This window comes from Hyla sarda, chromosome 1, assembly GCF_029499605.1.
Source record: "Hyla sarda isolate aHylSar1 chromosome 1, aHylSar1.hap1, whole genome shotgun sequence".
NCBI lineage: Eukaryota > Metazoa > Chordata > Amphibia > Anura > Hylidae > Hyla > Hyla sarda.
Genome location: NC_079189.1, coordinates 591,923,103 through 592,211,460, shown reverse-complemented (window position 1 = coordinate 592,211,460; position 288,358 = coordinate 591,923,103). Strand labels below are relative to the sequence as shown.

General features: G+C 44.9%; 4 protein-coding genes across 10 annotated transcripts in view; 2 read left to right on the top strand and 2 right to left on the bottom strand.

Moving 5' to 3' along the window:
• The first annotated feature begins 45,519 nt into the window (after window positions 1–45,519).
• On the top strand, window positions 45,520–46,420 carry LOC130312187 (DNA damage-regulated autophagy modulator protein 1-like). Its single transcript, XM_056552560.1, has 2 exons — window positions 45,520–45,659; window positions 45,746–46,420. The coding sequence occupies exons 1-2, from the start codon at window positions 45,535–45,537 to the stop codon at window positions 46,344–46,346; spliced, it is 726 nt and encodes a 241-aa protein (XP_056408535.1). The 5' UTR covers window positions 45,520–45,534; the 3' UTR covers window positions 46,347–46,420.
• Window positions 46,421–69,992: 23,572 nt separating this feature from the next.
• Window positions 69,993–214,543, bottom strand: CPLANE1 (ciliogenesis and planar polarity effector complex subunit 1). 6 transcript variants are annotated; one of them, XM_056546351.1, is made up of 54 exons: window positions 214,427–214,543; window positions 212,005–212,128; window positions 207,016–207,142; window positions 200,560–200,679; window positions 197,740–197,975; window positions 189,461–189,567; window positions 187,099–187,255; window positions 186,895–186,998; window positions 185,587–185,769; window positions 181,628–181,883; window positions 177,462–177,617; window positions 174,760–175,487; window positions 172,602–172,813; window positions 169,623–169,703; window positions 167,461–167,655; window positions 165,083–165,250; window positions 155,869–156,091; window positions 155,189–155,328; window positions 153,777–153,994; window positions 150,530–150,694; window positions 144,594–144,732; window positions 139,147–139,256; window positions 133,768–133,923; window positions 133,552–133,660; window positions 131,100–131,382; window positions 130,008–130,902; window positions 127,725–127,888; window positions 127,499–127,638; window positions 126,712–126,794; window positions 126,537–126,604; window positions 124,992–125,223; window positions 121,927–122,217; window positions 118,977–119,609; window positions 114,281–114,390; window positions 113,214–113,325; window positions 108,670–108,727; window positions 107,771–107,902; window positions 106,578–106,646; window positions 104,905–104,997; window positions 103,119–103,216; window positions 102,096–102,225; window positions 100,854–101,092; window positions 100,660–100,747; window positions 95,539–95,679; window positions 94,648–94,678; window positions 92,860–92,988; window positions 91,487–91,646; window positions 87,668–87,729; window positions 86,363–86,509; window positions 84,930–85,045; window positions 84,411–84,500; window positions 80,779–80,913; window positions 74,382–74,527; window positions 69,993–70,694 (listed from the first exon to the last, which is right to left on the bottom strand). In XM_056546351.1, the coding sequence occupies exons 2-54, from the start codon at window positions 212,083–212,085 to the stop codon at window positions 70,554–70,556; spliced, it is 9,387 nt and encodes a 3,128-aa protein (XP_056402326.1). In that variant the 5' UTR covers window positions 212,086–212,128; window positions 214,427–214,543; the 3' UTR covers window positions 69,993–70,553. The 6 variants fall into 6 exon arrangements, with proteins under 6 accessions (XP_056402326.1, XP_056402329.1, XP_056402335.1 ...); XM_056546354.1 differs by having other exon boundaries at window positions 167,476–167,655; XM_056546371.1 differs by having other exon boundaries at window positions 69,994–70,694; window positions 130,590–130,902.
• Window positions 214,544–235,911: 21,368 nt separating this feature from the next.
• Window positions 235,912–237,333, top strand: LOC130276316 (D(2)-like dopamine receptor). Its single transcript, XM_056525538.1, has one exon. The coding sequence runs from the start codon at window positions 235,912–235,914 to the stop codon at window positions 237,331–237,333; it is 1,422 nt and encodes a 473-aa protein (XP_056381513.1).
• Window positions 237,334–252,261: 14,928 nt separating this feature from the next.
• Window positions 252,262–288,358, bottom strand: part of NUP155 (nucleoporin 155) — an 83,958-nt gene continuing 47,861 nt past the window's right edge. For both annotated transcript variants that reach the window (XM_056546305.1, XM_056546315.1), the window contains exons 24-35: window positions 284,201–284,339; window positions 281,555–281,690; window positions 279,012–279,165; window positions 277,391–277,495; window positions 277,145–277,299; window positions 270,569–270,695; window positions 268,292–268,405; window positions 266,833–266,953; window positions 260,203–260,313; window positions 258,609–258,745; window positions 254,153–254,259; window positions 252,262–252,587 (exon numbers count right to left, since the gene is read on the bottom strand). In XM_056546305.1, coding sequence (XP_056402280.1) covers window positions 252,443–252,587; window positions 254,153–254,259; window positions 258,609–258,745; window positions 260,203–260,313; window positions 266,833–266,953; window positions 268,292–268,405; window positions 270,569–270,695; window positions 277,145–277,299; window positions 277,391–277,495; window positions 279,012–279,165; window positions 281,555–281,690; window positions 284,201–284,339 — 1,551 coding nt within the window. In that variant the 3' untranslated portion in view covers window positions 252,262–252,442. The remainder of the gene's footprint in view (window positions 252,588–254,152; window positions 254,260–258,608; window positions 258,746–260,202; window positions 260,314–266,832; window positions 266,954–268,291; window positions 268,406–270,568; window positions 270,696–277,144; window positions 277,300–277,390; window positions 277,496–279,011; window positions 279,166–281,554; window positions 281,691–284,200; window positions 284,340–288,358) is intronic.

Below are 288,358 nucleotides of genomic sequence, written 5' to 3'. Positions count from 1 at the left end.
GGACCAGCTCACCCTAACTTCCTGCCAAGGGGAGGTGAGTACAAAACAAAAAGGCCACAGTGGTCTTCAACCTGCGGACCTCCAGAGGTTTCAAAACTACAACTCCCAGCATGTCTATACAGCCGATAGCTGTCTGGGCATGCTGGGAGTTGTGGATCTGCAACATCTGGAGGTCTGCAGGTTGAAGACCACTGATGAAGGGATTGACAGGCGGTGATGATGAAAGGGAGGGGGATGATGATTAAGGGGGGGATGATGATGAAGGCCGCAGTGGTCTTCAACCTGCGGACCTCCAGAGGTTTCAAAACTACAACTCCCAGCATGCCCAGACAGCCGATGGCTGTCCAGGCATGCTGGGGGTTGTAGTTTTGCAACATCTAGAGGTCCGCAGGTTGAAAACCACTGATGAAGGGATTGACAGGCGGTGATGATGAAGGGGGGGGGGGGGGTGGATGATGACGGGGGTCTGGATGATTACATGGGGGGATGATGTATTTCCCACCCTAGGCTTATAGTCGAGTCAATAACTTATTTTTTTTATTTTTTATTTTTTTTTTTTTTTTTTGGGGGGGGGGGGGGTAAAATTAGGGGCCTTGGCTTATATTCTGGTCGGCTTATACTCAAGTATATACGGTAGTTAGAAAACCAATCAAATTCATCATTATAACCTCCCTCTGCATTACCCTGTTTATTATTTTTCAAGCAAGCACTTTGTTCTAATTCGTCCACTCTCTGGCGTGCTCCTTGTATAAGGGGTTTGGGATAAACTTTTTGTTTAAAACGATTCTCCAGGTTATCTAGTTGTTGCTGGCATTTTTGTGTGGAAGAACAATTCCTCCGGATTCTTTTCATTTGACCGAATGGAATGTTCTTCTTCCATTGTTTCCGATGGCAACTGTTAAAGTCGAAGTAGTTCCTTAAAATAGGTGGCAGTATGCAAACAGCCATCCTGAATATAGATATTTAAATCCAGGAACTCAAATTTTTTGGGGGACTGATGCAGCTCTGCCTTTGGCAATCTCTGGCTCTGCCATAGCGCTTTTTTTGAAGGGGCGTGTCGGCTGCCGCTTCGTCTGGTGATCAACACGCGCTATCTGGCCAGAGAGCCAGGGCCCCATACAGGAGATCGCAGGGGCCCCCAGCGGTCGTACCCCTCGCAATCTGAAACTTATTCCCTACCCTTGGGATAGGGGATGTTTTTCAGCACTGGACTACTCCTTTAATTGCCTCCAAAATGAAGTTCCTCTGATGTATTTTTTTTCGGTCTTTATGTACCTTAGGTAGAAAATAAACATAAGGTACATTTAGGTTGGGGTTAAATATATATCATGTTTTTCCCTCTTAACTCCTTGGGGACGGAGCCCATTATAACCCTAAGGACGGGAGCCTTTTTTGCAATTCTGATCACTGTCACTTTAAGCATTAATAACTCTGGGATGTTTTTACTTTTCATTCTGATTCCGACATTGTTTTTTCGTGACATATTCTACTTTATGTTAGTGGTAAATTTTTGTCGATACTTGCATAATTTCTTGGTGAAAAATTCCAAAATTCGATGAAAAAATTGAAAATTTTGCAGTTTTCTAACTTTGAATCTCTCTGCTTGTAAGGAAATCAGACATTCCAAATAAATTATATATTGATTTACAAATACAATATGTCTACTATTTATTTGCATCATAAAGTTGACATATTTTTACTTTTGGGAAACATCAGAGGGATTAAAAGATCTGAAGCAATTTTCAGATTTTTCACAAAATTTTCAAAATCGGAATTTTTCAGGGGCCAGTTCAGTTTTGAAGTGGATTTGAAGGGCCTTCATATTAGAAATACCCCATCAATTACCCCATTATAAAAACTGCACCCCTCAAAGTATTCAAAATGACATTCAGTAAGTTTGTTAACCCTTTAGGTGTTTCTCAGGAATAGTGTTGCTCACGAATATTCGCAATTCGAATATTATTCGCGAATATCGCATATTCGCGAATTCGCGAATTTCGCGAATATAGCGCTATATATTCGTAATTACGAATATTCGTTATTTATTTTTTTATTTTTTTCACAGTACACCTCACAGTGATCATCCCTCTCTGCTTCCAGCTTGTGTGGTGTAAAGAAGGCTCTAATACTACTGTGTGAGACTGCCGCGCAAACATTCGCATATGCGGAAATTAGCATATGCAAATGTTCGCATATGCGAATATTCACATATGTTAATTTTCGTATGCGCGAATATTCGCAAATGCGAAAATAAAACAAGAATATGCGAATATTCGCGAATATATGACGAATATTCGTCCATATATTCGCGAATATTCGCGAATTCGAATATGGCCTATGCCGCTCAACACTACTCAGGAATAGCAGCAAATTGAAGGAGGAAATTCAAAATATTCATTTTTTACACTCGCATGTTCTTGTAGACCCAGTTTTTGAAATTTTACAAGGGGTAATAGGAGAAAAAGCCCCCCAAAATTTGTAACCCAATTTCTCTCGAGTATGGAAATACCTCAAATATGTATGTCAAGTGTTCGGCGGGCGCAGTAGAGGGCTCAGAAGGGAAGGAGCGACAATGGGATTTTGGGGAGTGAATTTTGCTGAAATGGTTTTTGGGGGCATGTCACATTTAGGAAGCCCCTATGGTGCCAGAACAGCAAAAAAAAAAAAAAACACATGGCATACTATTTTGGAAACTACACCCCTCAAGGCACGTAACAAGGGGTCCAGTGAGCCTTAACACCCCACAGGTGTTTGATGACTTTTCGTTAAATTCGGATGTGTAAATGAAAAAAAAAATGGTTTTTGGGGGCATATCACATATAGGAAGCCCCTATGGTGCCAGAACAGCAAAAAAAACAAACACATGGCATACAATTTTGGAAACTACACCCCTCAAGGCACGTAACAAGGGGTCTGGTGAGCCTTAACACCCCACAGGTGTTTGACGACTTTTCGTTAAATTCGGATGTGTAAATGAAAAAAAAAATTTTTTCACTAAAGTGCAGTTTTTTCCCAAATTTACCATTTGTACAAAGGGTAATGGGAGAAAAATCCCCCCAAAATTTGTAACGCAATTTCTCCCGAGTACGGAGATACCCCATATGTGGCCCTAAACTGTTGCCTTGAAATACGACAGGGCTCTGAAGTGAGAGAGCGCAATGCGCATTTGAGGCCTGAATAAGGAATTTGCAGTAGGGGTGGACCCGGTTACAAGGATGGGGCTTGTCTCCACCAAAACCCTACAGCAGTGTTTCCCAAACAGGGTGCCTCCAGCTGTTGCAAGACTTCCAGCCTGTCAGGACAGTCTATGGCTGTCCGGCAACACTGGGAGTTGTGATTTTGCAAAAGCTGGAGGCGCTGATTAGGAAACACTGCCGTATGAGCCGTTTTTCATTTTTATGGGGGGGGGGGGGGGCGACGTGTAAGGGGGTGTATGTGTAGTGTTTTACTTTTTATTATTTGTTAGTGTAGTGTTTTTAGGGTACATTCACACAGGCAGGGGTTCACAGTAGGTTTCCTTGAAGGAAACCCACTGTAAACCCGCCCGTGTGGGGGTACCCTGTACATGGGGGGGGGGGGGCGTCCCAAACCTTCAGCTGTGTCAAAATGACAACTCCCAGAATGCACTGACAGACCGTACATGCTGGGAGTTGTAGTTTTACAACAGCTGTAGGCACACTGGTGGGGAACCACTGAGTTGGAAAACAGACTCTAGCCCAGTGATTCCAACCCATGTGCCTCCAGCTGTTGCAAGACTACAACTCCCAGCATGTACAGTCTGTCAGTGCACTCTGGGAGTTGTAGTTTTTCAACAGATGGAGGCACACGGGTTGGAATCACTGAGTTGGGAAACAGACTCTAGCTCAGTGTTTCCCATCCAGTGTGCCTACAGCTGTTGCAAAACTACAATTCCCAGCATGGCCAGACAGTCAGGGATGCTGGGCGTGTAGTTCTGCAATATCTGGCCCTTAAGATGTTGCAGAACTACAACTCCCAGCATGCCTGGACAGTCTGGGCATGCTAGGAGTTGTAGTTATGCAACAACTGGGGAAGAACAGTTTGGAGACTGCTAAGTAGTGGCCTCCAAACTGTAGCCCTCCAAATGTTGCAAAACTACAACTCCAAGCATGCCAAGACTGTCCAGGCATGCTGGGAGTTGTAGTTCTAAAACATCTAAAGGGCCAGATATTGCAGAACTACACGCCCAGCATCCCTGACTGTCTGGGCATGCTGGGAGTTGTAGTTTTGCAGCTTTTAGAAGGCCACAGTGAAGATCATTTATCGCGATCTTCACTGCAGCCTTCTCAGCCGCACTTTCCGGCCGCCGCTCCTCCTGCTTGCGCCGCTGCTCCGTGAATGCCGCCTCCGAAGGTCCGGGTAAGCCGGGCCATGCTCCCCCTCTCCGCCCGTGTTCTCCCGCTCTGTACCGACTTCCGATCGGTGGCCAGAGCGGGGGAAATGAACTCTAACCCCCCCCCCCGCCCCCCTCCTGCCATTGGTGGTCAGCCTGACCGACCAATGGCAGGGGATTGGAGGGGGTGGCAACGCTGCCACCTCGCTCCTATCCTTTAGGCTGGTCGGAGCTGGCTCTGACAACTCCGATCACTCTTATTTTCCGGGAGATCGGGTCACCAGTGACCCGATTTGCCTGGATCGCAGCAAATCGCAGGTCTGAATTGACCTGCAATTTGCTGCGATCGACGATATGGGGGGGATCTCAGGACCCCCTATGCATTGCCACGGGATGCCTGCTGATAGATATCAGCAGTCATCCCGGTCCGATCACCGCCCGGCGAGCGGCAGTGATCGGAGATGCCGAGGGCGTATGGATACGCCCTTCATCCCCAAGGAGTTAAAGGGGTACTCCGCACCTAGACATCTTATCCCCTCTCCAGAGGACCCCCGTGATCTTGGTTGCGGCACCCTGCTGTCAGCAAACTTGCTCTGTGCGTAATGACGGGTGATACAGGGGCCAGAACATCGGCATAGCCATTGACTGTCCTGGCACGCTGGGAGTTTTGCAACAGCTGGAGACACCCAATTTGGGAAGCACTGCCGTAGGGTAATTTGGTGGTGGATGCAAATCCCTAATTTAGGCCTCAAATGCGCATGGTGCTCTTTCACTTTGGAGCCCTCTCATATTTCAAGTTTTGGGTTACAAATTTTTTTTCTCTTCTTTTACCCCTTAAGAAAAGGTAAATTTGGGGTCTAGACCAGCATGTTAGTGTAAACAAATATATTTTTTTACACTAACATGCTGGTGTTGCCCCATACTTTTTAATTTTCACAAGAGGTAAAAGGAGAAAAAATTGTATATTTTGACGCAAAGTGCTCTGCAGGCGCATAACATGGCTCAGAAGGGAGAGTGTACCATATACATTTGAGGCCTAAATTGGTGATTTGCACAGGGGTGGCTGGTAGTTATAGCAGTTCTGGCATAAACATTAAAAAAAACACCCACATGTGACCCTATTTTGAAAACTACACCCCTCACGTAAAGTAACAAGGGGTATAGTGAGCCTTAACATCCCACAGGTGTTTGACATATTTTTGGTAAAGTTGGAGGTGAAAATAAAAAAATGCATATTTTTTTCACTAAAATACTGGTGTTACCCCAATTTTATCATTTTCACAATGGGTAATAGGAGAAAAAGCCCCACAAAATTTGTAACCCCATTTCTTCTGAGTCAGAAAATACCCCACATGTGGATGTAAAGTGCTCTGCGGGTGAACTACAGGGCTCAGAAGAGAAGGAGCACCATTGGGCTTTTGGAGAGAGAATCTGGCTGAAATTGAAGGCCATGTTCGTTTAGGCCTCCATGGTGCCAGAACAGTAACCCCTTAAGGAACCAGCCCATTTTCACCTTAAGGACCCAGCCATTTTTTGCACATCTGACCACTGTAACTTTAGGCTCACACTACGGAATCTCTGGGCAGAATTTCTGCTGGAGATTTATCCGGCGGCACTAAGATCGCACAGACTGCATTGCCGTCCCCATAGATGGCAATGCATTTCTGGGTGGATCTTTTGGGAGATCTGCTCAGAAATGCATTGGCATCTATGGGGACGACAATGCAGTCTGCGCGGTCCTAGTGCCGCCATCTTGATCTCCAGCAGAAATTCTGCCCAGAAATTCCACAGTGTGAACCCAGCCTAAGCATTAATAACTCTGGGATGCTTCTACTTTTCATTCTGATTCTGAGATAGTTTTTTTTGTGACATATTCTGCTTCATGTTAGTGGTAAATTTTTGTCGATACTTGCATCATTTCATGGTGAAAAATTCCCAAATTTGATGAAAAAATTGAAAATTTCGCATTTTTCTAACTTTGAAGCTCTCTGCTTGTAAGGAAAACAGGCATTCCAAATAAATTATATATTTATTCACAAATAAAATATGTCTACTTTATATTTTCATTATAAACTTGACAGGTTTTTACTTTTAGAAGACATCAGAGGGCTTCAAAGTTCTGCAGCAATTTTCCAATTTTTCACAAACTTTTCAAAATCGGAATTTTTCAGGGACCAGTTCAGTTTTGAAGTGGATTTGAAGGGCCTTCATATTAGAAATTCCCCACAAATGACCCCATTATAAAAAACTGCACCCCTCAAAGTATTCAAAATGACATTCAGTAAGTGTGTTAACTCTTTAGGTGTTTCACAGGAATAGCAGCAAAGTGAAGGAGGAAATTCAAAATCTCAATATTTTTACACTTGCATGTTCTTGTAGACCCAGTTTTTGAATTTTTACAAGGGGTAATAGGAGAAAGAGCCCCCCAGAATTTGTAGCCCAATTTCTCTCGAGTAAGGAAATACCTCATATGTGTATGTCAAGTGTTCAGCGGGCGCAGTAGAGGGCTCAGAAGGGAAGGAACAACAATGGGATTTTGGAGAGTGAATTTTGCTGAAATGGTTTTTGGGGGGCATGTCACATTTAGGAAGCCCCTTTGGTGCCAGAACAGCCGAAAACCCCCACGTGGCATACCTTTTTGGAAACTAAACCCCACACGGCACGTAACAAGGGGTCCAGTGAGCCTTAACACCCAACAGGTGCTTGACGAGTCGGATGTGTAAATGAAAAATAAAAATTTTTCACTGAAGTGCAGTTTTTCCCCCCAAGTTTACCGTTTTTGCAAAGGGTAATGGGAGAAAATGACCCCCAAAATATGTAACCCCATCTCTTCTGAGTATGGAAATACCCCATGTTAGGATGTAAAATTCTCTGCGGATGAACTACAATGCTCAGAAGAGAAGGAGTCACTTTTAGGAAAGTAAATTTTGCTGAAATAGTTTTTGGGGGGCATGTCACATTTAGGAAGCCCCTATGGTGCCAGAAGAGCAAAAAAAAAAAACATGTGGCACACTATTTTGGAAACTACACCCCTTAAGGATCGTAACAAGGGGTACAGTGAGCCTTAACACCCCACAGGTGTTTAACAACTTTTTGTTAAGTTTGGATGTGTAAATGAAAAAAAAAATCACTAAAATGCAGTTTTTTCCCCAAATTTTACATTTTTACAAGGGGTAATAGGAGAAAATTACCCCCAAAATTTGTAACCCCATTTCTTCTGAGTATGGAAATACCCCATGTGCTCTGCTGGCGCACTACAATGCACAGAAGAAGAGGAGTAGAGATGAGCGAACTTTTCAAAAATTCGATTCGGCCGATTCGCCAAATTTTCCCGAAATGTTTGTTTCGATCCGAATTTATTCGCGGCTAATCGATATAAAAAAAAAGGCTATTTCTAGCCTACATACAGCCTCTATAGGGGTATAGAACACTTTGCTGTGTCCTAAAACGCATATGGAGTGGGCTGGGGTAGTGAAATAATACTGTTATTCAGAATAGCATGCAGATTACCGGCATCGCTCTTAGAATCACTGCCGCACAGCAGCACAATGACAGAGCCTGGTGGTGGCATCAGTGTCAGGAGACCATATAGTGACTGAATGACATAGCGTGGACATGTTGGCAGCAAGAGGAGACCATTTAGTGGCTGAATGGACAGCGTGGAGTTGGCTGGTGCACTAGTACACTACACACCAGGGCTTCACAATCCCCCCCCAAAAAACAACACAATATATGAAATTTTTGACAAAGATTTCTCATTGGTAGCACCCACTATCCAAAAATTTGAAATGAACACACCCAGGCCCCACCTCTGCGGCATCAGTAACCCATATATTGCCTGAAGGACACAGCCTGGAGTTGGCTGATGCACCAGTACACACCAGGGCTTCACAATCCCCCCTCAAAATCCACACAATGAGAAATTTTTGTCAAAGATTTCTCCTTGGTAGCACCCGCTATCCAAAAATTTGAAATTTCCAGAACCAGGCCCCACCCCTGCGGCATCAGTAACCCATATATTGCCTGCTTGACACAGCCTGAAGTTGGCTGATGCAAGAGTACACACCAGGGCTTCACAATCCCCCCCCAAAAAAACAACAACACAATATATGACATTTTTGACAAAGATTTCTCATAGGTAGCACCCGCTATCCAAAATTTAGAAATTTCCAGACCAAAACCCCACCTCTGCGGCATCAGGAACCCATATATTGCCTGAAGGACACAGCCTGGAGTTGGCTGATGCACCAGTACATAGCCGGGCATCACAATCCCCTCCAAAAAACAACAACATTTTAGAATTTTTTTTAAGAAATACCTTTGTGTAAGAACAAGCGCATATCCAACAGTTCACAAGACTCTATAATGCAGGATGGTGGACCACCCAAAGACATTCTCCTCAAAAATAATAAACCACACAATGTTTGAAATTTTTTTACAAAAACTAATTCAATATGTTTGCAAGCGCATCTGTCTCCAATAGATCAGACCACCAAAGGACTTTTTCCGCCCAAAATGATGAAGCAGAGTTAAAGGGGTACTCCGCCCCTGGCATCTTATCCCCTATCCAAAGGATAAGGGATAAGATGTTAGATCGCCGCGTTCCCACTGCTGGGGAACCCGGGGATTGCTGCTACAGCACCCTGCCATCATTACTGCACAGAGTTCCTGAAAGACACAGAATGAGTCTGGAACATGCATTTGCAGTACCCAAGAGGTTTTCATAACCCCTTACATTTAAAGATCAATGTTTACATTTGCATTAAGCATGTATTTAGCTACTGCTAAACTTCAAAAAATTATAGGCCCAAGGCCTGAGGCACCAGGGAGGCAAGTAGGGTTGCCACCCTGCCGGTATTTTACCGGCACAGCCGGTATTTTCATCTACATTCCGGGCTGTGCCGGTAAGTTTGGATGAAAAATACCGGCCATGCAATGGCCGGTATTTTTCATTCACTGACAGGGGCGGACGGAGCAGCATCCCCAGAAGAAAACTTCTTTCATGACCGGCCGTACAATGCCCAGGTCTGACACCAGCAGCCTGTGACAGGGAGAGCTCTGTGCGAGGACAGGAAGAGATTATACAGTGCTGGGGAGGGGGCGTGACCTCCTGTCTCCTCTCTCCCCCTCCCCCTTCTTCTCTCTGCCCCGTGCAGTCTTACAACCCTCCATAGGCAGAGCAGGGAGGGGAGAGGCCGTGTATCCTGTCTCCATCTGCTGCGCAGGGCGGGTGAGTGTCTGTGTATATATGTGTGTGTGTATGTATATATGTGTGTGTGTATATATGTGTGTGTGTATATATGTGTGTGTGTATATATGTGTGTGTGTATATATGTGTGTGTGTATATATGTGTGTGTGTGTATATGTGTGTGTGTATATGTGTCTGTGTGTATATGTGTCTGTGTGTATATGTGTCTGTGTGTATATATGTGTGTGTGTATGTATATATGTGTGTGTGTATATATGTGTGTGTGTATATATGTGTGTGTGTATATATGTGTGTGTGTGTATATGTGTGTGTGTATATATGTGTGTGTGTATATATGTGTCTGTGTGTATATGTGTCTGTGTGTATATGTGTGTGTGTGTATATGTGTGTGTGTATATATGTGTGTGTGTATATATGTGTGTGTGTATATATGTGTGTGTGTATATATGTGTGTGTGTATATATGTGTGTGTGTATATATGTGTGTGTGTATATATGTGTCTGTGTGTATATATGTGTCTGTGTGTATATATGTGTCTGTATACATGTGTCTGTGTATGTGTCTCTATGTGTCTGTGTATGTGTCTCTATGTGTCTGTGTATATATGTGTGTGTGTATATATGTGTCTGTGTATATATGTGTCTGTGTGTATATATGTGTCTGTGTGTATATATGTGTCTGTGTGTATATGTGTCTGTGTATATATGTGTCTGTGTGTATATATGTGTCTGTGTGTATATATGTGTCTGTGTGTATATGTGTCTGTGTATGTGTCTCTATGTGTCTGTGTATATATGTGTGTGTGTAGGGGGGGGTAAACTGCCTAATCTGGGGGACAACTATGCTCCTAATCTGGGGGACAATTATGCTGCCTAATCTGGGGGACAACTATGCTCCTAATCTGGGGGACAACTATGCTCCTAATCTGGGGGACAACAATGCTCCTAATCTGGGGGACAACTATGCTGCCTAATCTGGGGGACAACTATGCTGCCTAATCTGGGGGACAACTATGCTGCCTAATCTGGGGGACAACAATGCTCCTAATCTGGGGGACATCTATGCTGCCTAATCTGGGGGACAACTATGCTGCCTAATCTGGGGGACAACTATGCTGCCTAATCTGGGGGACAACTGGGGGACAACTATGCTCCTAATCTGGGGGACAACTGGGGTACAACTATGCTCCTAATCTGGGGGACAACTGGGGTACAACTATGCTCCTAATCTGGGGGACAACTGGGGTACAACTATGCTCCTAATCTGGGGGACAACTATGCTCCTAATCTGGGGGACAACTATGCTCCTAATCTGGGGGACAACTATGCTCCTAATCTGGGGGACAACTATGCTCCTAATCTGGGGGACAACTATGCTCCTAATCTGGGGGACAACTATGCTCCTAATCTGGGGAAAAACTACCCGGCCCTCCACAATATTTTTAGTTTCTCATGTGGCCCCATGGGATAAATAATTGCCCACCCCATTCCTCCTCCACCCCGGAGATTCCTTAACCTGGAGCCGCCCGGGGAAAGGAGAAAGTGAAGACAAGAGACTGGTGAGACCTCTCTGCAAAATTGTGTATTTAATGCAGTGTTTCCCAACCAGGGTGCCTCTAGCTGTTGCAAAACTATTACTCCCAGCATGCCCAGACAGCCTTTGGCTGTCCGGGCATGCTGGGAGTTGTAGTTTTGCAATAGCTGGCGGCACCCTGGTTGGGAAACACTGATTTAATGTTTTAATGTGTGAAACTATCTGCTGCGCTCTGTATCTAATCCTGTCATGTGCGATACTGTCTGCTGAGCCTGTGTATCTAATTCTGTCTTGTGTGATACTGTGAGCTGAGCCTGTATATCCAAATCTGTCATGTGGGATACTATCTGCTGAGCCTGTGCATCTAAATCTGTCATGTGTGATACTGTCTGCTGAGCCTGTGTATCTAATCCTGTTATGTGGGATACTGTCTGCTGAGCCTGTGCATCTAAATCTGTCATGTGTGATACTGTCTGATTAGCCTGTTTATCTGACGTTGCGCAGCGGGACGTCACTCGTCATCAGAGAGAGCCAGCGTTGCTGTAGCGCTCCACCACTACCGCCGCCGCTGGCATAAATAGGGTTTTGGTAGGTATTCTCTAAATGTAATTTTTTTTGTGCGATATAGGAAAATTCCCCCCGCATATATATTGTATCCCTCCAATCCCCTATGCCATTTCTTAAACCCCCCTCCCATCCCCCATGCCATTTCTTAAACCCCTGATCCCTCAGCCCCTGTGCAATCTGGCCCCTCCCCTTTTGTAGCTCCACCCCCACATAGCCACACCCATGACCGGTATTTTTCTGAGGGAAAGGTGGCAACCCTAGAGGCAAGTAGTTTTTGAAAGACACAGAATGAATCTGGAGCAGTCATTTGCAGTACCCAAGAGGATTTCATAACCCCTTACATTTGAAGATCAATGTTGACATTTGCATTAAGCATGTATTTAGCTACTGCTAAACTTCAAAAAATTATAGGCCGAAGGCCAGAAGCATCAGTTTTCCCCATATTAGAAGCATAGTTGTCCCCCAGATTAGGCAGCATAGATGTCCTCCAGATTAGGAGCATACTTGTCCCCCAGAGTAGGCAGCATAGATGTTACCCAGATTAGGCTGTCACGATTCGGCTCACAGGTAGTGGATCCTTTGTGTCAGCGAGGGATTGGCGTGGACCGTGCTAGTGGACCGGTTCTAAGAGGCTACTGGTGTTCACCAGAGCCCGCCGCAAAGCGGGATGGTCTTGCTGCGGCAGTAGCAACCAGGTCGTATCTACTAGCAACGGCTCAACCTCGCTGACTGCTGAGAAGGCGTGGGACAGAAGGACTAGGCAGAGGCAAGGTCAGACGTAGCAGAAGGTCGGGGCAGGCGGCAAGGTTCGTAGTCAAGATGGATAGCAGAAGTTCAGGTAACACAGGCTTTGGACACACTAAACGCTTTCACTGGCACAAGGCAACAAGATCCGGCAAGGGAGTGCAGGGGAAGTGATCAGATATAGCCAGGGAGCAGGTGGAAGCCAATTAAGCTAATTGGGCCAGGCACCAATCATTGGTGAACTGGCCCTTTAAGTCTCAGAGAGCTGGCGCGCGCGCGCCCTAGAGAGCGGAGCCGCGCGCGCCAGCACATGACAGCAGGGGACCGGGACGGGTAAGTGACCTGGGATGCGATTCGCGAGCGGGCGCGTCCCGCTGTGCAAATCGCATCCCCGACGGCCATGACAGTGCAGCGCTCCCGGTCAGCGGGACTGACCGGGGCGCTGCAGGGAGAGAGACGCCGTGAGCGCTCCGGGGAGGAGCAGGGACCCGGAGCGCTCGGCGTAACAGTACCCCCCCCTTAGGTCTCCCCCTTTTTTTGTCCGACAACTGTTTTACCTGGGACGAGGAAACCGGGAAAGAATGGAGGGTTTCCTCAACGGCAGGCAGTACAGCAGGAGTGGGAATGGGGAGGGAGGGCAGGGGGCGAAGCCTGGCACGGGGCAGTGTGTCACCAGGACGGGGGTCATGAGGAGGCACTGAGGCTTGCCTGACGGGACTGGGAGGGGGGGAGAGGCACTTCCTATGGCAGGCAGAGTCCCAGTTCTTGATCTCCCCGGTGGTCCAGTCAAGGGTGGGAGAATGAATCCGGAGCCATGGCAGACCGAGGAGGACCTCAGAGGTACAGTTGGGGAGGACGAAGAGCTCAATCACTTCGCGATGGGGTCCAATACACATCAGGAGGGGTTCTGTGCGGTAACGCACGGTGCAATCCAATCTGACTCCGTTGACCGCGGAAATGTTGAGCGGTTTGACGAGACGGGTCACCTGGATGTGGAATTTATTCACCAGAGAATCCAGAATAAAATTCCCAGAGGCACCAGAGTCCAAGCAGGCCACGGCTGAGAGGGAGGAGTTGGCTGAAGGAGAAATCCGCACGGGCACCGTGAGACGTGGAGAAGCAGACTTAGAACCAAGAGACGCCACACCCACGTGAGCTGGGTGCGTGCGTGCGTTTCCCAGACGTGGAGGACGAATAGGGCAATCTACCAAGAAATGCTCGGTACTGGCACAGTACAGACAAAGATTTTCTTCCCTACGGCGATTCCTCTCTTCCTGGGTCAGGCGAGACCGATCCACTTGCATGGCCTCCTCGGCAGGAGGCCCAGGCGTAGGTTGCAAAGGATGCTGTGGGAGAGGTGCCCAGAGATCTAAGTCTTTTTCCTGGCGGAGCTCTTGATGTCTCTCAGAAAAACGCATGTCAATGCGGGTGGCCAAATGGATAAGTTCTTGCAGGTTGGCAGGAATCTCTCGTGCGGCCAGCACATCCTTGATGCGACTGGATAGGCCTTTTTTTAAAGGTCGCGCAGAGAGCCTCGTTATTCCATGATAATTCGGAAGCAAGAGTACAAAATTGGATGGCGTACTCGCCCACTGAAGAATTACCCTGGACCAGGTTCAGCAGGGCAGTCTCGGCAGAAGAAGCTCGGGCTGGCTCCTCGAAGACACTACGGATCTCAGCGAAGAAGGACTGGACTGTGGCTGTGGCAGGATCATTGCGGTCCCAGAGCGGTGTGGCCCAAGACAAGGCCTTTCCTGAAAGAAGGCTCACTACGAATGCCACCTTAGACCGTTCTGTAGGAAACAAGTCCGACAACATCTCCATATGCAGGGAACACTGAGACAAAAATCCACGGCAGAGTCTAGAGTCCCCATCAAATTTGTCCGGCAGGGACAAGCGGAGGCTAGGAGCGGCCACTCGCTGCGGAGGAGGTGCAGGAGCTGGTAGAGGAGATGGTTGCTGCTGTAGCAGAGGCAGAAGTTGCTGTAACGTGGCGGTCAACTGCGACAGCTGCTGTCCTTGTTGGGCAATTTGCTGCGATTGCTGAGCGACCACCGTGGTAAGGTCAGCGAGACTTGGCAGCGACACCTCAGCGGGATCCATGGCCGGATCTACTGTCACGATTCGGCTCACAGGTAGTGGATCCTCTGTGTCAGCGAGGGATTGGCGTGGACCGTGCTAGTGGACCGGTTCTAAGAGGCTACTGGTGTTCACCAGAGCCCGCCGCAAAGCGGGATGGTCTTGCTGCGGCAGTAGCAACCAGGTCGTATCCACTAGCAACGGCTCAACCTCGCTGACTGCTGAGAAGGCGTGGGACAGAAGGACTAGGCAGAGGCAAGGTCAGACGTAGCAGAAGGTTGGGGCAGGCGGCAAGGTTCGTAGTCAAGATGGATAGCAGAAGTTCAGGTAACATAGGCTTTGGACACACTAAACGCTTTCACTGGCACAAGGCAACAAGATCCGGCAAGGGAGTGCAGGGGAAGTGATCAGATATAGCCAGGGAGCAGGTGGAAGCCAATTAAGCTAATTGGGCCAGGCACCAATCATTGGTGCACTGGCCCTTTAAGTCTCAGAGAGCTGGCGCGCGCGCGCCCTAGAGAGCGGAGCCGCGCGCGCCAGCACATGACAGCAGGGGACCGGGACGGGTAAGTGACCTGGGATGCGATTCGCGAGCGGGCGCGTCCCGCTGTGCGAATCGCATCCCCGACGGCCATGACAGTGCAGCGCTCCCGGTCAGCGGGACTGACCGGGGCGCTGCAGGGAGAGAGACGCCGTGAGCGCTCCGGGGAGGAGCAGTGACCCGGAGCACTCGGCGTAACATAGGCAGCATAGATGTCCCCCAGATTAGGAGCATACTTGTCCCCCAGATTAGGCAGCATAGACGTCACCCAGATTAAGCAGCATAGATGTCCCCCAGATTAGGAGCATACTTGTCCCCCAGAGTAGGCAGCATAGATGTCACCCAGATTGGGCAGCATAGATGTCCCCCAGATTAGGCAGCATAGATGTCCACCAGATTAGGAGCTTAGTTGTCCCCCAGATTATGAGCATAGTTGTCCCCCAGATTAGGCAGCATAAATGTCACCCAGATTAGGCAGCATAGATGTCCCCCAGATTAGGCAGCATAGATGTCCCACAGATTAGGCAGCAGAGATGTCCCCCAGATTAGGAGCTTAGTTGTCCCCCAGATTAGGCAGCATAGATGTCACCCAGATTAGGCAGCATAGCTGTCCCCCAGATTAGGCAGCATAGATGTCCCCCAGATTAGGAGCATAGTTGTCCCCCAGATTAGGCAGCATAGATGTCACCCAGATTAGGCAGCATAGTTGTCCCACAGATTAGGAGCATAGTTTTCCCCCAGATTAGGCAGCATAGTTGTCCCCCAATCAGCGCGGGCCGGTCAGAGCCAATCAAAGGGCCGTATGTGGCAAGCGGGCCGTACAATGCCCAGGTTTGCCCCAGAGGGTTTCATAACCAACCACAATAGAGAACATTTTGTTGTAGGAGCATGGTCAATCTATTCAGACCCATCTGTCATTGGAGGCTGGAAATCCTGGCTGATCCATCCCTGATTCATCTTGACAAACGTCAGTCTCTCCACATTTTTAGTGGACAGACGAGTTCGCCTTGGGGTGACTATGGCCCCGGCCGCACTAAACACTTGCTCTGATGGCACACTACTGGCCGGGCAGGACAGCTTTTCCAGGGCAAATTCCGCTAGTTGCGGCCATAAATCGAGTTTGGCTGCCCAGTAGTCCAGCGGATCTTCAACGGTTGTTGGCAGGGTCATGTCGAGGTAAGCCACCACCTGCTGGTTCAGGTCCTGCTCCATGTCCACCTGCTGCTGATGAGTAGCTTCACTATGCGGCTGAAGGAAGCTACTCATCAGCAACTGTAGACTCAGGCTGCTGCTGATTGAGCCGGTACTGCTCCTGCCACCCCTCCCCTCCATAGCAACCGTGCCAGTGGAAGGTGAGCGCAGAGGGCCCCCCGAGTCAGACCTGCGAGTGGATGGACCATATGGCCGATAGGCATCGGCCAACCGACTACGTAGAAGCTCCTTGAAGTAGGTCAGTTTGTCCTCCCTCTCAGTGGGTGTAAAAAAGGCCCCCATTCTGGGCCGGTAGCGAGGGTCTAATAAGGTGGAGATCCAGAAGTCATCGCGCTGACGAATTGTGACAATTTGGGGGTCACTACGCAAGCAACTCAGCATGTATCTTGCCATTTGTGACAGTGACTCGCTGGGACTACCTGCCTCCATCTCCACTGCATACTGCCACGGTGTGTCCGGGTCCTCTGTCTCGCCTCCCTCGTAATAACCCTCCAGCTCCTCTGGCTGCTCCTGCTCCTCCTCTCCTGTCCAATGACCAGAAACACCGGCCATCTCATCCACCGTAAACAGTGCTCCGCTCTGCCCCACATCATCCTCCTCCAGTTCATCCCCCTCAGGACTCATGTAGCCTTCTGATGTAGGCGCAACGTCTCCATTGCCGTGACCAGCCATGTTTCCAATCATTTTTTGGAGTAAATGTAGGAGTGTAATGGCGTAAACGTAGGAGTGTAATGGCGTAATTCGAGCGACTAACAAAAATGTGGCTTCCTCAAAGGGCCTCAGCAAACGGCAGGTGTCACGTATGAGCTGCCACTCGTTCACATTGAAGTTACACAGGGGAGTACTCCTATCTGCTTGTATCATCAAAAAATCTGTGATGGCTTTTCTTTGTTTGTATAGTCTGTCCAACATATGGAGGGTGGAATTCCAAAGTGTGGCAATGTAACAAATGAGACTATGTTGTGGGATACCGTTCTGATGCGGCAGCTCAAGCGAAGTGTGCTTGGCGGTGTACGAGTGGCTGAAGTGCATGCACAGTTTCCTTGCCATTGTCAGGACGTCTTGCAAATGTGGTGAAGACTTGATGAACTTCTTGACAACCAGATTCAACACGTGTGCCATGCAGGGCGAATGGTTCACACTTCCTTGTCGCAGCGCGGCCACAATGTTCTTCCCATTGTCGGTCACCATGGTTCCCATTTCCAGTTTTCGTGGAGTAAGCCATACTCGGATTTCTTCCCTAATGAACTTTAGCAGTTCCTCCCCTGTGTGCCAAGGCAAACCATGTGAAGGACAGCTTGACACCGCTGTGCCCTACACACGTGGTATGATGAAGGGCCACCAAGATTTGGATGTGCAGTGGAGGCCGAGGACACGAGGAGGAGGAGGAGGTGCACACTGTAAAAGGACCAACTGCCCGGAGCCAGAGCGTGGAGGAGAAAGCGGTGTGACCTGTCCAAGTTCCTGTTGTGACTGTGCAGGAACAACATTTACCCAGTGGGCCGTGCACTTTTGAACACACCGACAGGCTCAAGGACTGGCCCACCTTCTCGTGTACAAACTTATGCAGGGCTGGTACTGCCTTCTTCGCAAAGAAATGACGGCTTGGGACTCTCCACCGCGGCTCGGCACAAGCCATCAATTCCCTGAAAGCTGCAGAGTCCACCAGTTGGAAAGGGAGGGACTGCAACACCAGCAACATGGACAGGAGCACATTCAACTTCTGAGCCGTTGGATGAGTGGACACATACTGTTGTCTCTTGGACATGGCTTCGCCGATTGATTGTTGGCGGAATGGCTGACTGCGAGCGGAAGAAGCAGGAGCGCAAGAAGGAGGGTTTGACACAATGCTCCCTTCGGCTGAAGTGGTGGAGCCTTGGCTGGATGACGGAGGGAGCGGATGGCCACTGGGTGATGCGGCAGGCTGGACCACTACCTCGGAGCCACTGTTATCCCAGGCCGCTTTATGGTGGCGAATCAGACCTGCGAGTGGATGGACCATGTGGCCGATGGGCATCGGCCAACCGACTACGTAGAAGCTCCTGAAGTAGGTCAGTTTGTCCTCCCTCTCAGTGGGTGTAAAAAAGGCCCCCATTCTGGGCCGGTAGCGAGGGTCTAATAAGGTGGAGATCCAGAAGTCATCGCGCTGACGAATTGTGACAATTTGGGGGTCACTACGCAAGCAACTCAGCATGTATCATGCCATTTGTGACAGTGACTCGCTGGGACTACCTGCCTCCATCTCCACTGCATACTGCCACGGTGTGTCTGGGTCCTCTGTCTCGCCTCCCTCGTAATAACCCTCCAGCTCCTCTGGCTGCTCCTGCTCCTCCTCTCCTGTCCAATGACCAGAAACACCGGCCATCTCATCCACCGTAAATAGTGCTCCGCTCTGCCCCACATCATCCTCCTTAAGTTCATCCCCCACAGGACTCATGTAGCCTTCTGATATAGGCGCAACGTCTCCATTGCCGTGACCACCCATGTTTTCAATAATTTTTTGGAGTAAATGTAGGAGTGTAATTACGTCATTCATGGCGTAATTCGAGCGACTAACAAAAATGTGGCTTCCTCAAAGGGCCTCAGCAAACGGCAGGTGTAACGTATGAGCTGCCACTCGTTCACATTGAAGTTACACAGGGGAGTACTCCTATCTGCTTGTATCATCAAAAAATCTGTGATGGCTTTTCTTTGTTCGTATAGTCTGTCCAACATATGGAGGGTGGAATTCCAAAGTGTGGCAATGTCATAAATGAGACTATGTTGTGGGATACCGTTCTGACGCTGCAGCTCAAGCGAAGTGTGCTTGGCGGTGTACGAGTGGCTGAAGTGCATGCACAGTTTCCTTGCCATTGTCAGGACATCTTGCAAATGGGGTGAAGACTTGATGAACTTCTTGACAACCAGATTCAACACGTGTGCCATGCAGGGCGAATGGTTCACATTTCCTTGTCGCAGCGCGGCCACAATGTTCTTCCCATTGTCGGTCACCATGGTTCCCATTTCCAGTTTTCGTGGAGTAAGCCATACTCGGATTTCTTCCCTAGTGAACTTTAGCAGTTCCTCCCCTGTGTGCCAAGGCAAACCATGTGAAGGACGGCTTGACACCTCTGTGCCCTACACACGTGGTATGATGAAGGGCCACCAAGATCTGGACACGCAGTGGAGGCCGAGGACACGGGGAGGAGGAGGTGCACACTGTAAAAGGACCAACTGCCTGGGAGCCAGAGCGTGGAGGAGGAAGCAGTGTGACCTGTCCAAGTTCCTGTTGTGGCTGTGCAGGAACAACATTTACCCAGTGGGCCGTGCACTTTTGAACACACCGACAGGCTCAAGGACTGGCCCACCTTCTCTTGTACAAACTTATGCAGGGCTGGTACTGCCTTCTTCACAAAGAAATGACGGCTTGGGACTCTCCATTGCGGCTCGGCACAAGCCATCAATTCCCTGAAAGCTGCAGAGTCCACCAGTTGGAAAGGGAGGGACTGCAACACCAGCAACTTGGACAGGAGCACATTCAACTTCTGCGCCGTTGGATGAGTGGGCGCATACTGTTGTCTCTTGGACATGGCTTCGCCGATCAATTGTTGGCAGAATGGCTGACTCTGAGCGGAAGAAGCAGGAGCGCAAGAAGGAGGGTTTGACACAATGCTCCCTTCGGCTGAGGTGGTGGAGCCTTGGCTGGATGACGGAGGGAGCGGATGGCCACTGGGTGATGCGGCAGGCTGGACCACTACCTCGGAGCCACGGTTATCCCAGGCCGCTTTATGGTGGCGAATCATGTGTTGATGCAGGGCCGTGGTGCCGAGATTGGGACCCTGGCCACGCTTCACTTTCTGCCCACAGATTTTGCATGTGACTACGCTAAGGTCCTCCGGATTCTTTATGAAGAACAATCACACCGCAGAGTAGCTGATTTTCCCACCCGCAGTTCCCACTATTTCACTGCTATTGGCGCCGTCTCCAGGAACCCCTGTTCCACTACCTCCCTGAATGGTAGCTTGCCACGAAGCAGGTGGTCTCCCCCTGGCACGTTTGGCTCCTGAATTTCCACTACTGCCACCACCACGCTGATTGCCAACTGTGCTACCGCCTTGCTGCCTCATAGACAAAGAGCAAATCTCTTCTCCTGATGATGAAGCCCCGGCTTCTGCACCCGGCTCCCAATTGCGATCTGCTTCATCATCATCAAAAGATGTGTGCACGTCACTGATGTCCTCCTCGTGTTCCACAACAGTGTCTGCCTCAGGACGCTGAACAATTGAAACACCGCCTCCCACGTCACTCTCCTCGTCACTACTTGCCCGCCTTGCGGAGCAAGGGACGCATGTCTCCTCACATTCTTGGCTGCCCATTAGATGCTGACTGTCCTCTATTACATCATCCTCGCTAAATAGTGGAGCTGAACCCAAAGCATGAGATACTTCTTTGGGAGAGGGAACAGCATAGGACAAAGGCAATGGGATTAAGGGGACTGCTCCCGGGCCATGCCAACTGAGGGTTGTGTCTGAGGAACCCACCGACTCTTGACTGGGGTTGTCAGATGTCGCTTGTGATGATGGGGATGAGTGTGCAAACCAATTGACGAGGAGAGATGGGTCGACGACACGACCGCTGGGTGTTAACGGGAGCTCAGGCCTATTGCTGCGAGTCCTGCTGCCACTTGCCCCAAGTCTGCTGCCAACTCTGTCTGACGTATGTAGGCCTCTGCACCTTCTCTGTGCACGTCCTGGCACTTCCCTGCCTGACATACTTAGTGCGTTTATGAGGGTATAGAACAGCTGCAGGCGCTCACTTACGGCTTTTCTTTCAAAGTTTATAGGCCCTAGACAGAATAACAGTTACTAAATAGTACACTCCTTTGTTGTATGTATGCCCTTTGCAATGATGAGCGCACTGTTAAGCATATTTTATACGCAGAAAAAAAAAATGTTGCTGTAAACACCAGCCAGTGTATACTAATGTGTGGAATAGCACTGAATTTAGCACCGAGACAGAAGTACAGGTACTAAATAGGACACTACTTGGTTGTATGTATGCCCTTTGCAATGATGAGCGCACTGTTAAGCGTATTTGTACGCAGGAAAACCTTTTTTTTTTCTTTAATACACCGGCAGGTGTATAACGTGTGGTATAACACTGAATTCAGCACAGAGACAAAAAAAAGGTGGTATATGGTACGCTATTTGCTTGTATTTAGGCCCTTTGCAATGATAAGGCCACTGAAAAAGCGTATTTGTACTCAGGAAAAAACTATTTTTCTTTAATACACCAGCAGGTGTATAATGTGTGGTATAACACTGAATTTAGCACAGAGACAGAGTAACAGGTGAAAAATGGTAAAAAGGCACTAAAGTCCACACTAATATGACTTATTTCTGAACAGCAGCAGGACCCAACAGTGCAGAAACACAAAAAAAAAAAAAATAATCCAGGGATTAAACCCTAAATTGCACTCTGTCACACAATTCTGAGCAGCAGAAGATTTGTGGAGAATAAAAACTCAATAGAGCTGAAAAATGAGGAGATAAGATGCTTCAGAAAGTTGAGGCAGCTTGGAGATCTGTATGAGGCAGCTGACAGCTATCTGCCCCTCTCTGCTGCAATGCTCAATAACGTGAATAGGAGGCTTAGCAATCAATGACCCTTCTCAGTGTAACAGCAAAGCACTCTGCACTCCTGCCTTTCCCTAATGCTGATGTGACTAGCAGTTGCAGTGTAACGCTGTGGTATGAGCTATTCACACACACGCAGTCCCGTCCTCTCCATCTGAGTGCATAGATTAAATGAAGAGAGGCAAGATGGCCGCCGATTATAAAGGGCCTGTGACATCACAGGGGTCAGTGAACACTGATAGGCTACATCTCACATGTGGTTCAGGGTTAGACCGCCTACCTTCATTCCCGCCCTCCCATAATCCCCTGCCCTATGTACTCACATGTGGATCCGCCATCTTAGCTCTCCAATAGCCTGGAACGCTGTAAAATGGAGTTTAATGAAGCGATTCGTGCGATGGAATCGCGGCGATATTCGTATTCGTTGCAAAACGAATTTTTCATGAAATTCGTAACAAATTCGGGTTCGTCAACTTCGATTCGCTCATCTCTAGTGTTAAGGCTAACTGGACCCCTTGTTATGTGCCTTGAGGGGTGTAGTTTCCAAAAAGGTATGCCATTTTGGGGTTTTCTGCTGTTCTGGCACCATAGGGGCGACATGCCCCCCAAAAACCATTCCAGCAAAATTCACTCTCCAAAATCCCATTGTGGTTCCTTCCCTTCTGAGCCCTCTACTGCGCCCGCTGAACACTTGACATACACATATGAGGTATTTCCTTACTTGAGAGAAATTGGGTTACAAATTTTGGGGGGCTTTTTTTCCTATTACCCCTTGTAAAAATTCAAAAACTGGGTCTACAAGAACATGCGAGTGTAAAAAATGGAGATTTTGAATTTTCTCCTTCACTTTGCTGCTATTCCTGTGAAACATCTAAAGGGTTAACACACTTACTGAATGTCATTTTGGATACGTTGAGGGGTGCAGTTTTTATAATGGGCTCATTTATGTGGTATTTCTAATATGAAGGCCCTTCAAATCCACTTCAAAACTGAACTGGTCCCTGAAAAATTCCGATTTTGAAAAGTTTGTGAAAAATTGGAAAATTGCTGCTGAACTTTGAAGCCCTCTGATGTCTTCTAAAAGTAAAAACATGTCAACTTTATGATGAAAATATAAAGTAGACATATTGTATTTGTGAATCAATATACCGTATTTATCGGCGTATAACACGCACTTTTTAGGCTAAAATTTTTAGCCTAAAGTCTATGTGCGTGTTATAAGCCGATACCGCCCCAGGAAAGGCAGGGGGAGAGAGGCCGTCGCTGCCCGCTTCTCTCCCCCTGCCTTCCCTGGGGTCTAGAGCCCTGCTGCCGGCCCTTCTCACCCCCTGGCTATCGGCGCCGCTGCCCGTTCTGTCCCCCTGACTATTGGTACCGGCGCAGGTAGCCAGGGGGAGAGAAAGGGCAGCGGCACCCATTGCCGGCGCCGCTGCCCCGTTGCCTCCCCCCATCCCCGGTGGCATAATTATCTGGGTCCGGTCCGCGCTGCTGCAGGCCTCCGGCGTGCGTCCCCTTCGTCGTTGCTATGCGCTGCACGGCGCGGCGCATGACGTCAGTGCGCCGCACCGTGCATAGCAACGACGCAGGGGACGCACGCCGGAGGCCTGCAGCAGCGCGGACCCGACCCAGATAATTATGCCACCGGGGATGGGGGGAGGCAACGGGGCAGCGGCGCCGGCAATGGGTGCCGCTGCCCCTTCTCTCCCCCTGGCTGTCGGCGACGCTTCTTTCACCCTGGCTATCGGCGCCGGCAATGGGGCGCCGGTAGCGATAGTCAGGGGGACAGAACAGGCAGCGGCGCCGATAGCCAGGGGGAGAGAAGGGCCGGCAGCAGGGCTCTAGACCCCAGGAAAGGCAGGGGGAGAGAAGCGGTGCGTGGTATACCCCGATAAATACGGTATAATTTATTTGGAATGCCTGTTTTCCTTACAAGCAGAGAGCTTCAAAGTTGGAAAAATGCTAAATTTTAAATTTTTTCATAAAATTTTTTAATTTTTCACCAAGAAATGATGCAAGTATCGACAAAAATTTACCACTAACATGAAGTAGAATATGTCACAAAAAACTATCTCGGAATCAGAATGAAAAGTAAAAGCATCCCAGAGTTATTAATGCTTAGGCTGGGTTCACGCTGTGGAATTTCTGGGCAGAATTTCTGCCGGAGATCAAGATGGCAGCACTAGGACCCCGCAGACTGCATTGTCGTCCCCATAGATGTCAATGCATTTTTGAGCAGATCTCCCAAAAGATCCACCCAAAAATGCATTGCCATCTATGGGGACGGCAATGCAGTCTGTGCGGTTTTAGTGCCGCCGTCTAAATCTCCAGCAGAAATTCTTCCCAGAGATTCCATAGTGTGAACCTAGCCTTAAAGTTACAGTGGTCAGATGTGCAAAAAATGGCTGCGTCCTTAAGGTGAAAATGGGCTGGTTCCTTAAGGGGTTAAACCCCACTGGCACTTGACAGATCTTTGGAACAGTGGGCTGTACAAATGAAAAATTTTCATTTTTCCACTGCTCAAAAAATCTATCAGACACATGTGAGGTTTAAATGCTCACTGCACCTCTTATTAGGGGTGTAGTTTCCAAAATGGGGTCACATGTAGGGGGGGGGGTCACTGTTCCGGCACCATGGAGGCCTAAACGAACATGGCCTTCAATTTCAGCCAGATTCTCTTTCCAAAAGCCCAATGGCGCTCCTTCTCTTCTGAGCCCTGTAGTTCACCCGCAGAGCACTTTACATCCACATGTGGGGTATTTTCTGACTCAGAAGAAATGGGGTTACAAATTTTGCAGGGCTTTTTCTCCTATTACCCATTGTGAAAATGATAAAATTGGGGTAACATCTGCATTTTAGTAAAAAAAATGTTAATTTTTTTTTTATTTTCACCTCCAATTTGTCAAACACTTGTGGGATGTTAAGGCTCACTATACCCCTTGTTACTTTACGTGAGGGATGTAGTTTTCAAAATGGGGTCACATGTGTTTTTTTTTTATGTTTATGTCAGAACTGCTGTTACTTTAGGCCTCAAATGTATATGGTTCACTCTCCCTTCTGAGCCATGTTATGCGCCTGCAGAGCACTTTGTGTCAAAATATACAATTTTTTTTTCCTTTTACCTCTTGTGAAAATTAAAAGTATGGGGCAACACCAGCATGTTAGTGTAAAATATGTAATTTATTTACACTAACATGCTGGTGTAGACCCCAAATTTACCTTTTCTTAAGGGGTAAAAGAAGAGAAAAAAAATGTGTAACCCATAACTGTTCCCTTGAAATATGAGAGGGCTCCAAAGTGAAAGAGCACCATGCGCATTTGAGGCCTAAATTAGGGATTTGCATCCACCACCAAATTACCCTACGGCAGTGCTTCCCAAATTGGGTGTCTCCAGCTGTTGCAAAACTCCCAGCGTGCCAGGACAGTCAATGGCTATGCCGATGTTCTGGCCCCTGTATCACCCGTCATGACGCACAGAGCAAGTTTGCTGACAGCAGGGTGCCGCAACCAAGATCACGGGGGTCCCCTGGAGAGGGGATAAGATGTCTAGGTGCGGAGTACCCCTTTAAGAGGGAAAAACATGATATATATTTAAAACCAACCCAAATGTACCTTATTTTTATTCTCTACCTAAGGTACATAAAGACCGGAAAAAAAAAATCCCCTTGTTGTCTGATAGTTGCCTGATGTTTATCTGAATATATAGACCATCAGTTACAGAAATGTGGGGTCTCTTTACCAGCATACCTCAGAGATAAAGGGCATTTATTAACCCTATTGAGAGATATCATACGGGAAGAGGACTATATGTGGGCAACACTAGATGTTGCTTCATTATATAGTAATATACCACATGACAGAGGAGTGGAAGCTGTGTCATCTTTTTTAGTGGAAGATCCCTTGATGCCCATACATCAGAGGAACTTCATTTTGGAGGCCATTAAAGGAGTAGTCCAGTGCTGAAAAGCATCCCCTATCCCAAGGATAGGGGATAAGTTTCAGATTGCAGGGGGTCCGACCGCTGGTGGGCCCCCGCGATCTCCTGTATGGGGCAATGGCTCGCTGGCGCGTGTTGACCACCAGACGAAGCGGCAGCCGACACGCCCCTTCAAAAAAAGCGCTATGGCAGAGCCAGAGATTGCCAAAGGCAGAGCTGCATCAGTCCCCCCAAAAATTTGAGTTCCTGGATTTAAATATCTATATTCCGGATGGCTGTTCGCATACTGCCACCTATTTTGAGAAGGTGGATGCAAACAGCTACCTCGACTTTAACAGTTGCCATCGGAAACAATGGAAGAAGAACATTCCATTCGGTCAAATGAAAAGAATTTGATTCTGGTTTTCTAACCCGACCCGAATATAAGCCGAGGCCCCTAATTTCACCCCAAAAACCCAGGAAAAGTTATTGACTAGACTGTAAGCCTAGGGTGGGAAATACATCAACCCCCCACATAATCATCCAGACCCCCGTCATCATCCCACCCCCTGCATCATCTCCGCCTTTCAATACCTTCATTAGTGGTCTTCAACCTCCGGACCTCCAGATGTTGCAAAACTACAACTCCCAGCATGCCCGGACAGCCATCGGCTGTCTGGGTATGCTGGGAGTTGTAGTTTTGAAACCTCTGGAGATCCGCAGGTTGAAGACCACTGCGGCCTTCTTCATCATCCCCCTCCCCTTCATCATCACCGTCTGTCAATCCCTTCATCAGTGGTCTTCAACCGGCGGGCCTCCAGATGTTGTAAAACTACAACTCCCAGCATGCCCAGACAGCCATCGGCTGTCCGGGCATGCTGGGATTTGTAGTTTTGAAACCTCTGGAGGTCCGCAGGTAGAAGACCACTGCGGCCTTCGTCATCATCCAGCCCCCCCCCCCCCCCACCTTTTTGTTTTGTACTCGCCTCCCCTCGGCAGGAAGTTAGGGTGAGCTGGTCCTAGTGACGTTGCCCTGACGACGATGCACAGGGACATTGTGCATGAACGCCCCTGTGCGTCGTCATCAAGGCAACGTCACTAGTCCGGGACCGGACCCGAAGCGTGGAAAAGAGGGCCCCCTGTTGAAAATGGACAGCCTGCAACGACTAACCCTCCCCACCGGATGGTCCCTGCACCATAGAGGGCCCGAACCAGCTAACCCTTCCTTCCCACCGAGGGGAGGTGAGTACAAAACAAAAGGAGGGGGCTGGATGATGACGATGGCCGCAGTGGTCTTCAACCTGCGGACCTCCAGAGGTTTCAAAACTACAACACCCAGCATGCCCGGGCATGCTGGGAGTTGTAGTTTTGCATCATCTGGAGGTCCGCAGGTTGAAGACCACTGAGAAGGGATTGACAGGCGGAGAGATCACTCGAGTATAAGCCGAGGGGAGCATTTTCAGCACGAAAAATGGCTTATACTCGAGTATATACGGTAGGTATTACACATCACACACCAATATTTTTCTTTTATGTTTTTTATTTTTTTGTATAGGTAATATTACCAGCTCATATTATTTTTTTTATGGTTTTTCCGTGTCCTGTGCAGTATCTCTCCCAGAAGTCCACTTGATGGCCCACGTGGTGGTCTACACCCCGAAGTCATCAATTCTTACTCTAAGAGAGAGTTTGCAGCTGTTCCTGGAGACGGTTAACATTAACCTCTGCATGGTGGAATAATAGGTCACAATGTTTATCAGGATCAGTAGAAGCATCACCCACTCGATGATTATGGTGGTGATTTCACGGATCTCGTCCCAGTCTTCATCATCATAGAATAATTCCTGTAATGTTTTATATCCAAAGTAGAAAATTGCGCAGGTAAAAGCCAGGCCACAGCAGGTGCATCTACTATGGCGGATGACTTTTTTTGCTCCTGGTAATTTATACATCTGGATGGACTGCCCAAGGTAGTATAAGGCTTCACATGTAATGGAAATTACCATGCTGACAAAGTGTATCCTGGGATATTCTTCGGGGGACAATACATGCATGACAGCTGTACCAAAACAGGAGGCCCACACAATGGCGAGCAGGATCCTCTGGATCAGGACCTGATGACCCCTGAACTCTTCAGTATGCATAACCATATACTTATAAATAAGAAAGGTTAGTACCAAAGTGCCAATGGATGTCCCTATGAAACCAATTCTCAATAATATGTTTTCGGGAAAGAAATTTCCCACGTCACTGTGAAGGAAAATAAACTAATGTTATTATGGATATTTCCTCACTCCCAACCCATGAAATAAGAATCTTGTGCTTGTTTATCTTACCTGATGTGCATCAGTGGCGAGGCGGCATGGCCGAGGACGACCGTCACGATGTAGCTGGTGGCAAGCCAGGCCGCACACCAAAATGCCAACAGAAGGGGGACGAACCCCAAACCTTTTAGCTCCATCTCAGTCAAGAAGAAGAAATAGAAGTTGCTAATCGCACTGTACCAATCTACAGAATGAAGGCTCGGGCGGCTGTCAGTGGAATGTCAGGACTCCAGCTGTCTATGACATCACATGTCTGATGTCACGATGACTGCTTGTTTATTAGAGCTGCCATGATTTAGTATCTGCTATGGACATAACCTGATGTTTCTACTATGGACCTTACAGACCCCAGAACCCAAGTAATTAGTGCAGGGGCTCCATTTTGATCATCTCATATTTCACATTATTTGAGTTCCAGGGCTCGGATACATTTGCACCCTCTATAACAGCAACTTTGCATAAGGAAATAGTCTAATTAAACTTTTCTTATATATAGACTCCCCGACATCTCCAAGGATAAGCCTCTAAGGGTCTCGTTCGATCTTAATGTTATACCTTTTTTCAATAAGATCGATGATTCCAAAATGTATGAATATAGGAATAATTCCATATAAGATACAAAAAGTTAGCATCCTCCACCTGACATTTTGGACAGCTTGCATCCTGTCTAAGGCCCATACGCTTCAATCCCCATGGAGTATAATACATCCTATACGAAATCTTAGACTGTACCATTACATGGGCCTTATTATATCATGTACATTTCATGTTTACAATGGCTCTGCCCCATGAATCTGAATATAAACCCCCCAAGTCCCTTTCCCATCTAACCTTGATAACATCAACATTTTAGATTTTTTTTTACATGGGTTTAGGGACAGGGGGCCCTCTCATTAATTCAACAAGGGGAATGTGAATGTTCTCTCCTGAACTCTCCTTTTATTGATTTATGAAAAACAATTGTGGTGCCTTGGTGGGGATGTAGGGTAGTTGTGGTGTTGCTGTTGGGGATAATAAAGGGCGCGGTTAACCCTTGTCACTCGTGACGCCAGGGTGAGGGTTAAATACTGTAAAGTTGCTAGGGCCTATCGTCACCCTTCCCAAGAGCGATAGGTGAGTGCTTAATAAATGGATTGTCCACAACCCCTGTTTAACGGAAAACTTGCAGGAACATTTACTGAAGATTTTCTGATGCAGGCAATAGCAATAACAGTCCAGATAACAGATTTTACTTCTAGTTGATCAGCAATTGACAGTGGGTTGGGATCAGATAAGCTCAATTTAGCTATTAGAAGATTCCGTAGCATAGATCCGCTGGATTTAGGGGTGCATTTAGGTCCAGTGATCTTGCAGAGAGTAGCGGTGAATGATTGAAGTATAACCGCTTTGGTATAGGCCGAGGCCGCAAGGCTTTGGCCTAGAAAACTTACTTGAAAGTTGCGGAGGTCCTACCTCGTTCAGTGACAGCAACCCAAGAGAGCGAATAATGGCCGCAGCTCCCTTATATGGGCAGGGGCTGGCCGTTTTGGATTGGTCCATAACAACTGTCACTCACCGTTACAAGGCGTTGTGGGTGAACATGTGACACAAGAACCACCTAAGGTCCTTCAACATACCATAGAGTTCTAAGTAACAGGTCACATGACCTAAGGTACTGCGACGCCAAACAAGTGAATAATACAATATACATATATACAATGATAATGGTTATAAATATTAACCCCTTAAGGACCGAGGGTTTTTCAGTTTTTGCAATTTCGTTTTTTCCTCCTTGCCTTTAAAAAAATCCATATGATGGCTTATTTTTTGCGCCACCTATTCTACTTTTTAATTACGTCAGTCATTTTGCCCAAAAATCTACGGCGGAATGGAAAAAAAAATCATTGTGAGACAAAATTGAAAAAAAAAAACGCTGTTTTGTAACTTTTGGTGGCTTCCGTTTCTAGGTAGTACATTTTTTGGTAAAAATGACACCTTATCTTTATTCTGTAGGTCCATACGATTAAAATAATACCCTACTTATATAGGTTTGATTTTGTCGTACTTCTGGAAAAAGTCATAACTACCGTATTTATCGGCGTATAACACGCACCCCCATTTTAACCCCTTCCCGCTATTGGACGTATGCATACGTCTAGGCGAACTACACGTTCGCGCAAATGGACGTATGCATGCGTCCAAGCGATCACCTGCTCTGCCGCGGGCAGCGCAGGAGATCGCGGGTGGGACTCAGCTGTCAATCACAGCCGGAGTCCCACCGCAGCTGCCGGGGCCGCGATCGCGCCGGTCCCGGCAGCATTAACCCCATAGATGCCGTGATCAGTTCTGATCACGGCATCTACGGTGTTTGCAGGGGGAGCGCTCTCCCCCTGCCCATCAACGGCGGCGCCGCGATAAAATAAGGGGAATCGGGGGTGTCCAAGACACCCTCGATCCCCCTTGAAGAGATAGGAGTGAGGTGGCAGGGTTGCCACCCCTCCTATCCCTGCTATTGATCGGCGGAGCGGCCGACCAATTTCAGACTGGGGGCAGGGGGGTTAAAGTTCGGTTCCCCCCCCCCGCTATGCCCACCCATCGGTGTCCGGGCACAGCGGGGGGAACCGTGTAATAGCGGCGGCGGTCACTTACCCGGCGGCGGCTGTGATCATGGCGGCGGTGGAGTTGAGTATGGCGCCGCGTGTCCGGGAGTCTGTTGCCTAGCAACATCTGCAGGGCGACAGTTTAGAGAGTGGTCTCTAAACTGTGGCCCTCCAGATGTTGCAAAACTACAACTCCCACCATGCCTTGACTGCTGTTTGCTGTGTTGGCATGCTGGGAGTTGTAGTTTTGCAAGATTTAGAGGGGTTCAGGCTAGAGATCACTGACAGTGGTCTCTAAACTGTAGCCCTCCAGATGTTACAAAACTACAACTCCCAGCATGCCCAGACAGCAGTTTGCTGTCTTAGCATGCTGAGATTTGTAGTTTTGCAACATCTGGAGGGCCACAGTTTAGAGACCACTGTCAGTGATCTTTAGCCTGAACCCCTCTAAATCTTGCAAAACTACAACTCCCAGCATTCAGGAACAGCAAATGGCTGTCTCGGCATGCTGGGAGTTGTACTTGCGTGCCTCCAGCTGTTGCATAACTACATCTCCCAGCATTCCCTTTGGCAATCAGTACATGCTGAGAGTTGTAGTTCTGCAACAGCTGGAGGCACACTGGTTGGGAAATACCAAGTTAGATAATAGGTTCTATTACCTAACTCAGTATTTTTCAACCAGTGTGCCTCCAGCTGTTGCAAAACTACAATTCCCAGCATGCACGTTCTGTCAGTGCAAGCTGGGAGTTGTAGTTTTGCCCCCCCCTCCCATGTGAATGTACAGGTTACATTCACACTGGCGGCGGATTACAGTGAGTTCCCCGCTTCAAGTTTGAGCTGCAGCCGCAGCTCAAACTCCTAGCGGGAGACTCAGTGTAATCCGCCGTCAGTGTGAATGTAACCGAAAAACACTACACTACACTAACATAAAATAAAGAGTAAAACACTACATATACACACGTACACTGCCCGGGGGGGCTTTTTCTCCTTTTACCCCTTATGAAAAGGTAAAGTTGGGGTCTACACCAGCATGTTAGTGTAAAAAAAAACATTTTTGTACACTAACATACTGGTGTTGCCCCATACTTTAAAATTTCACAAGTGGTAAAAGAAAAAAAGCCTCTAAAATTTGTAACGCAATTTCTCCTGAGTACGGAGATACCCCATATGTGGGCGCAAAGTGTTCTGGGGACGCACAACAAGGCTCAGAAGGGAGAGTGCACCATGTAAATTTGAGGTCTAAATTGGTGATTTGCACACGGGTGGCTGATTTTACAGCGGTTCTGACATAAGTGCAAAACAATAAATACCCACATGTGACCCCATTTTGGAAACTACACCCCTCACGGAAAGTAATAAGGGGTACAGTGAGCATTTACACCCCACAGGTGTCTGACAGATCTTTGAAACAGGGGTCTGTGAAAATGAAAAATAAAATTTTTTATTTGCACAGCCACTGTTCCAAAGATCCGTCAAATGCCAGTGGGGTGTAAATTCTCCCTGCACCCATTATTACCTTCCGTGAGGGGTGTAGTTTTAAAAATGGGGTCAGATGTGAGGGGGTCCACTGTTCTGGCACCACGGGGGGCTTTGGGAATGCACATGGCCAAATTCTCTCTCCAAAAGCTCAATGATGCTCCTTCTCTTCTGAGCATTGTAGTTCGTCCCCAGTGCACTTCACGTCCACTTATGGGGTATTTCCATACTCAGAAGAGATGGGGTTACAAATTTTTGGGGGTATTTTCTGCTATTATCCCTTGTAAAAATGTAAAATTTGGGGGAAAACAAGCATTTTAGTGTAAAAAAAATATATTTTTTTTACATATGCAAAAGTCGTAAAACACCGGTGGGGTATTAAGGTTCACTTTACCCCTTGTTACGTTCCCCAAGGGGTCTTGTTTCCAAAATGGTATGCCATGTGGGTTTTTTTTCTGTCCTTCCACCATAGGGGCTTCCTAAATGCGGCATGCCCCCAGAGCAAAATTTGCTTCCAAAAAGCCAAATGTGACTCCTTCTCTTCTGAGACCGGTAGTGCGCCAGCAGAGCACTTTTCATCCCCATATTGGGTGTTTTCTGAATCGGGAGAAATTGGGCTTCAAATTTTGGGGGGTATTTTCTGTTATTATCTTTTTTAAAAATGTAAAATTTTTGCTAAACCAAGCATTTTTGGTAAAATAAAAAACATTTTTTTTTTACATATGCAAAAGTCGTGAAACTCCTGTGGGGTATTAAGGTTCACTTTATCCCTTGTTACGTTCCTCAAGGGGTCTAGTTTCCAAAATGGTATGCCATGTGTTTTTTTTTTCTGTCCTGGCACCATAGGAACTTCCTAAATGCGACATGCCCCCCGAGCAAAATTTGCTCTCAAAAAGCCAAATATGACTCCTCTTCTGAGCATTGTAGTTCGCTCGTAGAGCACTAAAGGTCAACTTATGGGGTACCTCCATACTCAGAAGAGATGGGGTTACAAATTTTGGGGGGTATTTTCTGCTATTAACCCTTGCAAAAATTTGAAATTTGGGGGAAACACACATTTTAGTGAAAATTATATATATTTTTTTACATATGCAAAAGTCATGAAACACCTGTGGGGTATTAAGACTCACTTAATTCCTTGTTACATTCCCCAAGGGGTCTAGTTTCCAAAATGGTATGCCATGTGTTTTTTTTTTTGCTGTTTTGGCACCATAGGGGCTTCCTAAATGCAACATGCCCCCCAAAAACCATTTCAGAAAAACGTACTCTCCAAAATCCCCTTGTCGCTCCTTCGCTTCTGAGCCCTCTACTGCGCCCGCCGAACAATTTACATAGACATATGAGGTATGTCCTTACTCGAGAGAAATTGGGCTACAAACTCAAGTATAAATTTTATCCTTTTACCCCTTGTAAAAATTCAAAAATTGGGTCTACAAGAACATGCAAGTGTAAAAAATTAAGATTGTGAATTTTCTCCTTCAATTTGCTGCTTTTCCTGTGAAACACCTAAAGGGTTAAAACACTTACTGAATGTCATTTTGAATACTTTGGGGGTGCAGTTTTTGTAATGGGGTCATTTATGGGGTATTTCTAATATGAAGACCCTTCAAATCCACTTCAAACCTGAACTGATCCATGAAAAATAGCGAGTTTGAAAATTTTGTGAAAAATTGTAAAATTGCTGCTGAACTTTGAAGCCCTCTGGTGTCTTCCAAAAGTAAAAACACGTAAATTTTATTATGCAAACATAAAGTAGACATATTGTATATGTGAATCTAAAAAAAAATATTTGGAATATCCATTTTCCTTACAAGCAGAGAGCTTCAAAGTTAGAAAAATGCAAAATTTTCAATTTTTTCATCAAATTTGGGGATTTTTCACCAAGAAAGGATGCAAGTTACCACAAAAATTTACCACTATGTTAAAGTAGAATATGTCTCGAAAAAACAATCTCGGAATCAGATTGATAAGTAAAAGCATTCCAGAGTTATTAATGTTTAAAGTGACAGTGGTCAGATGTGCAAAAAAGGGCTGCGTCCTAGAGGTGAAAATGGGCTGTGTCCTTAAGGGGTTAACAGGAAATTTAAGTAAAAAAAATAAAATGTAAAATAAATGACTTGGACTAAATGCCACATCATCCCCCCAACTTGGTTTTCTTCTGCACCTCAGTTTGGTCCCGTCCCCTCCAGTGCCACATCATTCCTTCCCTTTTATCAGTTCCTGTGCCACATTTACCCCTCTCATCGCCACCCCCCATGTCTCATCATTCCCCCCTTATCATCCCCCGCCCTGTCTCATCATTTCCCCCTGTCTCATCCCCCCCTCATCATTTCCCCCTGTCTTATCCCCCCTCATCATTTCCCCCTGTCTCATCCCCCCATCACCCCCCCTCATCATTTCCCCCTGTCTCTTCCCCCCATCATCCCCCCTCTCATCATTTCCCCCTGTCTCATCCCCCCCTCATCCCCCCCATCATTTCCCCCTGTCTCATCCCCCCATCACCCCCCCTCATCATTTCCCCCTGTCTCTTCCCCCCATCATCCCCCTCTCATCATTTCCTCCTGTCTCATCCCCCCATCACCCCCCCTCATCATTTCCCCCTGTCTCATCCCCCCCATCATTTCCCCCTGTCTCATCCCCCCATCACCCCCCTCATCATTTCCCCCTGTCTCATCCCCCCATCACCCCCCCTCATCATTTCCCCCTGTCTCTTCCCCCCATCATCCCCCCTCTCATCATTTCCCCCTGTCTCATCCCCCCATCATTTCCCCCTGTCTCATCCCCCCCATCATTTCCCCCTGTCTCATCCCCCCATCACCCCCCCTCATCATTTCCCCCTGTCTCTTCCCCCCATCATCCCCCTCTCATCATTTCCTCCTGTCTCATCCCCCCATCACCCCCCCTCATCATTTCCCCCTGTCTCATCCCCCCATCACCCCCCTCATCATTTCCCCCTGTCTCATCCCCCCATCATCCCCCCCTCATCATTTCCCCCTGTCTCATCCCCCTGTCTCATACCCCCATCATTTCCCCCTGTCTCATCCCCCCATCATTCTTCCCTCTCATCATTTCCCCCTGTCTCATCCCCCCCTCATCATTTCCCCGTCTCATTATCCCCCCATCATATTCCTCCTATGGCATTCAGTGGTCTTCAACCTGCGGACCTCCAGATGTTACAAAACTACAACTCCCAGCATGCTCGGACAGCCAACTGCTGTCCGGGCATGCTGGGAGTTGTAGTTTTGCAACATCTGGAGGTCCACAGGTTGAAGACCACTCTTCCCCTTTCCTTACTTGTCTGCGCTTCGGCTGTCTTGCGGGGTCAGTGAAGCAGATGAGTTAAGTCCTCTCCCGGCTCCTCTGCACGGCATCACGGAGGTCACTTTTCGGCGGCGACTACAGGAAATAAAGTGATGCCGCACAGATAAGCCGGCAAAGGATGTAACTCATCTGCTTCACTGACCCCGCAAGACCCTCCGCCTGACCTGACCTGCCGAAGCGCAGACAGGTAAGGAAAATAAACGAAACTATAAAAAGCAGGGAAAGGGGGAATGATGAGGGAGGGGGAGGGAGGGAAAATGAAAAGTAAAACTCACTTGTTTTCTCCTGCACTATCCACAGGAACTGGTGGATAGTGCGGGAGACGCTAATTAAAAGGTAGCGCAGATCAAGACAAGGTAGGGCTCATTTTAATCAGCATCTCCCGCACTATCCACCACACCAGTACCTGTGGATAGTGCGGGAGAAAACAAGTGACAGTGCGGGGAGGAGACACCGCTGGTCATTGATTTAAAGTGGCCACAGTCGTGCTGTTAATACTTAACAAGCAGACGCTGCTGCGGCCGCTTTAAATCAGGGACCAGAAGACTTATCGGCGTATAACACGCAGGAAGACTTGTTGCCTTAAATGTAAGTTTTAAAAGTGCGTGTTATACGCCGATAAATATGGTACATGCAGGAAAATTACTGCATTTAAAATTGTCATCTTCTGACCCCTATAACTTTTTTTATTTTTGCGCATATGGGGCAGTATGAGGGCTCAATTTTTGCGCCGTGATCTGAAGTTTTTAGCGGTACCATTTTTGCATTGATAGGACTTATTGATCATTTTTTCATTATAGAAAAAGTGACCAAAAATTCACTATTTTGCATTTTGGAATTTTTTTTTGCATGTACACCATTGACCATGCGGTTTAATTAACGATATATTTTTATAATTCAGATATTTCCGCACGCGGCGATACCATATATGTTTATTTTTATTTACACAGTGTTTTTTTTTTTTATGGGAAAAGGGGGGTGATTCAAACTTTTAATAGGGAAGGGGTTAAATGATCTTTATTCACTTTTTTTTCCCACTTTTTTTTTTGCAGTGTTATAGCTCCCAAAGGGACCTATAACACTGCACACACTGATCTATTACATTGATCACTGGTTTCTCATAGGAAACCAGTGATCGATGATTCTGCCGCTTGACTGCTCATGCCTGGATCTCGGGCACTGAGCAGTCATTCGGCGATCGGACAGCGAGGAGGCAGGTAGGGAGCCTCCTGCTGTCCTGTAAGCTGTTCGGGATGCCGCGATTTCGCCGCGGCTATCCTGAACAGCCCACTGAGCTAACTGGCATACTTTCACTTTCGACGAGGCGTTCAACTTTGAACGCCGCGTCTAAAGGATTAATAGCGTGCGGCACTGCGATCAATGCCGTGCGCTTTTAGCCACAGCCCGACCCGCTATTATAGATCGGGAGCGGACACATGATGTTCCAGTACGTCATGTGTCCTTATGGAGTTAACTTACTAAGGGGTGACTAGGGTATAACTAGGGAAGCGGACCCTGACAGTCCTAGGGACTTCAGTCCTTGCCGTATAAGGACCTGGAAAACTTCTCTTTTTTTTTTAAATCTGATATTTTTATTAAGATCTAAAACATACAGGACCCTGACCCATTCCAAAAATCTGCCACCCAACCCAAACCTCTCCATCACCTGCCTGAGGTAGCTACAATCTACCCTGTCGAAGGCCTTCATGGCATCTATCGACAGGATGGATCGGAGCCCCTACTCCGGCATATGAATATTAGCAGACAGCTTAATCAAATTATCATGACTATTTCGGCTCGGTACAAAGCCGGTTTAGTCAGTAGCAATAATTTTGTTACAAACCTTTGCCAATCTCATTGCCAAAACCTTGGCAATATTTTTGGCATCTGAATTTAATAGAGAGATGGGTCTATATGAATCAGCTGAAAGAAGGTTCTTTCCCTTTTTTAACAGCAGAATTATGTTTGCTTCACGCATAGTCAATGGGAGAGACCTACTAATACAAGATTTTATTACAAGCAAGAGGCGAGTATTATAGTGCCAAATCTTTCTTTTAGTGAAAAAACAGCAGCAAAAGAGTTAACGGAAATAAGAAGAGAAAAAACACAGGTGAACGCAGGTGATAGCAGGTAGGTAATCAGCAAGGTATCCACCAATCAGCACACAGCATAGGTTATAAGAGGTATAGGCGTCCCTTAACCCCTTAAAGGGGTTATCCAGGGAAAAACTTTTTCTTTAAATATCAACTGGCTCCAGAAAGTTAAACAGATTTGTAAATTACTTCTATTAAAAAATCTTAATCCTTTCAGTACTTATGAGCTTCTGAAGTTTAGGTTGTTATTTTCTGTCTAAGTAATCTCTGATGACACGTGTCTCGGTAACCGCCCAGTTTAGAAGAGGTTTGCTATGGGAATTTGCTTCTAAACTGGGCGGTTCCCGCAAGATTCTCTCTCTGTCCCTCTCTCCACTATTCAGCATTACGCGCCCGTTACCTCACAGGCTCCTCAGACTGCGGCAGCACTAGACGTGTCATTGGAGTCTTCAGATTCTCAGTATTTTCTCCAACTAGTTGTTTCTCTTTATTCATTTAGCCCTCTGGTTTTCCAATAGTCTCTTGCTGGGCAAATATTAACCCCTTAAGGACCCAGCCATTTTACACCTTAGGACCCAGCCATTTTTTGCACATCTGACCACTGTCATTTTAAACATTAATAACTCTGGAATGCTTTTAGTTATCATTCTGATTCCAAGACTTTTTTCGTGACATATTCTACTTTAACATAGTGGTAAATTTTTTTGGTAACTTGCATCCTTTCTTGGTGAAAAATCCCAAAATTTGATGAAAAATTTGACAATTTTGCATTTTTCTAACTTTGAAGCTCTCTGCTTGTAAGGAAAATGGATATTCCAAATAATTTTTTTTATTCACATATACAATATGTTCACTTTATGTTTGCATCATAAAATTTACATGTTTTTACTTTTGGAAGACACCAGAAGGCTTCAAAGTTCAGACGCAATTTTCCAATTTTTCACAAAATTTCCAAGATCACAATTTTTCAGGGACCAGTTCAGGTTTGAAGTGGATTTGAAGGGTCTTCATATTAGAAATACCCCACAAATGATCCCATTATAAAAACTGCACCCCTCAAAGTATTCAAAATGACATTCAGTCAGCATTTTAACCCTTTAGGTGTTTCACAGAAATACCAACAAAGTGAAGGAGAAAATTCACAATCTTCATTTTTTACACTCGCATGTTCTTGTAGACCCAATTTTTTTTATTTTTACAAGGGGTAAAAGGAGAAAATGTATACTTATATTTGTAGCCCAATTTCTCTCGAGTAAGCACATACCTCATATGTTTATGTAAAGTGTTCGGCGGGCGCAGTAGAGGGCTCAGAAGCGAAGGAGCGAAAAGGGGATTTTGGAGAGTACATTTTTCTGAAATGGTTTTTGGGGGATATGTTGCATTTAGGAAGCCCCTATGGTGCCAGAACAGGAAAAAAAAACACATGGCATATAATTTTGGAAACTAGACCCCTTGAGGAACGTAACAAGGAATAAAGTGAGCCTTAATACTCCACAGGTGTTTCACGACTTTTGCATGTAAAAAAAGAAAAAGAAAATTTCACTAAAATGTGTGTTTCCCCCCAAATTTCACATTTTTGCAAGAGTTAATAGCAGAAAATACCCCCCAAAATTTGTAACCCCATCTCTTCTGAGTATGGAGGTACCCCATAAGTTGACCTGAAGTTCACTACGGGCGAACTACAATGCTCAGAAGAGAAGGAGTCATATTTGGCTTTTTGAGAGCAAATTTTGCTCGGGGGCATGTCGCATTTAAGAAGCCCCTATGGTGCCAGGACAGCAAAAAATACCCACATGGCATACCATTTTGGAAACTAGACCCCTTCAGGAACGTAACAAGGAATAAAGTGAGCCTTAATACCCCACAGGGGTTTCATGACTTTTGCATACGTAAAAAAAAAATGTTTATTTTCACTAAAATGTGTGTTTCCCCCCCAAATTTCACATTTTTGCAAGGGTTAATAGCAGAAAATACCCCCTGAAATTTGTAACTCCATCTCTTCCGAGTATGGAGGTACCCCATAAGTTGACCTTAAGCGCACTACGGGCAAACTACAATGCTCAAGAGAAGAAGTCATATTTGGCTTTTTGAGAGCAAATTTTGCTCGGGAGGCATGTCGCATTTAGGAAGCCCCTATGTTGCCAGGACAGCAAAATAACCCCCCACATGGCATACCATTTTTGAAACTAGACCCCTTGAGGAACATTACAAGGGGTACAGTGAGCATTTACCCCCCACTGGTGTCTGTCAAATCTTTGGAAAAGTGGGCTGTACAAAATTTTTAATGTGCACAGCCCACTGTTCCAAAGGTCTGTCAGACACCAGTGGGGTGTCAATTCTCACTGCACCCCTAGTTTCCGAAATGGGGTCACATGTGTTTTTTATTTTTTTTTTGCGTTTGTCAAAACCGCTGTAACAATCAGCCACCCCTGTGCAGATCACCTCAAATGTACATGGTGCACTCTCCCTTCTGGGCCTTGTTGTGCACCCCCAGAGCACTTTGTGCCCACATATGGGGTATCTCCGTAGTCGGGAGAAATTGCATTACAAATTTTAGAGGTCTTTTTTCCTTTTTACCTCTTGTCAAAATGAAAAGTATAGGGCAACACCAGCATGTTAGTGTAAAATTTTTTATTTAAGCCCCCCAAAATTTGTTAGGCCCTAAACTGTTGCCTTGAAATACGACAGGGCTCCAAAGTGAGAGCGCCATGTGCATTTGAGGCCTGAATTAGGGATTTGCATAGGGGTGGACATAGGGGTATTCTACGCCAGTGATTCCCAAACAGGGTGCCTCCAGCTGTTGCAAAACTCCCAGCATGCTTGGACAGTCAACGGCTGTCCGGCAATACTGGGAGTTGTTGTTTTGCAACAGCTGGAGGCTCCATTTTGAAAACAGTGTCGTACCAGACGTTTTTCATTTTTATTGGAGAGGGGGGCTGTGTAGGGGTATGTGTGGGTATGTAGTGTTTTTTACTTTTTATTTTATTTTGTGTTAGTGTAGTGTAGTGTTTTTAGGGTACAGTCACACGGGCAGGGGATTACAGCGAGTTTCCCGCTGCGAGTTTGAGCTGCCGCACAAAATTTGCTGCATCGCGAACTTGCAGCCGGATACTCACTTTAAGCCCCTGCCCATGTGAATGTACCCTGTACATTCACGGGGGGGGGAATCTCCCAGCATGCACAGTCTATCAGTGCATGCTTGTAGTTATAGTGTTGCAACAGCTGGAGGCACACGGGTTGGGAAACGCTGAGTTAGGAAACAGACAATGTTTCCCAACCAGTGTGCCTCCAGTTGTTGCAAAACCACAACTCCAAACATTCTCAGGCATGCTGGAAGTAGTAGTTCGGCGACATCTTTAGAGCCAGATGTTGCCGAACTACATCTCCCAGCATACTTGGAGTTGTAGTTTTGCAACATCTGGAGGACTACAGTTTGCAGACTACTAATACAGTGGTTCCCAATCTGTGCCCTTCCAGATGTTGAAAAACTACAACTCCAAGTATGCCAAAACTGTCCAGTCATGCTGGGAGTTGTAATTCTGCAACATCTGAAGGGCCAGATGTTACAGAACTACAACTCCCAGCATGACTGGACAGTAAGGGCATGCTGAGCATGTGTAGTTTTGCAACATCTGGAAGGGCACAGTGGTCCCAAAACTGCGGACCTACAGATGTTGCAAAACTCCAAGGGCTGTCTGGGCATGCTGGGAGTTGTAGTATACAGGGCTTTATGGCGACGTGCATTGCTGTAAAGGGCTCGACCACGGCTGAAGATCCACTCACCTGTCGCCGCCGCCGTCTTCATGGCCGGAATCCGGGTCTTCAGGGACGAGGTGAGTACCGGGGCCGGGCCCCAGCACTCCCCCGTCGCGTCCTCTGGTCTTCCTCCTGTCCTCTCCGGACTTCCAGGGGCCGGGCAGGGCGGGAGGAAGTAACCCCTAACCCCCCCCGTACGATTGGTCGGTTAGCTAACCGAAGAATCGCAGGGGATAGGAGGAGGTGGCACCTCGCTCCTATACTTTAGCATGGTCCTGGCCTTCTGTGACAGCCAGGATCATGCAAAATTACCGGGCGGTTGGGTCCCAGAGACCCGATCAGCCCGGTATTGCCGCAGATCGCAGGGGTGATTTCCCTAGCGATTTGCGGCGATCACCGACATGGGGGGCCTACGTGGCCCCCCTCGGCATTTGCCCTGGATCCCTGCTGAAGGATTTCAGCAGGGATCCGCTTGCGATCTCCACCGGGTGAGCGGCGGAGACCAGGAAAAGACCATGACGTATGCATACGTCATGGGTCCTTAAGGGGTTAAGAATATTACTTGTCATTAATATTAATAATATATTACCTTTCTGTCATTGACATTGTGTCCCAGTCACTGCCACACATTAGACTTGTGCACTACAAAATTTTTTGTTTTGTTTCGTTTTTTCGTTTTGGAAAAAACTTTTCGGTTCGGCAATATTTTCGGTTTTGATTCTTCGGATACATTCAGTATTTGGGTGTTCGGGGCTGATTTTTTTTCGGATACATTCGGTATTCGGGTGTTTGGGGTTGATTTTTTTCGGATACATTCGGTATTCGGGTACATTCGGTAAATCTTTTTATTCTTTTTTTGGACTTTGAAAACTTTGAAAAATTTATGGAGATGCCTTTTTTATAAAAATTTCGTAGGGTACCATAAAAAATCATAATAAAAAAGATACAGTAGTGATGGAAAAAATTGTATCTAACGAAATGTATCTTTTTTATTATGAAATGTTTATTAATTTTTAAACAGGGATCAATTTATGTGAGCGGGTAAAGCACTAAAAATGTAGCCGACAATAATGAAAATGTAGTGTGTGCGTGTTTTTCACTTTTTTTTAAAAACATTTTTTAGGTAGTACTACTACTCCCAGCATGGAACACACTCTTCCATGTTGGGAGTAGTAGTTACCTGTACTAATTGACAGATCGCTGGGGTCCCTTGCGATCCTCTTGTATAGATGGGGCAGCAGCTCTTCTATGGTCCCCTGCACTCACGTATATATACACATATTCATATTTCCCGCAGAGCTGTGATATGTCTCGCTATGATATGTCTATTAATGCAGGTACTACAGCTCCCAGCATGGAGCAGAGTGTGCTCCATGTTGGGACTATTAGTACCTGCAGTAAGGGACAGATCCCAGCGGATGTCACTCCTCCTGACACCTTCTGCAATGTCCTGATGTGAATGTCGGGATCAGCTGTTCTCATGGCTACAGAGCCGGGAGAACAGCTGACGCTGAGCCGTAGGTATACAAGGTATATCTACTGTCCAGCAAGAACTTACAGTGAGCCTGCAATGTGTATACAGTATACACATTGCTGGCTCACTTAACCCCTTGCTGAGCTGTGCGCTATGCGCAAGCCCAGCAAGGGAAGAGTGAACTTACACTGCTGGACAGTGTAGGTTAACCCTTTGGGCGGTATACACTATTTACAGCTATCTATAGATAGCTGTATATAGTGTATACAGAAGACGAAGTCCGCTTACTTCTCTCGAGTACTGGGCAGGTCCGTGTAGCTCCGACCCTAGTGATGACGTCATTAGGGGGCGGGGCTACAGAAGGGAACAAGGCTAGTTAATCTGAAGCTCTGTTCACATTGTACATTTTGTATAATGTGAACAGACCCTTCTGGCAGTGTCTACCCAGACACGGAGACTCCAGCTGTTGCTAAACTACAACTCCCAGCATGCCCAGACAGCCAAAGGCTGTCTGGGCATGCTAGTAGTTGTAGTTTTGCACCAAATGGTGGCTCCCTGTTTGGGTAGACATTGCATCATGGGTGCTCTCCCCAGCGGACAGCGACAAAAATGTCATAACCATTTTTTTGTGTTTTTTTCCTTCTCGTTTCAGATCCGTGTATGCAGAGGATTACTGCGGATTCAATGGATTACGGTGGATTTTTTTTCTTTTAATAAAATGGTTAACGAGGGCTGTGGGGGAGTGTTTTTTTATATAAAATAATTTTTCCAATGTGTTGTGTTTTTTTTTATTGAATTTTCAGGGTTAGTAGTGGAAGCTGGTCTTATTGACTGAATCCATTACTAAGCCAGGGCTTAGCGCTAGCCCCAAAAACAGCTAGCGCTAACCCCCAATTATTACCCGGTACCCACCGCCACAGGGGTGCCGGGAAGAGCCGGTACCAACAGGCCCGGAGCGTCAAAAATGGCTCTCCTGGGCCTAGGCGGTAACAGGCTGGCGTTATTTAGGCTGGGGAGGGCCAGTAACAATGGTCCCCGCCCACCCTGGTAACGTCAGGCTGTTGCTGTTTGGTTGGTATTGTGCTGAGAATTAAAATACGGGGAACCCTATACGTTTTTTTTTTTTTTTTTTTTTTTTAAATAGTTGTAGTTCTGTAACATCTGTCCCTTCAGATTTAGCAATTTTCATGAAATTTTTGAAAATTGCTTCTCTACTTTGAAGCCCTCTAATTTCAAAAAGCAAAAATATGTCCATTTTATGATGCAAACATAAAGTGGACATATTGTATTTGTGAAGAAAAATAAAATTTATTGTGAATATCAATTTTCCTTACAAGTAGAGAGCTTCAAAGTTAGAAAAATGCAAAATTTTCATTAAATTTGGGGATTTTTCACCAAAAAAGGATGCAAGTAACGCCGAAAATTTACCACCAAAATAAAATAGAATATGTCACGAAAAAACATTCTCAGAATCAGAATATTCGGTAAAAGCGTTTTCGCGTTATTAATTCGTAAAGTGACGGTGGTCAGAATTGCGAAAAAGGGCCCAGTCCTTAAGGTGAAAAAGGGTTGCGTCCTTAAGGGGTTAAGAAACACCTTATTTTCTGTCCGCCAATGCAAAATTCTCTAATAGTGCCCCTCCCGAGACTAGACTCTGGATCCGCCCCTGGTTGTGGTTAAACTTTACTTTCCTGGAAAAGTTTCTGAGTTGCCCATAGCAACCAATCAGATTGCTACCTTCATTTTTCAGAGGCCTTTTCAAAAATGAAAGAAGCAATCTGATTGGTTGCTATGGGCAACAGCACAACTCTTCCTCTGCACTGGTTTTGCTGAATCTCCCCCATAGAGGAAGATTTATCAAAACTCAAAACCTGTCCAGAGGAAAAGTTTCTGAGTTGCCCATAGCAACCAATCAGATCACTTCTTTAATTTTTCATAGGCTTTTTCAAGAATAAAAGAAGCAATTTGATTGGTTGATATGGGCATCTCAGCAGCTTTTCCACTGGTCAGGTTTTGATAAATCTCCATCTATGGGGGAGATTCATCAAAACCAGTGTAGAGGAAGAGTTATGCAGTTGCCCATAGCAACCAATCAGATTGCTTCTTTCATTTTTGAAAAGACCTCTGAAAAATGAAGGAAGCAATCTGATTGGTTGCTTTGGGCAACTCAGAAACTTTTCCAGAAATGGAGGATGCTAACTTTTTGTATCTTATATGGAATTATTCCTATATTCATACATTTTGGAATCATCGATGTTATTGAAAAAAGGTATAACATTAAGATCGAACGAGACCCTTAGATGCTTATCCTTGGAGATGTCGGGGAGTCTATATATAAGAAAAGTTTAATTAGACTATTTCCTTATGCAAAGTTGCTGTCCGGGCATGCTGGGAGTTGTGGTTTTGCAGCGGTTGAGGGTTCACAGCTTAGAGACCACTGCTATAGAGGGTGCAAATGTATCCGAGCCCTGGAACTCAAATAATGTGAAATATGAGATGATCAAAATGGAGCCCCTGCGCTAATTACTTGGGTTCTGGGGTCTGTAAGGTCCATAGTAGAAACATCAGGTTCTGTCCATAGCAGATACTAAATCATGGCAGCTCTAAGAAACAAGCAGTCATCGTGACATCAGACATGTGATGTCATAGACAGCTGGAGTCCTGACATTCCACTGACAGCCGCCCGAGCCTTCATTCTGTAGATTGGTACAGTGCGATTAGCAACTTTTTCTTCTTCTTGACTGAGATGGAGCTAAAAGGTTTGGGGTTCGTCCCCCTTCTGTTGGCGTTTTGGTGTGCGGCCTGGCTTGCCACCAGCTACATCGTGACGGTCGTCCTCGGCCATGCCGCCTCGCCACTGATGCACATCAGGTAAGATAAACAAGCACAAGATTCTTATTTCATGGGTTGGGAGTGAGGAAATATCCACAATAACATTGGTTTCTTTTCCTTCACAGTGACGTGGGAAATTTCTTTCCCGAAAACATATTATTGAGAATTGGTTTCATAGGGACATCCATTGGCACTTTGGTACTAACCTTTCTTATTTATAAGTATATGGTTATGCATACTGAAGAGTTCAGGGGTCATCAGGTCCTGATCCAGAGGATCCTGCTCGCCATTGTGTGGGCCTCCTGTTTTGGTACAGCTGTCATGCATGTATTGTCCCCCGAAGAATATCCCAGGATACACTTTGTCAGCATGGTAATTTCCATTACATGTGAAGCCTTATACTACCTTGGGCAGTCCATCCAGATGTATAAATTACCAGGAGCAAAGAAAGTCATCCGCCATAGTAGATGTACCTGCTGTGGCCTGGCTTTTACCTGCGCAATTTTCTACTTTGGATATAAAACATTACAGGAATTATTCTATGATGATGAAGACTGGGACGAGATCCGTGAAATCACCACCATAATCATCGAGTGGGTGATGCTTCTACTGATCCTGATAAACATCGTGACCTATTATTCCACCATGCAGAGGTTAATGTTAACCGTCTCCAGGAACAGCTGCAAACTCTCTCTTAGAGTAAGAATTGATGACTTCGGGGTGTAGACCACCACGTGGGCCATCAAGTGGACTTCTGGGAGAGATACTGCACAGGACACGGAAAAACCATAAAAAAATAATATGAGTTGGTAATATTACCTATACAAAAAAATAAAAAACATAAAAGAAAAATATTGGTGTGTGACGTGTAATACCTACCGTATATACTCGAGTATAAGCCAAGTTTTTCAGCACCATTTTTCGTGCTGAAAATGCCCCCCTCGGCTTATACTCGAGTGATCTCTCCGCCTGTCAATCCCTTCTCAGTGGTCTTCAACCTGCGGACCTCCAGATGTTTCAAAACTACAACTCCCAGCATGCCCAGGCATGCTGGGTGTTGTAGTTTTGAAACCTCTGGAGGTCCGCAGGTTGAAAACCACTGCGGCCTTCGTCATCATCCAGCCTCCTCCTTTTGTTTTGTACTCACCTCCCCTCGGTGGGAAGGAAGGGTTAGCTGGTTCGGGCCTTGTATGGTGCAGGGACCATCCGGTGGGGAGGGTTAGTCGTTGCAGGCTGTCCATTTTCACCATGGGGCCCTCTTTTCCACGCTTCGGGTCCGGTCCCGGACTAGTGACGTTGCCTTGATGACGACGCACAGGGACGTTCATGTACAATGTCCCTGTGCATCGTCGTCAGGGCAACGTCACTAGGACCAGCTCACCCTAACTTCCTGCCGAGGGGAGGCGAGTACAAAACAAAAAGGTGGGGGGGGGGGCTGGATGATGACGAAGGCCGCAGTGGTCTTCTACCTGCAGACCTCCAGAGGTTTCAAAACTACAAATCCCAGCATGCCCGGACAGCCGATGGCTGCCCCGGCATGCTGGGAGTTGTAGTTTTGCAACATCTGGAGGCCCGCCGGTTGAAGACCACTGATGAAGGGATTGACAGGCGGTGATGATGAAGGGGGGGGGGATGATGATGAAGGGGAGGGGGATGATGAAGAAGGCCGCAGTGGTCTTCAACCTGCAGCCCTCCAGAGGTTTCAAAACTACAACTCCCAGCATGCCCAGACAGCCGATGGCTGTCCGGGCATGCTGGGAGTTGTAGTTTTGCAACATCTGGAGGTCCGCAGGTTGAAGACCACTAATGAAGGGATTGACAGGCGGTGATGATGCAGGGGGTGGGATGATGACGGGGGTCTGGATGATTACATGGAGGGTTGATGTATTTCCCACCCTAGGCTTACAGTCGAGTCAATAACTTTTCCTGGGTTTTTGGGGTGAAATTAGGGACCTCGGCTTATATTCGGATCGGGTTAGAAAACCAGAATCAAATTCATCAGATTCTTTTCATTTGACCGAATGGAATGTTCTTCTTCCATTGTTTCCGATGGCAACTGTTAAAGTCGAGGTAGCTGTTTGCATCCACCTTCTCAAAATAGGTGGCAGTATGCGAACAGCCATCCGGAATATAGATATTTAAATCCAGGAACTCAAATTTTTGGGGGGACTGATGCAGCTCTGCCTTTGGCAATCTCTGGCTCTGCCATAGCGCTTTTTTTGAAGGGGCGTGTCGGCTGCCGCTTCGTCTGGTGGTCAACACGCGCTATCTGGCCAGCGAGCCAGGGCCCCATACAGGAGATCGCGGGGGCCCACCAGCGGTCGGACCCCCTGCAATCTGAAACTTATCCCCTATCCTTGGGATAGGGGATGCTTTTCAGCACTGGACTACTCCTTTAATGGCCTCCAAAATGAAGTTCCTCTGATGTATGGGCATCAAGGGATCTTCCACTAAAAAAGATGACACAGCTCCCACTCCTCTGTCATGTGGTATATTTCTATATAATGAAGCAACATCTAGTGTTGCCCACATATAGTCCTCTTCCCGTATGATATCTCTCAATAGGGTTAATAAATGCCCTTTATCTCTGAGGTATGCTGGTAAAGAGACCCCACATTTCTGTAACTGATGGTCTATATATTCAGATAAACATCAGGCAACTATCGGACAACAAGGGGATTTTTTTTTTGGTCTTTATGTACCTTAGGTAGAAAATAAAAATAAGGTACATTTGGGTTGGTTTTAAATATATGTCATGTTTTTCCCTCTTAAAGGGGTACTACGCACCTAGACATCTTATCCCCTCTCCAGAGGACCCCCGTGATCTTGGTTGCGGCACCCTGCTGTCAGCAAACTTGCTCTGTGCGTCATGACGGGTGATACAGGGGCCAGAACATCGGCATAGCCATTGACTGTCCTGGCACGCTGGGAGTTTTGCAACAGCTGGAGACACCCTATTTGGGAAGCACTGCCATAGGGTAATTTTGTGGTGGATGCAAATCCCTAATTTAGGCCTCAAATGCGCATGGTGCTCTTTCACTTTGGAGCCCTCTCATATTTCAAGGGAACAGTTTTGGGTTACAAGAAGGGAGAGTGTACCATATACATTTGAGGCCTAAATTGGTGATTTGCACAGGGGTGGCTGGTAGTTACAGCAGTTCTGACATAAACATAAAAAAAAAAACACCCACATGTGACCCCATTTTGAAAACTACACCCCTCACGTAAAGTAACAAGGGGTATAGTGAGCCTTAACATCCCACAGGTGTTTGACAAATTTTCGGTAAAGTTGGAGGTGAAAATAAAAAAAATTATATTTTCTTTCACTAAAATGCTGGTGTTACCCCAATTTTATCATTTTCACAATGGGTAATAGGAGAAAAAGCCCCACAAAATTTGTAACCCCATTTCTTCTGAGTCAGAAAATACCCCACATGTGGATGTAAAGTGCTCTGCGGGTGAACTACAGGGCTCAGAAGAGAAGGAGCGCCATTGGGCTTCTGGAGAGAGAATCTGGCTGAAATTGAAGGCCATGTGCGTTTAGGCCTCCATGGTGCCAGAACAGTGACCCCCGCCCCCCCCCCCACATGTGACCCCATTTTGGAAACTACACCCCTAATAAGAGGTGCAGTGAGCATTTACACCTCACAGGTGTCTGATAGATTTTTTGAGCAGTGGTCTGTGAAAATGAAAAATGAAAATTTTTCATTTGTACAGCTCACTGTTGCAAAGATCTGTCAAATGCCAGTGGGGTTTAACCCCTTAAGGAACCAGCCCATTTTCACCTTAAGGACGCAGCCATTTTTTGCACATCTGACCACTTTAACTTTAAGGCTAGGTTCACACTACAGAATTTCTGGGCAGAATTTCGGCTGGAGATTTAGCCGGCGGCACTAAGACTGCACTAAGACTGCACAGACTGCACAGAAATGCATTGACATCTATGGGGACGACAATGCAGTCTGCGCGGTCCTAGTGCCGCCATTTTGATCTCCGGCAGGAATTCTGCCCAGAAATTCCACAGTGGGAACCCAGCCTAATTATTAATAACTCTGGGATGTTTTTCATTTTCATTTTGATTCCTAGATAGTTTTTTCGTGACATATTCTACTTCATATTAGTGGTAAATTTTTGTTGATACTTGCATCATTTCTTGGTGAAAAATTCCAAAATGTGATGAAAAAATTGAAAATTTGGCATTTTTCTAATTTTGAAGCTCTCTGCTTGTAACGAAAACAAACATTCCAAATAATTTATATATTGATTCACAAATACAATATGTCTACTTTATATTTTTATCATAAAGTTGACATGTTTTTACTTTTGGAAGACATCAGAGGGCTTGAAAGTTCAGCAGCAATTTTCCAATTTTTCACAAAATTTTCAAAATCTGAATTTTGAAGGGATTTGAAGGGCCTTCATATTAGAAATACCCCATAAATGACCCCATTATAAAAACTGCACCCCTCAAAGTATCCAAAATGACATTCAGTAAGTGTGTTAACCCTTTAGATGTTTCACAGGAATAGCAGAAAGGTGAAGGAGGAAATTCAAAATCTCAATTTTTTACACTCGCATTTTCTTGTAGACCCAGTTTTCAGATTTTTTTTTACAAGGGGTAATAGGAGAAAAAGCCCCCCAAAATTTGTAACCCAATTTCTCTAGAGTAAGGAAATACCTCATATGTGTATGTCAAGTGTTCAGCTGGCGCAGTAGAGGGCTCAGAAGGGAAGGAGCGACAATGGGATTTTGGAAAGTGAATTTTGCTGAAATGGTTTTTGGGGGGAATGTTGCATTTAGGAAGCCCCTTTGGTGCCAGAACAGCAGAAAACCCCACATGGAATACCATTTTGGAAACTATACCCCTCAAGGCACATAACAAGGGGTCCAGTGAGCCTTAACACCCCACAGGTGTTTGACGACTTTTCATTAAAGTCGGATGTGTAAATGAAAAATAAAAAATTTTCACTAAAGTGCAGTTTTTTCCCCCAAGTTTACCATTTTTACAAAGGGTAATGGGAGAAAATGACCCCAAAAATTTGTAACCCCATCTCTTCTGAGCATGGAATTACCCCATGTTAGGACGTAGAATGCTCTGCGGGTGAACTACAATGCTCAGAAGAGAAGGAGTCACATTTGGCTTTTGGAAAGTAAATTTTGCTGAAATGGTTTTTGGGGGGCATGTCGCATTTAGGAAGCCCCTATGGTGCCAGAAGAGCAAAAAAAAAAACACTTGGCATACTATTTTGGAAACTACACCCCTTAAGGAACGTAACAAGGGGTACAGTGAGCCTTAACATCCCACAGGTGTTTGACAGCTTTTTGTTAAAGTTGGATGTGTAAATGAAAAAAAAAAAAACTTTCACTAAAATGCTGTTTTTCCCCAAATTTTACATTTTTACAAGGGGTAATAGGAGAAAATTACCCCCAAAATTTTAACCCCATGTCTTCTGAGTATGGAAATACCCCATGTGTGGACGTCAAGTGCTCTGCTGGCACACTACAATGCTCAGAAGAGGAGGAGCGCCATTGAGCTTTTGGAAAGAGAATTTGTTTGGAATGGAAGTCAGGGGCCATGTGTGATTACAAAGCCCCCCGTGGTGCCAGAACAGTGGACCCCCCCACATGTGACCCGATTTTGGAAATTAAACCCCTCACAGAATTTAATAAGGGGTGCAGTGAGTATTTACACCCCACTGGCGTTTGACAGATCTTTGGAACAGTGGGCTGTACAAATGAAAAATTACATTTTTCATTTTCACAGACCACTGTTCCAAAAATCTGTCAGACACCTGTGGGGTGGAAATGCTCACTGTACCCCTTATTACATTACATGAGGGGTTTAGTTTCCAAAATGGGGTCACATGTGGGGTGGTCCATTGTTCTGGCACTATGGGAGCTTTGTAAACACACGTGGCTTTCAATTCCAGACAAATTTTCTCTTAAAAATCCCAATGGCGCTCCTTCTCTTCTGAGTATTCTAGTGCACCCGCAGAGCACTTTACATCCCCATATGGGGTATTTATATACTCAGAAGAAATGGGGTTACAAATTTTGAGGGGGCATTTTTCCTATTTTACCTTGTGAAAATGAAAAATTTAGGGTGACACCAGCATTTTAGTGAAAAATTTTTTTTTTCATTATTCCATCCAACTTTAATGAAAATTCTTCAAACACCTGTGGGATGTTAAGGCTCACTATACCCCTTGTTACGTTCCGTGAGGGGTATAGTTTCCAAAATGGAGTCGCATGTGGGTATTTATTTTTTTCCGTTTATGTCAGAACCTCTGTAAAATCAGCCACCCCTGTGCAAATCACCAATTTAGGCCTCAAATGTACATGGCGCTCTCACTCCTGAGCCTTGTTTTGCGCCCGCAGAGCATTTTACGCCCATATATGGGGTATTTCTGTAAATTGCGTTACAAATTTTGGTGGTCTTTTTTTGCTTTTACCGCTTGTGAAAATAAAAAGTATGTTAGTGTAAACATTTTAATTTTTTTTACACTAACTAGCTGGTGTAGCCCCCAACTTTTCCTTTTCATAAGGGGTAAAAGGAGAAAAAGCCCCCCAAAATTTGTAGTGCAATTTCTCCCGAGTACGGAAATACTCCATATGTGTCCCTAAACTGTTTCCTTGAAATACGACAGGGCTCCGAAGTGAGAAAGCACCATGCGCATTTGAGGACTACATTAGGGATTGCATAGGGGTGAACATAGGGGTATTCTACCCCAGTGATTACCAAACAGGGTGCCTCCAGCTGTTGCTAAACTCCCAGCATGCCTGGACAGTCAGTGGCTGTCGGGAAATGCTGGAAGTTGTTGTTTTGCAACAGCTGGAGGCTCCATTTTGGAAACACTGCCGTAAGATACATAGTTACATAGTTAGTATGGTTGAAAAAAGACATACGTCCATCAAGTCCAACCAGGGAATTGAAGGGAAGGGGGTAAGGGGATAAGGGGAAGGGATGTAGTTTTATAATTCTGCATAAGCATTAATGTTATTTTGTTCCAGGAATGTATCTAATCCTGTTTTAAAGCTGTAAATTGTTCCAGCTTTGACAAGTTCCTGAGGTAGACCGTTCCATAAATTCACAGTCCTCACGGTAAAGAAGGCGTGTCGCCCCTTTAGACTAAACTTTTTCTTCTCCAGACGGAGGGAGTGCCCCCTCGTCCTTTGGGGGGGTTTAACCTGGAACAGTTTTTCTCCATATTTTTTGTATGGGCCATTAATATACTTATATACGTTTATCATATCCCCCCTTAAACGTCTCTTCTCAAGACTAAACAATTGTAACTCCTTTAATCTCTCCTCAAAGCTAAGATGTTCCATGCCCCATATTAGTTTAGTCGCGCGTCTCTGCACCCTTTCCAACTCCGCAGTGTCCCTTTTATGGACAGGTGCCCAAAACTGAACAGCATATTCCAGGTGAGGCCGTACCAATGCTTTATAAAGGGGGAGTATTATGTCCCTGTCCCTTGAGTCCATGCCTCTTTTGATACATGACAATATCCTGCCGGCTTTGGAAGCAGCAGCCTGACATTGCATGCTATTCTGTAGTCTGTGATCCACAAGTACACCCAGATCCTTCTCTACCAGTGACTCTGCCAGTTTAATCCCCCCTAAGACATACGATGCATGCAGGTTATTAGTACCCAGATGCATAACTTTACATTTATCCACATTGAACCTCATTTGCCAAGTGGATGCCCAGACACTTAGTCTATCCAAGTCATCTTGTAACTTATGCACATCCTCTATAGACTGTACCGTGCTACAAAGCTTGGTGTCATCTGCAAAGATAGAAACAGAGCTGTTAATACCATCCTCTATATCATTGATAAACAAATTAAACAACAGCGGTCCCAGTACTGAACCTTGGGGTACACCACTAATAACCGGGGACCAATCAGAGTACAAATCATTGACCACCACTCTCTGGGTACGATCCATGAGCCAGTGTTCAATCCAGTTACAAACTAAAATTTCCAAACCCAAAGACCTTAACTTAACTGTCAGACGTCTATGAGGGACAGTATCAAACGCTTTAGCAAAATCCAGAAACACTATATCCACAGCCATTCCTCTATATACACAGCCCCCCTCTATATACACAGCCATTCCTCTGTATACAGAGCCCCCCCCCTCTATATACAGAGCCCCCCTCTATATACACAGCCCCCCCCCCCTCTATATCCACAGCCATTCCTCTGTCAAGGCTTCTACTCACCTCTTCATAAAAGCAAATTAGATTGGTTTGACAACTTCTATCCTTAGTAAACCCATGCTGGCTATCAATTATAATACAATTATCCCCTATGTATTCCTGTATGTAATCCCTTATAAATCCTTCAAACAATTTACCCACAATGCACGTTAGACTTACCGGTCTATAATTGCCTGGCGAAGACCTAGAGCCCTTCTTGAAGATTGGTACCACATTCGCCTTGCGCCAGTCCCTTGGCACAATACCAGACACCAGAGAATCTCTAAATATCATGAACAAGGGTACAGATATTACTGAACTTACCTCTCTAAGAACTCTTGGGTGTAGTCCATCCGGCCCTGGAGATTTGCTTACATTTATATCACTTAACTTACCTTGTACCATCTCTACATTAAGCCAGTTCAGTACATTACATGATGTGTTACCAGCACTGACCTGGCCAATGTCAGCTCCTTTTTCCATAGTGTATACAGAACTAAAGAACCCATTCAGTAGCTCCGCCTTCTCTTGATCGCCCGTGACAACCTCCCCATTATCATTATTAAGGGGTCCTACATGCTCTGTCCTTGGTTTTTTTGCATTTATATATCTAAAAAAATATTTAGGATTAGTTTTGCTTTCTTTGGCCACCTGTCTCTCATTTTGAATTTTTGCTGTTTTTATTACATTTTTACCGATTTTGTTAAGCTCCTTGTACTGTTTAAATGTTATAGCTGACCCATCAGATTTGAATTTTTTTAAGGCAATTTTTTTGTTGTTTATTGCTCTTTTAACCTCATTTGTCAGCCATGTAGGATTTAGTTTTAATCGTTTATATTTGTTCCCCTTTGGTATATATTTAGCTGTATAGTTATTTAGAGTTTATTTAAAGATGTCCCATTTACCTTCTGTATCAGTATTTGAGAACACCTCCCCCCAGTCTATGTCCTGTAGTGCAGCCCTCAGCCCAGGGAAGTTTGCCTTTTTAAAGTTAGATGTTTTTGCTTTCCCCGTCTGTCTTTGTTTTCTACATTTTAAGTCAAAAGTAACTACCGTATTTATCGGGGTATACCACGCACCGGCCTATAACACGCACCCTCATTTTACCAAGGATATTTGTTTAAAAAAAGTTTTTTACCCAAATATCCATGGTAAAATGAGGGTGCGTGTGTGCGCGTGTATACCCTGCCTTTCCTGGGGTCTAGAGCCCTGCTGCCGGCCCTTCTCTCCCCCTGGCTATCGGCGCCGCTGCCCGTTCTGTCCCCCTGACTATCGGTGCCGGCGCCCCATTGCCGGCGCCGATAGCCAGGGGGAGAGAAGGGGCAGCGGCACCGATTGCCTCCCCCCATCCCCGGTGGCATAATTACCTGGCTCGGGTCCGCGCTGCTGCAGGCCTCCGGCGTGCGTCCCCGGCGTAGTTGCTATGTGCTGCACGGCGCATGACGTCAGTGCGCCGCGCCGTGCATAGCAACGACGCAGGGGACGCACGCCGGAGGCCTGCAGCAGCGCGGATCCGACCCAGGTAATTATGTCACCGGGGATGGGGGGAGGCAACGGGGCAGCGGCGCCGGCAATGCCCCTTCTCTCCCCCTGGCTGTCGGGGCCGCTTCTCTCCCCCTGGCTATCGGTGCCGGCAATGGGGCGCCGGTACCGATAGTCAGGGGGACAGAACGGGCAGCGGCGCCGATAGCCAGAGGGAGAGAAGGGCCGGCAGCAGGGCTCTAGACCCCAGGAAAGGCAGGGGGAGAGGAGCGGGCAGCGACGGCCTCTCTCCCCCTGCCTTTCCTGGGGGTGTATTGGCGTATAACACGCACATAGACTTTAGGCTAAAAATTTTAGCCTAAGAAGTGCGCGTTATATGCCGATAAATACGGTATATTGTGGTCGCTATTACCAAGGTTTTCCCGCATAGTTACATTACCAACCAGCTCTGCGTTGTTGGAAATGATCAGATCCAACAAGGCATCACTTCTTGTTGGGTCCTCCACAAACTGGCCCATAAAATTATCCTGCAATAAATTTAGGAATTGTCGCCCCTTTGTTGTTTTAGCCAACCCCCGGCCCCAATCTATATCTGGATAGTTAAAATCTCCCATTATTACCACTGTACCTGCCCGGGCGGCCCTCTCTATTCAGTGATATTAGGGGGTCTGTAGATTACACCAAATATTATTTTTTCAGTATTTCCCTCCTTTTGTAATTCTACCCACAGTGATTCCACCTCCTCAGAATCATCACACACTATGGCATCGTTCACACTGACTTTCATACCACTTCTTACATACAGACAGACTCCACCACCTTTTCTGTTCATTCTATCCTTGCGAAACAATGTAAACCCCTGCAGATTAACAGCCCAGTCATGCGAGGAGTCCAGCCATGTCTCAGTGACCCCAACTATATCAATATGTTCCTCCAGTATCAAGGCCTCAAGCTCCCCCATTTTATTTGCTAGGCTTCTGGCATTTGTGAACATACACTTTACATTTCCATTAAGTTTTACACACATATAGTCTCACTAATGGGATTTTCTGAGTTATTGGGGTTAATGTTATTTTTTGAGTTATAAGGGCTAATTGTACTATTTAAGTTATTGGGGCTAATGGGATTTTTTGAGTTATTGGGTCTAACGTTATTATTTAAGTTATTGGGGCTAATGGGATTTTTTTTGCGTTATTGGGTCTAACGTTATTATTTAAGTTATTGGGGCTAATGGTATTTTTTGAGTTAATGGGGCTTATTGTAGTTATTGAGTTATTGGGGCTAATGGAATTTTTTGATTTATTGGGATTACAATTTTTCGGGCTACATTTATTTTTACAGCTGGTTTGTAACCCATGGATCTCCTTATCCACTGCTCTTAACCTCCCCCCACAGGACTCCTCTCCACCCCCCATTATGTCCTGACCCCTCTCTAACCTATCCACCCCACTGTCTGCTTTCTTTGCTTTATTATCCTCCCCCCACTCACCTAGTTTAAATACTCAGCCACCCCTTCCAGGATTCTCTCCCCCAGCACAGCGGACCCCCTTCCATTCAGGTGCAAATTATCCATAGAATAGAGTTTGTACCCCAATAAAAAGTCAGCCCAGTGCTCTAAAAACCCAAACCCTTCCCCCTCACACCACGACTTAAGCCATGCATTTAACTCCCTAAGCTCCCGCTGTCTTTCCTGCGATGCGCATGGCACAGGAAGTATTCTAGAGAACACAACCTTAGAGGTCCTTCCCTTCAGCTTGGCACCTAGTTCCTTGTAATTATTCTTCAAGGACCTCCACCTACCATGTATTCTGTTGTTGGTTCCCACATGGACCACGACAGCTGGGTCATCCCCAGCCCCCCCTAGTAATTTGTCCACCCTTTCCACCACATGCCGAACCCTGGCACCAGGGAGACCGCAAACCATTCGGTTGAGGTGGTCTTGGCGACAAATTATTCTATCCGTCTTCCTGATTATAGAGTCCCCTACCACAACTAACTGTCTTGGCCTACCTGCGTTACCATCCCCCACACTACTAGTTGAGCTGTTCCCCCGGCTGTTAGGGAGACCAGTATCCACTAGGGTTGCCATCTCTGATACTGAGGCCCTCGCATCATCACCCAACTTGGCAATTTTACTTGGGAGATCAGAAGCAGAAGTGACCGTCCTTTTCATTGCCCCCTTTCCAGTCCCTCTAACTACATTAACCCATCTCCCTACTTTGCCCTCCTGGCTAGTTTCTCCAACCTCCATTTCTACCCCACTAACTGCTTGCTCTGTAAGATTGTCAATCGCCCTCAATGTTGCATTTTGCTCCTCTAGATCTCTAATACGAGCTTCCAGGTGGGCAACATGCTGACATTTGTCGCAGCGGTATTCACCCTGAAGCTGCTGCTCCAGAGATGTATACATGTGGCACAATGTGCACTGAAGAAAGCCTCCAATCCTGCTGTCCATATCCTTGGTGACAAACAGCTGTTATTAACTATTAAGAAAAACTACTTTTATCAAGGGAGTGTAATACTTACAGTTACAGTGGGTCCTGCTTACAACTCCTGCTTTTTAAACTTCTGCGTATAAAACTTCTCAGATGTTAACACTTAAGAATACAACACTTAAGAATACAAACCAAAGCCTCAGTCAGAGCAGGGCTCACAGAGTATCCCAGTTAGTTTTAAACACCTGAGAGTAGTTAATCAATTAACCCCTCCCCCAGGTGTGCTACAGACCAGAGTAGGGAAGAAAAAAATGCAAGGGTTATGCCACTGCTGGAGACACCCTGGTTGGAAAACAATGATCCACAGTATCTGCACCAACCCAAACTTGTTTTAGACTAAATTCAAACACTCCAAGCTTACAGACTTCCACTCAGCACATGAACTTCTGCGTATAAAACTTCTCAGATGTTAACACAACACTTTAGAATACAAACCAAAGCTTCAGTGAGACTCAGCCAGAGCAGGCTAATGATGTATTTTTATGGCTGTAAATTGTTTACTAGATCCTGTGACAAATACTGGTAAGTTTTTATTTTTGTTTTTGTTTGGGGAAGCCTGATTCTTTCTACTCCCTTTGGTCAGTAAGATGTTACGATTTAGTTTTTTGCTTCTCTCATATGCATTTGTTGTAATAGCCTCACTCTACCCTCTTTTTTGTAGTCTAATTTTTAGGGAAACGGATTATTTTTCAAAAGTCGTCTCATCTGTGCAATTACGTCTCAGACGGACCCATTCTCCATAGGGAATGTTGTTTACTACATGACATGGATGACATGAGTCCGCCTTCAGAATGGTGTTTCCCGCAGTCTCCTTTCTTTAAGGCTTGATGATAACATTGGGATTATTTTTATCTGGGCTTGCACACAACTCAATATCCAAAAAGGGCAGTTTTTCTTTAGAAAAGCTTGCCGTAAATTTTAGATTTAAGGGATTGTCATTGATGTATTTAACAGAATCCCAGAATTCTCTTTCGCTACCCCTCCACTCCATGGCAAGATCGTCTATATATCATCCAATGTATTTGATAGAACAAAAAAATGGGTTGTCCTGGGTAAAAATAAAAGACTCTTCCCAATAAATCATAAAAATATTCGCAAAAGATGCCGAATATTTCGCCCCCATTGAAGCTCCCCTAATCTGAAGGAAAAAGCTACCATTAAACATAAAGAAAGCGAAAAAGAAAATAACTTGTAGGTACATTAATAACACCAACTTTTTCCAATCATATAGCACAGGAAAAGTATTCCACAATAGGATGTATATAAATTGTAATACGTCCTATGTGGTCTACTTGGCGTCATCCACTGAATGTTGTGTCCAGTACGTAGGCTGTACATCCAAATCCCTCAAAACACGCATCCGTAGGCACATTTCGGATGTCAATCTTGAACAAGTTAACGTATCAGCTTTATCCAGACATTTTAGGATAAAACATTTTAGGATATTTCCTCCTTGCGTATTAATGCCATAGAAAGGGTATACAAAAATATTAGAGGTGGAGATTTGAAAAGAAGATTCTTCAACAGAGAGTCCTACTGGATCTTCTTACTGGACACTAGAGAACCTAAGGGAATGAATCAGAGGCATGAACTTATTTGCAGATATTAATTTGTTCTATTTTGTTTTCTGTGTGTATAGATACATATATGCACACAGAGAACATATGGGACAACAGGGCAGGATCTGATCTATCTATACAGTATATATAAAACTCAACGTGTGTGTGTGTATATATATATATGTGTGTATGTTCCAGCATCACGTCCAAACGACTAAAGAAATTAACATGAAACTTGGCACACATGTTACTTATATGTCAACAACAAACATAGGATAGGTGATTTAACCCTTACTCGCCCCCATTTGCCAGGTACGGGGTTTATGTTTAAAGTCCCATACAAGTCAATGGGAAATATATGTTACTGCATAACTTCCAAACGGCTGGAGATATTTCAATAATACTTGGTCACATGTTACTTATATGTCCACTTAAAATATAGGATAGTTAATTTAACCCTTAACTACCCCTATTTGTGAGGGTCGGGGTTTTTGTTTAAAGTCCCATGCAAATCAATGGGAAATGTATGTTCCCATATCATTTCCGTACGGCTGGAGATATTTCAATACCTGGTACACATATTACAGGTCGACATAGGAGGTCGGGATAGGAGGACCGGGATAGGAGGACCGGGATAGGAGGACCGGGATAGGAGGACCGGGATAGGAGGACGGGATAGGAGGTGGTGATAGGAGGACGGGATAGGAGGACGGGAAAGGAGGACGGGAAAGGAGGACGGGAAAGGAGGACGGGAAAGGAAGTCGGGAAAGGAGGTCGAGATAGGAGGTCGAGATAGGAGGTCGGGATAGGAGGTCGAGATAGGAGCTAGAGATTGGAGGACGGGATAGGAGGACGGGATAGGAGGTCGGGATAGGAGGATGGGACAGGAGGTCGGGATGTGGGGTTGGGATATGACAACAATATATGAGGACGGGATATGAAGTCAAAAGCTTCCTCCTTTGTTAATTTTCCTCCACAAAAAGGATTTGGAAGGAAAAACCGGGCAACGCCGGGTACTCAGCTAGTATATATATATATAAAACTCAACGTGTATGTATGTATATGTATGTGTGTGTGTATGTTCCACAAAAACTTTCAAACGGCTAAAGATATTAACATGAAACTTGGCACACATGTTACTTATATGTCAACAACAAACATAGGATAGGTAATTTAACCCTTACTCACCCCCATTTGCCAGGGGCGGGGCTTATGTTTAAAGTCCCATGCAAGTCAATGGGAAATATATGTTATTGCATAACTTCGAAACGGCTGGAGATATTTCGATAATACTTGGTAACATGTTACTTATATGTCCACTTAAAATATAGGAGTTAATTTAACCTTTAACTACCCCCATTTGTGAGGGTCAGAGATTTATTTTTATTTTTTTATTCCCATGCAAATCAATGGGAAATGTATGTTCCCATATAATTTCCGTACGTCTGGAGCTATTTCATTACCTGGTACACATATTACGAGTTGGGATAGGAGGTCGGGATAGGAGGTCGAGATAGGAGGTCGGGATAGGAGGTCAAGATAGGAGGTCAAGATAGGTGGACGGGAAAGGAGGATGCGATAGCAGGAGGGGATATCTGGTCTGCATAGCAGGTCAAGATAGGAGGTCCAGATATGAGGACGGGAAAGGAGGTCGGGACAGGAGGACGGGATAGGAGGACAGGATAGGAGGTCGGGATAGGAGTACGGGATAGGAGGTCGGGATGTGGGGTTAGGATATGACAACAACATATGAGGACTGGATATGAAGTCAAAAGCTTCCATCTTTGTTTATTTTCCTCCCCAACAAGGATTAGGAAGGAAAAACCGGGCAACGCCAGGTACTCAGCTAGTACATATATATATATATATAAAACTCAATGTGTGTGTGTGTGTGTGTGTATGTATGTATGTATGTATGTATGTTCCACAAAAACTTTCAAACGGCTAAAGATATTAACATGAAACTTGGCACACATGTTACTTATATGTCAACAACAAACATAGGATAGGTGATTTAACCCTTACTCACCCCCATTTGCCAGGGGCGGGGCTTATGTTTAAAGTCCCATGCAAGTCAATGGGAAATATATGTTACTGCATAACTTCCAAACGGCTGGAGATATTTCAATAATACTTGGTCACATGTTACTTATATGTCCACTTAAAATATAGGAGTTAATTTAACCCTTATCTACCCCCATTTGTGAGGGTCAGAGATTTTTTTTTTAAATTCCCATGCAAATCAATGGGAAATGTACGTTCTCATATAATTTCCATACAGCTGGAGCTATTTCATTACCTGGTACACATATTACGAGTTGGGATGTGAGGACGGGATGGGAGGTCGGGATAGGAGGTCGAGATAGGAGGTCGGGATAGGAGGACGGGATAGGAGGACGGGATATCGGGTCTGCATAGCAGGTCAAGATAGGAGGTCCAGATATGAGGACGGGAAAGGAGGTCGGGACAGGAGGACGGGATAGGAGGTTTAGATATGAGGACGGGATGGGAGGTCGGGATGGGAGGTCGGGATGGGAGGTCGGGATGGGAGGTCGGGATAGGAGGACGGGATAGGAGGTCGAGATAGGAGGTCAAGATAGGAGGTCAAGATAGGAGGACGGGAAAGGAGGATGGGATATCGGGTCTGCATAGCAGGTCAAGATAGGATGTCCAGATATGAGGACGGGAAAGGAGGTCGGGACAGGAGGTTTAGATAGGAGGTCGGGATAGGAGCTCGAGATTGGAGGACGGGATAGGTGGTGGAGATAGGAGGACGGGATAGGAGGACGGGATAGGAGGACGGGATAGGAGGTCGAGATAGGAGGACGGGATAGGAGGACGGGATAGGAGGTCGGGACAGGATTTCGAGATAGGAGGACAGGATAGGAGGTCGGGATGTGGGGTTGGGATATGACAACAATATATGAGGACTGCATATGAAGTCAAAAGCTTCCTCCTTTGTTTATTTTCCTCCCGAAAAAGGATTAGGAAGGAATAACTGGGCAACGCCGGGTACTCAGCTAGTAATAATATAATTATAAATTCTATGGACATTCTGTGCAAACTAATATGGGGATAGGATTATGTATTCCCCCTTTTGTATCCTTGGTAGGTGGATTCTAGATCCAATTTTTTTGTTCTGCTGCATCTCTCCAGTGGTATTTCCAGGTTTTCAATGTAACCCGTTCTTAATTGTGATGTCATTGATCATGTGACTTACCAGTATGTGTATTTATATGAGAAAGTTTGTAACATTTATTGCCATGACTAAGGATCATATGGATCCTAAACGCGTCAACGTTCCTGTCTCTGTCTTGTATATGCTTTTATAACTTAATAAAGCCTAAGAAATAGCACCAAAAGCGCTGGACATCCTACTTCCTTGTAGACTTTTTAATTAGTTAGACACACCCTCCTAAATTGGAATTTCCCAATGAATGTAGGTTGGGCGTGTACATATGGTAATGACTATGACATCACTATAATACCCAGAATGCCTTTCCTGTCGGTGTAATCTCACCAACCCATCCGCTAGGGGGTGATATTGCATAAGCAATTAGCATCATTACCATTATGGGTTAACTGTCAATAATTGGTCTTGAACCCACATTCCACACTTGAAGTATGGAGCACTATATTATCAATTCAGGGATTACTTTCAACATCTATAAGTAATTAAAACCTGGATTCTCATAGACATCTTGGAGCTTATTATACATCCTAATTTATTGGAAAGATAAGAGTCATGGAGGTCTCTTTCCCACAGATGTGTGAATCTCTCTGTCTGTCTGTCTGTCTTGTTTTGGTAATTGATTGTTATTTACAATAACATTCACAAAACTGGCAACTAACCCTTAACAAAGATTCATCCTCACAGTCTACACTTGAGACCTTTCCTTATCTAAACATTGAGCAATGCTTAGCAATCATACATAAGATAATAGATATATAATGATGTCCTTTACAATACTAACAGTATATGACTATACCATGTGTCCTACTGATTACTATATATATATATATATATATATATATATATATATATGAAGAACTAATGTTCATTCGGATGAGACATGGTTATACTTATCTCACCCCCTTCTTCTCTCCATTCACCCCTCTTTACCTTGGATGAATGGTAGTAATGTTGTCTAGAGAGTGTAACCAGACCCCTTATCAGTCTCTTATCTAAACGCCATAAATAAGCTAAAGATACAAGAAGCATTGTACTCCCAGACTGGCATTAGAGATAGGAGATGAAACTTCAGAATTGGCCTACTTAGGTTAATACACAAAATGGCCGACATCATGCTCTTATGCTATGAAACATATTAAATATAGCGATTCATTTTTGGGGTGTACTTAGTACGACAGCCTCCGACACTGCAAGCGGCAGGGTCATAGTTAAAATCTCAGTGTCCACTGCTTATCCGATATGGTACCCACATCCACCTCCCAATCATTCTTAATACTCAACGGATAGGCCTCATGATACGAGGACAGCAATTCCCTATATAGCACAGAGATCACACCTTTAGTAGAGATCTGAGTGAACAAATCATTTACCACTACGGATGAGCCGACAGTCAAATCACAAGCCCGAGACTGCGCATCAAGGGAATGTTGCAATTTTAGGTAACAATAAAAAAAAAATGAGTGAGGCAGAATTCCTCCCGCAGTTGAGCAAATGACTTCAAAATCGGCCCATCATACAACTGGGAGAGATACAAAATCCCATGAGTAATCCAAAGGGGGATATCAGGTAACAAACACAGTTCAGATAGACCAGGATTATGCCAAAGAGGAGAATATGTAACAAAAATAGGATAGTGCATAAGAGTCTTACATTTCTATAAGGGCCATTAAAGGGGACAAGGAGTGCCCCACATCTCCCAGGAAGAGAAGCAGGTCATCTGCGTAAAGGGCAATACGTTCTTCCAAGTCCCTAAATGGAAGCCTTTTAATTCCGTGGATGCCCTAATTAGTACCCCCAGGGGCTCTATTGCTACGGCAAATAGGAATGGGGACAGGGGGCACCCCTGGCGTCTACCACGACCCAGGGGAAAGGAGTGAGAAAGCAGGCAGTTATCCCGAATTCTAGCACGAGGGGCAGCATACAACAATTGTACCCACATCAAAAACTTAGGCCCAAATCCCATGTGGCGCATAACACTCCACAGGAAGTTCCACTCGAAGCGGTCAAAAGCTTTGGCAGCGTCAAGTGAAAGCACCGTCCTACAAACAGCGCCCTCAGGCTGCAGCTGGAGATTCAGAAAGAGCCTCCTGATGTTATTGGCCATCGATTTCCCTGGCATGAACCCCATATGATCCCCATGCACCAAAGTAGTAATGACCCTTAAGAGACGGTTGGCCATGACCTTTGCTATTAACTTAACATCAGAGCACAACAGGGATATTGGTCCATATGAGCCTGCTGAAAGCAGGTCTTTACCGGGCTTCAATAACAATACTATAATTGCCTCTTGCATAGACCCAGGCAAGCCCTCCCCATCCACAACCAGGACAACAGAATATCTTGATATTGTTTAAGATACTCGTTGGGGAGTCCATCAACACCCGGACACTTCTCAGAAGGAAAGGCCCCCAACACACTCCCTAATTCTTCAAGAGTAACAGGCTCATCTAAAAGATCCCTCTGGGTCTGCTATAGGGACGGGAGCCCAGACAAAACAAAAAACAAACAGTTGCAACTTGCAACACAAGAGGCAAACAAATAACCCAGGTAGAGTGAGCAGGTGACATATAGATAGAAGATACTTGACCAACATATCGTTCTCAAATCCGAGCAACATAGACAAGTACCCAGAGAACAGATAACCAGTAATATAAGCAAAAAATTAAATAAAATCCAGTTATCAAGAAAGGGTACAGAGGCACATTCAAACCTATATGGCCTAAATATGCATAAAGGCACAGGAAGTCCCAGGCAGGCCGGCAGGACCAACATCAATACACATAGTCCACGCAGGAACCTCAGGTATGGGCATGCCGTATTTGCATGTATATCCAGCCATTCCGCAGCCACCACAGAGGTGTTAAACATATGCGTAGTTCCTAGAGCAACTACGCGGAGGCGTGCAGGGCATGGCATAGAGTACATCACATTTAGTGAATGCAGGCGACGCTTAACATCCGCATATTTAGCTCTCCTTTTCTGCACTTCAGACGAAAAATCCCGGAAAATAGAGATACGGCTGCAATTGATAGTGAGCGAGTCCATGTCCCTGGCTTTACGGAGAATGATGTCTCTTTCTTTATAGTGCAAAATGCGGATAAGGACCGCTTGAGGTGCGGCTCCAGGCGGGAGGGGACGAGTGGGCACCATGTGGGCACGCTCAACAGCAAATAAAGGAGTCAAAGTCTCTTTTCCAAAAGTATTAAAGGAGATTCCGGTACGGGCTATTCCTATTCCATCCTGCCCGGGCTGCAAAAAAAAGAGAAAACAAACTTTCCCTTACCTTCCTACGTTCCCCGGAGCTCCGCAACAGCTGATCGGTCGGCCCGGCTGTCTTCCTACTTCCCTTAGCCTGGGACATCACACGGCGCTTCAGCCTATCACTGGCCGAGGCGGGGCATTGCTGCGGCCAGTGATAGGCTGAAGTGCCGTGTGACATTCCGGGCTGAGGGAAGTAGTTAGTAGAGAGCCCGGCCGACCGATCAGCTGTTGCCAAGCTCTGGGGGAACGTAGGAAGGTAAGTGAAAGTTTGTTTTCTCTTTGTTTGCAGCCTGGGCAGGATAGAATAGGAATAGTCCGTACCGGATATCTCCTTTAAGGAACCAATTTTCAAAATATTCTCCAGGGTCATGACCCTCGACTTTTTCAGGAACACCTACTAGGCTCACATTGTTCCGCCACAGGTGGTTTTCCATGTCATCAGATTTAGCAGCAAGTGCAGTCAGATTATTAATCACACGATGCATATCTTGAGCAGAGGGAACTGATCCTCCATATCCCCCCCACCCTTTCCTCAACCGCACTAACCCGCTCAGAAACCATTTGGATATCATGGCAGATAAGGTTAACATCCTTACGCAGGCCGCCCAGTAGCATTTTAACTTCGGTGTTGCCCTTGGAGACAGCCAAAAAGATATCCTTCAAAGTGGGCTCAGCAGGAGCAGATGTAGATGACGGGGTGCTTAGTGTTGCAGGCACCACACCAGCTCTGAAGGGGTTAACATTATCAGAGAGCTGTGCAGCTACAGCAGGGAGAGTCCCAGCAGAGAAGATAACACAGAGGCTCAGCAGGGTCATCAGGGGATAGAGCAGCAATGTTAGGGGAGTCCCCTTGGCAGGCAGATGACACTCCAGAAGAGAGAGAATTAACTTCAGACTGACCTGCGGCAGCATGACGTTCAGGCCCGCTCAGCACAGTGGAGGGGTCCGTGGCAGAGAAGAGACCGAGGCCCCAGCCAGCCAATCCTGCTCCTCCTCGCTCCAGTCATCCAACGGGGCCCGCACCGGTGGCTCTGTGACACGTGTGAAGCACTGCAGCCGCTCCGCAACTCCCGACACTTCTGCGCAAGATGGCACCTTCCCCCCATTTGCATCTTGGCCTCACTATCTTCTGGGGCTTCCAACACGGCACCTATCACCATATAGCAGCAGGAGTGAGGGGGCACTGGTGCCACCTCACGATCATCCTGATACTGGTCGACAAATCAGGACTTCTGCTGTGGGGAATGTCCCTAACGGCACCTGCTCCGCCCCTATTCCGGAGGGCAAGAGCTGGTGCCGGGAGTGAGTACCTGAACTGTGGGCCCTCGATCCCCGGGATCGGCAGAGACAGCAGTGGCAGGAGGATTCGGCAGAGCAGCAGCAGGAGGTAAGGCTGGCCTCCTGCTGTTGCTTAGCAGCAACTCCCAGCATGCACAAAAGGGCATGTTGGAAGTTGTTGTTATGCAAGAGCAGAAGGAACTACTACAACTCCCAGCATGCCCTTTGGTAGTTTGTGCATGCTGGGGGTTGTAGTTATGCAACAGCTGGATGCACATTTTTTCTATGAAAAAGTGTGCCTCCAGCAATTGCTTAACTACAACCCCTAGCATGCACAAACTACCTAAGGACATGCTGGGAGTTGCAGTAGTGTGCCTCCAGCTGTTGCAAACTACAACTCCCAGCATATACTACTGCATTGTAGTGCGCCTGCAGAGCACTTTACATCCACGATAAGGGATATTTACATACTTCTATTACTCCTTGTGAAAATGAAAAATTTGGGGTAACACCAGCATCTTAGTGAAAAAAAATAATTTTTCATTTTCACATCCAACTTTAGTGAAATTTGTCAAACACCTGTGGGGTGTTAAGGCTCAATGTACCACTTGTTCTCTTCTGAGCATTGTAGTATGCCCGCAGTGCACATGACGTCCACACATGAGGTATTTCCATACTCAGAAGAGATGAGGGTACAAATTTGGGGGGACATATTCGCCTATTATGCCTTGTAAAAATGTAAAATTTGGGAAAAACTGCATTTTTGTGAAAAAAATATATAATTTACACATTCAACTTTAACGGAAAGTCGTCAAACACCTGTGGTGTAACCCTTGTTAGGTATGGTATTGTTAGGCTTGTTTTTTGCGTGACCAGTTGTCCTGCATAATGACATCATTCATTTTACCATAAAATGTATGGTGCAACCAAAAAAAATACTATTTGTGTGGGGAATTTTTTATTTTTTTTTACCTTCACGTTATTCACCATACGGGATCAATAACATTATATTTTAATAGTTCAGACATTTACGCATGCGGCGACACCAAATATGTGTATTAATTATTCTTTTTGAAAAAAGGACATTTTCATTGGGGGAGGGGATTTTTCACATTTTTTTTTTTACTTTCATTTTTACACTTTTTATGTCCCCATAGGGGACTATCTATAGCAATCCTTTGATTGCTAATACTTTTCAGTGCTATGCAGAGTTACCTTGCTCTATTTATTTTCTTTATTTTTCCTGTGCGACACTTTTTTTCTCCGTGTGACAGAACTTTATCAACATGTGCGAAACATTGATAAATACGTGTGAGAAAGAGTCAGGTGGCCTAGCCACATTCTTAGCGTCCTTGTTACAAGTATGGTAGAGAGGGAGATTTTACTTGATGTCATTTTTAATAGGTCATCCCTTTCTGTCTATGGCATCTTTGACAGCCAAAGGCTCCTCTGATGGGAAGAGCGCCACTTCTGGACATTACTGGGATCAATTTTTTATTTAAGGATCTGAACTAAGAACCAAGATCCACCTTTTTTCTCTAGTATCTCCAAATCTTTTCTCATGAATTTCTTTATTTGCAATATTGAGACGCAGTTTGAGGCAAAGATTTTGTTTCAAGGAAGTTACTTATTTTTAAGAGGAGGCAAAGTAGAATTGATCCTTTTTTTTTTCTTTTAACATCTTTTTTGTACATTCAACTGTACCTTTTACCACAGTGGTGTTAAACTGTGGCCCTTCAAATGTTGCAAAATTTGAACTTCCGGCATGCCCAGGAGGGTCACAGTTTGAGACCAATGCTTTAACAGATTTTAAAAGCTTAGATCCTTTCATTTGATTTTAAGGGGTGCTTCAGGGAAGTAAAGAAAAAATAAACGCCCCAAAGCCACAACAATACCTGTTCTGTGTCGCCTGTAGTTATCCATGTGATTTTATCTGCTCCTGTGGTCCCTGTTGTCTTCTGAATATTATTTTCCCTTGCTTGCAGCCCAGACTACAACTCCCAGCAGTCAGTGCAGTTCTGTGTGCAAGCTCCAAGTTGTTGTAAACACAGTACATGTCTTCTCACTGTACTATCCTTCCCCCCAGCAATAAATCATGCTATGCTCTGAATGGCAGCAATCAGTGATTAGATCTACAGCAGGCAAAGAGCAGCGTTCTGTGCCAGATCTCACACGGGGAGGGGGTGTGCAGCTTTGAACCAGACACTGTGAAAGCCAGACCCCTAGACAAGACATAAACCACATGGTCCTTGTCTTTGAGGAGGGTGGAGGCTACTCTTAGTGAGGGCTTTGCACCAAGACTCGGTGGATTATGACATCTTTCACTCCCTGCATGTAACTGACAGCTGAAAGAGAGAAACTACTCTATATAGCTAAAGAGTGATATTTAGTGTAGTGTAGTAGTGTAGTAGGGTCATTTTACTTTCTTTTTATAGCTTTTGAGGATATCACTTCATCACAGGTGGCTGATAACTGACTTAAGTGGGAAATGTCAGATCCAAAAACTTTTTATATGTTACTGATATAAATTAAAGACCTTTTGTAATATGGTTGTTCAAATTTTTTTTATATTTAAGGGGGTGTGTCCCTCCTTGTGGTGGAGGGAAGTGATTGGTGTGTGGTGGGAGGGGGCGTGTCCCTCCCTTGTACAGGTGGGAGGTGATTGGTGAGTCTGCTAATGCAGCCTTGTCCATCAGTCATCTCATTTCCATGACTCACGGATAAGCCTGATGCTGCTGCAGGACTGGTTAGTGTCCCAGTAGGTATGGGGACCCCTAGTGGTGGGATTTTTAGGAGCTGTTTTCTTTAATAAATATTAAAATAAAATGTAAACAACCATATTACAAAAGGTCTCACAGTGCCCATTTAAGTAATAGTGCCTGGAATCAAAGCCCTAGGATAATGCCAGTGGAACAAATAGAAAATGCTAATCTGTTGCTTTATTCAGTATTTACATAATATTCAGTATTTACATAATATAAATCACTGACTAGAAAGGTAAAAAATATAAAATATTTTTTAGATAAATAAAACATTACAAAAACCTCATATCATACAAAAACACATACTCCTCATTATTGATATAATGCCTAGTGCCAAAGCTAACACAAAGGAGATTTACCAAAACCTGTGTCGAGGAAAAGTTGACCAGTTGCCCATAGCAACCAATCAGATCGCTTCTTCTATTTTTCAGAGGCCTTTTGAAAACGAAAGAAGCGATCTGATTGGTTGCTATGGTCAACTTTTCCTCTGCACAGGTTTCGATAGATCTCCTACAAGGACTATAGTGGGAATTTTCTAATGATTTCTGTGTTGGTTTTGGCAATTTTCTTTATTCCCCCATATGACTCTCCTGGTCATGGTCTGACTGATCACAATGCATCCATTTTGTCCAGTGTGGCTTTCTCAGGCACAAAGTTCAAATGGATAAAATAAAGTGCAGATCTCTCTCCCCTTTCCCAGCTACATTTGGGTACTGCCAACGCTGGCCACCATGTCTTCTATTGCCTTCCAGTCGAGCTTGCTCAGAATACTTCCTGTGCTGTCTGACGAATTGTCCAGGTTACGGATTCGGGAATCAGCTTCCTCATTCATCATAGACCTCTAAAAAAAGAAAAAAGAGGACAAAAAGAAGGAAGGGGTGTTAAGGAAAATCGAAAATCTGAACAAGGTTACAGGCAGAATCAGTCTGACTGGTGTCTTGACTCCTGTGCACCAGTAGGAGGTGCTCCATACTCTTTTAAAAGTGAATAGAAACCAAAATGTTTCTGCTGCACAGGTAAGAGAACAAATACCAATATTTGAGGAGAATGCATATAAAATTTAACTTTTATTAATAAAGTAAGATAAAATATAATATAAAGTAGACCCTAAAAAACAAAATTAAAGGGATAGTGCCTAAAACTTACCGTAGTTTTTAACCCCTTAAGGACCAGACCAATTTTATTTTAGCATTTTCGTTTTTTCCACCTCGCCTTCTAAAACTCTCTTATATTTCCATCCACAGTCCCATATGAGGACTTGTTTTTTGCGTCACCAATTGTACTTTGTAATTACGTCACTTATTTTACCATAAAATGTACGGCGCAACCAAACATTTTATTGATATCACGCTGTACACTTTCCGGTAAAAATGACAAGTTTTCTATATTCTGTGGGTCAATACGATTAAAATGATACCCATGTTATACGCTTTTCTATAATTGTACCGCTTAAAAAAAATCTCAAACTATTTTAACAAAATTTGTATGTTTGAAATTGTCCTATTTTGACCACCTATTACTTTCTCATTTTTCCGTATATGGGGCGGTATGAGGGCTCATTTTCCAGTACCACTTTTGCTTAGGTTTTACCTTTTATACATTTTTTATACATTTTTTTTAAAATAAAATGTGACAAAAAAGCAGCAATTTTGGACTTTTATTTTTTTAACGTTTACGCCGCTCACTGTACGGGATAATTGACAATATATTTTAATAGTTCAGACTTTTACGCACGCGGCAATACCAAATATGTGCATTAATAATCTTTTTTTAATGCTTTTTTGGGGGTAAAATGGGAAAAACAAACGTTTTACTTTTTTACGTTTTACATTTTTCACGTTTTTTAACTTTTTTATTTAAAATTTGTAGGACATAGCACTGATCAGTATTATCAGTGATCTTCCTCACTGGTCTGCTCGATCTCAGACCAGAGCAGAAGACCCTGGGAGCGATTGCGGATGTCCGCCATTATCGGCGGGTCCCTGGCTGCTGATAGCAGCCGGGACATGCCTCACATGACGCGAGCACCGCTGGCGGCGCGTAAATGTACGTCATGGTGCACTAAGTACCACGTCACCATGACTTACATTTACGTCCATTGTCGTTAAGGGGTTAATATTATAGCTCCCCTGCTGATGGCTTTTGGTATTACAGTTGTAATAATAATAGTGTAAAAATGCTTCTCCAGCTGCCCTATAAAAATGCTCTCAGAGATCGGTGAGTGCTGACGAACTTTAAAGGGGTATTCCAGGCATCTTTTTTATTTGACTATGCTACAGGGGCTGTAAAGTTAGTGTAGTTCATAATATAGTGTCTGTACCTGTGCGTGACGGTTTTCTCACAATATTTTTAACAGCGTACAAAATTACTGTTGTCTCAGATTTTTCCCAGGTTGCAATGCAGCTGAGACCTGACTCACTAGTCAGCTGATGACAGGGAGCCTGTCTGCTTCAATGGGTGGAGCAATCACTTGGAGGGATGGAGATCAATCTACAACTAATGCAACAGCTGTAGGCACCCTGATTGAAAACCACAGGTCTTTTGAATGGATGCAGCTCATTTATGCTTCAATGAGTGGGGTGGCTGATGTGTGGGAAGGAGGAAAATGGAATTATGGGATTTGTAGGCAAAAGAAGAAAACTCAAACAGGAAATACCAGTTCACAAAAAGCTAGCCACAGTGTTATGGTAATCTCACAACACAGCCATTTATCCCCAAGACAAGCGCAGATCCTTCCTAAGCCATGTCCATTACTGCCTGCCAGGTACGTACTAAAATCACCTTATGGTGGAGAACCCCTTTAAGAGACAGGACAATGAAATGAGAAAAGCATCTAGGTTGGTTCGGACCAAGCTGTTAGGGCACACATGGCGAACAGGCTGGTGTAATCTGCCGACAAGCACGAGCAGCTTCTACATTTTCCTTGTCCACCATCCAGACACAGACGGCTCCTTTATAACACCGCTATCTTTGCCAGGACAATTTCCAGGCACCTAGAAGGAAATCTGGTGTCAAGGTGCCCATTACATGTCCAGCTATTGAAGGCCAGCCACCATAATCTGAGTTTGCAATGGTGTCTTGGACCAAAAACCTAGGGGGAGATTTATCAAAACCTGTGCAGAGGAAGAGTGGTGCAGTTGCCCATAGCAACCAATCAGATTGCTTCTTTCATTTTCCACAGGCCTCTTTAGAGGCCTGTGGAAAATGAAAGAAGCAATCTGATTGGTTGCTATGGGCAACTGCACCACTCTTCCTCTGCACAGGTTTTGATAAATCTCCCCCCTAGACTGTTACGGACTAGAACGGCAACATAAGAGGACAGGTTCTGTTTAGGATCTGATGGTGACCGGGTTTGGGTGGCTTCAATCTTGCCTTAGCTGTGAAGTGACACGCTGCCCTCTGCTGGTGATGACAGCCAGTTACATTAATAGGAACATTAATTAACCCCTCAGAGTTATGTGCAGCACATCCTGTGGACACGTGTTGCCGCTCATATATTTCACACTAGATCAATGGTTCTCAACCGTTTTTGCCTGAGTACCCCTTAACAGCCCATTCCCAAAAAAATATTTTGTAATGATTATAGTATAATTCATATGCTTTACTTTCCTCTTCCTATCTCCCCAGTCCCCCGATATACAGGTGACGTCTTCTCTAACCGGAGTGGTTTACTTTTCTTTTCTTCACTATCTGGCCTAGACCGCCATTAAGATTTCTCCCATACAAGACGTCTCCACAGAACCAACCAAACAAACTCCTTTCTGCAGTACAATACCCACCTATTTACAAACTCCCCATGTTTATAGTCACACACACAGTAATAGTACCCGCTTTGCGTCCCCATAAAGTTGTTAGGCCCCCTCTGTGCCCCTAAATATAGCTGTAGGCCCCCAAACTGCCCCCATATATTGTTGTAGGCTGCCATACTGCCCCGTTTTGGTGCTCCACTGCTCCTCTGGTCTGGGGACCTATTTCTATTGCTCATAGCAGTAGGTCCCCAGTCTGCAGGGGCAGCGGAGCAACAAAGCTGATGGTCATTACTGCCCACAGCAGCCCAGTGCCCGCGCTTCCCCTTTAATGTCCTCCTGCTCCGCTCCACGATGCAGTGACGTCAGCCGACCATTTCTTTCACAGTGGTCCAGACCAGTAACCAGTGACTGTGGCTGCCATTACTGATTTTTTTTTTCAAGTACCCCCTGAAGAACTGCTAAGTACCCCTGGGGATACTTGTACCCCAGGTTGAGAACCACTGCTCTAGATAATGCTTATCCACACACACAGCAAGGTTTTCCAGGAATGTCCCCACCAGATTCCTTCGCCCTCCTGGTCACCAGATTTATCACCAATCGAGCATTTATGTTACCATCTGTGACACCAGCTTCAACAACCTACAAGTGAGTAGGATCTACAGGGGCAACCGCAACATCTGTGGGCAGTGGGATACCATATGGAACCTGTATGCCTCCATGTATCTCCTCTTGTGTGTATTTATATATATATATTTTTTTTCAGACATGTTGTTTTATACCTGAGACAGGATGGAGTTTCTATCGCTGTTTAATATCCTGTTGATTTCATCAGGGATCTCCCAAGGGCTCACAATGTCCCTCTCATAGTCTTCTGGGTGGAATTCACCAAACTGTGACAGGGGGCTGGTGCCTTTACTGCTTTTTCCTGTCCAAACAATAACAATAACTGATTAAACAACAATCCAGCCATATGTTAAAGTACATTGGTCACTTAGTTTAAGTCAGTGGTCTCCAAATTGTGGCCCTCCAGATGTTGCAAAACTACAACTTCCAGCATATCGTACATACATTACTAATCCTGTACTGATCCTGAGTAATATCCTGTATTATACTCCAGAGCTGTACTCACTATTCTGCTGGTGAGATCAATGTGTATATACATTACATTATTTATCCTGTACTGATCCTGAGTTATATCCTGTATTTTACTCCAGAGCTGCACTCACTATTCTGCTGGTGAGGTCACTGTGTACATACATTACATTACTAATCCTGTACTGATCCTGAGTTATATCCTGTATTATACTCCAGAGCTGTACTCACTATTCTGCTGGTGAGGTCACTGTGTACATACATTACATTACTTATCCTGTACTGATCCTGAGTTATATCCTGTATTACACTCCAGAGCTGTACTCACTATTCTGCTGGTGCAGTCACTGTGTACATACATTACATTACTTATCCTGTACTGATCCTGAGTTATATCCTCTATTATACTCCAGAGCTGTACTCACTATTCTGCAGTTGGGATCACTGTGTACATACATTACATTACTTATCCTGTACTGATCCTGAGTTATATATCAGACAGGAGGCTCATATCTTATGCATTAATCTGCCTTTATTAATGCCCATAGCAGACATTCAAACTTTACTTTAGTGAATTCTACTAGAAAAAACTTTTAAACTTTAAACTACAACTCCCAGCAGTCTACTGGATGTATCGGCCAATCCCCGCTCCGGATGCTTGGTGTATAAGGGACTGCCTCCATAATCTACTCCTCTTTCTGCTCATAGCAGAACTTCAGATAAGTATTCTCTCACTGCTGTTATATAGTGCTTCTTTCAGTGTCTGTATTGCTTGTCTGGTTTAGGTCTGTAAGTCCTTCCTGTTTCGCCCTCTGTTTATATATATATATCTTTATTTCTAAGATTATTATATATTATTTGTTCCTATCTTATCTTCTACTGCGCTGTTCTGACTCAGCAGATCTTGCTCTCTGCTCACTCTGTCAGCGGCGCACGCCACCACACACGCGGCGCTTGTCACTGCCTTTCTCACGCACTTCTCGCTTACCTACGGCGCCATCTTATCGGCGCCATCTTGTGAACTTTCCTCTTCTTTCTTCTTCTCACTCCTTTCGCGCTCTCCTCTTCCCGCGCCGTAGTTCTCTTCGTGCAGAGCGGGGGGAGGAGGGCGTGGCTTGTGGGCGTTCTTCAGCTCGCCCTATCGCAGCACAGAAAGCGGTAATCTCGCGAGATTACTTCGCTCTGCACTGTGGGTCCACTCCTCCCTATATCGCATCGCCAGTTCAGTGCGAACGGCGTGAGGGAAGGAACCTTGTCTGCTTGCTGAATGTTTTTCTGTATATCTATTGTTAGTCACCTGGGAATTTATTCCCCCTTTTGCCCCAGATACTGTGTACCTTGACTTACCTGTAGACAGTTTGCCTATCTGTCACCTATATAGTAGGTGGTATAGGTACATCCTATAACTCTACATCTTATAAGACCATACCTCCTATAGACCTTTACCTGTCCTGTAGGTCGCATAAGACCCTTTAGACAGCTCTTGTGTCTCTTATATATATTATTGTACACATTACATTATGGCCGATGAGAGAGCCACTACCTCTCCCAGGACATCTGCTGGGGAAGATCCAATGCTGGACGCACCCCAATTTATGACTGCTGCCCAGATCCAAGATCTGATAAACAGATCCGTATAGGCAGCGATGTCCTCTGTCATGCCACCCACGGGTGCGCAACATCCTGCACCTCTCATACAGGAATCCTCATGCAGTGGTGAACTGCCCATTAAGAAGGGCACAGCATCTCAGAAACGCAAGCATACCATCACGCTATCCGACTCCCCGGCAGGGGAAGCAAATTCCATGCACCAGGCAGTACCTGACCCGGACTGCCGACCCACTTTTCCTCCAGACTCTAAACGACCCCTGGGCCTCGGGGAGTTGCATAGGCAGAGGCAACGGTCTGTTAGACGGGCCAAGCCGGATTCGTTCATGGACTCTTCAGATGAGGAGTTCTCCGCTGAATCTGGGGCGGCAGACGCCAATGAGTCTGACAATGAGGACGAGGATAGTGGGCATATGGCGCTCCCTGAGGACGCCAACCTGGTATCCCAGGGTGAAACCGTCTTAGACTCTCATGGAGAGCCTTTCTTTGACCCAGAGGCTATTTCCCATCTGCGCTCTGGAGACTGGGCACCCCTTCCAGAGGTGTCTCAATACATTGAACATTGGGCTCGCAGGTCTGTAAATAAGACTAACCGCAATAAATTGAAGGCGGAGTGCCCATGACCGTGCATCCCCAAGAAGGCCATGCTCACACCCGACCCCATACTTACGGTACATCACTAAACACGGAAAATATTCCAAAAAGGGTATTGAGAGGTCCTTTCGGTCCATCCAAGATCGAATCCTGGACCTCTTCGGCCCTATCACTAAGATTCTTAACCTCTCGGAGCAGGCGGCGGCAACGGAACAGCCGATCGACCTGCTTCAACTCAGGAGTTGGGCCCAGAGGGGCGTATGCCTGCTTGGGTGTGCGAACACCACTTGTTCGACTGAGCGTCGTCGCTCAATTTTGATGAGGCTTGAGCCTCAACTCTCTCACTTAGCTGAGTCAGAACCCGGCCCTGCTGCTGAGGGTATGCTTTTTGGGGATACCCTCATTAAGGATATCAACAAGATGGTCGGACTGTATACCAGTCTCGACAAAGCCCAAACATCCTTAAAGAAATCAGGCTCGGCTAAGGTTTTTCCCAAGGCCGGCAGAAACAGGGGCCGATCTGCCGGCCGCAATTACGCTAATAGGCCATACAACAGAACTCCTGTACAGCCAGGCTCCACAGTCCTATCCTGTGCCAATCGCACAACCAACACCTTTTTTCCCGCCTCGCGGATGCCCCTGGAGGGGACGTGGAGGGAGAGGTTATCCCCGCTCCCGACCAACTACCGGTGAGTACAACACACCTGAGTTCTTTTCACATACCCGTAGGGGGAAGACTGAAATTTTTTATCCACGTCTGGTCTGCGATTACGTCAGACGCATGGATACTCAATACAGTGGCAGGGTACCAGATAGAATTTTGTTCCCCGCCAGACATGACTTCAACTCCACCTCCCATCCGGTTCTCCAACCTGAACGTTGCTCTTATAGACAATGAATTACAGGACCTCCTGTCCAAACAGGCAGTGGTAGAGGTGGACCTCCTTTCCTCGGGGTTCCTCAGCAATCTCTTCCTAGTCAAAAAGAAGGGGGGCGGATACCGGCCAGTCATAAATTTACAAAATCTGAACCAACATATCATTTACCGACATTTCAAAATGGAAGGGATCCACTATCTGAGGGATCTCTTAAAACTGGGGGATTGTCTGGTAAAGGTGGACCTAATGGACGCCTACCTCACGGTTCCCATCCATCCAACCTCCCAAAACTTCCTACGCTTCCTTTGGAGAGACCGAATGTGGCAATTTACCTGCCTTCCCTTCGGCCTCTCGTCCGCCCCGTGGTGTTTCACCAAATTGTTGAAACCGGTGGTGGCAGCCCTACGGAGCAGGGGAGTGAGATTGATCATTTATTTGGACGACCTACTTATCATGGCTCGTTCCAGACTTCAGGCAGGCGAACACGCCAGCTGGACGGTCCGATTATTGCAAGACCTAGGGTTCATCATCAATCACAAGAAGTCTGTTCTCGTTCCAGCTCAGGAGATGGAATTTCTGGGATTCTTGGTGGACACCGAGCGAGCTGTCCTCAGATTACCCAAGGCCAAGCTGACTATCATCCGCAAAGAAATCAGAGCCGTATTGAACAAACAACAAGTGTCGTTGCGTGTGTTAGCATGGCTGGTCGGACTTCTATCAGCCTCTATCCAGGCCATATTCCCCGCTCCCCTCCATTATCAAGCCCTTCAGAGGCTCAAATCCTTGCATTTGCAACAAGGGCTTTGATACGCAGACGAAGTATCGTTATGCCCGGAAGCCGTAGAGGAACTTCGGTGGTGGTTACGTCATGCCGTCGAATGGAACGGCAAGACCATCTTCTGTTCCAACCCCGACATTATTTTGGAGTCGGACGCGAGTCGCCACGGCTGGGGCGCTCGGTGCGGTCTCTCTTCAACAGGAGGGACGTGGTCCGCAGAGGAGTCTCTGCTGCACATCAACGCGCTGGAACTACTGGCGGCATTCTTTGCCATCAGGAGCCTTCTACCACACGCATCCAATTGCTGTGTGTTATTGCACATGGACAATGTGACCGCGGTCCAATATGTCAATCGCTTGGGGGGCTCCAAATCCAGAGTCCTTGCGGATCTCGCGAAGGAATTTTGGCATTTTTCCCTTGCCCGCAACATTGTCCCGATAGCGGAATACATCCCGGGGGCTTCCAACATGATAGCGGACTGGAATTCTCGCTACCTGACCGACTCCAGCGATTGGCGGCTGGATAGGTCAGTTTTACTGGCCCTTTGCCATCTGTGGGGTCCATTCTCTATAGATCTGTTCGCTTCCCGTCTCAATCATTAGCTACCCTGCTTTTACAGCTGGAGGCCGGACCCGGAAGCCTATGCGGTAGACGCATTTCGCCACATCTGGCCCGGGGACGCATTATGCGTTTCCCCCGTTCTCGATGATCCTCAGGGTTCTCCTGCATATAGCGAACCTGAGAGTGTCGGTTGTGATGATCACTTCCTGGTGGCCGACACAACCATGGTTTCCCCTCCTGTTGGAGATGACTGTGGATTTTCCCAGATTGCTCCCTCAGTTCCCTCATCTCCTCTCCAATCCGAGCGGGGGTCTGCACCCTCTGATCACAGACCACAACCTGCATCTCCTCGCATGGTTGGTTTCGGGGTGCCAGACGTGAATAGCGACCTTTCAAGATCAACTAGGGATCTCCTTGCCTTGGCCCCCGGGACTAGATCGCCATATCGATCAGCCTGGAGACTCTGGGTACGTTGGTGTGATCAACGGCAGGTTGATCCCGTTCAGGCGCCTGTATCTGTAGTAGCCAACTACTTGGCGGATTCTTTTGAATCCGGAAAGTCTTATAGTTCTATTAATGTGTATAGATCTGCAATCTCGGCTTACCACACACCAGTGGATTCTTTGCCAGTAGGCAAACATCCTTTGGTGTGTCGCCTTCTGAGAGGCGTTAAATTTAAATGTCCTCCGCGCCCCAAATATCAGGACACTTGGGACGTGGCCAAGGTCCTGACCATGTTCTCAGTGTGGGAGGACAATGACGCACTTTTTCTAAAATTGCTGTCTTTCAAGCTTACGGTCCTATTATGTCTGATTTCCATTAAGCGTGTATCGGACATTAGGGCCTTAGACATCTCCAGGCGACAATTCTCGCCATTAGGAGTTAAATTCTCTGTTGTCCGTGGGACAAAAACCAGACTCCAATAGTTTTTTTATCCTTATTTTCCCGCGCATCCACGGCTAAGTGTTGTCCGCCGTCTTCAGACATATGAGTCTCAGACGGCTTTGTTACGTTCTTCGGAGTCCTCCCAACTCCTCATCTCCTACGTCCGCCCTCATAAAGGAAGATTAACGCATAAGATACTCGCCTCCTGTCTTCATATAACTTATATTGTCCGTCACAAGCTAGGAAAATCTCGATTTATATCCTGTATTATACTCCAGAGCTATACTCACTATTCTGCTGGTGAGGTCACTGTGTATACACATTACATTACTTATCCTGTACTGATCCTGAGTTATATCCTGTATTATACTCCAGAGCTGTACTCACTATTCTGCTGGTGAGGCCACTGTGTACATACATAACATTACTTATCCTGTACTGATCCCGAGTTATATCTTTTATTATACTCCAGAGCTGTACTCACTATTCTGCTGGTGAGGTCACTGTGTACATACATTGCTTATCCTGTACTGATCCTGAGTTATATCCTGTATTATACTCCAGAGCTGTACTCACTATTCTGCTGGTTGTACACTGTGTACATACATTACATTACTTATCCTGTACTGATCCTAAGTTATATCCTGTATTATACTCCAGGGCTGCACTCACTATTCTGCTGGTTACTACTAGAACAACTTAATTTTGTTTATGTAGTTTTTGAGTAATATCTATTAATAATTACAGTAAATTCATGTTTTGTTTTTTTTTAACCCTTACCTTGTCTGTCTGTCTGCTTTGCTGTGGCTTTCAGAACAGGTTTTGTGTTTTTATTTTGTACATTAATCCTGCTCCTCGTAGGCAGCATACCCCGACGTGTGATTTGGGAAAGACGGTCACCAGGCAGGGACGGATCTAGTCAGAGATTTACCAAGATAAGACAAAGTGAATGAATATCCATAGTGATTAATAAAAGCTGAGTGATCATGTGGCTGTTTTATATGATCATTATCCCCTTCCTAATAGAATATTTAATGTATATAAAAAAAAATATGACGTTCACACATAGCAGAATCTGCATGTATGGAGTGCACTGTTTTCCATTGGGGACGTATGAAGCACGCTCAGTCAGCCATGTCCCATGAAGCACGCTTGGTCAGCTGTGTTCCATAGAAGTATATGAAGCACGCTCAGTCAGCTGTGTCCCATAGAGGTATATGAAGCACGCTCAGTCAGCTGTGTCCCATAGAGGTATATGAAGCACGCTCAGTCAGCTGTGTCCCATAGAGGTAAATGAAGCACGCTCAGTCAGCTGTGTCCCATAGAGGTATATGAAGCACGCTCAGTCAGCTGTGTCCCATAGAGGTATATGAAGCACGCTCAGTCAGCTGTGTCCCATAGACGTATATGAAGCACGCTCAGTCAGCTGTGTCCCATAGAGGTATATGAAGCACGCTCAGTCAGCTGTGTTCCATAGAAGTATATGAAGCACGCTCAGTTAGCTGTGTCCCATAGAGGTATATGAAGCACGCTCAGTCAGCTGTGTCCCATAGAGGTATATGAAGCACGCTCAGTCAGCTGTGTCCCATAGAGGTATATGAAGCACGCTCAGTCAGCTGTGTCCCATAGAGGTATATGAAGCACGCTCAGTCAGCTGTGTCCCATAGAGGTATATTAAGCACGCTCAGTCAGCTGTGTCCCATAGACGTATATGAAGCACGCTCAGTCAGCTGTGTCCCATAGAGGTATATGAAGCACGCTCAGTCAGCTGTGTTCCATAGAGATATATGAAGCACGCTCAGTCAGCTGTGTCCCATAGAGGTATATGAAGCACGCTCAGTCAGCTGTGTCCCATAGACGTATATGAAGCAAGCTCAGTCAGCTGTGTCCCATAGGGGTATATGAAGCACGCTCAGTCAGCTGTGTCCCATAGGGGTATATGAAGCACGCTCAGTCAGCTGTGTCCCATAGGGGTATATGAAGCACGCTCAGTCAGCCGTGTCCCATAGACGTATATGAAGCACGCTCAGTCAGCCGTGTCCCATAGACGTATATGAAGCACGCTCAGTCAGCTGTGTCCCATAGACCTATATGAAGCACGCTCTGTCAGCTGTGTCCCATAGAGGTATATGAAGCACGCTCAGTCAGCTGTGTCCCATAGACGTATATGAAGCACGCTCAGTCAGCTGTTTCCCATAGAGGTATATGAAGCACGCTCAGTCAGCCGGGTTCCATAAAAGTATATGAAGCACGCTCAGTCAGCTGTGTCCCAGAGAGGTATATGAAGCACGCTCAGTCAGCTGTGTCCCATAGACGTATATGAAGCACGCTCAGTCAGCTGTGTCCCATAGAGGTATATGAAGCACGCTCAGTCAGCTGTGTCCCAGAGGTATATGAAGCACGCTCAGTCAGCTGTTTCCCATAGACGTATATGAAGCACGCTCAGTCAGCTGTGTCCCATAGTCGTATAGGAAGCACGCTCTGTCAGCTGTGTCCCATAGAAGTATATGAAGCACGCTCTGTCAGCTGTGTCCCATAGAAGTATATGAAGCACGCTCAGTCAGCTGTGTCCCATAGACGTATATGAAGCAGACTCAGTCAGCTGTGTCCCATAGACGTATATGAAGCACGCTCAGTCAGCTGTTTCCCATAGACATATATGAAGCACGCTCAGTCAGCTGTGTCCCATAGAAGTATATGAAGCACGCTCAGTCAGCTGTGTCCCATAGAGGTATATGAAGCACGCTCAGTCAGCTGTGTCCCATAGAAGTATATGAAGCAGACTCAGTCAGCTGTGTCCCATAGACGTATATGAAGCACGCTCAGTCAGCTGTGTCCCATAGACGTATATGAAGCACGCTCTGTCAGCTGTTTCCCATAGACATATATGAAGCACGCTCAGTCAGCTGTGTCCCATAGAAGTATATGAAGCACGCTCAGTCAGCTGTGTCCCATAGACATATATGAAGCACGCTCAGTCAGCTGTGTCCCATAGAAGTATATGAAGCACGCTCAGTCAGCTGTGTCCCATAGAGGTATATGAAGCACGCTCAGTCAGCTGTGTCCCATAGAGGTATATGAAGCACGCTCTGTCAGCTGTGTCCCATAGAGGTATATGAAGCACGCTCAGTCAGCTGTGTCCCATAGAGGTATATGAAGCACGCTCTGTCAGCTGTGTCCCATAGACGTATATGAAGCACGCTCTGTCAGCTGTGTCCCATAGAGGTATATGAAGCACGCTCTGTCAGCTGTGTCCCATAGAGGTATATGAAGCACGCTCAGTCAGCTGTGTCCCATAGAGGTATATGAAGCACGCTCTGTCAGCTGTGTCCCATAGCGGTATATGAAGCACGCTCTGTCAGCTGTGTCCCATAGAGGTATATGAAGCACGCTCAGTCAGCTGTGTCCCATAGACATATATGTAGCACGCTCAGTCAGCTGTGTCCCATAGAAGTATATGAAGCACGCTCAGTCAGCTCTGTCCAATAGAGGTATATGAAGCACGCTCAGTCAGCTGTGTCCCATAGAGGTATATGAAGCACGCTCTGTCAGCTGTGTCCCATAGAGGTATATGAAGCACGCTCAGTCAGCTGTGTCCCATAGACATATATGTAGCACGCTCAGTCAGCTGTGTCCCATAGAAGTATATGAAGCACGCTCAGTCAGCTCTGTCCCATAGAGGTATATGAAGCACGCTCAGTCAGCTGTGTCCCATAGAAGTATATGAAGCACGCTCAGTCAGCTCTGTCCCATAGAAGTATATGAAGCACGCTCAGTCAGCTGTGTCCCATAGAAGTATATGAAGCATGCTCAGTCAGCTGTGTCCCATAGAAGTATATGAAGCACGCTCAGTCAGCTGTGTCCCATAGAGGTATATGAAGCACGCTCAGTCAGCTGTGTCCCATAGAAGTATATGAAGCACGCTCAGTCAGCTGTGTACCATAGACGTATATGAAGCACGCTCAGTCAGCTGTGTCCCATAGAAGTATATGAAGCACGCTCAGTCAGCTGTGTCCCATAGAAGTATATGAAGCACGCTCAGTCAGCTGTGTCCCATAGAAGTATATGAAGCACGCTCAGTCAGCTGTGTCCCATAGAGGTATATGAAGCACGCTCAGTCAGCTGTGTCCCATAGAAGTATATGAAGCACGCTCAGTCAGCTGTGTCCCATAGAAGTATATGAAGCACGCTCAGCTGTGTCAGGCTGTATGGAGCACTGAACATGAAACGACAGTGTGTATTTCTCCAACCCTCCTGAATCTAAACTTTCTGCATTTTATGGAGCAGTGTAAAGGACTGGGGCGTCCCAGTGTCCTATTTAACATATATGTCCCTTTCGATATATGGGTGCTTCATGTTGTAATACCCTTTTAAACCCCACAGTGTAAGTCTCTGGATTGCTGGCCTCTTACCATACTTCCTATGGACAGAATAGCTGGGTGCACTGAGGGTCCTGACTTTAGGTTCCCACTTGTTCTTTGGAAGCACAAATGTCGCTGTACCTGTGTGAGAACAGACCTATAAGAACATCATGGACTTTGCACTATACACATTGCTGGTCTGAATACAAACTAATCTACCACACTAAACACCAGTGATCTCCCACCTGTCGCAAAACTACAACTCCCAGCATACAGGTCCAAACATCTTGGGGCCATAGCTGACCCAGCCACATAAGAAGGCCGATATAAGGTATGTGATGTAACAATTTGGCCGTGATGTGACTATGTAAGTGCCATATCCTATGCGACTTTGCAGATTAACTCCTATTCTCAAATCCAACATAAAACACAAACCAAAGTCCGTTCAGCATATACTGATCTACAGATGTAGCAGAGTTTGCATCAGTAAACCTACAATACATTACAAACTCAGTTCTGCTTTGTGTTATCATTTCCTTTAATAAATAATCCCATAGAGACAATACCTACCTCTTATTTGTGTCTGTGCAGGGGTAGACCTGGACCTCGGATGTGAAGTGCCTCCCCGGGAGGATGATCTGCGCTTCGTTTGGTTGGTAGACACACTGCGCACTGCACCGCGACCTCTGGAATATCAAAGTATGATAGAATTTAAGGTGTTAGATTAACGCTATACTGACTGATAACTAGAGATGAGCAAACTTACAGTAAATTCGATTCGTCACGAACTTCTCGGCTCGGCAGTTGATGACTTATCCTGCATAAATTAGTTCAGCTTTCAGGTGCTCCCGTGGGCTGGAAAAGGTGGATACAGTCCTAGGAAAGAGTCTCCTAGGACTGTATCCACCTTTTCCAGCCCACCGGAGCACCGGAAAGCTGAACTAATTTACGCAGGATAAGTCATCAACTGCCGAGCCGAGAAGTTCGTGAATCGAATTTACTGTAAGTTCGCTCATCTCTACTTATAACCAATATAGCAAAGGTTGGAGAATGACCACTGTTATACAGTGGTCCCTCAACATACGATGGTAATGCGTTCCAAATGGACCATCGTTTGTTGAAACCATCGTATGTTGAGGGATCCGTGCATTGTAAAGTATAGGACAGTGGTCTACAACCTGTGGACCTCCAGATGTTGCAAAACTACAACACCCAGCATGCCCGGACAGCCAACGGCTGTCCGGACATGCTGGGAGTTGTAGTTTTGCAACATCTGGAGGTCCGCAGGTTGAAGATCACTGGTATTGGAGGTTATACTCACCTGTCCCCGCCGCTCCGGACCGTCACCGATGCCCTGGATGTCGCCTTCCATCGCTGTCACCGTGTCCCCGACGCTCCGGCAAGGCCTCTGCTTCCCCGGCATCCTCGCTCTCCATCGCCGTCATCACGTCGTTACGCACACCGCTCCTATTGGATGACGGGATGGCGTGCGCAGCGACGTGATGACGACGATGGAGAGCGCCGACGATGCAGAGGATCCCGAAGAGGACGCACCGGAGCCCCGAGGACAGGTAAGTGATAGTCAGCGGACCACACGGGGCACCGTAAACGGCTATCCGGTGGCAGCTGAAGCAGTCTGCACTGCCGGATAGCCGTTTATGCGATGGCCCCGACATACAAAAGCATCGGATGTTGATGCTGCCTTCAACATGCGATGGCCTCTGAGAGACCATTGTATGCTGAAATGATCGTATGTCGAGGCCATCGTAGGTCGGGGGGTCATTGTATATTATATATCGATCTATATCAGAAGAATACTCCAAGGCGTCGGTGAAAAACGTGAATAGCGTTTATTCCATCATAGTGGCAACGTTTCAGCTGCGTGCCAGCAGCCTTTTTCAGTTCTCCCATGTTTATAGTAGGCATACAGGAGGCCAAATAGGTCAGTGACAAGATAGGTTGTTAAGGCTGCAGTTTTTTTGCCCCTGAGGCAGATAACTCACCCTTTAGGAGAGGGCCTTGAGAAGGAGACATTGGATGTGCCAGGCTGGTAAACTGCAGAGGGGATTTGCTTGGCCTCTGATAACAGTTCCTGCATGAGACCCATGGCGTCCGACACCCGATGACTGTGATGCTCCAAAAGCAGAGACCTATAGGACAAACAGCAGACACGCTGTAAATAGCGCACCCCGCTGGGCAGTCATTCGCAGCCGCAGGTGTTATCTAGGTCACAGATTATTGCACCCGATTTATTCCTCTATTATATCTTACTTAGACTGTACATAGCTCCTGCAGATCCCACTACACAATCCACATTAAAGGGGTTATCCAGGAAAAAACTTATATATATATATATGTATATATGTATATATCTCAACTGGCTCCAGAAAGTTAAACAGATTTATAAATTACTTCTATTAAAAAATCTTAATCCTTTCAGTACTTATGAGCTGCTGAAGTTGAGTGGTTCTTTTCTGTCTAAATGCTCTCTGATGACACGTGTCTCGGGAACCGCCCAGTTTAGAAGCAAATCCCCATAGCAAACCTCTTCTACTCTGTGCGTCACGTCCCGGGAGCAGTAAGACAGAAAACAGCAACTCAACTTCAGAAGCTTATAACTATTGGAAGGATTAAGATTTTTTTAATAGAAGTAATTTACAAATCTGTTAAACTTTCCGGAGCCAGTTGATATATATAAAAAAAAGTTTTTGCCTGGAATACCCCTTTAAATCATTCATTTTAAATAGATAAACTGACTCCAGAAACAGATTTGTAAATTACTTCTATTAAAAAAAATCTTAATCCTTTCAGTGCTTATGAGCTGCTGAAGTTGGGTTGTTATTTTCTGTCTAAGTGCTCTCTGATGACACCTGGAAAAGTCCAGAGTAGAAGCAAATCCCCATAGCAAACCTCTTCTACTCTGTGCAGTTCCCGAGACAAGCAGAGATGTCAGCAGAGAGCACTGTTGCCAGACAGAAAACAACAACTCAACTTCAGCAGCTGATAATTATTGAAAGGATTAAGATTTTTTAATAGAAGTAATTTACAAATCTGTTTAACTTTCTGGAGCCAGTTGATATAAAATTACAATTTTTTTTTTTTTCCCTGGAATACCCCTTTAAACCAATACTGTCTGGTTGTTCCACAGAAACCAATTACAGTTCAGCTTTCATTTCACCACAGCAATTTGGGAAAGGAGAGCTGAGCTATGATTGGTTGTTATAGGACAACCAGACAGTTTTTGTCCTCCGACAGATTGATAAATGTGTGGGCCAATGCCGTGACGGTCCTGCTGTTGTCGGACTTACCGATCTCTCTCATCTTTTACTTGCTGTTCTTCCCGGAGTGTTTTTGATGACAGCGATGAGTTCTGGATGAGAAAAAAAATAAAAGAGAAAAGTTGGGGGTCCATAAATAACAAGGGGAAAGGGGCCTAAGCTTTTGGCCCATGACACAGTAGGAATTGCAGCTTAGTCTCATTTATGTGGGGTCCTAGTATTCAGAATCCCAACCCCTGCAGATCGGACACTGATTGTATAACCCAGTGTTTCCCAACCAGGGTGCCTCCAGCTGTTGCAAAACTACAACTCCCAGCATGCCCGGACAGCCTTCGGCTGTCCGGGCATGCTGGGAGGTGTAGTTTTGCAACAGCTGGAGGCACCCTGGTTGGGAAACACTTCCTCAGAGCCTGCCAAGGTTATATTCCAAGGTTTTGACCTTGCAATACAGACCTTATTTGTAAGGTCAAAACGATGCATCCTTGTATATGGAGTACCCCCCTTTTTTTTTTTTAAATAAACTGGTGCCAGAAAGTTAAACAGATTTGTAAATTACTTCTTTAAAAAAAAAAAAAAAAAAAAAAATCCTTACCCTTCCAGTACTTATTAGCAGCTGCATGCTACAGAGGAAATTATTTTCTTTTTTTTTTGTCTTGTCCACAGTGCTCCCTGCTGACACCTCTGTCCATGTCAGGAACTGTCCAGAGCAGCATAGGTTTGCTATGGGGATTTTCTCCTGCTCTGGACAGTTCCTGTTACGGGCATCAGGTGTCAGCAGAGAGCACTGTGGACAAGGCAAAAAAAGAAATTCAAAAAGAAAAAAATTTCCTCTGTAGCATACAGCTGCTAAAAAGTACTGGAAGGGTAAAGATTTTTTAATAGAAGTCATTTACAAATCTGTTTGACTTTCTGGCGCCAGTTGATTTGAAAAATAAAATAAAAATAATGTTTTCCACCGGAGGGGCCAATAAGCTTCATGTTTTTTTCAGACACTTCTCATTGGAGTGCCGTCTTCCATACTGATTCTTCTAATTTGCTCTGTCAGTCAGTATGTAGTTTAGCAACAGCTGTAGGCACCCTGGTTTGGGAAACACTGGTATAACATATTATTACAATTATAGGAGGTCTGCGGTTGTTGACAATGATAGTTCCCCTTTCCCAGTCACAAAATCGGCAAATACAGATCAGGCTCAGGTGACTGCTGTGTATTACGGCTGATACCTGCTGGCAGCGGCTGGAATCAGAGGCACCTCCAATCCCAGCTGCTTACCCTCCTAGATGGCACAGCAACATAGCTAATAAAAAAAATAATAATAATTTATAAAACATTTGGGATGGCCAAAAATGTCAAAGTCTAAACTATACAAATCCCATAATATTATGTTATTTATTTCTTAGGGTAAAAAATAAAAATGTCAGAATTGCTGTTCAATGGTGATCAAAACATAAGACGAATCCCAAAATGCTACCAATAAATATTATGGCTTGTCAAGCAAAAAAACAAGCCTTTATATAGGTCCAAAGATGGAGAAAAAAATAAAATTTATAATAATAAAATAATTATAATATTAAAATAATAATAATAAAATATAATAAGAATAATAATAATAAATATAATAAAATAATAATAATAACATAATAATAATAAAATAAAATAATAATAATAATAAAATAATAAAATAATATATAATAATAAATATAATAACATAATAATAATAATATAATAAAATAATAATAATAACATAATAATAATAATAAAATAATAATAATAATAAAATAATAATAATAATAATTTTATATATATATATATATATATATATATATATATATATATATATATATTTATATTATGGTAAGCGAAAAGTATTTTTATTTTTTTATACAAAACTAGTAGAACATACAGACTGGCAGAGCAATACGGAAGACTGCACTCCAATGTGTCTGAAAAAATGTGAAGCTTATTGGCCCCTTAAAGGGGTACTTCAGTGGAAAAAACATTTTTTTAAATCAACTGGTGCCAGATAGTTAAAACAGATTTGTAAATTACTTCTATAAAAAAAATCTTAATCCTTCCAGTACTTATTAGCTGCTGAATACTACAGAGGAAATGGTTTTCTTTTTGGAACACAGTGCTCTCTGCTGACCTCATGACCACAGTGCTCTCTGCTGACATCTCTGTCCATTTTAAGAACTGTCCAGAGTAGGAGAAAATCCCCATAGAAAACATATGCTGCTCTGGACAGTTCCTAAAATGGACAGAGATGTCAGCAGAGAGCACTGTGGTCAGCATGATGTCAGCAGAGAGCTCTGTGTTCCAAAAAGAAAACCCTTTCCTCTGTAGTATTCAGCAGCTAATAAGTACTGGAAGGATTAAGATTTTTTTTTTTTATAGAAGTCATTTACAAATATGTTTAACTTTCTGCCACCAGGTGATTTAAAAAAAAAAGTTTTCCCTGGAGTACCCCTTTAACATACAAGGATGCATCGTTTTGACCTTACAAATAAGGTCTTTATTGCAAGGTCAAAACGATTCATCCTTGTATGATGATGGGACAATAAATGTATTTTTGGAGTGCCGTCTTCCATATTGCTTCTTCTACTTAGAATATAGCCTTGGTCAGGCTCTGAGGAAGTATTTCCCAACTAGGGTGCCTCCAGCTGTTGCAAAACTACAACTCCCAGCATGCCTGGACAGCCACAGCTATGAGGAGTGGCACCCACAGACTTATAAGTCCTTTCCACTGTGCACCATTCATACTTGTCTTTTCCATTCACTGGCAGAATAAAGTTACACTGCACAGTGGAGTCAGTGACAACAAAACCCAAAAAAGTGATATTGCTAAATATCGCTGCATTTGGAGAGGGTAAAGCAGCTGTTTTGCAGCCCCTCGCAGAGACAGAACATGATGCAAAATCTGCATATCCTCCTAAGACATAAGCACTATGGTAAGTGAGCGCTCCACTGCTCACAGGACCATAGTGTTGGGAAAGAGGGCGGCTGCAGAAAGTTAAACAGATTTGTAAATTACTTCTATTAAAAAAATCTTAATCCTTCCAATAATTATCAGCTGCTGAAGTTGAGTTGTTCTTTTCTGTCTGGTAACAGTGCTCTCGGCTGACATCTCTGCTTGTCTCGGGAACTGCACAGAGTAGAAGAGGTTTGCTATGGGGATTTGCTTCTATTCTGGACTTTTCCCGAGACAGGTGTCATCAGAGAGCACTTAGACAGAAAAGAACAACCCAACTTCAGCAGCTCATAAGTACTGAAAGGATTAAGATTTTTTTAATAGAAGTAATTTACAAATCTGTTTCTGGAGTCAGTTTATCTATATAAAATGAATGATTTAAAGGGGTATTCCAGGCAAAAACTTTTTTTTTATATATCAACTGGCTCCGGAAAGTTTAACAGATTTGTAAATTACTTCTATTAAAAAATCTTAATCCTTCCAATAGTTATTAGCTTCTGAAGTTGAGTTGCGGTTTTCTGTCCAACTGCTTCCTGATGACTCACGTCCCAGGAGCTGTGCAGCTCCTATGGGGATATTTTCCCATCATGCACAGCTCCCGGGACGTGACATCATCATTGAGCAGTTAGACAGAAAACTTCAGAAGCTAATAACTATTAGAAGGATTAAGATTTTTTTAATAGAAGTCATTTACAAATCTGTTTAACTTTCCCCAGTTGATATATATAAAAAAGTTTTTGCCTGGAATACCCCTTTAATGAATGATTGATGTGGAGAATGCTAGCAAACATACAAAAAGGCAAGACTGCCTGCAGCTGGCCTGAACAACAAGTCCCAGCATCATTTGCCAGTCAGTGGACATTGGAGTGACTAGTGCACATACTGCAGTCTTCTGCGTCTGGAACGGTTTGTGCTCCTTCTCCCTAAGCTCCTGCAGCCTCCTCCGGTGTTCGGCCAGGCGCTCCCTCTGCTTTTTCTTCATCCACCGCAACAGGTCTGCCCGCTCGCTTGTAGTCTTCTTTGATGTCCCCCGGAGTTTCATCCTGTGAAGACAAAATAAAAAGAGGCTTTGTAGCTTTAAAAGAGGTACTCTGTGCCAAGGGAAGAAAACTATTTCAGCTCACCACTCTGCGATGCTGTAAGATCAGAAGTCCTGTAAGGTGCGGAGAGCAGGGCAGGCAAACAGCGGGCCGGGTCTCGGAATAGAATGGACAAGGAATGGGCAAAAAAGCACGGACCTCCAGCTGCTCCACTTGAGAGGAGAAAAATATGTAAAACCTGACTTTTAATCCATCAGGTTAAAAACATAGGATATCCATGGACATACGACACACAAAGAAGAAGAAACCGACGCGTTTCGAGCCTAGTCTGGCTCTTAGTCGTGGCACCACTTGTGCCACGACTAAGAGCCAGACTAGGCTCGAAACGTGTCGGTTTCTTCTTCTTTGTGTGTCGTATGTCCATGGATATCCTATGTTTTTTACCTGTTTGATTAAAAGTCAAGTTTTACGTATTTTTCACCTCTCAAGTGGAGCAGCTGGAGGTCCGTGCTTTTTTGCCCATTCCTTGTCCACTCTGTGCCAAGCATCTTATGCCCTATGAACAGGATAGGGGATAAGTGTTTGATCACAGGGGGGGTTCCAGTGGTCGGAAACCCCCGCGATGAGACACTTGTCCCCTAACCTGTGGATAGGGGGATAAGATTTTTGCAACTGGAGTAGCCCTTTAAAGCAGCAACATGCGATCTCCTTTGTGGCAACCACTGGGACCCCTGTGATCTCTTACCCGGCACCACGGCTCTATCTATGCACGGATTACTGTCAGCCATGGCACAAAGTGGTGGCCAACACGCACCTCCATGTATATCTATGGGAGAACGGGAGATACCTAAATGCTGTATTTCCGGATCTCCCATAGAGGTACATGGAGGGGCGTGTTGGCCACCACTTTGTGCCATGGTCGACAGTAATCCGTGCATAGATAGAGCCGTGGTGCCGGGTAAGAGATCACAGGGGTCCCAGGGGTTGCCACAAAGGAGATCGCATGTTGCCTTTGATGCCACTCTGGTGGCAAAAATCTTATCCCCTATCCACAGGATATAGGGGTTCTGACCACTGGGACCCCCCGTGATCAGACGCTTATCCCCTATCCTGTGGATAGAGGATAAGATGTTCGGTATTGGAGTACCCATTTGAGGCATCAAAGGCAACGTTGCCCTATTGTAGTAAGGAGATCGCCAAGTTGACATTTTTATACCTGGAGAGCTTTTGTGCCTGGGCAGGTGTCAGTCCGAGATCAGAAGCAGAGACCCCTCCGGCTACAAGATCCCCCAGAATGTCAGCAATATCACTGAGGCCGGTCATCTGAAGAGCATCCTGGAGGCTGCTGAAAAAGAGCAGAAAACCGCACATTATTGGCTTGGTCACATGACGGGACCTCATTGGCTTCTATGGACATTACACATTACACACTGTGTTAAAGGGGTACTGCTGACAAAATTAACTTATCCCCTATCCACATGATAAGGGGATAATTAGCTAATCATTGGGGGTCCGACTGCTGGGACCCCCCGCGATCCCCAAAACGGGACCTGGCTCTCAGTGAGAAGCGTGTGCTGCAGACGGCACCCGCTCTATGAATTTTTATGGGAGCGCCAAAGAGACCCGAGCCCAGCCATCGGGCATCATCGGCGCTCCCAAAGAAATTAATGGAGCCCGTGCCATCTAGAGGTAGACGACATTTGCTTCTCATTGAGCAAGAAGGGCTTCCGTTCTGGAGATAGCAGAGGGTCTCAGCGGTCGGACCCCCACTCGATCGGCTACCTATGCCCTATCCTGTGGATAGGTGGTAAGTTAATTTGGGCTGCAGTACCCCATTCACGTCCAAATATGTGCAGATACTAAGGCAGTGTCTCCAAACTTTCCAGTGTCTTTCCAGCTGTTGCAAAACTACAACTCCCAGCATGCCCGGACAGCCAAAAGCATTGTAGTTTTGCAACATCTGGAGGCACCCTGGTTGGAAAAACACTGTTCTAAGGCCTTCTGCATATATATTGAAGGCCCTGGCATGTCCAATATACTACAGGACCAATTTTGACTGTATCTGTATAGCGGTTAATAAAGTCCCCCAATACACTACATATCTAGACTATCGGTATCGTGTCCATATTCGTATCTGTAATAGATGTAAAACCGTGCATACCCAAAAAAAAGATTTAAAAAAACTCAATATCTTATGTATACAGTGACCCTCCGACCTACGATTGCCCCGACATACGATCATTTCAACATACGATGGTCTCTCAGAGGTCATCGCATGTTGAAGACAGCATCAATATCCGATGCTTTTGTATGTCGGGGCCATTGCATAAACGGCTATCCGGCAGCGCAGACTGCTTCAGCTGCCACCGGATAGCCGTTTACGGTGCCCCGTGTGGTCCGCTGACGATCACTTACCTGTCCTCGGGGCTCCGGCGCGTCCTCTTCGGGATCCTCTGCATCGTCGGCGCTCTCCATCGTCGTCATCACGTCGCTGCGCACGCCGGCGACGGAGAGCAAGGATCCCGGGGAAGCAGAGGCCTTGCCGGAGCGTCGGGGACACACTGGGGACGCGGCGACAACGATGGAAGGAGACACCCAGGGCAGCGGTGACGGTCCGGAGCGGCGGGGACACGTGAGTATAACCTCCAATACCAGTGATCTTCAACCTGCAGACCTCCAGATGTTGCAAAACTACAACTCCCAGCATGCCCGGACAGCCGTTGGCTGTCCGGGCATGCTGGGTGTTGTAGTTTTGCAACATCTGGAGGTCCGCAGGTTGTAGACCACTGTCCTATACTTAACATTACACAGATCCCTCAACATACGATGGTTTCAACAAACGATGGTCCATTTGGAACGGATTACCATGGTATGTTGAGGGACCACTGTATTTTAATATCTGTATGACCCCTAGCAAAATTATACAATATTAAGAAGCAGGTATGAGAAGTTCTATATCAGGGCACAAAGACAGGTATAACGTATAGCTTACTGCTGTCCTTACCTTTCATCCATGTCCTTCGACCGTCCAGGTGCTGAAACAAGAAGAGACGTTACATGAGAGCGGCACGATAATATGTGTATACGGCCCCTAGAATCGGATCAATGAGACTATTCGCAGAGCTCGGCTTCTTGCCAGGTAACCCGGGGAGACAGCTGGAAACATGAGTATTCCACAGACGCCTTATACCGGGTTATGTAAGGTAACAAGCCCGACAATGGAGACCCGGGGAGGAGGATCACAGAAGACCAAACTCACTGTGTCTACGTCAGTGGTCTCCATCCTGTGGCTCTCCAGCTGTTTAAAAACAACATTTCCCAGCATGCCCAGGCAATTGGCAACCAATGTTTAAAGAGGTACTCCGGCGCTAAGACATCTTATCCCCTATCCAAAGGATAGGGGATAAGATGCCTGATTGCGGGGGTCCTGCCGCTGGGGACCCCCGTGATCTTCCACACCGCACCCTGTTAGAATCAGTCCCTGGAGCGTGTTCGCTACGGGTCTGATTACTGGCGATCACGGTGACGGAGCATAGTGATGTCACGGCTCCACCCCATGTGACGTAACGCTCCTCCCCCTCAATGCAAGCCTATGGGAGGGGGCGTGACAGCTGTCACTCCCTTCCAATAGACTTGCATTGAGGGGGCGGAGCGTGATGTCACACGGGGGCGGAGCCCTGACGTCACTATGCTCCGTCCTCGTGGTCGAGATGGACTCAGCCTGAGGACCTCCAGCGGTTCCGGAAGCCGCTAAAAGTGGGTGCTGCATGGTAGATCCCGGGGGACCCCCGCGATCTGACATCTTATCCCCTATCCTTTGGATAGGGGAGAAGATATCTAGGGGTGGAGTACCCCTTTAATTGGTAAGCAAATGCTGTATATTAAACCCACATACCTGTGATAAAATCACCTTCATGTCTGGGAGATATTAACACTACCGGGGGGTGTTCACTTAAGCCAATACTCGCAGGGCTTGTCAGGTTATACTCCTCTTCCTCAGCCAAGTCTTCTAATGTTAGATCACTTGATGGCAACGCTGAAAAAAATATTACTGCAGTCAGTAAATGGAGAACAGGAATGCTGCAAATGTCTTATCACAGAAATATTTTATGCTGTTTATCCATAAAAAAAAATATTTATATATATATATATATATATATATATATATATATATATATATATATATATTTTTTTTTTTTTTTTTTTTTTTTTTTTTTTTTACTAATAATATTATGAATAATTGGATTTTTAGTATTAGTATTATTTAGTATATTATTATTTATATGTCACCAACAAATCCTGCAGTGCTTTTACATTACTATTCCCTAAGGGTTTTACAATCTAAATTGTATGTTATTTTAAAACAATTATTCATTAATATTTTATGCTGTTTATCCATCATATAATAAGAATAATAACAAAAATATTATTATAATAATACAAAATTATATATATATTTTTTTGTTATTCTTATTATATGATGGATAAACAGCATAAAATATTAATGAATAATTGTTTTAAAATAACATACATTTTAGATTGTAAAACCCTTAGGGAACAGTAATGTAAAAGCACTGCAGGATTTGTTGGTGGTATAATATGGCAATAATAATAATTATTAATAATAAAAATAATACAAAAAAATATAATACTACTACTTAGTATTGTTATTATTATTATTATTATAATAATACAAAATTATATATATAACAATACTAAGTAGGAGTATTATATTTTATGTATTATTTTTATTATTATTATTAGAGATGAGCGAATTTACAGTAAATTTGATTCGTCACGAACTTCTCGGCTCGGCAGTTGATGACTTTTCCTGCATAAATTAGTTCAGCCTTCAGGTGCTCCGGTGGGCTGGAAAAGGTGGATACATTCCTAGGAAAGAGTCTCCTAGGACTGTATCCACCTTTTCCAGCCCACGGGAGCACCTGAAAGCTGAACTAATTTATGCAGGAAAAGTCATCAACTGCCGAGCCGAGAAGTTCGTGACGAATCGAATTTACTGTAAGTTTGCTCATCTCTAATTTTTATTAATAATTATTATTATTGCCATATTATGCCACCAACAAATCCTGCAGTGCTTTTACATTACTGGGATTTACAATCTCAATTCCCCTATCAGTATGATGTTATTTTAAAACAATTATTCATTAATATTCTATACTGTTTATCCATCATATAATAAGAATAACAAACAAAAAAATGTTATAATTTTTTTTTTATAGAATATTTTTTTTTAGAATAATTAATTAAAATAACAATACAACTACTAAGTAGTAGTAGTATATTTTTAGTATTATTTTTTTATAATTATTAGTATTTATATTATTTGTATTGCCATATTATGCCACCAACAAATCCTGCAGTGCTTTTACATTACTCAAGTCAGTGCCTGTCCCCTTCGGGGTTCACAATCTATTTTCCCTATCAGTACAGTGGTCCCTCAAGTTACAATATAAATCGGTTCCAGGACCACCATTGTATGTTGAAACCATTGTATGTTGAGACCATAACTCTATGGAAACCTGGGAATCGGTTCTAAAGGCACCAAAATGTCCTCCAAAAATAGGAAAAAAAAGTGAGGATTAAAGAAAAATAAGTAGATAACTAATAGAGATAAAGCAAATCCTTACATATAAAAGTAAGAAAGATCTGCTGGGAGATGTAATCACTGTCTATGTCAGTGTTTCCCAACCAGGGAGCCTCCAGCTGTTGCAAAACTACAACTCCCAGCATGCCCGGACAGCCAAAGTGCCTGGAGGAACCTATAAAAACATAGGGAGAACATACAAACTCCTGTGCAGATGTTGTCTTCGGGTACGTTCAGACGTGCAGATTTTCTCAGTGTATTTCGCTGCGGATCCGCCGCAGAAGGACCTCTATATGCTGCCTTTATATGTGCCTGCTCGGAGCAGCAATACACCGCTACGAGCAGACACACTGTGATGTGGAGTCGCCGCGTGCATGCGCAGTATACTCGCACATCTCGGCAGCTCTCGGCCTAGCTCATTGAGCAGGGGGAGCGGCCGCCATGTGTGTGAGTACACCGCGCATGCGCGGCGGCTCTCACATCGCAGTGTAAGGGCACCATACAGAGGTCCTTCAGCGGCGGATCTGCCGCCTAAAATACGCTGTAAATCTGCACATGTGAACGTACCCTTAAATGGGATTTGGATCCCAGACGCAAGCTCTGCAAGGCAACAGTGCTAGCCACTGAACCACCATGACTTATTATCATCTTCCGGCAAGGCTTCCATTCATTTACAGCAAGCAGAGACTTTGAAACCGTAAACGATTGATGGTACTGTGAGAGCTCATTTTTTGCGCATTGATCTTAATTTTTTGAATCAGTACTTTGTTTAGAGGTTTGATCAATTTACTTCTGATATATAAAATGTAACCAATTTTTATTTACCGTATTTTTCACCGTATAAGACGCACTTTTTCTTCCCCAAAACTGGGGGGAAAAAGTCGGTGCGTCTTATACGGTGAATACACCCCTATCGCGGCAGTCCCTGCAGCCATCAACGGCCATGATCGCAGTGATGCCCTGTATTAACCCTTCAGACGCGGTGATCAAAGCTGACTGCCGCGTCTGAAGGGAAAGTGACACTAATCCGGCTGTTCAGTCGGGCTGTTCGGGACCACTGCGATTTCACCGCGACGATCCCGAACAGCCCGACTGAATAGCCGGGTTAGTGCTTACAGGACACCGGGGGGGGGACTTTACCTGCCTCCTCGGTGTCTTCTCCGTTCAGGGATCCCCTGTATGGCCGGCACTCTTCTTCCTCGTCATCACGTCGTCGCGTACGTGCGTAACGACGTGATGGCGGTGACGGAGAGCGAGGATATCCGGCCGGCAGCAGAGAAGTTCCGGAGCGACGGGGACACGGCGACAGCGATGGAGCGACATCCAGGGCAGCGGTGACGGGTCCGGAGCGGCGGGGACACGTGAGTGTTACCTCCTATGCAGTGGTCTTCAATCTGCGGACCTCCAGATGTTGCAAAACTACAACTCCCAGCATGCCCGGACAGCCAACGGCTGTCCGGGCATGCTGGGAGTTGTAGTTTTGCAACATCTGGAGGTCCGCAGGTTGAAGACCACTATTGGGTTCAAAATCTTAATTTTTTTAGATTTTGCACCGATAAATTGGGTGTGTCTTATACGCCGGTGCGTCCTATAGGGCGAAAAATACGGTATTTATTTTTTTAATTCCCATTCACCGCGAAGGATCATAAATATTATGGAGGGAATTTATAGTGGAATAGTTTTTGTGGTGTTGATGTGTCACACAATTTATCGTCGTTGATGTTTAGAGACTTTTTACTGCAACTTTTGCTTTGGATGTTTTTCTAAAACTGTATAGCTATGCCATAGTCTGGTTACCTTTTTGCAGTGGTCATGAATTTATCATGTGTGAATTGTTGCAAAGCCTTCAATTTACCGCAAATCTACACCGGCCCAGGCCTCGCTTACAAAACCAGCTGTGGAAAGCATTTGTAAAAAGTCGTACATTTTGGTGAAACTGGTTAAAAAGTTGCAGAGAGGGAACCATACAATGTTGTCTACTACACTGTAATAAAAACTTAAATGGGCACTGTCAGATACAAAAACTTTTGTAAATGTTGTAAAGCATTTATAACCAATAGGTTTTGCAATTGCTTTCATTAGAGAATTTTCAGCATTTCATACTAAAAAAAAAGGTAGTCAAACAACTGCCCCCACCCCCCCCTGCCTGCTTGGACACATACTAGTCCTGCTGTGTCCATGCATCATCACCTATGTCATGGACACACTTCCTTGATTGACAGCTGTAAGTGCAGGGATCATAGCTGGAGGAAAAATCCTCCCACTGTCAGCTTGTGTCCCGCTACTGTCATTGAGGACAAGCTGGGAGTTGTAGTTTTGCTAATGCTAGGGGAGATGTGAGCAGACAGCATACTGAGGGAGGGGCGGAGACCTGCACAGTGAAGCCACACCCCCTCCCTTTGAGAGGAATTCAGAATAGTGAGCCAAGTTAAAAGTGTAATAATAAAATAAAGGTGCTAGACACATAAAAATTAGATGTACATGGTCAGGATTAGGTACTGAGTGATAGATTTAAAAAAATGTTTTTATTGTTGGATCTGGCGGGTACGCTTTAATTTGCGTCACATACAAATTACCACCACAAAGAAAGGTGTAGAAAAAATGTTCACCTACACCACCTTTGATAAATTTCCCAACTATATGTTACTAGTTCTGACAATTCTGCATTAGAGAATGTCAATTATGTGTATTTTACTTTATATGTCTTTGATTCAAAAAATGGGAAAAAGGGTGGGGTGTAATTAAAACATTTTTAAGGGAGGGGATATATATAACATTTTATTTTATTTTTTTACACTTTTTATCTCACAATGGAGGATTATTAGTGCATTGCAGGGAGTCAGTGCATTGCAGGGAGTAATCAGTGCATTGCAGGGAGTGGGTGCCAATTGGTCATCCAAAACCCCCACAAGCAGTCATTTTTCTTTTTTAATGCTGCAATCGCTATTGATCGTGGCATTTAAAGGGTTAAAGGGGTAATCCACTGCCCCAGCGTTTGGGAACATTTTGTTCTGAACGCTGGGTGCGGACTGTGGAGGTCATAACCTTGCGCCATGCCCTCTCAATGCAAGTCTATTGGAGAGGGCTGCCACGCCCCCTTCCCAAGACTTGCATTGAGGGGGTGTGGCATCACAAGGGGGGGTGGCCATGATGTCACAACTTTTGCAGCCCGCACCCAGCGTTTTGGAATAAAATGTTCCCAACGCTGGGGCAGTGGAGTACCCCTTTAAATAACAGGATCATCAGCCAGCACCAGCCGGCTATGATGCAAGCTCAGATGCTGAATTTGATCATGCACATAACGTACATGAACGTCATGTGTCATGAAGGGGTTAATAAACAAACCGCTATATGAAAAAATGGTGAGGGCACCAGTCTATTTTTCGCATTGCACAATATCCAGTACAGTACCTCTCTGGGGGGCTCCTGCACCTCTAGGGGAGACACCTTTAGGGTCCGGCTGAACTGCAGATGTTAGGGTCTCTAATGTGTTCACCAACTGCAATGTAGAGAACACACAGAATGTCACATGATTGATTGTAGATACGCACAGATATAGGACAGCCCGCTGACAAGGCAGGACACACGGACAATAGGGCTCTCACCAATTTAGTGTTGGCAAAATCAAGTTCCATGCCATCGGCCATATTCTGCAGCGCTTGTAGCTGGGCGTCCATCTCCTGCAGCCTGGATATGGCCCCGGTACTCCTGACACGGGGGGTCCATACTCTAGGAGCTAGTTCCCTGATGGGGACAGACGTCAGATCTGAAGACAGAGCGTGGTGTGTAGTCCGGTCCACGGCATCGGGAGCCCAGTCCACCAAATGTGGCCTCTCCAGTAAATCTGGGAAAGAAAATGTCACATAATATTCAGACCCTGCGTGGTATAAAAGGGGCCATTACATATCACAGAACTCTCTCTGTAATTGTCAACTATTCTAATTTCTGTTTCCAATTCAATTCTTCACCATTTACAGGATCTCTGCTTGCTGTAAGTGAATAAGAAAATTCTAATTTATATCCAAAGCCAGAAATCTATACAGTGCTCTCAGGATTTACTTCAACTGCATCCTGTCTGGGAAATCCTTTGGGAGATGTCTGAAGTCCTTTACCTAACAGAGGATTGCCTGGACCGGATACAATTGTAGCAAACCCTCTGCTGTGAGAAGTTTACAGGCCTTATTTTGATGATGTATTTTTTTTCTCGAAAAGCACAGAAAACCACTCCTGATTTTGATGACCAAAATGAGGCCCAAAATACTGTGCATGAACCCAGCCTGAAGCACTAAACATGAACGCTTCTATTCGCTGAAAGCAAGCAGAAATAATAAAATTGAGCCACATAATTTAAGTAACAAAAAGTTCTGCCACTTTCTAATATTACATTAAAAGGGTACTCCAGCTTTCTGAACATTTCTGAACATGAACGTCCATGCCCCCTCCATTCAAGTCTATGGGAGGGGACGTGTTGGCCATCACGCCCCCCCCCCCCATAGACATGAATGGAGGGGGCCTGGGCGGTACGCCACAACCACTGCCGCCGGAACGCCAGGTACTGCAGGAGATCGTGGGGGGCCCCAGCTGCAGGATCCCCGTGATCAGACATCTTATACCCTATCATTTGGATAGGTGATAATATGTCTAGCAGGGGAGTACCTCTGGGTACTCGGGAAAACTGCACTTATCAGACACGTATTTCTATCCACAGGATAGGGGACAAGTGTCTGATCACCGCAGAGGGGCCTACTACTAATATATTATATATATATATATATATATATATATATATATATATATATATATATATATACACACACACACACATACACACACAACGGTAAAGTTACCTGTAGGTTCAATGTATTCTGAAGGTTGCGCATTAGTTACAGACGCAGCCAGAAGATGAAGTTCGGCTGGTGATGGGACATCGTGACTTTCAGAGTCCGGAAATTCTTCTACCTCTATGTGATGCCCAAACTATAGCGACAAAAAAGTATGTAAGTCTGGAGCTGAGGCCATTTACCTCCATGTCACAGATCCGGTGCCGGGGCATCTCCATGCCTGATGTCTTGTAACTAAGCCTTTAAAGGGGGTGTCTGCCTTTGACAATAACCTTTTGGTAGAAGAGTCCCATGGTTACTGTAAACCACGCAACAAAGGAGAAAAAGTAGAAATCTTCAGCTCACCTCCCACTGGTCTTGCACGGATCCTCAGCCTGTCCTGGCTTAATACACATAGCAAAGAAAGTCGATCCAGCAATTCCGCTAAAACATCGATTTATTGGTTATTCAGCAGCATAAAATATCCCACATGGATAGCATTCACAGCAATATGGACGCGTTTCGAGCGCATGCGCGCTCTTGATCACCACATGCGCTCGAAACGCGTCCATATTGCTGTGAATCACTGGCCAGGTGGTGTGCGGTGAATGCTATCCATGTGGGATATTTTATGCTGCTGAATAAGCAATAAATCGATGTTTTAGCGGAATTGCTGGATCGACTTTCCTCTTTCTTTACTGAAAACCACACAGCACCCCTACAGGATAAATAAAGCATTACATGGTTCTCATTACAATCAGTGTACTTTCTATGTAATGAATGGGCATGTCTGGTCCTTCAGAGACGACATCACCCTCTTTGTAGCTACTTCAACTTCACTTAATTCTATGATCATTTTTTATTCTGGACAACGAGAAGCACCCCTCCCCCACTCTCTTAAGAGACACCAGGACAGTAAATAAGCAAAGCCATTATAGAGGCACCATGCTATCTTCACAACTAAATTCTTAATATTTGCATTTGTCGGACTTAAAGAAACATAGAATATATGTCCTTTCATACAAAAATAAATAAAAATAAAATTCCTACATGACCGGGCATCTTCTCTGGTTGCTGTGCATGAGGATATTGAAGGTTTAGGAATAACTCTGGAGGCCTCTGTTCATGTATGTCGGATGGCAACACTTCTGTATGGAGAAAAATGTTCTATTTAAAGGGGCAGACTGCCGCCAGGCATCTTATCCTCTATGCAAAGGATAGGGGATAAGATGTCTGATAGCCGGGGTCCTGCTGCAGGGACCCCCATGATCTCCATGCACCACCCGGTATTCTAGACGTCACGCCACGCGCATCTCCATTCATGTCTATGGGAGGGGCAGGACATCCCCTCCCATAGACAAATAGAGGGGACATATTGTGACGTCATGACCACTGCCACCGGAACAGAGTGTTCCTTCAGTACAGAGGGTGCCAAGCGGAGACCACGGGGGACCCATCGGATGGACCCCCGAGATCAGACATCTTATCCCCTATAATTCTACATGACAGCCAAGCATGGTGAGATATGAAGAACATCCTTCCCCCATCCCCAGTGTCATTGGAGGAACCACAACTAGGAGGCCGACACTATGTTCTCTAATGACAAAGATAGGATGACTACCATTAAAGGGGTACTCCGGTGGAAAACTTTTTTTTAAATTTTTTTTTTTATGAACTGGTGCCAGAAAGTTAAACAGATTAGTAAATTACTTCTATTAAAAAAATATTTGTCCTTCCAGTAGCAGCTGTATGGTACAGAGGAAATTCTTAACTTTTTGAATTTCTTTTTTTTTTTTTGTCTTGTCCACAGTGCTCTCTGCTGACACCTCTGTCCATGTCAGGAACTTTCCAGAGCAGCATAGGTTTGCTATGGGGATTTTCTCCTGCTCTGGACAGTTCCTGATACGGGCATCAGGTGTCAGCAGAGAGCACTGTGGACAAGACAAAAAAAATTCAAAAAGAAAAGAATTTCCTCTGTAGAATACAGCTGTTAAAGGGGTACTCCGGTGAAAACCTTTTTTCTTTTAAATCAACTGGTGGCAGAAAGTTAAACATATTTGTAAATTACTTCTATTAAAAAAACGTAATCCTTCCTGTACTTATTAGCTGCTGAATACTACAGAGGAAATTATTTTCTTTTTGGAATGCTCTCTGATGACATCACGAGCACAGTTCTCTCTGCTGACGTTATAATAATAACGCTTTATTTATTGTTGTCCTTAGTGGGATTTGAACCCAAGTCCCCAACACTGCAAGACAGCAGTGCTAACCACTGAGCCACCATGCTGCCCTTAGCATACATCTGCTTTGCATGGTCACTAAAATGGACAGAGATGTCAGCAGAGAGCACTGTGCTCGTGATGTCATCAGTGTTCCAAAAAGAAAGGAATTTCCTCTGTAGCATTCAGCAGCTAATAAGTACTGGAAGAATTAAAAAATTTTAATAGAAGTAATTTACAAATATGTTTAACTTTCTGCCACCAGTTGATTTAAAAGAAAAAAGGTTTTCACCGGAGGACCCCTTTAATAAGTACTGGAAGGACAAATATTTTTTAAAAGAAGTAATTTACAAATCTGTTTATCTTTCTGGCACCAGTTGATTTAAAAAAATAAATAAATAAATAAAAAGTGTTTTCCACTGAAGTACCCCTTTAATGCTGCAAAACCATGCATAACAAATACCTCCTCGCACATTGTAAATAGGAAATGGGTCTTCCATATTTGCAGAATACAAGAAACAAGATCATAGGCACAGTCTTGCCTTTTTCATCACATTTCCCGGCAGATCTTTTTACATTACTCTGAACTGCACAATAATACAAATAAGAGAACAAACCTGGATCCAAATATGAAGCGGCCATGCCAGAGCGAGGAAATCCTTCACACTTTGTCCCGGAGTCTATAAGAGGCTTATGAGATTGAATAGATCCTGGTGCGGGAAGGGAGAGGAGCCAGATTACTATATGATCCATAGGGAGGGGACATCTCTAAGGAGACCATGCATCAAGGGTTAAAGGGGTATTACAGGAAAAAACTTTTTTATATATATCAACTGGCTCCAGAAAGTTAAACAGATTTGTAAATTACTTCTATTAAAAATCTTAATCCTTTCAGTACTTATGAGCTTCTGAAGTTAAGGTTGTTCTTTTCTGTCTAAATCCTCTCTGATGACACGTGTCTCGGGAAACGCCCAGTTTAGAAGAGGTTTGCTATGGGGATTTGCTTCTAAACTGGGTGTTTCCCGAGACAGGTGACATCAGAGAGGATTTAGACAGAAAATAACAACCTTAACTTCAGCCGCTCATAAGTACTGAAAGGATTAAGATTTTTTAATAGAAGTAATTTACAAATCTGTTTAACTTTCTGGAGCCAGTTGATATATATATAAAAAAAAGTTTTTTCCTGGAATACGCCTTTAAAGGGGTACTCCAGTGGAAAACATATTTTTTTTAAATGAGCTGGTGCCAAAAAGTTTAATAGATTCGTAAATTACTTCTATAAAAAAATTCTAAACCTTCCAGTACTTATCAGCTGCTTTATGTTCAAGAGGAAGTTGATATGTTCTGTTCAGTTTGACCACAGTGCCCTCTGCTGACACCTCTGTCCATGTCTGGAATTGTCCAGAGCAGAAACAAATCCCCCATAGCAAACCTCTGCTGCTCCGGACAGTTCCTGACATGGACAGAGGTGTCAGCAGAGAGCACTGTGGTCAGACAGAAAAGAAATGTAAAAAGAAAAGAACTTCCTTTGTAGTATACAGCAGCTGATAAGTACTGGAAGGATTAAGATTTTTATATAGAAGTTATTTACAAATCTGTTTAGTTGATTAGAAAAAAAAAAAAAAAACAGTTTTCCACCGGAGTACCCCTTTAAATATATTTAAGATAACAGAGAAGGCATAATGGTACCATATAGTGCTACCCTTCATCTAGTACAGTGTTTTCAAACCAGGGTGCCTCCAGCTGTTGCAAAACTACAACTCCCAGCATGCCCGGACAGCCTTCGGCTGTCCGGGCATGCTGGGAGTTGTAGTTTTGCAACAGCTGGAGGCACCCTGGTTGGAAAACGCTGATCAAGTAAAATCTTACCAACAATAAAGATATCAAACACACAACAATGATGAAATCTCTACAAGCAGAATAAACCAAAATCTAATGTATCTCTAAAGAGGTACTCTGGCCTTCGGCTGTCCGGGCATGCTGGGATTTGTAGTTTTGCAACAGCTGGAGGCACCCTGGTTGGAAAACGCTGATCAAGTAAAATCTTACCAACGATAAAGATATCAAACACACAACAATGATGAAATCTCTACAAGCAGAATAAACCAAAATCTAATGTATCTCTAAAGAGGTAGTCTGGCCTTCGGCTGTCCGGGCATGCTGGGAGTTGTAGTTTTGCAATTCTAGGTGACAACATGACACCCTGCCAATCCAGTGGAGCAAAAGTGAGCAACTTTAGATTGAAAAGGTAATGAACCAGAGCGTGCAAAGCAAGGGGGTAGGATCAAACCTGGAGCAGGAGGAACGGCAGGAAATTCTTCCATCTCTGTACATTTCTCTTCAATGTTTTTGGAAGCGGCTACAGCAAAGAGAGGAAAGGAAGGAGCAAAGGAAGATCAGCACTAAAGTCACCGAAAAGGCAAAACTGCGGCAAAAGGAATTGCAAACATTAGAAGGAAGAGGGGCCCCAGGGGTTAAAGGGGTACTCCAGTGGAAAACAAAATGTATTCAAATATTAACTGGTGCCAGAAAGTTATACAGATTTGTAAATTACTTCTATATAAAAATCTTAATCCTTCCAGTACTTATCAGCTGCTGTATACTACAGAGGAAGTTGTGTAGTTCTTCCCAGTCTGACCACAGTGCTCTCTGCTGACACCTCTGTACACGTCAGGAACTGTCCAGAGCAGGAGAGGTTTGCAATGGGGATTTGCTCCTGCTCTGGACAGTTCCTGACTTGGACAAGAGGTGTCAGCAGAGAGCACTGTGGTCAGACAGCAAAGAACTACACAACTTCCTCTGGAGCATACAGCAGCTGATAAGTACAGGAAGGATTAAGATTTTTAAACACTGATGAAAATGGTGTAAGGTCCAAGTTTAATCGATTTGTAAATTACTTCTATTAAAAAATTCTAATCCTTCCAGTACTTATCAGCTGCTTTATGCTCCAGAGGAAGTTGATATGTTCTTTTCAGTCTGACCACAGTGCTCTCTGCTGACACCTCTGTCCATGTCTGGAACTATCCAGAGCAGAAACAAATCCCCATAGCAAACCTCTCCCGCTCTGGACAGTTCCTGACATGGACAGAGTGGTCAGCAGAGAGCACTGTGGTCAGACAGAAAAGAAATTCAAAAATAAAAGAACTTACTATACTTCTATATAAAAATCTTAATCCTTCCAGTACTTATCAGCTGCTGTATACTACAGAGGACGTTGTGTAGTTATTTCAAGTCTGACCACAGTGCTCTCTGCTGACACTTCTGTCCATGTCTGGAACTGTCCAGAGCAGGAGAGGTTTGCTAAGGGTATTTGCTCCTACTCTGGACAGTTCCTGACTTGGACAGAGATGTCAGCGAGCACTGTGGTCAGACAGAAAAGAACTACGCAACTTCCTCTGGAGCATACAGCAGCTGATAAGTACTGGAAGGATTAAGATTTTTAAACACTGAAGAAGATGGTGCAAGGTCCAGTGTAATTGTTACCGGAATCTGTGTTGGTGCTTGCGTCCCGAATATCCGGAGGTCTCTTCATTGTGGAAGCTATATAATGTAATTCTGCCATAGACAAAATGGGGGCTGCTGGGATTTCATGAGACAACAAGGAGTCAAAGGAGCCTAAAAAAAGAAGTAAATGTCAATCCATCACTGCCCCCACTGTTTACATCCCCAGCAGCTCAATGTGTGATTGACAGCTCTGCCATGCATAGGCTTTTTATGACAGTCCGACAGCCCTCCAACTCCCCCCCCCCCCCCCCATCCATATGCTTTGATATTGTTCATGAACAAGAACAGCGTCATTCAAGTGAATGGGCACACGCTGCAATTCCCTGCACATCCAGGTGGTTGGGGGCACTGGGCAGGGACATATCCAATAATGATCATTAAAGTGGTTATCCAGAAAAAAACCTTTTTTTATATATCAACTGGCTCCAGAAAGTTAAACAGATTTGTAAATTACTTCTATTAAAAAATCTTCATCCTTTCAGTACTTATGAGCTGCTGAAGTTGAGTTGTTCTTTCCTGTCTAAGTGCTCTCTGATGACACGTGTCTCGGGAACAGTCCAGAGTAGAAGCAAATCCTCATAGCAAACCTATTCTGCTCTCTGTAGTTCCCAAGACAAGCAGAGATGTCAGCAGAGAGCACTGTTGCCAGACAGAAAACAACAACTCAACTTCAGCAGCTGATAATTATTGGAAGGATTAAGATTTTTTAATAGAAGTAATTTACAAATCTGTTTAACTTTCTGGAGCCAGTTGATATAAAAAAAAAAGTTTCATGGAATACCCCTTTAATGGAATGCTAAACCTGCCTTGAATCCTGAGTTTAATTCTTGTGATCAGATCCCATCCGTCAGACCAATAATGGCATATACTATACTTACCGAGTGGAATGGCAAATTCACTTCCATCTTCAAGATCTTGCTTGTCATGGTGTACAATCTAGGATCACAATGAAATGTTCTCTTAGTTAAATGGGGTAAACAAAGAACCAACTAAAAATTCAGCCAGATATAAAATTAAACAGACCTCACACAAAAATAAAATATGTTACTCAGTGCCTAAACCTGACCATGTACATTTTTCTGCCTCTATGTGTCCCTCACGTGTGGTGGTGGGAGGTGATTGGTGGGAGGGGTGTGTCCCTCCCTTGTGGTGGTGGGAGAGGCATATTCCTCCCTTGTGGTGTGGGAGGTGATTGGTGAGTGGTAGGAGGGGGAGTGTTCCTCCCTTGTGGTGGTGGGAGGGGGCGTGTCCCTCCCTTGTGGTGTGGGAGGTGATTGGTGAGTGGTATGAGGGGGAGTGTCCCTCCCTTGTGGTGGTGGGAGGTGATTGGTGTGTGTGTGGTGGGTGGGGGCCTGTCCCTTCTTGTGGGGGTGGGAGGTGACCGGTGAGTGGTGGCAGGGGGCGTGTCCCTCCTTGTGGTGGTGGCAGGTGATTGGTGAGAGGGAGCATGTCTCTCCCTAGTGGTGGTGAGAGGTGATTGGTGTGTGGTGGGAGGGGGCTTGTCCCTTCTTGTGGTGGTGGCAGGTGATTGGTGAATGGTGAGAGGGAGCATGTCCCTCCCTTGTGGTGGTGAGAGGTGATTGGTGTGTGGTGGGAGGGGGCGTGTCCCTCCCTTGTGGTGGTGAGAGGTGATTGGTGTGTGGTGGGAGGGGCGTGTCCCTCCTTGTGGTGGTGGGAGGTGATTGGTGTGTCTGCTCATGCAATCTTGTCCACAAGTCATCTTCTGCCCAGGAAAAGCCTGCTGCTGCTGCAGGACTGGTTAGTGTCCCAGTAGTTATGGGGACCCCTAGTGGTGGGATTTTCAGGGGACATTTTCTTTATTAAATATTAAAAAAAATGTAAACAACCATATTACAAAAGGTCTTCAATTTTCATCAGTTACAACATCTAAAGTTTTTGGATCTGACAGTGCCCATTTAAAAGTGTACCCGTCAATATAGAAAAAAAACAATTAAACTTTTGACATGTCTAAGGGACCCTGACCGGTGACACAAAATGAGCAGGGAGTGAGGCACACGGCCGCACGCTTCTCTCCCCGCTCTGTGACTATAAGACCTGGACGGCCTCACAGACTTACATTATAAGTGCCGTCCAGGACACGTGGCACAGGGTCAGGAAAAAAACGTGTCTATTGAGCACTTCTCATGGCTCGTGTTCAGAACCCGACAGATAAAATCTTTTAAAATGACTCTACAACATATCAAATTTATTTTTATTTGTTTAACCCCTGAAAGGAAAATTGTCACTTGTTTTCTCCCGCACTATCCACAGGTACTAATGGATAGTGCGGGAGACGCAGATTAAAATGAGCCCTACCTTGTCCAGATCTGCGCCGCTGTTCTCCCGCAACTGTAGTTTTATTATCTGTTGAAATCTTCTTGTAACTGGCACGGGCGGGGCTTCGGCGCTTAACTGGCACTGACGTCAGCGCCGCTTATAAAAATTCATCCCCCCTCCCTCCAGTTCTCCCTCTCTTTGCCGCTCCTAACTGGGGGGATGTATATTCATAAGCGGTGCCGACATCAGTGCCAGTTAAGCCCCGCCCGTGCCAGTTACAAGAAGATTTCAACAGATAATAAAACTACAATTGCGGGAGAACGGCGGCGCAGATCCGGGTAAGGTAGGGCTCATTTTAATCAGAGTCTCCCGCACTATCCACCACACCAGTACCTGTGGATAGTGCGAGAGAAAACAAGTGACAGTTTTCCTTTAACGACGCAGGACGTAAATGTATGTCCTGGTGAGCTGGTACTTAACGCACCAGGACGTACATTTACGTCCCATGCATAACCGCGAGCATTGGAGCGATGCTCACGTAATGCGCGGCAGGTCCCGGCTGCTGATAGCAGCCAGGGACCTGCCCGTAATGGCGGACATATGCGATTGCGCAGATGTCCGCCATTAACCCCTCAGATGCCGTGATCAATACAGATCACGGCATCTGCAGCATCGCGGTACTTTGAATGGATGATCGGATCACCCGCAGCGCTGCCGCGGCGATCCGATCATCCAGCATGGCGGCCGGAGGTCCCCTCACCTGCCTCCGCTGCCTTCCACGGGTCTTCTGCTCTGGTCTGAGATCGAGCAGACCAGAGCAGAAGATGACCGATAATACTGATCAGTGCTATGTCCTATGCAGAGCACTGAACAGTATTAGGAATCGAATGATTGCTATAAATAGTCCCCTATGGGGACTATTAAAGTGTAAAAATAAAAGTAAAAAATAAAAGTAAAAAAAAATTGAAAAACCCCCTCCCCCAATAAAAACGTAAATTGTCCTATTTTCCCTATTTCACCCCCAAAATGTGTAAAAAAAAAAAAATACTTTATACATATTTGGTATCGCCGTGTGCGTAAATATCCCACCTATTAAAATAAAACATCAATGATACCGTACGGTGAACGGCGTGAGCGAAAAAAAAAGTCCAAAACAGCTGCTTTTTTATAACATTTTATTCCAAAAAAATTTATTAAAAAAAGTATTAAAAGTTTTATATAAGCAAATATGGTATCAATAAAAAGGTACAGATCACAGTGCAAAAAAATGAGCCCTCATACCGCCGCTTATACTGAAAAATGAAAAAGTTATAGGGGGATTTTAAATGTACTATTTTGGTCCAACAGTTTGCGATTTATTTAAAGCGCTACAGTAATAGAAAAGTATATCTTCATGGGTATCATTTTAATCATATTGACTAGGGATCGGCCGATAATCACGATTTTGGGCATTATCGTTATCGGCAATTACCTTGCCGATAAGCCGATAATGCCCCGCCCCTACACACCGTGACCCAAACCCCCCCCCCCCCCGACCCGCCGCACCACACCGCGACCGCCCCCCCCGCATCGCACCCCCCACCACACCGCCTCGTCCCCATTGCCTCCCCCATCCCCGGTTTTATAATTACCTGTTTTTTGGTCGCGCAAAAAACTCTTTTATATTTTCATCCACAGACTAGTATGAGGGCTTGTTTTTTGAAGGCGAGGAGGAAAAAACGAAAACGTAAAAATCCTTAAGGACGCAGGGTTTTTCAGTTTTTGCACTTTCGTTTTTTCCTCCTTACCTTTTAAAAATCATAACCCTTTCAGTTCTCCACCTAAAAATCCATATTATGGCTTTTTTTTTGCGTCACCAATTCTACTTTGCAGTGACATTAGTCATTTTACCCAAAAATTCACGCGAAACGGAAAAAATCGAAGAAAATCGGCAAAATCGAAGAAAAAACGCCATTTTGTAAATTTTTGAGGTTTCCGTTTCTACGCAGTGCATATTTCGGTAAAAATGACACCTTATTATTCTGTAGGTCCATACGGTTAAAATGATACCCTACTTATATAGGTTTGAGTTTGTCGTACTTCCGGAAAAAAATCATAACTACATGCAGGAAAATTTATACGTTTAAAAATGTCATCTTCTGACCCCTATAACTTTTTTATTTTTCCACGTACAGGGCGGTATGAGGGCTAATTTTTTGCGCCGTGATCTGAAGTTTTTTTTGGTACAGACTTTTTTTTTTTCCACGTACAGGGCGGTATGATGGCTCATTTTTTGTGCTGTGATCTGAAGTTTTTTTTGGTATGATTTTTGTTTTGATCGGACTTTTTGATCACTTTTTATTAATTTTTTAATGGTATAAAAAGTGACCAAAATACGCTTTTTTTGACTTTGGTATTTTTTTACGTGTACACCATTGACCGTGCGGTTTAATTAACGATATATTTTTATAGTTCGGACATTTACGCACGCGGCGATACCACATATGTTTATTTTTATTTACACTTTTTTTTATGGGAAAAGGGGAGCGATTCAAACTTTTATTAGTTAAGGGGTTAAATGACCTTTATTAACACTATTTTTTAACTTTTTTTTTGCTGTGTTATAGGTCCCATAGGATCACTGGTGTGCATTAACACGCCTGTGATCAGTGTTATCGGCGCTTGACTGCTCCTGTCTGGATCTCAGGCACGGAGCAGTTATTCGTCAATCGGACACAGAGGAGGCAGGTAAGGGCCCTCCTGGTGTCCTGTAAGCTGTTCGGGAAGCCGCAATTTCACTGCGGCGGTCCCAAACAGCCCAACTGACTAGCCTGGATAGTTTCACTTTCACTTTAGAAGCGGCGGTCAGCTTCTAAAGGGTTAATACCGCACATTGCCGCGATCGGCTGCGGGTCCCGGCCGTTGACGAGCTCCGGGACCGACACGATGTGATGCGGGGTCGCAGCGCGACCCCGCTTCATATCGCGGGAGCCGGCGCAGGACGTAAATATACATCCTGCGTCGTTAAGGGGTTAAGGCCGAAATGGGCTGAGTCCTTAAGGGGTTAATGAATAGTGAAACGTGCTGTATTTCAGAAAGTTGGGAAATTCTCAGTTTAAGTTGCCTGTGAATTTCAAGAATGACAGGAAAAACCAAAATGGCGTACCTCAGATCGCGCAACCTCGTCAAGATTGTTAGGTGCAATTATCGAGTCTTCCAGACGGAATGTAACAGACGCCACCTTCTCCTTCTTCTCCTTTAAAGTGCGGCGTTTTTTCCTAAATAAAAGTATAAACCATGTTAAAGGGGTACTCCAGTTTACACAATTCCTACATGTTAGAAGGGTCCTTTTTTTAAATTCCCCGAGCCAGAGCAGAGTGGCGAAATTGCACACTTTCTTTTGCGCAAGCTAAGTCTTGTGCGAAAAAAATTAAATGAAATTAGGTCACTCAGGAAATTATAAACCACACCCCCTCCCCAAAACTGACCTGTCAGTCTGTACATAAACGCTGTGTATTCCGAATGTTCATCATTTATGTATACTGAATATCTCTGAGAAAAATAAACATGAATCATAAAAGTACATGTATGTCTTATGTTAGTGTTTCCCAACCAGGGTGCCTCCAGCTGTGGCCAAACTACAACTCCCAGCATGCCCGGACAGCCTTTGGCTGTCCGGGCATGCTGGGAGTTGTAGTTTGGCCAAAGCTGGAGGCACCCTGGTTGGGAAACACTGTCTTATGTGGTACTGCATCCATGTATATTGTGATTGGAGTGTTAAAATTGATGCTGACTCCTCTTTTCAATATACTGTGAAACCTCTTTGAGAAGACCACACAAGACGGCATAGATAAGTGGTCTACTATGGAGGTGGTCTTAACAAAAGAACATGACCACTCAGGTGGTCAGATAACATATAGTGTATTGAAAAACAATCACACAAAGTCTGGCATGGGTAAGGGGGTGGTCTTCTGACTTATAATAAATGTGTCTTCTTATGTGGTGATCTTTGGGCCTTACCATGCACAAGGGCCCATATACACACACTCCTATCCCTGCATGCATCCCCGTCCATACTGAAGCATTAGAATAATAGAAACACATAGACAGTACGGTTTCTGATTTGTTATTGTTCCCATTTCTTGTTGTTATTGTTCTCCTTTTATGTTCAATCTCTCCCATTTCATTTCTGCCCCCCAATTTCACATTCCCCCCTCCCCCCATGATCGGTACCTTTTGATACTATCCTCTGCTTTTGTCTCTTCCTCAGAAGGCAGGATGTTTGCTTTTGACTGCAGACGATTTTCTACATTCTGTCCAGGATCTCTTCTCTGATCATCAGTCTGGGAAAAAAAAAAGATTCATAAAAAAAAAAAAAAAAAAAAAGGATTTTTGTGTTACACACCTCTAAAATCCTTCTATCGCATAGTTCATTGGGGGACACAGAAGATAGCAAGTATATGCTGTCGACACTAAGCTAGAAAAGTGTTAGCTCCTCCCGCACAGCCTGAGCCTGAAACAAACACTAAAAGTAATAGTAACCCTAGAATGAGTCTGTAGTAATAGGAACCCTAGAATGAGTCTGTAGTAATAGGAACCCTAGAATGAGTCTGCAGTAATAGGAACCCTAAGATGAGGCTGTAGTAATAGGAACCCCAAGAATAGTCTGTAGTAATAGGAACCCTAAGATGAGTCTGTGGTAATAGGAACCCTAAGATGAGTCTGCATTAATATGAACCCTAAGATGAGTCTGTAGTAATAGCAACCCTAAGATGAGTCTGTAGTAATAGGAACCCTAGAATGAGTCTGCAGTAATAGGAACCCTAAGAAGAGCCTGCAGTAATAGGAACCCTAGAATGAGTCTATAGTTATAGGAACCCTAGAATGAATATGTAGTACTAGAAACCCTAGAATGAGTCTGTAGTACTAGGAACCCTAGAATGAGTCTGCAGTAATAGGAACCCTAAGATGAGCCTGCAGTAATAGGAACCCTAGAATGAGTCTATAGTTATAGGAACCCAAGAATGAATATGTAGTACTAGAAACCCTAGAATGAGTCTGTAGTACTAGGAACCCTAGAATGAGTCTGCAGTAATAGGAACCCTAAGATGAGCCTGCAGTAATAGGAACCCTAAGATGAGCCTGCAGTAATAGGAACCCTAGAATGAATATGTAGTACTAGAAACCCTAGAATGAGTCTGTAGTACTAGGAACCCTAGAAAGAGTCTGTAGTAATAGGAACCCTAGAATGAGTCTGCAGTAATAGGAACCCTAAGATGAGGCTGTAGTAATAGGAACCCCAAGAATAGTCTGTAGTAATAGGAACCCTAAGATGAGTCTGTGGTAATAGGAACCCTAAGATGTGTCTGTGGTAATAGGAACCCTAAGATGAGTCTGCATTAATATGAACCCTAAGATGAGTCTGTAGTAATAGCAACCCTAAGATGAGTCTGTAGTAATAGGAACCCTAGAATGAGTCTGCAGTAATAGGAACCCTAGAATGAGTCTGCAGTAATAGGAACCCTAAGATGAGTCTGCAGTAATAGGAACCCTAGAATGAGTCTGCAGTAATAGGAACCCTAGAATGAGTCTGCAGTAATAGGAACCCTAAGATGAGTCTGCAGTAATAGGAACCCTAAGATGAGTCTGCAGTAATAGGAACCCTAAGATGAGTCTTTAGTAACAGGAACCCTAGAATGAGTCTATAGTTATAGGAACCCTAGAATGAATCTGTAGTACTAGGAACCCTAGAATGAGTCTGTAGTAATAGGAACCCTAGAATGAGTCAGCAGTAATAGGAACCCTAGAATTAGTCTGTAGTAATAGGAACCGTAAGATGAATCTGCAGTAATAGGAACCCTAAGATGAGTGTGCAGTAATAGGAACCCTAAGATTAGTCTGTAGTGATAGGAACCTAGAATGAGGCTGCAGTAATAGGAACCCTAAGATGGGTCTTTAGTAACAGGAACCCTAGAATGAGTCTATAGTTATAGGAATCCTAGAATGAATCTGTAGTACTAGGAACCCTAGAATGAGTCTGTAGTACTAGGAACCCTAGAAAGAGTCTGTAGTAATAGGAACCCTAGAATGAGTCTGCAGTAATAGGAACCCTAAGATGAGGCTGTAGTAATAGGAACCCCAAGAATAGTCTGTAGTAATAGGAACCCTAAGATGAGTCTGTGGTAATAGGAACCCTAAGATGTGTCTGTGGTAATAGGAACCCTAAGATGAGTCTGCATTAATATGAACCCTAAGATGAGTCTGTAGTAATAGCAACCCTAAGATGAGTCTGTAGTAATAGGAACCCTAGAATGAGTCTGCAGTAATAGGAACCCTAGAATGAGTCTGCAGTAATAGGAACCCTAAGATGAGTCTGCAGTAATAGCAACCCTAGAATGAGTCTGCAGTAATAGGAACCCTAGAATGAGTCTGCAGTAATAGGAACCCTAAGATGAGTCTGCAGTAATAGGAACCCTAAGATGAGTCTGCAGTAATAGGAACCCTAAGATGAGTCTTTAGTAACAGGAACCCTAGAATGAGTCTATAGTTATAGGAACCCTAGAATGAATCTGTAGTACTAGGAACCCTAGAATGAGTCAGTAGTACTAGGAACCCTAGAATGAGTCTGTAGTAATAGGAACCCTAGAATGAGTCAGCAGTAATAGGAACCCTAGAATTAGTCTGTAGTAATAGGAACCGTAAGATGAATCTGCAGTAATAGGAACCCTAAGATGAGTGTGCAGTAATAGGAACCCTAAGATTAGTCTGTAGTGATAGGAACCTAGAATGAGGCTGCAGTAATAGGAACCCTAAGATGGGTCTTTAGTAACAGGAACCCTAGAATGAGTCTATAGTTATAGGAATCCTAGAATGAATCTGTAGTACTAGGAACCCTAGAATGAGTCTGTAGTAATAGGAACCCTAGAATGAGTCTGTAGTAATAGGAACCCTAGAATGAGTCTGTAGTAATAGGAACCCTAAGATGAATCTGCAGTAATAGGAACCCTAAGATGAGTCTATAGTTATAGGAGCCCTATAAGGGGTCTGGCCTCTCGAGGATAAGAGAAGCTCATTCAGAAGAACCAGTAGATATCCCAAGTCCAGAAGAAAAATATGGATGAAAGTTTTATCCCCAATGAACTTGGTGGGACACAGAAGACCGAAGGACGTCCAAAAGCAGTCCCCCGAGGGAGGGAACAAGAACATAGCACTACCAGGGATTCTTTCTGCATGGGGAGGGGGGGGGGGCAACTGGAAAAAGCACCTACAAAGCACCTTTGGATAGGGGATAAGATGTATAAATAGGGGAGGCAGGGAAGCGGAAGAGGCAGGGGATCAGACCCGAGAGTCAACAGTACTGAGTGCTTCTGCTCCTTGCTTTCACCCTCCCGTTAATAAGAACCACTATATGGCTAAGGACTCTAGCACCCTCAGGGGGGATTGCATCTAGTCTGGCCATCCAAACTGATGGTCCCACTGAATAAGATGAGAAGATTAAACTCAATCACCACCTAAAAAGGAAAATAAAACAAAACTAAATTTAAAAAAATACAGGACAGGTCTGCCTCCTATGGACACTAAGCTAAAACTGATCATCTCACTGTATGCAGGAGGGGTGCAGGCTGTTCAGGAGGAGCTAGCAGAAAAGATAATGAATGGCACTCACCAGGTTCCAGATGTGAAGGTAGATTAAAGGGGTACTCCGGTGAATAACTTTTTTTTTTTTTTTTTTAAATCAACTGGTGCCAGAAAGTTAAACAGATTTGTAAATTACTTCTATTAAAAAATCTTAATCCTTCCTGTACTTTTTAGCTGCTGAATACTACAGTGGAAATTCTTTTCCATTTGAAACACAGAGCTGTCTGCTGACATCATGAGCACAGTGCTCTCTGCTGACATCTCTGTCCATTTTAGGAACTGTCCAGAGTAAAAGGAAATCCCCATAGCAAACATATGTTGTTCTGGACAGTTCCTAAAATGGACAGAGATGTCAGCAGAGAGCACTGTGCTCATGATGTCAGCAGACAGCTCTGTGTTTCAAAAAGAAAATAATTTCCGCTGTAGTATTCAGCAGCTTATAAGTACAGGAAGGATTAAGATTTTTTAATAGAAGTAATTTACAAATCTGTTTAACTTTCTGGCACCAGTCGATAAAAAAAAAAAAAAAATGAAAAAAAGTTTTCACCGGAGTACCCCTTTAATTCACAGAAAGTGCAAAAATACATACATGGCATGGGGAGAGCTGTGGCGTCTGTGCTCTCCCCATGCCATGTATGAATTTTTACACTCTGTGAATAAATCATTCATCTTCATTTCTGCATTGCTGAAGACTGGTTTCACGTGGATTTGAGCCCCCCAGGGATAGAAGGTTGCGGAGCAGTGTGTAGCTGTCTATGGAAGGTTTAATGCATGAGAAGCCGGAGTTTATGAGCAGTGCCGAGTGTTTCTTTATGGACTTTGTTTTTCTTGCTAAGTGTCGCCTCCTAGTGGCAGCAACATATACCCACAGTCTTCTGTGTTCCCCAATGATATGAGTGAGAAATTTATTTCTGAATTGGTTTCAGCCTTACTACCCAAAAAAACAGGTTCTCTGACTATCAACATGGAAGCCAAAAACCAACCCCTGCCTCTGAAAAAAAATGCTGGGTGATAACCCTAATGGAAGCTGTCAGGGAGGTCATACTGGCCGTCAGGAATATAGGGGCAGATTTATCAAAACCAGTCCAGAGGAAAAGTTAAACAGTTGCAAATGGCGACCAATCAGATCGCTCCTTTCATTTTTGAAAAGGCCTCTGCAAAATGAAAGAAGCGATCTGATTGGTTGCTATGGGCAACTCAACAACTTTTCCTCTGGACGGGTTTTGATAAATCTCCCCCATAATGTCTATTTCTGATTATATCAGAGATATGATGCAGTTCTGTCACTCACCTGTATCCGCTGCGGTAAGTTGGTTTTTAGCAATGTTAGCGGTAAAGTCGTGGATGGATCCGGTACAAGATGCAACAACGTTGGAGCTTTGGTGCTGGGCTTCTTCACGGCCGGGACGTAGAGCACTGGATCTGAGCGCAGGTGGAGCAGAGGGATTCCTACTTTGTTCTGTTCACTGCCAAAAAGACTGATTTGCGGTTTTCCTTTTCTGTCTCTGTCCCTATAGAACTGCTGAGCGGCTGTCTGTGAACTGGACTGATGTATTGGGGGTCCTCTGCTCACAGCTTCTGCCCAATTTGGGGTACTACTGGCATCACCGGCACCTATGCGCTGGGTTATATGGGAGGATACAGGTGCCGGCATCCTCGGGGCAGAGCTAAGCGGTGCCCACTCTTCCCTCACTGGGGGTCTCAGTGGTAACATCTGGGGCTCTGACTGCAGTTTCAGTAGTGGAAATCCATTGTGGTTCTTTGTAGCTGGAGATCTGATGAGAGATGGAGTCTTGTGTGGTCCGGATGGAGGCGTTATTAAGGGCAGCCCATGTGGAGGAGCAGTGCTTAGTAATCCCAACCTTGCCGCGATCTTTCCTTCAGTGTTAACCTGGCTGGGAGGAATGTGGAGCTCTGGAAGTTTCTGCACAGGAAATATGAGTAAAATGTAGTATAAATGGTGGCTGAAATCACAGTTGTCGTATGTCAGCCCACCCCAACCTCCCCCACACCAGCAGCCATCTCTCCTCTGTGAACACGAGGGGCGTTTGTGTCCTAGGCACTTCTGGACCTTAAGTAGTGTCCTTCACTGTTGGCAGTACCTGTTGCTAGGTGCTAAGTAGGCCTATTCATGCATTGTTCATCAGGGAACATGCTGTACTTCTGAATTTATCACTACAAAAAGAATGTGCTTAACTGGAAAGAAATACTTATAGGCTATCACTTCTTTAAAGAGTACCTGTCATGATCTTGTTAAATTTTATAATCCTCTCAGTTCACTGCCCCACCATGATAAACCACCCCCTGCCTTTATTTTTATTATTTTTCAGTTTTCTACCTTGATATCACTCTGTATTTTCTGCTCAGTCTCAGTCAGATTCACAGACTGGGAAGGGGCGTTCCCCAGCAGGCGTGACATCATCTGAAGCCATACAGGGGAGAACTTCCTCCCTCACTCTGATACACACAGCCCAGAGAAGTTCAGTGTGAGATGAGCTATGATTGGATAAGACTGCACCCCCACCCCCCAACCACCACTTCTTGATTTTGGACTTTTTCCATGCCAGCAGGAGTCCAAAGTCTGTGCAAGAAATGGGGGGAAATGTGCTCTGGACAGGTAGGGAGACACCCAGTGGCAGCTTTTTTTAAATACAAAAAAAAAAAAAAAAATTACATAGAAATCTATTTTTTTTTTTTTTAAACAAAGTACATTAGAAACATTTATTATTTACCATAAGGAGTGTAATAGCAAAAATTAGTTTTAACAAGAGTGCCCATTTAAGGGCCGATCCAGTAGCTGACAACTACTATAATACTGGTTGGTATATACATGATGTCTGCTGGACTACACCTACTTCAGGTGCCTTGCCTAACCCGTTAACGACCATGGATGTGTATACTCGTCCATGTGCCGCTAACGGGGCATGGCGTGGGCTCCCGACTCGAGCCCACGTCATACCGGCCGGCCCCCAGCTGATTCCTGTAGCCGGCAGTAATAGCAGACATGCAGCGATCGCCGCGGGCGGCTTTAACTCATGTAATCGCCGCTGTCCCCGGTGGTCCAGTGTGGTGGATCGCCCACCCACAGCACGATTGGGGGGGGGGGGGGTTATCCACTTCTGAGGTAGCCTGAGGGCTTACCTCTCCTGTAGTGCCAGCTCCTGCACTAAGAATGACAAAGCCTGGCAAGACCAGGCTTTGTCAATGAAGCACAGAGCACACAGATCAATGTGGTTCTATGGAACCAAATTGATCTGTATAAGGAATCAAATGATTCCTCCTAAAAGGGGACTAAAAGTGTAAAAAAATAAATAAATAAAAAAGTTTAAAAGACACGCACATTAACCCCTTCCTTATGAAAAGTTTAAATAATCCCCCTTTTCCCAAACTCCATATAAAAAAAATATATAAACCTAATAAATATAAACATATGTGGTATATGTGAACTGTAAGAATATATCATTAAACAAACCACACGGTCAATGGCGTACGCGCAAAAAAAATTCCAAAGTCCAAAATAGAGTATTTTTGGTCACTTTTTATACCATAAAAAATCGAATAAAAAACGATCAAAATTAATTAGTGAATCAAAACAAAATTGGTACCGGTAAGAACTTCAGATCACGGCGCAAATTATGAGCACTCCTACAGCCCCGTACGCAAAAATATAAAAAAGTTATAGGGGTCAGAAGAGGACAATTTTCATTTTCCTGCATGTAGTTATGATTTTTTCCAGAAGTACGACAAAATCAAACCTATATAAGTAGGGTATCATTTTAATCGTATGGATAAAGTGTAATTTTTACCGAAAAATGTACTGCGTAGAAACGGAAGCCCCCAAAATTTACAAAATGATGGCGTTTTCTCTTCAATTTTGTCGTACGATGATTTTTTTTCCCCGTTTTGCTGTAGATTTTTTGGGTAAAATGACTGATGTCATTACAAAGTAGAATTGGTGGCGCAAAAAAAAAAAAATAAATAAATAATAATAAGCCCTCATATGGTTTTTTAGGTGCAAAATTGAAAGGGTTATGATTTTTTAAAAGGTAAGGAGGAAAAAACGAAAGTGCAAAAACAGGGTTAACAATGCTGAATACGGATCAGACCCTAGTGAGGGCCGGCAAAGCAAAAAAAAAAATTTAATAATAATATGCATTATTAAAATGCATGACATGGTTTATGTTTCTTATTTCTTACATAATTCTATCCAAAGGCAGCAATGAGAAGACAGAACACGATACCTGCAGATTCTCCTTGTTATTCGGCTCCGTTCTGGCCGTTTTTTCGGCCGCAGTGACTGCGCTGTCTGTCTGCCCTACGACCTTCTCCCGCTGTGTGTCTGGCACAGGTTCTGCAGGTTCGTTTTGTGATGGAGCCTGAGGAATAACCTGCAGTGCAGAGCGTTCACCCATGGGGTTCATCATTGGACTCCTGATCTGTGCAGTTTGCTCCAGGACGTGCTGCAGCGCTGGCATAGCTGCGAACGACGACCCCACCACTTGCATTAGTCCCATGAAGTTTATTTGCTGAAGCTGGGAAATAAACAGATAAGAGAAAACCTGCAGCCGCTGATCTGAGAGATGGAAACAGTGGACAACCCTCCCGGTATGGTGCTACAGATTTCATTTCCACCACTGGAAAAGTGCAGTGTTTCCCAACCAGGATGCCTCCAGCTGTTGTAAAACTACAACTCCCAACATTATGGGAATTGTAGTTCTGCAACAGCTGGTGGCACACTAGTTGAAAAATACTGATATAGTGAAAGAAATTTACTAATACAGTCTTAGGGTGGGTTCACACTACGTTTTCTCCCATACGGGAGCGCATACGGCAGGGGGGAGCTAAAACCTCGCGCTTCCGTATGCCTTCGTATGCGCTCCCATATGTCATTCATTTCAATGAGCCGGCCAGAGTGAAACGTTCGGTCCGGTCGGCTCATTTTTGCGCCGTATGCGCTTTTACAACCGGACCTAAAACCGTGGTTGACCACAGTTTTAGGTCCGGTTGTAAAAGCGCATACGGCGCAAAAATGAGCCGACCGGACCGAACGTTTCACTCCGGCCGGCTCATTGAAATGAATGACATACGGGAGCGCGAGGTTTTAGCTCCCCCCTGCCGTATGCGCTCCCGTACGGGAGAAAACGTAGTGTGAACCCAGCCTTAGACAGTGCAAACCTAGACAACCAGACTAGGAAGGTGCCAGATTTATAACAGCGGCTCAGGCAAACTGATCTATCCTGTGCATCTTTAGACTATTTATTTATTTCTTTTTATTAACCCCGGTGGAAAACATTTTTTTTTTTAATCTACTGGTGCCAGAAAATTAAACAGATTTGTAAATGACTTCTATTAAAAAATCTTTACCCTTCCAGTACATATTAGCAGCTGTATGCTACAGAGGAAATTTCTTTATTTTTGAATTTCTTTTTTGTCTTGTCCGCAGTGCTCTCTGCTGACACCTGATGCCCGTATCAGGAACTGTCCAGAGCAGGAGAAAATCCTCATAGCAAACCTATGCTGTTCTGGACAGTTCCTGACACGGACAGAGGTGTCAGCAGAGAGCACTGTGGTCAGACAGAAAGGAAATTCAAAAATAAAATTCCTCTGTAGCATACAGCTGTCACGCCCCCTCCCATAGGCTTGCATTGAGGGGGCGGAGCATGACATATCAAGGGGGCGGAGCTGTGACTTCACAATACTCCGGCCCCGTGATCGGCAGTCATCAGACCCAGAGCGGACATGCTCTGGGGGCTGATGGTAACGGGGTGCTGCGTGAAAGATCACTGGGGTCCCCAGCGGCGGGACCCCCGGGATCAGGCATCTTATCCCCTATCCTTTGGATAGGGGATAAGATGTCTTAGTGCCGGAGTACCACCTCTAACTTGTTATTTTGTATACGGGATGTATGAGGCCTAGTTTTTTTGCACCGTGATCTGTTGTATTTTTTAGTACCACTTTGGCATATATGTGACTTTTTGATCGCTTTTAATGCATTATTTTTTTTAAATGTGATGTGACCAAAAAGCTGAAATGTTGGCCTTTTTATTTTACATTTACACCGTTCGCCATACGGGATTAACATTATATTTTTATAGTTCGGACATTTACGCACGCGGCGATAGCAAATATGTTTATAATTTATTAAGCCTTTTTAAAATGGGGAAAAGGGGTCTTTCTTCTTTCACTTATTTTTTTAAACTAACTTAAGGGGTTAAAGGGGTTTATCCTGCAGGAGTTTTTTTAAGTTTTTTTTTTTTTGGAAAACAATGATTTAAAAAATGTAAACCTTTAGTCACCTCCAGGACTCATGCTGCAGTTTAGGAAGATGATCACAGAGCAGGACGCATGACTGTCGGGCCCAATGTGTCCCAAATCGCGAGTTGCCGAGTGACAGTATGGGACGTTAGGGATGACAGTCAGGTTACAGCTCAGAAAAAAGATGACTGGAGGTAAATACATTTTATTTTTTTATATCCCACACAATGGCCATAGTTTTGATAAATCCCTCCTCCTGCTGGATAACACCTTTAACCTGTTGTGGAAAAAGGGCGTACCTGTACGCCCTTCGCCCGCTCCCTTTCTATAACGTGGGGCCACAAGCGGGTCAGGCCCGGCCTCTAACAATGGGCGTGACCCGTGGCTAACAGGGCATATTACCGATCGGGGTGCCGCGCGCTATTAACACTTTAGACGTGACGTTCAAAGATGATCGCCGCGTCTAAAGTTACAAAAATACACTCCAGACAGCTCAGTTGGGCCCATCGGGACCATCGCGGTGAAATCGTGTCCGATCGCCGAATGACTGCTCCGTGCCTGAGATCCAGGCAGGAGCAGCCAAGCGGCGATAACACTGATCAATGCTATTGTATAACAAAGCATTGATCAGTGAAGGAAATCAGTGTGTGCAATTTTACAGTCCCCTATGGGGGCTATAACACTGCAAAAAAAGTGTCACATCTCGGGGGCTGCAACCAGATCGCAAGAGGTCCCAGCGGCGGGACCCCTACGATCAGACATCTTATCCCCTATCTAGGATAAGATGTATAAGGCAGGAATACCCCTTTAAAAAGTCACACATTTTGTTGCATGGGTTAAAAAGTCACAGAGGGGGCTCCAAGTGGAGTACTAAAGTAAGAAATGCGTTTAGCACCATATTTATCATCACATGCCGTGCACCACTTAATAAATTTGGCGCAAGTACACAGTTTCCACCACAAATTAATGTTATAAAAAGATGAGCACCTACACCACTCTTGATGAATTTCCCCCCATTATCTCTACCTGAGACCTTATCTAACAAGTCTACCTGAAGGAGTCTAAACATTTCGTCTTGAAGAAGTTGTCTGACGGCTTCGGAGCTGGTGACCAGTTGAGGGTTTTGGCCTCCATTAGGATTAGTAGGTTCTGTCCGATCAGTGGTAGGAGCAGGAGGCAGGAGGAAATGGCCCGGCTGGGGGGCTGGAGGAGTACATCCAGCAGGAACAGGGGGTTGGGGGGCCGGAGGGGTACATCCAGAAGGAACAGGGAGTTCCCTTAATCTGGGAAAGAAAACAACCAAAAACAAAGTGACTGATCAAAAGATCAGGAACAAACATAAAACGCATAGATCATTGCTTTACCTGTATACTCCATGTGCTGTCATCTGTGTATATACTGCTGACACTAGGTTATACTGGAATCATACCACTAGATCCCCCAGTCCTGTCCCTTTAATACAATTACACCCTGCAGTCATTACATGTTTGTTTATCATCTCCAGAGCAACCAAGGCAACTGTGGAAGCCCAGGATCTACACCTTCCTGTGTGCACTGAAAGGAATCAATGTGCAGGAAAGTCTTAAAGGGACACTGGCTAAAAAATATATATATATCACCAAGCTTTAATGAGGGGACAAATACAACTCTCCAGTCGTGCGATAGGTGAATGGTTTCTGCCGACAATTCAAATCAATGTGCAGGAATATATATATATAAAAAATTATATATATATATATATATATATTAATATATATATATATTAATATATATATATATATATATATTAATATATATATATATATATATACATATACATATATATATATATATATATATATACACATATATATATATATATATATATATACACATATATATATATATATATATATATATATATATATATACACACATATATATATACATACACACATACACACACACACACTCCCATCTATGATGGTTGCCACATGGAAATTATTGAGGGGTACATTTAGGTACTAAGAAACCCCTCTTCGAGCAGTTTATATGAAGAAGAGTTCAGAAAATGACCTATTGTGACATCACGCCATGCCCCCTTTTGACGTCACACCCCACCCCCTCCATTCCTGTCTATGGGAGGGGGCGTGACGGCAGTCACGCCCCCTCCCATAGACAAGAATGGAGGGGGTATGGCGTGACGTCACAACGGGGCATGCCATGATGTCACGAGGGGGCGTGGCCAACCCATTTTGTGCCTCCAGCTGTTGCCAAGCCCCCATACCCATTCCTCCTACCTTGTCCCGCCCCTGGCCTGCAGGCAAGCGGTGGGACAAGGCAGGGGGAATGGAGATTTGGGGCTTGGCAACAGCTGGAGGCACAAAATGGGTCAGGTCACTGGCGGATCCGCAGTGTACAATACGCTGCAAATCCGTTACGTGTGACCCTACCCTTATAAAAGTTTTGCATTTGTCTATGGGGTTCTTTGCTAAATTCCCTGAAACCCTTTAGCCCAAACTTTTGAGATTTTCATTACCGACAACCTCTGAGACAACAGTGATAAAAACCTACAAATGGTTCTGGATATTGGGGAGGTGAAGAGTTTGGCACTCACTGTGACACTTCTCTTATTTTCGGTTCCTCAGGTTCTGGAGCTTGATGTGTAGAGTCAGGAGGCAGGTTCTGCAGAGAAGAACATCATAACTTTTGGAGTAGGTAGTGACCATGGTCATAACCGATATTCCCCATTGGTTACGATCATAGACAGTGACTAGTGATTCAGAACTCACCTCTGACTCTCGTAGTACAGGACGGATACTGACGGAAATCTTCAAGCTTCTTTGGGTGTCACTTTCTTCTTCTCCTTGGTCATCTTGCAAACAAAGAGGATTTTGAACATTAGTGCGTCATCCTATGGTTCTATTGCCACTCATCAGTGCTTTATATACATTCTAGAGGTATAGGGGCTATTTGGCGGCACCACAACCACCATGTGTGACAGAGTTTTCCTTCTCGGCGTTAAAGGGGTAATCCAGCCATAGACATTTTATCCCCTATCCAAAGGATAGAGAATAATATGTGTGATCACGGGAGTGGGGGGGGCGCCACAGGGACCCTCCGCGATCTCCGTGCACCTCCCTGACATTCTGTGGCGGGCTGCTGCTCCAGTCTCGGAAACCTCTGTGTTTTTGGGACTAGAGACGTGATGTCACGCCGCTTCCCCTTGTGACGTCACACCATGCCCCCTCCATTCATGTCTATGGGAGGGGGCGTGACGGCCGTCACGCCCCCTCCCATAGACATAAATGGAGGGGGCGTGGCGTGACATCACGTCTCTAGTCCCAAAAACACAGAGGTTTCCGAGACTGGAGCAGCAGCCCGCCACAAAATGTCAGGGAGGTGCACGGAGATAGTAGAGGGTCCCAGTGGTGACCACCCACTCCCGCCATCACACATCTTATTCCCTATCCTTTGGATAGGGGATAAAAGGTCTATGGCTAGAATATGCCTTTAAATCCCTATCATAAGGCCATGACACATACAACTTACAGAGAATACAAAACCAAAAGAAGTTACCAGATTCTGACAGAACACTCGTTTGGTCTGGTTGGTGGTTGTCACACAGGACAGATGCATCGTCCTTTGACTTTTCATGAAGACCCGACGTCCTCTGCGGACTTAGTTCACGGCTTACTCTGCTCATTTTTGACAATGCTCTGAGGGTACAGGACAGGGATATGGCTCTTGGATACGGATGTGATATAAACATAAATCTACAGTAATGATGGAAATGAATACTCACATGGAAGCGCTTTTCTCCTCCGATGGGTCATCTAGCTCATGTACGATACAGGGGGAAGTTCTCTCTGACTGCAAATCCTCTACAGCCCCGCTGGGTCTGTCCAGTACATTGGAGGCCACTTCAGATGGTAAAACAGGAGCTGCAATGTGTTCGCTGGGAGGAGCCTGAAATGAACAAGGGTCAACAATGACAGTCTGATGGCGGTCTGCCCACTAACATTCATTCCTCATCGGCATCATTGGGATAAGTGTCCAAAGAGGAGTCTGGTAGCTGCTCACATGTTCAGACAATTATGGTTTTAGAACACCATATAAAAAAGAGAAAAATATAGTTCCAGCTCACCGTTTTAGTGTCGTGTCTCACCGGGTTTGGTATTGGCTCCACACAATAAGGCTAGGTTCAGACTACGGAATTTCCGACAGAAATTCAGTCGTAAAATTTCCGTCAGAAATTCCGCTTGCTAAAATGTCTAGTGTAGTGAATGGTTTTCCGTTCACAAATTCACACTTCGGAATTTGTGAAGCGGAAAATCTGCTTAGTAAATCCGCTTAGAATTCCTTGCGGAACACATTGCAGTCTATGGGAGGAACTCAGAATCTCCGGGCGGAAATTTTCTGCCTGGAGATTCCGTAGTCTGAACCTAGCCTAAGAAGACATCAGGTCCGGCTTCTTGCAACTTCCTTCATCTATTCAGGACTCCATAAAACCCTGTGGTTTAATGGAGTCCTGAATATTAAAGTTAAAGGAAAACTGTAGTGGTATGTAACTTATCCCCTATCCAAAGCATAGGGGTAAGTTATAGATCACGGTGGTTCCGACCGCTGGGACCATCCCGCGATCAGCTGTATGGGGCCCAGGCTGTCCATATGAAGGGAGCGTTTCCTACCCGCTGACACGCTCCCTCCATGTATCTCTACGGGTGGGGGGGTAGTTGGGTGTCGGCCACTGCATCATACTGGTGTTGGACACACCCCCTTCCTGCGAACGGCCAGGGCCCCGTACTGGAGGCTGGGATGGGAATAATTTATATACCACTACAGTTTTCCTTTAAGTTGCATAACACAAAGCTGGACTTGACTGTAAGTTTGGCTGGCTTGTAATAAAATAGTGCCTGAAGAACAACAAATGCTACTGGTAGTGTAGAGACTGGCTCTACTCCCCCAATAAAGAAATGCACAAGCGCCACCACAAAACTTTATGGTTAATTTAGATTTACTACTTGAAGACCAAGGTATGACCATACTCGACAGCACTGCTGTGGAGCTCACTAAATCCTATGAATACAGGGAGATTAGAAAAGTGCTGACTGCAATTAATGGCCTAAGGCCATAGGGCATAAGATGTGTGATCACAAGGGGTCCGGCCGCTGGGACCCCCCACAATCTCAGGGCTGGGGCCACGGCGTTCTGAACATAGAAGCTTGAAGCTTCCGTGTTCATGACGTCATGCCACGCCCCCTCCATTCATGTCTATGGGACGGGGCGTGACGGCTAGTGCATAGCCTCCTCCTATAGACATGAATGAAGGGGGCGTGATGGCTGTGGTCACCCATCATCCGCGGTATTGCAGCCATAGACATCTTATCCCCTATACAAAGCATAGGGAATAAGATGTGTGATTGCGGGGGGTCTGCCGCTGGGACCTTGACGATCTTCGTGCAGCATTTGGCATTCTTTTGCCGAGCTGCTGCTCCAGTCTCGGAAACCTCTGTTTTTCTGATACTGGAGAAGTGACACCACACCTCCTCGTGATGTCCCGCCACACGCCCTTGTGACACCACGCCCCCTCCATTCATGTCTATCATGCCACACCCCTCCCATAGACATGAATGGAGGGGGCGGGGCTTGACATCATGTCTCCAGTCCCGGAAACACAGAGGTGCTGTGACGGGTGCTGCATGGAGATCGCGGAGGGCACCAGTGGCGGGACCCCCCGCTATCAGACATCTTATCCCCTATCCTTTGGATGGGATAAGCTGTCTAAGAAGTCTAAAGAGCATGTCATGTAAAGAGTCAGAGATATGGGGTAAGTCCACATCAGATAGACAGGGGTCCAGTCGCAGGAGCCTCTGCAATATGCAGTTAGTGTAACGTGGGGGCACGGATTTAGCTAAACACTATATTATCTATATTATTATTTGTTTTCTCCGAGTTCTGCTTCAATAACATGTGCTCTTTTTATACAAGAATCCATTTAATGTAAAATAAAATGTGAATCCTTTACTAGACCAGCACTAAATAGTGTACTACTGCCCCCAACAATAAACAGGATGTAACATCTTACATATTGGATGTAGATATTCCCCAGGTAAGGCTTCTCCAGCAGCCATATTGCAGTGAGTAAGGCAGCGGAGGAGGTCTTGACCCGGATTGCAGTGGTGGCAGCTACATGGCGCAGTTCCACTTTGCCCGCACTCCAGAACAACCTCCGCTCAGACCACCGGATCATCCATTCCACCAGTTTGGCTTCATTACTGTATTTAGCCTGTAGTTCCTCCCCAAGTTCTTCGCTCGGGTTGCAGTGTTTGTTTTGGATTAATCTACAGCTACACTGCTCATTCCAAAGAGGAGACAACAGGGAGGATCGTGTCAGGTTGCCACCATTGTCCTGCAGTTTCTTCCGTCCATGATCTTGTAGACCAAACAGACCACTTCTGACTGACCGTCTTGATATGTTGGGAAAGGATTTCTTACAGGAGGTGATCGGCTTCCCCAGTATTATGGTAGGGGACATGGCATGGGTAGGGTCTACGGCACCTTGTGTTTGAGGCAATTCACCCTCCATACCCACAGAGTCACGCAAACTATCAACATTTAAAGTAAAGCAGGATCCAGCGCTAAAAACGCTTCTTATCCCGGCTCTCACCAGCTTGCGCTTCAGGGTGGTGTGAACGTCAAAGACAAGGGAGTTCAGCTCGTGTTCCCGCAGCTGTGAAGAGAAGGACGTGAGGAAAGGGATCCCTGGTTCACCACTATGAAGATCTCTGTCCAGGAGGTAACTGAGGAACAGATCTAAAAACCTTGTGTATTCCTCATCATTGCACTCAAACTCCCAGGTGCCAACTTTAGGAGGAGATGGACCACTCTCCCTGGGCATTCCTCTTTTTTTCCTTGATTTCTTTTTGGCTGCTTTGCTTACATTTCCAGTATTTGAATCCAAGGCAATGCTAGAACCCATTCTAAAAAATAAAATAAAAAAATGTAAAAAATAAACGTGGTAATAACTTTTTTTTTTTTTTTTCCATTGGTCAGACGAGGGTCAAATCTATCAACTTGTAAGCATGCATACAAATAATATTTTGGTGGATCCAATGTAATTATCTGTTGTAGGAACAGCAGATCCAATCTTCTACAATAGTAATGAAACAAGTATTACCTGTCATCTCCTCCAGTACACATCAATGCATCAGATAAAGTGTCTGTGTCACTGTAGATCTGTGGCCTCCCCAGGTCAGTGAGCGTGCTCCTGCTGAGACTTGTGGTGCCCAGCGAGTACTTGTCATAGCAGCGAGACTCATCCTCTAGAGATTCATCCAGAGGAGGTTCCCACAAATGCATCTCTACTGAACCAATGTTTCTCTGAACACGTTTGAGAGTCTTTATCCGCACCTTCTGCATGTTATGGATAATGACAGACATCATCTCCTCACCGTGGAGTCCTAGAATAGGCACAGAATAGTCCCGTACGATGATGAAATGCCAACTAGAGCTGGAATGTGTACATACATAATATACCCTGTAGTATTCTGTAATATACTGGAGAAATGCACTCACTATTCTGCTGGTGAGGTCACTGTGAACATACATTACTTATCCTGTACTGATCCTGAGTTATATCCTGTATTATACTCCAGAGCTGTACTCACTATTCTGCTGGTGAGGTCACTGTGTACATACATTACATTACTTATCCTGTACTGATCCTGAGTTATATCCTGTATTATACTCCAGAGCTGTACTCACTATTCTGCTGGTGAGGTCACTGTGTACATACATTACATTACTTATCCTGTACTGATCCTGAGTTATATCCTGTATTATACTCCAGAGCTGCACTCACTATTCTGCTGGTGAGGTCACTGTGTACATACATTACATTACTTATCCTGTACTGATCCTGAGTTATATCCTGTATTATTCTCCAGAGCTGTACTCACTATTCTGCTGGTGAGGTCACTGCGTACATACATTACATTACTTATCCTGTACTGATCCTGAGTTATATCCTGTATTATACTCCAGAGCTGTACTCACTATTCTGCTGGTGAGGTCACTGTGTACATACATTACATTACTTATCCTGTACTGATCCTGAGTTATATCCTGTATTATACCCCAGATCTGTACTCACTATTCTGCTGGTGAGGTCACTGTATACATACATTACATTACTTATCCTGTACTGATCCGGAGTTATATCCTGTATTATACGCCAGATCTGTACTCACTATTCTGCTGGTGAGATCACTGTGTATATACATTACTTATCCTGTACTGACCCTGAGTTATATCCTCTATTGTACTCCAGAGCTGTACTCACTAATCTGCTGGTGAGATCACTGTGTATATACATTACTTATCCTGTACTGATCCTGAGTTATATCCTCTATTGTACTCCAGAGCTGTACTCACTATTCTGCTGGTGAGATCACTGTGTATATACATTACTTATCCTGTACTGATCCTGAGTTATATCCTGTATTATACTCCAGAGCTGTACTCACTATTCTGCTGGTGAGGTCACTGTGAACATACATTACTTATCCTGTACTGATCCTGAGTTATATCCTGTATTATACTCCAGAGCTGTACTCACTATTCTGCTGGTGAGGTCACTGTGTACATACATTACATTACTTATCCTGTACTGATCCTGAGTTATATCCTGTATTATACTCCAGAGCTGTACTCACTATTCTGCTGGTGAGGTCACTGTGTACATACATTACATTACTTATCCTGTACTGATCCTGAGTTATATCCTGTATTATACTCCAGAGCTGTACTCACTATTCTGCTGGTTAGGTCTATGTGTACATACATTACATTACTTATCCTGTACTGATCCTGAGTTATATCCTGTATTATACTCCAGAGCTGTACTCACTATTCTGCTGGTGAGGTCACTGTGTACATACATCACATTACTTATCCTGTACTGATCCTGAGTTATATCCTGTATTATACTCCAGAGCTGTACTCACTATTCTGCTGGTGAGGTCACTGTGTACATACATTACATTACTTACTCTGTACTGATCCGGAGTTATATCCTGTATTATACTCCAGAGCTGTACTCACTATTCTGCTGGTGAGGTCACTGTGTACATACATTACTTATCCTGTACTGATCCTGAGTTATATCCTGTATTATACTCCAGAGCTGTACTTACTATTCTGCTGGTGAGGTCACTGTGTACATACATTACATTACTTATCCTGTACTGATCCTGAGTTATATGCTGTATCATACTCCAGAGCTGTACTCACTATTCTGCTGGTGAGGTCACTGTGTACATACATTACATTACTTATCCTGTACTGATCCTGAGTTATATCCTGTATTATACTTCAGAGCTGTACTTACTATTCTGCTGGTGAGGTCACTGTGTACATACATTACATTACTTATCCTGTACTGATCCTGAGTTATATGCTGTATCATACTCCAGAGCTGTACTCACTATTCTGCTGGTGAGGTCACTGTGTACATACATTACATTACACTTACACTCTTTGAAGTACATTCATAGTACAGCTATGTGTATTAGCCCAAGGTCTCACTCAAGAAATTCACAAATAAAAACAGTCTGAAGGATTGGTATCACCTCTTATTTTGGAGTGTCTCAATCGCTGCTGAACTGAGTGAAACTTTTCCCTTAAGGGAACACGGACATCTTCAGGATTAGGAAAAGCTCTGACCATGATTTCTGCAACCTACAGAAAGACAATGGTACAGAAAAAAGACTAAATGTAAGATATGATCGGTGTCATCAGGTTCTGCCATGGTGAGGAGTACAGTTGTCTTGCGGATCCTTTTTTACCTTTTTCACTGGAGGCAGCTCACTGATCAGGCTGAGTATGAGATCTTGGATCAGTTCTTCACAATTTGTAGCCCTTGTGAACAGCAGCATGCGACATGCCCACTCCAAAGCATCGAAACAGTGCTCGATGACACAAGAATCAATCTCATCTGCACTCTACAGAAGATAGGAAGAGACCGGGGGTCAGAGAATGTCTCCAGACACCACATAGTATCACACTCACACACACAGTATATCACACTCACACACACAGTATATCACACTCACACACACAGTATATCACACTCACACACACACAGTATATCACACTCACACACACAGTATATCACACACACATAGTATATCACACTCAAACACATAGTATATCACACATAGTATATCACACTCACACACACAGTATATCACACTCACACACACAGTATATCACACTCACACACACAGTATATCACACTCACACACACAGTATATCACACACACACACAGTATATCACACTCACACACACAGTATATCACACACATAGTATATCACACTCACACACATAGTATATCACACTCACACACACAGTATATCACACTCACACACACAGTATATCACACACATAGTATATCACACTCACACACATAGTATATCACACTCACACACACAGTATATCACACACACATAGTATATCACACTCAAACACATAGTATATCACACATAGTATATCACACTCACACACACAGTATATCACACTCACACACACAGTATATCACACTCACACACACAGTATATCACACTCACACACACAGTATATCACACACACACACAGTATATCACACACACACACAGTATATCACACTCACACACACAGTATATCACACACATAGTATATCACACTCACACACATAGTATATCACACTCACACACACAGTATATCACACTCACACACACAGTATATCACACACATAGTATATCACACTCACACACATAGTATATCACACTCACACACATAGTATATCACACTCACACACATAGTATATCACACACATAGTATATCACACTCACACACACAGTATATCACACTCACACACACAGTATATCACACTCACACACACAGTATATCACACTCACACACACAGTATATCACACTCACACACACAGTATATCACACTCACACACACAGTATATCACACTCACACACACAGTATATCACACTCACACACACAGTATATCACACTCACACACACAGTATATCACACTCACACACACAGTATATCACACTCACACACACAGTATATCACACTCACACACACAGTATATCACACACATAGTATATCACACTCACACACATAGTATATCACACTCACACACATAGTATATCACACTCACACACATAGTATATCACACTCACACACATAGTATATCACACACATAGTATATCACACTCACACACATAGTATATCACACTCACACACATAGTATATCACACACATAGTATATCACACTCACACACATAGTTTATCACACTCACACACATAGTTTATCACACTCACACAGCATCACACTCACACAGCATCACACTCACACAGCATCACACTCACACAGCATCACACTCACACAGCATCACACTCACACAGCATCACACTCACACAGCATCACACTCACACAGCATCACACTCACACAGCATCACACTCACACAGCATCACACTCACACAGCATCACACTCACACAGCATCACACTCACACAGCATCACACTCACACAGCATCACACTCACACAGCATCACACTCACACAGCATCACACTCACACAGCATCACACTCACACAGCATCACACTCACACAGCATCACACTCACACAGCATCACACTCACACAGCATCACACTCACACAGCATCACACTCACACAGCATCACACTCACACAGCATCACACTCACACAGCATCACACTCACACAGCATCACACTCACACAGCATCACACTCACACAGCATCACACTCACACAGCATCACACTCACACAGCATCACACTCACACAGCATCACACTCACACAGCATCACACTCACACAGCATCACACTCACACAGCATCACACTCACACAGCATCACACTCACACAGCATCACACTCACACAGCATCACACTCACACAGCATCACACTCACACAGCATCACACTCACACAGCATCACACTCACACAGCATCACACTCACACAGCATCACACTCACACAGCATCACACTCACACAGCATCACACTCACATAGCATCACACTCACATAGCATCACACTCACATAGCATCACACTCACATAGCATCACACTCACATAGCATCACACTCACATAGCATCACACTCACATAGCATCACACTCACATAGCATCACACTCACATAGCATCACACTCACATAGCATCACACTCACATAGAATCACACTCACATAGAATCACACTCACATAGAATCACACTCACATAGTATCACACTCACAAAGTATCACACTCACAAAGTATCACACTCACATAGTATCACACTCACATAGTATCACACTCACACACACAGCATATCACACACACACACAGCATATCACACACACACAGCATATCACACTCACACACATAGCATATCACACTCACACACATAGCATATCACACTCACACACATAGCATATCACACTCACACACATAGCATATCACACTCACACACATAGCATATCACACTCACACACATAGCATATCACACTCACACACATAGCATATCACACTCACACACACAGTATATCACACTCACACACACAGTATATCACACTCACACACACAGTATATCACACTCACACACACAGTATATCACACTCACACACATAGCATATCACACTCACACACATAGCATATCACACTCACACACATAGCATATCACACTCACACATAGCATATCACACTCACACACATAGCATATCACACTCACACACATAACATATCACACTCACACACATAGCATATCACACTCACACACATAGCATATCACACTCACACACATAGCATATCACACTCACACACATAGCATATCACACTCACACACATAGCATTTCACACTCACACATAGCATTTCACACTCACACATAGCATTTCACACTCACACACATAGTATATCACACTCACACACATAGTATATCACACTCACGCCTCTATTATAATGACTTGTTATAGTCTAGTGATCTGGAAACCTAGATTTACAAGCTAGTGTGCAACTACAACTCCTGCCCCCTCATGACGTCACGCCCCGCCCCTCAATGCAAGTCTATGGACTTGCATTAAGGGGGCGGGGTGTGACATCACAAGGGGGGGGGTGGGGCTATGAAGTCACAAGCTCACAACACCGGCTCCAGTGTTCGGAACAGTTTGTTCCATACGCTGAGCAGCGGAGTATCCCTTTAAATGGACGCAGTACATTGGATAAATTTCACTTGAGTATGCCTCTCCTGAATGTTCTGTTCCGTACACCACTATCTATGGTTTACTTTATAAGTATAACGCACATACACATTAGCACCACACAAGATATAGGAAAAAAAACATTCACGTTTACCAACAATGATATATTCCCCCTTTGTCTCAATTTCTCTGTTTATTAAGGTGTGTTTTCAAGCTCATTGGGCAAAAATGTGCAGCCTTGTGTAAAACCAATGATAAATTCCCCCCCAAAGTCTATCAGAAAGTCATAGAAGTTCGAAATGATCTAAACAAACTATAAAACTGCCTTTAACCCCTTAAGGACCACATTTTTTTTTTTCGTTTTTTGCACTTTCGTATTTATCTCCTCACCTTTTAAAAATCAGAACGCTTTAAATTTTGCACCTACAGACCCAAATGAGGGCTTGTTTGATATCATTACAAAGTACAATTGGTGGCGCAACAATCATTTTACCCAAATATTTATGGCGAAACCCCCAAAAAATTATTTGTGGAGAAAAATTGGGGGAAAAAAAGGTATTTTGTAACTTTTGGGGGCTTCCAATTCTACGCAGTGCACTTTTTGGTAGAAATGACACCATTTATCCTGTAGGTCCATACGGTTACAATGATACCATACTTATATAGGGTTTCTTTATTTTACTACTTATATAACTAATTATAACTACATGCACCAAAATTAGCATGTTTAAAATTGTCCTCTTCTGACCCCTATAACTTTTTTATTTTTGAGGGCTCATTTTTATTTGCGCCATGATCTGAAGTTTTTATCAGTACCATAATTATTTTGACAGGACTTACTGATCACTTTTTATGCATTTTTTTAGGGTATACAAAAACACCAAAAATACGCAATTTGGGCCTTTTTTTTTTTACGTGTACGCCATTAACCATGCGGTTTAATTAACATTATATTTCTAGAGTTCGGACATTTACGCATGCGGCGATACCACATGTTTTTGTTTACATATATATATATATTTTTTTTTTTATAGGAAAAGGGAGGCGATTCAAACTTATTCAGGAAGGGGTTAAATCAGATTTATTAATTTTTTATTTTTTATTTTTAGCCCTCATAGGGGACTATTACATGCAATCCTTTGATTGCCTACACTGAACAATGCATAGCATTCATCAGTGTTATCTGTGCTCAATTGCTCCAGCCTGGATCTCGGGCTTAGAGCAATGGAGGGATGATCACACAGCGAGGAGCAAGGTAAGGCACCTCCCACTGTCCTCTCAGCTGTTCCGGACGCTGCGATTTCACAGCGGCGATCCCGAACAGCTCAGCTGAGCTAACCGGCAGTATTTTCTCCCGACTTAGACGCCGCGATCATCAGTTAATACTGGACATCAGCCCGATCGGCAATGTCCGGTATTCGCCATGGATCCTGGTTGCTGATAGCAACCGGAACCCAGCAGGTACGAAGCGCGCTCAGCTCCTGAGCGCATTTCACATAACGGGAGCCGGCCATGGGCGTAAATATACACAATCATTAAGGGGTTAAAAAGGTGCACTCCACCCCTAGACTTGTTATCCCCTATCCGAAGGATAGGGGTTACAATGTCTGATCGCAGGGGGTCCGGCTGCTGGGGGCCCCCACAATCTCGGGGAAAGCACTATGGCGTTCCAGGGGCTTCTGTGTTCTTGACGCCATGCCCCCTCTATTCATGTATATGGGAGGGGGTGTGACTGCTATGTACAAGCTGTCACGCCCCCTCCCATAGACCTAAATGGAGGGGGCGTGGGGTAATGTCAGAACGCTGCAGGGCCGGGCAGGAGATTGCAGAGGTCCCAGCGGTCGGACCCCCTGCAATCATACATTTTATCCCCTATCCTTTGGATAGGGGATAACATGTCTAGGGGCAGAGTACCCCTTTAAGGTATATTGTGAGGGTATCCACAAGTTACATGTTAATCCAGAGCTGATCCAGTACCTTGAATAATTTGCCGTTGTCTCTCGCTCTCTGGTACTGTCTGCAGCTGATAGACAATCGTTCCCGCACATGAAGCATCCAGCACAAGGCACACAGCTCTCTGAAACAGACTATGGACACAGAAATTTGTTGTATAAATGAAGATAGGAAGATGTAAATGTATTTACAGTTAAACCTATTTAAGACAACAATCCAAATATTGCTTTGAAAAGCAGAGGTGGCATTTTAAAGGAAATGACCACTATGCAAAATGTATGGTGTTCTCAAAAATACTTCACACAAAACCTGGTCTGGATAAGGGGGCAGTCTTCCCAAAAAAGGTTGTCTTTTGGACATGTTCCATTGTATCTACTGAGGTCATCCTTTTCATGACATGTCAGGTCGAGATCCCACTTAAAGGGGTACTCCAGTGGAAAACTTTTTTCACGAGCACAGTGCTCTCTGCTGACATCTCTGTCCATTTTAAGAACTGTCCAGAGTAGGAGAAAATCCCCATAGCAAAACATATGCTGCTCTGGACAGTTCCTAAAATGGACAGAGATTTCAGCAGAGAGCTCTGTGTTCCAAAAAGAAAAGAATTTCCTCTGTAGTATTCAGCAGATATGTACTGGAAGGATTAAGATTTTTTAATAGAAGTAATTTACAAATCTGTTTAACTTTCTGGCACCAGTTGATTTATAAAAAAAAAAAAAAAAAAAAAAAGAAAATGAATGTTTTCCACCGGAGTACCCCTATAAAGAAGATGTCCAGTAGCAACAAATTAATTCCCTATTTGCCGGATAGGGGATAAATGTCTGATCATGGACACGCCCCATCCCCTAGACATGAATGGAGGGGGTGTGGCATGACATCACGAGGGGGCGTGACATCACAACCACTGCCACAGGAACCCGGCATTTGTTTAGAACGCCAGGTGCTGCGGTAGATCGCAAGTGAACCCCAGCAGCAGGACCCCCGCGATCAGACATCTTTATCCCCTATCCTTCAGATAGGGGGATAATATGTCTAGCAGCAGAGTTCCCCTTTAAATAAAGGGGTTAACCACAATCCCAGAAGCTATCCAGTAGCTGCTGCATACAGAATACTGGCACCATTTACAGCAGCTTAGATTACTTGAGAAAAATCTGACGGACAAGTTCAGAAAAGAATGTCAAAAAGAGGACAGCGGTGCGATCCAGTAAATTTAAATGCTATTTACATTTCCTTAACCCCTTCACGACGAGCGACGTACATGTACGGCGCCGCAAAGTGTCACTTGGCGCGCGGCGACGTACATGTATGTCGCGGGGTTCCGGGAGCGCCGCGTCACCGGTAGAGGTGATCGGACCGGGATGACTGCTGTTATCTAACAGCAGGCATCCCGGCACATCGCCGAGGGGGGTCCTGAGACCCCCCCATAACCGCGATGCGCGCAAATCGCAGGTCAATTCAGACCTGCGATCTGCGCGATTCCGGGTCATACGGGTCACTGGTGACCCGGTGACCCGGAAAATAAGAGGGATCGGGGGTGTCCGAGACACCCTCGATCCCCCTAAAGGGATAGGAGTTTGGTGGCAGGGTTGCCACCCCTCCTATCCCTGCTATTGGTCGGCCGAGCGACCGACCGATAGCAGACCGGGGGAGGGGGGGTTAAAGTTCGGTTCCCCCGCTTTGCCCACCTATCGGTGTCCGGGCAAAACGGGGGAACCGTCCAGGGATGGTCGGCGCCGAAGGTCCCTACCTGGATCCCGGAGCGCGATCCTCCATGCGGGGATCCCCCACGTGCGGCGGCGGCTTACGGGTCCTGCTAGGTGAGTTGTTGCCTAGCAATATCCGGAGGGCCACAGTTTACAGTGGTCTCTAAACCGTGGCCCTCCAGATGTTGCAAAACTACAACTCCCAGCATGCCCAGACAGCTGTTTGCAATGTAGTTATGCAATGGCTGGAGGCACGCAAGTACAACTCCCAGCATGCCCAGACAGCCTTATGCTGTTCCTGAATGCTGGGAGTTGTAGTTTTGCAATATTTAGAGGGGTTCAGGTTGTAGATCACTAAGTGGTCTCAAACTGTAGCCCTCCAGATGTTGCAAAACTACAACTCTCAGCATGCCCAGACAGCAGTTTGCTGTCTGGGCATGCTGCGAGTTGTAGTTTTGCAACATCTGGAGGGCCACAGTTTTGAGACCACTGGACAGTGATTTACAACTTGAACCCCTCTAAATCTTGCAAAACTACAACTCCCAGCATTCAGGAACAGCATAAGGCTGTCTGGGCATGCTGGGAGTTGTACTTGCGTGCCTCCAGCCATTGCATAACTACATCTCCCAGCATGCCCTTCCGCAATCAGTACATGCTGGGGGTTGTAGTTTTGCAACAGCTGGAGGCACACTGGTTGGAAAATACTGAGTTAGGTCATAGAACCTAACTCAAGGTTTTCCAGCCAGTGTGCCTCCAGCTGTTGCAAAACTACAACTCCCAGCATGCATGGTCTGTCAGTGCATGCTGGGAGTTGTAGTTTTGACCCCCCCTCCCGTGTGAATGTACAGGCTACATTCACACTGGCGGCAGATTACAGCGAGTTCCCCGCTACAAATTTGAGCTGCGGGAAATTTTTTGCCGCAGCTCGAAACTCCTAGTGGGAGACTCAGTGTAATCCGCCGCCAGTGTGAATGTAACCTAAAAACACTACACTACACTAACAGAAAATAAAGAGTAAAACACTACATATACACACGTACACTGCCCCCCCCACCACCCCCCTTCCCCAATAAAAATGAAAAACGTATTGTATGGCAGTGTTTCTAAGATGGAGCCTCCAGCTGTTGCAAAACAAAAACTCCCAGCATTTCTGGACAGCAATTGACTGTCCAGGCATGCTGGGAGTTTAGCAACAGCTGGAGGCACCCACACAGGCATAGAATACCCCTATGTCCACCCCTATGCAAGTCCCTAATTCAGGCCTCAAATTCAGGCGCTCTCTCACTTTGGAGCCCTGTCGTATTTCAAGGCAACATAATAGGGTCACATATGGGGTATCGCCGTACTCGGGAGAAATTGCCTAACAAATTTTGGGGGGCTTTTTCTCCTTTTACCCCTTATGAAAAGGAACAGTTGGGGTCTACACCAGCATGTTAGTGTAAAAAAATAATTTTTACACTAACATGCTGGTGTTGCCCTATACTTTTCATTTTCACAAGAGGTAAAAGGAAAAAACGCCCCCCAAAATTTGTAATTCAATTTCTCCCGAGTACGGAGATACCCCATATGTGGGCGCAAAGTGCTCTGGGGGCGCACAACAAAGCTCAGAAGGGAGAGTGCACCATGTACATTTGAGGTGATTTGCACAGGGGTGACTGATTGTTACAGCGGTTCTGACAAACGCAGAAAAAAAAAAACACCCACATGTGACCCCATTTTGGAAACTACACCCCTCAAGGAATGTAATAAGGGGTGCAGCGAGAATTTACACCCCACAGGTGTCTGACGGATCTTTGGAACAGTGGTCCGTGAAAATGAAAAATGTTGCACAGCCCACTGTTCCAAAGATCTGTCAGACACCAGTGGGGGGGTAAATGCTCACTGTACCCCTCTTATATATTCTGTGAGGGGTCTAGTTTCCAAAATGGTATGCCATGTGGGGGTTATTTTGCTGTTCTGGCACCATAGGGGCTTCCTAAATGCGACATGCCCCCCGAGCAAAATTTGCTCTCAAAAAGCCAAATAAGACGCCTTCTCTTCTGAGCATTGTAGTTCGCCCGCAGTGCACTTCAGGTCCACTTATGGGGTACCTCCATACTCAGAAGAGATGGGATTACAAATTTTGGGGGGTCTTTTCTGCTATTAAGGCTTTAAAAAATTAGAAATTTGGGGGAAAACCAACATTTTAGTGAAATTTTATTTTTTTTTTACATATGCAAAAGTTGTGAAACACCTGTGGGGTATTAAGGCTCACTTTATTCCTTGTTATGTTCCTCAAGGGGTCTAGTTTCCAAAATGGTATGCCATGTGTTTTTTTTTTTTGCTGTTCTGGCACCATAGGGGCTTCCTAAATGCGACATGCCCCCCAAAAACAATTTCAGAAAAACGTACTCTTTAAAATCCCCTTGTCGCTCCTTCGCTTCTGAGCCCTCTACTGTGCCCGCCGAACACTTTACATAGACATATGAGGTGTGTCCTTACTCGAGAGAAATTGGGCTACAAATATAAGTATACATTTTCTCCTTTTACCCCTTGTAAAAATTCAAAAATTGGGTCTACAAGAACATGCGAGTGTAAAAAATGAAGATTTTGAATTTTCTCCTTCACTTTGCTGCTTTTCCTGTGAAACACCTAAAGGGTTAAAACATTTACTGAATGTCATTTTGAATACTTTGGGGGGTGCAGTTTTTATAATGGGGTCATTTATGGGGTATTTCTAATATGAAGACCCTTCAAATCCACTTCAAACCTGAACTGGTCCCTGAAAAATTGCGAGTTTGAAAATTTTGTGAAAAATTGGAAAATTGCTACTGAACTGTGAAGCCCTCTGGTGTCTTCCAAAAGTAAAAACTCGTTAATTTTATGATGCAAACATAAAGTAGACATATTGTATATGTGAATCCAAAAAATTTTTATTTGGAATATCCATTTTCCTTACAAGCAGAGAGCTTCAAAGTTAGAAAAATGCAAAATTTTAAATTTTTTCATCAAATTTTGGGATTTTTCACCAAGAAAGGATGCAAGTTTCCACAAAAATTTACCACTATGTTAAAGTAGAATATGTCATGAAAAAACAATCTCAGAATCAGAATGATAACTAAAAGCATTCCAGAGTTATTATGGTTTAAAGTGACAGTGGTCAGATTTGCAAAAAAGGGCTTCGTCCTAGAGGTGAAAATGGGCTCCGTCCTTAAGGGGTTAAAGGAGTAGTCCAGTGGTGAACCCAGTGGTGAACAACTTATCCCCTATACTAAAGATAGGGGATAAGTTTGAGATCGCGGGGGGTCCAACCGCTGGGGCCCCCTGCGATCTCCTGTACGGAGCCCCGACAGCCCGCGGGAAGGGGGCGTGTCGACCTCCGCACGAAGCGGCGGACAACACACCCCCTCAATACAACTCTATGGCAGAGCCGAAGCGCTGCCTTCGGCAATCTCCGGCTCTGCCATTGAGATGTATTGAGGGGGCGTGTCGGCCGCCGCTTCGTGCGGAAGTCGACACCCGCTATCTGGCCGGAGAGCCTGGCCCCCGTACAGAGAGATGGCAGGGGCCCCCAGCGGTCGGACCCCCCGCAATCTCAAACTTATCCCCTATTCTTAGGATAGGGGATACGTTTTTCATCACTGGACTACCCCTTTAATGTAATATTCATTATAATCCAGATAATAATCCTTATAAGGTGCCATTATGGACACTTCCATTATTCCCTTTCATTACTCTTTGAAAACATATTATTAAATAAAATTTCTCACGAAGAGGAACTCTCCGTCATACCTACTACACTGCAAGATACCAGGTCATTGACACGTTCTCCACTTGGTCCAGGCTTAAGTAGCACGGTCCGACTGTTGGCGTAATTCAACAAGTTTTCCGGAAGTGAATCAAGAGGAGGCAGAGAAGCTTTTGCTCTAATCTAAGAAAAGAAATTTAAAAATGAATTTGTATGACAGTTTGGAGGTTAGGTATGTGTGTATGTATTGGGGCAGTATGGCTGCTGGAGAATCACTAAGGCTAGGTTCACACCAAATATTGTGTCTCCTAGGCATGGATACATCGGAAAATGTCAAAACAACACGCCGATATGTCCGTGCTCGGACATGGAAAGCGCCATTCATTTCAATGACCCGAGAGTAAAAGTATTAGCTTTTAGCCTCAGACAGAAAATTGCTGCAATAATGCCAACAACCTTTAGGGGGCACCACCCAAGGGGAAAGCCCTAAGCTAGAAATTTCCCCTCTTTAAAAAAAAATCTATCTTTAGTGTAATCTTTTAAAATGCAATACCTATTGCAACCACCAGGTGTCAAAATAACTTTGAAGGGGTACTCCACTGGCCAGCCTTCTGGCTGCGTTCGGAACATTTAGTCTGGCCAGTGGAGTACCCCTTTAAAGGGGTACTCCGCTGCTCAGCGTTTGGAACAAACTGTTCTGAACACTGGAGCCGGCAGCTCGTGACATCATAGTCCCGCCCCCTCAATAATGCAAGTCTATGGGAGGGGGCGTGACGGCTGTCACGCCCCCTCCCATAGACTTGCATTGAGGGGGTTGGGTGTGATGTCAAGAGGGGGCGTGGCTATGACGTCACAAGCTCCCGACACCGGCTACAGCGTTCGGACCAGTTTGCTCCAAACTCTGAGCAGCAGAGTACCCCTTTAAGAACACAGCCTCTGCTCAGTTCATAACCTCAATCTATCCAGCAATTAAAGGGGTATTCCAGGAAAAAACTTTTTTTTATATATCAACTGGCTCCAGAAAGTTAAACAGGTTTGTAAATTACTTCTATTAAAAAATCTTAATCCTTTCAGTACTTATGAGCTTCTGAAATTAAGGTTGTTCTTTTCTGTCTAAGTGCTCTCTGATGACACGTGTCTCAGGAACCGCCCAGTTTAGAAGCAAATCCCCATAGCAAACCTCTTCTAAACTGGGCCGTTCCCGAGACACGTGTCATCAGAGAGCACTTAGACAGAAAAGAACAACCTTAGCTTCAGAAGTTCCTAAGTACTGACAGGATTAAGATTTTTTAAGAGAAGTAATTTACAAATCTGTTTAACTTTCTGGAGCCAGTTGATATATAAAAAAAAAGTTTTTTCCTGGAATACCCCTTTAAGCCTATCAAATGAGCACTATAAGCTGATGGCTATTAAAGGAGAACTCTACAAAAATTGTCCCCCATACTGCCGGCAGTAAAAAAATAAAGATGAACATACCTTCCTCCACTCCCCCGGGGCCTCCGGTAACCGGCTCCGGTCTCAACCGCGATCCTCATCCTGGTTGCTGGTGGTCGGCGAGTTTTTTTTTTTTTACTGCCGGCAGTATGGGGGACAATTTTTATATTCTGGAGTTCTCCTTTAAGGATGGGTAATATTGAGTATTTCGCACTGGCAGTAATTAGAGATGAGCGAATTTACAGTAAATTCGATTCGTCACGAACTTCTCGGCTCGGCAGTTGATGACTTATCCTGCATAAATTAGTTCAGCTTTCAGGTGCTCCGGTGGGCTGGAAAAGGTGGATACAGTCCTAGGAGACTCTTTCCTAGGAATGTATCCACCTTTTTCAGCCCACCGGAGCACCTGAAAGCTGAACTAATTTATGCAGGAAAAGTCATCCACTGCCGAGCTGAGAAGTTCGTGACGAATCAAATTTACTGTAAGTTCGCTCATCTCTAGCAGTAATCGTAACGGCTGCCGATTCAAAATACACTATTTAGCCCCTCTCAACCCCATTTCAATGACCCGGGAGTGGTCAGTTAGTGACTAGGTTTGGGTTGTTTTCCCAAAGGAATTGCATTTGGTCTCAGACAGAAAATTGCTGCAAGCGGCATTTTCTCAGTCCGGGCCAAAACTTGTACACGCTCAGAAAATGACCCGAACTTAGGGGGGAATTTATCAAAACCTGTGCAAAGGAAACGTTGCCCAGTTGCCCATATCAACCAATCAGATCGCTTCTTTCATTTTTAACAAGGCCTCTGCAAAGAGAAAGAAGCGATCTGATTGGTTGCTATGGGCAACTGGGCAACTTTTCCTCTGGACGGGTTTTGATAAATCTCCCCCCTTAGTCTCTAGCTGACTATGCAGTGGCCACTGAAATAAACGGCGCCCGTGCCTATCTGAGCAAGGATACATCAGCATGTTGGGGTGTGAAAGAGGCCTAAAATGGAGAAAAAAAGGCTTTCCTCCTGTTACCATTGGGTATAAAACCCAACAGCTCCCACTCCAGATACAATCCACCCCTGCTAGGAGTTGGTTAGACTTGTTAAAAGCCACTTTAACCCCTTAAGGACTCAGCCCATTTTGGCCTTAAGGACTCAGACAATTAAATTTTTACGTTTTCATTTTTTCCTCCTCGCCTTCTAAAAATCATAACTCTTTTATATTTCCATCCACAGACTAGTATGAGGGCTTGTTTTTTGCGCGACCAGTTGTCCTTTGTAATGACATCACTCATTATATCATAAAATGTATGGCGCAACAAAAAAACACTATTTTTGTGGGGAAATTAAAACGAAAAACGCAATTTTGCTAATTTTGGAAGGTTTCGTTTTCACGCCGTACAATTTATGGTAAAAATGATGTGTGTTCTTTATTCTGAGGGTCAATACAATTAAAATGATACCCATTATTACATACTTTTATATTATTGTTGCGCTTAAAAAAAATCAAACTTTTTAATCAAATTAGTACGTTTATAATCCCTTTATTTTGATGACCTCTAACTTTTTTATTTTTCCGTATAAGCGGCGGTATGGGGGCTCATTTTTTGCGCCATGATCTGTACTTTTTTTTGATACCACATTTGCATATAAAAAACGTAATACATTTTTTATAATTTTTTTTAAATAAAATGTATTAAAAAAGTAGGAATTTTGGACTTTTTTTTTTTTCGTTCACGCCGTTCATCATACGGGATCATTAACATTTTATTTTAATAGTTCGGACATTTACGCACGCGGCGATACCAAATATGTCTCTAAAAAAAAAATTTTACGCTTTTTGGGGGTAAAAAAGGAAAAAACGGACGTTTTACTTTTTTATTGGGGGAGGGGATTTTTCACTTTTTTTTTACTTTTACTTTTACATTTTTTTTTACACTTGAATAGTCCCCATAGGGGACTATTCATAGCAATACCATGATTGCTAATACTGATCTGTTCTATGTATAGGACATAGAACAGATCAGTATTATCGGTCATCTTCTGCTCTGGTCTGCTCGATCACAGACCAGAGCAGGAGACGCCGGGAGCCGCACGGAGGAAGGAGAGGGGACCTCCGTGCGGCGTTATGAATGATCGGATCCCCGCAGCAGCGCTGCGGGCGAGCCGATCATTCATTCAAATCGCGCATTGCCGCAGATGCCGGGATCTGTATTGATCCCAGCACCTGAGGGGTTAATGGCGGACGCCCGCGAGATCGCGGGCGTCGGCCATTGCCGGCGGGTCCCTGGCTGCGATCAGCAGCCGGGATCAGCCGCGCATGACACGGGCATCGCTCCGATGCCCGTGGTTATGCACAGGACGTAAATGTACGTCCTGGTGCGTTAAGTACCACCTCACCAGGACGTACATTTACGTCCTGCTTCCTTAAGGGGTTAAATCAACTGGTGGCAGAAAGTTAAACATATTTGTAAATTACTTCTATTAAAAAATCTTAATCCTTCCAGTACTTAGCTGCTGAATGCTACAGAGAAAATTCCTTTCTTTTTGGAACACTGATGACATCACGAGCACAGTGCTCTCTGCTGACATCTCTGTCCATTTTAGCAACCGTGCATAGCAGATGTATGCAAAGGGCAGCATGTTGGCTTAGTGGTTAGCACTGCTGCCTTGCAGTGCTGGGGCCTTGGGTTCAAATCCCACTAAGGACAACAATAAATAAATAAAGACTTATTATTATTATAATAACGTCAGCAGAGAGCACTGTGCTCGTGATGTCATCAGAGAGCATTCCAAAAAGAAAATAATTTCCTCTGTAGTATTCAGCAGCTAATAAGTACAGGAAGGATTAGGATTTTTTAATAGAAGTAATTTACAAATCTGTTTAACTTTCCGGAGCCAGTTGATTTAAAAGAAAAAAGGTTTTCAACGGAGTACCCCTTTAAGGGTACGTTCACACGAGTGGATCCCTAGCACGTATTTTACGCTGCGGATCCGCCGCTGAAGGACCACTGTATGCTGCCTTTACAGGTGCCTGCTCGGAGCGGCAATACGCTGAAGCGTTGTGCGAGTTGCTGTGCATGCGCGGTGTACTCGCACACATTGCGGCCGCTCCCCCTGCTCTATGAGCTAGGCCGAGAGCTGCAGCGATGTGCGAGTATACTGCGCTCCGCAACTCGCACATTGCGGCGTATTGCCGCTCCAAGCAGACACCTGTAAAGGTCCTTCAGCGGCGGATCCGGGGATCCGCTCATGTGAACGTACCCTAACTTAGAGACTCGGTACCCAGGAACAACCTATTGTACCATTTGGTGCTTTATGGGGTTTCCTGGGGGTTCACAACGTGGAGACCACCAGGAGGCGCCTTATGAACTGTTATAAGGACGCTATATGGCTGGTTAGGAACCGCCTCATCTACAACAGGAAAGACATGTCCGTCTGGGATTGTCGCAGGCTGATCCAAAGCTTGCTAAGGCTGGGTTCACACCATGTTTTACGGCTCCCGTATACGGCTGGGAGGAGGGGGCGGGGCTTAATCGCGGAGCCCGCACTCAGCCGTATTCAGGAACCGTATTTAATGTATGTCTATGAGCCGACCGGAGTGAACCGCAGCCTCTGGTCGGCTGCTTTTTCGGCCGTATGCGGTTTCCCGACCGCAGGCAAAAACGTGGTTGACCACGTTTTTGCCTGCGGTCGGGAAACCGCACACGGCCGAAAACACAGCCGACCGGAGGCTGCGGTTCACTCCGGTCGGCTCATAGACATACATTAAACACGGTTCCCCTATACGGCCGAGTGCGGGCGCTGCGATTAAGCCCCGCCCCCCTCCTCCCAGCCGTATACGGGAGCCGTATTTATCAAAACGTGGTGTGAACCCAGCCTTAGAGACTTGGACAGTCCGGACATCAATGAAGAAGAGGACTAATGCCCCTATACATCTCCTACCTCCCCATACGTTTGCCCCCCTGGATCCGCCCCTCCCTACCCCCATAGAACCCACACCTCTCCCCGATCACAGACTGTAATGTCTTGATGTTTTTTCAACTTTTTTTTGGGGGGGGGATAACGAGTGATGCAGCGCAATGTTCGTGTAGCATGTGGTATAGTGTATAGCTTAGGGAACCTGTGCCGTATATTGTACTGTCATGCTTTGTGTGATTGTAATTTAATTGTATGACTTGTCATGATGACTGAATGATCAATAAAGCTTCTTCATTCAAGAGACCTCTTAGTAAGGCATTTCCTGTATGGGACACAGGCAGTGCTATTGGAGCTGTAGCCTTGAGGAAACCCCAAGTATAGACACACATGCCATGCAACTGGTGCTATGGAGCCGAAGGCTCTAAACCAGTGTTTCCCAACCAGGGTGCCTCCAGCTGTTGCAAAACTACAATTCCCAGCATGCCCGGACAGCCGAAGGCTGTCCGGGCATGCTGGGAATTGCAGTTTCGCAACAGCTGGGGGCACCCTGGTTGGGAAACACTGGTCTAAACAAATAAGGGATGCCGTCCTGTATTAGTGTGTATTAGTAAACTTATGAAAACAAAGCCAGAAGAGAAACCTTTTGCATGATTTTTCTTGCTCGCTTAATCTGTTTGATGTACCACTGGGCAGCTGGTAGAGAACAATGCGCTGCGCGGAATAGCAGGAGAATGCGCTGGAGGATGCCGGAGAGCTTCTGACGGTTGTGTTTCTCCGATTCAAAGAGCACATCGCTGGGGTCCTCCTAAGAGTCATACAAAGGGAGGAGTTAAGTAACTCTAAACATTCTTGTAGTAAAAGATAATAAAAATGTTACTTATTTTCAACTTGTTAAAGTGTACCTGTTATCAACAAAAACTTTTTATATAATGTAGATAATACCATTATATGTATATTTGTAATATACATTGGTTAAAAATTGTGTATATTTTTGGGTGAAAAAAAGCCGTCCCTGCAGCTATTGTCTGTGTGTCTCTATGAGGAGTCCAAACACAGGAAGTGAGGGCGGGACAAGCAGGGCTCTGTGCAGGCTCCTGGTTTGTCAATCATCCTGATTAGAGATGAGCGAACTTACAGTAAATTCGATTCGTCACAAACTTCTCGGCTCGGCAGTTGATGACTTTTCCTGCGTAAATTAGTTCAGCCTTCAGGTGCTCCGGTGGGCTGGAAAAGGTGGATATCCACCTTTTCCAGCCCACCGGAGCACCGGAAAGCTGAACTAATTTATGCAGGATAAGTCATCAACTGCTGAGCCGAGAAGTTCGTGACGAATTGAATTTACTGTAAGTTCGCTCATCTCTAATCCTGATGTATGAGCCGGGAGCACGTTATAGAGCCTCGGAGCACATTGTCCTGCTTTTTCTTAGAGCAGAGAGCCCTGCTTGTCCACCCTCACTTCCTGTATTTGGACTCCTCATAGAGACACACAGGCAATAGCTGCAGGGACAAAAATATACACATTTTTTAACCAATGTATATTATAAATATACATATAATGGTATAATCTACATTATATCTATATATAAATATATATATATATATATATATATATATATATATATATATATATATAAATAATATATAAATATATATATATATATTAAAAAAAAAATTGGACGACAGGTACACTTTACATATTCTTTTCAGCAGCTTCAGTCATACCGTTTAAGTGTCCTAGGGACATGTCAAAAGTTTTCATTGGTCGGGGTATGAATTTTTAGACCCGGACCAATCATAAGAATGAGCCTGTTTCTCTTTCCGGTCAGTGTCTGTAAGACTGGACAGCCCCATCGACTTACATTATGAGGCCACCCTTGTTCTATGACAGAGAGCCAGGAGAGAACCCTCTAAGCCAGTGTTTGTCAACAAGCGGGCCTCCAGCTGTTGGTGAACTACGACTCCCAGCATGCCCGGACAGCCGATGGCTATTCGGGCATGCTGGGAGTTGTAGTGTTGCAACATCTGGAGGCACACTGATCGTGAAACACTCTTCTAAGCACACACTTCTCAGAGCTCTTTCTAATAATCGGTCGCAGTCTGAACACACTGACCTGAATGATCAAAACTTTAAAGGGGTATTCCAGGAAAAAAAAACTTTTTTTTTTTTTTTCCATATCAACTGGCTCCAGAAAGTTCAACAGATTTGTAAAATCTGTGTATTAAAAAATCTTAATCCTTCCAATAATTATCAGCTGCTGAAGTTGAGTTGTTCTTTTCTGTCTGGAAACAGTGCTCTCTGCTGACATCTCTGCTTGTCTCGGGAACTGCACAGAGTAGAAGAGGTTTGCTATGGGATTTGCTTCTATTCTGGACACTTGCTTCTATTCTGGCACTTAGACAGAAAAGAACAACTCAACTTCAGCTACTCATAAGTACTGGAAGGATTAAGATTTTTTAATAGAAGTAATTTACAAATCTGTTTAACTTTCTGGAGCCAGTTGCTATATAAAAAAAAGTTTTTCCGTGGATAACCCCTTTAACCCCTTAACGACGCAGGACGTATATTTACGTCCTGCGCCGGCTCCCGCGATATGAAGCGGGATCGCGCCGCGATCCCGCATCATATCGCGTGGGTCCCGGCGCTAATCAACGGCCGGGACCCGCGGCTAATACCACACATCGCCGATCGCGGCGATGTGCAGTATTAACCCTTTAGAAGCGGCGGTCAAAGCTGACCGCCGCTTCTAAAGTGAAACTGAAAGTATCCCGGCTGCTCAGTCGGGCTGTTCGGGACCGCCGCGGTGAAATCGCGGCGTCCCGAACAGCTGATCGGACACCGGGAGGGACCTTACCTGCCTCCTCGGTGTCCGATCGACGAATGACTGCTCCGTGCCTGAGATCCAGGCAGGAGCAGTCAAGCGTCGATAATGCTGATCACAGGCGTGTTAATACACGCCTGTGATCAGGATGAGAGATCAGTGTGTGCGGTGTTATAGGTCCCTATGGGACCTATAACACTGCAAAAAAAAAGTTAAAAAAAAAGTGTTAATAAAGGTCATTTAACCCCTTCCCTAATAAAAGTTTGAATCACCCCCCTTTTCCCATAAGAAAAATAAAACAGTGTAAAAAAAAATAAAAATAAACATATGTGGTATCGCCGCGTGCGTAAATGTCCGAACTATAAAAATATATCATTAATTAAGCCGTAAGGTCAATGGCGTACGCGCAAAAAAATTCCAAAGTCCAAAAAAGCATATTTTGGTAACTTTTTATAACATTAAAAAATGAATAAAAAGTGATCAAAAAGTCAGATCAAAACAAAAATCATACCAATAAAAACTTCAGATCACGGCGCAAAAAATGAGTCCTCATACCGCCCCGTACGTGGAAAAATAAAAAAGTTATAGGGGTCAGAAGATGACATTTTTAAACGTATAAATTTTCCTGCATGTAGTTATGGTTTTTTCCAGAAGTGCGACAAAATCAAACCTATATAAGTAGGGGATCATTTTAACCGTATGGACCTACAGAATAATGATAAGGTGTAATTTTTACCGAAATATGCACTGCGTAGAAACGGAAACCCCCAAAAGTTACAAAATGGCGTTTTTTTCGATTTTGTCGCACAATGATTTTTTTTTTCCGTTTCGCCGTGCATTTTTGGGTAAAATGACTAATGTCACTGCAAAGTAGAATTGGCGACGCAAAAAATAATCCATAATATGGATTTTTAGGTGGAAAATTGAAAGGGTTATGATTTTTTAAAGGTAAGGAGGAAAAAACGAAAGTGCAAAAACGGAAAAACCCTGAGTCCTTAAGGGGTTAAATATGTAATTATTTTCCAGTAATACAAAATTGAGGGGCAGTGAGTATTAATAGGGCTTTACTTCGCTGACTGAGGAGGGTTGTGGACAGTAGAGCGGTGGTGCAGGGAGATACAAGCGATCCGGCACTAGACCAGAGAACTTTCTGCCTAGTTCCTTTGCTGAATCCGTCAGTTGTTGTAGGGTTTCAGTAAGAATCTCTGCATCGGCCATTACTGCTGCCTTCAACATCTCTTGCACTGAACTGAACAGCAAATCTGCATCTTCTTCCTCAATGGGATCTGAAGGGTGCAAAACAGAATAAAATGTAAGACAACAGTGAAAAACAAGTTAAAGGGGGTTATCCAGGAATAGAAAAACTGAGCTATTTTCTTTCAAAAACAGCTCCCTGTCTGTCTCCAGATTGGGTGTGGTTCTGCAGCACAGTTCCATTGAAGTGAATGGAGCCAAGTTGTAAAACCACACCCAACCTGGAGACAGACGTGGAGCTGTTTATGAAAGAAATTAGCTGTGTTTTTCAATTCCTGGATAACCCCTTTAACTCTTTAGACTTTAAATGCGTATTTAGGCTGCATACATCTTATCCCCTATCCAAATGACAGGGGGTAAAATGTATGATCGCAGGGGTCCCGCCGGTGGGACCCCCTCGATATCGGTGCAGCCCCCGGCATTCTGTGCCTCCGAGACAGAGACGTGATGTCACAGCCATGCCCCCTCCATTCTTGTCTACGGGAGGGGGCGTGACAGCCATCACGCCCCCTCCCGTAGACATAAATGGAGGGGGCATGGCGTGACGTCGTGAGGGGGCGTGTCCGTGACATCACGTCTCGGAGGCACAGAATGCCAGGGGCTGCACAGAGATCGCGGGTGTCCTTTGGATAGGGGATAAGATGTATGAAGCCGGACTACCCCCTTTAAAGTGGCCTACTACCCCTTTAAAAGTAAGCCTAACTTAAATCTAGCCTTTTCATGATGTCATGCCCCCTCAATGCAAGTCTATGGGAGGGGGCGTGACATCCGTCACGCCCCCTCCCATAGACTTGCATTGAGGGGGTGGGGCGTGATGATAGAACCGATTTTGAACACACAGTGTCTGTGTCAGTCATTTCTCCGAACTCGTAATATATATATTAATTAGAAACTCTATGACATCGCATTGAAGTCCCCTTGAAGACTTCCCTAACAGTTCCAAACGCTGAGCAGTGGAGTACCCCTTTAAAAGGCAAGTTTATTGGAATACATATCACACCAAATAAGTTATAGTCTTACTAAACCGGGAGAGATAGATTATATCATTTTACTGTTTTATTGGGAATATCTACTCTTGAGGAACCCAGAAACAGTAACCTAGAAATTCTTGGTTGTTCTTATCCTGCAAATCCCCATTATAAAATGTTTTACCGTATCAGCAACTTACGGGCGCTGTCCTTAATGTCAGTCACATGTCTATCACAGCCACTTATGGACATACTTACCGGTGAATTGCTTTGGCAATGCATTACTCTTATTTCCGGCTTCCGATTTGGGAGGATGACCAAGGAAGGACTGCAGCTTCTCCTGGAATACGTGTGCAGGAGACAGACACAGGGGCATTGCTGGAAATTCTTCTTTCTGTCTGAAATCACAAAAATGAACAAGGTTAAAGAGGTACTCTGCCTCTAGACATCTTATCTCCTGTGCAAAGGATAAGATGTCTGATCGCGGGGGTCCCACCACTGCGATCTCCCTGCTGCACCTGGCATTTGTTTAGAGCGTTGGGTGCAGCGCCAGAGGCTCGTGACGTCACGGTCATGTCCGCTTGTGATGTCACGGCCAGACCCCCTCAATGCAAGTCTAAAAGGTGTCACGCCCCCTCCCATAGACTTGCCTTGAGGGGCGTGGCCGTGACGTCACGAGCTGGGCGTGGTCGTGACGTCATGAGCCTCCGACACGCATCATCAGTCAACCAGCACAGAACGAAATTTGCTCCGTGCACCGCCTGTCTGGGGTGCTGCAGACGAGATTGCAGGGGTCCCCAGCGGCAGGACCCACCCACGATCAGACATCTATCCAAAGGATGGGGGATAAGACGTCTAGGGGCGGAGTACAACTTTAAGTCTGGCAGATGATTGAGAAGCCTAGTCATAAATGACTCGATCTAGAACGATGAACCTACTCCTCCGTGATGCTGCTCCTGTGCAGATTATAAACCACCGCCATGGACACAGACATTTTCCAATCTCCCAGCTTGTCGGCCAGCCAAGCCGCTTCGGATATCAGACCGCCGACCAGGAGCAGGTCAAGAGTGTATTCCACAGTCCAGACACTAGACAGATTCTGATCTCTTATCGCACTGGAGACTATGCCGCGCTGAAGAGGGACGACACGAGGAAGCTTGTCTGTGGAAAAGACAATATTAGACAGCGTGACATATTGAGAAGGTTGTCTTCATCTTATCCAGGCATACATAGGTCATAGAGCAAAGAATGAAAAAACTATTATAGCAAAAAAAAAAACTAAAAAATAAAAAAGAAGTAAACATTTCATATGATCCTCCATCTAAATTTCTCAAGTGATAGTAACATAGTTTATATGGTTGAAAAAAAAAAAAGACAAGAGTCCAGCGAGTTCAACCTAAAACCCTACTGTGTTGATCCAGAGGAAGGCAAAAAACAAACAAAAAAAAAACCATGGGGAAGATTTATCAAAACCTGTGCAGAGGCAAAGTTGCCAAGTTGCCCATAGCAACCAATCAGATCGCTTCTTTCATTTTTGAAAAGGCCTGTGAAAAATGAAAGAAGCGATCTGATTGGTTGCTATGGGCAACTTTTCCTCTCCACAGGTTTAGATATTTCCCCCCCCCCCCCATGAGGCTGATGCCAATTGCCCCATGACAGTGTAAAAATTCCTTCCTGACTCCAATATGGTGATCAGAATAAATCCCTGGATCAATGTTCTATCCCCATAACCTGTACTATTATATTTTTCCAGAAAAACATCCTGTCCTCCCTAGAACGTGTTTATTGAGTCAGACATTACAACATCAGGTGGCAGAGAGTTCCATAGTCTCACTGCTCTTACAGTAAAGAATCTCTGTCTGTGATGATGGTGAAACCTTCTTTCCTCTAGACGTAGAGGAAGCCCCCTTGTCATGGTTACCGGCCTAGGTATAAAAAGATCACTAGAAAGATCTCTGTACTGTCCATTCATATATTTGTACATTGTGATCAGATCGCCCCTAAAACGTCTTTTCTCTAAACTAAAGAACCCCAAGCTTGATAACCTGTCTTGGTCCTGTAATCCTCCCCATACCACCAGTTATCTTTGTCATCCTCCTCTGCACCCTCTCCAGTTCAGCCATGTCCTTCTTATATACAGGTGCCCAGAATTGGACACAACACTCCTTATGTGGTCTGACTAATGATTTATACAGAGGCAAAACTATGTTCTTGTCCCAAGCCTCTATACCTCTCTATACATCCCATGACTTTGTTAGTCTTGGCAGCTGCTGCCTGGCACTGATCGCTAAAGTCGAGTTTACTGTCCACCAGTTCCCCCAAGTCTTTCTCAGTAGAAATTTTACTTAATGTCTTATTATTTAGCCCAAAACTGTACATTTTGTTTTTACGGCCCATATTGAAAAGAAGTGGACCCAGTACTGCCCCCTGTGGTCCCCACTAGTAACTGTCACCCAACCACATTGAGATCCATTGATCCCCACCCTCTGCTTCCTATCGCTGAGCCAGTTGCTAACCCATTTACATATGTCCTCCCCCAGCCCCAGCATCCTCATTTCATGTACTAACCTTTTGTGTAGCACAGTATCAAACGCCTTAGAAAAGTCCAGATGTGTACCATCCACAGCTTCCCCCTGATCCAATCTATAACTGACCTCCTCTTAGAAGCTGATCAGATTAGTCTGACAGGACCGATCCCGCATAAACCCATGTTGTTTTTTTATTATGTTATTTTCATTAAGATATTTTAGAATAGCATCTCTTTGAAAACCCTCAAAAATCTTACTCACAACAGATGTTAAACTTACAGGTCTATAGTTCCCAGGATAATTTTTTACCCCTTTTTGAATATTGGTGCAACATTTGCTAAGCGCCAGTCCTGTGAAACACTCCCTGTTATTATAGAATTTTTAAATATATGGAATAAGTGACTGTCTAATACGGTTTAATTCTTGCAAAACCCTGGGATGGATTCCATCTGGGCCTGGTGATTTGTGTGTTTTTATTTTACTAAAGCGGCACCGCTCTTTTTCTTGGTTTAGTTGGGCACTTTTAGGTAAGTTCAGTAGACTACAGACTGCCTATTCACTGTACTGTACATAACATCAATATACACTTTTATATGGAGTGTGTAAAAGAGAACAAAGTAGAAACGAAGGATGCGATGAAGACTTGGGTTGTCGAAGAACAGCATTCACTCAACTTGCCTTTTAAGTACAGTGAGTTAAAAAAGTATTTAGTCAGCCACCAATTGTGCAAGTTCTCCCACTTAAAAAGATGAGAGGCTGTAATTTTCATCATAGGTATACCTCAACTATGAGAGACATAATGAGAAAAATATCCATAAAATCCCATTGTCTGATTTTTAAAGAATTTATTTGCAAATGATGGTGGAAAATAAATATTTGGTCACCTACAAACAAGCAAGATTTCTGGCTCTCACAGACCTGTAACTTCTTCTTTAAGAGTCTCCTCTGTCCTCCACTCGTTACCTGTATTAATGGCACCTGTTTGAACTGGTTATCAGTATAAAAGACACCTGTCCACAACCTAAAACAGTCACACTACAAACTCCACTATGGCCAAGACCAAAGAGCTGTCCAAGGACACCAGAAACAAAATTGTAGACCTGCACCAGGCTGGGAAGACTGAATCTGCAATAGGCAATCAGCTTGGTGTGAAGAAATCAACTGTGGGAGCAATTATTAGAAAATGGAAGACATACAAGACAACTGATAATCTCCCTCGATCTGGGGCTCCACGCAAGATCTCATCCTGTGGAGTCAAAATGATCACAAGAACAGTGAGCAAAATCCCAGAACCACATGGGGGAGACCTAGTGAATGACCTGTAGAGAGCTGGGACCAAAGTAACAAAGGCTACCATCAGTAACACACTACGCTGCCAGGGACTCAAATCAAGCAGTGCCAGATGTGTCCCCCTGCTTAAGCCAGTACATGTCCAGGCCCTTCTGAAGTTTGCTAGAGAGCATTTGGATGATTCAGAAAAATATTGGGAGAATGTTATATGGTCAGATGAAACCAAAGTAGAAAGTTTTGATAAAAACAACTCGTCATGTTTGGAGGCGAAAGAATGCTGAGTTGCATCCAAAGAACACCATACCTACTGTGAAGCATAGGGGTGGAAACATCAAGCTTTGGGGCTGTTTTTCTGCTAAGGGACCAGGACGACTGATCCGTGTAAAGGAAAGAAGGAATGGGGCCATATATTGTGAGATTTTGAGTGAAAACCTCCTTCCATCAGCAAAGGCATTGAAGATGAAACGTGGCTGGGTCTTTCAGCATGACAATGATCCCAAACACACCGTCCGGGCAACGAAGGAGTGGCTTCGTAAAAAGCATTTCAAGGTCTGGAGTGGCCTAGCCAGTCTCCAGATCTCAACCCTATAGAAAACCTTTGGAGGGAGTTGAAAGTCCATGTTGCCCAGCGACAGCCCCAAAACATCACTGCTCTAGAGGAGATCTGCATGGAGGAATGGGCCAAAATACCAGCAACAGTGTGTGAAAATCTTGTGAAGACTTACAGAAAACATTTGATCTCTGTCATTGCCAACAGAGGGTATATAACAAAGTATTGAGATGAACGTTTGTTATTGACCAAATACTTATTTTCCACCATAATAAATAAATAATTGCAAATAAATTCTTAAAAAATCAGACAATGTGATTTTATAGATTTTTTTTTTTTGTCTCATTAGGTCTTTCATAGTTGAGGTATACCTATGATGAAAATTACAGGCCTCTCATTTTTTTAAGTGGGAGAACTTGCACAATTGATGGCTGACTAAATACTTTTTTGCCCCACTGTATATGTACTGCACTCCATTCATTGCCTTTCAGATTACAGCTCTTGGCTCTCTGCAGCAATCCCATAAACCACCACTGAAGCCTCTGCAGCTCTCGAGACCACAGGGGGTCCCAGTAGTCAAACCACCTGCTATGGAACACCTATTCCCAATCCCTTGGTGACAAAATCCCTTTAATTAAACCATCACTACCATTTCTTGTTACGCAGTCTCCATTTACCACAGTCAGCAGAAAACAGTTTACTGTCACAAGGCACATGCCACCAGCATGTGCACAGTATAAGAGATATAGACAACAAAGGTGAGGCACAACAAGACATGTATAAAGGGGCCATACCACCCCCTTAAATGGGCACTCTCATAAAAACTAATACCCCTTTAAGAGAGCAGCCATGTTTTCCTAACCCCTTCCAATGCTTAGACTGTTGGCAGATCCCACTGAAATCAGAATAATCTGCATACAAATATGAAATGTGGAAGGGCATCTTGTGTGTCAATGTCTTGCCATCGGATCAATTAGAAATCATTTTCTCCTTCTCCCCTTTTAGAGTTCTGTGTCGGCGTATCATAAAGACGATGTACTGTTCAGACTAAATCCACTATGGTGATCGCAGCAGGTCAGGCTTCTCAGACATACAACCTTTTTAATCAGAAGAAGCTTCAATTTTTGCAGATGACACCAAGCTAGTGTGATCACCACAGAGGATGATAATATAATATTACAGAGGGATCTGGGGAAGCTGGAGGCTTGGGCACAGAAATGGCAGATTCATTTTAATGTAGAGAAATGTAAGGATATGCACTTGGCCCATAAAAACTAAATGTACAATTATGGGCTGAATAATAAGACATTAGGTAAAAGAATTGCCGAAAAAGACTTGTGGACAGTAAACTCTACTTTAGTGATCAGTGCCAGGCAGCTGCTGCCAAGGCTGACAAAGTCATGGGATGTATAGAGAGGCATAGAGGCTTGTGATAAGGACATAGCTACCTCTGTATAAATAACTAGTCAGACCACATATGGAGTGTTGTGTCCAGTTTTGGGCACCTGTATATAAGAAGGACATAGCTGAACTGAGGAGGGTGCAGAGGAGGGCGACAAAGATAATTGATGTATGGAAGGATTACAGGACCAAGACAGGTTATTAAGCTTGGGGTTATTTAGTTTAGAGAAAAGACGTTTTAGGGGCGATCTGATCACAATGTACAAATATATGAATGGACAGTACAGAGATCTTTCTAGTGATCTTTTTATACCTAGGCCGATAACCGTGAAAAGGGGGCATCCTCTACGTCTAGAGGAAAGAAGGTTTCATTATCATCACAGACAGAGATTCTTTACTGTAAGAGCAGTGAGACTATGGAACTCTCTGCCCCATGATGTTGTGAGGTCTGACTCAATAAACAAGTTCAAGGGGGCGTGGGTGTTTTTCTGGAAAAATATAATATTACAGGTTACGGACACTAGATTCATGGGGATAGAACGTTGATCCAGGGATTTATTCTGATGCCATATTTGGGACGGGAAGGAATTTTTACACTGTCATGGGGCAATGTGCATTAGCCTTATGTTTTTTTTTCTACCTTCCTAGGATTTTAGGTTGAACTTGATGGACTTGTCTTTTTTCAACCTTACAAACTATGTTACTATGTTCTGTCGGCTATACACGAGGCTTAGTAGTGTGTGTGGCCTCCACGTGCCCGTATGACCTCCCTACAACGCCTGGGCATGCTCCTGATGAGGTGGCCAGTCTGTGGTGCAACGTGGCATTGGTGGATGGAGCGAGACATGATGTCCCAGATGTGCTCAATAGGATTCAGGTCTGGGGAACAGGGGGGCCAGTCCATAGCATCAATGCCTTCCTCTGCTGACACACTCCAGCCACATGAGGTCTAGCATTGTCTTGCATTAGGAGGAACCCAGGGCCAACCGCACCAGCATATGGTCTAACAAGGGGTCTGAGGATCTCATCTTGGTACCTAATGGCAGTCAGGCTTCCTCTGGCAAGCACATGGAGGGCTGTGTGGCCCCCCAAAGAAATGACACCCCACACCATTACTGACCCACCGCCAAATCGGTCATGCTGGAGGATGTTGCTGGCAGCAGATTGTTCTCCACAGCGTCTCCAGACTCTGCCACTTCTGTAACATGTGCTCAGTGTGAACCTGCCTTCATCTGTGAAGAGCACAGGGTGCCAGTGGCGAATTTGTCAATCTTGGTGTTCTCTGGCAAATGCCAAATGTCCTGCACGGTGTTGGGCTGTAAGCACAACCCCCACCTGTGGACATTGGGCCCTCATAGAGTCTGTTTCTGACCGTTTTAGCGGACACATGCACATTTGTGTGCTGCTGGTGGTCATTTTGCAGGGCTCTGGCAGTGCTCCTCCTTGCACAAAGGTGGAGGTAGCGGTCCTGCTGCTGGGTTGTTGCCCTCCTACGGCCTCCTCCACGTCTCCTGATGTACTGGCCTGTCTCCTGGTAGCGCCTCCATGCTCTGAACACTACGCTGACAGACACAGCAAACCTTCTTGCCACAGCTCACATTGATGTGCCATCCTGGATAAGCTGCACTACCTGAGCCACTTGTGTGGGTTGTAGACTCCGTCTCATGCTACCACTAGAGTGAAAGCACCGACAGCATTCAAAAGTGACCAAAACATCAGCCAGGAAGCATAGGAACGGAGAAGTGGTCTGTGGTCACCACCTGCAGAACCACTCCTTTATTGGGGGGGGGTCTTGCTAATTGCCTATAATTTCCACCTGCTGTCAGTTCCATTTGCACAACACCATGTGAAATTGATTGTCAATCAGTGTTGCTTCCTGAGTGGACAGTGGGATTTCACAGAAGTGTCATTGACTTGGAGTTACATTGTGTTGTTTAAGTGTTCCCTTTAGTTTTTTGAGCAGTGTACGTATACATACATATATATACATTATATATATATACACACACACACACCCACACACATACATATATATATATATAAAACTCAACGTACGTGTATGTGTGTGTACGTATGTGTGTATGTATGTATGTATGTGTGTGTATGTATGTTCCAGCATCACGTCCAAACGGCTAAAGATATTAACATGAAACTTGGCACACATGTAACTTATATGTCAGCAACAAACATAGGATAGGTGATTTAACCCTTACTCACCCCCATTTGCCAGGGGCAGGGTTTATGTTTAAAGTCCCATACAAGTCTATGGGAAATATATGTTACTGCATAACTTCCAAACGGCTGGAGATATTTCAATAATACTTGGTCACATGTTACTTATATGTCCACTTAAAATATAGGATAGTTCATTTAACCCTTAACTACCCCCATTTGTGAGGGTCGGGGTTGTTGTTTAAAGTCCCATGCAAATCAATGGGAAATGTATGTTCCCACATAACTTCCGTACGGCTGGAGATATTTCAATACATGATACACATATTACAGGTGGGGATAGGAGGACCGGGATAGGAGGACCGGGATAGGAGGACCGGGATAGGAGGACCGGGATAGGAGGACCGGGATAGGAGGACCGGGATAGGAGGACCGGGATAGGAGGGGATATGAGGACGGGATAGTAGGTCGAGATAGGAGGTGGAGATAAGATGTCGAGATAGGAGGTCGAGATAGGAGGTCGAGATAGGAGGTCGAGATAGGAGGTCGAGATAGGAGGTCGAGATAGGAGGTCGAGATAGGAGGTCGAGATAGGAGGTCGAGATAGGAGGTCGAGATAGGAGGTCGAGATAGGAGGTCGAGATAGGAGGTCGAGATAGGAGGTCGAGATAGGAGGTCGAGATAGGAGGTCGAGATAGGAGGTCGAGATAGGAGGTCGAGATAGGAGGTCGAGATAGGAGGTCGAGATAGGAGGTCGAGATAGGAGGTCGAGATAGGAGGTCGAGATAGGAGGTCGAGATAGGAGGTCGAGATAGGAGGTCGAGATAGGAGGTCGAGATAGGAGGTCGAGATAGGAGGTCGAGATAGGAGGTCGAGATAGGATGAGGAGATAGGATGAGGAGATAGGATGAGGAGATAGGATGAGGAGATAGGATGAGGAGATAGGATGAGGAGATAGGAGGACGGGATAGGAGGTCAGGATAGGAGGTCAGGATAGGAGGTCGAGCGAGACAGGAGGACACATAGGAGGACAGGATAGGAGGATGAGATAGGAGGACGGGATAGGAGGTTCGAGATAGGAGGACGGGATAGGAGGTTCGAGATAGGAGGTCGGGACAGGAGGTCGGGACAGGAGGTCGGGACAGGAGGTCGGGACAGGAGGTCGGGATATGGGGTTGGGATATGACAACAATATATGAGGACGGGTTATGAAGTCAAAAGCTTCCTCCTTTGTTTATTTTCCTCACCAACAACGATTAGGAAGGAAAAACCGGGCAATGCCGGGTACTCAGCTAGTATATATATATATATATATACACATACGGGGGAGTGACTACCTCCATGTTGGCTCCTGCACCCCACCCACCTCTATTAGGTGTATATAAGGTGCCTTGGATGTTTCAGACCTTGCAATGCCTGCTGTACTGTTCACACAGAGGCATATTCACAGTGTAGGGTCCGTCCCAGAATGAGGTCACCTTACCGTGGTGGGATGGTCCACGCTATTTGGCGCCAAATTTGCAAGCTAAGTACCTCATAATTTCATAGTTTCATATCTTCATTTATTGCATTACAGCTGTATAGCTTTTCATGTTCTATCTATATACTCATGTTTTATCTATATACTCCTGTTTCATCTATATCTTTGTGCTAGCAGTGTGCTGCTGTATTCCCCTGTTGATATATATATATATATTATATTTATTATATATATATATATATATATATATATATATATATATATATATATATATATATATATATACACACACACACACATATATATGTATATATATATATATATATATATATATATATATATATATAAAAAGCAAAATCATCGGTAGTTGCAGTATCTTGTAATTCGTTGTTAAGCGGCTGAATGCGATGATTTTGCTTTTTGCATCACTGGACTAATACGGCTACTCCTAACTAATCTATATATATATATATATATATATATATATATATATATATATATATATACACACACATACACAGTATATATAAGTATATATATATTTTTTCCCCCATAATGCTCATACACAATTTGATACAGTAAACCAGCTGGATAAGACAAGCATGCCATGTATATGTATATCCTGCACGGCATAACAGCCCTGTAGAAGATAAACATTTATCAAGCCGATAAGAATGATTTTCGCATGGTGACAGAAACATAAGTATAACATACGCTCATGGTAACATTACCTGTGGGGGCATAGAGAGGAGCCAATACACAGACGCTATGTGGAGGAAACACATACAGCAGCTGGTTGGTGAAATACGCCGCCATGAACCTGCCCATAGATCGGATGACAGCGAGAGCGGCATCTGGGTGCACCTGCTTCAACGGCCGGCGACCAGGCTGAGGTTTTGCTGCGGCGATAAAGAAACGAACAGTAAAACATGTGGGAGTGTAGTAAACATGTAAAGATGTAACTGCGGAGAAAGCTGGTGCCAGTCCTATAAATTTGCACTCATGGATGTTCAAGTCTTATACGGATTACATTTTTTTATTTTTTTGCTGCAATATTAACGGAGTATGAAAAATACTTTTAATTGTTCCATCCCAAGGGCATACTAGAGGAATAATATAGCAGCTGTTTGTGTCTCCATTAATTTGCGTTGGACCAGTCCAACCCCAGTTTTCCTGTAAGGGTGCGTTCACACTGAGCAATTCAAGAGGAATTTACTTGAGTAATTCCTCTTGAATTCTCCGCTTAGAAATAATTAACATCTACTTTGCCATTGACTTCAATGTATTTTACTCTGCACTGTTCACACTGCGTAAATTCCGCTCACGGAAATCCATTCCGCTAGAAGAAAGAACATGTTCACTCTTCTTGCGGAATACGCGAGCAGTAGTCCATTGAAGTCAATGGTAAAAAATTTTCCCCTTGATATAGTTTCCGTACAGAATTTGCGTGACATTAGCGTGAAAATTCTGCACGAAAAAAGATAAAAATAAAAAGAGAAATTACAATTGGTGGTTGTAGTGCAGCAAAAACAAAAACAAAAAAAATAAATAAAATAAAAAAGTTTCCTCCTATATTCCGTGCGAAGAAAAAAAAAAACGTGAATTCTGCGGCTGAATTTTTATGCGAGGATTCCTCTCCTATTCCTCAGTGTGAACGCACCCTAATGGTCATATGCACTAGATGTGTGTCATTTCCATACCAGTAGGGCTGCCACCTGGCCGGTATTTTTATATTAAAAATACCGGCAATGCAATGTCTGGTATTTATCCAACCAATCCTACAACTCCCGGAATGTTGCACCATATGCTATACTAGTGTCTTCCAACCAGAGCGCCTCCAGCTGTTGCAAAACTACAACTCCCAGCATGCCCGGACAGCCAACGGCTGTCCGGGCATGCTGGGATTTGTAGTTTTGCAACAGCTGGAGGCACCCCTGGTTGGGAAACACTGACCTATACTATACACTACTATATAGTGCAACATGCTGGGATTTGAAGTTTTGCAACAGCTGGAGGCACCCCTGATTGGGAAACACTGACCTATACTATATACTACTATATAGTCCAACATGCTGGGATTTGTAGTTTTGCAACAGCTGGAGGCACCCCTGGTTGGGAAACACTGACCTATACTATATACTACTATATAGTCCAACATGCTGGGAGTTGTAGTTTTTATTTGGGGCAGCTGCTGAGCCACAGGCTGTATCAGGGCATGCTGGGAGTTGTAGTTAGTAACTATCTGCAACTCCCGAATTTAATTAAAAAAAAGCGATCAAAAAGCCACAGCAAAACAAAAATGGTCCTGTTCAAAACTACAGATCGGGACGCAAAAAGAGAAATAAAAAAAGTTATAGGGGTCAGAATAGGACAAAATTTCCCCCGCATATGTGTTTCCTGTGATGTCACACATATATAATTAATTCTGCAAATTAGCATGGCCGGTATATTTTTTTTTTTGCAAGAAAGGTGGCAACCCTACATACCAGATACTAATAGTAGTACAGCAACAAAAAAAAACTTGGGATGGTGCTGCTGGTTCCAATTGTGGATATAACAAACCGTAGCCAGAGATGTAGGTAGTACAAAACACTGGACAGTTTATTTAGAATAGCATAAAAAAACAATAAAACAGAAGGATTACGCATTTCGGGGGAGTCTCCCCCTTCATCAGATCATACTGATCTGATGAAGGGGGAGACTCCCCCGAAACGCGTAATCCTTCTGTTTTATTGTTTTTTTATGCTATTCTAAATAAACTGTCCAGTGTTTTGTACTACCTACATCTCTGGCTACGGTTTGATATCTCCACAATTGGAACCAGCAGCGCCATCTCAAGGTTTTTTTGCTGTACTACTATTGGTCTTCTCCCAGGAAACGGTTCTACCTCGCCTGCAACCTGAGGCTTAGCAGCGGTTCCGGCTTTCTTCTCTAACCCCAATAGTGGGTTGATATGCAAGTTTTTACTTGCCACAAGGTGAGCTGCAAATACCTGGGGGTCTTATAGGCCCCGCTACACCTCTATCTCTGTCTTTTATTATCCCTACGGTATCACACGTGGCGCCCCCTCTGGGCTCCCTGTTTTATTCCTTCACTTACAGATACATACCAGATAGACACTGACCTGCAGCGATCCCCTCCTTGACACTCTGCTCATTCTCACACAGCAGATGGGATCGGATGAGCAGCTCTTTCACTAGCTGGTCGCACATTCCCTGGGCATCACTTAGATTGTAGTGATAGAGGTGGCAGTAGAGAACTGCCAGGTAATAACGGGTCTGGAGTAACCCACATCTCCTTCCTCCTGGAAACAAGAACCATATGAAGCATTTCCACATAGATCTGCTACGACACACACCCATTCGCGTACTACATGGGAGTCATTTCTACTTAGGTCAGTGTTACCCAACCAGGCTGCCTCCAGCTGTTGCAAAACTACAACTCCTAGCATGCCAGGACAGCCAAAGGCTGTCCGGGCATGCTGGGAGTTGTAGTTTTGCAAATGCTGGAGGCACCCTGGTTGGGAAACACTGTGTACCACTTGTTTCCTGCTGTTAATTGTGGGGGCCGGACCTGGTTTCTAGACTGTAATGCCAATGCTATGATATCCAACCCTATGGAGTGCAACAAAGACTTCAGTGTGACTCTTACACTCTACTAAATTCAATGGGCAGGGGGCCACGTTCACAGAAGCAAAGCGGAGCTGAAAAACCAGTGTGGTACAGCCTCCAAAAAATAAAAATAAAAAAAATAAAAACACGCAAAAAAAACACAAAAACAAAAATGACTATATAGTTGTTTATATGATAAAGTATGGGTGTTCATTTTAGATGCTTCAATTTGGTGAAAGTTTCCAAGAGAAGCTTTATCCTTTCATTAAAAGGGGTACTCCCCTCCCAAAAAAATGTTTTTAATCAACTGGTGCCAGAAAGTTAAACAGATTTGTAAATTACTTCTATTAAAAAATCTTAATCCTTCCAGTACTTATCAGCTCTTGTATACTACAGAGGAAGTTCTTTTCGAATTTCCTTTCTGTCTGACCACAACGCTCTCTGCTGACACCTCTGTCCGTTTTAGGAACTGTCCAGGGCAGGATAGGTTTGTTATGGGGATTTTCTCCTACTCTGGACAGTTTCTAAAATGGACAGAGGTGTCAGCAGAGAGCGTTGTGGTCAGACAGAAAGGAAATTCGAAAAGAAAAGAACTTCCTCTGAGCTGATAAGTACTGGAAGGAATAAGATTTTTTAAATAGAAGTCATTTACAAATCTGTTTACCTTTCTGACACCAGTTGATAAAAAATTAAAAATAATAATAATAATTTCACCGGAGTACCCCTTTAAAGATGTGTTCCCATGCGTATTTGTTGTAGTAAAGTTGGCATAATGGGTATACAAATTGTCCGCTTTCTGACGATTTGCACATTTCACAAAAATCTTCTACTGTTTTGTCTCTACAGCTCCAATGTTGACCTATGTGTTCTCGTGGTAAAATAAAAAAAACAAAAAATGTGTAACCCTAATTTATTGTAAGCTAATAAATGTATATTAGCATAAAGCACAAGTTACAGTATCAGACAACACAATGCGTATGTTTTTTGTCTGTAACTATGGAGACAGACTGGTTTGCACAGGCGCTGTAGACACAAAATGACAGGACATTTTTAATCAAAAGCTTAAAGGGGTACTGCGCCCCTAGAAATCTTATTCCCTATCCAAAGGATAGGGGATAAGATGTCTGATCGCGGGGGGGGGGGGGGGGGCGTCGCTAGGGACCCCCCCGAGATCTCCCTGGTGCACCTGGTGTTCATTTAGAGCGTTGGGTGCTGCGCTGGAGGCTCGTGACGTCATGGCCATGCTCCTCAATTCAAGTCTATCGGAGGGGGCGCGATGTCTGTCATGTCCCATCCCATAGACTTGCATTGAGGGGGCGTGGCCGTGATCTCACGAGCGTGGCGGTGATGTCAGGAGCGGGGCAAGGCCGTGACGTCACGAGCCTCTGCCTCGCCAGTCATCCGGCAGGGAGCGAAGTTCGCTTCGTGCACGAGATGTCTGGGATGCCGCAGCCGAGATCGCAGGGGTCCCCAGAGGCGATAAGATGTATGTTAGATGGATAAGGGATAAGATGTCTAGGGGCGTTGTACCCCTTTAATGGAAACTTATAATTTTAGATGCATTTGGACAGTAAAAAAAAAACACAATTGGTTGCGGAGGTAAAGCTCCCCAAAACACACAAAATATGAGCTTGACAATAAAATAGACTGTGACATTTACCTCGAGCCGTCGCCTCCTGTAACTCCCTTTTCCAGACCCCCACCGCCTCTTTGTAAGATCCCATCAAGAAATATTCTTCCCCTGAAAATAAGAAAATACACGTAACATTAATGTAAACGACAATATATAGTGCTTTAAAAAAAAAAATAAAACTCAAATTCTGAGAATGGTGCCTCTACCAATTGGCTCAATGACCCCCCCCCCCCCCCCACCCTTCCCAAATTACACCAGATATCAATGTGCAGGGACTATGATGCATATTAAAGTGAAGGAGTTTTGACCCACAGCAATAAAGATGCAGCCATTGTGCTACAAACAAAGCAACAACAAAAAAAAAGAAAGAAAACACCACATAAAAACGCAAACTAAGATTGTGATCAATAAGCAACTGCGGCGATTCGGTGAATATGTCAGGAGTGAGGGCTTCCATCATACATTTGGCCTGTCTAAGTCTACAGGTGGTCAACCATTGGGGCTCCTCCCTGATCTCCAGAAAGGGACCCGGCGGTCAGCTAGGAGCTTGTGTTGCAGCCGGCACGTGCTCTATTCATTTCTATTGGAGCGCCAAAAAGGCCCAAGTACAGCACTTGGGACTAGTGGCGATCCCATAGAAATAAATGGAGCGCGTGCAGTCTACCGGTAGACGACACATGCTTCTCATAGAGTAGCGGGGTCCCAGCTGTCAGAACCCCAAAGATCAGCTACTTATCCCCTATTATTAAAGGGCCACTCTCATTAAAACACATTTTTTGTTAGTCCACTCCTTATGGTAAATAAAAAATATTTCTAATGTACTTTGTTAAAAAAAAAAAAGTTTTCTGTTTCTTTTTTTTTTTAAAGCTGTCTCCCTACTTGTCCAGAACACATTTCCCTCCATCTCTTGCACAGACTTTGGACTGGCAGAAGCCCCAAATCAGGAAATGTAGTCTGGAGAGCTGAGGGGGGGAGGGTGCAGCCTTAGCCAATCATACCTTATCTCACACTGAACTGCTCTGGGCTGTGTGTAGCAGAGTGAGGGAGGAAGTTCTCCCCTGTATGGCTTCAGATGATGTCACGCTTGCTGACAGGGTGTTTATCATGATGGGGGCAGTGAACGGGGAGGATTATAAAATGTATCAAGTTAATGAGAGGCACTCTTTAGTAGTCCAGCCTTTCACTTGCTCCTGAATAAAAAAAAAAAACCTGCTTATTCAGTGTGGTAGGGGCAATGTAATACTGCCTAACCTGGCAGAATTGCCAACCATAATTCAAAGAAAGAAGGGTAACAGCCCTTGTGGGTGTACATTAGGGATGAGCGGCATATGCCATATTCGAATTCACAAATATATGGAGGAATATTTGTCCTATATTCGCGAAATTCATATATTTGCAGTTATTTTCGCTTTGCATAAATGCGTATGCGGATAACTATCTACCAATCTATATTATCTATCTCATATCTATCTATCTATCTCATATCTATTTATGTATCCCATATCTCTCTCTCTCATATCTATCTATCAATCTATCTCATATCTATCTATCTATCTCATATTTATCTATCTATCTATCTCATATCTATCTCATATCTATCTATCTATCTCATATCTATCTATCTATCTATCTCATATCTATCTATCTTTCTTATATATCTATCTATCTATCTCATATCTATCTCATATCTATCTATCTATCTCATATCTATCTATCTATCTCATATCTATCTATCTATCTCATATCTATCTATCTATCTAATATCTATCTATCTATCTCATATCTATCTATCTCATATCTATCTATTTTGCCTAGTAGCGTGCACCTGCAGGCCAGGTCCATATAATAGTTTGGTATCAACTAAAGTGCTGGCTGACTTATTCTTTGTCTGTATTGCACATACGGGGGAGTGACTACCTCCATGTTGGCCTTGCACCCCACCCACCTCTATCAGGTGTGTATACAAGGTGTCTTGGATGTTCCAGATCCTGCCATGCTTACTGAACTGTTCACACAGAGGCATATTCACAGTGTAGGGTCCGTCCCAATGAGGCCACCTTATCGCGGTGGGACGGTCCAAGCTATTTGACCGCCGGCGGAGACAAATTTGTGAGCTAAGTGCCTCACTATTTCATAGTTTCACATTTGCATCTATTACACCATAGCTGTATAGCTCTCCATGTTTTATCTGCATATTCATGTTTCATCTATATCTTTGTGCTGGCAGTGTGCTGCTGCATTCTTCTGTTGCTATCTATCTATCTATCTCTCATATCTATCTATATCTCATATCTATCTATATCTATATAGCTATCTATATCTCATATCTATCTATATATCTATCTATATCTCATATCTATCTATATCTCATATCTATCTATATCTATATATCTATCTATATCTCATATCTATCTATATCTCATATCTATCTATCTATCTATCTCATATCTCTCTATCTCATATCTATCTATCTCATATCTATCTATCTCATATCTATCTATCTCATATCTATCTCATATCTATCATTCTATCTCATATCTATCTATCTCATATCTATCTATCTCATATCTATCCATCTATCTATCTCATATCTATCTCCTAATATTCTTGGTCTATACAGAAGTGATAATGGGTCTATGACATTTTTCATTTTGAATATTGTCCTGTCCTATTCGTGAATATCGTCACTATCTACCTATCTAATTTTAGTGACGATATTCGTGAATATTCGCTCTCCGGTCTAATACAGTAAATAGTATAGGAACCTTCTCTAGACCACAGGCTGGAAGCAGGGCGGGATGAGATCACTGTGATGTCCTCTCTGGGGAAAAAATAAAATTACGAATATTCGTAATTGCAAATATATATTAGCGAATATGCGAAATTCCAAATAAATATTTGAATTGCGAATATTCGCGCTCAACACTAGTGTACATAACCCATACTACATCCCTTCCAGACAAGAAAAAAAGTGTAAAGTAGGTGGACGGTGTAAGGTTACAATACCAGCGACAGGAAGAAGACTTAAGGTTCCCGATAAATGTCCTCCTCCGCTCTGAAGCTCCGACTGTAAGTGACACAAAAGAAACCGAATGGCATTTTCTTCATTTTGGACCTCGGGTGCCAACGGCATCGATTGATGGAGAGAAATGTTCTTTCTTAATTGCATCTGGTATAAAAGGGTCTGATGATATAGGAGACGCCACAGGAATGCCAACCTGCAATACAGAATAAGATGACAGTGATCTCATCTGCCCAGTTATACAAGGACACATCCAGCGCACACCTATTCCTATGTAAGTAAAGCAATGCCCTGCAGGAGATCGGAAAAGCTGATGATAACCTCTTAAAGGGGTACTCCCGTGGAATTATTATTATTTTTTTTAAATCAACTGGTGCCAGAAAGTTAAACAGATTTGTAAATTACTTCTATTAAAAAAAAATCTTAATCCTTCCAGTACTTTTTAGGGGCTGTATACTACAGAGGAAATGCTTTTCTTTTTGGATTTCTCTTCTTTCACAACCACAGTGCTCTCTGTTGTCCATTTTAGGAACTGTCCAGAGCAGGAGAAAATCCCCATAGCATACATCTGCTGCTCTGGACAGTTCCCAAAACGGACAGCAGAGGTCAGCAGAGAGCACTGTGCTTCGTGACAGAAGAGAAATCCAAAAAGAAAAGAACTTCCTCTGTAGTATACAGCCCCTAAAAAGTACTGGAAGGATTAAGATTTTTTTTATAGAAGTAATTTACAAATTTTTGTACTTTCTGGCATTTAAAAAAAAAAAAAAAAAAGTTTTCCACGGAAGTACCCCTTTAATGGGAACATCTCTAGTACATACGCTTGATATGGTGATTTAGAAAATGTGGTATCCTTCCATTGGGTGAAATGTAACCTTGAAATAAATGGGGGGGGGGGGGGGATGTCCTAGTGCAGTGTTTCCCAACCACTGCACTAGGACATACCCACCCAACCCAATATATTAAAGGAGTAGTCCAGTGGTGAACCCAGTGGTGAACAACTTATCCCCTATCCTAAGGATAGGGGATAAGATGGAGATCGCGGGGGGTCTGACCGCTGGGGCCCCCTGCGATCTCCTGTACGGAGCCCCGACAGCCCGCGGGAAGGGGGCGTGTCGACCTCCGCACGAAGCGGCGGCCAACACGCCCCCTCAATACAACTCCATGACAGAGCCAAAGTGCAGAGGGGGCGTGTCGGCCACCGCTTCGTGCGGAAGTCGACACCAGCTATCTGGCCGGAGAGCCTGGCCCCCGTACAGAGAGATCGCAGGGGCCCCCAGCGGTCGGTCCCCCCATGATCTCAAACTTATCACCACTGGACTACCCCTTTAAGCCATAGATTGCATTATAATTTGCAATTTGGCCCCATTCATTTAAAGGGGTACTCCGGTGAAAAACTTTTTTTTTTTTTTTTAAATCAACTGGTGCCAGAAAGTTAAACAGATTTGTAAATTACTTCTATTAAAAAAATCTTAATCCTTCCTGTACTTATTAGCTGCTGAATACTACAGTGGAAATTCAGAGCTCTCTGCTGACATCATGAGCACAGTGCTCTCTGCTGACATCTCTGTCCATTTTAGGAAGTGTCCTGAGTAAAAGAAAATCCCCACAGCAAACATATGCTGTTCTGGACAGTTCCTAAAATGGACAGAGGTGTCAGCAGAGAGCACTGTGCTCATGATGTCAGCAGAGAGCTCTGTATTTCAAAAAGAAAAGAATTTCCTCTGTAGTATTCAGCAGCTTATAAGTACAGGAAGGATTAAGATTTTTTAATAGAAGTAATTTACAAATCTGTTTAACATTCTGGCACCAGTTGATTTAAAAAATAAATAAATAAATAAGTGTTTTTCCCCAGAGTACCCCTTTAATTTGCACACTGAGCTGACCCCTCTGCAGCCAAGAACATACAGGGACATGGCATTTCAAAGACACTAGACCAGTGGTCTTCAACCTGCGGGCCTCCGGATGTTGCAAAACTACAACTCCCAGCATGCCCGGACAGCCAACGGCTGTCCGGGCATGCTGGGAGTTTTAGTTTTGCAACATCTGGAGGTCCGCAGGTGGAAGACCACTGCACTAGACCATTGGCAGGTATGGCCTATCAGGGGAACCTCTCATAAGCAGGGACTCCTTTTCACAACGTACCTTTTTTCTGACTTCATATTCTCCAGCCCTAAATTTGGGGGTTCCTTAAAAATACACTGAAGATGTGGCACTAGGACCGGCTGTTTTATGGTTTGGAACACTGGAGCCTTCAGAACGTCCAGATGCGCAGTGTCATCCACCGTAGGTGTTGTAGAGATCGACTCGAACCTGGATGCATAAATCGCTGCCAAGTTCTGGGAAACCATCTTTACCAAGCAGAAGCTTTCCAGGAGATTCTTGGAGAAGAGCCGCCGGTGCTGGAGGAGGATCAACCTGACCGTCTCTGCGGTCAGTTTTATTACGTGGCCGATGGTCTGTCGGGGAGCCACATCCCAATACAGCAAAGTAAGGCACTGGTGAAAGACCGAAACATACGACGTCCAGGGGTCGCCTCTGGCTTTCTTTTTGGAAGGTTTATCCGGTTTCAGCATTGGGCACTTTGGATTTTGAAGAATGGACAAGAAGTGAGTCAGGCAGCCGACTGTGTAGTGTAACAAGGCACCCGTGTGTGCCACACCACCCATGGACACCCCTACTGCCCATGCCATTAGTATAGTCCTCCGTATGCGCAGCAGCTCACTGAGGACATCACTCTTGGCTGGGTATTGGTCACTGGCATGGATGGTGTCAAACATGGAAGCAAACTCAAGTCTGCCATGCTCTGCTCTGCTGTACGTCCCATCCGCAGGAGCGATGTACTGCTGATCATCTGACTGCTCACTCTCCTCCTGTATCAGGGGGGAAAGAAAACAAACAAAAAAGGATGAATACATTTCTTGACATCGCCTTTTGAACCTCCGATGCACAGATATACGATTTCGGAAGCTAAAATCGTCTGAAATCGTATCTGTGCACGGACAGGTACGAAGCCATTAAAGGGGTACTCCGGTGTAAAACTTTTTTTTTTTTTTAAATCAACTGGTGCCAGAAAGTTAAACAGATTTGTAAATTACTTCTATTAAAAAGTCTTAACCCTTCCAGTACTTATTAGCTGCAGAATACTACCGAGGAAATTCTTTTCTTTTTTGGAACACAGAGCTCTCTGCTGACATCATGACCACAGTGCTCTCTGCTGACATCTCTGTCCATTTTAGGTTCTGTTCAGAGCAGCATATGTTTGCTATGGGGATTTTCTCCTACTCTGGACAGTTCCTAAAATGGACAGAGATGTCAGCAGAGAGCACTGTGTTCATGATGTCAGCAGAGAGCTCTGTGTTCCAAAAAAAGAAAAGAATTTCCACTGTAGTATTCAGCAGCTAATAGGTACTGGAAGGATTAAGATTTCTTTTAAATCCTTTTTTTTACAAATCTGTTTAACTGTCTGGCACCAGTTGATTTAATAATTAAAAAAAAAAAAAGTTTTACACCGGAGTACCCCTTTAATGGCTTTGTACCTGTCCATGCACAGATACGATTTCGGAAGCTCAAATCGGCTGAAATTGTATCTGTGCATCGAAGGTTCAAATCGTGATTTAAAAAAAAATAAAATAAAGTTTTCCGCCAGAGTACCCCTTTAACTTATATGGGGCTGCAGACCTGATCATAATCAGCTAGTGACTACGATCTAGTCATTTCCTCAAGGGATCCGATTTTTGACACTGACTGTAAAATCGTGGTGTGCCACATACATACCTGTAGCTTGGGTCGTGTCGTGTCCCTCTGAAGGTCCACTTCTTTCTTCGGCGAATTGGAGGCGGGCATGCCGGGCGAATTCGAATATTCATGTGCGCTGGTCATGTTAGCGTTTGTGCCTACTGACACCAGCGACCATGAATATTCAAATTCACCCAGCGGGCCCGCCTCCTGTACGCAGTTTGCCCAAGAAAGAAGGGGACCTTCAGAAGGACACCGCTCCGGGCTGCAGGTATGTATGTTAGTCAGAGACCCCCACATGGGTCTCCTGTTCAGTGTTTTGGGTTTAGTGTGGGTGAACGGGACGATCGTTTTCCTTTAACCAAGGAAACCTACACAGACATGGAAAGAACATACAAATGTCATGTAGCTCTTTGGTGGGAATCCGAGCCGTAGACCACAGTGATGCAACTGCTGAACCCCATTGCTGCCCATATACAGGTTTAGACAAATTTTCTCTTAAAAGGGGTACTCCGCTGCTCAGCGTCAGGAACAAACTGTTCAGAACGCTGGAGCTGGCAGCTTGTGATGTCATAGCCCCGCCCCCTCATGGCGTCACAACCTGCCCCCCCCCCAATGCAAGTCTATGGGAGGGGGCGTGACGGCTGTCACGCCCCCTCCCATAGACTTGCATTGAAGGGGCGGGGGTATGACATCACGAGCTCCCGGCGCCGGCTCCAGCGTTTGGAACAATTTGTTCCAAACGCTGAGCAGCGGAGTACCCCTTTAAGTTAAAAGAAAGCAATCTGTTGGTGATTATGTCTTCCTGTAGTTCACAGGAGGTCAGCTGACCCAGGACCGACCACTTCCTCTGACACATTATGCATTTTATTACTGTAACTGGGTCATGTGCTTAGAGGCAGCTGTGATGTAATAAAACAGATGAAACTATATGACTAGTGATGAATGATCGAACAGACACCCTTTGATTTTGGATCGCTGAAGGTGAGAATGATAAGTTATGGTCTATCCAGCTAATCGGAGGGCTGTGGGAAACTCTTTTTGGCTAGTAATTGAGGAGGGGGAAGGACATCAGGAGAAGACCTCCTCCCCTCCTGTGCCCTCAGTACCTGCGCTAGCAACTTTTCCAGCTGTCCACACATTTCCTCCTCCTCTTGTAGAAAGCTCGGCACATGTGACGTGGAAGACGGCGTTGTCCAAGAGTCTTTTAATAATGGGGCTTTTAATGAAGAGAGGGTCCTCAGACTGGGCCCATTTGTTTTAGACTGTAAAGGAAAAAAAATAGCAATGTTTAGTATGTGATAGCAGAGGCACCGATCAATAATGTAACAGCTGGGGGAAGGTGTCCTAACAAGTGTGTTCAAGCAGGGGGGCAATCTTAACAAGTATTTTACTGCAAGCCCTCTGTTACATACACATACAGCGATCCCTCAACTTACAATGGACTCAACATACAATGGTCTTTTCTAGACCATTGTAACTTGAAACCAGACTGAAGTGTATGCACTGACTGGTGTCTGGCAGCGCCCCCTACAGTACGGGGAGGTATTACATGTTCTGTACACTTTACCTGTATTACTGAAGTGTATACACTGACTCGTGTCTGGTAGCGCCCCCTACAGTACAGGGAGGTATTACATGTTCTGTACTACTCTTTACCTGTATTACTGAAGTGTATGCACTGACTGGTGTCTGGTAGCGCCCCCTACAGTACAGGGAGGTATTACATGTTCTGTACTCTTTACCTGTATTACTGAAGTGTATGCACTGACTGGTGTCTGGTAGCGCCCCCTACAGTACAGGCAGGTATTACATGTTCTGTATTCTTTACCTGTACCAGGGTTATCTGCCTGCTCCTTTGGACACCAGGTGAGGGGCGGCTCCATGTTAATTTTAGGACACTGTGTACTGTAGAGGACCCTGAAGAAGTTCCTGTCCTCTACATAGACAGTGATTACAGCTCCCTGCAGATATTTATTACTATTATATATAAGGATTTGCTTTATCTGTATTAGATATCTACTTATTTTTCTTTAATCCTCACTTTTTACTATTTTTGGATGACATTTTGGTGGCTTAAGAACCAATTACCAGGTTTCCATAGAGTTATGGTTTCAACATACAATGGTCCCAACATACAATGGTCCCAACATACAATGGTCGTCCTGGAACAAATTAATATTGTAACTTGAGGGACCACTGTACTTGTTAGGGCTTCATCTTACTGTAACATACCTGTTATGGTGCCCCCTGCTGTTACTCACTTGTTAGGGCATCTCCTGATGTAAAAACTTTTTATAGGGCACAATATACATATTATTGTTAGGGCACTCCTTTAACAGATATGTAATTTCGGAAAGGGGCGTCCTAACAAATGTGTAACAGCAGCAGAATGTCTAACCACTGTGTAACAGCAGCAGGTGCCCTGACAAGTGTGCAAGGAGGCATTGTTAGGGTGGGTTCACACTAGGATTTCACTCTACAGCTGCCGGATCCGGCTTGGGGGGCGAAAACCGGGGGCTCCCGTATCCCAGCCCGTATCTAATTCATTTCAATGAGCCGACCGGAGTCAAACGGTGACTCCGGTCAGCCCATTTTTGCCCCGTATCCGTTCTTCTGACTGGACCTAAAACGGCAGCATACCACGATTTTAGGTCCGGTCACCAAACTGGATACAGGGCAAAAATGAGCCGACCGGAGTCACCGTTTGACTCTGGTCGGCTTACTGAAATAAATTAGATACGGGCCGGGTCTGGCTGGGATACGAGAGTGCCCAGTTTTCGCTCCCCCAAGCCAGATCCAGCAGCCGAAGAGTGAAATTATAGTGTGAACCCACCTTACAAGTATGTAACAGGGAAGAATGCCATAACAGGTGTGTGACAGTAGGGGGTGCCCTAACTGTGTAATGGTAGGGGGCACAATACTAAGTATTTAACAGTAGGAGGTGTTTCAAATAGAATGTCACCGCTGGGGGCGCCAAAACAAAAGTATAACAGTAGGGGGAGATATAACATGTTACCAGAACATTTACACAGACAATTTTTTTCTTTTTTATAAGTAATTCCAATCGGAAACCAGTTATCTTTTGCACAATCCAATTTAGCAATGACATATTTACCTTTGAGACAATCCCTTTAACCGGTTGGCATGTAAGGACGAGCCGGCTCATCCTGAGATGGCAACCGTTGTATGGCGCGGGCTCCCGACTCGAGCCTGCGTCATACCGGCAGGCCCCCAGCCGATTCCTGTAGTTGGGGGCCGGCGTTAATAGCCAACACGCGGCGATTGCCGCGGCCGGCTATTAACCCTTTATATCGCCGCTGTCAAAGTTGACAGCGGCGTCTAAAGGGACATTTAAACCATCCCTGGTGGTCCAGTGGGGTGATCCACTGCTGAGGTAGCCGGAGGGCTTACCTCATGTCCAGTGGCTGCTGCGGCTCTGACAATGATAAAGCTTGTCAGGACCAGGCTTTATCAATCGAGCGCAGAGCACACAGATCAATGTGGTTCTATGAAACCATATTGATCTGTATGAGGAATCAAAATGATTCCTCCTAAAAGTCCCCTAAGGGGACTAAAAGTGTACATAAAAAGTAAAAAAAATAAAATAAAATAAAAATAAAATAAACACCCATTAACCCCTTCCTTATTGAAAGTTTAAATCAGCCCCCCCTCCTTTTCCCAAATTCCATATAAAAAATATGTAACCATAATAAAAATAAACATATGTGGTATCGCCGCGTGCGTAAATGTCTGAACTATAAAAATATATAGTTAATTAAACCGCATGGTCAATGGCGTACGCGCAAAAAATCCCAAAGATGACTTTAAGATGCCACTTTTAAACGTATGAATTTTCGTGCATGTAGTTATGATTTTTTCTAGAAGTACGACAAAATAAAACCTATATAAGTAGGGGATCATTTTAATCGTATGGACCTACAGAATAATGATAAGGTGTCATTTTTATTGAAAAATGTACTGTGTAGAAACGGAAGCCCCCAAAAGTTGCAAAATGGTGTTTTTTCTTCAATTTTGTCACACAATGATTTATTTTTTTTTGGGTTTCGTCGTAGATTTTTGGGTAAAATGACTGACGTCATTACAAAGTAGATCTGGTGGCGCAAAAAATAAGCAATCATATGGACTTTTAGGAGGAAAAAAACTTAAGTGCAAAAACTGAAAAACGCTCGGTCCTTGAAGGGGTACTCCGGTGGAAAAACGTTTTTTTTTTTTTAAATCAACTGGTGCCAGAAAGTTAAACAGATTTGTAAATGACTTCTATTAAAAAATCTTAATCCTTCCTGTACTTATTAGCTGCTGAATACTACAGCAGAAATTATTTTCTTTTTTGAAACAGAGCTCTCTGCTGACATTATGAGCACAGTGCTCTCTGCTGACATCTGTGTCCATTTGAGGAACTGTCCAGAGCAGCATATGTTTGCTATGGGGATTTCCTTTTACTCTGGACAGTTCCTAAAATGGACAGAGATGTCAGCAGAGAGCACTGTGCTCATGATGTCAGCAGACAGCTCTGTGTTTCAAACGGAAAAGAATTTCCACTGTAGTATTCAGCAGCTAATAAGTACAGAAAGGATTAAGATTTTTTAATAGAAGTAATTTACAAATCTGTTTATAACTTTCTGGCACGAGTTGATTTAAAAAAAAAAAAAAAGTTTTTCACCGGAGTACCCCTTTAAGGGTATAAAAAAAAAAATAATAATAATAATTTAAGGCCCTACAGATGCTTTATTTATGTTTTACACTGTTTTCCAGTTTTCTCACAGAACGTAACTAGAGATGAGCGAACTTACAGTAAATTCGATTCATCACGAACTTCTCGGCTCGGCAGTTGATGACTTTTCCTGCATAAATTAGTTCAGCTTTCAGGTGCTCCCGTGGGCTGGAAAAAGTGGATACAGTCCTAGGAGACTCTTTCCTAGGAATGTATCCACCTTTTCCAGCCCACCGGAGCACCTGTAGGCTGAACTAATTTACGCAGGAAAAGTCATCAACTACAGAGCCGAGAAGTTTGTGACGAATCGAGTTTACTGTAAGTTCGCTCATCTCTAAACATAACGTTACTGGCTTATGAAGAGACACTAATTCAGCGTTTCCCAAGCAGGGTGGCTCCAGCTGTTGCAAAACTACAACTCCCAGGATGCCCGGACAGCCGAAGGCTGTCCGGGCATGCTGGGAGTTGTAGTTTTGCAACAGCTGGAGGCACCCTGCTTGGGAAACACTGCACTGGTGACATAGTGACTGCATGCAGTACCTTTACTATGTGAAGCTGCTGTCGCACATTCTCCAGTCTCTGGGCTGTGTCCAGCAGTAAAGCCTTCATGAACTTCTGCGGAGACAGATTTTCTGCAACGCGCAGCATGGTCACCATATATCCGTCAGACACCATGATGTAGGACAGGCGCGGATGGCACGTCACAGAATACCTCTGTCTCATGAGATCTGCTTCTGATGTGACGGACCCCAGCGAGTCGTTGGGATTAGAGGCTTCTGGGATCGGCACATGTGGCCTAGATGGAAGGAAACACAGTTTACTGAACAGGAAATCACAAATCTTAGTAAATAAAAATTATAGGTTTTATCTGGTAGAATGCAAGGGGGCGCTAGTGGGCACCTCTCTCTATTATCTGAATTATTCCTTTCCTCAAAGATTCTGGAAGTGAATATATTTGGACTGTAGGGAGCAGATAGGGGAACATGGCTCTCCCGGAAACATTGAGAGCGGATTTCTTTATAGGTTTAACAATTGTATTTGTAATATGCAACTAAAAAGGCTCAAATTAAAAAGGAGATTAAAGGGGTACTCCCGTGCCCCAGCCTTCTGGACATCCGGTTCAGAAGGCTTGGAGCAGCGGCCGCGGTTGCGACGTCACGGCCACGCTCTCTCGTGACGTCACGCCACGACCGCTGCTTCAAGCCTTCTGAACTGGATGTCCAGAAGGCTGGGGCACGGGAGTACCCCTTTAAAAGGGGTACTCCGCTGGGAAACAAAATGTCTTAAAATCAACTGGTGCCAGAAAGTTAAACAGATTTGTAAATGACTTCTATTTAAAAATCTTCATCCTTCCAGTACTTATCAGCTGCTGTATACTACAGAGGAAGTTGAATTTATTTCTGGAATTCTTTTCAGTCTGACCACAGTGCTCTCTGCTGACACCTCTGTCCATGCCAGGAAGGAGAAAATCCCCATAGCAAACCTCTCCGGTAGAGATGAGCGAACTTACAGTAAATTCGATTCGTCACGAACTTCTCGGCTCGGCGGTTGTTGACTTTTCCTGCATAAATTAGTTCAGCTTTCCGGTGCTTCGGTGGGCTGGAAAAGGTGGATACAGTCCTAGGAAAGAGTCTCCTAGGACTGTATCCACCTTTTCCAGCCCACCGGAGCACCTGAAACATGAACTAATTTATGCAGGATAAGTCATCAACTGCCGAGCCGAGAAGTTCGTGACGAATCGAATTTACTGTAAGCTCGCTCATCTCTTCTCTCCGGCTCTGGACAGTTCCTGACATGGACAGAGGTGTCAGTAGAGAGCATTGTGGTCAGACAGAAAGGAATTCCAGGAAGAAATTCAACTTCCTGAGGAGCATACAGCAGCTAATAAGTACTGGAAGGATTAAGAATTTTTAATAGAAGTAAATTATAAATCTGTATAAGTTTCTGGCACCAATTGATTTAAAAAACATTTTTTCCACTGGAGTACCCCTTTAAGGAAAGAAGTGACAGGATTCTTTGAGTGCAACTTTTTTTAATACTTCGTGCTCCTCTAGATCAGGCACAGGCAACCATCGGCACTGCAGATGTTTTGGACTACATCTCCCATGATGCTTTTGCAGCTTTTTGGTTGTAAGAACATCATGGGAGATGTAGTCCAAAACATCTGCAGTACCGAAGGTTGCCTGTGCCTGATCTAGATGATGCATCAGTGATGTTTTCACTCCACAGTGGTGAAGCATTGACTCTCATACTTACATATATACGTCTGCAGGACAGTAGAGGTAAGAAAAGGAGGCTAGAATGAGAAAACGATGAGCGAAAAATAAATAGAAGGACACAGAGATACAAAAGAAGATCACAGAAAAACGTGAAGCCTATGAGAGAAGAGAACTAGGACAGCGATGAATGTGGGAGGGAAATGGGAACCACACACTTAAAGGGGTATTCCGGGAAAACACTTTTTTTTTTTTCTTTTCTTTTTTGTACAGTGGTCCCTCAACATACAATGGTAATTCGTTCCAAACGAGCCATCGTTTGTCGAATCCATCGTATGTTGAGGGATTCGTGCAATGTAAAGTATAGGAAGCTTTACTCACCTGTCCCCGCCGCTCGAGATGGTGTCCCCGGGCCTCCGCTGGGCTCTCCGCTGTCTTCTCCGGTCCTCCGCTGTCTTCTCCGGTCCTCCGCTGTCTTCTCCGGTCCTCTTCTGTCTTCTCCGGTCCTCCGCTGTCTTCCGCAAGGCCTTACTGGGCCTGCGTAGCGACGTCATTACGCCGCTGCGTACGCCATTCCTATTGGCTGACGTGCGCAGCAGCGTATTGACGTCATCGGAGAGGGCCGAGAAGACACCGGAAGACCAGCACTGGACCCGGAGCATCGTGGAGGGGTAAGTAATACTTACCGCACCACACGGGGAACATTAAGCTGCTATCCGGCAGCAGCCTAAGCATTTGGCTCTGCCGGATAGCACTTAATGCGATGGCCCCGACATAAAAAAGCATTGTATGTCGATTTGACGATATGTCGGGGCCATCGTAGGTCGGGGGGGGGGGGGGTCACTGTATATGAACTGGCTCCAGAAAGTTAAAACAGATTTGTAAATTACTTCTATTAAAAAAAATCTTAATCCTTTCAATAATTATCAGCTGCTGAAGTTGAGTTGTTGTTTTCTGTCTGACAACAGTGCTCTCTGCTGACATCTCTGCTTGTCTCGGGAACTGCACAGAGTAGAATAGGTTTGCTATGGGGATTTGCTTCTACTCTTGACAGTTCCCGAGACAGGTGTCATCAGAGAGCACTTAGACAGAAAAGAACACCTCAACTTCAGCAGCTCATAAGTACTGAAAGGATTACAATGTTTCAATAGAAGTCATTTACAAATTAGTTTAATTTTCTGGAATCAATTGATATATATAAAAAAGTTTTTTCCTGGATAACCCCTTTAAAGGGGTGCTCTGGTGGAAAAAAAAAAACAATGTTTTTCTAATCAACTGGTGCCATAAAGTTAAACAGACTTGTAAATTACTTCTATTTAAAAGTCTTAATCCTTCCAATACTTATCAGCTGCTGTATGCGCCACAGGAAGTTCTTTTCTTTTTAAAATTTCTTTTCAGTCTGACCACAGTGCTCTCTGCTGACACCTCTTTCCATGACAAGAACTGTCCAGAGGAGGAGCAAATCCCCACAGCAAACCTCTCCTGCTCTGGACAGTTCCTGACTTTAACAGAGGTGTCAGCAGAGAGCACTGTGGTCAGACTGAAAAGATATTGAAAAAGAAAAGAACTTCCTGTGAAGCATACAGCAGCTGATAAGTACTGGAAGGATTAAGATTTTTTTTTTTTATATAGAAGTAATTTACAAATCTGTTAAACTTTTTTGGCACCAGTTGATTTAAAAGTTTTCCACCAGAGAACCCCTTTAAAAAAGTTTCGTTTTTTGCCTACATCACGCATACTTGCCATCACTAGTGTTACAGCAGCGCCATTTGTTGTATTCCAGCGCAGCCGCATTCCTGTGTTTTATAAAAGTGGATTTTGCAGCATTGTAGGGAATTTCCATCAGCGTTTAATGGAAAACCTTAATGATCTGTACACGGAAATCAGCATATATTCCTCGTCACAACTGCAGAAAGCTGATGGGTTTCCATGGCAGCTGGAGACCTAATAAAAGGACCCCTGGTCCGCCATCTTTTTACATCCCTATTAGGTCCTGAAACTGCATAATGCACATCGAAGGTCTGAATATTAGGACTTATACACCAGCCTCTGAAGTAATAGGGGGAGATTTATCAAAATTTGTCCAGAGGGAAAAGTGTCCCAGTTGCCCATAGCAACCAATCAGCTCGCTTCTTTCATTTTTAACAAGGCCTCTGCAAAATGAAAGTAGTGATCTGATTGGTTGCTATGGGCAACAGGGCAACTTCTCCTTTTCCCCCAATGTTTTTACGGAAAGTGAAGGCCTATATTCAGATATAAAGCCTGGCGCCCAGCGACACTAACCTGTATGTAATGAATGGATGAAGTGGGATAAACTCTGCTGGCCCAAATTCAACACTGCACCCGAAGGTTGTCAGAGTCAGGAGTCCACCCATACGAGTCAACAGGAGCAGAGACCCTCTCTTTAGTATACAGGCTAGGAAGAGACTATCTGCAGTCCAGGACATGTCTGCCACCCAGTAAGACCTGCAAAACCAAAAGAGATGACTTAAAGTGGTACTCCGCCCCTAGACAACTTAAAGGGGTTATCCAGAAAAAAACATATACATATATATATATATATATATATATATATATATATATATATAATCTCAACTGGCTCCAGAAAGTTAAACAGATTTGTAAATTACTTCTATTAAAAAATCTTAATCCTTTCAGTACTTATGAGCTGCTGAAGTTGAGTTGTTCTTTTCTGTCTAAGTGCTCTCTGCTGACACCTGTCTCGGGAACCGCCCAGTTTAGTAGCAAATCCCCATAGCAAACCTCTTCTACTCTGTGCAGTTCCCGAGACAAGCTGAGATGTCAGCAGAGAGCACTGTTGCCAGGCAGAAAACAACAACTCAACTTCAGCAGCTGATAATTATTGAAAGGATCAAGATTTTTTAATAGAAGTAATTTACAAATCTGTTTAACTTTCTGGAGCCAGTTGATATAAAAAATTAAAAAAAAGTTTTTTTTCTGGAATACCCCTTTAACCCCTATCTAAAAGATAGGGGATAAGATGTCTGATCGAGGGGATCCCAGCGATCTCGGCTGCTGCACTCGGCATTCGTTTAGAGCGTCGGGTGCAGCTCCGGAGGCTCGTGATGTCACGGCCACGCCACGCTCGTGACTTCACAGCCACGCCCCCTCAATGCAAGTCTATGGGAGGGGGCGTGACGGACTTGCATTTAGGGGGCGTAGCCGTGACGTCCCGAGCGGGGCATGACCGTGACATCACAAGCCTCCGCCCCGCATCGCCAGTCATCCGGCACAAAGCGAAGTTCGCTTCGTGCACCAGATATCTGGGGTGCCGCAGTCAAGCGGCAGGACCCCCGCAATCAGAGATCTCATCCCTATCTTTTGGATAGGGAATAAGATGTCTCGGGGCAGAGTACCCCTTTAAACACTGGAATCTTATGTTTAAGGTGAGTGTTTCCCAACCAGGGTGCCTCCAGCTGTTGCAAAACTACAACTCCCAGCATGCCTGGACAGCTGTTGGCTGTCCAGGCATGCTGGGAGTTGTAGTTTTGCAACAGCTGGAGGCACCCTGGTTGGGAAACACTGATCAAGGTTAAAAAAGAAAACAAGTAAAAGAAATGATCTTCTGACCTGAGTAACCTTGATGGGATCTGCTGATCCCTACTGCCGCAGCCCCTTAAGCTGCCACATGTGGTCACAAAGTTCATTGTGTTGATAAAGAGGACGCAGGTCTCCTGTAAGAAGGAAAGAGAACATAAATTCATTGCAAAACCCAAATAAAGACCCCCCCCCACCGGCACCTGATGGAAGGAGACCTACTTATACTGACCGCACCTTAGGATCTTTCTGGTTCAATGCCAAGGTTAGGATCAATCCATCTCTGGAGAAGCGAGCCAGCAGGGAGCCTCTGGACTTCAGCGGGGCACAGGATGGGGCCACGCTGAGAACAGAGCAGTCCTGTTGTGTCCAGTGAACATGGTACGGGGCCACACTAAGAGAAGATTAAAGGAATACACTGGCCCCTCAAGTTACAATTTTAATTGGTTCTGGAACGAGCATTGTATGTTGGGACCATTCTATGTTGGGACCATTCTATGTTGGGACCATTCTATGTTGGGACCATTCTATGTTGGGACCATTCTATGTTGGGACCATTCTATGTTCGGACCATTCTATGTTGGGACGAGAACTCTATGGTAATTGGTAATTTTTGGTTCTAAAGGCACCAAAAATAGGAAAAAGTGAGGATTAAAGAAAAAAATAAGTGGATAACTAATACAGATAAAGCAAATCCTTATATATAAAAGTAATAAAGATCTGCTGGGAGCTGTAATCACTGTCTAGGTCAGTGTTTCCCAAGCAGGGAGCCTCTAGCTGTTGCAAAACTACAACTCCCAGCATGCCCGGACAGCCGTTGGCTGTCCGGGCAAGCTAGGAGTTGTAGTTTTGCAACAGCTGGGGGCACCCTGTTTGGGAAACACTGGTCTATGTAGAGGACAGGAGCTTCTTCTGGGTCCTGTACAGTACACAATGTCCTAAAAAAAGTAACGGAGCCGCCCTCACCTGGTGTCCAAAGGAGCAGCTAACCCTGGTTCAGGTAAAGAGTACAGAACATGTAATACCTCCCTGTACTGTAGGGGGCGCTACCAGACACCAGTCAGTGCATACACTTCAGTAATACAGGTAAAGAGTAGTACAGAACATGTAATAGCTCCCTGTACTGTAGGGGGCGCTACCAGACACAGTCAGTGCATACACTTCAGTAATACAGGTAAAGAGTAGTACAGAACATGTAATAGCTCCCTGTACTGTAGGGGGCGCTACCAGACACAGTCAGTGCATACACTTCAGTAATACAGGTAAAGAGTAGTACAGAACATGTAATACCTCCCTGTACTGTAGGGGGCGCTACCAGACACCAGTCAGTGCATGCACTTCAGTAATACAGGTAAAGAGTACAGAACATGTAATACCTCCCTGTACTGTAGGGGGCGCTACCAGACACCAGTCAGTGCATACACTTCAGTAATACAGGTAAGAGTAGTACAGAACATGTAATACCTCCCTGTACTGTAGGGGGCGCTACCAGACAACAGTCAGTGTATACACTTCAGTAATACAGGTAAAGAGTAGTACAGAACATGTAATAGCTCCCTGTACTGTAGGGGGCGCTACCAGACACCAGTCAGTGCATACACTTCAGTAATACAGGTAAAGAGTAGTACAGAACATGTAATAGCTCCCTGTACTGTAGGGGGCGCTACCAGACACCAGTCAGTGCATACACTTCAGTAATACAGGTAAAGAGTAGTACAGAACATGTAATACCTCCCTGTACTGTAGGGGGCGCTACCAGACACCAGTCAGTGCATGCACTTCAGTAATACAGGTAAAGAGTACAGAACATGTAATACCTCCCTGTACTGTAGGGGGCGCTACCAGACACCAGTCAGTGCATACACTTCAGTAATACAGGTAAGAGTAGTACAGAACATGTAATACCTCCCTGTACTGTAGGGGGCGCTACCAGACACCAGTCAGTGCATACGCTTCAGTAATACAGGGGTTTTACCAGTGAAAGTTCTTCCAGACATTGACACGTTTCACAGATCTGGACTGTCTGTACATTGTATGATGAGTCTGGTTTCCATTGTAGACCATTGTATGTTGAAACTACTGTATGTTGAGGCCATTGTAAGTTGAGGGATCACTGTACTGTAGTGCAAAATAAATCATTCCCTATGGGAAGGATAGAGGATCAGTTATAGATCGCGGGGGGGGACCCAACAATATATATTACTGCATAACTTCCAAACGGCTGGAGATATTTCAATAATACTTGGTCACATGTTACTTATATGTCCACTTAAAATATAGTTAATTTAACCCTTAACTACCCCCATTTGTGAGGGTCGGGGTTTTTGTTTAAAGTCCCATGCAAATCAATGGGAAATGTATGTTGCCATATAATTTCCGTACGGCTGGAGCCATTTCATTACCTGGTACACATATTACGGAGCGGGATAGGAGGACCGGGATATGAAGTCAAAAGCTTCCTCTGTTGATTTTCCTCCACAACAAGGATTAGGAAGGAAAACACGGGCAACGCCGGGTACTCAGCTAATAAATATATATATATATATATATATATATAAATAAATCAGTGGAGTACCCCTTTAAAAATTGCAGCTTTTACCTGTGTAACTTCTGATCTTTCTCAAACCATCGTAGAGCCAGGAACGTCATCACAAGCCGGGATCCAGAATAGAAGACAAATGTGCACAGGCAGCTGTCACCCAACACCTATAAAGGGAACAAGCTTCACATCATAACAGGGATAACCCCCGAACAGGATCCAGGAAAGCTGGGTGGCATTCGGCAAGTCTACCTAGATATACTGGGCATCATCCCTGTATAAATAAGTAGAGAGTTGTATGACAAGTCCTTGTGACAGCTGTAATGGCGGCCATAGCTGAACTTTTTAAAGAAGTCTCATATTAGTCAGATTTTTTGTAAATTCTATGGCCTAGACAATGGGGGAGATTTGTCAAAACCTGTGCAGGGGTAATGTTGACCAGCTGCCCATAGCAACCAATCAGATCGCTTCTGGACAGAATTTGCACCAGAATTGAAAAAACAAAACAAAAAAAAAAACCCCGACTAAGGCTACGTTCACACGGCTGTCTTGACCCGTCCCGTTCTTCTGCCGTCAAAAATAAAAAACGGACTTTAAATAGAAACGGACCAAATCGGATGTTATCCGTTTGGATACGTTATTTTTCAGTTAATAAACAAAAAAAATAAAAATAAAACATTTTCTGTTGTTCTGAGCATGCTCAGAAGTAAAAAAACGGATCATAAAATGGATTGTAAAAACGGATGACATTAACCTCTTAAGGACCCAGGACGTACGGGGACGTCCCCGCACCCTGGGCCTTAAGGACCCAGGACGTCCCCGTACGTCCTGGCGTTTTCCGGTCTCTGCCGCTCGCCGGGCAGAGATCGGAACTGGATGCCTGCTGAAATCCTTCAGCAGGCATCCAGGGCAAACGCCGAGGGGGGCCATGTAGGCCCCCCATGTCGGCGATCGCCGCAAATCGCAAGGGAAATCGCCCTTGCGATCTGCGGCGATACCGGGCTGATCGGGTCTCTGGGACCCGACCGCCCAGTAATTTCGCATGATCCCGGCTGTCACAGACAGCCAGGACCATGCTGAAGTATCGGAGCGAGGTGGCAAGCCGGCCACCTCCTCCGATCCCCTGCGATCTGTCGGTTAGTGAACCGACCAATCGCAGGAGGGGGGGCGGTTACTTCCTCCCGTCCTGCCCGGCCCCTGAAAGTAGGGACAGGACGGGAGGAAGACCGGAGGACGCGGCGGGGGACGGGGGAGTGCTGGGGACCGGCCCCGGTACTTACCTCGTCCCTGAAGACCCGGATCCCGGCGAGGAAGATGGCGGCGGCGGCGACAGGTGAGTTGATCTTCAGCCGCGGTCGGGCCCTTTACAGCAATGCACGTCGCCGTAAAGCGACATGCATTGCTGTATTGGGACCCTATATACTACAACTCCCAGCATGCCCAGACAGCCCTTGGCGTCTGGGCATGCTGGGAGTTGCAGTTTTGCAACATCTGGAGGTCCACAGTTTTTGGACCACTGTGCCCTTCCAGATGTAGCAAAACTACACATCCTCAGCATGCCCTTACTGTCCAGGCATGCTGGGAGTTGTAGTTCTGTAACATCTGGCCCTTCAGATGTTGCAGAACTACAACTCCCAGCATGCCTGGACAGTTTTGGCATACTGGGAGTTGTAGTTTTGCAACATCTGGAAGGGCACAGATTGGGAACCACTGTATTAGTGGTCTGCAAACTAGTCCTCCAGATGTTGCAAAACTACAACTCCAAGCATGCTGGGAGTTGTAGTTCGGCAACATCTGGCTCTAAAGATGTTGCCGAACTACTACTCCCAGCATGCCTGAGAATGTTTGGGAGTTGTGGTTTTGCAACAGCTGGAGGCACACTGGTTGGGAAACATTGTTTCCTAACTCAGTGTTTCCCAACCCGTGTGCCTCCAGCTGTTGCAAAACCACAACTCCCAAACATTCTCAGGCATGCTGGGAGTAGTAGTTTTGCAACAGCTGGAGGTCCCCCCCCTGTGAATGTACAGGGTACACTCACATGGGCAGGCGGCTTACAGTGAGTATCGGGCTGCAAGTTTGCAATGCAGCAAATTTTGCGCGGCAGCTCAAACTCGCTGTAACCCCCCCCCGCCCGTGCGACTGTACCCTAAAAACACTACACTACACTACCACAAAATAAAATAAAAAGTAAAAAACACTACATATACACATACCCCTACACAGCCCCCCTCCCTCCCCAATAAAAATGAAAAACACCTGGTACGCCACTCTTTCCAAAATGGAGCCTCCAGCTGTTGCAAAACAACAACTCCCAGTATTGCCGGACAGCCGTTGACTGTCCAGGCATGCTGGGAGTTTTGCAACAGCTGGAGGCACCCTGTTTGGGAATCACTGGCGTAGAATACCCCTATGTCCACCCCTATGCAAATCCCTAATTCAGGCCTCAAATGCACATGGCGCTCTCACTTCGGAGCCCTGTCGTATTTCAAGGCAACAGTTTAGGGTCACATATGGGGTATCACCGTACTCGGGAGAAATTGACTAACAAATCTTGGGGGGCTCTTTCTCCTTTCACCCCTTATGAAAAGGTGAAGTTGGGGTCTACACCAGCATGTTAGTGTAAAAAAAATAAACTTTTTACACTAACATGCTGGTGTTGCCCTATACTTTTCATTTTGACAAGAGGTAAAGGGGAAAAAAGCCCCCCAAAATTTGTAATGCAATTTCTCCCGAGTACGGAGATACCCCATATGTGGGCACAAACTGCTCTGGGGGCACACAACAAGGCCCAGAAGGGAGAGTGCGCCATGTACATTTGAGGTGATTTGCACAGGGGTGGCTGATTGTTACAGCGGTTTTGACAAATGCAAAAAAAAAAAACACATGTGACCCCATTTCGGAAACTACACCCCTCACGGAATGTAATAAGGGGTGCAGTGAGAATTTACCCCCCACAGGTGTCTGACGGATCTTTGGAACAGTGGGCTGTGCAAATAAAAAATGTTGTACAGCCCACTGTTCCAAAGATATGACAGACACCAGTGGGGGGTAAATGCTCACTTTACGCCTTCTTACGTTCCTCAAGGGGTCTAGTTTCCAAAATGGTATGCCATGTGGGGGTTATTTTGCTGTTCTGGCACCATAGGGGCTTCCTAAATGCGACATGCCCCCCGAGCAAAATTTGCTCTCAAAAAGCCAAATATGACTCCTTCTCTTCTGAGCATTGTAGTTCGCCCGTAGTGCACTTCAGGTCAACTTTTGGGGTACCTCCATACTCAGAAGAGATGTGGTTACAAATTTTGGGGGGTATTTTCTGCTATTAACCCTTGCAAAAATGTGAAATTTGGGGGGGAAACACACCTTTTAGTTATTTTTTTTTATTTTTTTTTTACGTATGCAAAAGTCGTGAAACCCCTGTGGGGTATTAAGGCTCACTTTATTTCTTGTTACGTTCCCCGAGGGGTCTAGTTTCCAAAATGGTATGCCATGTGTTTTTTTTTTGCTGTCCTGGCACCATAGGGGCTTCCTAAATGCGACATGCCCCCGAGCAAAATTTGCTCTCAAAAAGCCAAATATGACTCCTTCTCTTCTGAGCATTGTAGTTCACCCATAGTACACCTCAGGTCAACTTATGGGGTACCTTCATACTCAGAAGAGATGGGGTTACAATGTTTGGGGGGTATTTTCTGCTATTAACCCTTGCAAAAATGTGAAATTTGGGGGGAAACACACATTTTTGTGAAATTTTATTTTTATTTTTTTACATATGCAAAAGTCGTGAAACACCTGTGGGGTATTAAGGCTCACTTTATTCCTTGTTATGTACCTCAAGGGGTCTAGTTTCCAAAATGGTATGCCATGTGGGGGATTTTTGCTGTTCTGGCACCATAGGGGCTTCCTAAATGCAACATGCCCCCCAAAAACCATTTCAAAAAAACGTACTCTCCAAAATCCCCTTGTCGCTCCTTCGCTTCTGAGCCCTCTACTGCGCCCGCCGAACACTTTACATAGACATATGAGGTATGTGCTTACTCGAGAGAAATTGGGCTACAAATATAAGTATACATTTTCTCCTTTTTCCCCTTGTAAAAATTCAAAAATTGGGTCTACAAGAACATGCGAGTGTAAAAAATGGAGATTGTGAATTTTCTCCTTCACTTTGCTGTTATTCCTGTGAAACACCTAAAGGGTTAAAACGCGGACTGAATGTCATTTTGAATACTTTGGGGGGTGCAGTTTTTATAATGGGGTCATTTGTGGGGTATTTCTAAAATGAAGACCCTTCAAATCCACTTCAAACCTGAACTGGTCCATGAAAAATTGTGAGTTTGGAAATTTTGTGAAAAATTGGAAAATTGCTGCTGACCGTTGAAGCCCTCTGATGTCTTCCAAAAGTAAAAACACGTCAATTTTATGATGCAAATATAAAGTAGACATATTGTATATGTGAATAAAAAATTATTCGGAATATCCATTTTCCTTACAAGCAGAGAGCTTCAAAGTTAGAAAAATGCAAAATTTTCAAATTTTTCATAAAATTTGGGGATTTTTCACCAAGAAAGGATGCAAGTTACCACAAAATTTTACCACTATGTTAAAGTAGAATATGTCACGAAAAAACAATCTCGGAATCAGAATGATAACTAAAAGCATCCCAGAGTTATTAATGTTTAAAGTGACAGTGGTCAGATGTGCAAAAAATGGCTGGGTCCTATGGTGTAAAATGGCTGGGTCCTTAAGGGGTTAAAGGCTCATCCATTTTCCATAGACTTTAATGTTAAATTTACTGTATCCATTTTTTTGACGGAAGAAAAAATACTGCATGTGCCGTTTTTTACTTATTTTACGGAAATAAGTGCAGACGGGTGCAAACGGATGTGAAAAAAATTGTAAAAAAATCCCATTGACACGAATGGGATCTTTTTAAAACCATTTTTAATCCGTTTACAGCCTGCAAGAACGGAACCGAAATGGGGATTAAAAAAAACAGGGAAAGACGGCCGTGTGAACGCACCTTAAGTCTCCATAAGAAAACCCATAAAAGGGGCATGGCCGTCGGGGAGGGGGCGTGTTCCTGACATTTTTACACAAAAAACAACATATTTACTAAGGTTTCCACAGAAAATGTGGTGGATTTCAGCTGAAGAAAATCAGACAGATCAGAGCATGTGTAAAAGCAAAATGTAGGGAAAGTGGGAAGCGTAGGGAAACTTCAGTAAATATTGTGGGAAAAAATTGTAGGGAATTAAAACCCACAAATAAACCTACACAACTCTTAGTAAATCAGGGCCAATGTATCAGTCCAGGCTGTTTAGCTCACAGAGCATTGTCTAGACTGGATACAATTGTCTCCACTTCTCAGCTGAGAGCAGGACTAGCTATGTACAATGTATCAGTCTGGAGTCCAGGATGTTTAGCTCACAGAGCATTGTCTAGACTGGATACAATTGTCTCCACTTCTCAGCTGACAGCAGGACTAGCTATGTACAATGTATCAGTCTGGAGTCCAGGATGTTTAGCTCACAGAGCATTGTCTAGACTGGATACAATTGTCTCCACTTCTCAGCTGAGAGCAGGACTAGCTATGTACAATGTATCAGTCTGGATACCAGGCTGAATAGCTCACAGAGCATTGTCTAGACTGGGTACAATTGTCTCCACTTCTCAGCTGAGAGCAGGACTAGCTATGTACAATGTATCAGTCTGGAGACCAGGATGTTTAGCTCACAGAGCATTGTCTAGACTGGATACAATTGTCTCCACTTCTCAGCTGAGAGCAGGACTAGTTATGTACAATGTATCAGTCTGGAGTCCAGGATGTTTAGCTCACAGAGCATTGTCTAGACTGGATACAATTGTCTCCACTTCTCAGCTGAGAGCAGGACTAGCTATGTACAATGTATCAGTCTGGAGTCCAGGATGTTTAGCTCACAGAGCATTGTCCATACTGGATACAATTGTCTCCACTTCTCAGCTGAGAGCAGGACTAGCTATGTACAATGTATCAGTCTGGAGTCCAAGCTGTTTAGCTCACAGAGCATTGTCTAGACTGGATACAATTGTCTCCACTTCTCAGCTGAGAGCAGGACTAGCTACCGTATTTATTGGCGTATAACACGCACTTTTTAGGCTAAAATTTTTAGCCTAAAGTCTATGTGCGTGTTATACGCCGATACACCCCCAGGAAAGGCAGGGGGAGAGAGGCCGTCGCTGCCCGCTTCTCTTCCCCTGCCTTTCCTGGGGTCTAGAGACCTGCTGCCGGCCCTTCTTTCCCCCTGGCTATCAGCGCCGCTGCCCGTTCTGTCCCCCTGACTATCGGTGCCGGCGCCGATAGCCAGGGGGAGAGAAGCGGCGCCGACAACCAGGGGGAGAGAAGGGGCAGCGGCACCCATTGCCGGCGCCGCTGCCCCGTTGCCTCCCCCCATCCCCGGTGGCATAATTACCTGGGTCGGGTCCGCGCTGCTGCAGGCCTCCGGCGTGCGTCCCCGGCGTCGTTGCTATGCGCTGCACGGCGCGGCGCATGACGTCAGTGCGCCGCGCCGTGCATAGCAACGACGCAGGTGACGCGCGCCGGAGGCCTGCAGCAGCGCGGACCCGACCCAGGTAATTATGCCACCGGGGATGGGGGGAGGCAACGGGGCAGCGGCGCCGGCAATGGGTGCCGCTGCCCCTTCTCTCCCCTTGGCTGTAGCCAGGGGGAGAGAAGGGCTGGCAGCAGGGCTCTAGACCCCAGGAAAGGCAGGGGGAGAGAAGCGGGCAGCGACGGCCTCTCTCCCCCTGCCTTTCCTGGGGGTGTATCGGGGTATACACGCGCACACATGCACCCTCATTTTACCATGGATATTTGGGTAAAAAACTTTTTTTACTCAAATATCCTTGGTAAAATGAGGGTGCGTGTTATAGGCCCGTGCGTGGTATACCCCGATAAATACGGTATGTACAATGTATCAGTCTGGAGTCCAGGATGTTTAGCTCACAGAGCATTGTCTAGACTGGATACAATTGTCTCCACTTCTCAGCTGAGAGCAGGACTAGCTATGTACAATGTATCAGTTTGGAGTCCAGGCTATTTAGCTCACAGAGCATTGTCTAGACTGGATACAATTGTCTCCACTTCTCAGCTGAGAGCAGGACTAGCTATGTACAATGTATCAGTCTGGGGTCCAGGCTGTTTAGCTCACAGAGCATTGTCTAGACTGGATACACTTGTCTCCTCTTCTCAGCTGAAAGCAGGACTAGCTATGTACAATGTATCATTCTGGGGTCCAGGCTGTTTAGCTCACAGAGCATTGTCTAGACTGGATACAATTGTCTCCACTTCTCAGCTGAGAGCAGGACTAGCTATGTACAATGTATCAGTCTGGAGTCCAGGATGTTTAGCTCACAGAGCATTGTCTAGACCGGATAAAGTTGTCTCTTCTCAGCTGAGAGCAGGACTAGCTATGTACAATGTATCAGTCTGGTGTCCAGGATGTTTAGCTCACAGAGCATTGTCTAGACTGGATACAATTGTATCTACTTCTCAGCTGAGAGCAGGACTATCTATGTACAATGTATCAGTCTGGAGCCCAGGATGTTTAGCTCACAGAGCATTGTCTAGACTGGATACAAATGTCTCCACTTCTCAGCTGAGAGCAGGACTAGCTATGTACAATGTATCAGTCTGGAGTCCAGGCTGTTTAGCTCACAGAGCATTGTCTAGACTGGATACAGTTGTCTCCACTTCTCAGCTGAGAGCAGGACTAGCTATGTACAATGTATCAGTCTGGGGTCCAGGATGTTTAGCTCACAGAGCATTGTCTAGGTTAGATACAATTGTCTCCACTTCTCAGCTGAGAGCAGGACTAGCTATGTACAATGTATCAGTCTGGAGTCCAGGATGTTTAGCTCACAGAGCATTGTCTAGACTGGATACAATTGTCTCCACTTCTCAGCTGAGAGCAGGACTAGCTATGTACAATGTATCAGTCTGGAGTCCAGGATGTTTAGCTCACAGAGCATTGTCTAGACTGGATACAATTGTCTCCACTTCTCAGCTGAGAGCAGGACTAGCTATGTACAATGTATCAGTCTGGAGTCCAGGCTGTTTAGCTCACAGAGCATTGTTTAGACCGGGTATAATTGCCCACACATCTCAGCTGAGAGCAGAACTAGGTATGTAGAGCATTGCTGACTGTAGTAGAGAGTTTTCAGTCACTAACAGCAAACACAGATTTTGAAAACGGGGAGGAACTGCAGCAAAGCATCGTAAACAGGTGAACAATTTTTAATTATAGAGAGATTACATTTACAAAAATAATTAATAGAACAGTCCTACATAGGACAGGGCCAGGCTGTACCTCATTCTTGATGAAGATGGCATGAACTGTCGCCTCTTTATCCGTCACACCGGGAAACACAGTGCTCTCACTTTGTTCTATCTTACTCCATCGACACGGCAGGACCCGTTTCTTCTGGGACATAACCTGTGGCTTTTCCTCTGTGTTCTCCCACAGGTAGACAGAGCCAGTGTGAGCTACCAAAAGAACTCTTCTTCCATCGTCACTCACGTAAAGATGCAACTTCTCTGAGCGTCCTAAAAGATTAAACCAAAGATGAGATACAGCATTTAGGATAGCCATGTAAACTCCCTTTATTCTCTGCTTAGCACATGTACATGTCGTGGAAAACCCTATCCAGGTCCAGGGCTGTGGAGTCGGTAGATAAATGTTCTGACTCCGCAATTTTTTGTACTTCCGACTCCTCTGTATTAATATGCGAATGTATTAAAGTTTAAGCTAACAATCGTAGTTTACTAGTTTTTATAGCCTTAGCTGAATGGCAGCAGTTTTTCCAATGGTTTACAGCTTCAGTCTTGAACTATTGACCCTCCATTCCCTTCACTTATACAAGTGTCTCTAGTCCTGCAAAAAACATATTTACTTAATCCCTTATCAGTGAGAGGCTAGGTTACCCATGGGTTCCCTGTAACAGCAGAACACAACACTATGGAAAGTATAAGTATTGCCGCTCCTAATTGTGCGTTGCGTGCCATATAGTAAAGCACATGAAAAGCTTCTTCACGGTCACTTAACGTGTTCGTTTTGCGGTTACGTGAGGCACTGCATGCATTGGTCTTTATTCTTATAGTAGAGAAGTCATTAATTATAACTTTTTGTGAATTGGGACATTTAAACTTGCTTTTTCTTTTTTCATTCCAATCTAAATTTAGCAGGAGTCATACATTGTTTGCAGACTCCACGTACCCAAAATTTAATCCGACTCTGACTCCAAAGCACTGTCCAGGACACAGGATAAATGTTTTTTTCAAAAAATACATGAGGGTATAACCCCTAGATATGTGCAATTTGTTTCGCTACGAATGCATATTTGTACGAATCTTACAGAATTCGTATGTTCGGATCGATCCGAACATCCGAAATACATTTTTCGAATATTTCCGAAAAACGATAATCCGAACAATGCACTGCTGAAAGCTGAAATACGAATTAACAAATGCATTCATTAAATGTGTATCGGCAGTAATTAATTAATTTGATTTATTTTATTGGTCCTTGACCTGGATCAGTAAAGTTTGTTGAAAAGGTCTGGCCTGGCCTATCTGCTTATTTACTTCAGCCATTTCCGTCATTACTTACAAATAACGAATCTATCCGAATAACAAATTCGGCCGAATAAGTGGTAAAACACGAATAACGAACAGATCCGACAATTTTTCCGAATGTGTCCGAAGACAGAATGAAAGGAATTATTCCATCCTGAGTATCGAACGGAACTGAAATTTTTCTTAATTCGAAAATAAACATAACGAAGCTAAACATAATTTTTGGTTCTGCACAAGTCTAATATCCACAGGATAGGCTGTCAATGTGTGATCAGTGGGGGTTGTAGTCTAGAAACCCACACGCTGCCACACCCTCATAGTACTAAGCCAGTGCTTCCCAACAAGGGTGTCCCCAGCTGTTGCAAAACTACAACTCCCAGCATGTTAGACTATATAGTAGTATATAGTATAGGCCAGTGCTACCCAACCAGGGTGCCCCCAGCTGTTGCGAAACTACAACTCCCAGCATGTTAGACTATATAGTAGTATATAGTATAGGCCAGTGTTTTGCCAACCATGGGTGCCTCCAGCTGTTGCAAAACTACAACTCCCAGCATGTTAGGCTATATAGTAGTATATTGTATAGACCAGTGTTTCCCAACCAGGGGTGCCTCCAGCTGTTGCAAAACTACAACTCCCAGCATGTTAGTCTATATGGTATAGGCCAGTGTTTCCCAACCAGGGATGCCTCCAGCTGTGGCAAAACTACAACCCCCAGCATGCACGGACAGTATGCTTCGGCTGTCCGGGCATGCTGGGAGTTGTAGTTTCGCTACAGCTGGAGGCACCCTGGTTGGGAAACACTGTACTAAGCATGTTCTTCCCTCCATAATACATAGAACTGCTGCACTCTTAGGGTGCGTTCACACTGCGGAATCTATGCTCGCTGAATTCAAAATACTTCAGCGCTAGGGCCGGGGGGCACTGAGCAGTCACCATTGCAGTGCTTGCGGAATCCACGCAAAGAATGAACACGTTCTTTCTTTGCGCGGAACAGTTTCAGCGGCGGAATTGTCCGCCTCTGAAATTCCGCAGTGTGAACGGGTCTCGCGGAGACCCGTTCACACTAATGTTAAGTTCACACCGCGAAATTCCGTAGTGTAAACGAACCCTTAGGGTACGTTCAGACGAACGGATTTGAAGCGTACTTTACGCTGCAGATCCGCCGCTGAAGGACCTCTGTATGGTGCCTTTACATGTGCCTGCTCGGAGCAGCAATACGCCGCTACGTGCAGACACACTGAAGCGATGTGCGAGTCACCGCGCATGTGTGGTGTACTCGCACACATAGCGGCCGCTCCCCCTGCTCAATGAGCTAGGCCGAGAGCTGCCGCGATGTGCGAGTATACTGCGCATGCGCGCGGCAACTCGCACATCGCAGGGTGTCTGCTCGTAGCGGCGTATTGCTTTACCGGTGTAAAGAAGCGTAGCGACCAATGACTGCAGCACAGAAGCACCTGTGACACCTACCTCTCTCTACTAAAGAGCTCCCCAAAAAAGTTGAGAACATCAAGCTATTGGTCAGACGAGGAACCACCTTTCATATCCTGTTTACCTTGAGTGGAAGCAATTTCTCCAGAGATCCCGTCATTTGCTGGAACGACCTGCAGACCGTCCGTATCTTTATTCCACAGAGACATCTCCCCCGAAAGGTGCAGAGTGGCCAACCAGGCTCCTGAACGGAAAACACGGGTAGATAGAATATTAGAACGTAAAAGCTTTTCATATAAAATATAATTGCTGAGCTTTACATAAAAAGGTGAAAAGAAGCCGCACCGTCCTCTCATTGACTCAAGTAACACCCCACACTGTACGACTAAAGTGAAAAAGGCAGACGTGCAATGGAGAAAAACAAACAAAAGAGCCTGAGGCTGCACTACTGAGATTCTGAACTAAATAACTCCAGTAAGGTGCAGTGTGCTGTCATGGAGACCTTGTGTGGATACAAAGAAAGAAAAGCATTAAAGGGTTATTTTTTTTTTTTTTAAATCAACTGGTGCTAGAAAGTTAAACAGATTTGTAAATCACTTGTATTAAAAAATTGTAATCCTTCCAATAGTTATCAGCGGCTGAAGTTGAGTTGTTCTTTTCTGTCTGACAACAGTGCTCTCTGCTGACACCTCTGTCTGTCTCAGGAACTGTCTGGAGCATAAAAGGTTTGCTATGGGGATTCACTCCTACTCTGGACAGCTCCTGAGACAGGTGTCATCAGAGAGCACTTGATAAGTACAGAAAGGATTAAGATTTTTTTTTAAATAGAAATAATTTACAAATCTGTTTAACTTTCTGGAGCCAGTGGATTTGTAAAAAAGTTTTTTTTCCTGGACTACCCCTTTAAAGGGGTAGTCCAGTGCTGAAAAACGTATCCCCTATCCTAAGGATAGGGGATAAGTTTCAGATCCGACCACTGGGGCCCCCCGCAATCTCCTGTAGGGGACCCTGGCTCACTGGCCTGATAGCGAGTGTCGACCACCGCATGAAGCAGTGGCCGATGCGCCCCCTCAATACATCGCTATGGCAGAGGCGGAGAATGCCGAAGGCAGCGCATTGAGTTGTATTGAGGGGGCATGTAAGCCGCTGCTTCGTGCGGAGGTCAACACCCCCCGACAGAAGATTGCGGGGGGCCCCAGTGGTCGGACCCCCCGCGCGATCTGAAATTTATCCCCTATCCTTAGGATAGGGGATAAGTTTTTCAGCACTGGACTACCCCTTTAAAGGGGTAGTCCAGGAAAAAAACAACTTATTTTTTACATATCCACTGGCTCCAGAAAGTTAAACAGATTTGTAAATTATTTCTATTAAAAAAAAATCTTAATCCTTTCTGTACTTATCAAGTGCTCTCTGATGACACCTGTCTCGGGAGCTGTCCAGAGTAGGAGCGAATCCCCATAGCAAACCTTTTATGCTCCGGACAGTTCCTGAGACAGACAGAGGTGTCAGCAGAGAGCACTGTTGTCAGACAGAAAAGAACAACTCAACTTCAGCAGCTGATAACTATTGGAAGGATTACAGTTTTTTAATACAAGTAATTTACAAATCTGTTTAACTTTCTAGCACCAGTTGATTTAAAAAAAAAAAAAAAAAAAAAAGTACCCCTTTAATGCTTTTCTTTCTTTGTATCCACACAAGGTCTCCATGACAGCACACTGCACCTTACTGGAGTTATTTAGTTCAGAATCTCAGTACAGGACCCCCGCGATCTGAAACTTATCCCCTATCCTTAGTATAGGGGATACGTTTTTCAGCCCTGGATATCTCCTTTAATGTCCTCATATACATGGCTGACAAAGAACATGTCAGGTAGGATAGTGATGACGGCAGTGATCTCTTCCACACAAAGTCTACATTACATTATGGAAGGGGACCTGTCAGTAGAACATGTCAGCACTGCAGCCTACGGTTCAAGAAAGAATATTTCATTGGATTATCCAGCGTTTTATTTAAAAAAAAAAAAAAAAAATTACAAAATTCTATGGTTCAAGGAGAAAATAGAAAAAAAATGAAATAAAAACATATTTACCAAGCACAGATCACCTGTAGCACCAGTTCATCTGTCTGTTCCCCTAATCTTATCTTATCTTGTTTCTGAATCTATAGCATGCGTTTATCAATTTAATGTAATTGCATAACAAACCTGGAACCCATTTCCCCATAAAGCCAACTCACGTCTGATCGGTTGGGGATCCAACCACTCTGGCACCTCTACTGATGATAGATAGGAATGGGGGTCCTAAATGGAGCGGTAGCTGAGTAGGCGCACTCTTGCTCCATTCAGACTCTATGGCAGTGTTGCCCAACCAGGGTGCCTCCAGCTGTTGAAAAGCCACAACTCCTAGCATGCCCAAACAGCCTTTGGCTCAATCCTAGACATTGATGCCAAGCTGAAACAGCCCAAATCCATCATGTATGGAACATGGCAAAGACATGAGTGTATATATTTTATATATTTATCGTTGTTATTATTTTTTTTTAATAAACCTTTTAGAACGGTCTAAAATAATAAAAAAAAAAAAAAAAAAACAATATATACTTTTCCTACCAATCCCCACTCCAATGCTTCCCAGGACCCCCGAATCTCTGCACTTACTGGTCCCTCTCAACATGGACATGTGAACAATGCAGCCAATCAGTGGTGCAAAGTTGATCTGCTGCCACTGGCTTAACTCAGAAAGTTTCACCCTGGTAGTGGTGGGGATCAGGGAGGAGAGTATCACTTCTTTTCTTACATTCTACCATTCTAAACAAAGAGGGGGTGATCCAGCACTTACATAGAAGATTTCCAGCTTTATTATTAGGATACAGGGAAAATGGTTGTGGCATTAGACGCGTTTCAAGCGCATGCGCTTGAAACGCGTCTGATCCCACAACCATTTTACCTATACAGTGGTCCCTCAAGTTACAATATGAATTGGTTCCAGGACGACCATTGTATGTTGAGACCATTGCATGTTGAGACCATAACTATGGAAACCTGGTAATTGGTTCTGAAGCCACCAAAATGTCCTCCAAAAATAGGAAAAAGTGAGGATTAAAGAAAAATAAGTAGATAATAATATAGATAAAGCAAATCCTTACATATAAAAGTAAGAAATATCTGCTGGGAGCTGTAATCACTGTCTATGTAGAGGACAGGAGCTTCTTCAGTGTTCTGTACAGTACACACAGTGTCCTAAAAAGTAATGGAGCCGCCCTCACCTGGTGTCCAAAGGAGCAGCTAACCCTGGCACAGATAAAGAGTACAGAACATGTAATACCTCCCTGTACTGTAGGGGGCGCTACCAGACACCAGTCAGTGCATACACTTCAGTAGTACATGTAAAGAGTAGTACAGAACATGTAATACCTCCCTGTACTGTAGGGGGCGCTACCAGACACCAGTCAGTGCATACACTTCAGTAGTACATGTAAAGAGTAGTACAGAACATGTAATACCTCCCTGTACTGTAGGGGGCGCTACCAGACACCAGTCAGTGCATACACTTCAGTAGTACATGTAAAGAGTAGTACAGAACATGTAATACCTCCCTGTACTGTAGGGGGCGCTACCAGACACCAGTCAGTGCATACACTTCAGTAGTACATGTAAAGAGTAGTACAGAACATGTAATACCTCCCTGTACTGTAGGGGGCGCTACCAGACACCAGTCAGTGCATACACTTCAGTAGTACATGTAAAGAGTAGTACAGAACATGTAATACCTCCCTGTACTGTAGGGGGCGCTACCAGGCACCAGTGAGTGCATACACTTCAGTAATACAGGTAAAGAGTAGTACAGAACATGTAATACCTCCCTGTACTGTAGGGGGTGCTACCAGACACCAGTCAGTGCATACACTTCAGTAATACAGGTAAAGAGTAGTACAGAACATGTAATACCTCCCTGTACTGTAGGGGGCGCTACCAGGCACCAGTGAGTGCATACACTTCAGTAATACAGGTAAAGAGTAGTACAGAACATGTAATACCTCCCTGTACTGTAGGGGGCGCTACCAGACAGAAATTCAGTGCATGCACTTCAGTAATACAGGTAAAGAGTAGTACAGAACATGTAATACCTCCCTGTACTGTAGGGGGCGCTACCAGACACCAGTCAGTGCATACACTTCAGTAATACAGGTAAAGAGTAGTACAGAACATGTAATACCTCCCTGTACTGTAGGGGGCGCTACCAGGCACCAGTGAGTGCATACACTTCAGTAATACAGGTAAAGAGTAGTACAGAACATGTAATACCTCCCTGTACTGTAGGGGGCGCTACCAGACACCAGTCAGTGCATACACTTCAGTAATACAGGTAAAGAGTAGTACAGAACATGTAATACCTCCCTGTACTGTAGGGGGCGCTACCAGGCACCAGTGAGTGCATACACTTCAGTAGTACATGTAAAGAGTAGTACAGAACATGTAATACCTCCCTGTACTGTAGGGGGCGCTACCAGGCACCAGTGAGTGCATACACTTCAGTAATACAGGTAAAGAGTAGTACAGAACATGTAATACCTCCCTGTACTGTAGGGGGCGCTACCAGACAGAAATTCAGTGCATGCACTTCAGTAGTACATGTAAAGAGTAGTACAGAACATGTAATACCTCCCTGTACTGTAGGGGGCCCTACCAGACACCAGTCAGTGCATACACTTCAGTAGTACATGTAAAGAGTAGTACAGAACATGTAATACCTCCCTGTACTGTAGGGGGCGCTACCAGGCACCAGTGAGTGCATACACTTCAGTAATACAGGTAAAGAGTAGTACAGAACATGTAATACCTCCCTGTACTGTAGGGGGCGCTACCAGACAGAAATTCAGTGCATGCACTTCAGTAATACAGGTAAAGAGTAGTACAGAACATGTAATACCTCCCTGTACTGTAGGGGGCGCTACCAGACACCAGTCAGTGCATACACTTCAGTAATACAGGTAAAGAGTAGTACAGAACATGTAATACCTCCCTGTACTGTAGGGGGCGCTACCAGGCACCAGTGAGTGCATACACTTCAGTAATACAGGTAAAGAGTAGTACAGAACATGTAATACCTCCCTGTACTGTAGGGGGCGCTACCAGACAGAAATTCAGTGCATGCACTTCAGTAGTACATGTAAAGAGTAGTACAGAACATGTAATACCTCCCTGTACTGTAGGGGGCCCTACCAGACACCAGTCAGTGCATACACTTCAGTAGTACATGTAAAGAGTAGTACAGAACATGTAATACCTCCCTGTACTGTAGGGGGCGCTACCAGGCACCAGTGAGTGCATACACTTCAGTAATACAGGTAAAGAGTAGTACAGAACATGTAATACCTCCCTGTACTGTAGGGGGCGCTACCAGACAGAAATTCAGTGCATGCACTTCAGTAATACAGGTAAAGAGTAGTACAGAACATGTAATACCTCCCTGTACTGTAGGGGGCGCTACCAGACACCAGTCAGTGCATACACTTCAGTAATACAGGTAAAGAGTAGTACAGAACATGTAATACCTCCCTGTACTGTAGGGGGCGCTACCAGGCACCAGTGAGTGCATACACTTCAGTAATACAGGTAAAGAGTAGTACAGAACATGTAATACCTCCCTGTACTGTAGGAGTTACAACCAGACACCTGTCAGTGTATACACTTCAGTAATACAGGTAAAGAGTAGTACAGAACATGTAGAACTTCCCTGTACTGTAGGGGGCCCTACCAGACACCAGTCAGTGCATGCACTTCAGTAATACAGGTAAAGAGTAGTACAGAACATGTAATACCTTCCTGTACTGTAGGGGGTGCTACCAGACACCAGTCAGTGCATACACTTCAGTAATACAGGTAAAGAGTAGTACAGAACATGTAATACCTCCCTGAACTATAGGGGGCGCTACCAGACACCAGTCAGTGCATGCACTTCAGTAATACAGGTAAAGAGTAGTACAGAACATGTAATACCTCCCTGCACTGTAGGGGGCGCTACCAGACAGGAATTCAGTGCATATACTTCAGTAATACAGGGGTGTTACCAGTGAATGTCCATTCTGATTGGTCATTTCTTCCAGTCATTGATATGTTTCACAGATCTGGACTGTCTGTAGCATTGTATGTTGAGTCTGATTTCAAGTTACAATGGTCCTGGAAAGACCATTGTATTTTGAAACTATTGTATGTTGAGGCCATTGTAAGTTGAGGGATGAAATTCACTAATAAAGCTGTAAATCTTCTATGCAAGTGTTGGATCACCGCCTCTTTGTTTGGATACTACCAGGGTGCAGGATCCGTGCACGACCACTAGGGGGAGGGTGTGCTGGACGTCTTGCATATTTGTGTGTACATTCTACCATTCTCTATGGTTTTTAAGGGGTTGACTACAGACAGTTCCTTGTGGGCTCCATTAGGACATTAAGGAAATATTTAGGACCCCCCTTCCCTCGATGATTAGCTCCTTTAGTGGGGACCCAAACAATGAAATTTAGTTCACCAAACCAGACAAAATCATGGGGAATATATTGTGAGTGCTGAGAAATGTCTCCCGACCATTATCTGAAGTAGCGAGGGTCACTATATTGCTCTTCTTCTTCAGCAAGGTCTTCTTCACATTGCCGGACCGCAGCTTGATCTCGCTAACCTGTCGTTCATCCACAAGGTAAACAGCTTCCTTCTCCTAGAAAAGAAAATGACACCGGAGCTCAGATCAAGAAGGTGATGGAGAGGGAGGGGATGGTCCTTTTCTAGCAATGAGATCTGCTCTTATTGTTTACAGGAAACATATGAAGCTAAATACAGGAATGTGACTGAGCCTTAAAGGGGTACACCGGAAGATTAAAAGCAAGAAACAAAGATTTTTATAATAAAATATATAATATTATAATAATAATAATAATAATAATAATGTTTTAAAACCAACTGGGGCAAGAAAGTTATAAAGATTTTTAAATAACTTCTATATAAAAATATTAATCCTTCCAGTACTTATCAGCTGCTGTATGCTCCACAGGAAGTTCCTTTCTTTTTGAAAAAAAAAATTCTGTCTTACCACAGTGCTGTCTGCTGACACCTCTGTCCATGTCTGGAACTGTCCAGAGCAGGAGACGTTTGTTATGGGAATTTGCTCCTACTCTGGACAGTTCCTTAAATGGACAGAGGTGTCAGCAGAGAGCACTGTGGTCAGACAGAAAAGAACAACAACAAAGAATTCAACTTCCTGTGGAGCATAGGAGTAACTGATATGTACTGGAAGGATTAAGATTCATTTTATTTTGTTCATTAAAGTTTCTATTTTTCAGAAACAAAAATGATGGGGTACAGAAAAAGAAAAATATAAGGGAAGGGAACCAAAAACATAAAAAATACAACAAAGGGATTATAGAATACCCCCAAATAAGCAGGTACAGTAGGATCCAACAATATATGGGATTAAGATTTTTTTAATGGAAGTAAATTACAAATCTGTTTAAGGCTGGGTTCCCACTACGTTTTCTCCCAAACGGGAGCGCATACGGCAGGGGGAGCTAAAACGTGTGTCATTTATTTCAATGAGCCGGCCGGAGTGAAACGTTCGGTCGGCTCATTTTTGCGCCGTATGCGCTTTTATGACCGGACCTCAAACCGTGGTTGACCACAGTTTTAGGTCCGGTTGTAAAAGCGCATACGGCGCAAAAATGAGCCGACCGGACCGAACGTTTCACTCCGGCCGGCTCAATGAAATTAATGACATACGGGAGCGCATACGGTCACATACGGGAGCGCGAGGTTTTAGCTCCCCCCTGCCGTATGCGCTCCCGTATGGGAGAAAACGTAGTGTGAACCCAGCCTAACTCTGGAACCAGATGATTGGAAAAAAAAAGAAGAAGCTTTCCAACGGAGTACCCCTTTAATCCTTCCAGTACTTATCAGCTGCTGTATACTACAGATGAAATTGTGTAGTTCTTTCCAGTCTGAACAAAAACACAATAGCCCCCAAAAGCAATCCGGGATTCGATAATATAATAATATACTAAACACAATTACCCCTAAGCACAATGCCTGGGGTACAAATATCCCTATTATTGTAAATTGCCCTAAAACGTAACTTTTATTAGGATAATAGATAAGAATAAAGAAATGGGATGGTGCTCAATGTGAATTTTAAAATTACGTGTCACACATGCCCAACATCTTATGCCAACATAAACCACTTTCCATGTATAGGATAGGTGGGAGATAAATGATGTATTGCATAAGATGAGCGAACTTACAGTAAATTCGATTCGTCACAAACTTCTCGGCTCGGCAGTTGATGACTTTTCCTGCATAAATGAGTTCAGCTTTCAGGTGCTCCCGTGGGCTGGAAAAGGTGGATACAGTCCTGGGAGACTCTTTCCTAGGAATGTATCCACCTTTTCCAGCCCACCGGAGCTCCTGAAAGCTGAACTAATTTATGCAGGAAAAGTCATCAACTGCCGAGCCGAGAAGTTCGTGACGAATCGAATTTACTGTAAGTTCGCTCATCTCTAATTGACATGATCTAAAAACACTGAACTGTGCCCCTCTACATGTTTCGGTGAATCATCACCGTCCTCAGGAGGTATATGGCAACACAGCTTGCCCACATGGATGTCCCAGTTAGAGATGAGCGATCTTACAGTAAATTCGATTCGTCACAAACTTCTCGGCTCGGCAGTTGATGACTTATCCTGCGTAAATTAGTTCAGCTTTCTGGTGCTCCGGTGGGCTGGAAAAGGTGGATACAGTCCTAGGAAAGCGTCTCCTAGGACTGTATCCACCTTTTCCAGCCCACCGGAGCACCTGAAGGCTGAACTAATTTATGCAGGATAAGTCATCAACTGCCGAGCCGAGAAGTTCGTGACGAATTGAATTTACTGTAAGTTCGCTCATCTCTAGTCCCAGTATATATTGACTATATACGCGATGTCACAAATTTGCGTCTAATTATGCGTCCAATTTCCATCCAGATAACAGGCCTCCAATCCTCATAATACACGTCACAGGTAAGTACACCTATGGTAGCGTGCCACACAGAGTGAATATCTTACCTGTAGATACAGAGCGATGTGACATAGTGTCTACAGGCAAGATATTAAAATTAAAAGGGGTACTCCGAAGGAAAACATTTTTTTTTTTTAAATCAATTGGTGCCAGAAAGTTAAACAGATTTGTAAATCTTTACCCTTCCAGTACTTTTTAGCAGCTGTATGCTACAGAGGAAATTCTATACTTTTTGAATTTCTTTTTTGTCTTGTCCACAGTGCTCTCTGCTGACACCTGATGCCTGTATCAGGAACTGTCCAGAGCAGGAGAAAATCCCCATTGCAAACCTATGCTGCTCTGGACAGTTCCTGATACGGGCATCAGGTGTCAGCAGAGAGCACTGTGGACAAGACAAAAGAGAAATTCAAAAAGAAAATAATTTCCTCTGTAGCATACAGCTGCTAAAAAGTACTGGAAGGGTAAAGATTTTTTACAAATTTACAAATCTGTTGACCGTTCTGGCCCCAGCTGATTTACAAAAAAAAAATTTTTCCACCGGAGTACCCCTTTAAGTTTTAGGGCAAGTTACAATAATAGGGATATCTGTACCCCAGGCATTGCACTCTGGGGTCATTGTGTTTAGTAGTCTTTTCTTTCTGACCACAGTGCTCTCTGCTGCCACCTCTGTCCGTGTCAGGAACTGTCCAGAGCAGGATAGGTTTGCTATGGGGATTTGCGCCTACTCTGGACAGTTCCTGACACGGACAGAGGTGGCAGCAGAGAGCACTGTGGTCAGACAGAAAAGAACAACAACAAAGAATTCAACTACCTGTGGAGAATAGAGTAACTGATAAGTACTGGAAGGATTAAGATTTTTTTTTTTTTTTCCCATTTAAGTTTCTATTTTTCAGAAACAAAAAATGATGGGGTACAGAAAAAGAAAAATATAAGGGAAGGGAACCAAAAACATAGAGCACTGTGACCAGACTGGAAAGAACTACACAACTTCCTCTGGCGCATACAGCAGCTGATAAGTACTAGGAAAAGGATTAAGATTTTTTTTAATAGAAGTAATTTACAATTTTAAATCTGTTACCATCTGTTTTGAAAACATAGTTTTTCCTCCGGAGTTAAAGGGGTTATCCAAGATTAGAAAAACAGAGCTAATTTCCTCAAAGAACAGCACCATACCTGTGCTTAGGTTGTGTATGCTATTATTATTTGAATGGAGGTAAGTGGTAATACAACATAGAAACTGCGGACAGGTAAGCCCCTCAGTTTCTCTCTATTTTTCTATCCCTGGGAAAAAGACTCTTTAAAAAGGTGAACAGCTGGTTTACCCGCACTTAAAAGGGGTACTCCGCTGCTCAGCGTGTGGAACAAACTGTTCCGAACGCTGGAGCCGGGAGCTTGTGACGTCAGTAGCCCCGCCCCCTCATGACACCCCACCCTGCCCCCTCAATGCAAGTCTATGGGAGGGGGCGTGACATTCTTCACACCCCCTCCCATAGACTTGCATTGAGGGGACGAAGACTGACATCATGAGGGGGCGGGGCTACTGACATCATGAGTAGACATGAGCGAACTTACAGTAAATTCGATTCGTCACGAACTTCTCGGCTCGGCAGTTGATGACTTATCCTGCATAAATTAGTTCAGCTTTCAGGTGCTCCGGTGGGCTGGAAAAGGTGGATACAGTCCTAGGAAAGAGTCTCCCAGGACTGTATCCACCTTTTCCAGCCCACGGGAGCACCTGAAAGCTGAACTCATTTATGCAGGATAAGTCATCAACTGCCGAGCCGAGAAGTTCGTGACGAATCGAATTTACTGTAAGTTCGCTCATCTCTAATCATGAGCTGCCGGCGCCGACTCCAGTGTTTGGAACAGTTTTGGAGCAGTGGAGTACCCCTTTAATGCGGGTAAACCGGATTAATATGACCTTTCACTTACCCAGTATAAGCCTCCATTGCTAATATGTAAATAGCCAACTTTGTGCAATGGAGCTGGAGCCAGTATACCCAGTATCCCTGCCTCCTTGCCCTCTGCTCCCATATGCCAGCCCCCCTCATACATTTTCATTAGACCCCCCCCCTTTGCCCATGTGAGCACAAGGTGGGCGAGCATAAGGGAGCAGAGGAGAAGGAAGCAGGGATGCTGGGTCCTGTCTTCATTGTGCAAAGAATAACATAGGACGCGATTAGAGATGAGCAAATTTACAGTAAATTCGATTCGTCACAAACTTCTCGGCTCGGCAGTTGATGACTTATCCTGCATAAATGAGTTCAGCTTTCAGGTGCTCCGGTGGGCTGGAAAAGGTGGATACAGTCCTAGGAGACTCTTTCCTAGGAATGTATCCACCTTTTCCAGCCACCCGGAGCACCGGAAAGCTGAACTAATTTATGCAGGAAAAGTCATCAACTGCCGAGCCGAGAAGTTCGTGACGAATCGAATTTACTGTAAGTTCGCTCATCTCTAATCACGATCAATAGAAATGATACAATGTATATACAAAGTGAAACTGATAATATGTCGATTTTTGGTGATTTTGGTACAGACCTGCCCCAACCAGCAGAGCCTGGGACAAGGCTTTTTCCTCTTAATGCTGCTCGACAGAAGAACTTCAAGAGAGACGTCCATGTTCTTACACCATATCGGTAATCTCCTGTAGCCGGGTCAGTACCTGGGGGTAGATGAAGAACAGCGACTTCAGACAAAAACTAAACGTAAAAAGAGTTAAAACATTACTATAATTTTGGATCTTTATTGCTGCTGTCTTCTTCTAATTGTGTTACAGACACAAACAAAACATAGAAATAAAATCAAACGTATCAAAAAATCAACTGGGAACAACCACCTAATGTAATCTTATTTATTATAAATGATTACTATAATATTTATCAGCATCATTATCATCACAGACATTATCTTCCTAAATCAATGAGAAATGCTAATTGTGGCAGCCATGGCACATACCACTGTGACTCCTTATAGTGCCACATAGAACCAATATACCCCCACACACTGCTGCGTGTCACCTCACCACAGTGCCCCCCACAGCCATATCAAGAGCCACAGCGCCCGCCACAGCCATATCAGGAGCCACAGCGCCTACCACAGCCATACCTAGAGCCACAGCGCCCACCACAGTCATACCTAGAGCCACAGCGCCCACCACAGCCATACCAAGAGCCACAGTGCCCACCACAGTCATATCAGGAGCCACAGCGCCCACCACAGTCATATCAGGAGCCACAGTGCCCACCACAGTCATATCAGGAGCCACAGTGCCTACCACAGCCATATCAAGAGCCACAGCGCCCCCCACAGCCATTTCAGGAGCCACAGTGCCTACCACAGCCATACCTAGAGCCACAGCGCCCACCACAGCCATACCAAGAGCCACAGCGCCCACCACAGTCGTATCAGGAGCCACAGTGCCTACCACAGCCATATCAGGAGCCACAGTGCCCCCCACAGCCATATCAGGAGCCACAGTGCCCCCCACAGCCATATCAGGAGCCACAGTGCCTACCACAGCCATATCAGGAGCCACAGTGCCCCCCACAGCCATACCTAGAGCCACAGTGCCTACCACAGCCATATCAGGAGCCACAGTGCCCCCCACAGCCATATCAGGAGCCACAGTGCCTACCACAGCCATATCAGGAGCCACAGTGCCGGCTACAGCCATACCAAGAGCCACAACGCCCACCACAGCCATACCTGGAGCCACAGCGCCCACCACAGCCATACCTGGAGCCACAGCGCCCGCCACAGCCATACCAAGAACCACAGTGCCCGCCATAGCCATATCAAGAACAACAGTGCCCGCCATAGCCATACCAAGAGCCACAGCGCCCACCACAGCCATACCAAGAGCCACAGCGCCCACCACAGCCATATCAGGAGCCACAGTGCCCGCCACAGCCATATCAGGAGCCACAGCACCCACCACAGTCATATCAGGAGCCACAGTGCCCACCACAGTCATATCAGGAGCCACAGTGCCCACCACAGCCATACCAAGAGCCACAGCGCCCACAACAGCCATATCAGGAGCCACAGCACCCACCACAGTCATATCAGGAGCCACAGCGCCCACCACAGCCATACCAAGAGCCACAGCGCCCACCACAGCCATACCAAGAGCCACAGCGCCCACCACAGCCATACCAAGAGCCACAGCGCCCACCACAGCCATACCAAGAGCCACAGCGCCCACCACAGCCATACCAAGAGCCACAGCACCCAAAGCCATACCAAGAGCCACAGCGCCCACCACAGCCATACCAAGAGCCACAGTGCCCACCACAGCCATACCAAGAGCCACAGCGCCCACCACAGCCATACCAAGAGTCACAGCGCCCACCACAGCCATACCAAGAGCCACAGCGCCCACCACAGCCATACCAAGAGCCACAGCACCCAAAGCCATACCAAGAGCCATAGCGCCCACCACAGCCATACCAAGAGCCACAGCGCCCACCACAGCCATACCAAGAGCCACAGCGCCCACCACAGCCATACCAAGAGCCACAGCGCCCACCACAGCCATACCAAGAGCCACAGCACCCAAAGCCATACCAAGAGCCACAGTGCCCACCAAAGCCATACCAAGAGCCACAGCGCCCACCACAGCCAGACCAGGAGTCACAGTGCCCACCAGTCATACCAAGAGCCACAGCGCCTACCACAGCCATATCAGGAGCCACAGTGCCCGCCACAATTGTACCACATCAGCCTGTGTTGACCATAAACAGTGTCATCTAGTGCCACTGAAACCAAACTAACACAGCTGAACCCAGTGCCACCACAATGACACCATTCACACTGCACCAATCTACAACTCTCAGCATAACCACACAGCCAGTTATTAGGGCATCCTAGGAGTTGTAGTCTCACAACCCAGCTGTGATGCCGCAGGTAGCTGAGCTGCTATGTGTGAACGGACCCCCACTGCCCTGTACCGCACCCTCACCTGATCCCGTGTACCCGCTGTACAGCCCGGCTCCAGCTCTATGACATCCCGGGGGATCGCCCGGGAACACAAGCGGCAACACTACAGTCAACACTACGCTAGAAACACATGACGTCAGGAGGTCATGTGACATTCACAAGTCATGTGACCTGGTAGTTCAGGCGGGATCATTGGAGAGAAGACAGTTCATATTGACAGGAGGAGGGATGTGTGGGGCTGAGGGAGACTGTATACTGGAGGGAGGAAGACTATATACTGAGGGAGACTATATACTGAGGGAGACTGTATACTGAGGAAGGGAGGCTGTATACTGGAGGGAGGAAGACTATATACTGAGGGAGGAAGACTATATACTGGAGGGAGGAAGACTATATACTGAGGGAGACTGTATACTGAGGAAGTATACTGGAGGGAGGAAGACTATATACTGAGGGAGACTGTATACTGAGGAAGAGAGGCTGTATACTGGAGGGAGGAAGACTATATACTGAGGGAGACTGTATACTGAGGAAGAGAGGCTGTATACTGGAGGGAGGAAGACTATATACTGAGGGAGACTGTATACTGAGGAAGGGAGGCTATATACTGAGGGAGACTGTATACTGAGGAAGGGAGGCTGTATACTGGAGGGAGGAAGACTATATACTGAGGGAGACTGTATACTGAGGAAGGGAGGCTGTATACTGGAGGGAGGAAGACTATATACTGAGGGAGACTGTATACTGGAGGGAGGAAGACTATATACTGAGGGAGACTGTATACTGAGGAAGAGAGGCTGTATACTGGAGGGAGGAAGACTATATACTGAGGGAGACTGTATACTGGAGGGAGGAAGACTATATACTGAGGGAGACTGTATACTGAGGAAGTATACTGGAGGGAGGAAGACTATATACTGAGGGAGACTGTATACTGAGGAAGAGAGGCTGTATACTGGAGGGAGGAAGACTATATACTGAGGGAGACTGTATACTGAGGAAGAGAGGCTGTATACTGGAGGGAGGAAGACTATATACTGAGGGAGACTGTATACTGAGGAAGTATACTGGAGGGAGGAAGACTATATACTGAGGGAGACTGTATACTGGAGGGAGGAAGACTATATATTGAGGGAGGGAGACTGTATACTGAGGGAGGGAGGCTGTATACTGGAGGGAGGAAGACTATATACTGAGGGAGACTGTATACTGAGGAAGTATACTGAGGGAGACTGTATACTGAGGAAGTATACTGGAGGGAGGAAGACTATATACTGAGGGAGACTGTATACTGGAGGGAGGACGACTATATACTGAGGGAGACTGTATACTGGAGGGAGGACGACTATATACTGAGGGAGACTGTATACTGGAGGGAGGAAGACTATATACTGAGGGAGACTGTATACTGGAGGGAGGAAGACTATATACTGAGGGAGACTGTATACTGGAGGGAGGAAGACTATATTCTGGAGGGAGACTGTATACTGGAGGGTGGGAGATTGTATACTGGAGGGAGGAAGACTTTATACTGAGGAAGGGAGGCTGTATACTGCAGGGAGGAAGACTGTATACTGGAGGGTGGGAGACTGTATACTGGAGGGAGGAAGACTTTATACTGAGGAAGGGAGGCTGTATACTGAAGGGAGGAAGACTATATACTGAGGGAGACTGTATACTGGAGGGAGGAAGACTATATACTAAGGGAGACTGTATACTGGAGGGAGCAAGACTTTATACTGAGGGAGACTATATACTGAGGAAGGGAGGCTATATACTGAGGGAGACTGTATACTGAGGAAGGGAGGCTATATACTGAGGGAGACTGTATACTGAGGAAGGGAGGCTATATACTGAGGGAGACTGTATACTGAGGAAGGGAGGCTATATACTGAGGGAGACTGTATACTGAGGAAGGGAGGCTATATACTGAGGGAGACTGTATACTGAGGAAGGGAGGCTATATACTGAGGGAGACTGTATACTGAGGAAGGGAGGCTATATACTGAGGGAGACTGTATACTGGAGGAAGGGAGGCTATATACTGAGGGAGACTATACTGGAGGGAGGGAGACTATACTGAGGAAGACTGTATACTGGAGGGAGGAAGACTATACTGGAGGGAGGAAGACTGTATACCGAGGAAGGGAGACTGTTTACTGGAGTGAGGGAGACTATACTGGAGGGAGGAAGACTATACTGGAGGGAGGAAGACTGTATACTGGAGGGAGGAAGACTATACTGGAGGGAGGAAGACTATACTGGAGGGAGGGAGACCGTATACTGGAGGGAGGGAGACTATATACTGAGGGAGGAAGACTATATACTGAGGGAGGAAGACTATATACTGAGGAAGGGAGACTGTTTACTGGAGTGAGGGAGACTGTTTACTGGAGTGAGGGAGACTATACTGGAGGGAGGAAGACTATACCGGAGGGAGGAAGACTATACTGGAGGGAGGAAGACTGTATACTTGAGGGAGGAAGACTATACTGGAGGGAGGAAGACTGTATACTGGAGGGAGGAAGACTGTATACTGGAGGGACGAAGACAGTATACTGAGGGAGGAAGACTATACTGGAGGGAGGGAGACCGTATACTGGAGGGAGGGAGACCGTATACTGGAGGGAGGGAGACTATATACTGAGGGAGGAAGACTATACTGAGGGAGGAAGACTATATACTGAGGGAGGAAGACTATATACTGAGGGAGGAAGACTATATACTGAGGAAGGGAGACTGTTTACTGGAGGGAGGAAGACTGTATACTGGAGTGAGGGAGACTATACTGGAGGGAGACTGTATACTGGAGGGAGGGAGACTATACTTGAGGGAGGGAGGGAGACTATACTGGAGGGAGGGAGACTGTATACTGAGGGAAATTCAGAAAGCAAAAAAAAGGAAAACTCCAAACTTGGCGCTGTTCCAATGAGGGCAATGTTCAATGTTCTGAACAGCGCCAAGTTTGGAGTTTTCCTTTTTTTTGCTTTCTGAATTTGCCCAGTTCTGGATCCGTTTCCTGGTATCCAGCATTTACTCCTTCGGCCTGCAGTTCCTTGGTACCCGATGAATTGGGGTGATATGCATAAAACCAAGAGGTGCTACAGGTGAGAGTCCACTTTCTAGACTGTCACCCTCCCTCTATATCCGCAGGATTACACGAGGCGCTGTCCTCTCGTTTTTCTTCTTTTCTGTATACTGAGGGAGGGAGGAAGACTATACTGGAGGGAGGGAGGGAGGAAGACTGTATACTGAGGGAAGGAGGAAGACTATACTGGAGGGAGGGAGACTATACTGAGGGAGGGAGACTATACTGGAGGGAGGGAGGAAGACTGTATACTGAGGGAGACTGTATACTGAGGAAGGGAGGCTGTATACTGGAGGGAGGAAGACTATATACTGAGGGAGACTGTATACTGGAGGGAGGAAGACTATATACTGAGGGAGACTGTATACTGAGGAAGAGAGGCTGTATACTGGAGGGAGGAAGACTATATACTGAGGGAGACTGTATACTGGAGGGAGGAAGACTATATACTGAGGGAGACTGTATACTGAGGAAGTATACTGGAGGGAGGAAGACTATATACTGAGGGAGACTGTATACTGAGGAAGAGAGGCTGTATACTGGAGGGAGGAAGACTATATACTGAGGGAGACTGTATACTGGAGGGAGGAAGACTATATACTGAGGGAGACTGTATACTGAGGAAGTATACTGGAGGGAGGAAGACTATATACTGAGGGAGACTGTATACTGAGGAAGAGAGGCTGTATACTGGAGGGAGGAAGACTATATACTGAGGGAGACTGTATACTGAGGAAGAGAGGCTGTATACTGGAGGGAGGAAGACTATATACTGAGGGAGACTGTATACTGAGGAAGTATACTGGAGGGAGGAAGACTATATACTGAGGGAGACTGTATACTGGAGGGAGGAAGACTATATATTGAGGGAGGGAGACTGTATACTGAGGGAGGGAGGCTGTATACTGGAGGGAGGAAGACTATATACTGAGGGAGACTGTATACTGAGGAAGTATACTGAGGGAGACTGTATACTGAGGAAGTATACTGGAGGGAGGAAGACTATATACTGAGGGAGACTGTATACTGGAGGGAGGACGACTATATACTGAGGGAGACTGTATACTGGAGGGAGGACGACTATATACTGAGGGAGACTGTATACTGGAGGGAGGAAGACTATATACTGAGGGAGACTGTATACTGGAGGGAGGAAGACTATATACTGAGGGAGACTGTATACTGGAGGGAGGAAGACTATATTCTGGAGGGAGACTGTATACTGGAGGGTGGGAGACTGTATACTGGAGGGAGGAAGACTTTATACTGAGGAAGGGAGGCTGTATACTGCAGGGAGGAAGACTGTATACTGGAGGGTGGGAGACTGTATACTGGAGGGAGGAAGACTTTATACTGAGGAAGGGAGGCTGTATACTGAAGGGAGGAAGACTATATACTGAGGGAGACTGTATACTGGAGGGAGGAAGACTATATACTAAGGGAGACTGTATACTGGAGGGAGCAAGACTTTATACTGAGGGAGACTATATACTGAGGAAGGGAGGCTATATACTGAGGGAGACTGTATACTGAGGAAGGGAGGCTATATACTGAGGGAGACTGTATACTGAGGAAGGGAGGCTATATACTGAGGGAGACTGTATACTGAGGAAGGGAGGCTATATACTGAGGGAGACTGTATACTGAGGAAGGGAGGCTATATACTGAGGGAGACTGTATACTGAGGAAGGGAGGCTATATACTGAGGGAGACTGTATACTGAGGAAGGGAGGCTATATACTGAGGGAGACTGTATACTGGAGGAAGGGAGGCTATATACTGAGGGAGACTATACTGGAGGGAGGGAGACTATACTGAGGAAGACTGTATACTGGAGGGAGGAAGACTATACTGGAGGGAGGAAGACTGTATACCGAGGAAGGGAGACTGTTTACTGGAGTGAGGGAGACTATACTGGAGGGAGGAAGACTATACTGGAGGGAGGAAGACTGTATACTGGAGGGAGGAAGACTATACTGGAGGGAGGAAGACTATACTGGAGGGAGGGAGACCGTATACTGGAGGGAGGGAGACTATATACTGAGGGAGGAAGACTATATACTGAGGGAGGAAGACTATATACTGAGGAAGGGAGACTGTTTACTGGAGTGAGGGAGACTGTTTACTGGAGTGAGGGAGACTATACTGGAGGGAGGAAGACTATACCGGAGGGAGGAAGACTATACTGGAGGGAGGAAGACTGTATACTTGAGGGAGGAAGACTATACTGGAGGGAGGAAGACTGTATACTGGAGGGAGGAAGACTGTATACTGGAGGGACGAAGACAGTATACTGAGGGAGGAAGACTATACTGGAGGGAGGGAGACCGTATACTGGAGGGAGGGAGACCGTATACTGGAGGGAGGGAGACTATATACTGAGGGAGGAAGACTATACTGAGGGAGGAAGACTATATACTGAGGGAGGAAGACTATATACTGAGGGAGGAAGACTATATACTGAGGGAGGAAGACTATATACTGAGGGAGGAAGACTATATACTGAGGAAGGGAGACTGTTTACTGGAGGGAGGAAGACTGTATACTGGAGTGAGGGAGACTATACTGGAGGGAGACTGTATACTGGAGGGAGGGAGACTATACTTGAGGGAGGGAGGGAGACTATACTGGAGGGAGGGAGACTGTATACTGAGGGAAATTCAGAAAGCAAAAAAAAGGAAAACTCCAAACTTGGCGCTGTTCCAATGAGGGCAATGTTCAATGTTCTGAACAGCGCCAAGTTTGGAGTTTTCCTTTTTTTTGCTTTCTGAATTTGCCCAGTTCTGGATCCGTTTCCTGGTATCCAGCATTTACTCCTTCGGCCTGCAGTTCCTTGGTACCCAATGAATTGGGGTGATATGCATAAAACCAAGAGGTGCTACAGGTGAGAGTCCACTTTCTAGACTGTCACCCTCCCTCTATATCCGCAGGATTACACGAGGCGCTGTCCTCTCGTTTTTCTTCTTTTCTGTATACTGAGGGAGGGAGGAAGACTATACTGGAGGGAGGGAGGGAGGAAGACTGTATACTGAGGGAAGGAGGAAGACTATACTGGAGGGAGGGAGACTATACTGAGGGAGGGAGACTATACTGGAGGGAGGGAGGAAGACTGTATACTGAGGGAGACTGTATACTGAGGAAGGGAGGCTGTATACTGGAGGGAGGAAGACTATATACTGAGGGAGACTGTATACTGGAGGGAGGAAGACTATATACTGAGGGAGACTGTATACTGAGGAAGAGAGGCTGTATACTGGAGGGAGGAAGACTATATACTGAGGGAGACTGTATACTGGAGGGAGGAAGACTATATACTGAGGGAGACTGTATACTGAGGAAGTATACTGGAGGGAGGAAGACTATATACTGAGGGAGACTGTATACTGAGGAAGAGAGGCTGTATACTGGAGGGAGGAAGACTATATACTGAGGGAGACTGTATACTGGAGGGAGGAAGACTATATACTGAGGGAGACTGTATACTGAGGAAGTATACTGGAGGGAGGAAGACTATATACTGAGGGAGACTGTATACTGAGGAAGAGAGGCTGTATACTGGAGGGAGGAAGACTATATACTGAGGGAGACTGTATACTGAGGAAGAGAGGCTGTATACTGGAGGGAGGAAGACTATATACTGAGGGAGACTGTATACTGAGGAAGTATACTGGAGGGAGGAAGACTATATACTGAGGGAGACTGTATACTGGAGGGAGGAAGACTATATATTGAGGGAGGGAGACTGTATACTGAGGGAGGGAGGCTGTATACTGGAGGGAGGAAGACTATATACTGAGGGAGACTGTATACTGAGGAAGTATACTGAGGGAGACTGTATACTGAGGAAGTATACTGGAGGGAGGAAGACTATATACTGAGGGAGACTGTATACTGGAGGGAGGACGACTATATACTGAGGGAGACTGTATACTGGAGGGAGGACGACTATATACTGAGGGAGACTGTATACTGGAGGGAGGAAGACTATATACTGAGGGAGACTGTATACTGGAGGGAGGAAGACTATATACTGAGGGAGACTGTATACTGGAGGGAGGAAGACTATATTCTGGAGGGAGACTGTATACTGGAGGGTGGGAGACTGTATACTGGAGGGAGGAAGACTTTATACTGAGGAAGGGAGGCTGTATACTGCAGGGAGGAAGACTGTATACTGGAGGGTGGGAGACTGTATACTGGAGGGAGGAAGACTTTATACTGAGGAAGGGAGGCTGTATACTGAAGGGAGGAAGACTATATACTGAGGGAGACTGTATACTGGAGGGAGGAAGACTATATACTAAGGGAGACTGTATACTGGAGGGAGCAAGACTTTATACTGAGGGAGACTATATACTGAGGAAGGGAGGCTATATACTGAGGGAGACTGTATACTGAGGAAGGGAGGCTATATACTGAGGGAGACTGTATACTGAGGAAGGGAGGCTATATACTGAGGGAGACTGTATACTGAGGAAGGGAGGCTATATACTGAGGGAGACTGTATACTGAGGAAGGGAGGCTATATACTGAGGGAGACTGTATACTGAGGAAGGGAGGCTATATACTGAGGGAGACTGTATACTGAGGAAGGGAGGCTATATACTGAGGGAGACTGTATACTGAGGAAGGGAGGCTATATACTGAGGGAGACTGTATACTGGAGGAAGGGAGGCTATATACTGAGGGAGACTATACTGGAGGGAGGGAGACTATACTGAGGAAGACTGTATACTGGAGGGAGGAAGACTATACTGGAGGGAGGAAGACTGTATACCGAGGAAGGGAGACTGTTTACTGGAGTGAGGGAGACTATACTGGAGGGAGGAAGACTATACTGGAGGGAGGAAGACTGTATACTGGAGGGAGGAAGACTATACTGGAGGGAGGAAGACTATACTGGAGGGAGGGAGACCGTATACTGGAGGGAGGGAGACTATATACTGAGGGAGGAAGACTATATACTGAGGGAGGAAGACTATATACTGAGGAAGGGAGACTGTTTACTGGAGTGAGGGAGACTGTTTACTGGAGTGAGGGAGACTATACTGGAGGGAGGAAGACTATACCGGAGGGAGGAAGACTATACTGGAGGGAGGAAGACTGTATACTTGAGGGAGGAAGACTATACTGGAGGGAGGAAGACTGTATACTGGAGGGAGGAAGACTGTATACTGGAGGGACGAAGACAGTATACTGAGGGAGGAAGACTATACTGGAGGGAGGGAGACCGTATACTGGAGGGAGGGAGACCGTATACTGGAGGGAGGGAGACTATATACTGAGGGAGGAAGACTATACTGAGGGAGGAAGACTATATACTGAGGGAGGAAGACTATATACTGAGGGAGGAAGACTATATACTGAGGGAGGAAGACTATATACTGAGGGAGGAAGACTATATACTGAGGAAGAGAGACTGTTTACTGGAGGGAGGAAGACTGTATACTGGAGTGAGGGAGACTATACTGGAGGGAGACTGTATACTGGAGGGAGGGAGACTATACTTGAGGGAGGGAGGGAGACTATACTGGAGGGAGGGAGACTGTATACTGAGGGAAATTCAGAAAGCAAAAAAAAGGAAAACTCCAAACTTGGCGCTGTTCCAATGAGGGCAATGTTCAATGTTCTGAACAGCGCCAAGTTTGGAGTTTTCCTTTTTTTTGCTTTCTGAATTTGCCCAGTTCTGGATCCGTTTCCTGGTATCCAGCATTTACTCCTTCGGCCTGCAGTTCCTTGGTACCCAATGAATTGGGGTGATATGCATAAAACCAAGAGGTGCTACAGGTGAGAGTCCACTTTCTAGACTGTCACCCTCCCTCTATATCCGCAGGATTACACGAGGCGCTGTCCTCTCGTTTTTCTTCTTTTCTGTATACTGAGGGAGGGAGGAAGACTATACTGGAGGGAGGGAGGGAGGAAGACTGTATACTGAGGGAAGGAGGAAGACTATACTGGAGGGAGGGAGACTATACTGAGGGAGGGAGACTATACTGGAGGGAGGGAGGAAGACTGTATACTGAGGGAAGGAGGAAGACTATACTGGAGGGAGGGAGACTATACTGAGGGAGGGAGACTATACTGGAGGGAGGGAGGAAGACTGTATACTGAGGGAGACTGTATACTGAGGAAGGGAGGCTGTATACTGGAGGGAGGAAGACTATATACTGAGGGAGACTGTATACTGGAGGGAGGAAGACTATATACTGAGGGAGACTGTATACTGAGGAAGAGAGGCTGTATACTGGAGGGAGGAAGACTATATACTGAGGGAGACTGTATACTGGAGGGAGGAAGACTATATACTGAGGGAGACTGTATACTGAGGAAGTATACTGGAGGGAGGAAGACTATATACTGAGGGAGACTGTATACTGAGGAAGAGAGGCTGTATACTGGAGGGAGGAAGACTATATACTGAGGGAGACTGTATACTGAGGAAGAGAGGCTGTATACTGGAGGGAGGAAGACTATATACTGAGGGAGACTGTATACTGAGGAAGTATACTGGAGGGAGGAAGACTATATACTGAGGGAGACTGTATACTGGAGGGAGGAAGACTATATATTGAGGGAGGGAGACTGTATACTGAGGGAGGGAGGCTGTATACTGGAGGGAGGAAGACTATATACTGAGGGAGACTGTATACTGAGGAAGTATACTGAGGGAGACTGTATACTGAGGAAGTATACTGGAGGGAGGAAGACTATATACTGAGGGAGACTGTATACTGGAGGGAGGACGACTATATACTGAGGGAGACTGTATACTGGAGGGAGGACGACTATATACTGAGGGAGACTGTATACTGGAGGGAGGAAGACTATATACTGAGGGAGACTGTATACTGGAGGGAGGAAGACTATATACTGAGGGAGACTGTATACTGGAGGGAGGAAGACTATATTCTGGAGGGAGACTGTATACTGGAGGGTGGGAGACTGTATACTGGAGGGAGGAAGACTTTATACTGAGGAAGGGAGGCTGTATACTGCAGGGAGGAAGACTGTATACTGGAGGGTGGGAGACTGTATACTGGAGGGAGGAAGACTTTATACTGAGGAAGGGAGGCTGTATACTGAAGGGAGGAAGACTATATACTGAGGGAGACTGTATACTGGAGGGAGGAAGACTATATACTAAGGGAGACTGTATACTGGAGGGAGCAAGACTATATACTGAGGGAGACTATATACTGAGGAAGGGAGGCTATATACTGAGGGAGACTGTATACTGAGGAAGGGAGGCTATATACTGAGGGAGACTGTATACTGAGGAAGGGAGGCTATATACTGAGGGAGACTGTATACTGAGGAAGGGAGGCTATATACTGAGGGAGACTGTATACTGAGGAAGGGAGGCTATATACTGAGGGAGACTGTATACTGAGGAAGGGAGGCTATATACTGAGGGAGACTGTATACTGAGGAAGGGAGGCTATATACTGAGGGAGACTGTATACTGGAGGAAGGGAGGCTATATACTGAGGGAGACTATACTGGAGGGAGGGAGACTATACTGAGGAAGACTGTATACTGGAGGGAGGAAGACTATACTGGAGGGAGGAAGACTGTATACTGAGGAAGGGAGACTGTTTACTGGAGTGAGGGAGACTATACTGGAGGGAGGAAGACTATACTGGAGGGAGGAAGACTGTATACTGGAGGGAGGAAGACTATACTGGAGGGAGGAAGACTATACTGGAGGGAGGGAGACCGTATACTGGAGGGAGGGAGACTATATACTGAGGGAGGAAGACTATATACTGAGGGAGGAAGACTATATACTGAGGGAGGAAGACTATATACTGAGGAAGGGAGACTGTTTACTGGAGTGAGGGAGACTGTTTACTGGAGTGAGGGAGACTATACTGGAGGGAGGAAGACTATACTGGAGGGAGGAAGACTATACTGGAGGGAGGAAGACTGTATACTTGAGGGAGGAAGACTATACTGGAGGGAGGAAGACTGTATACTGGAGGGAGGAAGACTGTATACTGGAGGGACGAAGACAGTATACTGAGGGAGGAAGACTATACTGGAGGGAGGGAGACCGTATACTGGAGGGAGGGAGACCGTATACTGGAGGGAGGGAGACTATATACTGAGGGAGGAAGACTATACTGAGGGAGGAAGACTATATACTGAGGGAGGAAGACTATATACTGAGGGAGGAAGACTATATACTGAGGAAGGGAGACTGTTTACTGGAGGGAGGAAGACTGTATACTGGAGTGAGGGAGACTATACTGGAGGGAGACTGTATACTGGAGGGAGGGAGACTATACTTGAGGGAGGGAGGGAGACTATACTGGAGGGAGGGAGACTGTATACTGAGGGAAATTCAGAAAGCAAAAAAAAGGAAAACTCCAAACTTGGCGCTGTTCCAATGAGGGCAATGTTCAATGTTCTGAACAGCGCCAAGTTTGGAGTTTTCCTTTTTTTTGGTTTCTGAATTTGCCCAGTTCTGGATCCGTTTCCTGGTATCCAGCATTTACTCCTTCGGCCTGCAGTTCCTTGGTACCCGATGAATTGGGGTGATATGCATAAAACCAAGAGGTGCTACAGGTGAGAGTCCACTTTCTAGACTGTCACCCTCCCTCTATATCCGCAGGATTACACGAGGCGCTGTCCTCTCGTTTTTCTTCTTTTCTGTATACTGAGGGAGGGAGGAAGACTATACTGGAGGGAGGGAGGGAGGAAGACTGTATACTGAGGGAAGGAGGAAGACTATACTGGAGGGAGGGAGACTATACTGAGGGAGGGAGACTATACTGGAGGGAGGGAGGAAGACTGTATACTGAGGGAAGGAGGAAGACTATACTGGAGGGAGGGAGGAAGACTGTATACTGAGGGAAGGAGGAAGACTATACTGGAGGGAGGGAGACTATACTGAGGGAGGGAGACTATACTGAGGGAGGGAGACTATACTGGAGGGAGGGAGGAAGACTTTACTGGAGGGAGGGAGGGAGGAAGACTATACTGAGGGAAGGAGGAAGACTATACTGGAGGGAGGGAGACTATACTGAGGGAGGGAGACTATACTGAGGGAGGGAGACTATACTGAGGGAGGGAGACTATACTGGAGGGAGGGAGGAAGACTATACTGGAGGGAGGGAGACTATACTGAGGGAGGGAGACTATACTGAGGGAGGGAGACTATACTGGAGGGAGGGAGGAAGACTATACTGGAGGGAGGAAGACTATACTGAGGGAGGGAGACTATACTGAGGGAGGGAGACTGTATAACTGAGGGAGACTGTATACCGAGGGATGGAGGGAGACTGTATACCGAGAGAGGGAGGGAGGGATGTTATTTACATGGGACTGAGGAGGACTTTATACTGGAGGGAGTGATGTTATTTACATGGGGCGGAATATGGATGGGAGTGATGTTATTTACATGGGGCTGTATGTTGGAGGGGCTGAAGGGAGGAAAGTGATATTATTTACATGGGACTGTATATTGGAGGGGCTGAAGGGAGAAAAGTGATATTATTTACATGGGGCTGTATATTGGAGGGGCTAAAAGGAGGAGGGAGTGAAGCTTACTGTAGTGAATACCCTATGGCTCTGTTCACACCATGTTTGTGGTGTCAATCATTCTTCAGGAAATCTCCAAGCACATACAGACCCGGATCACAGAGGAGGCTCTTTTTGGCCTCCATTTAGATATTGTCCGCCATGGTTTGTATTTTTTGCTGGATGAGCATAGAGCAGGATCATGTAAAAAGTATACCGCACAGTCTATGGATGATGAATGCTACATAGTTATACCGTGTAGGTTTTTCCATGGGGAAAATCAAAATTATGGTCTGAACAATATGCTTAAGCCAATTGGTTCCACTTTCCCTGAATTCTGCTCTCCTCCGTTTCCTGGATACATGCAAAGCCTCCAGTACTTTTGGATACTGCAGGGGGTGTCCCAATCTCTTCCAGCTTCCCCTGACATTCTGACTCTGTCTGATCTTCTAGGCCAGTGGTCTTCAACCTGTGGACCTACAGATGTTACAAAACTACAACTCCCAGCATGCCCGGACAGCTGTTTCAGGCCACTGTTCTAGGCCTTTGGTACCGAAGCTTGGCATCTATAATGGTGCAGACCTTTTGCTTTGAAACTAATTACTTTATCCTTTCTAACAGTGGCACAGCAGTTCTCTGAGCAGTGCTTGACTGATACCGTGTTATACTCTCAACATCCTCCAAGATCTGGCTGTGCCCAAATGGACTGCTGGCTTTTACCCGTCTTGCAACGCTGCTGTGGGTCTCTGGGAAGCTTCTTCCTGCAGGGCCTAGATGCCACACAAGGTTGCACTAAACACTCAATATAGGTGCTGCCCTGCGCCTCCTGTCCAAACTACCCACAGCTGCAGCCTATGGCCGACATTTATAATTGTCTTTAAACAGTTTTTATCTGCTGATTTTGAGTTGCAATCCGTTGATTTTGGCAATACACATGATATGGAAGGGTTTTATGAACTGCGCCTTTTTGTGAAAAGGCGCAAAAAAGGCAAAAGCCACTGAAAATTCTCTAAAACTACACCAGCCTAGACTTAGCTTAGATACAATGATAAATGCCAGCCTATACGCCATACAATATTCTGCACAACAGGAGTATGATCTAGGCCTCACTGGCCCACACAAGTCCTTGCAGGAGGCCTGGTCAGTGCGGTCCGGGTATACTCACAAGGCAGAATTTCCGCCTGCGGATTCCGCATCAAATTAAAGCCCAATAGACTTCAATGGGATTTTGCACTTCTATTCACTCTTCAGAATTTCAGCATGCGAAATTCGCACAAGCCCGAATGTGAATATAGCCTCAGTGCATTTTTAATGCACAAGCTACAGGTACAGTGATCCCTCAATTTACAATGGCCTCAACATACAATATTTTCAACATACAGTGTTTTTTTCTGGACCATTGTAACTGGAGATGAGCTAAGTTACAGTGATTCGAGGGAGGGAAGGAGACTTTAATCCCGAAATCCAGGCTTGAGCAATCGACCGCCGATTACACTGATCTTTGCCGTGTCAATGCACGGCAATGATCTGTGTATGAGATCGATATGTGCAGTGAAATAGCCACCAGGGGGAGCTATAACATTGCAAAAAAAAAAAAAAATTGTTAATAAAGATCAGTTAACATTTAACCCCTTCCCTAATAAAAGTAAGAATCACCCCCCTTTTCCCATTAAAAAGTTTAAATAAAAATAAACATGTGGTATCGCCGCGTGCGGAAATGTCCAAACTATAAAAATATATCATTAATTAAACCGCTCGGTCAATGGCGTACGCACAAAAAAATTCCAAAGTCCAAAATAGCGTAGTTTTGGTCACTTTTTGGTACAGATAAAAACTTCAGATAACGGTGCAAAAAATTAGCCCTCATAACGGCCGGTACATGGAAAAATAAAAAAGTTATAGGGGTCAGAAGATGACAATTTTAAAGGTATAAATTTTGCTACATGTAGTTAAGATTTTTTTTTAGAAGTACGACAAAATCAAACCTATATGCAGTGGGGATCAAAAGTTTGGGCACCCCAAGTAAAAATTTTGTATTAATGTGCATAAAGAAGCCAAGGAAAGATGGAAAAATCTCCAAAAGGCATCAAATTACAGATAAGACATTCTTATAATATGTCAACAAAAGTTAGATTTTATTTCTGTCATTTACACTTTCAAAATAACAGAAAACAAAAAAAATGGCATCTGCAAAAGTTTGGGCACCCTGCAGAATTTATAGCATGCACTGCCCCCTTTGCAAAGCTGAGACCTGCCAGTGTCATGGATTGTTCTCAATCATCATCTGGGAAGACCAGGTGATGTCAATCTCAAACGTTTTAAATGTCCAGACTCATCTGACCTTGCCCCAAAAATCAGCACCATGGGTTCTTCTAAGCAGTTGTCTAGAAATCTGAAACTTAAAATAGTTGACGCTCACAAAGCTGGAGAAGGCTATAAGAAGATAGTAAAACATTTTCAGATGTCAATATCCTCTGTTCAGAATGTAATTAAGAAATGGCAGCCATCAGGAACAGTGGAAGTTAAAGCAAGTTCTGGAAGACCAAGAAAAATATCAGACAGAACAGCTCGCAGGATTGTGAGAAAAACAATTCAAAACCCACGTTTGACTGCATAATCCCTCCAGAAAGATCTGGCAGACACTGGAGTTGTGGTACACTATTCCACTATAAAGAGATACTTGTACAAATATGGTCTTCATGAAAGAGTCATCAGAAGAAAACCTCTTCTACGTCCTCACCACAGAAATCAGCGTTTAAACTTTGCAAATGAACATATAGACAAGCCTGATGCATTTTGGAAGTTCTGTGGACCGATGAGGTTAAAATTGAACTTTTTGGCCAGAATGAGCAAAGGTACGTTTGGAGAAGAAGGGGAACAGTATTTAATGAAAAGAACCTCTGTCCAACTGTTAAGCATGGGGGTGGATCAATCATGCTTTGGGGTTGTATTGCAGCCAGTGGCACAGGGAACATCTCACGAGTTGAAGGAAAAATGGATTCAATAAAATTTCAGCAAATTTTGGATGCTAACTTGATGCCATCTGTGAAAAAGCTGAAGTTAAAGAGAGGATGGCTTCTACAAATCCATAATGATCCTAAACACACCTCGAAATCCACGGGGGATTACATCAAGAGGTGTAAACTGAAGGTTTTGCCATGGCCTTCACAATCTCCTGACCTCAACATAATTGAAAATCTATGGATAGACCTTAAAAGAGCAGTGCGTGAAAGACAGCCCAGAAATCTCAAAGAACTGGAAGACTTTTGTAAGTAAGAATGGGCAAAGATACCTCAAACAAGAATTGAAAGACTATTGGCTAGCTACAAAAAGCGTTTACAAGCTGTGATATTTGCCAAAGGGGGCAGTACAAGATATTAACTCTGCAGGGTGCACAAACTTTTGCAGATGCCATTTTTTGTTTTCTGTTATTTTGAAAGTGTAAATGATGGAAATAAAATCTAACTTTTGTTAACATATTATACAAATGTCTAATCTGTAATTTGATGCCTTTTGGAGTTTTTTCCATCTTTCCTTGGCTTCTTTATGCACATTAATACAAATTTTTACCTGGGGTGCCCAAACTTTTGATCCCCACTGTAAGTAGGGTATTGTTTTAATCGTATGGACCTACAGAATAAAGATAAGGTGTAATTTTTACCGAAAAATGCACTGCATAGAAACGGAAGTTTCTCCCCAAAAATTACAAAATGGCATTTTTTCTTCAATTTTGTCGCACAATTAATTTTTTTTTTCCGCTTCGCCGTGCATATTTAGGTAAAATGACTAATGTCACTGCAAAGTAGAATTGGTGGCGCAAAAAATAAGCCATAATATGGAATTTTAGGTGCAAAATTTTAAGCGTTATGATTTTTAGAAGGTGATGAGGAAAAAATGAAAATGTAAAAACGGAAACCCCTGCGTCCTTAAGGGGTTAAAATGTAAGCACAAATCAGCACAAACGAATGGTGTATTTATATTCATCTTTTGCTAACATGGGGTGCCAACGTCACACAGGAGTATTATAACATAGTGGGTATAAAAGAGACTTGGTTGGACGATAGCTGTGACTGGGCAGTCAACATATAGGGTTATAGTCTATTCAGGAACGGATGGGGGAGGAGTTTGTCTTTATGTAAAGTCCAGTCTGAAGGCTACACTGCGGGACGATATATTGAAGGGAAACATTAATGTGGAGTCACTATGGGTAGAAATATATGGAGATTAAAAAAAAAATCTGATAGGGGTTTACTATAAGCCACCAAACATAATGGAAGAGCCAGAAGATCAATTATTGAGGCAAATAAACAAGGCAGCAAATCAAAATGATGTGATAATAATGGGGGACTTTAACTATCCTGATATAAAGTGGGAGACTGAGACCTGTGAATCTTATAAGGGAAACAGGTTTCTGACTATAGCTAAAGACAATTATCTGTCCCAAATGGTGCAGAGCCCGACCAGAGGGGGCTCCCTACTTGACTTAATATTAACCAACGTACCTGACAGAGTAACTAATGTGCAAGTTGAAGGACACCTAGGAAATAATGATCATAATACATTATAAATTGTTCTTCAATAAGGGAATCTCTCGAGGTGCCACAAAAACAATGAACTTTAGGAAGGCAAAGTTCGATCAACTCAGTGAAGCCCTTAACAATATAAAATGGGATAATGTCCTCAAAAAGAATAATAATGACACTAAATGGGAGACTTTCAAAAATATCTTAAATTCTCACAGTAAGATGTATATACCTTATAGGAATAAAAGGGGTCAGAAATTAAAGAAAACCAATATGGATGAATAAAAATGTTAAGGGGGCAATAAATGACAAAAATAAAGCATTTAAACTACTAAAACAGGACGGCAGTGAAGAAGCATTAAAAACTTATAGAGAAAAATGTGAAATATGTAAATAAATGATAAAAGCTGCAAAAATAGAAACACTCATTGCCAAAGAGAGTAAAACTAACCCCAATATGTTCTTTAGCAAAAAGGTCAAAAATGAAAGTGTTGGCCCTTTAAAAAATGATGAGGAAGAAATTATAAACGGGGGATCAGGAAAAAAGCAAATATATTAAACAAATTCTTCTCCACTGTATTCAGAGGAAAATGAAATGCCAGGTGAAATACAGTGTGATAAGGTAAACTCCCCAGTACAGGTCACTTGTCTAACCCAAGAAGAAGTACAGGTCACCTGTCTAACCCATTAAGAAGTACAGTGCTGCCTACAAAAAATCTAAATAGACAAATCACCAGGTCCAGATGGCATTCACCCCCGTGTTCTAAAATAATTAAGTAATGTAATAGACAGATCCCTATTTTTAATATTCAGGGACTCTATAGTGACAGGGACTGTTCCCCAGGACTGGCGCATGGCAAATGTGGTGCCAATATTTGAAAAGGGGTCAAAAGGTGAAATATAGCACTGTTAGTTTAATCTCCGTTGTATGTAAATTGTTTGAGGGTTTTCTAAGAGATGCTATTTTGGAATATCTTGATAAAAATAAATGTATGACTCCATATCAGCATGGCTTTATGAGGGGTCGGTCCTGTCAAACTAACCTGATCAGCTTTTATGAGGAGGTGAGCTCCAGACTGGACCAGGGGCAATCGCTGGATGTTGTATATCTGGATTTTTCCAAAGCATTTGATACGGTTCCACATAAAAGGTTGGTGCATAAAATAAGAAGGATTGGGCTGGGGAGAATGTGTGCAAGTGGGTAAGTAACTGGCTCAGTGATAGGAAACAGAGGGTGGTTATTAAAGGGGTTGTACGCTGCCCTGCCTTTCGGAGCTCCGCACGCAGCATCCGGAAGTTCATTACTCCGAACGCTGTGTGCGGGCTTCCGCATTCGCGGCCGCCGGGCATGACGTCACGCCCGCCCCCTCAACGAAAGTCTATGGGAAGGGGGCGTGACCGCTGTCACGCCCCCTACCCATAGACTTTGGTAGAGGGGGCTAGCGTGACGTCACGCCCGGCGGCCGCGAACACGGAAGCCCGCACACATCGTTCGGAGTAATGAACTTCCGGACGCTGCGTGCGGAGCTCCGAAAGGCAGGGCAGCGCACAACCCCTTTAATGGTACTTATTGTGATTGGGTGACTGTTACTAGTGGGGTACCACAGGGGTCAGTCTTGGGTCCTGTCCTATTTAATATAATTATTAATTACCTTGTAGAGGGGTTGAATAGTAAAGTAGCAATCTTTGCAGATGATACTAAACTCTGTAAAGCAGTAAACACTATAGAGGACAGTGCACTGTTTATAGTGGATAACACAATAGAGGGCAGTGCACTGTTACAAATGGATCTCGATAGGTTGGAAGTTTGGGCTGGGAAGTGTCAGATGAGGTTCAACACTGATAAATGTAAGGTTATGCACATGGGGAGGAAAAATCCGGGCTGGGATTATATATTAAATGGGAGCACACTTGGGACTACTGACGTGAAAAAGGACTTAGGATTCTTAGTTAATAGTAAATTTAGCTGTAGAGACCAGTGTCGGGCATCTGCTGCCAAGGCAAATAAAACCATGGGGTGCATCAATAGGGGTATAGAAGCCCATGACAAGGAAATAATTCTACCGCTGTACAAATCACTAGTCAGACCACACATAGAATACTGTGTACAGTACTGGTCAGACCACACATAGAATACTGTGTACAGTACTGGGCACCAGTGTACAAGAAAGATATAGTGGAGCTGGAGAGGGATCAAAGACGGGCAGCCAGGGTAATACGGGGTATGGGAGGACTACAGTACCCAGAAATATTATCAGAATTAGGGATATTTAGTTTAGAAAAAAAGAAGGCTTAGGGGTGACCTAATAACTATGTATAAATATATCAGGGGACAGTACAGAGATCTCTCCCATGATCTATTTATACCCAGGACTGTATCTATAACAAGGGGGCATCCTCTATGTCTTCAGGAAAGAAGGTTTCTACACCAGCACAGAAGGGGGTTCTTTACTGTAAGAGCAGTGAGACTGTGGAACTCTCTGCCAGAGGAGGTGGTCATGGTGAACTCTGTAAAAGAATATAAAAGGGGTCTGGATGCATTCTTGGTGAATAATAACATCGCTGGTTATGTATGCTAGATTTATAGGGACAGGGATTTATTCTGATGCCCTATTTGGAGTAAGGAAGGAATTTTTACCTCTAGTATGAAGGTTTTTTGCCTTCCTCTGGATCAACTCAGTAGGGACTTATTAGGGGTATAGGTTGAACTTGATGGACTCTGGTCTTTTTTCAACCTTATAAACTATGTTACTATGTTACCTGAACATTCAGCCGTGCTAAACCTTCAAGTGTATGGAGGGATTGGAAGAGATAGCTGTTATTCAAACCAATGCTTAGTCATAGCTGTATGGCTACTTTTAGATGGTGGTATAAAGTAGTCTGGAAAGTGCAGTGCAGCTAGTACATACACATAACCCAATGTAATGAGATGTGCAAATCCAAGAAGAGGGGAAATTAAACACAAGCTTCACTAATAAAATATATGAAGTGCTAAAGTAAGACAATATACTGTACATACTATGAGAAGTGTAAGGCTAAACTCACATCTGCATTCAAAGCCCTGTCACAGATGCAAAAGAACTGACCCAGACAATCCATTGCACAATGGACGCCAACAGGTCCCATTACAAATATACATATATTATTATCTACATGATATAAAAAGTTTACCTCACAGAGCATTGTCTAGACTGGGTACAATTGTATTTACTTCTCAGCTGAGAGCAGGACTAGCTATGTACAATGTATCAGTCTGGAGTCCAGGATGTTTAGCTCACAGAGCATTGTCTAGACTGGGTACAATTGTATTTACTTCTCAGCTGAGAGCAGGACTAGCTATGTACAATGTATCAGTCTGGAGTCCAGGATGTTTAGCACACAGAGCATTGTCTAGACTGGATACAATTGTCTCCACTTCTCAGCTGAGAGCAGGACTAGCTATGTACAATGTATCAGTCTGGAGTCCAGGATGTTTAGCACACAGAGCATTGTCTAGACTGGATACAATTGTCTCCACTTCTCAGCTGAGAGCAGGACTAGCTATGTACAATGTATCAGTCTGGAGTCCAGGATGTTGAGCTCAAAGAGCATTGTCTAGACTGGATACAATTGTATTTACTTCTCAGCTGCGAGCAGGACTAGCTATGTACAATGTATCAGTCTGGGGTCCAGGATGTTTAGCTCACAGAGCATTGTCTAGACTGGATACAATTGTATTTACTTCTCAGCTGCGAGCAGGAATAGTTATGTGCAGATTTAATGCATCTAAATGTAAACAAGTTCTCATCCGTTGATAACTTTACAGGGGTTATCAAGGAATAGGAGAAAAAAAGCTAATTTCTTTCAAAAACAGCTCCACATTTGTCTCCAGGTTGTGTGTGGTTTTACAACTTGGCTTCATTTACTTCAATGGAACTGAGCTGCAGAACCACACACAACCTGGAGACAGATGTGGAAATGTTTTGGAAAGAAAGTAGCTATGTTATTCTATTCCTGGATAACCCCTTTAAACAAAAAGTTTAAGTTTGAAAGTTGTAGAACGTTATTAACTTTTTATGGTGATTACTCTGTTGCAAAAATTCCATTTAAGATAGTGACCCATTTGGATAACCTCTTCACCACACGTCCTTATTAAGAGGCTTGTTAGCACTTCTGGTGGCGGCTTCCATGTGCATAGGTGTCAGCGAGCTCTCCTAATCACCTACGTAGTATCCTCTGGATGGATTATCAGTCGGATGTACAGATGGATTATATTTATATGTAGCAACAAGTAGGAATACATGTTATAATTGGAGGAGATCTCAGTAGATATCTTGTTAGGAGAGCACTCAGATTATATACTTGAAGGATTTCTACATGTCAAATAACATCGCAATGAACACAGACGTGTCTACGCTTACCTTGATTTCCGTCAGAATATTGCTTTGCTTGTTTGGCATCCTGGGAAATTTCTTATTATTTTTCTTCACAATACCGAAAGTAAATCAAAGGATTGAACCATACAAGATTCTTCTCCTCAACCTTGCTATTTCAAATCTCCTTACCAACTGCATGGTGGACATTCCTGGAATCTTGGTGGAAATATATGGAACATGGTTCCTTGGAGACTTGTACTGCAAAATATTCTGGTTCACAGCCAGCATGTTGATCACCAACAGTATCCTCACCACATTTTCCATGAGTGTCTTCTGGTTTCAGAAGTTGGTTGGAAACAGACCCATAAACTCCAATGTTCTCCGGTCAGTGGAGCTTCGAAAATTGAGGATATTTGTTTCTCTCGGCTGGTTGATATCTATAGCCTTTAGCATGCCATTCTTGTTTTTTTGTAGTGTAAATATGATGAAGAATAATGAGGAGAAGGACCAGCCAAAACTCAACCAAAGTATTTTTGGATGTCAGGATGTCTTTCCATCCAGGTCGCAGAAACATGTTTATGAGATCCTATATATGGTTCTGGCCAACGCTCTTCCTGTCCTTGGTATGTTTTTCATTAATGTTAGAATAATCATATTTTTGATGCGCAATAGGAAACAAGTTTCAGCCCTGAAATGTCTAAAGACTAAAAGAACTATGACGTCATCGGTGCCGAATTGTGGAAAAGCCAAGTGTCGGGATAGCGGAGGGCAAGCAGGAAGTGAGTTTGTGTCCTACATATCTTCAGTTTCTAGTGGACTTGAGTTTGTATCAGCACAATTCATCTTGACAACCTCTGAAGATCCAGTTAAAGACAATATCAAGAATGTTGAAAAGGGAGACCTTATCAAGCAAGTCTTAACTTTGGAAGGAGGCTCAATAGGTGATGAGGAAAATAAACATCTACCTGCAAGTATGATTTACAATCCTTGCAATTCTAAGGAAAGTGCCCAGACGACAGAACTCTGTGACCTCAAAGCTACTCCTTTAGTCCTTGTGGCAGAAACTGGTATTACGTGCATAGATGGCAAAACATATAAGCCAGGTGATACCTACTCTACTAGCTATACCTGCTATCAGGACCAGTGCATTGAAGGAAATAACAAGGATAAGCTTCCTGAACTTCTTAAGTCCTTAGACAGTAAAGTACGGTTGCTAGCTAAGACTCCAAGTGCCACGACACAGATCAGAGCGGCCATAAGCATCATGGCAGTAGTTGGAGTTTTTTTTATATTCTGGGTGACTTATTTGATTCTAAAAATTAAAAGAGACACCAACAGAACCCAGCAAATGATCGATACTGCGAGTCTAATGGCTGCATCATATACCACAGTCATACCCTATATTTTTATTTACAGTATGAAAAAGTGTCCATGTGGTTAACAGAATAGTCAGTTAACCATATCTTAGTCTTAGTTCTGTTTCTTGGAAAGCTGGGTCCTTGATGATAAGGCGACCTACCTGCCTAACGATTCAGTCAACGGGAGCAAGAGATGGAAACTCCTAGGGAAGATTGTTACTGGGCATATTGGTAATCACTCAGCTTTCCCAGAAGCAGAAAAAAAACAGGTTAAATGGGCACCGTCAGATTCATAAACTTTTTATATATTGTACATCTTGACATCTTGGCAAAACATTAACTTTTCTAATATATTTCATAAGAAAATATTTATTTCCTTTTAATAGAAATCATGGCTTTGTCCAAGCTGAAGCACAGACATGGACAAAGTACAAGTGAGGGTGGGCTAGCACTCCTCTGTGCTCTCTCCTGTCTGATAGGACTCCTCTGTGCTCTTCCTGTCTGATAGGACTCCTCTGTGCTCTCTCCTGTCTGATAGGACTCCTCTGTGCTCTCTCCTGTCTGATAGCACTCCTCTGTCCTCTCTCCTGTCTGATAGCACTCCTCTGTCCTCTCTCTTGTCTGATAGCACTCCTCTGTGTCCTCTTCTGTGCCCTCTCCTGTCAGATAGGACTCCTCTGTGCTCTCTCCTGTCTGATAGCACTCCTCTGTGCTCTCCTGTCTGATAGCACTCCTCTGTGCTCTCCTGTCTGATAGCTCCCCTCTGTGCTCTCTCCTGTCTGATAGCACTCCTCTGTGCTCTCTCCTGTCTGATAGGACTCCTCTGTGCTCTCTCCTGTCTGATAGCACTCCTCTGTCCTCTCTCTTGTCTGATAGCACACCTCTGTCCTCTCTCTTGTCTGATAGAACTCCTCTGTCCTCTCTCTTGTCTGATAGGACTCCTCTGTGCTCTCTCCTGTCTGATAGCACTCCTCTGTGCTCTCTCCTGTCTGATAGCACTCCTCTGTCCTCTCTCCTGTCTGATAGCACTCCTCTGTCCTCTCTCTTGTCTGATAGCACTCCTCTGTGTCCTCTTCTGTCCGCTGTGCCCTCTCCTGTCTGATAGGACTCCTCTGTGCTCTCTCCTGTCTGATAGCACTCCTCTGTGCTCTCCTGTCTTATAGCTGCCCTCTGTGCTCTCTCCTGTCTGATAGCACTCCTCTGTGCTCTCTCCTGTCTGATAGAACTCCTCTGTGCTCTCTCCTGTCTGATAGCACTCCTCTGTGCTCTCTCCTGTCTGATAGTACTCCTCTGTGCTCTCTCCTGTCTGATAGCACTCCTCTGTGCTCTCTCCTGTCTGATAGGACTCCTATGTGCTCTCTCTTGTCTGATAGGACTCCTCTGTGCTCTCTCCTCTCTGAGAGCACTCCTCTGTCCTCTCTCCTGTTTGATAGCACTCCTCTGTGGTCTCTCCTCTCTGATAGCACTCCTCTGTGCTCTCTCCTTTCTGATAGCACTCATCTGTGCTCTCTCCTGTCTGATAGTACACCTCTGTGCTCTCTCCTCTCTGATAGCACTCCTCTGTGCTCTCTCCTCTCTGATAGCACTCCTCTGTGCTCTCACCTGTCTGATAGTACACCTCTGTGCTCTCTCCTCTCTGATAGCACTCCTCTGTGCTCTCTCCTCTCTGATAGCACTCCTTTATGCTCTCTCCTGTACTATCAGACAGGAGAGAGCACAGAGGAGTGCTAGCCCACTCTCACTTACTGGACTTTGCCTGTGCTTCAGCTTGGACAAAGCCATGATTTTATAAGCCATGATTTCTATAAAAAGGAAATAAAATTTTCTTATGAAGTATATTAAAAAGGTACATTTTTAATATGTAAGATGTACAACATATAAAAAGTTTTTGTATCTAACAGTGCTCATTTAACTAAAATTTGTTGACTGTAGCTTTGCATATTTAGTATTTGATATTTTTTTTTCAGGTTATTTTTTGCAATCAATAAAACATGTCCTGTAATGATGATGACACCTTAGATGCTTTGATAGTGTAGTAATTGCAGAGGCTGCTGTGGATGATATTTCTGATTCAGGCTCAATGATTTGGTGGACATTTACAGGAATTTGCTAAAGTATTTACCACCACAAGGTTCAGAATACTGGGCAATGACAAGTTACATGGCAGAGATTGGACAAACCTGCTTAGACATGAAAGTCACACCAACCTTTACTTGATTATATGCTACTGTTACCTATAGCAATGTTTTTTTAACTTAAGTTTCTAATGGTCCTGTAACAATTGCCTGGTAACAACTACCAATTATATAATTTCATATCGCGGTGACAGATGTTAGTCATATGGTTCTTCTCTTGGGGTCAGCGGTCAGCCATAGGGTTCTAAGCCTGGCATCAATAGTGAGTCATATGGTTGTTATCCTGGAGTCAGTTGTGATTCATAAGGTTCTTAGCTGGTGTCAGGTGTCAGTCATATAGTTTTTAGGGTATATTCATACGGCAGGATTTCCGCATGCGGAATGCCGCACAAATTCCGCATGCAGATTCTGCATCATATTAAAGCCCAATATACTTCAATGGGATTCCCCACACTCATTCACGCATGCGTAATCCGCACAAGCCAAAAACCACCCAAATGAATGTTGACGCGAAATTGTTGCGGATGTGTGGAAATTCTGCCGAGCGAATATAACCTTAGGCCATGTTCACACAGCAGAATTTATGTGCCGTATTCCACAATTCAAATGGGTTCTGCTGCACTGTGCACACGGCAGAATATTCGTGCAAGATGTTTCCAGAGTGTCCAGAATGTCGGCATGGAGATTATGCGTGCGTACATTCCGTCGTGTGAACATAGCCTTAGTCTGAGATCAGCTGCCAGTTCTATGGTTCTAAGCCTGGGATCAGCTTTCAGTTTTTTGGTTCTTAGCCTGGAATCAGCTTTCAGTCCTATGGTTCTTGGCATGGGATCAGCTGTCAGCCATACGGTTCTTGGCCTGAGGTCATCTGTCAGTCACACGGTTCTTAGCCTGGGATCATCAATCAATCATATGGGAGGAGATTCATCAAGACCTGCGATGAGGAATAGTTGACCAGTTGCCCATAGAAACCAATCAGATCGCTACTTTTATTTTGAAAAGGCCCTTGAAAAATGAAAGAAGCGATCTGATTGGTTGTTATGGGAAACTGGTCAACTTTTCCTCTGCACAGCTCTTGATGAATCTCTCCCATGGTTCTGCGACTTGAGGCTTCTGTTTAAAATGTTAGCAACAGCACTGTGACAAATTTTTCACACAATTTTTTTTCTGTCAAAAAATATGGAATCAGCCACGGAGCCTTTACCGCAGATATGAATGGAGCCTATTCCAGGTGTCAGCCCGCAGTGATCTCGTTCTTAATATTGTGCCAGTTTTGTGTAAAGTCACTTATGCAGGTGAAGTACCATTTCAAACTATGAGGGAAATCGGATAAAACATCTAACAGGTTAAAATCGAACATAACTCACGAAAATTGTATTAGTATTTTCAGTAACATTTGATGAAATTACTTATTTTGTTGCAAAATAAAATAATTTGTGCTCTCACGTCATTATGATTCTCCTTTGCTGCTATAATGCCAATTGCCCATTTTATTTCTTCAGGGAAAGTCGGGTGAAAACATATATGGCTGCTCGATCCAGTGAAGTCATGTGACTTTTCTAAAGTAATGACTCAAAATAACTGCATATGTAGACACACAGTAGAGGGCGCTGTTGATTAATATGGGGACCATAGGGCTGCCACCGAGGGACATGAAACCTCAATGTAAATCCATATTCTTCTGATTTTATATGGAGGTTTTCCTTTTATCAAACACCTTTTACATACAGAGATATAAAGAAGCATTTCTACTAGGCAATAAACTATGACTGCGTTGCCTGTACCAATTGTATAGATAGGGATTGGTGTGAATAACATCAGCTATATGTGCAATAGGGAATTGTATTGGGCTGCATTAGTCTCATCTGCCCTTTTACTTTTTGACTCTTTAATGATATCTCATTCTATTATATAGGAAAAAAAATAATGAGCGGATTACAGTAAAGCAGATCCATCATCAGATATCCTGCCGTATTCACGTCATCAGGTCAGGTCTAACAAACTGAATGAGGGTTAGCAGAAATCCATGTGCAGTAACAACTACAGTTTTAACCCTTTAAGGACCCAGCCCATTTTCACCCTAAGGATCAGAGCATTTTTTGCACATCTGACCACTGTCACCACTTTAAGCATAAATAACTCTGGGATGCTTCTACTTATTAATTTGATTCCGAGATAGTTTTTTTGTGACTTATTCTACTTTATCATAGTGGTAAATTTTTGTCGATACTTGCATCATTTCTTGGTGAAAAATTCCCAAATTTCATAAAAAATTTGAAAATGTTGCATTTTTCTAACTTTGAAGCTCTCTGCTTGTAAGTAAAATAGACATAACATATACCGTATTTATCGAGGCATACAACGCACCGGCCTATAACACGCACCCTCATTTTACCAAGGATATTTGGGTAAAAAAAGTTTTTTACCCAAATATCCATGGTAAAATGAGGGTGCGTGTGTGTGCATGCGTATACCCCTATACACCCCCCAGGAAAGGCAGGGGGAGAGAGGCCATCGCTGCCCGCTTCTCTCCTCCTGCCTTTCCTGGGGTCTAGAGCCCTGCTGCTGCCGCTTCTCTCCCGCTGGCTATCGGCGCCGCTGCCCGTTCTCTCCCCATGACTATCGATGTAGGCGCCGATAGCCAGGGGGAAAGAAGCGGTGCCGGCAATGGGGCATCGGTGCCGATAGCCAGGGGGAGAGAAGGGGCAGCGGCACACATTGCCGGCGCCACTGCCCCGTTGCTTCCCCCCATCCTCGGTTTCATAATTACCTGTTGTTGGGGTCGGGTCCGCGCTGCTTCAGGCCTCCGGTGTGCGTCCCATGCGTCGTTGCTATGCACTGCACGGCGCGGCACAATGACGAGTGACGTCATTGTGCCACGCCGTGCAGCGCATAGCAACGACGCAGGGGTGACGCACACCGGAGGCCTGAAGCAGTGCGGACCCGACCCCGGCAACAGGTAATTATGCAACCGGGGATGGGGGGAGGCAACGGGCAGCGGCACCGATAGCCAGCGGGAGAGAAGGGCCAGCAGCAGGGCACTAGACCCCAGGGCAGGCAGGGGCAGAGAAGCCGGCAGCGCTGTGGTGGTCTCTGCACCTGCAAAGCCGCTGCAGTTCATTGATTTAAAGCGCCCACTTTAAATCATTGAACTGCAGCGGCTTATCGGCGTATAACATGCAGGTAGACTTTAGGCTAAAAATTTTAGCCTAAAAAGTGCGTGTTATACGCTGATAAATACGGTAAATTATATATTGATTCACATATACAATATGTCTACTTTATGTTTGCATCATAAACTTGACATGTTTTTACTTTTGGAAGACATCAGAGGGCTTCAAAGTTCAGCAACAATTTTCCAACTCTTCACAAAATTTTCAAAATCGGAATTTTTCAGAGACCAGTTCTGTTTTGAAGTGGATTTGAAGGGTCTTCATATTAGAAATACCCCATAAATGACCCCATTATAAAAACTGCACCCCTCAAAGTATACAAAATGATATTCAAAATGTTTGTTAACCCTTTAGGTGTTTCACAGGAATAGCAGCAAAAGGAGATAAAGATAGGGGTAAAAGGAGATAAAGCCCCCCCCCCAAAATGTGTAACCCAATTTCTCATATGTAAAGTAAAGTGCTCTGTGGGTGCACTAGAGGGCTCAGAAGGGAAGGAGCGACAATGGGATTTTGGAGAGTGAATTTTGCTGAAATGGTTTTTAGGGGGCAATTCACATTTAGGAAGCCTCTATGGTTCCATAACAGCAAAAAAATAAAAAATAAAATGCAGTTTTTTGTACCCAAATTTACCATTTTTTACAAGAGCTGAAATGTTTTTTGGGGGGCATGTCCGATTTAGGAAGCCCCTGTGGTGCCATAACAGCAAAAACAAGGGGTACAGTGAGACTTCACACCCGACTGTGTAGGGGTATATGTAGTGTTTTACTCTTTATTCTGTACAGTGTAGTGTAGTGTTTTTAGGGTACATTCACACGGGTTGGGGTTCACAGCGAAACTCGCTGTAAACCCCCGCCCAAAACTTCAGCTGTTGCAAAACTACAACTCTCAGCATGCAGTGACAGCAGAAGGGCATGCTGGGACTTATAGTTATGCAACAGCTGGAGGCACACTGTTTGCAAAACTCAGAGTTTGTTACTTAACTGAGTGTTTCCCAACCTGTGTGCCTCCAGCTGTTGCAAAACTACTACTCCCAGCATGCATGGCCTGTCAGTGCATGCTGGGAGTTATAGTTTTGCAACAGCTGGAGGCACACGGGTTGGGAAACACTGAGTTTGGTAACAAACAATGTTTCCCAACCAGTGTGCTTCCAGGCATGCTGGGAGTTGTAGTTTTGCAACAACTGGAGGAGAACAATGTGGAGACCACTGTGTAGTGGTGTCCAAACTGTAGCCCTCCAGATGTTGCAAAACTTCAACTCCAAGCATGTCCATACTGCCCAGGCATGCTGGGAGTTGTAGTTCGGCAACATCTGAAGGGCCAGATGTTACAGAACTACAACTCCCAGCATGCCTGGATTGTCTGGGCATGCTGGGAGTTGTAGTTTTGAAACTAGTAGAAGCATCAGTGAAGATCACTTTACAGCGATTTTCATTGCTGCCTCTGATGCTGACGATGATGCTGCCTCGTCCACTTGCCTGCCGCCAAACCCCCCCTTACCCCAGCGGAATTATTATTATTATTATTATTTTTCAAATCAACTGGTGCCAGAAAATTAAACATACTTGTAAATTACTTCTATAAAAAAATCTTAATCCTTCCAATACTTATCAGCTGCTGTACACAACAACAGGAAGTGCTAAAACACTTCTGGCGATATAATATGACTATTTAACTGTCACAACACTTACCCGTACTTCCTATCACTCATGTGACTCACTCACATGATTGACTGAATATCTCGCGCAGGCGCGCAAACTTAATTGCACTCATACAGCGGGGATGCGAGTATCGCCGCGTAATCCTGCGCTGTAAAGGAAAAACCTTCATTGAGACCATGGGGACTTCTCGTGCCTAATCTATAGATCCATCCAGATTCTTCTTTCAATAGAAGTTTATCTATATTTCCCTTTCGTTGACCAATATATTTTTGGCAAACACCCCAAAATTCAATGTCAAAGATTTCTGACCCCTGAGGAAGTCACAAACGGTGACGGAACGCGTGGGGCTTAGGGGTCCCGTCCCGCCACTTATCATTCCAGCTCCTTTGTTCTGTGGTCGCTATGCACTGGTGATATGAATTTATTTGTTCCTTTGCACATTGCTTATTTTATATTATTTGGTGTTAGCTTATTTGATTGTTGGTGTAGAGGCTAATGTTTGGCATGTGTATCATTTTTCAGTAAGCACCACTACTTGGTAGCCACAGTATCTAATTACAGAGGGACGGGACTTTGGTGAGAAGAGGGTTCATGGCCCCTCTCCCATGTTGTAGAGGTTGCTCGGTTCAGAGCTTTTTAATTGATTTTAGCCCTTTTTGTCTTGTATTCTCAATGTGTTACTTAATAAAATGTGTTTATATATATATATATATATATATATATATATTAACTTTGTGGTGTGCACTCTTTACAGTAATTCTGACTTTTGTGTAGCAAAGATTTCTCATGTGTCGTGCAAGCCGTGTATCACTATTTGTCCGAATAGTACTCCGATGCTTCGAGATTCTTCTCCTGAACTCTTGTGTTGTCTTGCTGACATACAGTTTCTGAAATTTTTCGTAGAACAGTTAATAAACTGTCTAATCTGATTTTGCTGTCCATCGAGCGGATTCAGAAAGTCATGGGTTTGAGGCAAATATTTGCAAAATCCACAAGGTCACCGAGGTAGATGGTATACTGTGGACATCTGCTAAGGTAGAGAAATGACTACGAACTAATATGTCCTTTAAAGCGCAACTATCATAATTTATTGCCCTACAGTGTTGTTACAGACTACCATGTTGTCAGTCTAACCATACCTTTATGGCCGCTTTTTCCTCTTTTCTGACTTTTGTCAGGCACAGTTGGATAGGCGTGGCTTGGGGTTCGCAAAGCCACGCCTATCCTTTCTTTCAGCACTGGGACTACCGCCTATGCTCTCTGTCAATGCAGAGCTGCGTCGCGTGCATGTCAGAGCCAGCAGGGAGGGGCTGCGGACCGCTGTTTATTCTTACACAGCGGTCCCAGCGCTGAAAATGAGGATAGGCGTGCCTGACCGCTGGATAAAATGATTTTGTAAGTCAGAAAAGAGGAAAGAGCGGCCATAAAGGTATGGTTAGACTCACTATATGGTAGTCTGTAACAACACTACTTGAAGTTAATAGGGTCCTTCTATCGCTTCTCTGTGCTCTGATTTGTACCTTCCTGGGATGCACATTGGGGTACCCTCTATCCATAAATCTCCTAGACAGTTCCCTAGATTCATCCTCAAAGGTTTGTTGACTAGAAGAATTGCGCCTCGCCCTTAGAAACTGTCCTACAGGGATACTTTTCCTCAATGTTACAGGGTGCCAGCTTTGTTAATGAAGAAGATTATTGGTAGATGTTGGTTTCCGAAACATTTTGGTTTGGATTTTGTGGTCATTATCAATGAGAATTGTCAGATCTAGAAAATTAAATTTGTCTACCCCCAAACTCAGAAGTAAAATGCATCCCTATTGCGTTGTGATTAAGAGCTTCCAAAAATAATGTGAATAAAGTGCTACCCCCATCCCACAAAATTAAAACATCATCAATAAATCTACCCCAAAAAATAATGTGATCTCAAGATCCTGAGAAAAAACAAACTCATTCTCCCAAGAAAAACATTAGCATAGTTCCATGCACAAGTAGACCCCATAGTGTCATTGAATAAAAAATAATTATGTCAACACAAAAGTGAGTAAATTAATTACAAACAAAGTGTATACTTTGTATATTTTGGTGTATAGACTTTTAACTTCTATACTTGCTAACATGGTGGAATCCGTGACCGTTAAATCTTGTAGTTTAGTGACGGTGTCCTGAATTGATCAACATCAATGCTGGCACCCGGTGTTAAGTTCTATTTCCGGATACTATCAGTCGCCCTCTCAGGGGTTGTGTATAGATGAAATTAAATTCATCCATAGATATGATATTCTTTTCTTTAGAGGATGTCAAAAGTGATTTCAGTTCTCTAAGGAATGGCACTGTAGGATCTGTTCATAATCTACAATATTTCTCATGGTCTTCCAAAAGGGCTAGACACATCCGTGTGTATTCACTCCTGTCCAAAAGGACGACATTGCCTCCTTTGTCAGCCTTCCCTTTCAGATCATCCATTGCCTTGCATTCACCCAGGGTCAGATTTGAATGTACCACACTAGGTCTAATCTTGATCTCCTTTACCACTAGATTCACAAATGTATCAATGCTGCCATACTGTGAAACGGGTGGCGTAACTTTACATTTAGGTCTAAGATTAGTTAGAGGTCCTTCACAACCTTTCAAACTCTCTTCATTCTCCATAAGAAGATCTTCTAGAGTTTCAATGGCCATCAATTCATTACTCTGTGCTTTAAGTATTGGATTGTTATGTTGTTGATGCCATTTATGAAGAGATAACTTTATGCGTGAAAAAATGTATTTCCTTTCTCCACATAAAGATGTCAAATTTCGGAGTGGGGGTGAAGGTCAGGCCCTTCTTAAGTAATGATATCTCATCTGCAGATAAGGAGTGAGAAGACAGATTGATAATTTATCATTCACCTGTATTGTATGTAGTCCAACCTGCTTCTTGATCGTTTACATGATCTTCCACCAGATCCACCCCTACTCATCCTACATATGTGTGGTTACTGGAATACTCTGGGTTGGTGGATTGGCCAGGAATGTTGGGAACTGAAGAGGTGCAGTCGGGCCTAAAAAAACGTGTCATAGTCATCTGTGAAAGTGACTGTAGGCCTGAATGTCTCGCTGCACCAACTGGTCCCGCTTAGGGGTATACCATATTCCAGTGTCAAATTTGGAATTAAAGGGCTCATTCCTTGTATACTCCCCTGTGTCTTAAAAGATTGTGGTGCAGAAGAAACCAAAGAGGACACTGATCCATTGGGTATGAGTCTTGATGTTGGTTCTGACCATGTTTGCCCACTTCTCGAGTTGGCAGGCTAGGGGGACCTTTTATATTGTGGTGCATGTGTACTGTTCTTTTCCCTTTTATACTTCATTTAGTGCTCCCTCATGAGCTATTACTATTGGAGAAAAATTCTTCTGTCCCCGAGGTATCAGTATCCTGACATGGCCTCACGGATTGTGAATTGTACTGGGTGAAATAGCCCTGTCACCTCGGTACATATATGCCTTTCAGTTTGCAAAATCCTTATATATTTGCTGTGTTTTTTCTCTTTTAAATTTGTTTTTAAACGTTTCTACGTATATTCAGAGTGTAACCTCCAAAGACGCAAACTCTGGATTGTTGATAAAGGCCTGAATCTCTTTAATTTCGTTCTCCAGTTGGGTATTAATAGTTTTGAGATATCTCTACTCGTATTTGCACAGATAACTTATCATGCACAGCGAATTTTCGGTTAATAGCGGTTTCCAACCTTGTAGGAAAGTGATATCATCCCTATGTGAGTTAGGGGTAATCGGTATTCTCAGGCCCCTATAGACAATCTTCTGTTGTAAGTACAGTTCAAAGCTTGTAACTTCCCACCAGGACTTTACATAGTTTTTTTTTAATATGTTTTCGTAAGGTTGCGGAATGCTTGCTGTATGTCGATCTGATTCAGGGGGAGGTTTTAAGTAGAGAAAACATGAGTGGCTTCAGTATTAAATTGATTCAAGCTAAATTTCTGCGATAAGAAACCAGCCATACTGTGGTGTCCTAAATCCAAAAAGGGGAAAATTAAAAGGGAAAATGCCCTAAGAACTAACAAACCCAAAAAGTCACCCCAATCATTTCAAATCTCACACTGAAGGCGGGACACCAGACCTCCGAGGTAGGTACACCAGGCAGGAGATGGATGAACCATTAGAGGAGACCATGTAAACTCTGTCTGGCAAAATATATAAGGCCCAAGTAATATGTAGGGCCACTCATTTGAAACCCAACTCCGCCAGCGGGGTACCTAAACCTCCGCCGTGGCGCAGGAATGCATAATCGGAACGCAGACCCCAGTCTGGCTGCCTGGGATAAGGACTCTTGAACCCGCAAGTTTTCTACTATAGACCCGGACTCTGCCGCAGGTACGGCAGATATGCCACAGGCGACCTGGCGGTGTAGGAGGCCAAGCAGACTAACAGCTGGCTGACTGGCCTTGTTCCCTAGAACCCAGTGTCACTCTTCTGGAATTCACACACTAGTAGCGAGGGAAAGAAAACTCTAGACTTGTATGCAATAGCCCCAGATGAGGAACCGGTTGAGGTGGAAATCACACAGATCAGTCTGATTCGACGCTAGGGTGCACCGTTAGCTGCTGGCTGGCAGCGCAAAAGGGACAGCACACATAGTTCAGTGCTGTGCCCCTAATGGCGACAAAATTGCCAGCAGCCAAAGCCAAACACTTGGCAACTGCTAAGGATGTGGTACATATCCTCATGAAGGTACCTGAAAGAATCCCTTGGCGAAGGTCACAGGGTTCACAACACGCCTACCGTAGGATCTGTTAAGGTAGCCATATTCGCCAGAGATAGAGTGGTGTACTAGACAGACGGGAAACCAGAGAACCCCCAGAGATATCCACTTGGAAACCCGGTCCGAAGGAAATGGGTTTACGGTCTGTAGTCCTGTACTCTTCTGAGAACTCATCTGATTCAGCACGAGAACTGAATGTCTCAGGCGACTGACGAGCGGTGGAAGGAGACTTCTGGAACGGAAACCTTGATTGCTAAACAGGCCATCCACCATGTCCTCTGCACGAGAGGACTCCTCTGCATCTGACCCTTGCCCCGAGCTATACTCTGACAGAAGAGCTTGTGTGGAATGCAGGAGACCTGCTCAGCAGCAACCCAGATCAAGAGCTGTGACCGGAGAACAAGATAGGGTCCTGGAAGCCCTAGGAACTTGGGGCAGATAGATGGGGGAGCAGTAGAACACCCTGAAGACCAAACTCGCCCAGCCAGACGAGGTGGAGGTCCATATGGGAGATCCTGCACATCATTCCAATGAACATTTCTGGGGCACTCACAGGGTAACTGGCCAGAACCAGAGCATGGATTCCGACAAGCTCCAAAAGGTGGGTACCATAACCTGGGAATCTGGCCACGATCACAAGGACAGGGAAGGAACGAAGGCAGGGACTGGCTTAGCAACAGAACGGTCCACAGGAATGTTCTGGGAGGAAAGCTGAATAGAGCTGGGCCGGGCAGCCTTGCGGCAGGTGGGGGCAGGATAGATCAGCCGAAGCGTCAGACCTGGGGCATGGGGGGAGGGCTAGACAGACCACATGGATAGCTCTCACCCAGAATCCTGTGTCCAGCAGGCAGCACAGATGGTAGAAGCTACGGCAAACAAACCACAGACTTTGTCTAGAGAAGGGCTACAACACCTGACATGCTAAGCCCAGCCCTCTACCTGATCAGGCTGCAGGGAGCGCAAAGGTGCCTGATTGAAATACTCCAATTAGGTTAGGGTAGTGGGAAACTGAATCAACCGATTCAGGGGCAGGAGGTTACTCACTGTGACGACATCTGACCCCAGCTAGCATGTCCGGAACCGGATATGACGATAGACACCACACTCATTCCTCGTGCGCCTTGGAAGCCGGCTGTACTGCACAGCTCCTCGCCACTGCGGATGCACATATGGAACTGTGACCTGCATCCCTATATGAATGCATAATCCTGCACTCCATTGCTGTATGCACATACAGGTCTCTTTATTCACAGCACTGATGACTAATTTGCTGTGATTCCAGCAGCCTTGACTTTCTAGAGTGTATCTCTAATTGCTCACACATACACCTTGTATCTGCCCCTGAGGAGGCCAAATAGGGGTCTGAAACATGTAGGGCGACCAAATGGGCGAGCTTACTGGTGGTGTATGAGCTACAATGTGCGGTTGTCCTTGTATTACATATGATACCCTACTATCTTTTAACAGGTGGTGTAGGTTTTTTTCCCATTCTGACGTCCAAGAGGTGCAGTCCCCCTTTGTACTGTTCACTCATGTACTGCACATTATTTTCAGGTGTTTTTTTTACCTTCATATATAATTAAAAGTTTACTTTTATGCACTCCCCTGTTTCTACTGCTATATATTTGCAGGGAGATTGTAAGTTATTGGGTGGGTGGACACCCTGTTATCTATCCATGATCATTTATATCCATTAACAAGAAAGGCAGTAGAGGGGAATCAGGATACTATAGGCCATTCTTTCTTTTTCATTCACCTCTTCTCCCTTTAACCTCTTTGAGGAATCCACTAGTGGCTATGCATTTAGGAGCCGAGTCTGCTCCATACAAGGCAGAAACTAGGAGCTATTAGAACCTGGCATTTGCTGTCAGTGACTGCCATCAAAGTTACCTCCAATGCTCATCAATAAAAGGGATACTCCGCCAATTTCGAGCCGACTAAGAGCCAGTGTCAGCTCGAAACGCGTCGTCATCTTGTTCTACCATTTTATTTACCATGGATATCCTCTGTTTTTAATATGCTGAAATAAATGTGAAGTTTTAAACCACTCAATTTCCTCATCTTGGAGCAGCTGGAGGCCTCTGCACTTCTGCCTTCTTGCCAAGTTGACTCCGCCAATAAACATCTTATCCCCTTTTCTAAAGGAAAGATGTCTGATTGCAGGGAGCCCCTATGATCTCTGGCACGGCACCCCAGTAATCCGGTGAATGGAACGAACTCCGCTCTGTACCGGATGCTCCACAGCAGTCACACCCCCTCCATTCATGTCTATGGGAGGAGGCGTGACGGCTAGTACATAGCCGCCATGCCTCTAAGAATAGACATGAATGGAGGGGGCAATACGGCTGTGTTCATCTGATATCCGGCATGATCAGACATCTCATCTATCCTTTGACTAGGGAAGTGATACCCAACCCGGGTGCTTCCAGCTGTTGCAAAACTACAACTTCCAGCATGCCTGGACAGCCGAAGGCTGTCCAGGCATGCTGGGAGTTGTAGTTTTGCAACAGCTGGGGGCACCCTGGTTGGGAAGAAGGAGTACCCCTTTAAACCCCCTAGATGCTGAAGACAATAGCAACCATTGCATCTAGGTGGTTAGTTGACAGGTGTAAGTGATGACATATGTCCGATTGTCTTCCCTCCAGCAAGGCAACTGGTTGCATTCCAGCCTTCTGGAGTTCTCTGTGGCTACTACTTACAGTAAATTCGATTCGTCACGAACTTCTCGGCTCGGCAGTTGATGACTTATCCTGCATAAATTAGTTCAGCTTTCAGGTGCTCCCGTGGGCTGGAAAAGGTGGATACAGTCCTAGGAGACTCTTTCCTAGGAATGTATCCACCTTTTCCAGCCCACGGGAGCACCTGAAAGCTGAACTCATTTATGCAGGATAAGTTATCAACTGCCGAGCCGAGAAGTTCGTGACAGATCAAATTTACTGTAAGTTCGCTCATCTCTAGCTACTACAATAGGACTCCAATAATAGATGATCAAAATAAGAATACACTGTAAAACAGTAGTATTGCAGTGTGCTACATATACAATTGCATAGTGAAGTCCCCAAAAAACTGTCCAAGCTATAACAATATTTATACTGTATTGTCAATGTGGTAAACTAAAATTACATCCAATGCCAGAATTGTCATTTTTGGCCACTTCAAATTCACATGTAAAGATTGTGCTGGGAAATGCCTCAAACACAGACACTGAACATGCACCGACAAATAAAAAAAAAAAAAAAAAAAAAAAAAATAAACACATTAATCGAGATTTATTCCAATCACTGTGTTCTGTGTAAACCAGTTGGTTTTATTTACATAACTTCTGGTTTGATTGAAAAGTCAAGAATACAAAATCCAGATCTGCTGTTGTCCTCCGATCCCTTACAAGTGCTTGTTGGTTTCTCCATCATTGGCTCAGTTCAAGGTCGTTACAAAATAATCAATTAAAAAAATTGTCATGTCATGGACTAGTTAAAACCTAATCGTTCTATTTTGGCTTGTAAAGATTTGAAGTTCCCGACGGCTGCTTGTACCGTCGTTGTGGGCTCCATCGAGTGGAGCTCGACCAGATAGAGGGAGATGGCATCAAGACACATCATGTTAAACAGCCGTCTAAAGAAAGGAAACACTTCAATTAGGCTCAGAAAAAAACACATTAAAAAGGGACAGTAAATCTAGGAATGCATAAAGGCCCCACCGGAAATAAAGCATTATGCTGTGTTTACATTAGGGATGTCCCGATACAGATTCTGGTATTGGGACTGATATTTTTTGCACAAGTACGAGTACTCGTGCACATGTCCCGGATGCCTAATCCAATACCTCCCTCCAGGTATCATGGAGGTGTGGTAAGCCACCTGCGCCCCGAGCCCATTCCTGAACTATGCAGCGTTCTCAGCAGCATGAGTGCGCATCATAGCCGGGACCCACATTAAACCTTTAGACGCCGCAATCAAAGTTTATCGCGGCGTCTAAAAGTCCTGAGAGTAACTGTTGGTTAACTTAGGGATGCTGATCAGGATCACCGCGGTGAAATCGTGGTGTCCCGATCAGCTGAGAGGACGGACGAAGGTCCATTACCCTGCTCCGTGCAATCCGATCGTCAATCCTTTACTGCAGCTAGCCATGGCAGGCAGTAGTAAAGGAGCACTGATAACACTGATCAATGCTATTCTATGGCATAGAATGGATCAGTGTATGCAATCTACAGATTGCATGTAATAGTCCCTATTGGGACTAAAAAATGGTGAATAAAACTCTTCCCTAATAAAAATTTGAATCACCACCATTTTCAAAAAGTAAAAAAAAAATACGTACAGTGGTCCCTCAACATACAATGGCAATTAATTCCAAACGACCCATCGTTTGTCGAATCCATCGTATGTTGAGGGATCCGTGCAATGTAAAGTATAGGAAGTTATACTCACCTGTCCCCGCCGCTCCGAACCGTGTCCTCACCGCTCCCGATGCGGTCCCAGGGGCTCCCGATGCTGTCCCGCTGCTCCGGTGTTTTCTTCGGGATCCTCTGGCTTCTTCCGCAGGGTCCTGGGTGCGGCGTGCGTAGTGACGTAATAACGACGCCGGAAAGCGAGGCCCGGACCCTGGAGAAGATGCCGGAGGATCGCGAAGTGGACCCGGAGGAGCGGGGATAGGTAAGTGAACCTGTCCGGGATGCTTAAACTGCTATCCAACGAGGCCATCGTATGTCGATTTTATCATATGTCGGGGCCATCGCATGTCGGGGGGGGGGGGGGTGTTACTGTATATGAGTATTGGTACTCTTACTCTCTCAAAAAAAAAAAAAAAATGGTATCGGGACATCCCTAGTGCATATAATATGGCTTATTAGCGATATAGCAACTAATTACCGCATGCGTTTCTGACGTGTTTTAGGTCAAATAATGGAAACCTTGTATAATCGCTATAAACACAATTCTTAAACACAATTTCTGCCATTTGCTTACAAAACACATACGATATATAGCTGCGTACCGCAGCGGACCTAAAACTCGTCAGAGTACGCATGCGGTAATTATCTGTAACTAATTAGCCGCAACATATGAACGCAGTCTTATCAATTCACCAGACACCATGCAGTAGGTCAACTTTCATTACATCCTAAACTAACATTCTTGCAAAGTGAAAGATCAACCCTGTGCAGTAAACGAGCTTCCTACCTCTCATGCCTTTGGACTTTATTGGGGTCCTGTGCATATCCAGACAGCAGCACATGGATACAGTCCAGCAGATGCAAAGGTTTCTTTACTCTAGCCCAAAATGGATCCTGAAAATAAACTACAATTACTATACAGCTTAATACAACAGACACAGAGAATGAATCTCCTGCAAAATAGTGTGTGCGCTGGTTTATTTTTTTTATATTGTGCTTAGTATATTGCACTTTTATTGGGGGTGGTGCATGTGGTGGATAAGGTCCAGAAACTGTGTTAATAAAGTCCCAGAAATCCCCAAGTATATTCAGGAATTAGAAGCTTTATTGCATATCCTTTAAAGAGTACCTGTCATCAAACCATAGTTTCTAAACTAACTCAGATTATATTCCCTAACTACTCTCCTGTCCTTAGCTTCTTACAGCTTGAAAAAAAAAAATGATGTGTATCATACCTTTCCCCTTGCTCACATTGCGTGAGCTCCCGGCAGGAGAAAGTGGGCGTTCCCCAGCAGGCGTGACTCTGATGCCTGAGAGAACTGTGTCTCCCCCATGCCCCGCATGTACTTTCTAAGTATGGTCTCCTACCAGGCCGGGAGGAGACCAAACTAACTGTTTTGACTTTTGGCAGGGAACAGAACAGAGCCACCTAGTGGCCGTTTTTTTCAATCACATTAAAAACATATAAAGGTCGAGAATAGAGATGAGCGAACTAGAGTCTCATAGGACTGTTTCCACCTTTTCCAGCCCACCGGAGCACCTGAAAGCTGAACTAATTTATGCTAAAGTCAGCAACCGCCGAGCCGAGAAGTTCGTGACGAATCGAATTACTGTAAGTTCGCTCATCTCTAGTTGAGAATTTTAACAGTAAGTAAATAGCAAAGTGTCTTCTAATTACATAAGGACCAATATATTACAAGTTTAGTTTGGTGACAGGTACTCTTTAAATCAAACAGGATGCATTTCGGCCGTAGCCTTCCAATGCTATCATGTGCATTGGGTTGCACCGAAATCATCATTACATTTTGGGCAATTTTTAGGCTATCTATGTTTGCTTTGTAATTTTTCTTGTTGAACGCGTCCATGGGGTGAAGTCAGCAGATGCATTTACTAGGGTGCTGAATTTATCACTTGGCCAAAAATAATTTTTGCACAAAATGTGCTCCAGTGATCAGCTGGTATAGGAAAGTCTGCGCTTTTCTCCCTTTTTTTTTTTGCACTAGCCGGGGAATTCCTGTCATTTGCGCAAATGTACAAGTGGGAAAACCACACACAAGTTTTGCATTGCACAAAAATCTGGGCCGATGATAAATTCCCCCATAAGGGTTTGCATGGAGATATTTTTCAAAAAAATAAAAAAAAATTGAAAAAATCCCACATAAATGCAAATTTAGCCTGAAAGAAAAGGTATGTTGAAACGGACAACTGCAGAAAAAAATAGATCCACCACAGTCACCTTAACCACTTAAGGACTCTGGAACGGGGGCGTCCTAAAAGACTCAGGGCGTACCTGTACGCCCTGAGTCTCGCTAACAGGATTTAAACCGTTCTCACGAGCGGAAAACGAGTTAAACCCAGTGGGTCCCGGTTGCTACGGGCAGCCAGGACCCACGGCTAATGCCGATGCCCAGCATTAACCTTTTTAGACGCCGCGATCAAAGTTGATCGTGGCGTCTAAAGTGAAAGTAAAACTATCTCGGCAGCATGTCAATACAAAGTACAATTGGTGACGCAAAAAAAAAAAAAAAACGGATATGGATCTGTAGGTGCAAAATTGAATGAGTTATGATTTTTTTGAAGATGAAGAGGAAAAAACGAAAATTGGGTTGAGTCCTTAAGGTGAAAATGGGCTGAATCCCTAAGGTGTTAAAGGGGTACTCCCATGCCCCAGCCTTCTGAACATCCGGCTCAGAAGGAATGGAGCAGCGGCTGCGCTGTCACACCCGCCCCCCTCCATTGATGTATATGGGAGGGGGCGTGACTGTCGTCACGCCCCCACCCATAGACATCAATGGAGGGGGTGGGCTTGACGTCACATGGGGGTGTAGCCGCTGCTCCAACCCTTCTGAACCGGATGTTTAGAAGGCTGGGGCATGGGAGTACCCTTTTAAAGTCACCTGTCCACAAAAGATTGTGTTCTGCTGAACATATGCTTTGTTTCTAAATATTCTTCTACAGTCTATGACCAACAGGCAGCAACCTACCAATCTTCAATCATAGAAAGTTCTCCTCCAACCAAACAAGTGCACTTAAAAGTGTTACTGTTATTTAAATTAAACATGTCGCACCAACTTAGATTGATCGGGGTCTGAGACTGACACAAATCATTAGCTATAACCATGTGAAGCGCGCGGTGCAGCGCACTTAAAGATCCAACTCTGCGTTTAATGCCAAAGCACGGCTTCTTGGGCTATAAAGGAGCCGACCTCCGGCAGTCAGTCAGATTGTGCGCTAAATTACGTGATTCACCCGACTATAACAATATTTTACCATGGCGACCCGCAACCGATCTAATCTTCTCGTGCATGTCAAGTTTAATAAAATGACAGTAATGCTCTTAAAAGGGGTATTACAGGAAAAAAACAATTTTTTTTTTTAAATATTAACTGGCTCCAGAAAGTTAAACAGATTTGTAAATTACTTCTATAAAAAATTTGTAATCCTTCCAGTAGTTATCAGCTGCTGAAGTTGAGTTGTTCTTTTCTGTCTGATAACAGTGCTCTCTGCTGACACCTCTGCTTAGCAAACCTCTAATGCTTCGGACAGTTCCTGAGAAAAGCAGAGGTGTCAGCAGGGAGCACTGTTGTCAGACAGAAAAGAACAACTCAACTTCAGCAGCTGATAAGTACTGGAAGGATTAAAGGGGTATTTCAGGAAAAAACTTTTTTTTTTTATATTAACCCTTTAGGGACTCAGCCTATTTTCAGCAACAAATTTTCATTTTTTGCATTTTTGCTTTTTCCTCCTTCCTTAAACTCATAACGCTTTCAATTTTGCACCTTCAGATGCATATAAGGGCTTGCTTTTTGCATCACTAATTGTACTTTGCAATGACACAACTTATTTTAGAATATAACCCGTGGCGAAACCCCCCAAAAAAAATATTTGTGGGGTGAAATTAAAAAAACGCAATTTTGTAACTTTTGGGGGCTCCCGTTTCTACGCAGTGGAATATTTGGTAAAAATGACACCTTATTATTCTGTAGGTCCATACGGTTTCAAGGATAACCAATTTATATAGGTTTTATTTTATTTTAATACTTTAAAAAAATTATAAACTACATGCACCAAAATTTGTATGTTTTTTGCGCTGTCATCTGTAGTTTTTATAGGTATCATTTTTGTTTTGATGGGACTTTTTGATCGCTTTTTATAAATATTTTTATGGTATATGAAGTGACCAAAAATGCACAATTTTGGACTTTGTTTTTTTTTTTTTTACGTGTATGCCTAATATTTATGCACACGGCTGTACCACATATGATAATTTTTATTCTTTATTTCATAATTTATTTAAAAAAATGGGAAAAGGGGGGTGATTTAAACTTTTAATAGGGAAGGGGTTAATGAACTTTATTTTTTTTTTTTTAAGCCCCCATAGGGGGCTAAAACATGCAATCTTCTGATAGCATACACTGATCAGTGCTCTGCCATTGCAAAGCACTGATTAGTGTAACCGGCGCTCTGCTGCGCAGGCACGGAGCAGTAGATAGCCGATCGGACAACGGTGAGGCAGGTGAGGACCCTCCTGTTGTCCGGTAAGCTGAACGGGACATCGTGATTTTGTCGCGATAGTCCTGATCAGCTCAGCTGAGCTGCCGGGATTCTTTTACTTTAGTTTCAGACGCCACGATCAACTTTGATAGCGGTGTCTAAAGGGTTAAGGCCCGGCATTAGCCATGGGTCCTGGCTGCCCGTAGCAACCGGGACCCACCGGGTTTAACCCGTTCTCTGCTGGTGAGAACAGTTTAAACCCGGTAAACGGGACCAGGGCGTACAGGTACATCCTGAGTCCTTAAGGGTCGGAGATGCAGTGCGTATGCATATACCCTGCGTACCCAAGAGGTTAACTGGCTCCAGAAAGTTAAACAGATTTGTAAATTAATTCTATTAAAAAAAAATCTCATTCCTTCCAATGATTATCAGCTGCTGAAGTTGAGTTGTTCTTTTCTGTCTGGCAACAGTGCTCTCTGCTGACATCTCTGCTTGTCTCGGGAACTGCACAGAGTAGAAGAGGTTTGCTACGGGCATTTGCTTCTACTCTGGACAGTTCCTGAGACAGGTGTCAGAGAGCACTTAGATAGAAAAGAACAACTCAACTTCAGCAGCTCACAAGTACTGAAAGATTTTTTTAATAGAAGTAATTTACAAATCTCCTAAACTTTCCGGAACCAGTTAATAAATATATATATAATTCCTGGAATACCCCTTTAACAGTGAGGACGGATCTAATAGACTCTTACCCTCTCTTTAAACAGATGATCATATACTTCAAGCAACTTGGGGACGGACACGTCGATCTCTTGCATGGTCTGTGATACGAAGCCTACGTCCCAATTAAAGTTGCAGACTTGTTTTTCCAAATGCTTCACTAAAAACTCTTGAGGAAAAAACAAAACAAAACAATTAATAGGGTGCAAAACATACATATCTATCAGAGGTGGCCATTTTAACTGTCCCCTTACTACATATATATCTGCTGCACCTCCAAAGCAAAGGGCTGCCGTTTAGTTAATGAGTGTTCTGACCGCTGCAATCCCCAGCGATCAGAAGAATGAGAACCAGAGTCTCCGGCAGAGAATGAACGGAGAATAAAGCACATGCTGGTCCATTCTAATGGAAGAGGCAGGTCCCTATTCTTGAGATTACAGGAGTCTCAGTCGTAGGTCCCCCTGGGTGGCGATCCACCTGAGAGCGTTTGCAGGTTCCTTTAGACGCCGCTGTCAACTTTGACAGCGGCAATCCAAGGAGTTTATAGCCGGCCGTGGTGATCGCCACATGTCGGCTATTAACGCCAGCACTCAGCTCGAGTCGGGAGCCTGCGCCATACACAGTTAACGGCACAAGGACATGTATACACGTCCTTGGCCATTAACCAGTTAAACCTCTGCTAGTCTCTCATGTGGTGTTACTCCCTGGAGTCTTTCTATCTACTGATGGAACAATCTCAATAAATGAGCTCCCAAAGGAGTAAATCTGCGTAATGTGTCAGACCAGGAACACCGCAGATCGAGTCTACAACACTGAGGATTTCAGATGCAGAAATAACCAAACAAGCATTTGAATTCGCTAACACACGGAAAGGATATTTAGAGAACCAAGGCCTTCATAATTAAATGTGTATTAATAGAATTTTTATCCATAAGTAATTTGGCTTAATAGGGTGTAAAAAAACAAAAACAGAAAAAAATAATATAAAACAACTCCATACTCCCCTTCCTCGTTCCCCTGCCGCTGCCATTTACACTGAGCCCAGTCCCCGTTGTGAAGCACCTTCTGGTGTTGGTACAAAATTGCCTGTTCACCCAATCATTGGCCTCAGCGTTTTCCCGCCTTGGGAAATTCCTCGGAATTGGATGGAAAATAACTAACCAACCTGAAGAGGTCCAGCCTGAATAGCTATCAGTTGTGCTGCATCGTGCACTCACCACCACTTTGTTAATAGGATTTCTGGAGAATGATGGCAATGCTCAGCATTCCCACTGAGTGTAAGGGCAGCTGTGTCTGCGCATGCTCAGTGCTGTTAGATTCACTCTAAGGACAGCTGTGACCTCTGGTCTTTTGATAGGTGGGGGTCTCAGATGTCAGACCCCTACAAATCAGTTAGTTATTCTCTATCCTGTGGATAACGTTTAAACTCGGCATAACCCTTTAAAGTCATATCAATGAATGGAGATATCCCACCAAGGAACTCCATTCTTTGAGCTAGAACAAAACTCCCGAATAATGGGGCAAATGGACAGGGTTAGTCTTTGTGAGACAACCTTTACAGGTGCATTAAGGATTTATATCATACAAACTGTATTATCATTTATTGTTCTATAAAATGATTCTTACCAAGAGGAAAGTAACGCGGTGTACTGGCATAGATCTTGCCAAGCGAGGTCAGCTTCAGATTTAATACTTGCATTCGCTCAGCCGCATTCATTCCTATACTGTCGTTCAATTCTACGGAAAAAATGTACATGTATTTAAAAAAAAAAAAAAAAAAATCTCTATTTGTACAAATAGACCTTTATATACTGCTACTTAAACTGGTCCTCCACTGGAAAACTATTATTATTATTTATTTATTTTTAACTGGTGCACGAAAGTTAAACAGATTTGTAAATTATTTCTATCTGAAAAAAAATCTTAATCCTTCCAGTACTTATCAGCTGCTGTATTCTCTACAGGAAGTTGTGTAATTCTTTTCTGTCTGCCTACAGTGCTCTCTGATGACACCTCTATCCTTGTCAGGAACTGTCCAGAGCAGGAGAGGTTTGCTATGGGGATTTGCTCCTGCTCTGGACAGTTCCTGACACCGACAGAAAGAACTTCCTCTGTAGTATATAGCAGCTGGAAGGATTAAGATTTTTAAATAGAATTTACAAATCTGTTCAACTTTTTGGCACCAGTTTATTTAAAAACGAGATTTTTTATGCGTACCGTAAAATCTCTTTCTTGAAGGATCCATTGGGGGACACAGACCATGGGTGCATGCTGCTGTCACTAGGAGGCTTGACACTATGGCAACAAGAGAAGTCGGCTCCTCCCAGCAGGGTATACCCGCCCACAAGCACCTGAAGTAATCAGTTTTAGTCCCAGAGCAATAGGAGAAGACCCACAGGTCAAGAGAAGACCACAAACTGTCCGAGCAATGCGAAGAAAAGGCAACTGAACACACCCTTGGACAGATAACTGATATAGGAACACCAGAAAAAAAGGGTGGGAGCTGTGTCCCCCAATGGATCCTTCGAGAAAGAGATTTTACGGTAAGCATAAAAAATGCCTTTTCTCCATCGGCTCCACTGGGGGACACAGACCATGGGACGTACCAAAGCCATCCCTTGGGTGGGTAAGGAATCAGACAGGCGGACGGTCTGCAACATCTTACAGCCCAGAGTAGCATCAACTGATGCGAAGGCATGAATCTGGTAGCACCTTGAAAAAGTGTACAAAGACGACCACGCGGACGCCTTACAGAACTTCAAGGCCGAAGCCACGTAGCGGAGGGCCCAGGATGCCCCAAAAAATGGGTGGAATGAGCCAAACCCCTGAAGGGTGGGATTTTCCCCTTTGCAGCGGTAAGCTCCCAAAAAGAGCAGACCGGATCCACCGAAAAATGGTGGTCGTAGAAGCAGGTTGTCCTATACAACGACGTTCCGGAAAAACAAAAAAAGGGGGTCACACTGCCGAAAGGAAAGAGTGACTGAGAGAAGTCCGAACAGCCCTCACCACAACCAGGTTGTGGAACAAACGCTTCCAGGGATGAGAAGGACGGTAGGACAATGTTCTCATTGTGATGAAAAAGTCAAAAACCATCTCAGGTAAGAAGGAGGGACCTGGACGGAAAACATCTTGTCCTGGTAAACCACCAGGAAGGGAGAACGGCAGGAGAGAGCTACCAGCTCTGACACCCTCCTAACAGGGGTAAGAGCAATAAGGAACGCCACCTTCAGGGAAGGAGGCGAAGAGAAATGTCCCAGAGAGGGTCAAAAGGGGGCGCCTTGCAGTGCACCTAAGACCAAGTGCAAGTCCTAAGGGAAAGAAGGGGACTGATAAGGAGGGGCAGCTTGTGCAACTCCCTGAACTAGGTTCGGACATGATAATTGAACACCAAAGAACGTTGAAAAAGAATGGAAACGGCGAAACCTTTGACCCCTAAGGGAGCTGAAAGCCAATCACGACCGGAGAAAAAGTCTGAGTTTCACACCAACAGAAATAAGACTGCCAGGTATGGTGGTAAATCTTTGCAGAGGAATGCTTGTGAGCCCTCAGCATGGTGTGAACAACTTGGGAAGAGAAACCGCGAAACCTCAGAACCGCTGTCTCAACCGCCACGCCGTCAAAAGCAGAGACGGTAAATAGGGGTGGCACAGGATACCTGATATAGGAGGTCTGAACGAAAGGGAAGGTGCAGAGGTAAGTAGTTCAGGAGCCTGACCACGATGACGTACCACGTCCGCCGGGGCCAGTCTGGGCCACAAGAATGGTGGGAATGCCCTCTGCTGTGAGTTTCCTCAGGACCCCGAAAAGAGAGGAAGGGGAGGAAACCGATAAGGTAGGGCAAAGCCTGACCAATAAACAGATAAGGTAGGGCAAAGCCCGACCAAGAAAGAGGAATGCTTGGTTGTGGCGGGACGTGCAGAGGTCCACGCCTGGAGCACCCCAGAGGTTGCAGATCACTGCAAACACCTCCGGATGTAGGGACCACTCGCCTTGGACGGCTGAGGACTGGCTGAGAAAGGCCACATCCCAGATACGCCCAGAATGAAAAGCGCTGAGATGGCCGGAAACCTGAGTTCCGCCCAGAAGGGAATTTCCCAAGAAGCAAGCAAAGAAAGGATTGCCCTAGGCCCCAACATGTTGAAGGGGAAAAAGGGCTTCTCGAGGGACCAAGACCCCAGACCGGCCGGTCCTGGAAAACACCTCCCTAGCCCGACAGACTGGCAGGGAAGGGCAGGAAGGAGCGCCCCCGAAAAAGCAGGGGGGAAACGAAGTCACCATAGAAGGGACAGACAAGACTGTCGAGTGACAATGGAGACCTGTCCCACCGGAAGAGAATCACCAATTGAAGAGGTCGGTGATGAAACTGGGCAAATGGCGAGCCTCCACGGCCGCCGCTAACCGACCCAGGACATCCATGCAAAAGCGAATGGAAACTGGAGCAGGGTGCCGAAGTCATCAGACTCTTGATAAGAGAGTCAGCCGATTGGTCGGCGGAGTTTAAAACTGGCAGAGGCTGCGTCGAACTGGAGCCCCAGGAAAGTGGTTGGACTTGTCCCGATTGACCACCCAACCGAAGAGAGACAAGTTCTGGAGGTTAAGACTAAGACTCTCCAGGATCTGGGCCCTGGCTGGAGCTCTAATCAGAAGGTTGTCCAAGTAAGGAATCATGGAAACAACTGTTGTCCGTAAAAGGGGCTATCACAGGCGCCAGGACTTTGTTAAAGGTCTGCGGAGAAGTGGTCAGACCGAAATGGAGAGCCACAATAGAAAATGACCGTCCGGAACTGCAAAGCGGAAGTACCGCTGATGACCGGAACATTGAAATGTGGAGGCAGGCATCCTTGATGTCCACCGAGGAACGAAAATTCCCCATGAACCAGGGACGCCAGCACCGAACGGAGAGACTCCATTCGGGATGAGAAGCAGAAGATGCTGGCTGAGATAATCGAGAACCAAGATTAGGCGAACAGAAACTCCTTTCTTAGGGAACACAAAGAGGTTGGAATAAACCTCGAAAACGTTCCTCTGAAGGAACCGGGACAATGAATGTGCGTGGTCCAGGCATCCCGGAAGAGTAAGAGGCGACCAACCACCCGAGAAAGGTCGGCGGGTGGGGGCGACCCATCAGATCGAGGAAGGCCTACGGGTGCCTGATGGGGCCGCAAAACTGCCTGAACGGATAGCTGACCTCCGGGAGGGACAGGTGCGGAAAGAGGGAGCCCTCTTCCTGTGAAGGCGCCCGGCTGGACCCTTTGGTGGCAGCAAAGGTCCGCAGAACCCGAAGGAGGACTTACGACGGAAAGCGGTTCTGTGAGCCTTATCCAGAGGTAATAAAGAACTCTTTTCCGCCCGACGCCTCACTTCCTGAAGACGGCGTCCACATTCCAGGCTTTAAGCCACATGGAGGGACGGTGGCTACCAGGTAGCTTGTGGCAAAGGCAGCACAGTGGCTGCGCATGGAAGCAGAACACAGAAAATCTCCAGCTGTGGAGCATCGGGTGCTAGATTAAATAAATCCTCAAGAGGGATCTTGAAGACTACCCTGGCAGAGATGGGAGACCATACTGAAAGGGCCCTTGACCCCCAGGCCGAAGCAAAAGCAGGAATATCCTGCTGTCTCAAAGGCAAAGTTTGCCAAAGTCTCCACATTCATGTCGGCTGGATCCTTGAAGGCAGCCGAATCAGCAAAAGGCCCGGTAGGTGCCTTAGAGAGGCGGGAGACCGGCAGATCCACAGTTGGAGAGGAGGTCCACCGAGCAATGAGGTCCTTGGTGAAGGAATACCACGCTTGAACCTTCTATGTTTCCTGAAACTTCTTGTCAGAGTGCCTCCAGGCGGATACCAGCAGGGCGTAAAATTCAGCGTGAGAGCTGAAGGTCTTGGGTGCCGGTCGGGCACGAAGAAAAGGAGACTTCTGGAGCCACGTCCGAAGTTCCTGGGTCCTTTAGATGGAAGGTGTCTCTTATGGCCGAAACCAATGAGTACACTACATCAGGCATCCGTGCGTTCCTTTAAGTCGGAGGCCGAATCAGAAACCTCATCTGCAAGTTCTCCAGGTAAATGGGAACGAGATGAGGCAGCCCTGGAAGAGGTCGGGCACGACGAGAGGAAACTTCTGGACCACGTCCGAAGTTCCTGGGTCCTTAGCTGGAAGGTGTCTCTTATGGCCGAAACCAATGAGTACACCACATCAGGCATATCCGTGTGGTCCTCTGAGTCGGAGGCCGAATCAGAAACCTCATCCACAAGTTCTCCAGGTGAATGGGAATGAGGTGAGGCAGCCCTGGAGGTTGGGCACGATTAAAGGAAACTTCTGGAGCCACGTCCGAAGTTCCTGGGTCTTCTAGATGGAAGGTGTCTCTTGTGGCCGAGACCAATGAGTGCACCATGTCCGACATATCCGTGTGGTCCTCTGAATCAGAGGCCGAAGCGGAAACTTCATCCACAAGTTCTCCAGGTGAATGGGAACGTGTGAGGTGGCCCTGGAAGAGGGGGAGACTGACCAGGTACGCGGGTCTGGAGAGCCAGAGTGGCGACCATGGGAGCGTCCTCTAGGGGAGCGACGCTTGCTACAGGGCGGAGTAACGGAGCGATGCCTGTGAGGGAAGCGCCCGTGCCTGCCAGAAGACTTGGAAGAGGAGTAAGATGAAAAACACCCCCATGACGCTGCGAAAGCATCAGTATAGGGGGAGAATGGGACCCTCCGGAGGGCCTCTCCAATGCAGTCACCACATAACGGGAGACCTGAGCCAAGTCGGATATAGACTGGGGGAGGGAGAGAACCCAGGCTGGAGGGGCGGCAGAACCCACCGGGTCTGGTAGACAACCGGGGTAGAATAGCAGGGGGGTCTGGGGGAGCAGTGGAGCAGGCAGAACAAGTGGTTCAGCAGAAACAGACATTTTTGAGATACAGCTTTTACAGATGTAATGAGTGGCTAACACTCCAGTTAACTGTTTAGAGGGAGCCAATGGGTTCAGCAGAACCAGGCATTTTGGAATTATAGCTTTTACAGACAAAATGATGAACTAACTCTCCAGTTGTCTGTGCAGCCCAAGTCTGTGACCCCAGGGCAGCTGCTGTGAGGAGAACTCCGTTCTATTGTAGATAGAGTAGGGAGAAATGCCGGCCAATAGCAAAAGAGAGGCGGGCCAGGAGCAGGGGCACTGCTGATTGGCCCCTGCCTCTCACAACGCGTGCACAGCGCTGATTGGAGGCTAATTCACGCCTCTTAGAAGCCCTGACAACAGAGGGGGCGGAGCTATAGTGCCCTCAGCTTCTGACAAGAAGGTCAGTAATGGCGCCCACGCTCGCTCCTCTCCCCGAGTGCACATGTCATTCGCATATGCACTTGCGGGTAAGCGAGCGAGACGCCGCCGGCAGCCGACTGCTGCCGAAAGCAAAAGTAAGCCGGCGCTTCAGCCACATAAAGAAACACAAACACCACACACACACACAGTTCAGGAAAGTGAAAAGTGCCCCAGTCCAAAAATGCTCCTGCTCACCCCAGCAATAAATATAGAAAAAAACCCTGTCCAGGCCAGCCCCTGAGAAAAAGTGGGCAAAAACTGAGGGTCTCCAGAGGTTGCAAGGCTGTACCTAAGGGAGAAAGAGAATATATACTCACCTCAGTCAGAACTTACCTAATGAAGTCTTCTGTGAGGTCTTCAGTCAGCTTTCTGTCACCTGCATCACGCTACCATGTGCGAGCGAGGCGACCAGGGAAATAGGGTGACCTGGACCCATGAGGTACAACCCCAGGCGCTGACCGTTGGCGAGAGGGGGTTAACAGCGCATATACGCAATGTCTGTGCCCCCTCAATCGCAATGGGGAAACAGTGAGCCGCAGTTCCTGAGTCCCCACCTGAAAACATGAAAGAAAAAGGAATAAAAAACTAACACGTCCCTAACTAGGAAAATAATAAAACCTAATACCTGGTCTGGAGAGAACTCCAGACCATGTCCACCTCCTTCAGACACTAAGCTAAAAACTGATTAGCTCAGGGCCTGTGGGCGGGTATACCCTGCTGGGAGGAGACTACTTCTCTTGTTGCCATAGTGTCGAGCCTCCTAGTGACAGCAGCATACACCCATGGTCTGTGTCCCCCAAAGGAGCCGATAGAGAAAATAAAAATGTCTTCCAGCGGAGTACCCCTTTAACCTGTATTAACCCGTATTACACAGAGTGCCAATATGTAACTTATTGGCTGATAGATACTTTTGTATAAATGTTCTTTATGTGTTCCAACAAAATATACCTCTTTCTATAATTTCTTCCCATAGGCTCTGCACCAGGATGGGATCTGAATGACCAGCGCAGTGAATGATGGCAAGTTTGCACTCCGAAAGCTTGAAAGGGTCAGCAAAATCTCCATATAACTGAAAGTAAGGAATGTTACACAGTTTAGATGAGCAGCAATAATAAGGGCATGTTCACACAAGCTGTGGTTTTTGACACAGAAACCATGTTGATACTGTAGTTGTATCAATAAGAATTACTTCACAAGGAGACAGTAAACAGCAAGAAATACAACTGATACATCACTTCTATCTGCACCGTTCTGCTCTAATGGAAATAAACAGGGATTTTCCATGGAAATAAATGGCAGCAGTCAAAGTCCCATTTACTGACAGGCTTTGAAGGGGTACTCCCCTGGATTTTTTTTTTTTTTTTTTATCAACTGGTGCCAGAAAGTTAAGCAGATTTGTAAATGACTTCTATTTAAAAATGTTAATCCTTCCAGTACTTATCAGCTGCTGTATACTACAGAGGAATTTCTTTTCTTTTTAAATTTCTTTTCTGTCTGACCACAGTGCTCTCCGGTGCCACCTCTGCCCATGTCAGGAACTGTCTAGAGCAGGAGAGGTTTGCTATGGGGAATTGTTCCTGCTCTGGACAGTTCCTGACATGGACAGAGGTGTCAGCAGAGAGCACTTTGGTCAGACAGAAAATAAATTAAAAAAAGATAAGAACTTCCTCTGGAACATACAGCAGCTGATAAGTACTGGAAGGATTAAAATTTTTAAATAGAAGTAATTTGCAAATCTATATCAGTTTCTGCCACCAGTTGATAAAAAAAAAAAAAAAAAAAAAAAAAAAAAAAAAATGTTTTCCACCCTTTAACTAACAGATTCTGGTGGAGGATTGAACATGTTCAATCCTCCACCAGAGCTTAGCTCCTAATAGGAAATTCTGCTGTGTAAACACCGCAGAGACAACCCCATTTAAAGGGGTACTCCAGTGCACCAGCTTTCTGAACATTTTGTTCAGAACGCTCTGAGCCGGAGGCAGTGATCTTGACGTCACAGCCACGCCCACTCGTGCCATCACAGCACCCCCCCCTCTATTCATGTATGGAGAGGGTGTGAAGTGACATCATGAGGGGGGCGTGGTCGGGAGATTAGACCCCCGTGATCAGACATCTTATACCCTATCTTTTGGATCGGGGATAAGAGGTCTAGCAGCAGAGTACCCCTTTAGGTCGATAGGAATGTGATGCAAGATGGAATCCGCATGTACATACCTTGCAGATTCCGCTTTAAATTTCTGAAATGAGAACGAGCCCTAAAAAGTCATTACTAAACTTTGTACCTACAGGGATGTAGACTGTGTAGATTCTCATGTACTTCGAGTACTTGTTACCTAGCACATAAGCCGCTACACAGGATACTTTCTCAACAGCCGGCCATGAGCAGAGCCCATGAGGTGCAACCTACCCTTGTAGTGTCCATTAACTGGGAATCCAGCAGCGCCACGGCATTCTGTGTGGATGGCTGATGGGCGTATCTTCTGACCAATGTTCCTTGGATTTGTAGCTGTATCCTGGCCACCTGAGGACAAACAGATACATGGTTAACACAGAACTCACAGACATGTAGCTTTAATTTAATCAATTCTCGTTGCAGCAATTTCTCATTTTCAGTTTTTTTTCTTCTTTGACTTTTTAACCCCTTTGCGAACAATGACTGTTCTAATCAGTCATGGTGCCCCTCTTAGGGTGTATGGAGAAGACTCCTCACTCGAGCCCGCTCCAGACCCGTTGACCCTTAGCTGATTTCAGTAACTAGAGGTCGCCACTAATAGACACCATGCAGCAATCGCTGTGCGGGTATTAACACTTTAAATGCTGCGGTCAAAGTTGACAGCCGCAATTAACTGCATGGTAAAGTAATTGTAGTGGTGCAGTAGGCGCTCATGTCTGCGGCGCTATTGCGGCCAGGAGATCAGTTGTTCTGGCAGCAGAATGGCTTACCAGAGCCTCCCTGGCTGCTGATCTGCTCTTACTGATAGAGCCTGTCTGAGGCAGGCTCTACCAATAGAGTGCAGATTTCATGGATCAATGCAGTACCTATGTATCTGTATAAGTGATCTAGTGAAGGCGACTGATAAAGTGTAAAAAAAAAAAAAAAACACACAATATAGAGTTAACCCATATATAAAAATTAACCCCTTCTATAATAAAATTTAAAATCATTACAAAGTGCAATTGGTCCCGCAAAAAACAAGCACTTATATGGGTGTGTAGGTGTTTGTTTATTAACATTTTCCAGATTCTAATAGACACGCTGGGTCACACGCTTCTCAATGAAAAAGCCAGGGTCCTGTCCTGGAGATCACAGGAGGTCCCAGGGGATCAGCTGCTTATTCCCTTTCCTGTGGATAGGGGATAAGTTACTTTTGAAGGAGAACTCTGGCACAAATTAAGGGAATTTGGACTGAGAAATAACTTTCCTTGCAAAATACATGGGTCTTAGAGGACTCCAACCTCGGGTCTAACAAGTTACTCCATACAACCAATAGGGCCCATGAAACAGCTTTTAGATGTTAGAGGTAGAAGCATCATATCACAGATCCTGCATATAATGTCTAATACCTCCCGCCAAAAGGAAAGACGCAAAATGGCATCCCAGATTATTTGCAGTAGAGCAGCATCAACCTGCCCACACCTAGGACACGAAGAGTCAGAGCGCAAGCCAAACCTATGCAGTAAGACTGGGGTTCTATACGCTCTATGGACTACCAGGCAGCCTCAGAAAGAGACAGCAAGGGAGGGTAGGATAAAGCAGTTTCCTAATCAGAGGACAAGCCACCCATTTAATAGCCCCATTTATCTGAAACAGTAACAGGTATTCAAGGGGTACTCCAGTGGCCAGCGTTTGGAACGTTTAGTTCCAAACGCTGTGTGCGCGTGCTGCGGGGGTCAGCCACGCCCCCCTCGTGACGACACGACACACACCCTCAATGCTAGTCTATGGGAGGGGGTGTGACGGCCGCCATGTCCCTCCCATAGACTTGCATTTAAGGGGCGTGGCCGACCCCCGCAGTGTGCACACACAGTGTTCACAACTAAATGTTCCGAACGCTGGCCAGTGCAGTACCCCTTTAAGCAAATAGTATTTACTCAGAAGTTCACCATAAAGAGAGAAGATAACATCCAAGGAGTCACATAACTACCGCTTCAAGTGGGGAACAAAAATGGACAGGATACAGGATAAGTTTTATTTCCTGGTAAAACCCTTTGAGAGCAGTTCCAGTACAAGGGGAGAGATTAAAGCTTTTTTTCTGATACATCTTTTAGTTTGCCTTCTCTTACACACAGGAGTAAAACTTTGTAGGATGCCCCTAAACTTCAAAATGAGTGCTCTTTCCTGAATAATATACCTAGAATATAGAACTTTGCTATAATTTGGAAGCCAAGATTTTGGATTAAAAAATAAAATTAAAATAAAATTACATTCTTAAAAGGGGTTCTCCGCTGCTGCATGGGAGCTTGTGATGTCATAGCCCCGCCTCCTCATGACGTCACTCCTTGCCCCCTAAATGCAAGTATATGGGAGGGGGGCGTGACAGAGACTAGCATTGAGGGGGCGGGACGTCACAAGGGCACAGGGCTATGACGTCACAAGCTTCTGGCGCTGGCTCCAGCTGAGCAGCGGAGTACCCCTTTAAGCCCTAATGTTTTCAGTTTTGTAATAAACAAGCGGGAATCATACCTCCATTTTCTCTTCAAGTTCATGCAAGAATTCTCCATCAGACAGCATAGATACACCAGTGGAACTTTTTGCACTTAGGATGGCTATAGACAAATACTCAATCCTCTGTTTAAGAGATATGTCAGTGCTGGAAAGACACATTACAGAAACACAAATTAGAAAAAGCTTTCTTACCTACATGGTACACAAAGTAGGGGGAAAAAAAATACACCTTTAAATTCGGACAATATTTAAACAATAGGAAATCATCAGCAATCTTCTATTAACTGTGAATACAAACATTATACAAAAGCTACATATTACAGCTGACACATTTACGGTCAGAGAAATCCCCAATCTAGATGTTTGACCCCTTAGATGGTGCAGTCAATTACTCCATCTCTGCAATGCAATGGCAGGATGCGGAAGGGTTGTCATTCTCCTATTAGGCCCTGTAAGCGTAATGCAGTATATGCCTAATATTGTATCACAGAGAGGGAGAGAGCGCTTGCTGTGAAAAATGGCACCCCCGCTTCGCTTTACCGGCGTGCACTCTAGTAAGTCAGGAGAATGAGCACTGTTTTTGCTTCTACAGTAGAAAACTCGCCGCCCACATGTAAGAAGAATAAGGGGTCTATGTGCTAGGACCTGTGTGTCAATCACACAGCGGTACTAGTGATGACATACAGGGGATAGGTGTGGCGGCCTCGGGCCATAGCCCTGCCTATCCGACTGTTGCTGACTGTCTTATAAAGCTTTTTTTAGCCTGATCAAAGCTGCTAGAAAGCAGCAAAAGGTATACTTGAATTGTAAATGTTAAAAACTGTGTCATCCATGGAATAGTTTATGGAGTACAAATTAGTGACAGTTGCCCTTTAAATGTGACTAGTTGAGCTGCACAACTATTTGGTGAATCAAATTAAAAATTAAAAAAAACGCGCATGATACTTTCGGCATAAAAAATTTTTTTACTTCATGAACGCAGCAGAACTAAAAAAAAAAAAATACCTAGTGAAAACTGAAAATGTTTGTGTAAAAAATATAAAATGCAATGATATATTCCTCCTGGGATACCTGTAATTTATTGATGTAATTCTCTGCCCATTCTAGGTTACGTAGTCAAGTGGGTGGTCCTATTCATCAATTACACTTTAGTGTTGAGGGAACTTATAGCGGATGCGGCCAAACCCGAAGTTGATTGTTTTACTGTGCACACATTAGCTCCACTTTCATAGTGCTCAGGGTGCCTGGAAAAGATTGATACCACCCTAGGAGACATAAGATTGTCATCCTGGACTTTACCAGGCACCCAGAGCACTTTGAAAGCGAAACAAACTTATGCAGACAAAAGCAATCAATGGCCGAGCTGCCAGGTTCAGTTTCAGCCGCATACACAGATGGCTGTCAATCAGGAAGAAACACCCACTTGACTAATCTATAGAAAACTGGTCCCGATAAAATCTACACATTACGGCACAGTAAAAGAGCTTTGTGTATATATAGGGTCATACCTATTTTCTTACAAACATGGAATGAAGATAACATTCCATTTTAACCGTAAGATACTGCGTATAAATTAAAACCCCGAAAGTTTAAAAAGGAGATTTTTTACACTTACCGTAAAATCTTTTTCTCAGAAGCTCCATTGGGGGACACAGGAACCGTGGGTATATCTTGCAGACACTAGGAGGCTGACACTAGGCATACAAAAAAAGAAGTCGGCCCCTCCCAGCAGGGTATACCCCACCTACTGCCTTAGAGACACTCAGTTTTAGTCCCAAAGCAATAGGAGGAACCGAAAAAATACAGAGTCCGGAGAGAGCCCAGTCAAAACAAATGAACCAACAGACTGACAGGCGACAGACTCTCAGACCACAACTAAAACACTGGGTGGGAGCCGTGTCCCCGAATGGAGCTTCTGAGAAAAAGATTTTACGGTAAGTGTAAAAAATCTCCTTTTCTCATTGGGGGACACAGGAACCGTGGGACGTACCAAAGCAGTCCCCGGGGTGGGAAAAACAATGCAACCCGGAATCAAGCGGACGGCAGAGCCACCGCTGCCTGCAAAACCTTACGCCCTAAAGAGGCGTCGGCAGATGCAGAAGTGTGCACTTGGTAAAACTTGGTGAACGTGTGCACTGAAGACCAAGTAGCCGCTTTACACATCTGTAGGGCCGAAGCCCTGTTAAAGACCGCCCAAGAGGCCCCAACAGAGCGAGTGGAGTGATCCGTAACCCGGAAGGGAGGATCCTTCCCCTTGGAACGATATGCTTCAGGAATGGCGGACCGGATCCACCTGGAGATGGTGGCCTTAGAAGCCGGCAAACCCTTGCGTCGGCCCTCCGGAAGGACAAACAGCGACTCCGACCGTCGGAAAGAAGAGGTGGCCGAAAGGTAAACTCTTAAGGCCCGGACCACATCCAGATTGTGGAGAGAACGCTCCTTAGGATGAGACGGAGCAGGGCAGAAGGAAGGAAGAACGATATCCTTGTTCAGATGACAAGACGAAACCACCTTCGGTTGAAAGGAAGGAACCGGCCGAAGCACTGCCTTGTTTTGATGAAGAATCAGGAAGTGAGGTTGACAAGAGAGAGCTGCCAATTCCGATACCCATCGGATTGAGGTCACAGCTACCAAAAAGGAGACCTTCCAAGAAAGGAAACAAAGAGAAATGTCGCGGATAGGCTCGAATGGAACGGATTGCAAGGCACTCAGGACCAAATTCAAGTCCCAAGGGGGAGTAGGAGACCTGTAGGGAGGAATCTCATGAGCTATCCCCTGAAGGAAAGTGCGAACCGATGAGTCGGAAGCTAGAGGCCGCTGAAAAAGAATAGACAGCGCAGACACCTTGAGAGAACTAAGAGCCAAACGCGTTTCAAGACCCGACTGCAGAAACGCCAGAAGGTTCGGCAGAGAAAAACGAACCGGAGAAAGAGAGCGGGCCTCACACCACCAAAAATAAGCCCGCCAATTCCTATGGTAGATTCTAGCCGTGGACGGTTTACGCGCCCTGAGCATAGTGTGAATAACCCCAGATGAGAAACCGCGAGCCTTCAATACCGCGGTTTCAACCGCCACGCTGTCAAACGCAGCGGCTGTGAATTGGGGTGGCAAAGGGGACCCTGAGAAAGATGATCGAGGCGATCTGGCAGCCAAAAGGGAACGTCCGCCACGAGTCGAACCACGTCGGCGTACCAAGAGCGACGGGGCCAATCCAGAGAAACTAGGATGGCCGATAAACCTTCCGCCTTGAGTTTCCTGAGCACTCGGGGAAGTGGCGGAAACAGGTACGGGAGAGTAAACCGAGCCCAGGGAATGACGAGGGCATCAGCGGCCAGAGCCAGAGGATTTCTGGACTTTGCCACGAAGGATGGAACCTGCCGATTTAGGCGGGACGCAAAGAGGTCCACGTCTGGAGTCCCCCAACGACGGCAAATGGACTCGAACACCTCCGGGTGAAGGGACCACTCCCCGGGATCGGGAGAGGAGCGACTTAGAAAGTCCGCTTCCCAGTTGTCCACCCCCGGGATGTGGATCGCTGATATGGAGGGAACCATGCGCTCCACCCAGATCAATATCTTGGACACCTCGGTCATGGCCGCACTGCTGCGAGTGCCTCCTTGGTGGTTCACATACGCCACAGCTGTGGCATTGTCCGACTGAATGCGAACTGGGCGACCTCGAAGAGACTCCCAGTGCCGGAGACAAAGGAAGATTGCCCGGATCTCTAGGACATTGATAGGAAGCCTAGCTTCCTGAGGGGACCGTCCGGTCCAGGAGAACACCCCCCCCAACCGAGGAGGCTCGCATCCGTCGTAAGAACCAGCCGTTGCAACGGTAGAAACGAGCGGCCGCTCTGAAGGAGGGGAGAGTGGAGCCACCAAAGAAGAGACTGGTGAGCCGAGGTGGGCAGACGGATCCGGTGATCCAAGGACAGGGGGGATCTGTCCCAGAGGGACAGAATGGCCCACTGAAGTGGACGGCAACGGAACTGTGAAAACGGAACCGCCGTTATGGCCGCCACCATTCTGCCCAGTACTGCCATGCAGGCACGAATGAACACTGGATGCAGGCGTCTCAAGTGACGAACGCTGGACAGCAGAGCAGAGGGAGGAAAACTCGGGCGCTCCCGGTATCGAACCGGAGGCCCAGAAGACCAGAGACCGGGAGGGAGAAAGGTTGGATTTGTTGCTGCAGAGTGCGAATGGCAGAATGAAAACCTGCAGCCAGAGCAGGTGAACAAAGGAGGCCGGGACCGAAAAAAACTATCCCGGGGAAAAGAAGCAAACTCGATTCGGTAACCGTCGGAGATGACTTCCCGAACCCAAGAGTCCTGGACTTGCGCCAACCAGACGTCCCGAAAAAGAAGTAAGCGACCGCCCACCCGAGACTGAGTCCGCTAGTTCACCCGGAGATCGGGAACGGTTAATGGAGGCTCCCGATCTAGGTGACCGGGATCTGGAAAGGCGGTTCGGGGAACAAGAACGACCCCTAGGAGAGTGGTTGCGAGACCGGGAACGCTGCCTAGGAGCGGGAGACCTGGAGCACGAGCACGACGCAAAGAAGACTGCCTTAAGGCCGTAGCTACCTCCTTGAAAACCTGTGTCAAGTCTGAGATAGTTTGGGAGAGGGAAGACACCCAAACCGGGTCAGGGACCACAGACACCGAAGGGCCATCTTGGGCAGGGGGAGTAGGCAGAACAAGTGGGTTCAGCCGAACCCCCCGAAAATTTAACCTTACACCCTGTACAAGCATAGTACAGGGGTGGACATTGCCAAGCACAGCTAACTAGTGACAGAAGAAAACTGGAACAAGCTCACCCAGGTTCCTGACTGACGTCCCTGCAGCTTCAGGAATACAGGACAGCCGGCTGGAATAAGCAGAGATGCAGCGGCCGAGAAGGGAGACCCACAGGAGCAGAGTGCAGCAGCGTCTATGAAGATAGCAGTGCTGGACCCGGAGTGGAGTCACGTGATCCCGTAGGGGAGGAGTTACCACACGCGCGCGCTAGCACGGCAGAGGCTGAGAAAAGCCTGGCGTGCCCGCGCTGCCGCCGGATAGGCTGAACATACCCTCCCCGTGCGAGCACTGCAGTCATTAGACGCGCAGAGAGCGCGAATAAGGGGGCGGGGCTACTCGCGGCCGGGACCAGGCCAAAGCCGTGGGATAAAGTAGCGGCCTGGCTCCCGGCCAAACATGCCGCCATGATGCCTGTGAAGCCGGCAGCCGGCTCCCACTGCGGGCACGACTGCCGGAGATAATAATAGCTCCCCAGAAAAAAACAGTCACAGGTCCCCAATAATGCCCCTTCCTCACAACAAAAAAGCCCCTCCAACCCTGATAATAAAGGTTATTCCTATGATTAACCCCTGAGGGGCCTTAGGTTAGGTGAAGTGGGGTGGGTGAGAGGGGTGTCAGGGAACATACTCACCTGACTATGGAGGTATACTAACCTCCCTAGAAGTCTTCTCCAGACTAAGCCTTCTGCATCATGCCAGGCTTCTTTAAGCGGGGCGAGCAGAAGCAATAGGCAACCCGGACCCAAGGTACAAACCTGATGCTGGCCAGTGGCGAGGAAGGGTTAACGGACCATACTCTATGGAACCGTGCCCTTCAGTCGCATGTGGGGAAACAGGCAGCGCCATGCTCCTGTCGCCCCTACCTAGAAAAACAAAAAAGAAGAAAAAATCTAAACACTAACTCTAAAAAAATAACAAAATAGACCAGGCCTGGAGCAATCCAGGCCCGTGTTGCCTCCTATGACACTAAGCTAAAACTGAGTGTCTCTAAGGCAGTAGGTGGGGTATACCCTGCTGGGAGGGGCCGACTTCTTTTTTTGTATGCCTAGTGTCAGCCTAATAGTGGCAGCAAGATATACCCATGGTTCCTGTGTCCCCCAATGGAGCTGAATGAGAAATTGTATATATATTTTTTTATTTTGCTTCACAAATAAATATTATATATATATATATATATATATATATATATATTTTATATATATTTTTTTTTAAACTAAATGAGCATAAAACAAGCTCTTATATGGCCCTTTAGATCATAAACATAAAGGCTTATGGCTAATAAAAGGCAAGGAGAGAAAAATGAAAACGTAAAAAATAAATAATCCTCTGTCCTTACGGGGTTAAGTTGTTAAAGGAAGTACAAGGCTGAGATTTTAAAGGGGTACTCTGTGAAAAACATCTTCTCTTATCCAAAGGATAGGGAATAAAATGACAGATAGCGGGGGTGCTGCGCGATATCCCCAGTCATCCGTGCACGGAGTGAACTTCACTTCATGCCGGATGACTGGAGGCTACAGCAGCCAGGCCCACTCTATTCATGTCTATGGGAGGAGGTGTGTCGGCTAGCCGTCACGCCCCCCTTCCAAAGACATAATTGGAGGGGGCGTGGTGTGAAGTCTCGAAAGGAGAAGCTCCAAGCTTCCGTGTTCCAGACGCCACTGCTGCCGGTCCAGAGATCGCGGTGGGACCCCCGCGATCAGACATCTTATCCCCTTATCCTCTTCATAGGTGATAAGATATTTTTCAGCGGAGTCCCCCTTTAAGTTCCTAGCGCATAAGTCCGATGTCCCCCTTCACCTGTCCATGTCTGCCAATTTGGCCACTACCCTCGCAGCGCTGCCGAAATTCCTGTTCTTCTCGTAGTATCTCCATAGTAAGTCCATGCTCCGCACTTTGTTCTGATCGTTCTTAGACATTCGCACTAGATGAGGCTCCAGGAAAGGAGAGTTAAGCTGCAAACATAGAAGACTCCAGTTACTTGATGTCAATAAGTAAGGGGCATCTCTACAGGCCCACAATGTGTCTAGGGCTACATCCTCTCACCTCTAGCAGCTTGTCTGAAAGATCTGCTTGTATGAGCCAGTTGAACAAGGCTATATTGAAGAGCTCATCTGGAGAACGCTGAGACAGTTTCAGCATCTGTTCAAACTAGGGGAAAAAATAATAAAAATACTGTCTTGTTACACAGTCATTACCTATAATTATACTTTACATTTACCAAACTAGTCCTCTACATGATTCCGATTTACTACATAGCACAATTTAGTCCGAGTCGGAGTTCTGATTTTCACATTTTATTAGTGCTCTGCAAGCTACACAGGACCAATAAAAGAGAATATTATGAGGGTCTATTCACACGGTGGGATATCCGCCTCAAATTAAAGCCCATAGACTTCTATGGGATTCCGCACTCCCATTCACACTTCTGAATTTCTGCTTGTTGAATTCCGCCTCAAATTAAAGGGGTACTCCGGCGCTTAGACATCTTATCCCCTATCCAAAGGATAGGGGATAAGATGCCTGATCGCGGGGGTCCTGCCGCTGGGTATCCCCGGGATTTTGCACGCCGCACCCCGTTAAAATCAGTCCTCGACTTTTTCAAAGTGGAAAATTTAATAGAAAGAAGCATATTTTTTAATAACATGCTATTGGAAAGTTATTCTGCATACATTAATCTATAATATATCAAAAGTTTTTTTGACGAAAGGTACCCTTTAATTTGAGGCGGAATTTCACAAGCGGAATAGACCCTTAGGCTAGGTTCACACTATGGACTTTCCGCCTGCAATTCCGCTTTGAAATTGCAGGCAGTAATTCCGCTTACTAAAATTGTACTGTATAGTGAATGGGTTTCCGCTCACAAATTCACACTTCGGAATTTGTGAACGGAAAATCCGCTTGAAAATTTCTGTCTAAAGCATGGTGTTGCTCATTCTTCAGGCGGAAATACTCGTGGTACACATTGCAGTCTATTGGAGACCCTCGGTCCCAGCGCCGACACTGCAGTCTCCAATAGACTACAGTTTTCTGTCCGGAGATTCTTCAGGGTGAACCTAGCCTAAATGTGTTTTTTATGCTTTGTATCCAAATGATAACACAACTGTCAAAAGGTCAGGGATGTGGAAATCCTATTGGGTGATGCCCAGGACATACAGTTACGGACGCTGGGCGGGTGAATTTTTTTGGTCCTTTAGCCCTGCTTTGGGCAAGCCGAGCCGGACCTAAAACCCCGGCAAGTAAGGCGGCCTTGAGGGCCGCCGTTAATATATCAGCATGAGGCGATGGTGGACATTTCCGCAATTAGCACGTCGTCTGTCACTGAAATACCGTAGTGTGCACTATGCAGCGGAATCCCACTGCCAGCAATGGCATTCAGCTGTACTGGAAGTTCTGACGGAAATTCCCAAGTGTGAACCTGGCTCTTCTTTCTTGTGGTGGATGATCTGAATTTACAGAGGCGCCTATGACTACCGTTTATACTATTATCCAGGGTAATTTGTTGCACTACTGGTCATGTCCTGGTGGTAGACTCTCTGTGAACTAGGGATGGTTTTGTTTGTGGGTTGGGTGGAGTCGTCGCGGATGAGGGCAAAATGCAATAAAAATTATCTGATTAAACAAATACAAAAATTAATAATTAAGATCTGTAAAACTATCGACATACATGAAGTCCAGCCTCTTCATTACTTAGCATGTTGGGGTCTGTGGACAATACCGGAGGGCCTGGCTTTTTGGGCACACTTGGGGATTGAGGAGCCGCTTTGCTCTGGTTAACCAGCTCTTGCAGAGTATCCGTGATACATTTGTAGCAGTTTAACCTGTCAGAAGAACAAGAGAGTTAATATTCCAAACAGGCTGTGAACAAAGCAGGCTGGCAGCTCTGAGTGTTCTCCATTGTGAACAAAGCAGACTGGCAGCTCGTAGTGTTTAGGACTCCAGCATGAGTCTGAAATGCTTGCTGCCAGGACTGGTAGGGAGACCCCTAGTGGTCATTTCTTCAAAGTGGAAAATTAAATAGAAAGAAGCATATTTTTTAATAACATGCAATTGTAAAGTTATTCTGCATACATCAATCTATAATATATCAAAAGTTTTTTTGATGAGAGGTACCCTTTAACAGCTGCTGTATGCTCCACAAGTTCATTTATTTTTGAATTTCCTTTCTGTCTGACCACAGTGCTCTCTGCTTACACCTCTGTCCATGTCAGGAACTGTCGGGAGCAGGAGAGGTTTGCTATGGGGATTTGTTCCTGCTCTGGACAGTTCCTGACATGGACAGAGGTGTCAGCAGAGAGCACTGTGGTCAGACAGAAAGGAAATTCAAAAATAAATGAACTTGTGGAGCATACAGCAGCTGTTACGTACTGGAAGGATTAAGATTTTTAAATAGAACTAATTTACATATCTGTAACTTTCTGACACCAGCTGATTAAACATTTTTTTTTTATTTTATAGCTTAGAGGAGCCTGATGACATATGTTTTTCATAGCATGTCGATCAGCCGTTCCAGAATTATAGTGTATGGTAGGCTTAAAGGGTACCTCTCATCTAAAATATATCAAAAGTTTATTTGATTAAGGAATGTTGAATAACTTTCCAATAGCATGTTAATGAAAAATATGCTTCTTTCTATTGTATTTTTCCCGATCAGTCCTGTCAGCAAGCATTTCTGACTCATGCTGGAGTCCTAAACACTCAGAGCTGCCAGCCTGCTTTGTTCACAGCCAAACAGGCTGTGAACAAAGCAGGCTGGCAGCTCTGAGTGTTCTCCTTTGTGAACAAAGCAGACTGGCAGCTCGTAGTGTTTAGGACTCCAGCATGAGTCTGAAATGCTTGCTGCCAGGACTGGTAGGGAGACCCCTAGTGGTCATTTCTTCAAAGTGGAAAATTAAATAGAAAGAAGCATATTTTTTAATAACATGCAATTGTAAAGTTATTCTGCATACATCAATCTATAATATATCAAAAGTTTTTTTGATGAGAGGTACCCTTTAACAGCTGCTGTATGCTCCACAAGTTCATTTATTTTTGAATTTCCTTTCTGTCTGACCACAGTGCTCTCTGCTTACACCTCTGTCCATGTCAGGAACTGTCGGGAGCAGGAGAGGTTTGCTATGGGGATTTGTTCCTGCTCTGGACAGTTCCTGACATGGACAGAGGTGTCAGCAGAGAGCACTGTGGTCAGACAGAAAGGAAATTCAAAAATAAATGAACTTGTGGAGCATACAGCAGCTGTTACGTACTGGAAGGATTAAGATTTTTAAATAGAACTAATTTACATATCTGTAACTTTCTGACACCAGCTGATTAAACATTTTTTTTTTATTTTATAGCTTAGAGGAGCCTGATGACATATGTTTTTCATAGCATGTCGATCAGCCGTTCCAGAATTATAGTGTATGGTAGGCTTAAAGGGTACCTCTCATCTAAAATATATCAAAAGTTTATTTGATTAAGGAATGTTGAATAACTTTCCAATAGCATGTTAATGAAAAATATGCTTCTTTCTATTGTATTTTTCCCGATCAGTCCTGTCAGCAAGCATTTCTGACTCATGCTGGAGTCCTAAACACTCAGAGCTGCCAGCCTGCTTTGTTCACAGCCAAACAGGCTGTGAACAAAGCAGGCTGGCAGCTCTGAGTGTTCTCCTTTGTGAACAAAGCAGACTGGCAGCTCGTAGTGTTTAGGACTCCAGCATGAGTCTGAAATGCTTGCTGCCAGGACTGGTAGGGAGACCCCTAGTGGTCATTTCTTCAAAGTGGACAATTAAATAGAAAGAAGCATATTTTTTAATAACATGCAATTGTAAAGTTATTCTGCATACATTAATCTATAATATATCAAACGTTTTTTGTGATGAGAGGTACCCTTTAATAGCAATCCGTGTTCAAGGGGTGTGTATTCTTTTGAGAGCACCGTCATCATTGAATACATGGCCCCGGACAAAATGTTATAAAAAGGAATGTGATCAGGCTCCCCTGAGCTATTTAAAAAGGTACACTAACTCTTCCTTTTTTTAATTAGCTGAAATAAATACAAATTTACACTGTAGAACAGTGTTTCCCAACCAGGGTGCCTCCAGCTGTTGCAAAACTACAACTCCCAGCAGGCCCGGACAGCCAACGGCTGTCCGTGACTGCTGGGAGTTGTAGTTTTGCAACAGCCGGAGGCACCCTGGTTGGGAAACACTGCTGTAAAATGACATACCTTTCCTGAAATGCCTGGAAGCCTGCAGCATCCTCTTCTGGCTCACCATTCTTGTGAAAGTGCAGTCCCAGTCCCTTAGGATCCTTCTTCTCAGCAGCAGATAGACCTAGTTCTACAACACCCTCATAAAATCGCACTGAAGATGCAAAAGGAAAATTATATTTTGCCCTTTTCCAAATTACATGATTACTGGTACATTTATAATACATATCAATATAGAGTAGAGTAAAGGGTTAAAGGGGTACTCCGGGGAAGTTAAAGTAAAAATGCCCCAAAGCCACCACAAAACCTGTTCTCTGTCCCCTGTAGTTATCCATGTGGTTTTGGCAGCTCCTTTGGCCCTTGATTTCTCCTAAATATTCTTTTTCCTTGTTTGCAGCACAGCCTTTGGCTGTCCGGGCATGCTGGGAGTTGTAGTTGGGCCATAGCTGGAGGAACCCTGGTTGGGAAACACTGCTCCAGAGGAAGTGCTTTTCTTTTTGAATTTCCCTTCTGTCTGACGACAGTGCTCTCTGCTGACACCTCTGTCTGTATCAGGAACTGTATCAGGAGTAGGAGCAAATCCCCACCTCTCCTGCTCTGGATAGTTCCTGACATGGACAGAGGTGTCAGCAGAGAGCATTGTGGTCAGACAGAAAAGAAACCCAAAAAGAAAAGAACCTCCTCTGGAGCATACAGCAGCTGATCAGTATTGGAAGGATTAAGATTTTTAAATAGAAGTAAAAAAATTTTTTTTCCACCAGAGTACCCCTTTAAGGAGAAGTCTCAAATTGGTGCAGACCTTCAGACTGAGGACGTGGAGGGATGGGGGTCTGGGAGCTTGGCTGCCAGGGGGGCTGGGCTTGAAGGAAATTCCTCTGGAAATGGAGAAAGAGTATGCTGCTTTTTAAGGCTTCTGTGAAGAGAAGCCACGAATGGAACAGAATCTCCTGGAGCGCCCCAAATACCGCTAATACCCGGAATGAGTTTGGAGGAGTAAAAGGAGCTTCTGCCTCCAAGAGTTTGGAGATAATCAAGTCTAGGCGTATACCAAAGAGTCTGACTTTTGTAAAGGTTAGGCCAGTGAGGGCATTTTTGAAAGCAGCATCTTTAAAGAGGTACTCCGCCCCTAGACATCTTATCCCCTATCCAAAGGATAGGGGAAAAGATGTCCGATCACCAGGGTCCCGCAGCAGGGACCCCCATGATCTCTGTGCAGCACCCGGCGTTCATTTAGAACACTGGGTGCAGGCGGCGGGGGTCGTGACGTCATGTTTCGAACGCTGGGGCAGCGGAGTACCCTTTTAAGTCAACTGCAGCGCTTTTTGTCCAACGTGTCCCAAGGCCAACATCTGGCAAGGGCCTATACCCAGTCCACAACACATCACAGGCAGCAGGAAAAACCACTGTTAGACCAGCCACTGCAGGGGATTGGGGCAGGGAAGTATCTCTTTAAAAAAAAATTTAAAAAATGATAAATAAAAAAAAGCACACAGTCGAATATATAAAAATTTAAAAAGATAAAAACTTTTATATATCACCTTTTTATTTCTTCGTCAATTGTCAAGGAGGCGGGGCTGAGCTGCCAAACTGCCACACCACCTTGCTCACCCCCACCTCCCAGCCTTTCCTTGATTGACATATATAGCCCTGTACATTGGTAGGGGCTGGGAGACAAGGGCAAGTGAGGAGATGTGTTACACTGTGAAACTTTAGCAGTTTGACACCGCCTTCTTGACACTGGGCTGCAAAATAATACATTTGGCAACCACCATCAGCTCCAGGAAAGGTACAGTTTGCTCTTCTACCCCAGCAATTACAGCTAAAATATTCCCTTCATGGTCCTTTATGGTTTACCCATAACTGCATTTCTCAGAATGCTTAAATGATAACTCTCATTAAAACTCATTGTTGCTATTGCACTCCTTATGGTAAATAAAAAAAAAATCTTTCTAATGAACTTTGTTTAAAAAAAAAAAAAAAAAAAAGTTTTCTATGTTTTATTTGTGTTTAAAAAAAGCTGCCACTAGGTGTCTCCCTACTTCTCCAGAGCACATTTCACCCCATCTCTCGCACAGACTTTGGACTCCTACTGGCCTGGCAGATGTCCAAAATCAGGAAATGCAGTCTGGGGTGCTGAAGGGGGTGTTTGCAGCCTTAGCCAATCATAGCTCATCTCACACTGAACTGCTCTGGGCTGTGTGTAGCTGAGTGAGCGAGGAAGTTCTCCCCTGTATGGCTTCAAAAGATGTCACACCTGCTGGGGAACGCCCCTTCCCAGTCTGTGAATCTGACTGAGACTGAACAGAAAATACAGAGAGGTATCAAGGTAGAAAACTAAAAAATAATAAAAATAAAGGCAGGGGGTGGTTTATCATGATTGGGGGGGGGGGGGGGGGGAGGATTATAATGTTTAACAAGATAATGACAGGTACTCTTTAAAGGTTATGTTCACTTAAAATAAACATTGAAGAGCATGTGATGTTCACTAAACGCACTGTGGCCCCTTCACACAGCTGATCAGATATCGCTATGTAATCCGGAAGCAAGAAAAGTTTCTCTCTGTTGCCACCTATAAGATCTTGGTATGGGAATTGCAATGTTAAAAAGAAAGCAATAAAAAGTTTGACCACAATTCTTGAGGCCAGCAAGTAGTATAGTTAATACCTTGCCTGTACTGTCCACAGACATTAGCCAGGTCAACTTGTTGACTTATTTTCTGGTACTCCCGCAGAGACTCTCTGAGCATTAACTCTTTATCATATTTAGTCTGTGCCTGACGGGACCGCTGCAGAAGCTCATTTGCCTGGAACATAAAACAAAAGAGGTTAGTTTGCACTCACAGCAGATGCTGTACTTATAAAACTATTAGGCAATTGTTATAACACAGAAACCTAACGGTTACCGACACCTTCGCACTAGACTTTTTATTGTTCATTGGCTCTCTAAATGCAAAAAAAGAAACTTTCTAAATAGCTCATTAAAGGGGTACTCCGCCCTTAGACATCTTATCCCCTATCCAAAAGGAAAAGGGATAAGATGTCCGATCGCGGGGGTCCCCAGCTCCCTGCTGCACCCGGCGTTCCTTTAGAGCGTCGTGTGCAGTGCCGGAGAATCGAGATGTCACGGTCACGCCCCGCTCGTGACATCACGGCCACGCCCCCTCAGTGCAAGTCTATGGGAGGGGGCGTGACTTCAGTCACGCCCCCTCCCATAGACTTGCATTGAGGGAGCATGGCCGTGGCGTCACGAGCGGGGCGTGACCGTGATGTCATGAGTCTCCGCCCTGCATCGCCAGTCATCCGGCATGGAGCGAAGTTCGCTATGTGCACCGGGTGTCTGGGGTCCTTTGGATAGTGGATAAGAGGTCTAGGGGCGGAGTACCCCTTTAAAACTCCCTAAACTGTTTTGCAGGTGTGGAGTCTGTGCAAGTCCTTCACTTAGACGGTGATGCTGGTGACACAGATCACACAAATTCTAACTGTATCAGTTCTATGGTCCGTGATAGCATCTATGTCAGTGATAGCATCAAGAAAGGGATGACCAATGCAAAAAGTCCTCCCTCTATAAAGTGGAGCATAGACAAAAGGAGGGAATGCTCGATTAGACTATCTGGTAGGGACCTTAGACATGGTGAATGGTGTGGGTACACTAACAAAGTAAACTTATCATGTGACACTTATCACAGTCGTCATACTCCTGTCATGGCAGATCAGATAAAAAGGGAGAAAAGTGTCCAAGTGTTTATGGGAGGGCACATCACAGATGATGTACTGTATCAGAGTAGAGATTGGAAGAAAGAAAACACCAATGGCTGTCTGAAGGTGGAGGGGGAGGGGAGAGATCACACAGCCTGTTAGGAGTGTAAAGAAGAGCACCCATGACACTGTCAGGAAAGAGAAGATCTTACTCCTTGGCTGTAGACAGAAAATGTCGACCAAAAAGAAAAGCTAAGGCTGGGTTCACACCACGTTTTGTTAAATACGGTTCCCGTATACGGCTGGGAGGAGGGGGCGGGGCTTAATCGCGGTGCCCGCACTCAGCCGAATAGGGGAACCATATTTAATGTATGTCTATGAGCCGACCGCTCAACCACGTTTTTGCCTGCGGTAGGGAAACCGCATACAGCCGAAAACGAAGCCGACCGGAGGCTCCGGTTCACTCCGGTCGGCTCATAGATATACATTAAATACGGTTCCCGAATACGGCTGGGTGCGGGCGCTGCGATTAAGCCCCCCCCCTCCTCCCAGCTGTATACGGGAACCGTATTTAACAAAACGTGGTGTGAACCCAGCCTAACCTAGTAAAGTCAGTTTTATCCTGAACAAAATGATCTCACATCCACCAAGTATTACTGGGAGGAACATATCCACATATTGGGGGAGATTTATCAAAACCTGTGCAGAGGGAAAGTGGGCTAACCAGGATTACAAAAATAGAGCTGATAATTTTATTAATAGGCACTGTCAGATACAATAACTTTTGATGTTATAAAGGATGCAAAAACAATATGTTTTGCAATTGCTTTCATCAGAAAATTTTCAGTATTTCATTCTGAAAAATCCAGTCAAAAAACTGGCCACGTGTCCCCCTGCCTCCTGGGACACATACCAGCCCTGCAGTGTCCAGTGGTCAATGAGACGTCATGGACACCATGAGTGATTGACAGGGCTGCAGGTAGGTCCAGGGCAGCTGTGAGTCAGAGGAGAGTGATGGAGGGGGAGGAGTCATCACAGTGAGGAGAAGAGAGGGACACACACCTTGCCTCTGCATGGACAGAGGCACTGAGCAATGATGGCAAGTAAATAAAATTAAGTAAGAGAAATATGTTGTAGACTAGGGATCGACCGATATCGATTTTTCAGGGCTGATACAGATAATCTGCGACCTTTCAGGCCGATAATTTATACCGATATTCCGGTATAAGTTATCGGCTATTACCCCCCGGCCCCCGCAGATCAATGATTTAAAGCGGGCGCTCTAAATCAATGAACTGCAGCGGCTTTTGTGAGGCCAGAGACCGCCGCCCGCTTCTCTCCCCCTGCCTGTTCTGGGGTCCTCCCTAGTCCAATCACCACCGCTGCCCCATTGCCTCCCCCATCCCGGGTTTTATAATTACCTGTTCCCGGGGTCCGCGCTTCTTCTGGCTCCGGCAGCGTCCTGAGCTGTCACTGTGTGCACTGACTGAGACGTCGCGTTGAGGACGTCACTCATCATTGCGCTGCACAGCACAATGCACAGGACGCCGCAGGAGCCAAAAGTAGCGCAGACCCCGGGAACAGGTAATTATAAAACTGGGGATGGGGTTGGCAATGGGGCAGCGGCAGTGGTGGTCTCTGGCGGGGAGGGGCATTATCGGCAAGGTAATTGCTGATACCGACAATGTCCAAAATAGTGAATATCAGCCAAACCGATAATTGGTCGGATTTCACAGGTACACTTTAAAGAGAGCTTGTAAAAATGGCTGTAGTCATGTGATAAAAGTCCCATGCAAGAGTTTACATTGTCAGCATACCATTGCTAAAGGGTAGCTCCCACCATCCTATGTTTTTTTTTCTGTCCCTGTCTATTGCCAATCTATCCCTAACCCCCTCCCTGCTTTTAATTTTTCTTTTTATCATATTAAAAATAACTTTTTGTCTGCCTGGCAGTGTGCTCACTACCAGGCAGACTTCCCCAGCAGGCACCACGTCACTGATGCCTGCTGGGGACAACACTTCCGCATCTATAGGCTGTCAGGGCATGCTGGGAGTTGTAGTAGTGAAACAGCTGGAGGCACCCTGTGTAGATAAACTATAAGTTAGTGCCATGCGGCGCTAGCCCGTTCCCTCCGTCAAAGCCCACCCCCATACCCGTTCCCTCCATCACAACCCCCCCCCCCCCCCCTCCCGCATACTCCGTTCCCTCCATCACAAACCCCCCGGCCACATACCCCGTTCCCTCTTACTTACAGATACTGCAGAGTCCGGCAGCGGGCGTGCAGTGGCAGCGGCGACGACACGTGCGGGAGGAGTGGCCTCCCAGCCAGTGGCCGGGGAGCCAATGCGCTCGCTCCCTGCCTGTCTGATTGACAGGCAGGGAGCGAGAGCAGCCTAAATGAAAAAGGACTGATTGCCAGGCCAAAATCAGTCCTTTTTCAGGCGTGACGTCACGCCAGGCTACAGCCGGCCACTAGGAGGGAGACCCCTAGTGGCCGGTTTTCAAATGTAAATTACATTACATGTTAATAAAAAAAAATAATTATGAAACTATATTAGAGATATGTTGTAGTACAAATGTACTACAACATATAAAAAAAAAAAAGTTGGTGACAGTGCCCATTTTAGTACACCAGCCACCATTTCTAAGGTTGGTACCAGGAAGTCTAACTGAGCATTCTCCCTTTTTCCTGTGTCCCTAATTTTTTGTATTGCTGCATTTGTGTTTATGCCATATAGAGTTTACCTTTTCCTGCTTATTTATAACCCAATTGCCACCCAGACTAATCCAACATAGTTTTCATTCCAAACAATAAACTAGTTTATTGTTCCTGCTCTCTTTGGGTGTATCACTTATAGTGTACTCCGTGTGTACTCAGCTAGGCAGGGGTTTCCTGAGACAACCCCTGGTAGAAGAGCAGCACCCTCCTGCATATCTTACAAGCTCTTGTCAAGACTCAGGTGGATGCATTGTGCTGAATGAGAAGATTACAAAAAACAAAAAACACTGGAAGCTCAATCGGAGAGGGGGTGTTACAACAGCACCAAGCTGTAATAGAAAATATAAGTGGTGCCATCTTTGGAATAAATTAGCTTGGTTTTTCTATTCCTGGATAACGCCTTTAAC

What these genes read in the sequence shown, in the direction of transcription:
- LOC130312187 (XM_056552560.1), top strand. Translation starts at nt 45,535, where the DNA reads ATGGAGCTAAAAGGTTTGGGGTTCGTCCCCCTTCTGTTGGCGTTTTGG. An exon ending in TCGCCACTGATGCACATCAG is followed by an intron (nt 45,660 to 45,745) that starts GTAAGATAAACA and finishes TTTCCTTCACAG; the next exon opens with TGACGTGGGAAATTTCTTTC.
- LOC130276316 (XM_056525538.1), top strand. Translation starts at nt 235,912, where the DNA reads ATGAACACAGACGTGTCTACGCTTACCTTGATTTCCGTCAGAATATTG.
- CPLANE1 (XM_056546351.1), bottom strand. Translation starts at nt 212,085, where the DNA reads ATGGACGTCTCTCTTGAAGTTCTTCTGTCGAGCAGCATTAAGAGGAAA. An exon ending in GAGTGTTCTGTCAGAATCTG is followed by an intron (nt 126,795 to 127,498) that starts GTAACTTCTTTT and finishes TTTGTTTGCAAG; the next exon opens with ATGACCAAGGAGAAGAAGAA. An exon ending in ACTTACCGCAGCGGATACAG is followed by an intron (nt 114,391 to 118,976) that starts GTGAGTGACAGA and finishes TTTTTTTCCCAG; the next exon opens with ACTGATGATCAGAGAAGAGA.